At 50.1% G+C, this 257,458-nt stretch overlaps 5 protein-coding genes across 5 annotated transcripts in view; 4 read left to right on the plus strand and 1 right to left on the minus strand.

Annotated features, from left to right (window-relative positions):
- Positions 1–43,243: 43,243 nt before the first annotated feature.
- NODAL (nodal growth differentiation factor) lies at positions 43,244–50,637 on the plus strand (the record flags this gene model as incomplete). The annotated part of the gene is made up of 3 exons (XM_080823181.1): positions 43,244–43,439; positions 47,599–48,296; positions 49,714–50,637. 3 exons carry the CDS (start codon positions 43,244–43,246, stop codon positions 49,864–49,866), a joined length of 1,047 nt encoding a protein of 348 aa, XP_080679307.1. The 3' UTR covers positions 49,867–50,637.
- A 6,858-nt stretch (positions 50,638–57,495) lies between these two features.
- EIF4EBP2 (eukaryotic translation initiation factor 4E binding protein 2) lies at positions 57,496–75,990 on the minus strand. Its single transcript, XM_080822370.1, has 3 exons — positions 75,587–75,990; positions 60,674–60,859; positions 57,496–59,706 (listed from the first exon to the last, which is right to left on the minus strand). The coding sequence occupies exons 1-3, from the start codon at positions 75,729–75,731 to the stop codon at positions 59,675–59,677; spliced, it is 363 nt and encodes a 120-aa protein (XP_080678496.1). The 5' UTR covers positions 75,732–75,990; the 3' UTR covers positions 57,496–59,674.
- Positions 75,991–99,248: 23,258 nt separating this feature from the next.
- Positions 99,249–185,996, plus strand: LRRC20 (leucine rich repeat containing 20). The gene is made up of 5 exons (XM_080823658.1): positions 99,249–99,323; positions 105,087–105,231; positions 142,686–142,835; positions 160,529–160,696; positions 183,513–185,996. The coding sequence occupies exons 2-5, from the start codon at positions 105,150–105,152 to the stop codon at positions 183,665–183,667; spliced, it is 555 nt and encodes a 184-aa protein (XP_080679784.1). The 5' UTR covers positions 99,249–99,323; positions 105,087–105,149; the 3' UTR covers positions 183,668–185,996.
- An 18,701-nt stretch (positions 185,997–204,697) lies between these two features.
- Positions 204,698–214,933, plus strand: NPFFR1 (neuropeptide FF receptor 1; the record flags this gene model as incomplete). Its single annotated transcript, XM_080822935.1, has 4 exons — positions 204,698–204,731; positions 208,310–208,624; positions 212,817–212,916; positions 214,054–214,933. The coding sequence occupies 4 exons, from the start codon at positions 204,698–204,700 to the stop codon at positions 214,931–214,933; spliced, it is 1,329 nt and encodes a 442-aa protein (XP_080679061.1).
- Positions 214,934–233,704: 18,771 nt separating this feature from the next.
- PPA1 (inorganic pyrophosphatase 1) overlaps positions 233,705–257,458 on the plus strand; it is a 34,911-nt gene continuing 11,157 nt past the window's right edge. The window contains exons 1-6 of the mRNA XM_080823237.1: positions 233,705–233,856; positions 236,674–236,732; positions 250,132–250,185; positions 251,038–251,157; positions 253,468–253,554; positions 254,725–254,851. Coding sequence (XP_080679363.1) covers positions 233,793–233,856; positions 236,674–236,732; positions 250,132–250,185; positions 251,038–251,157; positions 253,468–253,554; positions 254,725–254,851 — 511 coding nt within the window. The 5' untranslated portion in view covers positions 233,705–233,792. The remainder of the gene's footprint in view (positions 233,857–236,673; positions 236,733–250,131; positions 250,186–251,037; positions 251,158–253,467; positions 253,555–254,724; positions 254,852–257,458) is intronic.

Here is a 257,458-nt window from a genome sequence, read left to right on the forward strand (position 1 = left end):
TCTTGGTAAAATGAGCCTTCTATCCCACCACCCGGCAGGTGGGCATCCTACAGTAGTAAGTGCGTGTGTCCACCAAAAGACAAGCAGGAGTGTTCAGCAGCTTTTCTCACCATCACCAAAAGCTGGAAACAAGCCCAAAGTCCATCCATAGGGAGAAACCGACGCCTGGCGGCACACTGCTATAATGGAATACTACAGAGCAATGAAAAAGAAGAGGACACTGAGGCCTGTGGCCTCGCAGATGAACCGAACTGTTGATGCTGAAAGAAGCCACAAGAATCCAGAGAAAAACAGCTCCTATGCTATAATTCCATTCACACTGAATTCACAAAAAGTTCAAGAGCAGGGACTAACCCCTGGGAAGGCACTCCAAGGCCTGGGTGCCTGAGAGTGGGGGCCAGGTAACGGCCCAGAAGAGGCCCCAGGGAAACTTCCAGGGCCCTGAAAATGTTCTCTGCTTGGTCTGGGTGAGACATGTGCAGCAATCCCTCAGACTGTCCCCTGCTTTACTGTCTGTAAATGAGACCTCAGTTCACAGAATAAAAGACAAAGAACCAAGAGCTCCTGCTCTGTCTTCCTCTGAGGACCGCCGCGAGGCTCTGCTGGGAGTCTGCATTGGAAAGGGCTGGGTGTGGTGAGAACATGGCCTGCGAGCCAGAAGGACCAGGGTTCAAATCCTGATGCTGCCTCTGACTGGGTCCATTTTTTTCCCTTTGTTGATTTCTTGTTGTTGGCCAGATTTTTTTATTACATAAGTATTTGTACCTACAGTCCAAATCAGATGAAGGTGTATAAAGAAAAGGTTTATGTCCTTCCCACCATACTCTGAGCCCACCTCTTAAGGACTTCCCTCTTGAGGCGCCTGGGTGGCTCAGTCGTTAAGCATCTGCCTTCAGCTCAGGTCATGATCCCTGGGTCCTGGCATCAAGCCCTGCATCGGACACCCTGCTCAGCGGGGAGTCTGCTTCTCACTCTCCCACTACCCCTGCTTGTGTTCCCTATCTCTCTGCATCTCTCACTGTCAAGTAAATAAAATCCTTAAAAAAAAAAAAAAAAAAAAACGGGGCGCCTGGGTGGCTCAGTGGGTTAAGCCGCTGCCTTCGGCTCGGGTCATGATCTCAGGGTCCTGGGATCGAGTCCCGCATCGGGCTCTCTGCTCGGCAGGGAGCCTGCTTCCCTCTCTCCCTCTCTCTCTGCCTCTCTGTCTACTGTGATCTCTCTCTGTCAAATAAATAAAATCTTTAAAAAAAAAAAAAAAAAAAAAAGAAAGAAAGAAATTCCTTCTCCAGCAAGAGTTTTTTTTTTTTCCCTTAACTAGACAACACGAACACCCCTCCTGTTCAGACACAGACTCCCCACCCCGTCTGTTTACTGATGGCAGGCCATTTCATTGAGGTACTACTCATCCAACTAACAGCTATTAAGGACTGACCATGTCAACCAGAGGGGAACAGTCTTGCCCCTCCGTGGAACAGACATTCCAACAAGAGAGAGAAAAGAGAGTGAGAGAGAGGGAGAGAGAGAGAGAGACGGAAGGACAAGGGAGTCAACAAAGAAATATAATAATGACACATTGTACACATTGGTATGTGGACTCCAAGGGACTGAGAAGCTCAGAGAGAAAATGAAGGAGGTAGGGAAAGGACCATGGTCACAGAAGGTCTATGCTGATATCTGAAGACAGAAGGTTTCAGCCATGTGAGAAAGCATGCAGGCAGGGGGCACGGCATGTGCAAATGCCCTGGGGTGGGGAAGAACACAGAACTGAAAGGAGACAGTGTGGTCTTCAGCACCCTGCCGCAAAACCCCTACGCACACAGACTTCCATCCTGATAGTTTCCATCTTCAGAGCAGGCTACCATAACTCACACTGCTGAGATACAAAATCATGTGCATTTAAAACTATGGTAGGTTCTGCCATCTTACTTTGCCAAAAGGCAGTAGCATTTTGCCCAGCAACCAGCATTGCTTAAGAGGGCCAGTGCCCTCACATCTTCACTGGTTCAAGAAATTACTGATCTTTGTCCTCTCTGGAATCTCTCCACTTCCTTGTCTGTAGAGTGGGGTCAATGACAGTTCCTCCCCCTCAGGATGCTGTGAGATTTAAGTGAGAAATAAATTCATCTAATCTGCTACCCCAGCACCTTGTACAGAGTGGGCACTCAACAAATGGGGACAGCCTATTACCATCATTTCTGCACAAATGCCAGGAGATACACCTGTCTTTTGTTATTACCGTACTGACCAGGTGAACTTCCTAAGGGGAGGTCTGAAGATTCAAACCCATACAGTAGAGCATGGCATTCCCTGGAAGCAGGGACAGAGGGAGAAGGAGACAGAAATCACGGCTCAGCACAAGAGCAGTGAACTGGGTGGGAGTCAAGAGACTAGGTTCAGGTAAACCTGTGACTCAGCTTCCTCATCTATAAAATGGGCCGATTCATTCCCTCTTCATGCAGGCATTCTATGAATGTTCCCGGGGCACCTACTAGGTGGGAGGACTTGTTCTAGGAGCTGACAACACAGGACAAAAATCCCACCTTATACATGCTAGCTGGAGCCACAGAAATACGCTCCATAAATAGTAAAAATGTATGGGGAGGTGATAGTGATACGGAGCTGAGGCACGAAATTTTAGACAGGGTATCTAAGAGAGGCTTCACAGTTGAGTAAAGATCTGAAGGAAATAACAGGGCAAGCTGTGTGGCTCTCTGGAGGAAAAGCATCCCAGATCTAGGTGACAGCCAGTGCAAAGGCCCTGAGGTGAGGTATTCCCAGTGTGCTGAAGGAGCCCTGAGGCAGTGTGGATAGCTCAGTGTGAGCAAGGGGGTGGGTATTAGATGGGGGTATCCTAGAGGTTACGGTAAGGATACTGGCCCTCACTGTGAGTCAGTGGGGCACCACTGGGGCCCTGGGGCACAGAAATGCCTTGATTTGTTCACATGTTCACATTATAACACGGTCACCCTGGCTGCTGCGTTGGGGAATGAGGAGGAAACGAAGCCCACAGACCTGTGTGGAGTCTCCCGTGGGAGTCCCAGTGCCACTGGGGGCCAGGCCAGTGGTGTGGGGAAGGTGAGGGGAAAAGGGTTCACCCCAGATCTGCTGTGAGGGTGAGGCCCACAGGGTCTGCTCTCTTGTGGTTCCAGAAGCGGGAGAGAACGAGAGGAACCATGGATGACTCTGGCCGAACCAACTGAGATGAGACAGACTGGGGAGGCAAGTGTGCAGTGAGGCCTGGACAGCCAGGAGAGCCCCGGTATGATCGTCCCTCACCCCACTGCAACCTCAGAAGCCAGCAGCGGGCCTTGGAGGCCTGCAAAGAAGAACGTGTCACAAGCCCCCTGCGGTGAGCCGTATGAAAGGTAGAGAGGGACAAAGCGGATCCAGAGAAGTCAGTGGGGCGCATCTACAGACGTCTCTGCCCACCGAGTCCGGGCCACAGCCAAGGCTGGCTGCTCACAGGTGGGGAAACAGAGGAAACTGGGTTCTACAACGAACGCCTGCCGTTTAGAAGCCAGAAAGCCACCGAATGAGCCAAGGAGGTGGGCGGGCAGGAAGCTGGTCCGTTTGGTTCCTATAGCTCCCACCTACCGCACCAAACAAGGACCACAGGGCGGAGGCCCAGCGTTCCCACCACTCAGGAAGTCCACAGGACCCCACGAGGCAATGCGGGACAGAGGCTTTTCCAGTGCTGACAATACGGCTCAATCTAGACTCCATGGATGTCTGCTCTGGGGTCCAAGAGCCCTCTCTTTTTTTTTTTTAAGATTATTTATTTATTTATTTATTTGACAGAGAGAGATCACAAGGCAGAGAGGCAGGCAGAGAGAGAGGGAAGCAAGCTCCCCACTGAGCAGAGATTCCGATGCGGGGCTCGATCCCAGGACCCTGAGACCATGACCTGAGCTGAAGGCAGAGGCTTAACCCACTGAGCCACCCAGGCACCCCTCTTTTTTTTTTTTAGTTGGGATTTAATCCATGTACCATAACATTCACCCTTTTAAGGTATAATTCAGCAGCATTTCGGAGATTCCCAATGCTGTACAACCATCACCACTATCTAACTGCAAAATATCAAACCCAAAAAGTTAAATGCTAGGTTACCATATGACCCAGAAATGCCATTCCTAGATAGATACCCAAGAGAAGTAGGTATTCGAACAAATGCTTGCACACCTGTGTTCACAGCAGCACCGTTCACAAGAGCCTAAGGGTGGAAACACTCCAAGTGTCCCTGAGCTGACATACAGATAAACAAAATGTGGTCTCTCTGTGCAATGGTTTTATTATTCAGCTATTAAAAAAAAATGTGTTAGCAAGGCTGTCGAGAAAAGGGAATCCTTGCACACCATCGGCAGGAACATAAAATGGTGCAAACGCTCTGGGAAATAGTACCAAACTTCCTAAAAAAGTTTAAAATAGTATTACCATAGGATCCCGCAATCACGCTTCTAGGGATATTTACCCCAAAGACTTAAATCAGGATCCCAAAGAGATGTCAATATTAGCACACTCGTGTTCACTGTGGCCAAGAGGAGAAAGCAGCCCGAATACCCACTGCCGGATGAATGGATAAAGAAGATGCGGTCTAGGGGCGCCTGGGCAGCTCAGTGGGTTAAGCCTCTGCCTTCGGCTCAGGTCATGGTCTCAGGGTCCTGGGATGGAGCCCCGCATCAGACTCTCTGCTTGGTGGGGAGCCTGCTCGCCCTCCCCTGCCTACTTGTGATCTCTCTCTCTGTCAAATAAACAAATAAAATCTTAAAAAAAAAAAAAAAAAGAAGAAGAAGAAGATGCGGTCTAGACGTACAACAGAATAGTGTTCAGTCATAAGAAAGAAGGGAATTCTGCAATACCGCCACAGCATAGATGAGCCTTGAGGACGTTATGCTAAGTAAAATAAGCCAGTTGCAGGAAGACAAATACTGTAGATTCCATTTACATGAGGTAACTAAAGTGGTCTAATTCATACACTCACAGGGTGGAATGGTGGCTGCCAGGGGCCAGAGGGAGGGGAAATGGGGGCTAGTCATCCAGCGGCATGAAGTTTCAGTGCGTCAATATGAAAGCATTCTGGGATCTGCTGAACAACACTGTCTCTATAGTCATCGTTGCATTGTACGCTTAAAATTGTATTAAGAAGGTAGATCGCACGTTAAGTATTCTCACCACAATAAAATAAAATTTTAAGAAATGTTTTGGAATGACATGGAGGTGATTGCACAAGGCTATGAAAGTACTTAATACTGCTAAATTAACTGGGCACTTTGAAACAGTTAATTTTGTGTCATGTGAATTTCACCTCAATTTGTTTAAAAAAAAAAAAAGTAATGAGCCCACCCCTTGGGTCATCTCAATGACCTCATTAGCAAGCACCGCTGTGCAATTTGGTGCTGAAGTCGGCCCATGTTTATAATCGATTTCCTTTTTTTTTTAAAGGCCAAATCACATCATTGCACATGGTACAAACAAAGGGGGTGTTTCAGGCAGGGGCATGGGGTAGAGAACCGAGCCACCCCATACATAGCCCACGGCAGCCTGTTCAAAGGCTGCTTCTTGGGAGCGGGGACCATGTTCATGTCGACAGCATCTCTGTGAACTGAGCAAAGTCCACCTCTGTTTATGCCAAATGCCCAATTCCCACAGGAAGTGGGGTTAAGAGCCAATATATGCAGATTTCAAAAACACCACTATTTCGCCTTTATCTTCAATCAAACAAGCCAGTTTCCCAGATCTCAAGTGGTGCACTACTGAGACAAACATTTGGGGATTACTCATTGGCAGTCTGGGCTTTCTAATGGGAGTGATCAGGATTGCCCTGAAACCAGACAACTAGCCAACATCATTAATGCCACTCTGTACAGCAAGTTCAGGTGACAGGGGCAGGGGAAACAGAGGAGACCCAGGCTTCTACTATGAACCCAACTCTGGCAATTTAGGCGCAGCTTACATCCTTCCAATACATTAACGTTCCTTTGCAATGGGTTGGCTTTCTAGTTTTATTGGTATTTCATGTTTATTTCATGGTTATGGAGAAACTATGTAAATGTGAGGCATTTACATCTAATTTTGTATTTGTACACATTTAAGTTATTATTCTAATAAGGAAACAAATCAACAAGTAAGGTTTTTATTCTCTTATGTTTTTAAAGATTTTATTTATTTGAGAGTGAGCGAGAGATCGAGACAGAGAGAGAGAGCAAACAGAGAGGGAGAGGGAGAAGCAGACTCCCCACTGAGCAGAAAGCCAATGAGGGACTCAATCCCAGGACCCTGGGATCATGACCTGAGATGAAGGCAGATGCTTAACCGACAGAGCCACCCAAGCACCCCCCATTTTTTCTTTTAAAAGAGAGTGCCCACTCATATTGCATGGAGCACTGGGTGTGGTGCATAAACAGTGAATTCTGTTACACTGAAAAGAAATTTAAAAAAAAAACAGTTAAATTTTAAAATAAATTTTAATTTAAAAAATTTAATTTAACAAAAAAAGAGAGAGAGTGCCCACATTGCGTGCCCAACATTGGGCTCTCTGGTCAGCAGTCTACTTCTCCCTCTCTCTGCCCCTTCCCCCCACTCATGCTTGCTATCACGCTCTCTCAGACAGATAGATAAGATCTACAAATAAATAAATAAAAACTTCGAAAGGGAGTCCACAAAAAAACCACACCCTGTATGATTCCATGCAAAATGTCCCGAATAAGAAACTCTAGAGATACAGAAAGTAGATCAGTGTGCTGGAGGTGGAGAGTGACAAGTAATAGATACAGAGTATCTTTTGGGGGTTGATGAAAATGTAATCAGACAGTGGAGACAGAGGCAGACTTTAAATATACTAAAAGCTATTGAATTGTGTGCTTTATTTTTTTTTAAGATTTTATTTATTGGACAGAAAGAGAGACAGACAGCAAGAGAGGAAACACGCCACAGGGGGAATGGGAGAGGGAGAAGCAGGCTTCCGGCAGAGCAGGGAGCCCCAGGCGGGGCTCGATCCCAGGACCCCGGGATCATGACCTGAGCCGAAGGCAGATGCTTAAAGACTGAGCCACCCAGGCGCCCCAAGAAGGATCTTTAAAAAGAAAGGGAAATAAGAACTAAAGACATAAAGATAGAGCACAGACCAAATCTTTTGTAATGTTTGGCTAAAGGAGGAGCAAAAGCTTAAAGGAGGTATGAGGTTTTAGGGCAATTTTATTTGGCTGGATTTTTATTTTTTATTTTTTTAAAGATTTTATTTGAAAGAGCGTGAGAGAAAGCACAAGCAGGCAGGAGGGCTAGAGGGAGGAGCAGACTCCTTGCTGAGCAGGGATCCCAATGTGGGACTCGATCCCAGGACCCTGGGATCATGATCTGAGCTGGAGGCAGATGCTTAATGACTGAGCCACCCAGGCACCCTGAATTGTGTGCTTTAAATTGGTGAACTGTATGGCATATGAATTCCACCTCAAAACACTATTTTTATTTTGTATTCTTTTTAAGATTTTATTTATTCATTTGAAAGAGAGAGCAAGACAGCACAAATTGGGGGGTAGAGGGAGAGGGAGAAACAAACTCCCCACTGAGCGGGGAGCCTGATGCAAGACTCAGTCCCAGGACCCTGAGATCATGACCTGAGCTGAAGGCAGACACTTACACTGTTTTTAAAAGGGGAAGGGTCCACATGTTACCCAGGTTTGAGCAGCACTAAGCTGGAGAAATCACAGGGAAATCAGCAAACCCACCTGTTGCTAGCTTCCTTCCTAGGCTCACTCCCCTCTCCCTTCCCTTAAACCGTCCCCAAGGGCTCAAAGAAAGAGGCTCACAGGAAACCCAAAGCCAAAGACAAGCTCATCCTGAAACACAACTCAGGATTCCCATCTCATTGAGCTCACATCATACAACAACAGTAAGACACTATTCTGATTACTAAACTAGGAAACACATGAAAACAACCGATATTAGTAAGCATGCACAGAATGTGAATCCTTTACACGTGCATGGCCATGGTCAGGGAAAGAAGCATGACAATACAGATGCAGAGCCTCCGTAACCCCATCGGCTGGGGTCAGGTAGAGCCAGGCATGTGCAAACCTGAGCCAGGAGGCCCCTCTTCCTCAGGAGGGCCACGGACATCCCCACCCCCTACCTGCACACCCAAGACAGGGATCCTGTCACCTCAACGAGGTGCAATTTCACTGCAACGAGAAGGGAGGCCTCCAGGGTCGGCCTTTGGTCATCCAACAAATCCCCGCTCCTGGGCCTATTCCTTCCAGCGACATGTTATGGAGCCCAGAAGAGGAAGCCCCTGCAGCCGGCTGCCAGTGGGAGGCAGTAGTGACCGAAGCAGGAATGCATGTCCACCCAGATGCCCAGCTACCCCCTCGCCCAAGGACGGTCTGATCTCTTGTATTCCAGTGCCTCCCTCCTCCAGAAACCTGACCCGAATGGCCCACCTCCAGGAAGCCTTCATTCTATCTCCCCAAAGCCTGGCAGAGCCCCAGCTCAGAGCCAGGGGGAGAGAGACATCTGCCCGTCTGACCCAGAACCCCATCTCTGGGCCGGCAGCTCCCAGGGATATGGTTCCAACGGCAGTGCTGGGACCCTCCCCAAGACCAATGGCTAATAAGGGGGAAAGCAGCCCCAGGGCCATGGCCCCGTTGTAACTGACAGCCCCGAATCAAAACTACACAAATTCACCAGAGGCACAGCAGAAACCCCGAGGATACTCAGCAAACTGTGGGCGGCATTCTCTCCGGTGAAGACAGGATGGGGGCGGGGTGGGGGGGGGATTCCCATCGTACTCTCTGTGCGAAGCTACTACTTGACTCTTTCACGAACATCAGGCCCCTTGCTCTGTGGGGAGCTTGGTTCTTCCTCTCCCTCTGCCCTACCCCCCTCCAAAAAAATAAATAAAATCTTTTTTAAAAAAATTTTTTTAAAGTAAGGCAGAGGTGAGAATGGGAATTAGCTGCTCCATGGGTCCAGGTTTTCCTTTGGGGTAAGGAATACATTTTGGAACTTGACAGAGCTGGTGATCGATCAAACGACACTGTGAATAGACAGTTCACTGAAATGTACACTTGAAAATAATTAACTTTATGTCAAGTGAAGATCACCTCAATTAAAAAACTTTTTTTTTTTTTTAGGTAGGGAGGGAAAAAATTATTATGCCCATTTTGCAGATGGGAAATTGGGCTCCAAGGCAGCCGTGAAATCTAGTCCAGGGCTTATCCATCCCAGGCCCAGCTTAGGGCCCGGTAGAGAGTTGCACCGCAGCTCCCTCAAGGGCTCTGCACCTCGGGGGCCCGATCTCCAGGGAAGGCCCTTCTCTCTGAGGCATCTGGAAACCAGAGCTTCCCAGCAGGCCTTAGAGTGAGCCAGTGGCACAGCCCCTGCCAGAGACCTCTAAAGCCCATGAGGCTCCATCCAAAGGCAAGGCAGCAGGCACACACCCACGGAGCAGGTGGTCAAAATGAGGCTGAAGAACTGCTGGGCCAGGATATGGGCAGGGAGGGGCGAGCATCAGACCCAGCCTGGATGAGGTCTTCTAGGCCCTGCCAACCAGGGCCCTGGGGCTCTAATGGAGGGCTGCCCTCGAGACTTGAACAGGTCAGCACCCACTTCAGGGACCCCAGGAGGAAGGACTCAGTAACTACAGGGTAGCAGTCAAAGGGGACACATCCAGCCGTCACTCTGTGACCAGCAGGAGAGGGTTAACGTTGTCGTGGGGTCTACAGTTCCCGGAAAAGGAAAAGGAAAGGAAAAGAGGAGGGAAACTCCCTTCTGTGCTTTCTAAACATCAACAATCTTCAAAACATCCAAGCGTCCCTGTCCTCCACTCTGAGGAAGGCCTGGACAGAGGCCACACAGCCTGCAGGCAGACAGGCCCTGGGGCTAAGCAGACAGCAGAGGCTGGCAAGGCCAAGGTCATCTGAGGGCACCTACCTCTCTCCTCCTGCACGGGGCCAACCCAGACTCTTGGAATGGGGCCGTTCCTCATGGGCGAGGGCAGGAGGCTGAGCGGTGGACCCACAGTGCTCCCAGCACCACACCCTCCCTTCTGGAATTTCCAAAAGCCCTACCTCCCTGGGAGCCCACAGGGTCAGCATGACACACCCAGTTCCCAGATGCTCCCTGCTGCCTGCCTTGGGCATGTAGGTAACCCCAGATGCCCTGTGTCTCACTCGTCAGAGGACCCCAGCCAAGAAGGGGCACCCCTCGGAGATAAAGCCAGTCCATACGCCAGTTAGAGGAAACATACAGAATACATCCCAAGGTCCCAGAATTTCACCATTAGACATTCACTCCTTAGGAAAAGCTAAGGAGTTTTCAACGGCTTCAGTTCATTCCCAAGATGGGGGACCTATTAACCCCTGGGTATCTTAACTGAGAGCAAAAATAGGCATGTTCCTGGGGCAGGAGCAGTCTGGAGCCCCAGCTCAAAAACAAGGGCCCCCAGGGAGGGCTGGCAGGCATTTCTAAGCGGCAGGAGGGTCTCTGGAGAATGAGGGGACAGCAAATGTGACTCCTAAAAGGGAAGTGAGAGGCACAGAATTCTGGTGGGCCTCCAGCTTGTGTCCTAACAGGGAAACCAGGGCTGCCTCTGAGCCCAGAGTGGGAGGGACAGAAGGTCCCAGCATACAAGGGCTTTCGTGACGGGGCAAGAGGCTAAGTGTGGGACCCCTCCCCAGGCGCATGGATCTGCTCACGTTCCTAAACACATCAAGCTGTCAACCCTCTGCACGGGCTGCTTTTTCTGCTTGGGAAGCCTTCCCTCACCTTTGCAAACCCTTATCCATCCTTCGAAGCCCACCTGATGCATCACCTCACCCCCAGGCAGGTCATTCCCTCCATCCAGCTCCCATCACAGCTGGATGACAGGCCCTGGGAAGGTGCCCGTCAGGTATGGTATAATGTATGCATGTGCCTCCATCACCCAGCAGGGACTCGATCTCTCTCACCTGTGGTCCCCTGCACCTCATACTGAACCCAGGGCCAGGAACCCCCATCGAGAAGCTTGCATACTGGTGCCTTCTGACCAGGAGGCACCGTGCAAGCCAGCATGGCCTCATCTATCTCTCCCTCTGCAGAGAAAGCAGTAATCACGGTAATCACAGTAGCCCCCGATATTCACGGAGCACTTACTAGGAGCTGCACGTGACCCCAAGGGCTCTCCAGGCACCAACTCCTTTCATCCTTGCGACATCCCTCTAAGCGAGTTACTAGCATTAACCCTGCTACACAAGGAAATCAGGCACAGAGAAGGTAAATGAGCTGCCCGGGGTGCACAGCTAATGTGTGTGGGACCCGAAATTCACACCCTAGTGGTATGGTTCCAGAACCTGTGTTCTTAGCCCCTGCAGATCCACTGGCAGGTAGGAAGACGATCAGGGAGCTGGTAACAATCTCTGAGCGGAAGAGGAACTCGGGGATTTGAATGGTCAGTGCTTCCCAGGCCTTCTCTTTCCCCAGGTCCCAGCCAAAGACCCAAGAAGAGGCTGCTGCTCCCAGGCCTGCTCCTGTGGGGAGAGCCAGCCACAAGAAACATAAAAGGGCCGGCAAGCACCTTGGCCCATACTGGGGAGGCACACGGCTCCCCGCTGGGAGGCAGACCCATGATCTGGGCCTATTCTTAGCAAACCACTGGCTGCCCTCCCAGAGGCCTGGCAGGCAGCAGGCTCAAGCCTCCAAACGCCCTGCCTGCCATTTCCTGACCCTGCATGTGGACCATCCGTAGGACTAAGGAGTGGCTGGTGGGCAAGGGTTGAGGACAAAGCCCCCCAGCTTTCCATTGAGGGGTGCCTTCCTGCCCAGCTTCCCAAGGCCAGCCACCTGGCTCCCGACGCAGCTCTGGGGGGTCCTAGCCACGGGGGAAGGCTCATAATCAAATCTCCACGGACAGTACTCCCTCTGTGCCATACCCCGGGCCATAGGCCTTCTACTGATTTTCTCCCATTCAACCCTCAAACACCCTCAAGGGCTAGGGGTCACTGGCCCCATTTTAAAGATGAGGAGTTTGAGGCTAAAGGTAAATTAATTCAGACGTTAAGTAACTTGCCCAGGGCTGTGCAGTGAGTTAGTTTCAAACTGGGTCTAGACGTCGTACTGGCTCCCAGTCTCCAGATTGGGCAGAACAGAAGTGATGACAGCCAGAAAGTGGGGGCCCCTTTCCCTGGCCAAGTCCAGGGTTTAGGGGAGGGAACACCTGAGGGCAACAGTCTCATCAAAGACACCCCCCCAACACACACCCCCACACACCGTCTGTCGCATGTCTGCCTTTTCTTTTCTATAAGAATGGTCCCTTCCTGGGGCACCTCGCTGGCTCAGTCAGTACAGCCCATAACTTTCAATCTCAGTGTCATGAGTTCGAGTCCCACTTTGGGTGTAGAAATTACTAAAAAATAAACTTAAAAAAAAAAAAAAGAATGGTCCCTTCCCTACCAGAGACCCTCACTCAGGCGTGGGCTCAAAAGAAGAGCCCCCAGGCAGGTTCCTTCCCTACCCAAACCACACAGCCTCACTTCAGGAAACTTCTGGAAACCCAAGGAAGATGAGATTTAAAGGTTCAAGGAGCCCTTACTGGTGCTTACCGCATGCACCTAGCCCTGCAACCTAGGGAGTGGGGAGGTCAAATGACTCTCAGAGTACAAGAGAGAACACCAAACCCTTTGACAACTTCAAACCCCAGTGGGGACCTAGAAACACAGCCACACCGCAGATCACCTGCACCACCACCACCTGAAACAGGACGACTTCCTGCTGCCACACAGAATCACAGGAATAACCGAGCAGTGCACGCCTCAGGCTACATCCCGGAAACCACCTCTGTCCTTGTCCAGGCCTTCCTGTCGGGTAACTCAGCAGGTATATGGGTCCATTTCCCCAGGAGCCCTCAGCCAACTCCCAGTCTGCCAGGTACTCAAGCCACATCCTTGGGACTCCATGTCCCGTGTCTGAATGTCAGCTCACGTCCGTGCCCGTCATCCATATGCCCACCCATCACACATCTGCCTCTCGTGTGGGAAGGTTCCAGGGCCCCCTGCCCTGGGAGACATAATCTGCTTACACGGTGTCTGTTTCCCATATGCGGTCCACGTTTATGTGTCCCCTGCCCACATCTGTACCCCTGGGTTGCTTGCCCACCTCTGTCACCTTCCTGTGTCCGTCTTCATTCACATCTGCATCCGCTTCCCCTCAGTCTCTGCCCACATCGCTGTAGACCCAAGCACACTCACATCTCTGGACACCTGGGCCTGGGTGAGCCATGTGTGCCGACGGCTTGGAGGTGGGTGGGTGTATTCACAGAAGTGCTCACGATCCCAGCCACCGGCCACGGGGTAAGCAACACCCTCTCCCGGAACAGCGCTCAAGGCCATGAGCACAATGCCACCTCCGCAAAGCATTCCAGAAAAGCAGAAACCTGCCAGGGATGATGGGGGAGGGGGCAGAGCCCCCAGACAGAGCAGAACCTCAGAGCGAGGTCAGCGTTGCCCCGGGACCACCCACATCAAGCCAGCCCTGTCCTACCCCCCCATGCCTCCATCACCCCAACTTCAATACCTGACGGCCAGCAAAGACAGACAGCCTGTCTGTGCTCACAGGAAACCCTGGCTCAGGGCCTCCAGCCTTCCAACCTCATCCGCAGCCCCCCGCAATAGAGGCTCTTCAGAAATGAAGTGCGGACTTCCTCCCTGCTGGCCTCTGAGCCTCCCTCCCTTATGGGAGGCTAGACCTAGACCTCAAACCTCAGAGGCCCCAGGGAAGCTGGGGGAGTCCCGTGCTTGGCCTGACTCCAAAAACCAAAAGGGTTTCTTCAGAAACCTACCAGCGGGGAAGAAACCTGAGAGTGGGGCTGGGGACACATGCAGGCAAGGAAATCTTTGGAACCGCTTTCTGCCCCCTGTGCACAGGTGTGGAGACGTCCTCACGAGGGGCAAGATAACAGGGAGGAGAGGGCTACGGTGCTAGAACATTTTAAACAGATTTAAACATATGCATATGATGGCCTGAGAACGGGATCCCAGCACCCACCCCACCCCCCGCCCCAGCAATGGCAGCCCACATCACTTATTTAGCAATTAATCATGCGGAGCCTCTTGGCATTTCCGCTATTATTAGTCTGGGACTGGTATGGAAAGCCTGTATCGGCAAACTTTCTGTCTGTTTGTCTTGCATTCCCCATAGGGCTGAGCCACCTGAGGACAGCACCCTGAGTCCTCCCACACTCCCATTCTCCCCAGCAGAGCCAGGGGCCTGGCATGTAAAAGGTGCTCGGTCACTGGGTCCAGCCGCTCCATGCAGAAGCCAAGGACTTGGTGCCTAGACCTTTGGTTGGGAGAGTAAAGAGTGCCAGAAGCTTCCTGAAGCCAGGACGCTTTCTTCCATCTCTGATTCCCCAAGAGGTAAGAACAGGTTCCAACCATCCTGGCCACTTTTGAGTCAGGTGCAACAGCTCTCCCACACCCCACTCTGCTTTCTAACAAGTCACTGACTCTTCAGGAAAAAACTCTGAAGATGAAAAGGGATTCTCCCGCGAGACCCAGGCCTGCAGAGGGACAGGGCGGGAGGGGCTCAGAATCAAAGCTTGAGCCCATTGGGACCTCATATTTCTAACCAGCTCCATGGGCCTCAAGCCCCTTAAAGATGTGCCCAGGGACCCCATGCATGGATCGAGAGTCAGCTTCCCTGCTTCCCTCCTCCCAACTGCGCAGTGAGGCTGGCTCAGGGACCGTGCCCCAGGCCTTGTCCCCAAGAGTGGTGGAAACCTTGGGAGGGGAGAGAGATAGCCCAACGCCCGGCAAACGACCTAATAACCGCCCACTCTTTATTAAGGTCCCACTTCTCTCCCAGGCACCAATACCGTGCAGGTTTGGATGGAAGCCCACAGCCTCTCCTCTCCGGGAGCCCAGGAGGCGTGCACAGCCCGGGGATGGCGAGTGGGTGGTCTGAGCCGCCCCAGGAAAGGGGGGGCCCGGGGGACTCCGGATCTGCCCTCCCATCGCCGGCCCCGGGTCCGGACGCGTGGATACCTGCCAGCCCGCGGCTCCGGGGGGCATCCGCGCTCCTGCGGCTGGTGCGCAGCGCCCGGACTGCGGGCGCAAAGTCAGGCAGCGGCTGGGCGCGCCCCGCGCGGGCTCCTGCTCGCTCCTCCCAACTTCCCCAGCCCATCCGTGGGCAGAGGCGGCTCCGGAGGCGGGCAGGCCGGGCGCAACGAGGCGAGGCCAGGAGAACCTCAGCCCGCGCTCGCTGGTGCTGGAAGATGTGCGCCCCAACCCCAGCGCGCAACTCGGCTTCCCGCGCCCCGCGCCCCCCGGCCGAGGGGCGGACCCGGCCCGGCCACCAATCACCGCTCCCGCCCCCGGCCAGCCCGAGCCCCCGCCCCAGCCGCCGCGGGGGCGGGGGGCTCGGATTTAAAGACACACTCACCCAAGCCGCGTCGGGATTGGCATCCCAGAGCTGCGGCTCGGGGGCGGAGAGGGAACGGCTGGCCCCACCTTCTCCGGCCCCGCTTCCTCTCTCTACCCGCCCACCCCGCGCTGGGAGGAAAAGTTTGGGGCGGGGGAGACTGCCTAAGAAGCCAGTTCCTCTTCCCTTGTCATTAGTTCGGCTCCTACTGGAAGATGCCCATACCCTCCATGCAGCCTCCCTGGCTGGAGAGAGAAGCGAATTCTCTCGGCGCCACACCCCCTCCCAGACTCCAGCTCTCCCCGGCGATCGGCGGCCCGGGGCTTCCCTCGCCCCTCTCTGCTGTTTAAAGCCCGGCCGGCCGTGCCTCGGCGGTACTCCGATGAGCATCGGGGAGCCTGAATAAATGCCTCACTGTGCTGAGAACCTGAGCGAGACGATCGCCGTGTCCGGGCCTCAGCCACTCCAGTGTCAGCGGCCGTAGAGCAGACTGTCCGCTCAGTCGTGGGCTTCTCCCAAGCCCTGGACGCCCCTTAGACCCGAGGCTTAAAGGGATGAGGGGGGCAGAAACTTCGGAAGGGGAGGGGACCCTCCGCCCCCATCCCCATGAGTGGGGGGCGGTGACTCTCACTATCCCCGCCCCTTAGGTGCGGGGCTCCCACTCCCGACGCCCCAGCCGCCCACTCAGGCCCGTGGATGGCACGCCTCCGCCGGCACCCACGTGCGTTCACTCTCTCGCCGCGGCTTCCCTCCCGGAGATCGGCTTTGTTGTGGTTAGTGAGTCACTTCCTCCCTCTCTCCACACTTGGGAAATCCTTCTTCCTCACCTGTCACTACCTGTCTGGCCCCCACTCAGGGCGGGAGCAGGAGGTGGGGGAGCCGGATCTCCCCAGGACAAACGCAGCGCTGCCCTCACCTCTTTCCAGAGTCGGGCCAGAGGGCGCTGGGCTGGAAGAGAGGCACGCAGCCCCCCAGGTCAACCCTGGGAATGAATGAGAACAAAAGGAATGGTTGTGGTTTGTGGTTCTCTTATCCGGCCTCCTGCACCCAGGTTTCAAATGCTACATTCACCTAGATGATTTTATGAAATAAGTACTGTAACTGAATATCACCCCTATTGTAGTGGATGGGGAAACTGAGGCCCAGGGAAGACTTGCCTTCCACTGCAGGCCTGCCTCTGCTGCACCCAAGATATGCCAAAAGAAAGGAAGAGGAAGTCTAGGAGGGGCCAGAGAAGCCTCTTAACCACCTTCAGAGTCCAGCCAAGCTAGGCTCAGATGGGCTCACAGTCTACTGGCTATGTGGTGTGGGAAACGTGACATAAGCTCTTCTTCCCCAAGTTCCCCACCCCTAAGCAGGCCTGTCTGCCTTCAAGGAGGTGTCTAGGGCTAGCAAGTTGCACATGGTACGCTCCGTTCTTGGGCACCATTCCTTTCCTTCCTCCTCTTGCCACAACCCCATAATACCCCACCCACTGCCCCATCCCCCACTCATGCCTGATGCCCCTGCCTGCCATCCCGAGGGTGCCGCGTTCCTGGGTACTTGTCCCTGGAGGCTGGGGCTAAAGTAAGGGTGCTTACCCCCGCATTAGCATGAGCGCACACAGAAATACACACACGCATGCGCATGTATGCACGTGCACATAAATACACAAGCCTGCGTACATGCTGCTCAGCCTCCCTCACTGTCCAGCAGAGGCCAGGGGCTGTGTCTGTGTTTATTTCTCTAGACTGAGCTCCCGGAAGACAAAATTCTGACTGGTCCCCAGCACAGTGCCAAACTCCTCCATTTGTATCCACCATGCACACAGTAGGTGTTCTTGTTGAATCAAGTAGAAAACCCCAGGGCAGAGGTGTCCCCAGGAGAGCCAGCCATTGCACCCTCCTAGCTCCAACAGACAGCCCTGAGGCTCAGCTGGTAGATCCCAGAAGGAAAGGGCTGGAGGCCTGAAGGTGTTTCAGGGTCACACCAGGGAGTCCACCAGGCCACAGTCTCACCAGCCCACACCCAACCCCTGAGGTTCCGCCAAGTCCCTGCTGGTCATGAGGCTGGGGATCCCCCCAACCACAACAAAGGATCAGGACCAGATAGGCCCCAGGCCTGGGAGGAAGAGAGGGCTGAATACTGAAGGAGAGAAGGAGGAAGGAACATAGAGCAGCCCTAAGTATGAACTAGAGAAGACACTCTATTCTCTCTCAGCCCAAAGCAGGAGGGAAGAATCCTTTGTGCCAACTCTTTCAGCCCAAATGGCCCCAGAAGCTTCCTGAGAGATCTGGATGCTCAGAGCAGAAGCCCAAAAGTCCCTGGGAAAGGATCAATGGTCCTAGAAGAGGACCTCAAACACTAGAGGGCTCAGGACCTACACCTACTCTGCCGGCACACCCCCACCCCCAGCGCTATGACTACCCCATATTCCCCACGCACCAGCACCCAAGATACCACCTCATGACTTAAAGAACGCCAGGGCCCCACGGACAGCCCTGTACAAGTGTGTGTACTTGTGTGTGCATACGTATGTGCTTGTGTTGTTCATGTATGAACTCACGTCTGCAGAGATGGGAATAAGGGTATATGTGTGCACAAGTATCCAATGGGCATGAGTGTGAACATGCAAGTGAGCATGTGTGTGTAGGTAAGTATGTGTAGCACACACACAAACCAACCTACCGCAGCCCAAAGCTACAAAGAATAGCCAGTAACCCCACCACTCACACTTCCAGAACTGTCTGTAGCCTCCAAAGTCCCTCTGCCCAAGCCAGCCAGTGCTGGTGCTGTCGGAGGAGAGCTCCCACATCCAGTCCCTGCACAGAAACATAGGCTGTGGGAACCCCAGTTCCCTCATGGGTACTCTCAAGCCAAGAGTTATTGCCTGACAGGCTCAAATGACTCGCCGGGAGGTAGAGGAGCTGAGTTCAAACCAGCAAAGATGAGACTAGACAAAAGATGAGAAACAGGCCTCTCTCTGCTCTGCTCCTCGCTCCCCGCCAAGCCCACCACAGGCCGCAGGAGGCAGGGGCCGAGGCAAGGACAGAGTCAGGGCGGGGAGCCAACCTAACCTTGCTCCCCAGGGCACTGCTTTGGTCTCAACCTGGGACCTACATGGGCCCGCGTGGCTGGGGGGTGTCATGGAGCCTGCAGTCTTCCCCCTGAACCAGGAGGCCTCTGAGGCTTAGGTAATCAGACATCTACTGTCTGAGTCCCAGCATAGACCTGTTTCCACCTGCCCTGGCTGCCTGGGGTCCTGCTGCACCTGTCTGGCCTTCCAGGCCCACTGCCCCATCTCCAGGACGTGGCAGCCCTCTTCTGTTCAATCCCGTTCCATATGCGGCCCAGGCCTTACAGACCTGGGCTTCAAGCAGGGCAGACGTGCCCTGGATCTAGCCTCCATAATGTTCTCTACCCTAGAAGTCCCCACATTTTTCAAGTCTCATTGTCTTCATTTGCAAAATGATGTGAGTGGTTCCTGCCTCCCAGGAGTGTCTGGAGGAATGAGGGGGTGCCTGGTACTCAGCCAGAGCTCACCGAAGGCACCTCTTGCTAGCGTTAGGATTATTGCCACCGAGGTTTACGCTCTGACCCAGCCCTGAACCTGCCAGGGTAGAGGGGTTCTTCAAGGCTGAGTTCACGTTCCACCTCCTCCAGGCAGTCTTCCCTGCTGACAGGATCGCTGTCTGCTCTGGACTCTTTCCCCCTCGCCTCTGTGCAGGGCCCTGGACCTGAGCACCCCCACCTGACACAGAACATGTGTTCAGTAATTGGCATCATAGTTACCAGCGGGATCATTAATTTCGTTGCTGGTACACTTTCAGGTTCAAAGATGACATCTCCCATGACTGAAATTCACACACCAGGCTCCAACTTTTGTGATCAACACTCGAAGTAAGAAATACATTTTACATATGTTAACTAACTTGAATTTAAATAAAATCTTGGAAGAAAAAAAAAAGAAATGCATTTTACGTGGGGACCACCACCTATACAAGAGCCATGAAAATGTGTGTAGGTCACAACAAAATGCTTAGCCTTCTGTGTGTGATGTCTAGTCTATCCTGTTTACTTGGTTTTTGGTTTTTCCCACTGCAGTACACAAAACTGATTTCACCTGTGACCTATGTGTGAAAATGCTATCCCCAAGGGCAGGGAGAACTCTCTTCCCTCCCTGACTTCAGTGCCTGACCGAAGACTGCCCAGGACATATGAGAGGAGGCTCATTCTGTCTCCAGAACATTCCTCAAGAATGACAGAAAGAGTGCTCCATCAGAAGAGAGAAAAGGAAGAAGAAATCCTGGCTCGTTCATTCAACAAATATTTCATTCATTTATTCATTCAGTTGGTCGGTCGGTCGGTCAGTCAACAAACATTTACTATACACCTTCTCTGTGACAACCCCTGTGGTCGGCCCTGAGCAGGGAATGAAGCAGACAAGGTCCTGCCTTCATGGGGCTGACATTTCTGTAAGGTGAGGGTGAAGGGATACCGTGAACAAGTAAACAAAAAAAGAAGCAAGATCATTTTGGAGGGACTCACACTATGAAGAAAATAGCACAAGAGACGGGTCTAGAGGAGGGTACTGTGGGGCTACATTAGAAATGACAGACGCCTCCGAGCCTCTGGTGGCCATCTATAAGAGGACAACAGTGACACTTACCTGAGCCGGTGGCTGTGGGCCTCAGGCGGGACGATGAATTCGCTGCCCTGCACAGAGCGGCCTGTGTGACCCCCATTATCAGAGGAAATTGCAAGGCCTGGTTTGAAGGCAGGTCGTGATCAGCTGCATGCAGCATTGCCGTGGGGTCCAGAGGAGGACGAGGGGACAATGCCAACTACAGCACAAGCCCAGGACCCACACTCATGTATGGACCTGCCTCTCCCCATTCTGCCCCCACCTCCCCGCTCCCACCCTGGCTACCAGAACTCGGCCTGGCTCAGTCTGAGCTGTCCTCTCTCTAAAAGCTAAACACTGAAGAGCTAACTGTCTTCAGGTGGGCCATCCCAGACCACACAGGGCCTGGTACCCCGTGCCCCCACACCTAGCGGCTTTCACCACCCGACCCTGTGCTCTGAAGTGCTCCCAGCTGATCGGACCTCGCCTGCCCACGAACCCGGGTGCTGGATCCCACAAGACAGCAAGAGGGTGCAGATGGGAAACCAGCCCCAGGGAATGCTGAAGGGCCCAGGTCTGTCCAGCTGGGGCAGAGACGGCTCTGGGGGAGGACACTGTCCTTCGGGATCTGCAGGTGACAGGGAGGATCCTGTCTCATGCATCTGATCTCCGTGTGACAATGTTCTCTAAGTACCTACAATACGCCTGACCCTGGGCTCAGGGCACAGAGATAAGCAGGATCCCACCCACCCTAGGTGCTCACCAACCTGTGGCAGAGACAGACAAGGAAATTGATCACCAGTGGTGTGTTTCCTGCGGGAGGCCGTGGGATCCGGGTGCTGGGGGAGCAGGGACGGGGGCACTCAGCATGACTTTCCAGGTCAGCTCAGGGTGCAGAGGGTGCCCTGCCAGGGCCCTGCCAACTCCAGCCATGTACAGCAATTCGTTCCTGTGTGCAATTTGGCATCAGACAGACCTGACTTTTAATTCAGTTTCTGCCCCTTGTTAGCTGTGTGACCTCAGGCAAGTCTCTAAACCCCTCTGAGCCTCTTTTTCCACATCTGTAAAATGGGAATAGTCACATCTACCTCGACAGGGTTTTTAAAGCTCTTAAAAATGAGTAGTCGGAGAAGAAGCTCAGTACCTACCAGCAGTTGTGGCTACTGTCACCATCAGAAGATTCCTCCGAGGCCTTGTTCCGAGGCCTTCCCCAGCCAGCGCTTGCTTGGTGCCTCCCTAGAACATTCAGGGAAACCCCTGCCCCCACTGCTATTAGGAGGGAGCTCCCAGTGGCCTTGTGCTGGGTCTTGCAGCAGAATCCCAGGCCCCGTACGCTGGGAATAATGAGGCAGGAGGTGGGGGGAGCGTGAGAGGGGGTCTGCCAAACCCCGCGGCAAGGAGATCATCTACTCCTGAATAAACAGGCTGTCACCCCTTCCCTCCCTCCCTCTCTCTCCTTTAAATAACCCAGATCTGTTGCCCAGTTGTCTCCAAGCAACATCACTCGGGCTCCCAAGGATGCCTCACTCTGACAGAGTCCTTTAAGAAGATGCGTAGGGGAGGTGGGGGCAGGGCGGGGGTGAAGGGAGCTACAGAGGCCTGACACAGCGTCTTCCCAGGACCTCCGAGCGGCAAGCTCCTGGGCTGCCCCTTCAGCAGCAGGGCTGCTGGGCAGGGCTGGCTTACCAGACCCTTTCCAGGAGAGACCGAGACCCCCAGACTTACAGGGAAGGTCCCAGGCTCCAAGCAGCTCGGGACACACCGGAGCCAGCCGAACGCCTTGGCAAGTTTGCTAGCCCAGGTTCAGCCTCCTGGGCTCTAGTGTCAGCATCAGTACTCACCAGCTGTGTCATCCCAGCCCGGTCACTCACCCTCTCAGAGCCTCAAAGAACCTTAGTGCTAGAAGACAGCTTCCGGTGGTGGGGGGTGGGGTAGGGAAGGGGCACTGTCACACCTTCCAATGACAACTATCCAAATGACAACTGTACAGACTGCTTCGGCAGCTGCACCTCCGGGAGTTCCGCCTGTATTTGCACACACGCACAAATGGACACAGGGACAGGGGTGCGCACGCTTCGCCATGGTGAGAGAATGGGAACAAACAAAACATCCACTGACAGAGAGCTGACGGCTAGCTAGACTGCAGCTTCCAGAAATAGGAACTACCACGCTGATGTCTTAAAACATGAGGCGGGTGTATGTAGGCTGATGGAAAAGGATGCCTAGAGCCAGGAGAAAGGTCCACACGTCGACGTGGACATGACGGTCAAAGCAGGGCTGTCCATGACGGTGTGGGGCTGGAGTCAGCCTCAGAGGAATGGGTAAGCCACATGGATTTCAACCACGGAATCCTGTGCAAGTTACACCCGACAATCCAGGGGTACACACGGAAGTGCAGAGCGAGTGTGAAAATGCAATATTCTAGGATGAACTAAGAAACAGAGCTGAGGGGTGCCGGGGTGGCTCAGTGCGTTAAAGCCTCTGCCTTTGGCTCAGGTCATGATCCCAGGGTCCTGGGATTGAGACCTGCATCGGGTTCTCTGCTCCGTGGGGAGCCTGCTTCCTCCTCTCTCTCTGCCTGCCTCTCTGCCTACTTGTGATATCTCTCTGTCAAAATAAATAAACAATTTTTTTAAAAATCTTTAAAGAAAAAAAGAAAGAAACAGAGCACAACGGGCCACATAATACCGTGGATGGAAAGTAACAAGACTTATACCCAGAAAAACACGAGAGTGAGGATATATACGTTATGTGAAAACATTTGTCATACACACTACCCTGGGTGCTTATGAGAAAAAGGAATGAGATGAAGGGAAAAGAGAACAAAGAGAACAACACAAGAGAAAAGCTTCACGTGTCTCAATGATGAGAAGGTGCTGTGGGTTCAGGGAAATCATCCATTCAACTCTGCAGCTGAGTGAAGACAGGAGCAAGGGGAGGCGATGGGAGGGAACCAGGGGAAGAAAGTACAGGACAGACTGTCCAATGTTTAATGCTTGAGGAGCTGCAAAAAGCGTATGAACATACATAAAGACATAATATATAGATAATATATATAATATATAATAATATATATTTTTCTATATATAGATAATAATAACATATAACATATATCTACATATACCTATATCTATATATCTATAGTTATCGATATAGATATCAATATATAGATAGATATTCTGTATATGTTCTCTCTATATATAGGATATATATGAACATACATATCTGAATATATATATGAATATATATAAATATATGTATTTCTCTCACACACACACACACACATTGAATGTCTCTGAAGGACACCTGAGAAACCAGTAACTTCAGTTGCCTCCAGGAAATTGGGTGGCTAGAGCCTCCGACGGAAGGGAAGTTTTTGCTGCATACCTTCTCGTGCATTTGAAGTTTGTTCCACATGGATATGCTCTATTTTTAAATATTTTTCTTTAAAAAGTGAGCTCATAGATTTGTGTACCCATGCACAGTGTCTGCTGGCTGCAGAAGATGCTGGAAAGGGGACTCGGCCCTCGCAGGGGAAATGGGGCCCAAGGAAGGTCAACCGACGTGCCTTCCAGTCACTGTCCTTTTTTACCCCGTGCATCTAGGACACATTCGGATAACTAAGTCATCTTTCTGTGTACTCACCAAAACAGACAAGTACGCTTGATTCTATGTCCCCATCATTCGATTAGAACAACCATCACGATTCGGCCGTCCCTGCTTCACCTCCTGTTGTCTTTTTTTCTCTTTCGGTTTTCTTGCTGGAGGATTTTAAGGCCACCCTCGACACCCACCCACATCAGGATTGCGTGGACGTCCTAAAGGTAGCTGAAAGGAACAAAGGCTGAGAAAGGAGTCAGTGCACCTTGCCGGACACGGAAGGATTCCCTGTATGAAATCTCCAAAGGTAGTGGTCCCTGCCTCCACTTGACTGTTCCCAGAGACCAGGAACTCACTACCTGGCCCAGTCTCCTTCTTTGTCCTTAATGGCCTAGAACTAGGCCTCTCAGAAAGGACAGATACCACCCCACTCACTCTTTGCTGTCTTGGAGGCGCCCAGCAGTGGACCCGGTCAGCTCAAAACCACAGGGAAACAGGCCCGCTCGTCAAGGGCTGTTCCTCTCCAAAGCAAACTTGGAAGCATAACGGCACACCACGCATGTTCACAGAAACCAGAGGCCCCTGCAGCGCGGCGAGGTCTGAGACGGGCACTCACTGTCCTGGCAGTCAGGGGGAGACCTCGGGCCAGGACTGGATAAGCTGTTCCCCGGCCTGCCTGTGTGCGCATTTGAATCTCCAGCAAGAAAATTTCAGCCTCAGACCCCTAGGCTCCACTCCAGGCCTCGTAAGCTCAGATCTCCAGGGCGGGAGACTGGGAAAGCCCCCTGGCTGGTTCGAAGGCTGTACTTGTGCTGGTATTTGGGGAACCACTGGGCCAATAACCCTGAGGCGCTCTTCCAGCTGCAATCAGCCATTCCAGCTCCTGGCCGCCTGCCCTTACGCTAAGACTCCGGCCTCCCCCATCCATCAGCATGGATGAAACACCCCCACCTGCAGCTTCTGGGGCGTAGGGGGGAGGGGGCTGCCAACTCCTCTGAGGAGTGCACTGGCCAGGGGCGCCTGGGGGGCTCAGTTGGTGAAGCGTCTGCCTTCGGCTCAGGTCATGATCTCAGGGTCCTGGGATCGAGCCCCGCATCGGGCTCCCTGCTCGGCTGGGAGTTTGCTTCTCCCTCTGCCTCTACTCATGCGCACGCTCTCTCTCTCTCTTGCTCTCTCTCAAATAAATAAATAAAATCTTAAAAGAAAAAAAAAAGCCTGCAGGCCAAGGCTCAGAGGAGCACCTGCAGCCCCCACCCCACACCAAATCCAGGCGCTTCCTGGAGCCAGACGAGGCAGATTCAGAGACGGCCTCTTGCTCCCTCCTCTCACCATCTTCCCTCCTACCGGGAAGGACAGACTGAGCGTTCCCTCTGTGTCACAGTTCATGTGCATTCACTCACTGAAGGCTTGCTTCTATCCCACAAGGCAGGAGTCATCTCCTTTAGCAAAAGAGGAAACTGAGGCTCGGGGAGGTAAACGAACCTTCCCAGGGGACACAGCTGGTAAGAGACAGAGCGGGGATCCTCATCCAGGCAGGCTGGTTTCAGAGCTCACCTTTCTCTACCCACAACACTTGGCAGCCCCCACGCTCCAGCAATCCAAGTAAGACATCTGAGGTCCCCTCGGGTCTGCCACCCAAAGTGAAGGTACCACTTTTTACCGGATATTAGTAATGACCCACTGGAAAGCAGATGGCAAGGCAAAGTTAGCCATGCCAGAGGCTTACTTGGGGAATGCACGTGAAAGACTGCGTGGAGAGGCAGGAGTAGGAGGGAGAGCATTCAGAGCGCCCTCCAAGTCTGACACTGTGAAAGGGGAGGGTGCAAGGAAGAGCCTGAGACCTGGCACAGGCCTGAATGCATCGTGGCCAGGCGGAGGGGGTGGCCAGAGCAAAGACCGCCCAGTAAATCTGCCCTGCTTCTGGCAAGAGTGGCCCAGCTAGTGTCTCACCTGGGCTCAGCCACTGTCTGGGACCAGCCCTGGCAGAGGGTGGCCTGCGTGTGAATGCAGCAGCGGACCCCAAAGGTGTGGCCACTGGGAGCAGCCAGTTCTCTGGAAGGGAGCTCAGAGCAGCAAGCTTGAGGCCAAGGTCTAGAAAATGTTTTTCGGGGGCACCTGGGTGGCTCAGTGGGTTAAGCCTCTTCCTTTGGCTCAGGTCATGATCTCAGGGTCCTGGGATCGAGCCCTGCATCAGGCTCTCTGCTCAGCAAGGAGCCTGCTTCCTCCTCTCTCTCTGCCTGCCTTTCTGCCTACTTGTGATGTGTGTGTGTGTGTGTGTGTGTGTGTGTGTGTGTGTGTCAAATAAATGAATAAAATCCTTTAAAAAAATAGAAAGAAAGAAAGGAAATGCTTTTCGGGTCACATACAAAGTGCTTTCTCAAATGTACCATGCTCAACCAAACTGGGACGTCTGCCACTCCCACATCCCAAAGCAAGGAGGCTCAGATGGTGAGGTCACTCATCTGAGGAGGGCTCTCTTGAGGCCAAACCCTGCCATGCTCTGTCCATGACGGCAGGTCCGCAAGAGGTCCTGAGCAGGGGCTCCTCCTGGGACAAAGACAGAGAACTTCCTGAAAGAAGCTTCCTTCAAAACCTTGCCTGGTACCCCTCAGCCTTGTTCCCAGCGAGACAGTCAGGCAACCCCTCTAGCTCAGCGGAAAATCAAGGGGCCCTGCCCAGACAGGTCCGGTGTTCAGGGCCCTGACCAGGCTTCCAGAGACCCAAGCCCCTAACCCAGTGCCTGCCTCACCGTGTCCACACTGGGCAAGTCAAGGGACCTCTGTGGCCTCATCTGTCAAATGGAGTCAACAATTCTTGTCTCACACAGAAGCATGAGGTACCCTCCACACACCCCATCCGTGGCGGGTAGTAGAGAGGCTGCCCATCTGGCAGGGGGCGACAAACTCAGACTTCTCTGAACTCTGTCAGAATGAGCCCTGCGGTTCCCCTTCCATGGAACATCAGAGTTGAGGGATCCCTGACGAGAACCTAATGGAACCCCCCACCTCACCCAAGAACGTTCCCACAAGCGACCTCTCCTTCGGGGGGTGCTTAGATCCACACCGTGTTAGGCTTCACATCCACAACCTCATTCCTCACTTTAGAACGTCTATCCCATTATTATCCGTATTTTATGAAGAAACAGAGGCACAGAAAGGTTGAGGAACTCACCCAGCGGCCCCCAGCCCTCTCTGACTCCAGTGCCCTGCGTCCAGCCAGTAAACGGCTGCCCAACTGTAATCCTCCCAGGGACAGCCAACTCACTCCCTAGGGAGCCTTCCCTGCTGAGCTATGACTGGCACGAGGAGGTCTTGCTTCTTTTTCCTAACACAAATCTGACACCCACTTCCCAGACACTCCCCTCAGTCCTCAGCAAGTCCCTTTCCCCCCACCCTGTGGCAGAACCAGATCACGTTGCACTGAGCACATCTTTCTTTCAATACTTGGGAAACACCATCTCATCTCCCAGCCCCAGATGTCTCCAGCTGTTACACCCCCAGGGCTTTCAAAGCTGGTGGGAACCTCCAGAACCGGAAGAAACCTTAACAATTATTGCACCTTCGGACTCCCCCAAGAGGCTCCTTCCCAAGGGGGTCGAGAGGAGAATGAAACCTCTCTTTCTCTCACCACTCAGTATGCCTCCTACCCCCCAGGAAGCTGGTCTCCCAGCTCTGACCTCACACCTAGCTGACATTTGACATTTAGAAACCTCTAGACAAATCTCCTGGTGGGGCCATCGGCCACCTCCCAGCCTGTGGGGTGTGCAGTGCTGAGCTGCCGCTGGCCCAAGGCAGTGAAGGGGTTAAAATGCCCTCCATGCCAGTGGGGAGAGAGTGGGAGCAGCCAGGATGGGGGCAGGAAGGAAATAAAGAGCCCAGTGCCGGGAGTCTGGAAAACCCCAGCAGGGTCTTGGAGGTGAGCATGGGGAATGTTCCACTCACGAGCCCTGGTTGCCCACAGCTCCCTTTGTTCCACCTTCCCCCACTTCCCCTCGGCTTCCCCCAGATTCCTCAGAGAAGGACACCTCCCGCCTCCTCCCCAAAAACCGCTATTCCAAAAGCCTCCGAGAGTCAGGGTGTAATGGGTAGAGAGTTCCACTGGGGGATAATGAGAAAGTTCTGGAGATGGATGGCGGTGACGGTTGCACAAATGGATGTCCTTGCTGCCGCTGTACCGCACGCTTAAAAGTGGTTAAAATGATCCATGTTATATTATGCGTATTTTACCACAACTTTTTAGGAAGGACAACCCACAGAATGGAGAAAATAGTCACCCACACCCATACCCACACCAAATGCCTCCCCAAGGTCTCAAGGTCCAGCTCTGAGGAAGGAAGACTAGGGTGTGGGAAGCGAAGACCCCGCACAGCCCCCGGGAAGGTGACCCTAAAGGGAGGGGGGACCCCCTCCCCTCCCTTCTCCCTGGTAGCAGCCCTGGAGCGCGGAACGCCTGTCAGGCCAGTGAAGGCCAGCAGCCCCCCAGTCCCAACCCCAACTGAGAAAGTTGGGGAAAAACTCAAATATCCACCAAGAGGAGAGTAGACAAATCATGGTGTCATCTCATAATGGAATACCCCCAGCAACTAAAATGAACAAACTCCCCATACAGTATCCCAGGTGAGTCCCAGACTCCATGAGCGAGAGAAGCCAGGAAGAGATGAAAAGGTGGCAGAAGATGTCCTCCACTGAACTGAGGTCCTAGGACAGGCCACACTTGCCTGTGACCGCTAAGGTCAGAGAGCGGTGACCCCTGGGGAAGGGGGCGACACTGACTGGTGAGGGGGGTCCTGAGGGAACCTTCTGGGGCACTGGGCATGTTCCACACGTTGCTCCAGGTAGGGGCTACAGGGAGGCACACATCCGTGAAAGCCCATCAGCTTGAAACAAATAACACATTATATGTTGAAAAGGAAAAAAAGAAAGGCCCATCAGCTTGGGACTGTGACCTCTTCCTCAGCCACTTCACCCACGGAGTTCCAGCCTAACTTGTTTGAGTTCCCCCAGTGGACCAACCATAGGACCTCCTCAGGGCCTTTGCATTTGCTGGTCCTTCTTCCTAGAATGCTCTTCCTCCAGGCCTTCTTCCTTCCTTCTGCTTAGACCTTTGCTCAAACGCGGCCTCCTTGGAGCAGGCTTCCCTGCCGCCCTACCTGAAGCCCCAGCTCATTCCCTCACTGTTGCCAAGCCCAGGATAACCCTCGGCACGGCCCCCATCACCATCAGATGTTTATGTCTCCCCCCACCCCCGTCCCCCAAGGATGTCAGCTCCATGAGAGCAGAGACACGTCCCTCTGGGCTCGCATCTGGACTCCACGCAGAGCAGAGCCTGGCTGTACAGTAGCAGCCACTTAATAAGTCTTCGTGGGATGAACAGCCCGTCTCTAGGGCAGGTCAGATTATGCCTCACAATGTCACTCTCTTCAAGGTGGGGAGAAGGAATTCATTTTTTTGTGTGTTCAGCCACCGCACACACATGCCAGACCAGCCACTGTGTGCTGGGTGCGACCCAGACTCCAGAGGGGTTCACCATGGGGCAGAGGAGAAAGGCCTACGCCAGACCTTTCTAGGAGAAGGTGAGGAATGGGCCAAAGGAGCGTGTGCCTGGGGCTGGCTCAGCCTCCCAGTCCCCAGAGCAGGGAACCTGGAGGGGGCTCTGAGTATGGCCATGGCTGCCCGAGCCAGCTGAACGTCTGGGAGCAGGAGGGCCTGTGCTTTGGCAGGAAGCCGGCTCCTTCTAAAAAGCCAGAGAGCTCGGCCAAGGCCAGCCACTGTCCCCCTGCAGGCCTCACCCCCCTGCTACCATGGCAACCTGTCAAGCCAGTGGTCCCAAGCTCAGGGGGCACAGTGCCAGGAGGCCGACAGGGCATCTGCTGGGCTCCCCCATCCTGGCACAGGGGGCACCTCAGCCCTCCGGAGCTGTGGCTGGGAGTGCTACATGCTGTTCCCTGGTGTTTGTGTGTGTGCCGTGCACACGCATGTGGGAGGCTGCCCAGTGGCACTGTGGGCAGTCTCCCTCACACCTGCGACTGGGGGTTCTGGCGGGGGGTCAAGAATGGTTCCATTGAGCTGTCCTTCACTGAGCCTCCCTTCCACACCAGGCCCCGTTCTGAATACTTTCCTCGGATTTCCTCAGTCTGGTGTCATAGTGACCCGAGGAGGCAAGTGCTAGTCTCGCTTTTACAGAAAAGCAGCCACAGATTGGTTACGTGACTGGCCCCAGTTCTCACAAGGAGTCAGCAACAGAGCCAGGATGAGAACCCAGGCATCTGGGCTCCAGCGCCTTCGCGCTGACCACCAGGAGGACGGCCTCGCCACAGGACCAAGTCACCTTGTTTCCCGCTAGTCATTAGTTCTGGAGCTCTGCACTGTCACCAAGGGGGGAAATGGGTTAGAGCCAATCTAGACTTCTGCAGGAGATGTGGGCCAAAATAACCACAATGCGGTACTTAAAAAGTGGGGGAGGGCGTGCCTGGATGGCTCAGTAGGTTGGGCGCCCCTGTCTTGATCTCGGCTCAGAGTCATGAGATGGGCTGATGTGGGGCTCCTGGCTTAGCGCGGAGTCTGCTTGACATTCTCTCTCTCTCCCTCTGCCCCTCTCCTCCCACCTTCTCTCTCTCTCTCTCTCTCAAATAAATAATCTTAAAAAAAAATATAGCTACGATGCGGAGATGCAAGTGTCAAAGAAGTGTAGGGGGGAAGACGGCCTCCCACACGTGCCTTTTAGATCTCCCACTGGGGGACGCCCTGGGACACGGTGAGCAGTCCAGGAATGGGAGGCCTGATGAAGTTCTGTCCTGGGAGGCCACCTGCTGGCCAGACGGCAACGGGACAGCCTGGGCAACCAGCCTCCTCTCCCCTCCCTCAGGCCAGGGAGCTCTTGGGGGCCCACGGTGTGCTTAGCACCGTACTAAGTGTGGAAATACAGAACAACACAGAGGGTAACATCAACAGCCCTGGGGGCCGCTTATAGTCAGGTAATAGAGGCCGGCATAAACCAAGAGCCCCACGAGCAAAGCCGAAACTAGAGCTGACAAGTGCTCTGAAGGAAAAATACAGGGTGTTTGGAGGAAGTGTGGGGGTGGGGGGGTCCTCTTTGGGCAGGATGCCAAGGGGAAGCCTCCCTAAGGAGGTCATATTTAAGCAAAGTCTTGAAGGTCGAAGAGGTGTCTGCCAGGCAGCATGGGGAAAAGGGCATTCTGGGCAGAGGGACAGCAGGGTCAAAGGCCCTGGGGTGGGAAGAGGCTCATCAAAGCCCAGGAACTGAGAGAAGGCTGGTGTAGCCAGAGAGCAGTGGCCCACAGGGGATGGGGGGGGCGGGGGCGGGGGGGGCTTCAGGAACTTGTATTTGATCCTAAAGGCAGTGGAAGGCTCTGAAGGGTCTTCCCGAGGGAAGGGCTGCCGTCCTATCTCTGATAGCAGCTCCCCAGAGAACTGGATTGTGGGGGGAGGGGGGGGAAGACCAGAAAGAAGCCACTGCAACTGTCCAGGCGAGAGATGATAGTGGCTGGGACCAGGGTGGTCATTCTAGAGAATGATTTTGAAAGCAAAATCAATGGGGCTGGTTTTGGATTGGATGTTGGGGTGTTGAGGGAACCAGGGCTGAGTAACTGGGTCGACGGAGAGGCTCGAGTGAAGTGGGAACAGCAGGCAAGGAACACAGAGAGAGCTCGATCTTGGATGGGGTGGGGGTCAAGATCCCCCCAAGGGAGCCCCGGGGAGCCACGCAGGTGGGCAGTGAATCAGAGTCCTGAGCTCCGAGGAGTGGTCTGGGCTAGAGAAAGGCAAGGCACCTCGGGCATCAGGTGGAGTTTAAAGTCTCCAGGAGAAGCGAGTAGTGGGAGGACAGGAGAGCCATCAGAGCTGAGTAGGGGTGTGGTGGGGGGAAGCGAAGGGGGAAGAGGCTGAGGACAGGGACCGAGCAGGAACAGCCAGGGAGGTGGAAGGGAAGCTGGGTGGGATTAAACCCAAGGGGTAGGGAAGGGTTGCAACTGTGTAAAAGGCTGGTGTGAGGTCAAGTAGGCCTAGAACCAACTTGGCAGCAGGGTCCCACAACCCAGGTGGTTGGGGACAGAGGCACTCTTAGGAGTGAAGAGTGACCCCGGGTGGCGGGGGGCAAGGATTGTGGGGAGCAGAACTCATCAACAACTTGGTTGGGAGGAGAAGATGCTGCAGCTGGAAGGGAACTGGGGTGGGCAGCTGTAAAGATGGGGTGTCAGGGCACCGTGGTGGTGTGCTGATGGTATTAGGGGCATGGAGGCAAATAGAGGACACTGGCCGGGCTACAGGACCCAGCAGCTTTCCAGAGCCCCTTCTGCTCCATCCCCTTCTCCCTGGTTTCTGCAATTTCTCCTGTAATGACCACCCCTTCCTCTGTTGAGGGAAATTGAGCCCATAGAGAGGCTCCAGGTCACTCAAGGGCTCTGCCCAAGCTGGCTCCTTCCACAGCAGACAAAGGGGGTGGGTGATGGGGGAAGGGGGAAAGGTTTGCCAGGCTGTTGGGAGTCCTGGGAAGACAAGAATGTGGTCATGGGAGCCCAATGACCAGGTCTGGGTGCCCTTCTCTCCCTGCCAGGCCTTCACACACACACATACACACACACACACCCCTGGGCAGTGTGGCAGAGGACAGCAGACAGAGAAAGTACCCCAGAGAAATGACTTGTTGTGGGACCTGAGCCTCATATTGTTGGGGGAAGGAGCCGTTAAAAAAAAATACAAACATACTGGGGTGCCTGGGTGGCTCAGTGGGTTAAAGCCTCTGCCTTCGGCTCAGGTCATGATCCCAGGGTCCTGGGATCGAGCCACGCATCGGGCTCTCTGCTCAGCAGGGAGCCTGCTTCCTCCTCTCTCTCTGCCTGCCTCTCTGCCTACTTGTAATCTCTGTCTGTCAGATAAATAAATAAATAATCTTAAAAAAAATACAAACATACTAATACACAATAGGATGGGGAGCCTTGGAAGGGTCTGAAACTTACACGTCATTAGCTTCAGGGTAACTCCACCTGTGGTTGCCATGACCTCAAGCAAGTGATGGGACCTCTCAGCGCCCACTCTGTGAGCTGTGAGCACCAAATAAGACAAGTCTGCACGGTGCTCCTGCCGGTCTGGCTCGGGTACGGGTGCACTGTGGCAGACTGCGGCGGCAGCTAGTGTAGCCCAGGATCCCCTGGGGCTGGCGGGTGTGGGGACCCCTGCTCTCAGTATGCCCAGGGACGGCAGCAACTCCTGGGGGGCAGGAAATACTGAGGAGGACAAAGAGGGGGTGACGGTGTGTGTGTGACCCACGTCTCCTGTCATACCCCATTCCCAGAGCTAGCCTGGTACCTCCTGGGGGCTCTGCAGATGGCCCTGAACAATGACTTTATCCTCGGGTCCCCTGGTTTACAGAGCAGGCACCTGCTACCCCTTGAGGCTGGTTGGCAACAGAAGAATTAGGCTATTGGACAGAGACCCAAAGTGGGGATGGGACTGGGGGAAGGGGGACACATCCAGCCGCCCCCAGGGAGCCCTGACCACCCTGCTGCCCCATCTGGGGCTCACCTCGGAGTGCCCCCCTTTGGCGGGGCTCAAGTCCAGGACCCCATGGTAATGGCTCAACCCACAGGGCTGGGGAGATGCCCGCTGGGCGGCGCCAGGACGCGGGAGCCACAGACTGGACTGGGGCGACTCCACAGTGCCCTCAGGCCAGGGCTCGGGGTGGGGGCAGCCCGGGGAGGGGGCGGCCCAGGGGCACTCACCGCTGCCTCGGGCCTCCTGTCCCCGCGCCGCAGCCGCTCTGCCTGCTTTCCCACGGAGACGGGCCATACGCGCTCAGCTCCGTCCCACGAGGTCTGCAGGCTCCAGACGCCTGGGCTGTGCCAAGGGCAGGGCCCGGCGCACTGGGCGGACTGGGCACCGCCCCCTCACATCCCTTTAAGACCCTTCTGCACAAACAGAAAGCAACCCAGAGGCAGGCACACACGCTGAAGGGCACGGGTTGGACTATTGGGCCAGCCAGTGCTCCCTTCCTTGGCCTTGGCCACCCCCTGTGACAGCAACCAACCTGCGGGGGGAAAGCAAGCTGTCTGATAAGAAAAGTACCCTTTGGGGCCTCATTTATTAGCAGCTACTGTACACAGGGCACTGAGTGCAGGGGTCAAAAGGCGACTTCTGTCCCCCTGGAAGCTCATAGTCCAAGAGGAGGTAGGTCATAGGGGGCATGGCGTAAGGGCCCTGGAACCACGCCAAATGCAGAAACAGGCTCCCCGAGGCCATGTGCCCAAGCCAAGGTCACATGCTGGTCTGGATTGAGCTGAAAGGAGATCCTAGGTGTCCCAACTCCCTTCACCTCCCCCCAACATACTGCAAGTCTAATTGGTACTAATTTAAACCAATACTGTCCCCCGATCCTGGCTCCCCTGACCTGAGCGGGATGGATGCCCCAGCAGGGCAGGGCCCCGTTAGTTTCTATTTCCAGTCCTCCCAGTTCCACTAGGGCAGCTCAGGTACAGGCAGAAAAAGGGAATCTTTTAAATCTTCAATCTTACCAGTGGGGAAAGACAGCGTTCTGAGGGTACAGCCCATGGGGAGGATGGAAAAGGGGAGCTAAGGGATGAGGTGGTAGAAGGGAGGGAGAGGGTGCTGCGAGCCAGGACGAGGAGCTGGGCCAGGGTCTCCCTGCAGGGAAGCCAGTATAGCCTTTCTCACACCTCCTAACCCTGGTCCCCTGACTCTGAGTTTCAGCTGTCAGGGGAGTGACTGGGGCATGGGGGATGGATATGGAAGCCGCAGGATAAAGTGGGAGCATGGGGTGGTTTTGTAGATCTATAACCTCTCAAATCCCGGGGACATGATCTCAGCACTGGATTACCCAGTCCCTGTCCCCAAAAGATGTGAACGTAGAAAGTGGGCAATGAGGCACAGGGCCTCCACCCCCTGTGCCTGCCACCCTCCCACTGGAGTGAAGAAAAGACCAAAAGAACACCCGGGGGTCTTAACTATTTGTCCCTTTCTAAATGATAGGATAGAGTATGAGGGTTAGAGTTGAAACAGACCTTGGCCCCAATTCTGGCTCAGCTGCTTAGTACCAGTGTGACCTTGGGCGAGTATTTAAGCAATCCAAGCCTCAGCTTTCTCATCAGTAAAATGGGAATGATTTTATCTATAGACTACAATGTGAAGGGAGTTGAGCGTGAGGCCTGTGTCCAAAGCACTCAGCACTATGCCTGGCACAAAACTGGTAACAACTGGTTTCAACATGTTTTTCCAACAGCTCCCACCTCCCCTCCTAATTCCCAGGGGTCTACAGTGTCTGTTCGTAGCCACAGAATGAAAGATGCTGGGGGTGGGGGGCGGGCGAGAATGTATTCAAGTTCCTTCCACTGAATTATCTGCTCCATGAAGACTCTTCCTGCCCCATTGGGTCTCTGGTTAATCATATTAGCTCTCCTGGGCCTTTCCTGCATACCCAGCCACCTATGTGCATCTCCCTTTAACCTGCCTTTGAAGCCTGCGGCCCTTTGATGTGGGTGGGGAATGCACCAGCTTGGGATCCTGCCAGCCTTGTGGTCAGGAGCTAACAGAGCACAGGGCTTGGTAGAGTTTGGAAATACAGGTCCCCTCACCCTGCCTGAGTTACCCCAAGTGCAGGCTTTGGAGTCAGACTGCCTGGGGCCCCATTCCAGCACTGCTTTTTTGCTTTTTTTTTTTTTTTAAGATTTTATTGATTTAGTTGACACAGAGAAAGAGACAGAGAGAGCAGGAACCCAAGCAGGTGGAGTGGAAGAGGGAAAACGGGCTTCCTGCGGAGCAGGGAGCCTGATGCCGAGCTCGATCCAGGACCCTGGGATCATGACCTGAGCCGAAGGCAGACGCTTAAGGACTGAGCCACCCAGGTGCCCCTCCAGCACTGCTTTTAACTGCCTGCGTGATCGGGGGCAACTCACCCAGCCCCTCTGAGCCTTGAATCCCTCAGCTGTAGAACGAAGCCGAGAAAAGCAGCTATGTCGTGGGTTTGTGGAAAGACTTAAGGGAGAGGAAAAGAAAGAGATAATGCCCTTTTCCATCATGCTTAATAAGACTCCTCCAGTGAGTCCAACAGACCTAGAAGCCTTTGGTATTCCAAGTTTTAGTGCACTTTGAAGCTTTGGCTGAAGTAGAGTCCATTAAGTGGGCTTCTATTTGCTAAATGGTTCTAAGTGCTTCTTCTAGAATGCTACAAATTTACAAAGAACACTGAAGCTTAATTATCTAAATGTCTTTTTTTTTTTAAAGAATGACTTATTTATTTTAGAAAGAGCAGGCAGGGGTAGAGAGAGACGGAGAGAATCTCAAGCAGACTCCCCACTGAGCTCGGAGCCCGATGCAGGGCTCGATTCCACAACCCGAAGATCATGACCTGAGCTGAAATCAAGACTCGGACGCTTAACCAGCTGAGCCTCCCAGGCGCCCCTGTAATTTTCTTTTATGCCTGTTTGGTTTTGTGGATTTTGAATGATGATTTTTGTATTTTGAAGGTTTATTATGATTACATTCACTGTGACAAATTTATTTTCTTTTTTTTTCTTTTAAGATCTTTTTTTTTTTAAGTAGTCGCTCTACCTAACGTGGCGCTTGAACTTACAACCCTGAGATCAAGGGTCCCACACTCTACCAACTGAGCCAGCCAGGTGCCCCGATTGTTACAGCTTTAGTTAGGTATAATAATTCAGAATACCTGAAGTGTGTGTTTCGGTAAGCTTTGACATACTATACAGCCATTGCTACAACCAAGACACTAAATGTATTCATCACCCCCAAAACTCTCCTTGTGCCCCACTGTAACACTTCCCTCTCCTCCGTGACAACCACTGAGCTACATCCTGCCCTGTTTATCTGCAGTCATTAGTTTGCGTTTTCTAAAATTTGATAGGAATAGAATCATACGGTATATCCTATCTTTTGTCTGGTTTCCTGAACTCAGCATCATTTTTTTGAGGTTCATCCTCGCTGTATGTTATCAACAGTTAATTGCCAAGCAGCGTTCCCACATACAGGTACACTACAGTCTGTGTGTCTAGTCACCCACTAATGGGTGCTCAGGTTCTTTTGGATTTCAAACAATGAAATTTTCATTTAATATTTTTTGGAAGACAGCAAAGGTCGACTGGAACAAAAAAAATTTAATTAAAAATGCCATTAAAAATTCACAAACTAAGTACAAAAGGAATTTCTATAATTGTACTGTCAGAGGGTGGTTTTTGTAAGGTTCTATCCTTGGTACTTGCCACATTGTTAACAATTCAAAGAGTTCTAAAAGTGCACCCAGACTTTGGGGGCTCCCTTTATCTTTAAGAAGCACCTCCTGGGAATTACTGTGGTCACGCAGTTTTGGGAGACACCAAGTCACGGTGCACGTAAATCTTTCGGCATAGCCAGGACCTGGCACAGGGGTGATGCTCCCTAAGCTCTCCTTATTCTCCTTTGAATGTTTGCCCGTAGTTCTCATTCTTTTCTCTGCCCCCGATGCACGCACACATGCACACACACGCACACACACGCACACGCATACACGGAGGCTCTCTGACCCCCGGCTCTCTTGTATCATCAACCTCCAGCCCACCTTCAGCACCAGAGAGTCTCAGTGGAAGGAGATGGGGAGGTGGGAAGCAGGAGGTGGCTGGCGGGGCTGTGAGAATCTCTGAGAAGCTTCCCAGTGGGAGGAGAGGGATTCTCCCGGTGGTCTCTTTGTTTGTTTCCCAGGGCAGGCTGAGCCTTCACCTCCTGACCCTGTGGGAAGCACAAGTAGAGCCTGGGCTCTAACCAGGAGTGGTTAGGAAGGAGAGCCCTGACCAGAGCATTGGACTCCAAGTCAGACAGGCCTGGCCCCTACTGGCTGTACCATCTGAAGCTAATCCCCCTTTCCAATGCTGACGGCAGCCCCGCTCAGGGCACAGAGCTCCTAGAATGTGGCAGAGATGGCTCCCTAACATGAATCATGGTCAGACGGAGCCAGGAACACTCAGGAAGCATTCTCTCGCTGGTGTTAAGACATCAGCATGCTAAGACAGGTGTACTAACCATTTATTGAGCATCTACTGTGTACCCACCAGCCATGTCCTTGTCTTCTAACCTCTGTGTCCCCCAGTCCAGGGACTGGGTTAAACGAATTCATTCCATAAATAGGTACTGAACACTTGCATGTGTCCAGATCTGTGCTAAACCCTGGGGGTTCCATTTAAGCCAGACAGGGAATCTGGCTTAAAGCCCGGGGCTGGGGGAGGGAAGAGATAAAAACTGAACAGGACTAAGCACAACAGGTGAATTTCTGACCAGGGAAGAAACGAACATGGTGATGTGATAGAGCCCAGAAGGCGCACTGAGATGGGGTAAGTGGAGAAGGGCTTCTCTGCAAGGGCGGTAATAAGTGACGGTGTTGGGACACGGTGGTAGTCAGTCTCACTTCCAAAGTCAGAATAACGGAGGGTCCATCACAGCTTGACCACTTGCTAGCGGTTCTGCCTTGAGCAAGCTCTGAGTCAGTTTCTTCATCTGTAAAATCGGAGTAAATATCCAGTCTGCTGCCTAGGGGTCGGAGAGGTCAATTAGATAATGCAAACACATTGTGGTAAGCACTTATTTAATAACAGATTATTTACAGCTCATCCAGCCTGGACCAGGTCCCCACAATCTGTGGGTTAGTCCCCGTGGAGTAGGACACTCTGAGTCTCTGTTTCCTCACTGATTCCAGAATGTCTCTCTCTCATCCAACACACAGCACGCGTCTCAAACTCACTTGTCTCAGGCGGCCAGGCGAATGGACACAGTCAGGTAAGGAGTGGTGAGAACCAAGGCACACTGTGGACAACAGAGCCTGCCAGAAAGAAAACAGCTGCCTTTCCGCTTTAGGGAACACTTGCCACGTTGAAACGAGGGCCAAGACCTTTCCATTTCTCAGACGATGAAATAAAACCATTTTATTCAGGGGCATCTGGCCAGCTCAGTGGATAGAGCACACAACTCTTGATCTCAGGGTCATGAGTTCAAGCCCCAAGTTGGGGGTAGAGATTACTTTTTTTAAAAAATGCAAAGGTATTTTATTCAAAATCTAAGGCATTTTTACTGTTGATGATTTAAATGAAAACCTTCCAAAACATTGTTGGGGGTAGATGAAACACTGACGCACTCCAAGGCTGGCTACGGGCCTGGTTTCCTCCCTCCCCTTACAGAGTGCCAAGCCCTCCGCCGAGCAGGCTGACGAAGGCACAGACAGGCAGCAGGCTCGCTGGTGGGAAACTCCCTTGGTTCAGAGCCTGCAGGGGGAGAGAGACCACGTAGGAAGGCTTTGCGGAAGAGGAGACCCTCGAGTTGGACACGGGAATAGAAAGGATGGTTTTGTGCGAATGCAGAGGGGACAGAATTACCCTGGACAGAGGAAGAGCGGCTTTGAACTCTGGAGGAAGAGCAGGTGTTTCTACGGGGCTGAGTACATTTGGAATACAAAGGCCCTGTAGCGGGAGGGCCGGGTCCCTCTCTCCAGGTCACAGGGAGCCACGTGTGCTCGTGTGCGTGGCAGAAGCATCTAGATGGTACCTCCCAGCTCCGGGGGTTGGCCTCCAAGATCAGCTGAGTGGGCAACCGAAAGGATGGACAATACTGAAGCCAGAAGCCAGAAGCCTGTGCTGAGAGCCACCTCTACACTTTCTTTCTTTCTTTCTTTCTTTCTTTCTTTTTAAGATTTTATGTATTCATTTGAGATAGAGTATGAGAGAGCACAAGCCGGGGGGAGCAGCAGTGGGAAAGGGAGAAGCAGACTCCCTGCTGAGCAGGGAGCCCGATGCGCAACTCGATCCCAGGACCCCGGGATCATGACCCGAGCCGAAGGCAGACACTTCACCAGCTGAGCCACCCAGGCGCCCCTCTACCATTTCTAGGACTGGACTCATTCCTCTAGGTTGAAGATCACAGCAAGCGACAGTCCGTTATGAGCCAGGAGCTGGGGCTTCAGGAGAAATGGATCAGGAGCCATCTCTGCTTCTTGGGAGCTCACAGTCCGACAGTGGCTGCTGAAGACAGTGTGGACGACGGCTCTGTCATGCTGTGCTTAGAAGAGGTCCTGCCCAGTTGTGGGGGAGCTGGTGATGGGTCCTTTAAGCTGTGTCTCGATAGCTGAGTAGGCGTTCACTCGGGATACAACGGAAACACGCCCACAGAAGGAGGAGCACAGAGGGGCACTAGGGAAGTGGGGACAGCCCAGGTCACACTGGCATATAGGAGATGCTCCCTAAATACGTACAGACCGGAGCTGCCTTCCTACCTTGCCCCCAAGGGAGTCTAGCTCTTGCCGTTAACCGGCTGTAGGCACACTAGAAAAGCAGGTCTGTTCCATGAGTGAATACACAGCCGGCCTGACGCTATGTGCACTGTGTGCTTTACACACATTTCCTACTTACAACATCCCTGTCGCAGGGGTCCTATCCTTTACCCCACTTTACCGCTGAGGCGCAGAAGCTTCGAGATGGTTAGTGGCTGGTCTGCTGTGCCCAGGTAGGGACAGAGAAGGATCCTGACCCTGCCTCCTGGCAGCCTGGGCTCACGGTTCCAGCATTTAACCATTTAACCACACTACACGCCACTGCCTGTGTCAAGGGAGGGTCTGCGACTGTCTGATGGAAAGCATTCAAGAACTTTGGGGACTTTGCTCCCCGACCCTCCAGCCAGCTGGGAGGGCCCTGAAAGGTTATCTCCCAGGTCAGGTAATCTGTTGGTCAGTCCGTCTGGGGCAGGGGAGGTGAGAAGGTGTCATTCCCCACCCGGGAAGAGGGAACTTGTAGTCCTTCTTGCAGGAAACAGATCCTGGGTGAACAAACACCCTTAAAAAACGAGCAGGAGGACAATGAGCCTTTGTCCCGCAGAGGCGACAGATTCGATTTCTTCTAGGTGTGGGAGCCGCAGAAAGGTCGGTGATGGATGGGATTTGACAGTCGCTCTTGCTGGCCGGAGAGCACTTCCAGGCCCCTGCGTGGTTCTGGGCCAATACACATCAGAAATGAGCTCTGTCTGCAGCTCCCAGACCCTGGGAGAGGCAAGGCTTGGAGAGTTTCTAAGTCTTAGTACAAGGCACACATTCACCTTCTCATCCATGGGGAAGCAACAGAGCTCAAAGCACAGCTTTGGGTCCCAAGCACACCTGCCCTTCACATGCTGGCCGCTCCCATCTGTAAACCTGTGGCCTTGAGAAAATCACCTTGTTTCTTCCGAGCCTCTGTTTTCCCATCTCTGAAGTGGGTGTGATGATAAAATCAACTGCAAGGATGAGCAGAGTGCCAGCTGCATGAAGGACTCAGGAAATGTTAGCTACCATCACAACCATTCAGCTTAGCTAAAACATCGATTACGCACCTTCCAGGCGTCACACAGTGCAAGGGACACAGGAGGAATAACACTTTATCCTCCGTTTCAAGAAGCTTCTGGTCCACTAGAAGTAGATTCATCTTCTTTGCTGTTCCTTTCCCCATCTTGGGGGGTCAGACTGCTCTGTGCTGAATGTCCGTGTTTCCACGGGGACCACCACGATTCTGGTGCACATGAGACTTGGGGAGATCCGAATTTGGGGGAGACTGACTCCTGTAATTCTGTCAAGCTCTACGCCCCTCCCCTGTGTTGCCATTCTCGGTGCCCACATCCTTGTCAGGGCTCCCACTGCACTCTCAGTGACCTGTCAGTTTTTTATTTATATAATCGTCTGAGGACTGGGGTTGACCATCCCCAACCAGCAAGCCCCCAGGCTGGGGAGGCTGCGTGACAACCATGGACCACCCATAATGTCTACGTGCAGAAAGCTTTACATATATACCTGGTTTTAGAACTTGTGAAACACTTTACCCTTCATTCCACTTATTCTGTACGGAAGGAGGGAATCTCCGATACCGTTTTACAGTTGAGGAAACTGAATGCCGGGGGTGGAGGTCCGAACTACAGCTAGAACCCCATCCGTGCCCAGGTTCTCGAAGTTGTCTAGTTGGGACCACGGGGTGCTTGTTAAACATGTAGATAACCAAGCCCTCTCTCCAAATTCTAAGTCTAGAAGTCTGGATTGGGACTCAGGACTCAATAGTCTGACAGACACTCAAGGTGATAGTTATCTCCAGGCCAGTCCAGACACAGTACCACTCACTGACTTATGGACTCAGCTAAGATTTTAGGGGTCCAAACTCAAATGCGTACTGTGGGGAAAGCACGATGAACAAGGCAGTCCCCTCTTTAAGGAACTAACAATCTGCCAGCTGAGCGGATTGTCCAGGTCCCAGGGCCGGCGTGGGGCTACAGCCCAGCGGTGTCCTAGGCAAGGGTCCTTCCTGCTGTCTGTGGGCCCAGGTGTGGGCCATCTCCCCTCCCCCACCTTCTCCCACTCCCCCAAGTCTGGAGCTCCTGCTTGAGCCTGGTGGGCCTCCTTCCCTTGTCCCCACCTGCTCTGGAATGAGCCTGTGGTTCTTTGGAGCTCAGTGTCCTGTTGAAGGAGCTGAGGTGGGCCTGGCACACGGCATTTCCGTAAACGCCAACTGGCTGCTCGTGTGCCGGGCAAAACTAAGAAAGGAAACGGGGAGGAGGAGCCCTTCTGGGTGGAGGGAGGACAGCTGTGGCCCGACAAGGGGCAAGGATTTCTACTTCTTTAAAGGTAATTCCAGCTCTAACCTGACTGCCCCGGGAAGGGCAGCCAGACCAGGGTCAGTCTCTTATAGATGAGAAAAACAGGGCTCAGAGAATGGGAAACCAGAGTGCTGAGCTGAAACCCAAGTTTCCTGCCGGGCATGGAGACCACAGACGACACCTTTCTCCTGAAATCCCCTGGGGATGGATGGGAGCCTGCGAAGGGATGAGCCTGATGCCCCCCACCACCACCACCCGCAGGTGCTACACTGACCAGCAACCAGGATCCCCCTGTTAGCCATGCCCCAGCTTCTGCTGAACACCTCCCTTCTCTGATGGAGAGGTCCGTCCTTCATCCTGGTCCTGTCTGCCCTTTGTTTTCTCCAGGAGAGCCCTTCTATGCCTGTCTGAAGCCCGTTCCATGGGCCTTCCTCTGGAGCTCACCTTCCTTGATCCAGCAACTCCCAGTACTCAGTGGTTTCCCGGAGGCTAGGCAGCCTTGAGGCCAAGAGTGCTCCCGGAGGCCGTGGGGCGGTTCCCTGGAAGGCTGCGCCTGGCGGGGCTGGATGGGAGCCTCGCAGGCCAGTGTGGGGAGAGGCTCCAGCACCCACCGCTGTTCCCTACGGGTTCCTGTTGAGCCAGACATCTATTGGGAGCCTGGGGACACAGGAAGCGGCAGGGATCCAAGGTCAGGCAGAGCAAGGAAGCCACAATTCTGATCCCAGGGTTGCCGGTGACACGTTTGCTGTGCCTCAGAAACCAGGCCGTTAGTATCTAGAGTAGCCGGCACTCCGGTGCCCAAACGGGGCCACCAGGAAGGTCCCCCACCTACCAGCGCCTCCAGCTTGGCGGGTCTCCTCCCTACCAGGCTCAGGTCTGGCCCGCCCCAGCAGGTGGTCCCGCTGGGGGCCACCAACAACAACCCCCCCAGGTTGGGGGCAGGTATAGGAGCTCAAGGCTTTTCCCAGGGAGGGAGGAAAGAGGCGGGGCGGCGGAGAAGGCCCAGGATATAAGGGGCGGAGGCGCGGCTCGCAAGCCCAGCCAGCCCACCATGCACGCCCCCCAGCTGCCCGTGTTCCTCCTGCACGCCTGGTGGGTCCTGCGCCAGGCGGGCGCCGCCACAGTGGCCCCGGTGCCGCTCCGAACGCGGGTGCAGCCCTCGTCGCCGTCCCCTCTCGCGTACATGCTGAGTCTCTACCGGGACCCGCTGCCCCGGGCGGACATCATCCGCAGCCTGCAGGCTCAAGGTAGGCTGCGCCGCCCCGCCGAGCAGCCGGGGGCCTCGGGACTGCGGAAGGGCGCCGGGGCGAGTTGCGGGCGGGGGGTCCTGGGCTGGGGACGCCGCCGCTGAGGGCGCACCAGGCTGGGAGCGCGCTGCCGGAGTCCGGGTCTGGGATGGCTCGGCGTCGGCGCTGGCTGGGTGCGCGGGGTGGGCGGGTGGAGGGGTTGCGGCATCGGAAGGGGCCCGGGCGGAAACCTTTGCGTTCCGACTCTTGCTTTAGAGTGGTAAGAGCGCGGTGCGGGAGGGTGGGAGGCCGACTGAGCCAGGGGACTACGTGGGCTTGTTAAATTACCTAAACTCCCGGCTCCTCGGCGTCGGATTCCCTGCGATGGGGACACCAGTACCTACCTCCCTTAGAAGACAGTGGTGAGCGCTTGGTGACAAAACACATAACAACAATTAGCACGAAACCAGACGTAGTAATAAATGGTCGTTATTATTGCTACATACATTTTGCGGATTTCTTTTCTTTTCGCGCGTGAGGGTGAATGTGTGCGGGAGTCTGGCGCGGTGAGAGTCACAGGCTGACTGCGAACTTCGAAAGCCAGTGGGGTGCATGTAACATCAGGGATTAGAGTTCCGAGATCCGGGAGGAGAGATGGGGTGCCCGAAGTCGGGAACTGTGACAGGCTTGGGAACTCGAGTCCAGGCTGGGAAGGGGTCAGCGTCCTGAGTGATTCCGGTTCGGAGCCTAGATGTGGATAATTCCACAGCGACCATGGTGATTCGGGAGGATCACTCGGAAAGGGCTGGGCGTTCCAGGGGTCGGGCGCGACCAGCCGGTGGGTGCTGAGCAGAGGGAGCACTCCCCCGGGGTCCTCTTGCCCCTTGCAATCCACATCCTGATGCCTTGGGTTGCGGGCTGCCCTGCTCCGGCCTGTGCCTCTCTCGGCCATCTGGGGCCAGACGGCCCTCCCCCACGCTGGGGCGCAATCCACATCCTATAATCTGATCTAATTGGTCACCCTCCAGCCGCTTGTGGTCTGGGGGCGGGGGCTCCTAGCTCCCTGGCCGGCCACGTCTGGGGTCAGACAGTTGATGACCCTCTCCTGAAGGGTCATCTGGGGACCAGACAGACTGTGGACACCCGAGGGGCAAGATGGCTGGAAAATGACTGTTATGGTCTCCTCAGTTTTTCTACCAGAAAGCTGGGTGTGGGAGGACGCTGGGCAAACGGGTGGGGAGGGGGTGCCCTTTTTCAGTTCACTTGTCCTTCTGGAGAGTTCCAGAAGGTTTGCGGGGGTTTGACAGCCTGGGAGACTGGGAAATGGAGTCCTGGTCTTCAAAGTCCGCTTCCCAATTTGGGCTGGGTCCTGTGCATATCCGTTGAGTTCTCTAGTTTCCCCTTCTGTAAAGCGGGGGGCTGGCTTTCTGCCTCATTGGTGTGTACATACAGTAAAATATACAGGACTAAATCTACCATTTTACCTCTTTTTAAGTGTGCGGTGACATTAAGTACATTCAGTGTTGTGAACTGGCTTCATTTTTTAAAAAGCAGCAAGAAGATTCTGCCTGGAAAGACAGTGATGGAGAAGGGACATTCTAAATGCCCCTTTCCCTTGGGTTTATCTATAGGCCGCCCCAGGAAAGAAGGAAGTGGGTGTTGGAGTCTAACCAAAGTGGCTTTGCATCTGCCTCTGTCCGTGTTGAAACACCCTCAGCTTGGGCCTTCAGTTTTCTTACCCCCCCAAAACGTAATAGTGGTGGTGATGATTGAAAGAGACCAGGCTTGGATCGGGAAGCAGTTAGTGGCAATTATCTTCAGAGCTGGACGCCTAGTGTCATCCCCACACTCTCCTTCAGAGCCCCATGTCCTAACTCAGCCTTAGCACCCTGTCTGAGGGAGAGAACTCTAGGGCATGGGCCCAACCACCTTCTTCTTTAGAACTGGACATGGGTCAAGATTTCAGTTGGGGCCTGTGTGGCCAACTCTGTCCAGTGCCTGGATTGGTTTCAGGGTGTCTATGAACCCCTCTCCTGATACCTATCCCCTAAATCCCATTTATTGTATAGGTGGGCGCATTCTTAGCTTGTATCAGGCATCAATGAACCCTAAAAGATTAGGCACCCCTATCCTAACAAGAACCAGAGCCAGATCTAAGAGAACCTATCAGCACTGTTTCCCAGGGAGCCCTTGGCTAGGGGTGGGCTCATGGAATCAAAGACTTTTCCTGGGTATGGAGCACTCCATGCACATTGTCCATTCTGGGAACAGATGACTTTGCTCCTCGTCCAGGTCCCCCACTACCTATCCCGACACCTTCATTTCTAATCTTGGCCATTGGCAATAATAAGGAGGTAGTTGACGCCAGCCAGCTCTTACTGTACTTTGGTTGTGTTGGGTAAACACCGATGCATGTTATCTCAGTAAATCCTAACACTCCGTCACTATCTTCCTTTTACCAAGAGGCCCACAGAAGGAAAGTAATCTGCCCAAGATTCAACAGTGAGTGGCAGATTTTGAAGCCTCACAGGACGCACCAGAGCCCCTGGTCTTGACCGCTGAGCTGGAATGTCTTCCTCTAAGAGGCCATTTGTGGGTACTTGAGATAAGACTTGACCAGGAGTTGCTGCAGGTCCCACTTAATCCCCAGGAGGCTAGGGGCTGCTGCGGTGCGCCAGGGGGAGCGCTGGCCTCCTCCCCACACCTCTGGGGAGAGTTGCTAGCCAGGGGCCGGTTATTGCCCCCTGCAGGTGCTAATGAGGAGGGAAGTGGAAATGAAGTGAAGGGCAGCTGGAGGTGGGCTGGGAGAGACTGTCAGGAGGCCAAAACTTGCCTGCAGGTTGGATTTCTCACAGAAATTCACTTACCATATGACCAAAGATGCTCTATGAGACCCTTCAAAAAAAAAAAAAGTGGAGGGCATCTGGGTGACTGAGTCGTTAAGCGTCTGCCTTCGGCTCAGGTCATGATCCCAGGGTCCTGGGATCAAACCCCGCATCAGGCTCCCTGCTCAGTGGGAAGCCTGCTTCTCCCTCTCCCACTCCCCCTGCTTGTGTTCCCTCTCTCGGGGTCTCTCTGTGTCAAATAAATAAATAAAATATTTTTTTTTAAAAAAAGGAAACTGTCATGTGGTCCGCCCAGAGTGGACTTAAATCAGAGACCATTACCACCCTTGAGATGGATTCACAAAAGAGTTAGTGTTTTTACTCTAAGGGATGATCCCTGACTTTGATTCAGCAACAAGCCTTCAAGCCTCTTTGTTTCCACGTGGGCTGCTGAGAATGCAGGGATGGGTGGGGCACGACCGTTCCCATTGCAAAGAAGAGGAAACCAGGCTTGAAAAAAAGTTAAAGGTCACTTTTAGGTGACCTGAAAATCCACAAAAACATGCTATTCTCAGACATCGGACCAAATTAGTCCAGGACTAAAATGAATGGAATGTGCTTCCCCATTCCTTTTCATCCAGTTTGGGTTGAGTTGTCTTGAGGAGGGGGTTGTGGAAGAGGGCCAGGGGCTGTGTGTGTGCTGCGCTGTCTGCCCCAGGTGTGGGAATGCCCCTTGGGGGGGGGGTGGTGTGATAAGCCCCATGCCGGTAGATGAGAAAGCCCCACTGGGTGGCAAACTGCCAGGTCTTGCTTAGAAAGTCTGTAGAAGCCCGTGTGTCAGGTTGTCAAGAGCTCCTGAAGTTTCTGCCTCCACCCTTAGGAATGGGTGGAGCAGAAAGTGGCCAGTCTTGGGCTTCTGTGCCCCCTGAGTGCCCCAAGCCTCCGTCCATGAGCTAGACCACCCTTCCTAGTGAGAAGACGGAATCTGGGAAGGTGACTTGCTCAGGGTCACAGGGTGGGTGGAGGCTCAGGGTTTGGCCAGAGAGCAGGGAGGACTCATCCAGTTTGTACCAGTTGTTCTCTAGCTCTCGATCCTCCTGGAGGGAGTAGCAGAACCGTGATTTGCTGTTTGGGCAGATCCAGGTTCATTCTTGGCTGTGCCACCTTGTGCGGGTGATTTAACCTCTCTGAGCCGCAGTTGGAATTGGACCAAAGTGGACTCCACATTCCCAGCGCCTAGGGCTGGGGCGAGCATGGAGAGGATTCCTATCAGGTCAAGGCTCCAGCTGTCAGAGCGATGAGGCTGCAGGGGGTCCCCACTCATTCTACTTCCTTCCCGTTTTTTTCCCACACAGATGTGGAGGTGGATGGGCAGAACTGGACCTTTGCTTTTGACTTCTCCTTCCTGAGCCAAGTGGAGGATCTGGTGTGGGCCGAGCTCCGGCTGCAGCTGTCCCGCCCTGTGGACCTGCCCCCCGGCGTCCCACTCTCCATCGAGATTCTCCACCAGCTAAAGCCCGATGCGGAGCAGAACCCGGCTGACTGCCACGAGCGTCTTCGGATGGACCCGTTCACCATCCCTCTGTCCCAGGTTACCTTTTCCTCAGGCAGTATGGTCTTGGAGGTGACCAGGCCACTCTCCAAGTGGCTGAAGCACCCCGGGGAGCTGGAGGAGCAGATGTCCGGTTTGGTCGGAGAGTGTCAGCGGCGGGCTCCCACCCCGCCTGTCACCAACGTGCTCCTGCTGCTCTACTCCAACCTCTCCCCAGAGCAGAGGCGGCTGGGGGGCTCCACCTTGCTGTGGGAGGCTGAGAGCTCCTGGCGCGCCCGGGAGGGACAGCTGTCCCAGGAGAGGGGCCGGCGGCACCGTCGACATCACTTGCCGGACAAAAGCCAGCTGTGTCGGAAGGTCAAGTTCCAGGTGGATTTCAACCTCATTGGGTGGGGCTCCTGGATCATCTACCCAAAGCAATACAATGCCTATCGCTGTGAGGGCGAGTGTCCTAACCCTGTGGGGGAGGAGTTCCATCCCACCAACCATGCGTACATCCAGGTGCGGAGCCCTGCTAAGGGGAGGGGAGGCAGGGGGCTGTGGGGGAGAGGAGGCCATACTGCCCAATCAGTGGGGGGACAGGACTCTGGCTTTGCTGGTAAATTGGTGTTCATTCATTCATCGTTACTCAGGCACCAGCAGTGTGCCCGCTCCTGTCCTGGGAGATAGTGATGGCCTGTGACACGATCCCCGGAGGGCCTACATGCAGTTGCGCCCCCTTGGGTAACCTTGAACACCTTGCTTCCTTAGGCCTCCTTCCTTGCCTTTCATAAAATTAGGGATGGAGGGTGTAGACCAGAAGGCCTCTGCTTCTCCTCAGCTCTGACTTCTAGGAAAGGAAGTTCAGAATCTGGACTCTGGGAATAAACCCGGCTTCGATTCCTACATATTAGCTGTGTGATATTGATCAGATTGCTTATTCTCTCTGAGCCCGACCTTTCCTACCTGTGAACGGGGGATGACAATGTTGTAGGGTTAAATGAGATGAGATGGATACTGCGTGTGTACCTGCTGGCAGGGGACCAGCATGTTGGATGTTGTATTACGATTTCTAGAAGTCTGTGATTCACTGATGGAAGGGAGGGGAGTTTATGGGGCCGTGGTTGGGGTAATCCTGTTCCAGCCACTGTCCTTTTGCTCCCTCAAACAGGAGTTGGACACCGTTTTATAGTAGAGAAAGCCCAAGATTACCACTGTGTGCCACTAATCAGCCTAAGGTCTAGAAAGTGGTGGAGGAGAGCAAAGGGAAAATGAGAGGGAGGGGGAACAGAATAGAGTCTCACATGGGGGCCCTGATATTGGGGTTCAGATGCTCTGGGGAGCGCGTGAGCTGAGCTCCTACAAAGGAAGCACTGGTGGGGCCAGAGCCCTCTAGGACCTTTCCTGGGCAAAGGCCTCAGCCTCTCCTGGGACTTCGCTCCCTGAACCTCCCTACTGCATGATCAAGGGGACCCCCAGAGACCCAGAGAGTCCCAACAGCAGCTCTGACACTGATCCAAAAAGACCTCGCTGGGCCGCAGGGACGGGGCCCGGTTCCAGAGTGCCAAGGAATCGTTACCTTTTCTCCCGTTGACTCTCTTTGCCCTTCTCTGGGCAACAAAGCAAATCCCACAAGAATTTCCGCATGACTCTCTTCTGCTTCATGTTTCTGGAACTAAACCAGGAGTTTCTTGGAATTGGTATGCACTCGAGGCTAGAACAATAGGAGGACGTGTCCATTTGCTCCTGCTCTACACAGATACAGCGTTTAGAATCTTCTGTTTAGCTCTTCTTCTTTTTTTTTTTTTTTTAACAGCCTGTAAAGTTACTTTACATGTAGAGAGTTGTGGATGCATTGGCAGGCTGACTCCCTTCATGAGAACCATCTTCTTCAGCTTTTGAACCAGAAACGGATTTTAACTGACTTTTTCTCCCCCAGAGTCTACTGAAACGATACCAGCCCCACCGAGTTCCTTCCACCTGCTGTGCCCCGGTGAAGACCAAGCCACTGAGCATGCTCTATGTGGACAACGGCAGAGTCCTCCTGGACCATCACAAAGACATGATTGTGGAAGAATGCGGGTGCCTTTGATGAGATCCTGGCAGGGCCGGATTTGCCTGTACCCTGGGACGTTGGGAAGGTCCTAGAAGACACGAGAACCATCTAATGCAGTGAGGAGACACAGAGGGGGAAAGGTTGTTCTGTGTGCTAGAGCGAGGAGGAAGGGCTGCCTGCTCAGTAAAGGAAGGCTCTGGGGAATCTGCCTCATACGGAGGCTGCTGTCAGGAGACGGCAGGCTGGTTGGCTGTTCTTCCTGAAGAGACGGTGGTGACCAGAAGCACAAGGGCAAGGGTTCTTTACTTGACTTCGTAACCTATGAACCCGCAGAAATGATGGGCAAAGGGTGGGGCATGTGTGCATTCATCTTTGAGGTGGGACAGGTTACTGATGACTTTTATGTATTCTCAGAAGGGGTCTTGGGCCAGCTCTGCCCCCTGTCAAGATGAAGTTCACTGTGTTAAATGAAAAACAGTTTCTCTCATTGTCTCCGGCTGGTTTAGGGTAGCCCCGCCCCCCCTTTCAGGCTGGCCGGTGGCTATGTGCTGGCCTTGTCCAGAGGCTCCCCGGAGTGGGTCTTTGCTAATGATGCGCACAGACACTACAGCCATTGTGAAGTCCTCCCAGGCCAGCTGGTGCCTTTGAAGGGAGAGGCAGGAACTCCCCCAGAGAGCTGGCCATGCTGTACTCCAGGAGTGGAGACCTCGGGCACCCCCCCACCCCCCCAACCTCCCCCAGCCCCTGTCAGCCTGCTTGGCAGACACAGTCCGAGTCTATTAAAGTTGGTGACAGTTCTCCTCGGTCTCTCATTGTGTGCTGTTAATGAGGCCCCGAGCTTCCCGTCCAGCAGGGGTGAGGGCGGCCTAGGACTTGGGTTATGGTCATAGCTGAGCCACTGAGAAGCTGTGTGGCCTCAGGTAATTCCTTGCTCAGTCTCCTTATGTAAGGCGCGAGTAGGAGGATCCTGTTGGCCTCCCGTCACCTTGTCTGTTAGCGGGCCTGACGTCATGGACTGTCCTCTGGGCCTTATCCCTGTCTCCCTCTACAGCTTATGAAGCCTGCGGAGCCCCAGGGCCTGCCATACCCCCTCTCTCAAAACTTTACCAGCCCTTCTGTTGCTCAGGGCTCGAAGTCTGGCTTCATTTCGGGTGCCGCCTAGCCACGCAGTAGAAGGAACCCCCGCTTTTTTGTGGGAAGCTCTGCATCACAGCACCCGAGCACGGCTTTGCCTTTTGGACAAAAAGATCCCAAAGGCAGCAATCCTGTTTTTCTTTTAGCTGACCTCAGGAAACACTGCCAGAACAGGGGCTGTTTCTGTTTGGCAGCGGGGAGGAGGGGGGCATTCTCGTGGGATTGCGGGGTCTACGGTCGTTCTACCCCTGCTCCCCACCAAGAATCTGGTCAGCTTGTGCTGCCTCTACGCAGAGGAGAGGACGCATGAAGTGCTAGCAGAAGGCTTAGAAAAATGATCCCCATCATGTGGGAACCCGTCCTGACATGACATGTGACTCGACTGTAGTGACAGTTGAATCAAGTTAGCAATCCCAGCCTAGGCCAAGGTTGGAGAGGCTAGAGCCAGGCCTGGGCTTGAGAAACCTCGGTGCCCTGATTCGGCAACCAAGCCACTCTGGCCTCTGGCCTCCAGCCGCTCCTTTCCTGGTGTGGAAACAGAACTGCCCTCACCACGATCCCAAATCACAGTGGGATTCTACCAGCTGACTCCATTCAGAAAAGAGCAGAGCTGGGGAGCCCCTGTGAGGCCAGCCTTTTATCCCACCCAGAGGCCCAGGGCCTGACCACACAGCTAGGAGGCGCTGGGTCAAGACCGCAGCTCTGGTCTCGGGAGCCCCAGGGCCCTATCCTTGACAGTAGCCAGAGGTTTTTGCTCCCCTACTTTGGGGTGAAGGCCTTTGCAACCGAACATCTGGACCCAATTCCACTACCACACTGAAGTTCTGGCAAGTGAAAATCCCACGCCAGGGCTTTCAAGCGTCTTGCATACTAAACAGGTGTCCAACATTCCTTCTCTGGCAACGGCCTGGAAAGCACAACTTTGAGCTGCTTGTGGCTGCGGCTCCTTGGGAAGGTTTACTGGCTCAGAGCAAACCTTGAAGACAAGGCCCTGCCCCTTGCAGGAGGCAGGCACCAAGGGGCGGAGCTTGCTTCTGCTGAGCCCTGCTGAGCGCCCTGCACTGGGCCTGTCAGCTTTGGGGCCAAGCCTAGGAGTACGGCTTCGAGCCCTGCACTCCGTGTGTGGAGGAAATACCGCCCCCCAAGAACAGAGGCCTGCCCTAACCTGGGGGCCACACAGGGCTCTCAGAATGGTTACTTCAACGTGCTCTCAAGGCAAAGCTCTCCTGTACTCAGAGCCGTACCAGGCCGGTAGCTGAGTGGGGACAAGTGGATGCCTTACTGTCCCGGGCTGGAGCAGGAGGTGGGCCTGGTGGCACGTATGCGTGGAGAAAAAGAGAGATTGGAAGGAGAGAAGTGGAAATGTGGGCTGCACGGGAGTCAGTTGGGACTCCCACTGGGACTGTTCGCCGCCGTCTTGTCTCCCCTTCTCCCCCCAACCTAAGTCGGCTCGGAAGGTGACATCCCACCTACCTTGACGTAGGGGAAAGGCCATATGAAGTGCTAGTGAGAGGGTTTGGCCCCGTCTTCCCCCAGATTCCGTCCAGAGGTCCCAGGCTGGGTGGTTGGCTGCGGCCCACAAGCCAGCTCCACGCCTGAAGTCACTCACTCCCGAGGGACAGGAGGCCCAGCTGGCCGACCTCTGGTCACCCCACCAACTGGGCTGTGCTCCAGCCCTTTCCCGAACTCTTCCTGTGCCCGGCCCGAGGCTAAACGCCTTCCAAGAGCCTCACAGCCACCTAGGAGCGGGTAGTTCTTAACCCTGGCCTACCTGAGCAAATCCTGGCAGGAGAGAGGCCTCCGAGCAGCTCGGCTGGGCTTCAAGTCTGGCTCACTCTGAAACCTCAGAATCAAACTTCGCCACCGTCCGATCAGGAAAACATTTCCTCGGGTCCACCTTGACTCGACGGACCTCTGTTCACCTCTCCAACAAGACAGAATCTCACTCGTGGTGTTAATACGTGAGACTCACTGGATTAATAATAGCAAGGAATTGGATGCCCCTGCAGTACAGCCTAGTTTAGGACCTCGGAGGGGATGCGTGTCTGGCAGGTGCCCCTGGAGACACAGGCTGCCCTTTTGGGGAAAAGGGGAAGCCGCTGTCTGGGCCTCTGTGACACTGGTCCACGCCAGGGGACTTCCTGGCATGTCCGGCCTCCTGCGTGCACCCATCCACCACCAGGCTTGAGGGAAGGGACAGAGCATGTCGCCGCATCTCTGGGCCGGCCGGAAAACGTCTGTGCTCCGCCAAGGTTGAGAACCGCCTCACGAGGTGGCTGACCACCCCTGCCCCTACCCATCTACCTCACCAGTAGATTTCCCCCCAGCCCCCCATATGAAATCAACAGGGTTTCACCCAAAACTTAAGACAATCAAAACAAGTTGATATTCAAGATCTTTATTGATTTAACTGTAACAGCAACCATTGGTGAGAATTTAATTTTTTCCCTAATTTCCAAACACCTGCTGGTTTAGGACAGTTACAAAAACAAAAATCAAAACCAAAACCAACAAGAGTGATCACAGGCTCACAGAGGACTGCCTTGAGACCGCATGGCGTCCTCTGCTCCCCATCCATGACGGTGAAATGGACGGGAGAGACGGGGGACAACCACGTCAAAGGGCATGAAGGGAAGACCAAGAAGTACTGGCAGTCTCCACTTTTTCGTTCAGTGGTTGAAACTGGGCCACTGGTGGCACTAAGACAGGGAAGGGCATTTGCTTTATACAGAAAGTATCTTATTAAAGATGCTTAAAATGGACCCCTGGATACGTGAGTGTCCAGGGCTCTCCAAGATGCCTCCTTTGAGGCTCGCCCCTGGGGTACCCAGGTGGGAAGAGGCGGGCTGTGTTCAGGGGAGGGAAAGGCACTGGCTCACAGTACTCAGTGATTTGGACCCGGCCACCAGGAGCAAGATGGCTTACTCAGAGCACCAGTCCTTAGCTCGTGTTCCTCCCCAACCCTCCTGCTTTCAAGTAAAAATTACCCTTGGCCTGGACTTGGTTTTTTGTTTGTTTTTAAAGATTAAGATGGAGAGGAAGGGGCTACACCAGGGGCCAGACTGGCTGTTCTGTGCTATATTCATGGAACTCTCTGAGTTAGAAGTGTCCAGGAATTTGGGGGGTAAGCACCGGCAAGAGCCCTCTCTGGAAATTTCGGCACGGCCACATGATGATCAAACACTGCAGCATCTGTCAGCGCCCCACTCTTACAAAGGTGGCAAAGAATTTAATACCCCAGGATATGCGTTTCATTTCCCCCTGGCCATTCATATGGCATGGCCTGCTGGCCAGGGCTGCAGGCAGAGGGTAAGCGAAGATAAATCACAGGTCCTCTGAACAGGAACTTGAGACCTCTTCAATCTAGTTTTGCCACAAGGTATTCATTTCTAGGACCAGCCCAGAGAAAGAGATTTAAATTCCGGGGGTGGGAAAGGTGACATGAATGACTGCTTGAAAAAATCAGTTTGCATCCCTCTCCTTCAAGCCTTTCCTAAGAAATTCCTCAGCTAGCCTCAAGGAAACCTCAGTGCTAAACTGGAAAATCCTTACTAGAACAGGAAATGCCCCTGGGGTGGAAGCATTCAAAAGAATTGTGACCCGGTTGCTTCAAGATCTGATTTCATCCTTTATTAAAAGCTGAGAGGTAAGAACTCAGGGATGGGGCCGTGTGGTTAACCACACCCCTTTTGAAGTCCGGACAGAAAACTGCCCTGCCAAAGAAACCACGCTTCTTTAAAATGATTACCCGTGCCCAGATGCCATGGGTGGGTAAGTGATTGGGTTTCGCAGATTAATACACAGCTGCTATTCTAAGTCCAGAAACATGCCAAGACAGGCAAGCTCTGGCCCAGATGGAGAGGCAGCAGACTGACCACCTCTCTGCAGGAGAACTCAAAGGGCCCAGGGCCCTGGCTTCAGGCAGCCAAGATGCTTGACACGCCATCAAATATCCAAGAAGCAGAGAATGAATAAAAAGTCCGTTTCTGGGATCCTGCTCCAGCACTATCAGCTGCCTTGACTGCATGCAGGTACGCAGCGTGTGCGGCTGAACAACAGGCTCTGGGGTGAAACCCACACAGGCAGCAGGCTGTGTGCTACTGCAGACGTCCGAACCCAGGAGGTCAGACGGTCCCAAAGAGCTGGGAGCATAAACAACAAAAAACAAAGGACCCATCTATTTTGACTCTGCCTCAAAATCAGAAGGAAAAAGGCAATTCATGGGAAGTGGTGTGAAGAGGAGTCCATCCTTGTGGAGGGAAGTGCCTTGTTCTCCAGGCTGCCTCAGCTGCAATGCTTCTTGGTCAAGTGCACGCTTAACCATGCAGTGCTACAGACAAGAAAACACCGGGAAGAGGCAGAGCATAAAGCCAGACAGGAGTGTGTGTCTGGAAGCTATCTCAAGTCTCTAAAACGTGGTTCAGCACGGGCGCCAGACACCCGGCAGACGTTCCCTAAGACTTAGTGTTCAACTGACTGGGGTCATCTAGGTTTCTTTCATGGGTGAAGCGTGGACCGGTTCTCTTTAAGAACACATACCCATCAGGCCGAGGTGGGCACCCAGTTAAGACACACACCAGATTTAGAGGCACGATGAATCACCAACAGACATTTCTAATTCCCAGATGTTCCCTACTGAATTGCAGAAGTGGCTTCCTGGGGGAGAGAGCCGACCCAAACGTGTTTCGGCTGGTACGGCTGCAGAGAGCAGGAGCCAACCTCGACTTGGCCAGGGGCGTGCCTCACAGCCAGGATCGACTTCCCTCTGAATCTCAACCGTGAAGCTTTTATTCGGCCACTAACCCAACACCTTGTTCACACACCCTCCTTTGGCTTAAAAACCCTGACTCCAATTTAGTCCGCTTTAGTGGCTCAGTTAGAAGGATCCAGTTCCCTTTGTCAGTTCCTGGCCCAGGAAGAGGCAAAGATGGGGTGCTGGCCCAAGGCATCCTTGCCCTGCTGGTAGCCAGGCAAACGTAGAGCTCTTTTCATTCTCTTGGGAATTGTCATTTCTTGCCACCGCTCTCCAAACCTGCAGGTGGCTTTGGGGAAACAGAGAGCGTCTGTCTTCTATTCCGTTTGGACATGGCAGTAGCAAGCTATCTCTTTGTGGTATCTAGTTTAACCTCCCCCCCTCCCCCCCGTTGGACTGACTGTATCCTCTGTTGGGAGTGAGGTGGTTTTAAGATAGAGCCCCCACATTCTCAGATACTGCGCCACTGTCGGCCAGGGGTAGGAGCGTGCTTCTAAGGGACACAGGACCGTCATGAAAGGAACTGCAGACTCCTCCCTGCCCTTCTCCCTGGGGTCCCCTGCTCAGGGGGAGCTAGCTGCTCTGGTGCGAGGACCCTCGCGCTGCTCTACACAGGGACTCGTACGGAGAGATCGAAGGCATCCTGCCAACAGCCACAAAGAACATGTGCAGAAGGGGATTCTCCAACCCCAGTGAGATGACTGCAGACCCTGCCAACATCTGGGTGGCCACTTCTGGCAACCCTGTGCCAGAGCTATCATTCTAAGCTGCTTCCCATTCCTAACCTCCAGAAGCTGACAGAAAACGTTTGCCTTTTGAGATTTAAAGTTTGGGGGTAATCTGTTACACAGCAATAGAAAACAAATACAAACTCTGGGCTTGACAGCCCAATACCAAGAAGCCAGCTGCAAGACAGTGTGCTCTGGAGAACTTTAGCTATTTAAACAGAATACGAAGACATGGTGATCTCAGCAAACTACATTGTAAAGACAGACCAAGACAATGCATGTCTCCTACTGGAATTTGGAGGGACGAGGTCATTTCTCACTGCAATGGGACTGTCCTCAGGGGTACAGAAACATGGTCTCGTCATAAAAAGAACAAATGATCACTAAGATTTTAAGAACCATCTCACTCAGATGGTCCCCAAAGGGTTCTCCTTCCCCAAGAGAAAGCCAGGAGAGATTACTCATTCTTCTGGATCTGGCTTGCCCTGAAAAAAAAAAATCATTCCATGAGGCATGGTACCAAGGTGTCGTCTGTTACAAGTTCATCTGCTGCCTTGTGAAACTATCTGTAAAATGCAGATTTGTGGAGGTCAAAGTATGTCCCACAGCAGTGGCCTCCAGGAAAGACACCAACCAGTAAGGAGGTCCTCGCAGAGAAGGCTGAAGGAGTGGGCCGCTGCTCTACCATACAGCTGACATTCCCTCAAAAACTAGAAAGATGGCCTCCAATTAGGGAGCCGTGTGCAGAGATTCCCCAAGATAGCAGAAAAGGAGGAAACGGTGCCTTGACATTACCGAAGCTGGCATGTTTCAAATCCACACCCTGCTGCTCAGCGAGGCCACCAGGTTTTCATGTGTAGCAAGAAAGATCGAGAAGGAGCGCTTTTTTGCTCACTAGCTGAGTTGGAGCTGGGTTCCGTGGAATGCCAAAGCCAGCTATGAAGGACGAGAAGCTTCATTCCCAAAGAATCGAGCTCCCAGGGGACTATGGGGTCCTGAGCAAGCTTCTCATGCAAATGACGGTGCAACTGAAGGTTTCCCGAGAGTATGGAAAGTGAAATTTGGGAGTTTAATTACAATCAGAACAGGGATACATGAAACCAACAAGAAAATACTTTTTTTGATCGTCAATTTTTGAGACTGAAAACATCCCCCAAATTTTGGAGATCCAGCTTATTCCTGAGAAACATCAACCATCACAAAAGGGTCACTCTGAACTACTCACATTTTGTAGTAGAAAACAGAACAAAGTTCCCTGGACAGCCTTCCTTTCTTCTGCCTAAAAAGTATTCGTAAACAGGGTCTTTTCATAGTTCAAAAGAAAAACAAACAGCTCGCTTTCTTAGTCGGTTGGCCTGTTACTCTCACCCTGGGATGTGGTCTCTCAACGAGAGGGTTCAGGGCACCGAATGCGACCAGAAATTCCCAGAACACCAGCGGCTACTTTACTTGTTGTTCCAGGAGGACAAAGGTGGTAGTCTTTCTGGGGGGTGGGGTGGGGGTGGGGGGTGTCACTCTCCCAGGATTACTGTGCCAGTCAACAGTCGGGAGGGTGGTGGCGGGGACATGAAAAAGCAAAGGGGAAGGGGAAAGAACGAGGTTCTGGTGAACAAGCCACGGCAAGGCAGAATGGTCCAGTTTGACACACCACCCACTACAAACTGCAAACATGCACACCCAAAACTAGAGGGAGAAGCAAAGAGCTCGTCAGGGACTCAGGGGGGACAAAGGATGGTGACATGGAACAGCAGACTCGCCCGTGGACATTTCTCACCTTCCTAACACCGAAGATGTAGAATTAAAAAGTTGCTGTTCAAAATCGTATTGAAAACATATCTAAAAATAGGTCTGTAGTCATCTTAAAAATAAAAGATCACTCCTCAGATAAGAGGAGTGAGATATTATCAGATACCAACACTTGAGGTATCTTTGATGTGTACTTGAAAAATGGCCTGGCAGAGAAAGAGGTGGGAGGGACAGACAGACGGAGGGAGGGAGAGGAGAGGGACAACTCTGAGTACGACGGGGTAGGCAAGAGAATGGGGAGAACCCACTTTCGAGCCGGTGCTTATCCATCCCAGCAGTCTCGGCAGGTCCACAAAGGAAAAAAGTTTGGCTCTCTTCCAAGAGCATTCTGAAAGTCATCTTTTAAACTCAAAATATAAGACCCTGCAGTCAGAGACAGCAAATATCTCGAAAGTCGGGGGACGAGGAAGCAAGGACTGCTGAGGCCGAGTACCCACCCGGTTCAGCACGCTCCCCAGCTCATTCTGCAGGATCACCCAGCAGAACGCTATGACCAGGCCTCCCCCAAAGCACCCGTCGCTTGGACAGGCCCATTGCGGAAGCAGCAGAATCACCTGGGGGGCTCAGATACAAGGGGACGGCGGGCAGTGGGACGCTAGTAGGGAGGGAGGAGAGGAGAGCCCTGCTGCTTCCCAAGGACTCCCCCCTCAGGTGGGGCCCACACCCTTCTGCACACATGTGCTAAGTGAAGGACCGGGAAGCGGCACTCGAACATTAACGACAGAAAACATTCGTGCCGGAGGAAGGAGGGGAAGCGGGCCAAAGCGGGTCTCAGAAAGTGTGGCAGGGTGAAGATGCCAGCACAGCTGTACAAACCACACTCTGGCCCAAGGACAAATGGCTCGAGGGACAAGGAGAGTGGCTCTCTCCATTCTCACCCCCTCTGATGGCTGTGAAGACCTGAGACCCAGACTCCTGCAGCTCTGAACCACAGGGGGGGAGACAGGGAGGGCAGACGGGGGTCAGGACGTGGACAGTGCTGAACCCACCACACCCGTGTCACTTCCCCAGACTTCCCAGCCAAGCAATTGTGGGCAGGTTGGTATTTGATTTGGGATTTTAAAAAATGGGGGGTGGGGTGGAGGGAGTGTGGGGAGGCTAGGTTTTCTCAACTGTCTCTCTCAAATGACTATGGAAGCCAGAGTTTAACTGTTTTCCTCTGTGGGCTGCTTATGTCTACGGAAATATGCCAAGGACCTTGGATGGAATCTGTGTAACTGGGAAGGAGGACAGGGAAGAGGGAGAGGAAATGGTCAGATGAAGCTCATCTGCACATCATTTGGCACCCAGAGCAAGGAAGAGGACGTGGGGGCTGCAATGGGACTGCTGGCTGCCCCTTCTGTCCGTTCATTGTTGATCCAATGGGCCCAATCCAGTGCGCCCAGCCTCGGCGCCACTGCTCTCCTGCTGCTCCTGCAGGCGGTCAGATGTCCATCTCGAACTGAGCATCATCCCCTAGGAAGAATCAAGACACAGTTCAGAACAAAAGGCAAAGCCAAGCAGCTCTGTCATTCTTCTGCTGGAGGGTCAAAAATGGATCCAAACTCTCCCATTCCCTGCTGCCTTAGAACAATTATGAGTTTGCTTTGGCTCGTCTTTTTAGTGTGGAAAAAAGAATGGCACTCAACCCGCAAGGAGTAGGATCTGGGAAAGAAGATCCAAGTGAAAGCCCGCCCAGCATCCCTCTGGCTGCAGGCAGCCCCAGAGGGAGCTCCTTGCATCTATCACGCCGGCAAACTCGTCTGGAGGCTCTGAACTTCAGCCCTGCTCTCAATCAACACTTTGTCCATGCAAAGCTCATTTGGAATTTGAGAAGGCAGAACGCTGGCTCCCGCACAGAGGTCGGGGGGTATGACCCAAGGCATACCTTGGGAGCCGGCCACTTCCACCTCCCTCTTCTGCTTCCACGGAAACAGAGTGGCTCATTACTCAGTGTGTGACAGAGAGAGAGTGAGTGAGTGAGTGTGTGTGTGTGTGTGTGTGTGTGTGTATCATAGGCAGTCCTGGAAAATGGGGAAACAAACCCTATTTCCCCCTGCACCACAAAAAGGACATTCTTCTTGTAAGAAAGAAGTCTATTTCTGAAGGGCAATGGAAATGAGGCCTGTTCAGTTCTGTTCTGTGTGTTACTCCCAGTTCAGTACAGCCCAAGCTGGAAAGGACTTGAGGGCTGGTTCGAGGAATAATCTAAGAATTTCCTATGCCCTGAGTTTGGATTTCTCCCTGTTCCCGGATTAGACTCACCTAAGATTTAGAACCTAGGGTTTCCAGAACATTTCAGTAAACCTTGGTGATGGGAGCTGCCGGGAACCTTAGAGACCTATACATGAATGTCAGTTATAACTGAGGAATCGATTTTCAACCTGTAGCCGACTGACACTGGAATTCCCAGGGCTACCCACTCAGCCCCCCAAACACTTACCAACTGCATGCTTCCTGTCATGATTGTTCAAGTTATTCAAATTGTTTACTTCTACTTTGGAGTCTTCGATTAAGGTGCCAGGGCTGGTGACCCCTGGGATATTGGGCAGATGGCAGGGCGGGGTCTGAGCCATGGGAGAATTGCGACGATCCAACAGAAACTTTCGATCATAAATGATTCGGGTTCCTGGAAAACAGGGTTCAAGAGTCTGAAACAAATTAAGGGGCTTTCAACCTACAATTATTACCCAGGAATTTATTCTAAATTCCATCAAAACCTAACCCTTGAGGGGTCACAGTCCAAACAAAAAGTGTAAGTTCTACCCTCCCTGCTTGGGACCAGGCCCCTCTGCTGGGAGGAGTGCCTTTTCCTCCTCTTCCACTCCAGCTTCAAGGCTCAGCTCCAACATCACTTCCTTTACAGAACACCTTTAAAAAAAAATTCTTTCCCCCATCCTACTCCATACACATCGCCTATTCTAGGTCACCTGTTTCATCGCTTTGCTTCTCTAAAGCCTGTGACTTCCTTATGCCACAGCTATGTCTTAGTTCTATGTGAACTTGGTTCTACCATTTAGAAAGTTTTATTTTTTATTTTTTTAAGATTTTATTTATTTATTTATTTGACAGTGAGACACGAGAACACAAGCAGTGGGAGAGGGAGAAGCAGGCTTTCCGCTGAGCAGGGAGCCGGGTGCCCAGGACCCTGAGATCATGATCTGAGCCAAAGGCAGAAGCTTAACGACTGAGCCACCCAGGCGCCCCCATTTAGAAAGTTCTTTAATCATTTATTTATTTATTTATTTATTTATTTTAAGATTTTATTTAGAGTTAGAGAGAGTACAAGCAGGGCAGAGGAGCAGAGGAGAGGGAGAAGCAGAGATTCCTTGCTGAGCAGAGCCAGATGTGGAGCTCCATCCTGGAACTCCAGATCCATGATCTGAGCCGAAAACAGATGCCCAACCGACTGACCCACCCAGGCGCTCCTAGAAAGTCTTAAATGAAGTAATAAACACGTGAAAAAAAGGCACCAATAGATTAGACTGCTGCCTTTAAGTTGAAGGCTTTCCAAAAGCACTGAGACAAACATCCTTCCCAGACAGAGCTATGGTAGAAGCTGGACCCTTCTCTATTTTACGAAACAATCTGCATGCCAGTAAGTGCTACCAGAGTGTTTGACAACAATCCTTCTGAAGAGGGCATCTGACCTGATGAACAGTTAAGAAGACCTACTACTGCTGCCCCTTCTGTCGTCCCAAAGTGACTTAGTGGAGCTCACCGAGCAAACCAGTGTCCACACCGGAACTGAGCTCCTGGTGTGCGGACTCCCAGCGCAGTCCTCTCCACACTCTGTCTCCGTGCCTGGGACATCCGGAGTGGGAGCACAGTGTTGGAAGTGAAAGAGTCGGAGGGTAACCCCACTTACACACAAACCCTGGGGTGAGCAGCACATGGGCTGCCCTGCTGGCCCCTGAGCGCTGTTTCTCAAGAGGGACACAGCAGGATGGCCACGACCTTACTGCCCCCTTGAGAGGGCGACAGACACCGGTAGAGGTGACTTCTGTGTTTCGATTTCTAAGTTTGCCAAGGCTTGAGTGCTTAGGTGTTTTAGAAACTAGGTAATCCGTTCATTTTTGCCCACAGAACAGAAATAATGCAGTTTAAAAAAATTACACGAGCAGGCAGGTCCTATAATCTAAGTTCATTTCAGAATAATAAAAGGGGCCTTGCTGGTAGTAAAAGGAGATGCTGGAGATGATCATCTCTGAAGGACAGCATGGCACAAACCAGGTCAACAGCTCTAATCCCTGTTGCTCGCCGGCTCTCTCATTCCAAAGCCTAACCGAGATAGGGAAAGGCTGAAAACTTCAGAGAGGGAGTCTCTGAGTCCTAGAGTAGGCTACAATTAGCTTCCTATGTTTACTACTAGAATAACCGAGAGGCAAAGGCCCACAGCCCACTTACGATAGGACTCACACCGTAAACCTAACCTTAGCAAAGCACCTGGCATGCCACCCTTTAACCCCTGGAGAACATCTAGAAAAGCTGGAAATCATTCCTTTCCAGTTGAAAGAAGACACAAGTCTTAGGTCCTGTCTCCAATATAATTTTAGGACAAGGAAAGTAAAAAAACCTACCTTCACCCTCTTTGCTTTGAAAAATAAGAACTACAGTAACAACTTAAAAAGGCATCTGGAAACGAGGAGGAGTGAGTCATTTTGGATAGCAGAAAACAGTTCAACTTTCCAAAAGTGAGTAACGTGAATTATTTTGGGTGGAAAATTTTCTTGTACAGATTTAAAACTTTTTACCACCTTCAAAAGAACACAACCAGACCCTCGCTTGATGAACTGGGGTCACCATTCTGAAGATCCCTTCACGAACTGTGCTGCGGCCTCCTGACTCTGGGAGCCTACCTTATTTTCCCTCCACTGTGCAGAATCGGAACAGCCTGCACATGCCCCTTTCCTCATTGTTTCCTCCCTCACTGTTAGGCTTGAGAACTCCCCTTTTCCCAAGTCTCAGTCAGCTCGGGCTGCCACTGCAAAATACCACGGCTTCAACAGAAATCTATTTTCTCAGTTCTCGAGAAGCCCAAGACCGAGATGCCAGCGTGGTCTGTTTCCGTGGAAAGTTCTCTTCTGTGTGTACAGCCACCACATTTTCAATGTGTCCTTAGATGGGGCAGGGTAGGGGGGCAAGCTCCCTAGTGCCTCTTCTTCGAGGGGCACGAATCCATCATGAGGGCCTCATGACCTCATCTAAACCTATTACATTCCAAGACCCCAGCTGCGAAGATCATCACATTGGGGGTCAGGGCTCCAACTTATGAACTTGGGGAAGGGTGGGTGGGGGCACACAATTCACCCATCCTAACCTGATGCTTCTATCCTTGTAGGGACTTTGCCATCAGCAGTACCCTTATTAGGACACTATGTAAAATGAAGAGCAAATGGGCTGAGAGGGGCCTGATGGGTTTCCAGTGTATAAAGGGAAGGAGCTTTTGTGGATGGACTTTGCATATTTGCTGTGTCACCTCCACTTGAGTTCATCGCTAGGTTTCAAAAGAGTAAGGTTTCACTGTCAGATGTTCTTAAACTAACAATCAGCTTCCAAGTCAGAACAAGATTATTCTTACTTCTGCAGTATGCCAAGCCTGGAACTCTGGGGAGGAGGCAGTGAAAAACAAAACACAGGGTAAAAGCAAGCTTTCTATTTCTAAATTATGTATTAGCAATAGCATATGCATTAAAGAACTGTAATTGGACCAACTAGGAAATAAGCAGTAGAGAGTCTACCTAAATGTGTGAGGTCTAAAGAAAATTTTGGAGAACTTCTCTGACTTTGCAGAGGTGATAAAATCCATTTTTTACAGCTTTATTGAGATGTAATTCACATATAGTTCAAAATGTGTAATTTAGTAGTTTTTAGTAGATTCACAGAATTGTGCAACCATCACCGCGATCAATTTTAGAACACGGCAACCATCCTCCAAAAGATAACCCATACACAGGGAGCAGTCCCTCTCCAACCCAGAAGCCCCAGAAAGCCACTGTTTTCTGTCTCTACAGATTTGCCTATTCTGGACATTTCATATAAATGGAATCATACAATATGTGATCTTTTGTGACTGCTTCTTACACTTGCATATGTTTTCAAGGTTAGTCTATTTTTAGCATCTTTCAGTGCTTTCTTTCATTCTATTGTCAAATATTCCATTACATGTATATGTCACATTTTATCAAGTAATCAGTTGATGGGCATCTGGGTTATTTCCACTCTGAGTAATGCTGCTATAAACATTCATGTACCTGTCTTTGTGTGGACATATGTTTTCATTTCTCTCGGGTAAGAGCAGAATTGCTAGATCATATGATTAACTCTGTGTTTAATCTTCTGAGCAACCACCAGACTGTTTTCTAAGGTGGCCACACCATTTTACATTCCCACCAGCAGTATGTGAGGGTTCCAATGTATACACATGGCAGCCGACACTTTCTATGTTTTTTTATTGTAGCTATCTTATGAGTGTGAAGTGGTATCTCACTGTGGTTTGATTTTTAAGTTTTTATTTAAATTCCAGCTAACACAAAGTGTAGTATTAGTTTCAGGTGTACAATATAGTGAGTCAACACTTCTATACGACACCTGGTGCTTATCGCAACAGGTGTACTTCTTAATCCCCATGACCTATTTCACCCCTCCCCCCACCCACCTCCCCTCTGGTAACCATCAGTTTGTTCTCTATAGTTAAGAGTCTGTTTCTCAGTTTGCCTCTCTCCTTTTTTCCCCTGTGCTCATTTGTTTTGTTTCTTAAATTTCACTGTGGTTTGATTTTAATCTGCATTTCCCTGACGGGTAATGGTGTTGGAACATCTTTTCATATGCCTATTGGCCATTGCAATGGACATCTTCTTTGGAAGATGTCTGTTCAGATCCTTTGCCCACTTTTCAGTGGGTTGTCTGTTTACTACTGAGTTTTAAGAGTTCTTTATATTTATGAATACATGTCCCTTATTCATATAAGATTTACAAATATTTCCCCCTATTCTGTGAGGTGTTTTTTTTTTTTATTCTTTGAAGCATAAAAGTTTTTAATTTTGACAAAGCCCAATTTATGTCTTTTTCTTTTGTTGCTTGTGCTTTTGGCACCATACTCAAGAAACTATTTGCTAACCAAGGTCATAAAGATTTGTGCCTATGTTGTTTTCTAAAGACTTTATAGTTTTACGCTCTTACATTTAGGTTTTCGAACCATGGGACCCAACTTCAGTTTTTGTGTGTGGATATCCGGTTGTACCAGTTTCATTTGTTGGAAAGACTGTTCTTCCCCCATTTACTTCTCTTGGCACCCTTGTCAAAGATCAAGTGTCCATAACTGTATGGTTTTTTTTCTGGACTCTCAATTCTATCTCACTAATCTATGTTTATCCTTACGGCAGTACCAAACTGGCTTGATTTGTAACAATTATTGAAATTGGGCTATTTTAGGTCTCTTAAAATTCCTTATTAACTTTAGGATCAGCTTGTCAACGTGTGCAAAGAAGCCAGCTGGGATTTTGATGGGATTGTGCTGACCATGTAGATCTGGGAAATACAGTCATCTCAAGAACACCATCTTCAAATCCACACATGAAGAATGCCCTCCATCTATTTAGGTCTTCTCCGATTGCTTTCAACAATGTTTTGTAGCTTCCACAGTGTAAGGGTTGTGCTCCTTTCATTAAATCTATTCTTATATATTTTATTATTTTTATGTGATTAGAAATGGAACTGTTTTCATTTTTGCATTGTCCACTGAAAGTGTATAGAAATACAATCGGTTTTTGTATACCATTCTTGTATCCTGCAACCTTGCTAAACTCAATTAGTTCTAATAGTTTTCTAGTGGATTCCGAAAGTACATTTGGTTGTGAGTGCAAATAAAGCAAATTAATTCCGAAGAGAAGACACTCTGAAGAACCGGAGTCTTAAGGGTCGTCACTAAGGTTCTCAAATATGGCCAGGGAAAATAGGAATACAAAGGGATAGCATTTTAGGTGTTTGGATTTTAGATACCTGAAAGCTAAAAGTTTCATTGTAGCAGATACAGAGCAAAAATGGGGAATCAGCCTGTCAGCAACTGAGGATATCCGGTGTGATTCAAAAGCACCTGACCATTCAAAAAATCAAAACTACTCAAAGAAAAACATTAAGATTCGACTATAAATAAAGTGGCAAGAAAAAACCCCTTTGTTTCCCCTGTTATATACTGTGTTTACCATGAGATAATGTTTATTCCAAGATAAAAACCAAAAAAAGCGCTACAATACTCAAGGTCTCTTACACACGTGTATACGGAGACATCTATTTTCTAAAGCAAGAACTTCCTGGTAATCCACATTTCATCCAAACAGCCCACCACACTTGTCAGGCCAATTTCATGTCAACCAATGCAGCCACAAGTAACTAGAAATCAGGTAATATAAATTCCCGAAGGAAAACAAAAAACCATACAAGAAACCCACACCTTGAATATAACATATTAAAATGGGCCGCGCGGCGCCTGGATGGCTGCCGGTTAAACATCTGACAGTTTGATTTTGTCTCAGGTCAAGGTCTCAGGGTTGTGAGATGGAGCCCTGAGTGGAACTCTGTGCTCAGCAGTCTGCTTGAGATTCTCTTTCTCCCTCTGCCCCTCCCCTGTGCATGTGCTCTCAAGAGAAATAAGTACAAAAAAAAAAAAAAGACCATGATTTTGATCAATTGATGGAGTGTTTAAAAAAAAAAAAAGAGAGGAGTTCTCTATTTCACCTTGACAATGGATGCTTTTCCTTCCAGTGAGTTTTATTTCCTTTTCTATGGAAATAATCATGTCCCTTGGTTTTATATTGAAAAGTTAAGAACCAAAATATCATATATGCTATATACCAGATTTCACTGTTTGTGATCAAACTATAAAAAGAGCGAGGAAGAATACCTACAGGAGAGTATGTAAATGTTATATGCCCTCCCTGATACTGTCAAAATAATGGGGAAGTTGACCTACCAGGGAATTAGAGCCAGAAGGGATGGTAAAATTTTATATAGCAGAGAGCTAAAGCTGACAGACTGTGACAGATTTTGACTCTATTATTTTACATTTTGAAGACAGCTATCAGAAGAACCAATAACACAATTTACAAAAACCGGTAAATGGAGAGGTGTGGAAATGAAAGGGAGAAAGTAATGAAAGTGTTCGAGATTACTCATTTCTCATGTCAGGGAATCAATGGTATTATCTAACGTTAACAAGCCAAGAAATTATGGTGCACAGGCACGTACAGCACCAGCAGTAACCAATAAAAGCACTAGAAACAGAAACTGTTAAAAGTAGTTGTCTACTGGCATTTTACTTTGCATTTTAGGTGCTTCTGTTTTACTTTTTCCATCTTACCTTTTTTTTTTTTTTTAAGATTTTATTTATTTGTTAGGAGAGAGTAGGAGCATGGGCAGGAGAGTGAGAAGCTGATTCCCCGCTGAGCAGGGAGCCCGATGTGGGGCTCGATTCCAGGACACTGGAATCATGATCTGAGCTGAAGGCAGCTACTTAACCGACTGAGCCACCCAGGCGTCCCTTACCATCTCATTTTTTAAATGTGTATATATTACATCAGTCTACATGTTTGGATTTCAGAACAAGTAAGAACTTTAAAATCTTTTAACATTAGATATTTATAAATTTTCTTCATGCCTTAATGACCAGTTAGATAGAGAAATCTAATACCTTGACCCTACTGCTTTCTAGATGCTGACACTACAGGAAATCATGAGAGTACAACAGAGTTCCTTTGGTGAACGGAAGAAGGGGAAAAAAAGCTTCTACCCTTTGATGAAAACACTAGTAATTTTCAAAACGGCAAGGAACAAGAAGACCAATGGAAGAAGCCCCAAATTATGCTTACCAAGATGGTTAGGTACACAAACAAGGTCATTCAAGACTAAGGGTCTCTTTCTAGACCAAGTAGCTTGGTTTAAATAATTAATCCAGGGATTATGCTATATACATTCAAGAAATTTTATTAACTTCAAATTAAACCACCTAGAGAAAGCCCACTGTCATGTGGTTAACTGAACAGGGTAGTTGAACTATACTTTCACAGGGTCCCCAGCATAAAGTTCTGTTTAACTATGGCTGCCTCCTATATTATAATTAAGCATCCGCTCATGCAAAATGACAGCTCAGAGCAAGAAACTTCAAGTAACTTGTCCAGATTGCGCAGCCTGAGTAAGCTGGTGACAAAAATCTTCCAAAGGCTAAGATGGACCTACACCCCCACACATGTGTGCAAGGAGAAAGGGGGAGTGTGGAATTAAACAGGGCTTCCCTCAGGGGACTCTCTCCATCCAAGAGAAAACCCTTCTCAACAAACCCTCGGCACACTTTCCTCTACATCTCATTTGGCCGGAACTGGGTCAGATGCACACCAGACCAGACACTGCGGGAAGCCATGACTGGTAGGCATGGTGCATATCCTGGGGCTTGCAACATTGCCACTTAAAAGAAATGTCTGCTTTTTGTTTTGTTTTGTTTTGAAATGTCTGCTTAAACATCTATGCTTTGTGGAGACTCTGGATGAAAAGACAGACTCCTAAAAAGCCCTATGCCAATAACCCAGAGGAAACTAAAAGCTGCCTAATCCAGCCCCCTCCATTCAGTGTGTGCCACAATCAAATCCCTGAAGTGCTAATAAGAGGGACAATTTTTTACATCAACAGGACGTATGACTAGAGGCTCAGGATCCTCTAACTTAGTATGAGTAAAGTACCAGGGCAAATGGGAGACGTCTAAGGTTTGTAAAAGCCAATCCTCCTCTCCTTTGTTTAACTCCAAGTTTCAGTAAGCAGAAGCAATGATCTCCAAGATACTGTCCAAGGATGGCTCCTGGCACAGTCACTGGGGACACGGCCGTCACAGAACACACGCCTGGGCTGAAAGGGAAGTTGGTAACGACTGTGTTCCTATTCTGAAGGTCTGGTGTTAGAAGAGGCTTAGAGAACATCCGGCAGAAGCCTGTCATTTTAGACATGAAGAAACTAATATCCAGAGAAGTTAAAAGTATTTATGGAAGAAAAAAAAAAGTATTTATGGAAGGACACATAATGCCCCAGGAGTCAGGAGACCAACACAAAGCAGCTAGGGACACTAGGCAAACCTTGTTCTCCGGGAGTCTCAGCTGCAACATGAGTTGAAAAGATGATCTTTTTAGCGAGTACCAGGTCCAAAATGGTGTATGAACCACAAACTAATCAATAAATGTCAAATGATTTTAAGTTTGTTTAGCCTTGACCATCAGAAAATCTGGGTCAAAATAAAGTACATCAAATATATCTACTTCTTTTTTTTTTTTTTTAAGATTTTATTTATTTGAGGGGGGGAGGGAGGGAGACAGAGGGAGAGGGACAAGCAGACTCCCCGCTGAGCAGGGAGCCAGACACGGGGCTCAATCCCAGGACCCTGAGATCATGACTGCCCCACCCCCCCAAGGCAGACGCTTGACCGACTGAGCCACCCAGGCGCCCCTCAAATATATCCACTTCTACTTGGGCTTGAACATTTATCCCGAAATAAATCATCTCTACAAAAATGCCTTGCTCTGATTCCAGGAAAAAACTGACTGGCTCTGCCAGGTTGCTGACTGTGTCCTGGATCAATTCTTTGGATTAGATTTCACAGACGTGGTTATGCTCTGTCTGTAATACTAATAATTAACGAAGGATCACTGCTGCTGGTATGGGGAAAACATTCAGATTCAAACCTGGCTTTCATTTCAACTGTGTTTCTTCCAAATTTCCCTGCTCTTGGGCACTTACTTAAAAAATAAAAATAATGCCTATCTACTAACATCTCCCACTTTTCACTTACTTTTCCCGTAAGGAGCTTGAAGTCTACCAACAAAGTCTTGATGAGAGGCAAGAGTCTACTGGAGAATCCCTGGTCTAGGTCACTGTTTTGACCTGCTGCCTATTCGCAATTCTAGGAATTTATCTGACCAGAGAACAGTTTCATTTCAACCTAAAACAGCCTGACTCTACCTTAAGTCTCTGGTGGTGACATGGGCTCCTCTGAGGCCCAAATGATTAATCATGCATCTTAAAATGAAGAATCACAAGCCTCTCACACCTTCTGAAAAGTGTCTCTTAACACCTAGAGAGCGATGGTCTACCTTCACCAGTAAATTGGTGGCAATTATGCTATAAACAGCAGGCCATTTCTAAAATAATTAGAAGTGGATGAGGCCAGTATTACCTTGATTCTAAAACCAAAGACATCATAAGAAAAAGACAGACTAATACCCCTTATGAATAGAGATGCAAAAATCCTCAACCAAATATGAGCACAACAAATTCAGCAACACTTAGAAATAATTACATACCATGCCCAAGTGGGATCTCTCCCAAGAATACAAGGCTGGTTCAACATCCAAAAATCAATTGACATAGTATGCCATGTCAACAGGATAAAAAACAAAAATCACACAACCAACTTAGTAAGTGGGGGGAAAAATAAAAGCATTTGACAAAATCCAACCCCCTTTCATGATAGAAACACTCAACAGACTAGGAATAAAAGGGAACTTCCTCAAAATGATAGAGGGTATCTATGAAAAACCCAAAGCTAATATCTTACCTAATGGTGAAAGACGAGATATTTTCTAACATTGAAAACAAGGCAAGGGCATCTGTTCACACTATCTTGCCACTTCTGTTCAACACCGTACTGAAAGTTCTAGCCAGAGCAATTAGGCAGGAAAAAATAAAAGGCACTCAGAAAGAACAAGGAGACATAAAACTATCACTATTTACCAGATGACGTGGTCTTGTCTACTAAAAATCCCATGGAACCTACACAAATGGAATTGCCTTCTCCAGTTGATTGGTCCTTGCATGTTAAAGTTTTTTATTAAAACACTCAATGACTTGAACAGCTTCTGTTTGTCAGGGCATTCATCCTGAAGATCTGTAAGATTATTTACTTAGAAGTAAACTCTCCGGGATTTCTGAGATTTTGCCTTCAAGGAATGGCCTGAGAACACGTGCAGGGGACCCTTAAAAACTAGCCACTCATGGGATGGACAGCTGCTGCCCATTAAAACACAGGTTCTAAGGGGCTTTCAAAAAATGGAGTTCCACAAGGAACAAATTTGAAAATGGAAGTCTAGGTAAGGTGAATGACTGCAATTCTCAACTGACTTTTGTTCTATTATACATGGAGTAACAAAAATCTTTTAAATATTACACTGTTCATCAGAAGACTTGGAAGCCAAAAAAACTTCTGCTACTCACAGGCTGTCTTCTTCAACCAGATGTACTAGCTTACCCCACATTAACTGCACATTTTTACACACACAATGAAGCCTACAATGCAGCCGAACCATGCCAAGACTCCTCTTCTTCTTTTACTTTTTTTTTTTTTAAAGTAGGCTCCACGCCCAACATGGGGCTTGAACTCACAACTCTGATATTAAGAGTCACATGCTCTACCTACTGAGCCACCCAGGCGCCCCTTTGCAAGACCCCCTCTTATAAAATTGTTAAGACTCCAGTCATAAGTCTTTCAAGATTAAGGGTCTCTTTCAAGACCAAGTAGCTCGGTTTAAATCATGAATCCAGGGACTATGCTATATACATTCAAGAAATTTTATTAACTTCAAATTAAACCATCCAAATAAGTACATTTGTTGGTTCGGAAGATTTTGGCCTAGAATAAACTCAACCCAAGGTCATGGAGTTAGAAATTTCACAACAGTCAGAAACTGACCTTCCTTCCCCATATCTACATAGAGCTCTATTCATCTCCCAGGGAAGGAACCAGGTCAAAACTTAGAGCACTCCTCACAAATACTCTTATTTCATTATAGCTCACTCCAAGTGATTTATTTTCCCTTCTTCCTACCTTCTCCTTTATTTCCAGACCTTTCCAATGGCCAACAGGTAATTCTGACCCAATGAACCAATCCTAGCAACTCTCCAGCTGGCAGAGAGGAGAAGGAGCTGCGCGAATAAGATTTTAGACCATCACAGTTAGTTCCCCTCTGGTGCTCTTGTTATGGCAACAGCACTTTTCCACAGCTGATGAGGATATTATGCAGCATAAAAAAGGCAGAAAGAAAGGCTAAAAGAGTTCTCTCTGTTTCTGCTCATTTCCCAGAACACAACACTCCCAGAAGGAGAAAGTTCAGAACTTACGAAAGCATTAGGTCCCTTCCAGCTAACCAGAGTGTTACAAAAGTGAGGACAACTACAGTAACTTTCCCTTCCACTGAGGCTAGATGTAGCTTCCCAAAGGAAGAACCAAATATCGTCCTCACTCCTCCACAAGCAGATAAAACATAAAATCCAAGGGCATTTTTTTGTTTTGTTTTGCCTTGAATTTACTCAACAAAAATCTTCCTCCTCCTCAACAATGAAAACAAGTAAGCACTCTTCTAGCAAACTGAGAAATCCAAAGGTCAGAGCAAGTGTGTTTCCACCCACCTCTCATTTCCTAAACCTGAGAAGGCAGTTTTGAGAAACCTTCCCAAGGGATAGGCTGTAACCTCTGATCCCCAGTAAACAAAGGACTCTCAAAGGAGAAGAAATCCTAAGTTCACTATGTTGTGAATGTCCCTGCCCAGTCTGATCACTTAAGGCACTGAGCACATCAACTGTTATCCTGGAATGCTGCAACATGTGCATGACACTCCAAAAGGTTTCCAGAAGTTAAAGACAGGACATACTAATCCCCTTCCTTCCAACTAAGTAGAGATTTCCAACGAAAGCTTACTGACTATCATTTTTCCAAATGTTTTCACACCTGAAATGTATGTTAGCATTGGATTCTTTACTTTTTTGTTGTTGTTGTTCTAGAACAAAAAAATCTCAGTCCCCAGCCCCCTTCAACATTTTAAGATCACTGAGCAAGGGCCACATTTCCTACTTTTGTCTGTGGTTCTCTTTTGTACAAACCACTGCACTAGGCCCACAAAACTCACTTAAAATACCTAATCACATTAATTCAGGTGCCTGAAGGAGAGACCAAATAACAAACTATCTTTCCCTGGCTTAATTACACAATGGCAGAGAGAGGGAATGTAACAACAGAGATGAACAAACCACCACAGGAGGGGAAAAATTTCCAAAGGGGGAAATATTAAATCAGTAACTACTGTGCATCTAAACAGCACTGAATTAATCGTGATTAAATCCAAGCCCAACAGTACTGTAGCCTACAAACACATTATGCAAGTCTCCGTGTTAAAAATCCAAAGATTACAATCTGCTCTACCCATAAATATAAGTTCAATATCATAGATGAGCTAAGATGACAACTATTTAAATCTGAAACAAAAAACTGTGTACAGAAACTATCTGGAGACAGGTTAAGTGATATCTGAGAAAGCAGTAGTGACTGTAAGTTGGAAGGAAGGGTAAATGAATCAGTATTACCGGCAGAATCTTTCCAAGCATTTCAGGAACTAATCCAGACTATAAGACAGGTTTCTATCTTTAAAGCAATGCTTAAAGACTATGCCCTTATTTTAAAAGCAAGGTAGCTTGTCTGTTTGAAAAACGCCCGAAAGGTACTCCCTCTGTGGCTCTTCTGGCAAGGGAATAATGATTAATGTATAGCTAAAAGTTTAGTTCCTTTCCCGCATAAATAATAGCTCACTGCAGTTGTAAACCATGACATGTTCTCAACAGCTGGCAGCGTGGGCATTTACTGACCAGTACCACCAAGAATTCTGCAGAATTCCTATCACCTTGGAAAACAATATCCACTTCTTAAAAGCTGTCAGTTCAAGTTCAGGACAACTGTATCTGGAGCAGATACTGGTCTGCCAAAATCTTTCACCATCATAAAGCACAATGGCAGCATACTTGGGGGCTGGCCTTGAACAGATCAGGTCCGGAGGGAGGGCTCTCCAGTGAGGCAAGCCACCTCACCAAGCCATCCCACCATCCCGCAAAGTTAAAGCCTCTTTAAGACCAGCTCTCCAAAAATATTGGTGAACTTCTGCTTGGGTCATTTTAAAGTCTTTCAAGGCAGCCACCCCTCCCCGTCCTGGACGGATTCCTCTGTAGAGTGGCCTGGACGGTTTCATCTGCAGAGCTCTCTCCTCAATTTTTATCCCTTGTTTTTGGCAAGTCTTCCTACTCTGTGGGCCTTGCTGTTGTGCAATCAATTCAAGGATGGCTGGGCCTAACTGCACCCGATTGGTTGTAGTACAAGCTGGTGAGCCCCGCCCACAGGAACGAAGCTAGCCATCTTCGTCGCCAGGGGCTGCCAGCAAAGTTCAACCCTCTAGGGAGAGGCCACCCCAACACCAAAAGAAGGCAAAGTTCCCAAGTTAAAATGAAGCGCCAACCCCTTCAATAAGGTCCCACAAGATCCCTCCCCAGTCTCCTCCCTCTGGAGAACAGCCCAGTCAGCGGACACACAACCTTTGAGTTCCCTTTCCCCAGACCAATTCAACATGGTTCACCTCCACTCCAGTGTTCTTCCTTGTAAACAGTTTCTGGTCACACTTAGAAAAGCAATGCTCGGGGGAAACTCTCCCTGCGCTGCCCCTTCCCCAGAATCGAGCAATCCCACCGATCCGGGTGCTCTTCTTCACAATGCCCTCCTCATCTATCCCCAAGAGCGTCACCGCCAAAAACCTATCGTTAAAGCTGCAGCGCTCTACTACCCCCACGTCTTTTCCCTTGGCTATTACTTGAATATTATTTTATCATTCTCTCGTTCTCTCTCCCATCCTGGGCCTGGGGACTCCCCCCGCCCCCGCCCCTCGTGGGGCCTCGTCCAGCAAGTAAACAATGCTGTCAAAGCAGGATAACGCTGGGCGAGGCGTCCAAACTCTGCATTCCAGCCTCCTCCTGCTGTTCTAAAAGCAGCAAAACAAGTCATCGCAGAGTCCCAGGAGCGAATTACTCTGCCCAGCTTCCTTTCTAAAAAGGCCCGGGAGAGAGCTCCAAAATCAAGCATTAATGTGCACAAATGCACGACATGCAAGAGGCAGAGGTAATGCAGAATGAGAGCAAGGCCAAGTGCAAGACGAATTTGCCCAGGAGGAGGCGGGGGTGGGGGGGAGAAAACTGGGTCGAGCGCAGAAAGCTGCCACGAAACGGGAACAAGGGCTTCCCCCGACCCAGCGACGGGAGAGCCACGTTCCCCGAGTGGGCGCGCGCTGAACAGAGTTGCAGCCAAGAGAGAATGCGAAGTTAAGGTTCCGAAAGCAGTCTCCCGGGGGCTTTGGCGGAGCTGGGGGAGGGGGACTCTGGCGGAGCTGCGCGGGCCGAGGCGGCCCCGCTTGGACACGCCCTGAGTTAAAGGCCCACGGTGGGAGGCCAACGGGGACGCGGCGGAGGAAACTGGCTACAGGCTCCGGGCCGCGGCGGGGCGGCCGGCGCTCACCTCCCGGCGTGGTGGAGAAGAGCGTCCCCCCGGGCGTGGTGCAATAGTCATGAGGTAGCTGCGCGGCGTCGCTGATGGGCACGGTGCGGGTGGGGATGGCGCGGCTCTGGCTGGGCTGGTGGCCGCTGCCGGCGGACGAGGACATGGCTCTGGGCGCGGGCTCTCGGGCTTTGTCCGGCGGGCTGGCGGGCGGGCGGCGGCGGCGGCGGCGGCGGCTGGGGGCCCGGGCTGCTGCGGCCGCTCGGGCGAGCGGAAGGGCGGGCGGGGCTGGGCGCGCTCCGCTCGCTCCTCGCTCGTTTCCTCTCGCTCCCTCGTCCCGCTCCGCTCCCGCCGCCGCCCTCTCAGCCGCCGCCGCCGCCGCCGCCCGATCCTCCGGCCTCCGCCAGCAGCCCCAGCAGCAGCAGCAGCAGCGGCAGCAGCGGCGACGACGACGACCGGAAGCGGGCGAAGGCGGGAGCCAGAGGGAGTTCGGGGAAGCGGGTCGGCGGAGGTGACGTCACAGGGGGCGGGGCGAGTCCGCTAGGGGGCGGGGCGAGGACTGGGGGGCGGGACCGCGGGCGGGGAGGGACTGAAGCCCAGAGGGCCGGACGCTAGTCTGGGAAGTCTACGCCAAGTGTCTTTGAGTCGCGAGAAGGTAGGCGCGGAAAACTTAGGTGGGCTTTTTCTTTTTTTTTCCCGGTTGCCGGTTAACGCCACTTTACTTTAGCCAACTTCTGTTTTCTAGCCATCCGAAAAAATGTAATTTTACTTTTAATTGCTCCGTATTAAGTGTAGGTGATAAATGCACCATGTATTAGAAAAAAAATCAGAGCTGAAATATTAAACCACTGTCTCCCAGTTTCCAAATTCTTCTCTCCTGAGGGGACCACTGGTACCAGCTGTATATTCGTATATCCCTCCAGAAACAGTTCCTACATATAACATATAACATACATTATATGCAGCATATAAACATTAAGGAAACGAAGAGATTAATAGCTACCCGTGTTGCAAGGATGAGAACTGTGTTAGAAAGGAACTGAAACACAGGGTAAGGGTAAGAACCCGAGGGACCTGAAAAATCTCGATTTGGAACGCTACTCTTCCCTCTGAGGGTTCTCAGACTTTTCAAAGTTTACATTCCTAAGAATTACTTAGGATCCCAGCTTTTCTTTGTGTGGATTACATCTATTGGTAATTACTGTGTTAGAAATTAAAACTGAGAATATTAAAAATGATCATTAATTTAAAAAGTAGTGTCATTACATGTTAACATATTTTTATTTTAAAAATTGTATTTTCCAAAACAAAAAGAAATTACTGAGAACAGTGACATTGTTTTACATTTTGGCAAGCATTTTATTGTCTGCTTCATAGAAGACAGTTGGAGCCTCACATCCGTTTCTGCACTCGATCTGTTGTGATGTGTAATTTTGATTCAAGTATGTGAAGGAAACCCAGATTCACGCAGGTGTATAGTTCAAAAGAGGAACCCTCACAGAATCTTGGAAAGAGCCTCAGGGAACCCCCCTCCCTCCCCCAGGGATTTCCAGACCACATTTTGAGAACTGCTGCTCTAGGTAGCATTGTCTCTGCCTACAACATATCCAAAATGGAATTGGAAGAAGAATCATGGGTACCACCAACATAAGTACCGTCATTCCCATTTTTTGAATAAGGAAATTGAAGCTAAGAGATATTGAGTAAAGTAAAACAGCCACTACCTCGCTACTGAGAGCACCAAACAATTACTCAGTAAAGACACAAACAAAAGAACTTAACTCAGGGAAGCAAATATTGTGATTGGTGGTCAGGTTGGGCCAGAGCATGACATGGAACTGATTTTGTGGTGAGTGTCCAAGAATTCAGGAAAAAGAACCTTTTGCCTACTCTGCAGTGTGGAGGTCCCCAGAGCTGATGGGGACTGAGCTCAACCTTGAAAGATTCTGGGGTTCTGTGGTTTTGCATATGTCAAGACAAGGACAGGGTGCCTGGCTGGCTCAGTAGGTGGTAGAGCTTGCAACTCTAAGTGCCAGCCCCACCTTGGGTGTAGAGATTACATAAGTAAATAAATCTTTTAAAAAGAGAGAGAGAGAGCGAGAGAGCGTGAGAGCAGGAGGCACTTTCTAGAGGAAAGAAAAGCTAAGATACTAGTTTACATCTGTGTAAAGCTTGCAAAGTGTGTGATTACAACACACCCCCTCCTTGATCTCTCTTTGATTATAGATATTGGTGTGTTCTGGGAAGAACAGGGAGATCTTTCTGGCTAGAGATTGGGTTGGAATATGAAATGAAATGAAGTAAATAAGGTTGCCACCAGGGTACAGTTTTGAAATTGTAGACGCAGAGGGTGCCTGGGTGACTCAGTGAGTTAAAGCCTCTGCCTTTGGCTTGGGTCATGATCCCAGGATCCTGGGATCGAGCCCCACATCGGGCTCTCTGCTCGATGGGAGCCTGCTTCCCCCGCCCCCTCTCTGCCTGTCTCTCTGCCTACTTGTGATCCCTGTCTGTCAAATAAATAAATAAAATCTTTAAAAAAAAAAAAAAAGAAATTGTAGAGGCAGAGATAGGGAAGTATCAACCGATTTTTTAATTCATTTTGACAGGCTGCCTGGAGAACAGAAAGAAGCTCTTCCATTAACAGCTGGCTGACCCCAGGCAAGATACGTACACTCTCTGAGCCTCATCCATATAATGGAGATAAATAACACATCACCTCACTGAGTACTCCTGTGAGTTAAGCATATAAAGGGTTTAACAATTGTCTCCTAGGAAGGATGTACTGAAATTAATGTAGGTCTAGAATTTTCTTCTGAGGAGCTCTGGTGTCTTCTTTCCCCAGATAGAAGGTATCATAGTCACCTATTCTGGTTTCTGGTTTGAAAATAAACGAGTGTGTGCACATGTGCATGTGGTTGTGTATGTACATGTATGCATGGATTTCATCACCTCTAGAGTACCTTAAAAAAAACCAAAATGCTCAACTAATTTTTTCACACCCTTTCTAAAAACTTGCTCTTTTCTTGTGTAACATCTTTATTGAAATATAATAATTTACCATCAACTTCAGCCTTTTAAAATATACAATTCAGGGGGGCCTGGGTAGCTCAGTCATTAAGCATCTGCCTTTGGCTCAGGTCATGATCCCAGGGTCCTAGGGTTGAGCCCCGCATCCAGCCCCTTGCTCCTCAGGAAGCCTGCTTCTCCCTCTCCCACTCCCCCTGCTTGTGTTCCTTCTCTTGCTGTGTCTCTCTCTGTCAAATAAATAAATAAAATCCTTTAAAAATAAAATAAAACATACAATTCAGTGGTTCTTAGTAAATTCACAAAGTCATTTCACTATCATCACTACTATCTACTTTCAGAACATTTTTTCACCCTGAAAAGATACTCGGTATCCGTTAGCAGTAGTTCACGTTTACCTCCAACCTCCTCAGCCCTAGGTAACCACTAATCTACTTTATGTTTATATAGGTTTCCCTATTTTGTGACTGGTTTCTTCCATTTAGCACATTTTCAAATTTCAACTATGGGTAGCACATATCAGTACTTTGTTCCTTTTAATGGCTATTACAAATTGCACTGCTATGAACATTTGTGTACAAGTGTTGTATGAGTATATGTGTCCAATTCTCTTGGTTATACACCTAGGGATGGAATTTTAACTGTAGCCTTAACCACTTGGAGAACTCTCAGGCTGTTTTTCAGAGTGGCTGCACCATTTCACGTTCTCACCAACAGTGTATATAGGTTCCAATTTCTCCACATCTCTGCCAATACTTGTTATTAGCTGTCTACCTGATTATAGCTATCCTAGTGGGGTGAAGAGGTATCTCTTTGTGGTTTTGATTTGCATTTCCCTAATGACTAATAGTATTGAGCATCTTTTCATGTACCTATTGGTGTTCCAGAATATATCTTCTTTGGAGAAATGTCTATTCACATAATTTGCCCATTTGAAAATTGGGTTATTTGTCTTCTATTGAGTTTTAAGTGTTCTTTATAAATATTCCAAAAACTAGAACCTCATCAGATATATGACTTGCAAATAATTTCATTCATGTTCTCTTCTTGCTTTTTTGATGGTAACCTTTGAAGCGCAGAAGCTTTTAATTCAATAATGTCCTATTTGTATTTTTTTTCCTTTGGTTGGTTGTGCATTTGGTGTCCTACCTAAGAAACCACTCCTTAGTCGAAGATCACAAAAAATTATGCCTGTGTTTCTTTCTAAGAGGTTTATAATTTTAGCTCTTACTTTTAGGTCTTGGCTCCATTTCAAGTTAATTTTTATATATGGAGTGAGGTAGGGGTTCAGCTTCATTCTTTTGCATGTGGATAACCAGTCCGTGTGGCACCATTTGTTGAAAAGGCTATTCTTTCCTCGTTGAATTGTCTTGGCAAACACTTGCTTCTTAACCTGACATTCTCTGGGGAAATGTACTCCCAGATGAGGAACTCAAGGAAGTGGGACCATTGTAGGTTGGCATGAGTACTTTTAGAAGCAACTAAGCAGTAACTGTAATAGCAACTAATGTGCAGTGTCTCACCATTTGTTTGTTTGTTTAGATTTTATTCATTTATTTGACAGACAGAGATCATAAGTAGGCAGAGAGAGGAGGAAGCAGGCTCCCCGCAGAGCAGAGAGCCTGATGCAGGGCTCGATCCCAGGACCCTGGGATCATAATCTGAGCCGAAGGGAGAGGCTTTAAACCACTGAGCCACCCAGGCGCCCCTGTCTCACCGTTTTAAGTAATTGATGTATACTACTGCTTCATATATTCCTGACAACAACCCTGTACAGTAGCCCCTATTATTATAACCTTTTTACAGACGGGGAACTGAGGCTCGAAGAAGTCGAATCCCTTACACAACAAATGACTCCAAAACCTGTGGCTTAAAAGAATACATATTTGGTATCTCTCAGTCTTTGAAGGTGAGGAACGTGAAAGCCACTTTCTCTTGAGGTTGCAATGAGACTGTTTGTCAGGTCTGTACTTATCTGAAAGCTTGACCGGGGTCAGAGGATTTGCTTCCAAGTTCATTCACATGGTGGGGGATAGGAGGCCTCAGCTCTTCACTGTGTGGACCTCTCCAGAACTGCTTAAGTGACATGTCCTTGTGACATGGCAGCTGGCTTCTTCTTGAGTGACTGCACTGCGAGAGGGAACAAGGAATGAGTTACAGTGAATCTCCCGACCTGGCCTTGACAGTCACCTATCATGTCATTACTTCTACCGCATTCTGTTCATTAGAATGAGTCACCAAGTAAGGCCAACATTCTCTGGGGAGGGAATTGGGTTCCTCCATTTGAAGGGAGACATATTTTAAAACCACCACACTTGCCCAAGGTCACAAAGATTATAAGTGTTTTCACAGGAGAAGCCCAGTGTGCAAGCACTGATAAATTCCCGCTTGTACCACACTTGTTAGTGTTGCTTTGGCTAAAGAAATCAGGTGGCCAAGCCCAGAAGCAATGGAGGAGAGGACAGGAGCCCACTTATCGGGAGATAGAATTCGCTGGGAACCGCCAATGTAATAGTCTAGCACAATGCACTGCCTTTTATCTCCCTGAAATATTGGAGTCTTTTGGAGTTGTCCTTTCCAACTTGCTTTGTCTCTGTTTCCTTGGGTTTACTTTCTCTGCCTGTTTTTAAGCTCCTTTTCAGGTTAGAAGCATCCCCCACATGCCCAGTGATCTTCGGCTGTCTGTTCACGAGGGGCTGACATACTTAAAGGATGCTCTGAGGTAGGAGGGAGGCTTGTCTCAGGGTGAGAGTCTCTGTGCAGTCATCAGATCCAGACCAGCTATTTCGGGGGGGGGGGGGGCAGGGGATCCCCCAAATGTCAAAATATCTATAGATATTTTATCTTCTGCTGGTCAGTGTTCCCCAAAAAGCAGCCTTTATTTTCCTGCCTGGGAAGTGGATGCTGGGGCCTGGGTTCTGAAATCCAAGCTGGGGCCAGGCAGGGAGTAGGGACTCTCTCCATTCAGAATACAGACTCACTTTCTTTTACTCCAGCATCTTCCCGAAGCCACACATGGAGTGTGTCTCTGAAGCCCCAGGTGTCCCCAAGTCCTGCTCTATCTCTTATTCCACTTCTCTCAAAGGTAAACCTCCCATCCCCTGTGGGTGTCCTGGAGGGAAAGGTGCTTGGCTGGGTAGGATAGTGGATGAGATGTGGAGGTTCCAGCTGTTCCTTTTTTTTTTTTTTTTTAAGATTTTATTTATCTATTAGAGATCACAAGTAGGCAGAGAGGCCCTCTGCTTAGCAGAGAGCCCAATGCAGGGCTCCATCCCAGGACCCTGAGATCATGACCTGAGCTGAAGGCAGAGGCTTAACCCACTGAGCCACCCAGGTGCCCCCACGCTGTTCCTTTTAAAGACTTTAAGCCAGTCTTTCTCTCTCCAGCCATACCTTGTACCCTTGACCCCAGAGGCACCTGGAGCCATGGATCCGTGAGCCTTCCTGGAATGCTGATAAAAACTGGTCTTTCTGTTGTTAGCTTCTCCCCCCGCCCCACTTTCCCACTCTGTTGGGTCAGTCGCCCTACATCTGTCTGCTTTCCAGCTTCCAGAATGTTGTTGCTCTCACTGGTCCTTGGCCATATCCTGTCCTGACTTCTTAGTCCTTATGGGTTTGTGCTTAAAAAAAAAAAAAAAAAAAATTCCTCCAGTGTCACTTTGGGGGGTGTCTAATGGGAAAACAATAATAGCTAAACATGTATGTTTCCCTGGTTTCATTTAAAGAACACAACACATGTTTTTAAATAGTCTCTCAGTTAGGAGTCTTTTGCAGTAACAGAAGAGGTTTATTCAGAGAAGTGGGTGCTTAAAACCAACTGGGTGTGCTCCAGGAGAGGGGTCCAGGCTGGACCTCCAGGAATGACCCTCAGAACCCTATAGAACTGACCCTCCAGGAGAGCCACTACCCGGACCAGAGTCAGGAGGCTGGGGAGTAAGCAGCTACTGGCCCCGCCGCCAGCCCCACTGTAGCCCCTATTAGGGATCATGGAGCTGTTGTTGGACTGGTGGCTTCAAAGCCACACCAGACCCGCTAGATCCGTCCAGATAACGGATGCCTGGGGCAACAATGCTGCACCCCACTCCCCACTTAACTCAGTTCTGAATTCAAGCTTTGTGTGAAGGCATCTGCTGGTATAACCCCAATCCCCGAAACACACATCTGGGGGTCTTGCTGTAAAGAAACATGAAAATGCCATATTTTAAGCTTTCAAGCCTCTGCATTGTGAGAAGGCACAGCAGAAGGAAGTTAGAACAGGCATTGAGTGCGCCAATCTGCCTATCCTCCATGAAGGGTAAGGAAATGTGTATGAACATTTTGTAACTGGACACTGGGATTCATTCCCACTGCTCTTCTCACCTCCCCTAATATCCTTCCTCCTAGCCCTTAATTAGGGGTTAAAATCCAGGGGCATCCCCTCTTGCCTTTGGTCAGAGGTTCGCAGCCTTTTTCTGTAAGAGGTCAGAGAGTAAATATTTTAGGATTCGCAGGCTAGATGGTCTCTGTCACAAATATTCAACTTTATTTTTGTAGCAAGAGGGAAGCCAGAGACCATGTGGGGAAAAATGAGTGTGGGTCCAGTAAGACTTACTTTCTTTCTTTTTTTTAAATTTATTTGATACAGAGGGAGACACAGCGAGAGAGGGAACACAAGCAGGGGGAGTGGGAGAGGGAGAAGCAGGATTCCTGCCGAGCTGGGAGCCCGATGTGGGGCTTGATCCTAGGACCCTGGGATCATGACCAGAACTGAAGGCAGACACTTAATGACTGAGCCGCCCAGGCGCCCCCCATTAAGATTTCCTTAACAAAAGCAGGCAGCCAGGGCACCTGGGTGGCTCAGATGGTTAACCGTCTGTCTTGGGCTCAGGTCATGATCTCAGGGTCCTGGGATCAAGCCCCACATCAGGCTCCCTGCTCAGTGGGGAGCCTGCTTCTCCCTCTCTCTCTGCCCCTCCCCCTGCTTGTGCTCTGTGGCTCTGTCAAATAAATAAATAAAATCTTTAAACAATGACAATAAAAAAGCAGGCAACCAGACAGCTGGATTTGGCCCACGGACCATAGTTTGTAGACTCCCATGTTTGCTCATACTGTCCTTTAACAAATCCTTTTTTTTTTAAAAGGTTATTCATTTATTTGTTTGACAAAGAGAGAGAGAGAGCGCGCGCGCGCGCAAGCACAAGCAGGGGAAGTGGCAGGCAGAGGGAGAGGGGGAAGCAGGCTCCCCGCCAAGCAGGGAGCCCGATGCAGGGCTTGATCCTATGATCCTGGGATCATGACCCGAGCCGAAAGCAGTTACTCAACCTACTGGGCCACCTAGGCACCCCTGTCCCTTAACAAATCTTTAACGAGCACCTACTATGTGTAGGGTACTTTCTGGGGGAGGGGATATAGCAGTAAACAAGATAGAGGCGCCCCAGGTCCCATGGAGTGTAAGAACGTCCTACCTGGAGTGATGGTCTCCTCTACCCACCGCCCCACCCCACCCCCCTTCTAGCCCACATTCTTATTCAATACTCCATTTAGGTTGACCTTCCTTGACTTTCCTCTCCCCAGCCAGGGTCGGTTCCCTCCCTCTGAGCGCCCGCAGTGCCCTGTGCACACTGAGATCACTTGTACCCACCTTGTGCAGGGGTGCTGTTTGCTTCTGCTTCTGGTCCCCTGCAGGACTGCTAACTCTGCAAGGATAAGGACTTCCTTGCCTCATATTCCCTGGGGACCTGGCTTGGAACAAGCCTGTGGTCTGTACGTGCTGAGCTGATTTTAAAAAGCTTCTGTGGAAGCTAAGGTATAAACAGGAGACAGTTGAGGGCCATTTGGTCTCGTGTGGCTCTCCCAATTCAGATCAGAATTTTTGTTTCTCAGTTGCTTGATGTGTAATTGACACGCGCTTCTCTCAAAGTGTGCTTGTCTCTGAGTTTTGAGGAATGTTTCCATTCATGCAAATACCAATACAGAACATTTCATCACACCCAGAAGTTCCCCTCAACCTTTTTGCAATCAACCCTCCCATCAAAGCCCAAACCCCAGGTAAGAATCATTGATTTGTTTCCTATCACAACTGATTCACTTTGTTTGTTCTAAAACTTTGTATAAATGGAATCATACCATATATATTGTTTCAGATGTCACTTCTTTATGCGGCATAACGTTTTGCTTCTATGAGTAGTCCATTCCGTTTTATGACCGAGTAATAGTCCTCGTGGATATACCACAGTCTGTTTGTCAGATAAGAATTTAAAGATACCTCTCTGCCTCCTCCCCTAGAGCTTACCATGGGGGACTAAGAGGGTCTCATGGCTCAAATATGCTAGTTGGGTATTATCACAGAATGAGGTTATCTAGATGGTTCAGGATTGGGAAGCTGCCAGGGCAATCGTGACCCCATTGCCACTGAACATGCAAATTATTGATCGAACATGCAAAATATACCACATTTGGGCAGCCCTTTCTTGGAATGGTTAACATGCACTGATACAATTGGAGTTGCAAAAAACGGAAGTTGCCTAGATATCCCCAACCCGGGGATGTCCTTCCTAGAGTCTACTATTTCAGTGATTAGCCACCCGGGCTTTCCAAAACTCATTCCTTCTCCCTGCATTTATCTGATGCCCGTGTTCCCTCTGGTTCTACCTTCCCCAAGGGCTGAGGGAGGCCGGCCCTCCATAATAAGGCCACCCACGCAAGATCTGTATTGTCATAAGTAAGGATAATCACCCCTTACCTTTGGGTAACATTTTGCCCCTTTCAAAGCACTTTCAGACCATCATCCCACGTAAGCGGAGCCACAGCCCTATGATGGAGGCAAGTGCTTATTATTCTCACCTACGTTTTACAGATAAAGAAACTGAGGTTCAAAGAGGTTATGACTTCACTGAAGCCGTGCAGCCAGGACCCACGGAGCTGGGACTAGTGTTCCTGCTCCTGGCTAGCCATCCTGTGCATCTCTTCTTTCAGCTTAAGTGAAGGTGCCCCTCAGTACCTGTTCTTTACCGTCACATTTCTGAGCGCACTGGGCAATGAGCAGCATCCATTTCCGGAGCTCCTGAAATATAAGAGACAGAATGTGTTAGAAAGTGATAACAATCACAGATAACTTTTATGGGCATCCAGGCTGAGTCAGGTGCTGTACCAGGCCTTCTAGAGATCTTATCTCTATATTCCCACTGCCATACAAGGTAGGTATTATTATGCATGTTTTACAGATGAGGGAGCAGCCTTAGAGAAGCTAGCTTGCCCAAGGTCACCGGCTGTATCTCTAGAAATTCTCTAGCCTCCTGCTGTGATCGGGAACGGTCTCCAGTGGACAGGCTTTGATGTGCCTTAATTCCAGTGCTGGGTTTCCCACCTGCTGTTGTATGACCGTGAGCTTTGAAGCCATTCTGTCCTCCAAAAAAGGAGAGGGTGACACCCACCCCCCATACCCAGACTGTTCTTCTAAGGATTACATGTCAGGCCCAGCCAAGGTTTGGCCAACAAGCCAGGTGATTAGGCACCAATCCAGATCCAAGAAGGTGCTGGGGGCCAGGAGGCTGGGAGAAGAGGGGCAGTTGGTGTAGCAGCATGTGTGACTGTTGGGCATGCCAGAGGGGCTGGGCCTCAGCATTTCCTTCTCGGGAGGTTTTGTTGGGTGATGCCAACAGAAGTCTGTAGCTGTAACTTCAGAAAGTGAGGTTGGGTTGTTCGAGGTTACTTCAACATAATGAAGTCCTCCATCGAAGCCAGTTTACTCTCTGCCTGTTTATACAGTTCAACACCTGCCTTGCCTGTCTTTCTCCCTCTCCATCCCAATATTAAATGGAAGATTCTTCATGGTACAGTCCTCCCCGTATGACCCCAGACCTGCAGGGAAAAAGCGGGCAGGACACTTAATGCCACACCACATCCAGTGGCATGTTCTGGTTCTGATAGCTCGAGATCCAACCAGAGAGAGCACTTTTGACATGGAAATGTACTGTCATCCAAAGAGTGAATGACGTGCCATGCCCTGTGCCAGCCACAGCCCAATGGCAAAGCACGCATAGTGTACAGAGCCTGAGAATCAGGAGCCAAGAATGGGTGCCTGCCATGTTGGAGCAAGAGGTACTCTGCCCCAGGGAGCTCTGCTCTCTTTTGGGTGGAGCCCAAGGTTTGGTTTCCTCTCCTCTCCTCTCTTTTCCCCTCCCCTCCTCTCCCTTTCCCTCTTCTCCTCTTCCCTTTTCTTTTGTTTAAAGATTTTACTTATTTACTTGAGAGAGTGAGTGACAGAGAGAATCCGAAGCAGACTCCCCACTGAGCACAGAGCCCTATGTGGGGCTCGATCCCACATCTGCGAGATCACAACCTGAGGGGAAACCAAGAGTTGGACACTCACCTGACTGAGCTATCCAGAACACAATGGGAGCTCTTTTTTTTTTTTTTTAAATCCTCAGTGGGAATCCTTTTTTTTTTTTTTTAAGATTTTATTTATTCATTGACAGAGAGATCACAAGTAGGCAGAGCAGCAGGCAGAGAGAGAAGGGGGGAAGCAGGCTCCCTGCTGAACAGAGAGGCAGACACGGGGTTTGATCCCAGGACCCTGAGATCATGACCTGAGCTAAAGGCAGAAGCTTAACCCACCAAGCCACTCAGGTACATCAGTGGGAATCCTTTTATGATGACTAAGTAGGCGCTGTCAGATTCGGGGTGAAAGCCTCTGACTCCAGGGATCTGATTGTCCATGCAGGCTCTGAACAAGAGTCCTGGCTTCTGTCTGTCCATCAGCTAATTCATTCAGAATGAATGAATTGCTTGGATGCTGGTGTGGCCCCAGCTCTCAGTTCATGGGTGGACAAGGACAGACCTCATGGAGCTTCTGTCTAGCTATGGGACATACCTGTCTTGGTGACACCTCCTTGTATCTAGGTCTTCTGGCTTGATTCGGATGGGGGTTATTCATCCTTCCACTCTGAATTCACCTAGAAGCCCTGGGGCAGCACTGACGTGAAATGCACACTGGGTTATGTCACCACTCTCTCTCCCACAGCTTGCCATTATTCTTAGAATCTTGAGGAAGGCCCTGCATGGTCTGGCCTCAGCCCCTTCGTTTCTCTGTATCGTTTTCTGTGCTCCTGTTCCTCACATGGACCACACTCCCTCTCATCACAGGGCCTTTGCATGGGCCATTCCCTTTGCCTGGTTGATCTCTATGGTGAACACATTTTAAGGGGACCACCATGATGCTCATCTCCTGGCCTTCACATCCTTGAGTGTGGGGGGACCTGTGACTTGTTTCTAACCAATAGAATATGGCAAAGGTGATGGAATGTCCCTGCTGGGATTATGTTAGGTACGACTCCATCTCACTAGTGGACTCACTTTAGGGTCCTTCTCTACCTCCATCTCTGTCACTCTGGCTCTCACTAGCTTTGGAGAAGCAAGCTTCCATGAGTCCTACTGCCACAAGAAAACGAGTTTCTGCCAAAGCCTGAACGAGCTTGGAAGTGGATCCTTCCCCAGTCAGCCCTCCATGTGAGAACGCAGCCCTGCATCACACCTGATGGCAGCTTTGCCGAAGACCCAGCAAAGCCATGCCTGGACTCCTGACCCACAGATACTATGAGACAATAAATGTGTTGTTTTAAGTCAGTAAATTTTTATTTAAAAAAAGAAAGCTGTATAAATGTGTTACTATTTTCTGTGTGCAGCATAGAAAACCAATATATTCTCCAATATTCACCTAGTTGACTTCTACTCATTCCTTATCATTCCCATCCCACTTGGATGTGTTTTCTCAGGGCAGCCTTCCCTTTCCTGTCTGCCAGGACCCAGTGTCCTGTTAGTGGCTCTCAGGTCATTGTGTGCCTCACCTGGATGACCTGTCCCATTACAGCTGTGTGATTAATTACTATCTGCCCCTTCACTGGACTGTAAGGTCCAAGAAAGCAGCCTATCATGGGCTCTGCTTTTCCCCAGGGACTAGCACAGTGCCTGGCCCGTGAACATATTCAGTAATGCTCTGGTGAATAAATAAATAACTTATCAGGAGGAGTCAGGACAAGTGTGTTTCTCTTGGAAGCTCCAGGCTCCCTTCTCCTTTCAGAAGAATGTCTTGTATTTTGATCACCAGGCAACTCTCTTAACAATGTCCTCCCTTTGAGTTCCTACTTGGAGGACAGAAAATGCAGGGGGAGAAAGGAGGGGTAGGTAAGGTGAACTTCAGCTTGGCAGTTCCGGGAAGGTCCACAAAATGCCAAATAGCTTGCCCCCACAAGAGATAGATAGGTAAGTACATGGTGCTAGGGACTGGGTTGTCTCCACTCTCCCCCCAACCCATGTGCTGAAGTTCTAACCTCAGATACAGTATTGTATTTGGAGATGGGACCTATAAGGAGGTAATAAGGGTTAAAGGAGGTCATAAAGGTAAGGCTTCAGTCCATAGGGCTGGTGCCTTTATAAGAAAAGAAAGAGATGCCAGAACTCTCTCTCTGCCATGTGAGAATGCAGTGAGAAGGCAGCTGTCGACTGCCAGGAAGAGAGTCCTCACCAGAAACCAAATCAACTGGCATCTTCCTCTTGAACTTCCCTCTTGAACTTACTGACTGTAAGACAATACATTTCTGTTGTCTAAGTCACCCAGTCCATGGTATTTTTGTTCTGGAAGCCTGAACAGATTAAGACATGGGGTTATCAGGAGGCAGTTTATGGTATAAATATAAGGTTGAGGAACCTGAGTTTAGGCTTGTGTTCTCTTGTATCTTCAACTGGACTTTTTCTGTCTCCTCTGATTTTTTTTTTCAGCATCAGAGTTTAAACATGCCCAAGTCTCTATAGCTTTAAACATCCCTCTCTGGGTCCCAGCGCCCTTCCTAGCGATAGCCATGTTTTCCTCCCTACCTTCCAGCCAAGCTTCTGGCGTTGTCTACACTTGCGGGTTTAGCACGCTCTCATTTCCATGTATTCACTCTTCAGTCCCTTCAGCTGGGCTTCCACCCCTCAATAGCTCGGAATCTGCTTTGCTGTTACATCCATCAGACTCCCTTCGGTCCTCATCCGACTGTTCTCTTTTTCTCAGCCCGTCCTCCTCCTCTGAGTTTCTGGACACTGTTCTCTTCTGCTTCCCTTTATCTCTTCCTGGCATCTCCTTTGCGGTCTTCATCCGCCCTCTGCTACCCTACTGCCCCTCATGGAAATGTTGACATTCTCCAGGTTTTGTCCTTGGTCTCATTCCTTTCTCACCGGGGAGCCATCCCACTCCTTTTGCTCCAGCATCCGCTGAGGCCTCCCCCACCTACGGCTTCAGCCCAGATTCCTTGAGGCTGCCTGGACGTCCCTCAAACACATTTAACTGTATGTCCTGTAAACCAAGCCTACTGCTCCCCCTCCTCCCACCCAGCTCCAAGTCCTCTCCCCTCCCGCACATCATTTCCTGGAACATGGCATCATCTTCCTCTGATCACTCCAGTCAGAGACTACAGGTCAACCTCCATTCCTTTTTCCCCTCATTCCTCAGCTCTAGTCAGGCACAGTGACCTGACTTCTCGGCCTTCTAAATATTTACGTGCACCCATCCAGTCCTATCTCCTCTGCCTCTTCGTCCCATATAGAGACCCTGAAAGACTCCAGTGTGTCTGTTGCTGCTATATGGCATGATTTAAACAGGCAAAGGGAAAAGTAGAATCGGTGCACTGAGGAAATGATCTTTCACTCTTTCTAAAGCTGTAGGGGAGAAGGGGATTGATGTCTGGAGGTGCAGGGTTTTTAGTGGATTTTTAATCAACTCTGTGTCATTGGAGGCACTCAAGGAGAGGATACTATAGTGTGGTCTACTGCTTTGGGTGCGACGTGGGGCTGGACCCAAGGTGGCACTTTGGTGACTACATCTAGCTCACAGATGTGTTCTATTTGGCTCATGGATGGTTCAAAATTGTTTAATGAGTTTCCAACATTCAAAACCCTGGGTGGCTCCATTGGTTAAGCATCTGTCTTAGGCTCAGGTCATAATCCCAGAGTCTCAAGATCAAGTCCCACGTCAGGCTCCCTGCTCCATAGGGTGTCTGCTTCTCCTTCTGCCCCTCTCCAACTCGTTCTCTCTCTCTCTCTAATAAATAAATAAAATCTTTAAGAAATCAATAAAACAGTTTGCTTTAAAATTAAAAAAAAAAATCCTGGAGATTTAAACATAAGAAAACGGATTTTTAGCTTTTCTGGAAAAATCAGAATTAGCAATTCCAGGCCAGAGCCCAGGATCAAGACTGGGAGGTGACTTAACAGTTGCTGCATCTGGTGGAATGTTCCCCACAGTGTCTACTTGCGGCTTCGGTCACTCATGCTACTGCCTGGACCCTGGAAGCATCTGAGTTTGCTAAACCCGAACTAGATATTCCCCTGTTTCCATCCAGCCTGGGATTTTACACTACCATATTTTGGCTATGGAGAAGGTTCCCCTGGGATTTCCTCGAGGCTCGGCCATGTCATTAGTCCCGGAAAATCCCCCTTCCCTTGTCTCTGCAGTAAGAAGTGTAACTGGACCTGTTCGCTTTTTGCCTCTACCCACCACATCCCTTTCCTGTCCACCCCACTCGTGTTCCTGTTCCAAATACTCTTCTGGTTGAGGTCTTCAGTTCTCTGTGGTCCACTCAGCTCTAATAGTGTGGCTCTTCGAAGCCCAGCCTCTTCAGGTATTTCGGTAGAGGATGTGTGCCCATGTCTCGCCGGAGGTTATGTGACTTGCAGAGTGAGACATTGCAAGATAGATGAGTGGGGACGTTCTTATACGAGGTTCAGAATGTCTGCTAATGGATGCAGGGGAGCGAATGACCATCCAAGGAGATGCTAGACTGGTTAGAAATGCTTTCAGCCACAGATAAGAGAAACAGCTCCTCAAAATCCTGAATCAAAGCCATGTGACAAAATGTCCAGAGTTCCAAGGTTGCTGGAGTGGGTTCAGGGCCACTGTCACAGTCAGAGATGGCAGCCGAGGTTGTAGCTATCATAGTCACACTCGAGGCAGGAAGAAAACGGTCTCATTTTATCAGGAAAGGAAACACTTGCCCAAATACCTCCAGTTGATTTCTGTTTTTATTTTGCTGCTGTGATGGGTGTCCTTCTGAAAAAGATTGGTTGGAGCCCTGAGCACCAGGACCTAAGAATATGACCTTATTTGGAGACTGCAACTTGAAAGAGGCAGTCAAGGTAAAAAGAGGTCATTAGGGGGTGAGTTCTAACCTCATATGACTGGTGTCCACGTAAAACAGAGAAATTTGGACAGAGAGAGGCACAGAGGGAAGGCGATATGAAGGAACAGTGGAAGAAGGTGGCCATCTACAGGCCAAGGAGAGAGACCTGGAGGAGAGCCTTCCCGCACAGCCCTCACAAGGAGCCAGTCCTGCGACATTGCAGTACTGTGTGACAGTAAATGCCCACTGTTCAAGCTACCAGTCTGTGGCACCTTGTCATGGCAGCCCTAGGAAACGGACACAATCAAGCAGACCATGACACATGGCTCCCTCTGGTTTCAAGAGAGGCAGGGAAGGCAAGGACTTCATTGACATCGAGCTGCCCCAAACAAAAGGGGATTCTGCTGATGAGAAAAAAGAAGACAGTGGATGTTGGAATGGGTGCCAGTAGCATCTGCCGATATCTTGTGGAGTCAGGGACAAGAAAAGCTGATCTACAAGAAAGGGTGAAGAGAATGGATGCATTAATAATTTTCTGGCCCCCTGATGAACAAACAGTTGGTTAATAAGCACTCCCTAAGCCTGTAGGGTCACCAGCCCCGTTCCAGGTAGAGGTTATTTCCCTTGTCAATCTCTGGCCTTCCCTCGAGCAGCTCGTAAGTAGACTGCGGACACAAGATCTATGCTTATGAGCCATGTTTCCCTGGGCCCCAGTAGTCTGAGCATGAAAAGCAAGGTTTATTTCTTTGGCTTGGTCCCCACCTACTGAACTGTAGGATGCCCCCATCCCAAATCCCTCCCTCTAGTAAAGACGCCAATTGTTCCCTAGTATCCATTGCCCCTTCCTCTTTTCTATAATGAAATCCACAAGTTTTAACTGAGCACTTGACCACCCAGCCGTAGACTATATTCCCAGCCTCCCTCCTAGTTAGGTGTGGTCACAAGACCCAGTCTGGGCCATGGGGAGTGAAGGAGAGTGATGCCGACAATATTACAAGGGTCATCCCCTTAAAGGCAAACTGGCTTGGTCAGGATGCCTTCTTTTCTCCCTCCTGCCAGCTCTGAAAGGATCTAAACGCTGCAGCACTCTGGGACCCAGAGGTGGGAGAAGCATACTGAAGATGACCCTGTCAGCTGGCCATCTTGGTTTTTAGATGACTTGTTTGGAACAGAGCTGTCAACCTTCCCTAGATCACCTGTTTCCAAGAGAGAGGGAAACAGATTCTTTTATTCAAGTTGAAGTATTTTGGGATCTTTTTTACAGCAGCCTAGCTGTCCGCTAGTTGAGATACTCCCTGAGAACAGAGTAGGGGTGCCCCATGAGTACTTGCAGACATACTGACCTCAAACGCTGTGGGGGGTGGGGAATACTCTCCGGGATGACATTGCTTCCTCTGGCTTTGTTTCCAAGTCCCAACGCAGGCCTGTCTCTGGCTTTCAGTTTCTCACTGGCACCCCCCCACCCCAGCCCCTGAGCTAGGGCTGGGGGCGGGGCCGTGGCAGGCATGCCTTAAAGAGGCACTTTCAGGCTGTGCCTCCATGGGATTAGCAGCTGAGAGGGAGTGGTTCCTTAAATGTTGTACCCTGGGAGCCTCTGGAACCACTCCCTAGTCTAGGATTGCCAGAAGCCATAGATTCATTGTGGCCACCCTCTTGTCTCTGAGGGGTCTTCTATCACCTGCTTTCCACCCGGGCCCAGGACCAGTGACACTGCCCCCTGAGCTCCAGCCCTGGTCTCTCTCTGGACCTCCTGATGCTACGTCCAAGACCTTGTTGGACAGCTCCCAGTGGATGTGCCCTTCATGGTCTTCGGAACATACCCTAAATCCTGCTGGAGTCAGCCACATGTCCTTTGTTCTGTACAGGGCACAGCCCAGGCCCCTGCTCCCGACCCCTCCCCCAAACATTTTTCCCCTTCATCCCCACATCATTTCCAAGAGCTGCCCTGTCTACCTTGGCAGTACCTCTTGCATCTGTCCCTTTTCTGTTCTCTCTACAGCTACATTAAGTCAGGTCCTGGACTTCCTCACGTGGACCACCCACAGGACCACCTTGCATGGGCCCTTCTAGACTTTGGCCACCATGCACGCAGGCTGTGGAGCTGGGCTAGCTGAGGTTGAATTCTAATTCTACCACTAGTAGTTGTGTGACCTTTGACAAACTCTTTACCTTCTGTGTGCCTTTGTTTCCTCATCTTTAAAATGGGGCTGCTAGCAGGTATGTGTGTGTGTGTGTGTGTGTGTGTGTGTGTGTGTAAAGATGGAATAGATAACACAAAGTATGTGGTGGAAAAAGTGAGATTTTAAGTGTGAACTATTATTGTTGCTGTTATTAGCATTATTGTTTCAAATCACCCTGTGCTCTGTTCCTTCCTTCCATCGTGTTTCTGGAAGGAAGTGACCTTCACTCCCTTGACCAATATGTTTACTCCTCCCCATATCTACCCCTCAGGGGCCCTTCCATATTGTCTCTGGGCTCGGCCACAGTTTGGCTAATAAGCTAACAGAGTTTGTGCCACTAGCTGAGGCTTGAAAAGTGTTTTCACGATGGGCTTGCCTTTTAGACCGGGCTGGTCCCCTGGTAAGTGACTATGTGGAGCAGAGGCCCCCGTCTGTCCCCGCTGAGGCCCCTCGGCCAACAGCCTGCTGACTGCCGGATGCGGGAGTGAGGCTGTTCTAGACCATCCAGCCCCAGCCGGCTGCCAGCTGACTGCAGAGTTCAGCCCAGCCAGTTCAGACCAGAACCACCCAGCTGACCTACAGAATTGTGAGAAATGACACATGTTTGTTCCTGTAAGCTGCTGAATTTCAGGGTGGTTTGTTGCAAAGCAAAAGCTAACTGAAACACCCAGGAAATCAAGTACCACTTTGTCATCTGGGAGCAAAGGCTCTCACGAGGGCTCAGTGTAGCTTGGTGGACCAGTCCTACCGCTCCTTAGGCACCCTTGCCCCCCATCCCCTCATCCACTCCTCCCACCCCCAGCCTCAGCCAGAGTGAGCTCTTGGGTGTTCCCAGGAATGCTTTATGCTTTCTGGCTTCTCACCCTGTGCTGGGGCCGAGCCCCACTCTGGGAGTGCTCTTCCCTCCTCTCCTCTTTTCCCTGTCTCATGTCCTACTTGGTCTTCTCTGTCTATTGTAATTCATCCCATCCTTGAGGCATCTTCAGACATCTTCGAGGGGTCGAGTTCCCAGTGGTTGGTGGGCCAAATGGAGCAGTGCACCCTTGAAACTCTTCACTTGGTACTGCGGAACTCCTAGTTCTCTGTAGTTGTGGGACAGTCTTTCCCAAGGCAGGACCTACGTTCTTGGAGGTCCAGGAGCACTGCTTTGAAAGAGTGATTCCCTTTTTAAATTTCTTCCAAGCATTTTGAATCAACCAAGGCACTGCCATGTCTTTAATAGCTCCCTAGCACTTGCTAGCTTCCTTTTAGAACAAAGAGAAAAGCCTTGGGAGCAGGCTGTTAGGAGGCAACCGTAATGTTTCCTTTTATTCACTTAATTACATTTAACAAGTTTTTCCAGTTCTATTGGGATAGAATTGACTTGCAGTATTTATTTTTCAGGTTACATTCTATCTATCTATCTATCTATCTATCTAGTAAGGATGTGTGGTTTTTTGTTATTTTTTTCTTTTTCTTTCTTTCTTTCTTTCTTTTTTTTTTTAAGAGAGGGAGGGTGGGGAGGGGCAGAGAATCCCAAGCAGGCTTTGCCTTCAGCATGGAGCCCGACCTGGGGCTTGATCTCACGACCCTGAGATCGTGACCTGAGCCGAAATGGAAAAGGAGAGATTTGAGGCCTGGTTTTCATTTTTTAGGGCTGCTGTAATAAAGAATCACAAACGTCCCACAGTTCTGGAGGCTGGAGGTCTGAAATCGTGGCGTTGGCAGGACTGGTGCCTTCTGAGGCCGAGGGATGACCTGCTCTAGACCTCCGTCCTTGGCCTGTAGATGCCCCTCTTCTCTGTGTGTCTCTTCACAGTGTCTTCCCTCTGTGCCTATTTGTCTGTGTCTAAATTTCCCCTTTTGACAAGGACCTAGTCATATTGGATTACAATCTACCCTAATGATGTCATTTTGATTTGATTACTAATGCAAAGACCCTGTCTTGAAATAAGGCCACAGTCTGGGATCCTGGGGGTTAGGACTCTTAACACATCTTTTGGTGGCAGGAGAGCGGTATCAGTAAACCCACAATAGGCCTTGAGATGGATTCTAGTAATTTTTGGTTGGGAAGTGGTTCCCATCAGGGCTCCTAGTCTTTGGAGTTGAGCTGTGGGCTTTGGCCACAGGAAAGTGCCCCTTCCACAAGTACCCTGAGAGTTTATCCTGCTTGATGAAGGGAAAACCCGCAGGAACTAGCCAAATAAGGGGCTTCCTACCAAGCAGGCAGCAGCAAGGCTTTGAGGAAATTAACAAGGGCTATATTTTATTTAAGCTCTGGCAAAAAAGAAAAAAAAAAAGCCGCTCTCTGTTTATAGGTGAAAGTGTATAGCTTCCAGCTCACGTGACCAGGCCTCCGAAGATGCTCTGCTTGGCGGCAGGAGCCTGTTTGGGGCCCACGGAGCTTCTTCACTGAGAAGCCTCAGTGGGGCTTTCTCTTGCACAGCCCTGTCTTCCTGATCGCCTCATTTGTTACTCTGGAACCGAAGGTGGCAATGGACAGCTTGTGAGTGAGAGATAACATTTGCCAATTGACTGTGTTGAACGAGATCAGTAAACATCACGATTGAAAATCTTAGCGCCGTGATAAATACTGAGCACCCACTGTGGGCTGGGTGTCATGGGAATATTTATCGAGCACTACAGTAGATTGCAAAACTAGCCTTGGTTGTCTACCCATCCCCGTATCCATGTTCCTTGCAATGTGACCTTGCTGCTCTTGCCATCGGAAGATGGAGTCTATTTCCCCACCCTTGAACCTGGGTTAGACTCGTGACTTGGTTTAGTCAATATGACTATGGAAGTAATGTAATGCCAGCTTTGAGCCTAGACCTTTAAAGATCTTGCACGAGTCCATTCTTGCTCTTGGAACCGCACAGCTCCGTGTGAACCTGGGCTAGCTTGCTGGCGGATGAGAGACGTGTGACTCAGTTACCTCAGGTGACAGCTAGCCATTTCCCCAGAAGCAGAAGCCTCTGGCTTCCCAGAAGCATTTGCCAACCCCAGATGCATGAGAGAGTCCAGCTGAGACTAGAACTGCCTAGGTGAGCCCAACCTAAAAGGCTGACCCATCAAAATCATAAACTAAATAAATATTTATTATTTTAAGACACTTCTGGGGTGCCTGGGTGTTTCATCTGGTTAAGGGTCTGTCTCTTGAATTTGGCTCAGGTCATGATCTCAGGGTCCTGAGATGGAGCCCGGTGTTGGGCTCTGTGCTAGGTGTGGAGCCTGCTCAGATTCTCTATCTCCCTCTGCCCCTTCCCTCCCTCAAAAAAAAAAAGACCCTTCTGCACTTAGGGGTGTTTTATGATGCAGGAACAGAAAGTACTGACTGATACCAGAACTTACTATGTGCCAAGCTCTGACTGATCTAAAATCAGGCAGAGTCTTGGGAGAAAAGACATTTGCAGAGATGGCATAGTAATGGGCATGGTGCAGTAAGTACTCTGGAGAAGCAAACTCACCAGCCACAGGAACCGTGGTCTTTGAGCTGGGCAGGAGTCTTCTCTGTGTGGAGTTGGAGGGTCCAGGATGAAATTCTTGGGAGAGAGGACTGAGTATAAGGAACGAATATGGGGTGCCCCAGGCTGGGCCATCAGTCAGTAGTATTCACTGAGCCCTTACTATACACACAGAAGCACTAGTCTGGCAATGTCAGGTCTGTATGGCCTGGAAGAGAAGAGAAGACTCCCATGTGTGGAAATTAGCCAGAGATGTAAGGCTGTTTTCTTCCCCCCCCCTTTTTTTTAAAATTAATTAAGCTCTATGCCCAGCATGGGGCTGGAACTCACAGCCCAGAGACTGAGTCACATGCTCTACTGATTGAGCCAGCCAGGCGCCCTGTAAGGGCGGTTTTAAGTGTAACAAGTGTCCGAGTCCTCTTTGTCCAGAGTAGTAAGGATCCTGGCTTGGGCAGAACAGGACTCAACCCTTTTGTTATTAATACCTGGAACCTGGTACATATGTGGCAGGGATAGAGTGATGATGAGGTTGGGGAAAGGTCTCCACAGATAGTCTTCCTGGGGTGGAGTCAGAACACATGGCCACTCAGGCATCCCCAAGTGGTAACCCCTTGAGGGCAGGGTCTGGGTCTCATTGATCTTGGCATACCCAGAGACGTGGGACCTTGCATATCCTAGGCAGCCAGGTGTAAAGACTTTCTTTAGAGAAGTTTCTCATCCCCTTCCCTGTATTGCCAGAAACAATGTGACTTAAAACTAAAGAAATATCTTTTCTCATAGTTCTGGTGGCTGGAAGTCCAAATCGAGGTGTGTTCAGAATTATTTCCTTTCTTGCCCCTTCCTAGCTTAGGGGCCTTGCCCACACAGTCCTTGGGATTCCTTGGCTTATAGGCACATCATTGCCAAATCTGCCTCTGTCTTCACATGTCCTTCTCCCCGTATGTGTCTCTTCTCATCAGAACATGATACACACCTTACTCCAGTATGACCTTACCTTAACTAATCTCTGCAGTGACCCTATTTCCGAATAAGGTCACATTCTGAGGTACCTCTTTTGGGGCAGATGACCCAACTAATAACATCCATCAAGACGGGGGGGGGGGGGAATGTGTGTTCCTTAACTGAGTGTCCCAAGCGCCGCCCCCTCCTGCCCCAAGGCGGAATTAAATGGTCTTTCTTCAGGACTTCTACATAGTACATGCTTCTGTTTACTAGAGCATGGGACATGTTGATCATTGTCACGGGCTGAGTGAAGGGCCTCGCCTCTTTTGTGGTCTCCTTAGTGCCTTATAAAGGGTATATGGTGAGTCCCCCAATGAAGCCACCACCTTTCCCTGAGCTGTCAGGCTCAGCACTGCAGGAAACTTGTCATATACTAGTCCTCGCAATGACCCCTGTATTTATGTACTTTAACTCCTACTTTATCATGGAGAATGTTGGGATTTAGAAAGGTGAGATAACTTAGGGTAGCCATTGTTATCGTCTCTAAAAACACAAATGGGCACCTGAAGGCGTCCCATGGAAAGTTTTCAATCCCCATTTCTCACAGTACCCCTGATCTGGCTGATTCAACTCCATGCCCTTGAGAAGAACCTGGAGCCTCAGTCCTACCTATCCCAGGGTCTGTGTAGCACGTTCGGGTCTACACGCCCGGCCTCCCCAGCACTTTCCCTCCAGAAGCCGCACACAAAGCGGACCCACCCTGCGCACGAGAGCGCGCGGGCCGCTTTTCCGCGCGCGCCCCTCCCTGGCGCGGCGTGAGGATTGGCGCGTTGATTGGCTGCTCGCGGCCAGGCCTGCGGCCCGCTCCCGCCCCGGCACCTATCCTGGCGCGGCGATTGGCGGAGCGGCCGTGCGCGCACAGACCGCTCCGCGCGCCCCGCCCCGCCCGCTCCAGCGCGCCACAGTTGCACGGGGCGCCGCCGGCGGCCGAGGGAGCGTGACTGCGCTGCGCAGGGCGCTAGGAGGCATTGTCGCTGTAAGTGGAGCAGAAAGCGGCCCAGAACGGGGCCCCACGCTTCGTGCCCCGCAAAGTAAATGCAGTCTGAGACTGAGCGCTGGAGGGCTGGGGGCGAGAGGGGGAGAAGTGCCCCCGGTTCTGCAGCGTCCCCTCCCCTCCCCCAGGTCACCGGGTGGAAAGGGCAGTGGTGCATCAGCTGCGGCTTCTGCAGTGCCCAGGGGCCCGGCGCCGTGCCGGCTTCTGCTTGCAAACTGCGGCGGGACCCCGGCTGGCCCGCGGGAGTGGGCGCAGCGGTGGCAGGGAGTAGGGAGCCCGGGGAAGCGGCGCCGGGCCTCCGTCCCCGCGGGAGGCGCCCCGGCCGGGAGAAGCTGTGGTGTATTTCGTTCCAGAAGCAGCGCTGTCGGGATTCGCTTCCGTTCCGGGAGCTGCAGACACCTGCCCCAGAGCATGCTTCCCGGCCTCCGGGGAGCGCGGGAGTCCCCGACCCTCTGCGATCGCCAGCTTTCACCCCTCTCCCTGCTTTATTCTCCCCAGTCTCCGCCTGCCGCGCGAGCGGAGGGCCGTTGCCGAGGAGCCATTGGCTGTGGGTTCCGGGGGGTGGGGTAGACCGGGTAAGGCGGGCCCCTTGCGCTAGGCGCCAGGACCCCGGCCTGGTCCTGCGCGCATTCCTGGGAGGCGCTGAGGGAGGATGCCTAGGTGCCCAGAGCGGAGTGCGCGCGCGGCGCTGCAAACCCCAAGGCTCAACACCAGGCGCCAGCCGGTCCCGCTCACGCCCCAGCGGGCTGCTTCCCTGGGGTGGGAAAGTGGGTCAACTCCGTCCAGGTCTCCAGGGCTTTCGGGGCTACTTGGATATCATCCAGCCCTCCGTCTCTCACCTTCCCACCTGCTTCCCCACCTGGCGTGGCCGGAGGGACCCGCGGGAGCCCGCGGTGGGGGAGCTTGCACACATGGCCCAGGAGGCTCGAGTTGCCCTTCGGAGCGGCTGCCAGGCTCTAAAGTTCCCAAGTGACCACACCGGTAACTAAATATAGGAGCAGCTGGTGCGGACGGGGTGTCCGCAGCAGCTCCTCCAAACAGATCTCTGGGCTCCAGATAGGGCAGTCCTCACTGGGGAGAGCAGGAGCGCCAGCAGGGGGCTGCAGGCAGGGTTTAAGCAAAAACCACCCCAACTCCAGCCTTGTATCCTGGTGACACTAGGTTATAGATCAGAAGGGCCTGTTGCCAGCTCCCACAAAGGAAGACCACTTTTCTGTTGTTAAATTTATTGTGTCCTGAATCACCTACATTTAATGCATTAATGTGGGAAGTGCTTAACATTTGCAAAGACCTTTCTCAAAAGTTACAGATCATTTGCTGCTCTCCAAACACTGAGAACTTTTCCAAACTCTGATCTTAGGCTGCTGCCCTCAGAAAACTTCCCCTAGCTCCCTGCAGAGAAACAGGACAGAGTTCCTGGAGGGCCTACAGCCTCCTCCTCCTCCCCCAGTAGTCTGGGGATGGATTGGCTAGCTGTCTCCCACTTTCTCTCATTTCTTTGGGTCCCTCTGCTCAGTCTGTGTCTCTCTTGCCTTCGTGAGGAGGGCACACATGCCCCTTGGACCTGGTGTCATAGCCCTACTAGCATCTAGCTCATTCTTCCTCTTGTCACCCAGTTTCTCCTAGTTGTGGGAAGCTCATTCTGGCCTGTGCCCCATCTCTATAACTTTATTCCCCTGTGTGGCCCTTTGAGAAGGTACCCAGGAGATGTTTGTTGGATTTAAACATTTCCTGAGGCTATGATTCCCACTCCGAGGAAAGGGGAGTTGGGGATGTAGGGAGAGGGATGTATGGCTGGGGACAGTAGCCCTGTGAGTATGGCTTTGGAGCCTGCGCTGAAGGGTCTCCAGGACTTGGAGCACTTGGCCTTGAAATTAGCTAAGGCTTCCCTGCAGTCCCTTGGGGACACTCTCTGACTTTCTTCTACTATCACTCTGCCTGTGGGTTTGGCCAGATGCCTCAAAGAGCCCAGAGGTTGAGCCTGTAGGGTTCTCCTGGGGCCCTGTAGTTGGGTTCCAGTTCCAGGAAGGCTCCCTCGCATACTGATCGCTCCTGCTGGCCGGCTTGATACTTCTCTTGTGGGATTGCAAGAAATGGGTGGCCACAGTGGTGCTGACATGCTGATTTTGGTTGACTCATGTTTATTTATTTATTTTTAAAGATTTTATTTATTTATTTGACAGACAGAGATCACAGGTGCGCAGAGAGGCAAGCGGGGGTGGGGGGGAAGCAGGCTCCCGCTGAGCAGAGAGCCTGATGTGGGGCTTGATCCCAGGACCCCGAGATCATGACCTGAGCCGAAGGCAGAGGTTTAACCCACTGAGCCACCCAGGCACCCCTTGTGTGGTTTTTTATAGAGACAAGGGTCCCCCCACCCTAGGGGCTGCCCTGCCTATGAACTTTTGTACTCCATCCACAGTAGGTCCATAGCTCTCTCTGTCACTCAAATGTGACCCAGACAGTTTTCTATTTTTCTCAAAAACACTGTAAAACAAATAGCTTTATTTTTATTTCTACCCCCCCAACCTCCTCTTTCTTGGGGTTTCTGTTACATGCTAAATAAATCTTACTTTTTTTTTCTTTTTTGTCAAAGAGGCCCAGTGTTGGGTTAGATCTGAAAGGAGCCGTTGTGAAGTTGGACAACCTCTTAGGTGCCCTTTTGGGGACCCACTCCAGACTCCTGTCATCCCGTTTATTCTTCCCTCAATCCAGGGCCCCCTGACCCCACCTCAGGTCTTATACCACACGTGACCCTGCCATTCTCCTCTCTCACAACCCTGGCTGTGCCAGAGTGACAAACTTTGTCATCTGACCCGAGAGAGGGACAGTCAGCTGGACTGTAAGAAGGAATGCTCCCTGAAGAGGGGAGGGGTCATGTTAGGTGAAGGGAAGGTGGTTTCCTGGTCAGTTACTGTGGTTGGCAGTTTGGGACAGATGGCACCTGTCAGGGGTCTAGGACATATCTGTGTGGTACCCAGAGCATCCTCTGGAATATAAGGGGCCCTTCCTACTAATGACTGGCTCTGACAGCCAGACCTTGTAGCTTGCTCCTGTTCCCGCTTTGATGTCCATTCTCTGATCTACACCGTAGAGTGTCTTCTCTTGCCACCGGGGGTGATGTTTTTAATTTGATTAATTGTCATCAGTGGACTGTATGGCCTGAGGCATCCCCTGCCCTTCTCCCTTCCTCCCCCAGCGCACCCCCCCCCACCTGGTGGCAGCTAGAATTGTAAGCATAGTGCCTGGCTGAAAGTAGTCAGCCCAGACAGCCCCTCTCAGGGTTAGCATAGACCCTGGGCAGCTTGGAGATCGAGCTTCCTTTTCCCTTGTGCTGGGAGGCCTGGAGTGACTCAGTGATGTTTCCCAGAAAGCTTTCCATCAGAACCATAAGTCCGAGCTTTTTCCTGTGTTTCTGTCCTCTTCATTCTTATGCCCTATACCTAGTAGCTGCTCCATAGGTGTTTGTGATTATGGATGATAAGTATTAGGGATAGGGCAAGGCAGGAGCATGGTACAGTAGGAAGAATCCTAGGCTGGGAGTTAGGAGACTGAGCTTTTTTGTCTCCCATCTAGCTCATTTACCTCCCCTCTTGAGCCCTCAGCATTCCCATTCGTAGCAGTTAGAGTAAGTCACCAAGATCCCAGCAACATTGCTGTGACTCAGGCTTAGGGGATGGTCCTAAGGGCAGCATGGTGGAGGTGTTGGGTTTAGTTTGCCATAGTCCTCACTATTCCCTACTATCCTACCCTGGCCCACCTTATGCAAGTTGTCTACCTAGCACCATTGGACATTTGACTCTATGACCCTTCTCATTTAGACGCTGTCTTGGATTTATTGTAAGAGTCCATTGACTTGTATGCAGATTTGAAACCCAAATGGTGGCTGTTGATCATCATCATCACCATTGGGGTATCCTACCTAGATATCTTTATTTAGTTTGTGGTGTAAATTGGCAGGGGGGAGCACGGTAAAGAGCTGCTCCCTGTGCCCAGCTTCCCACAGGCTGATTAGGGAGACAAATATGTATATTTTAAAAAGCTCCTAAGTAACCCAAGTGGTTTGTGCTAAGTCATTAAGTGGTGCTGAAACCCAGAGGGAGGAGAAAACACTGAGGGCTGAGGCAGTCAGGGAAGGCTTCCTGGAGGTGGAGAAGGAAATTCTTAGTCATTCCTTAAAGATGAGTTCCACTGAGTTATTTGTTCAAGTCACATGGGTATGAAGCTGGGATTAGAGGCCAGTGTCCTATCTGCATGTGTACTGTTTTATCCCCTTGACTAGAATTTGTTGAGACCTACATGTCCTGGGCCCTGGCCTGGAAAGATGTAAATATTTTTGTTCAATTCTCATATGAATCCAGTGAGGTATTACACGATCTCCTACTCAGATGAAGAAACTACAGCTCAGAGTACTTAAAAATCTTTCCCAAGGCCCCTGAAGTAATAAATGGCAGAGCTGGGCACGAGGCCACCGCTCTAATTCTACTGTACTGTGGTCTCAGACCTTCCGCGTCAGCCTCTGTGGTGAGATGCAGCCATGTACCAGAGTCACTCAGCAGATGGCCGGGCCTGGCCAGCCCCGGCTCAGCCTTGCCTGTCCTGCCTGTGTAGCTGAGCACATTTGGACTTTGACGTGGTGTCTGGTAACAGCGGCGAGCACTCCCCTTACCCCCTTCTCTCTGTCCTCACCTTCTTTGGCCTCTGACACTCAGAGCTGTCTTTGAAGCTGAGACTGGGATCCAGAGGCAAAAAAGGGCACTGGCCTTGGCCCCAAGTTCGTTCTGTCCCTGGGGTGCTGCTGCCCGTGTTGTGGGCGATTTTTATAAAGACGTGAGCACTGAATGTGGAGCTGAGCCGTTAACATTGTTGCTGTTAACTCACTTTGGCCTTGGTCCGGCTCTGTGCCTTAGTTTCCCTTTCTGTAATAAACAGGGAGTTGGAGACCTTTCTAGAGTCCCTTGTGTCTTTAACCCCAAATAGCTTTGATTGTGTTCCTCACCCTTCTTGAAGCCTTTTCCCCCCCAGTGATCCAATTTCCCTTCTCTCCTTTCCTCGCCCCGCCCCCCTCTCCCTTGGGTCTGGCAAATAAACTCTGTGCCGGGCTGATCATCACGTCTGTGGGCTAAAACAACCAGAATCAACCCTAGCCTTCCCTCCTTGTTGACAGGTGGGAAGGGAATGCTTAATGACCCCTCCCCTCTCCGACTGTGACCTCTGACCTGGGAGGCCGGCTACATTTGCCTCTGTACCCCCACTTCCCAGCACGCAGGAGGTACCCAGCAGAGGCGGGTGCAGTGAGCCGGGAGCTGTGGAACTTGTCCCTGTGGTTGTGGACAGGGCACCAGCCCAGACGCTGTTGGATGGAGGGACAAGTGTCTCTCCCCAACAGTTGGTTGCACCCCCCCCCCCCGTCCCCAGCTTCTCCTCCATTGCTCCGCCTGCTCAGTGAGTCACAGGCAGCACACACCTGAGTCCTCACACCTGCCTGGCCACTGTTTCAGGCCCTTGCCCTGAGTCTGGTGAGGTCACACATGTGGACCCACCCAGGAAACTGGTTGGGCTGGGCTGCCCCCACCCCTGGTGGGCAGATTGGCTGCACATGGCATGGTCTCTGGGCCTCCCAGGTGGAAGTGAGTGGCCTGGCAGCCTCCCTGCAGGCTTCCTGCAGCCTGGTCCCCGGGGAGGATGGCGTTGGGGGCATGTCCCCCGCTGGGCGACGGGCGCTTCATGGTCCTGTGTCTTCCCCAGGCACAGGCCCCCTTGTGAGCAGCAGACCGGCCTGGTGGCTGGCGGCAGGACCCCCTCACCTGCATGCTGAAGAAGATGGGTGAGGCCGTGGCCAGAGTTGCAAGGAAGGTCAACGAGACTGTGGAGAGCGGCTCTGATACCCTGGGTGAGTGAGGCCAGGGCCTTTCCAACTGCAGGGCGCCCCGTAGGCGGCGTGTGAAATCAGTTTAGATGGGGAATTGAAACAGAGGAACAAAGAGACTGTATCAGCACCTTGTCCCGAGGAGACGCGTCCCATGGAGTTTTACTGCACTCGTGCTTGATGTGGGAGCAACCGGGAGCCTGTGTACACGGCTGCCAACTCTGAGTGGATGTGTGCCCTTGGCCCAGGTGACCATAGCTGCCACTGCCGAGGAGCCTCAGGTCCCAGGCCCCATGCAGGGGCCTGATGAGTGTCGCCAAATTGAATCCTCACTGCGGCCGTGATGGTGGATACCTGCCAAGCAGGACGAGCCTTGGTCTTCAGAGGAGGAGGCGATGGAGGGTCAAAGGCAAAGGGGGCTTTCCCCAGGCCACCCAGCCTGGAGGCCGCTTTTCACGCCACTGTTCTACTTGAATTGTGTCTTATATTTTTTGCTTTGACTTGGTCATATCATTTAGCCCATACAATTATGCCAAGGCTTCAAGCACCTAACTGAATTCACCAGATATTTATTGACTGTTTGCATGTGCAAGGATGACATGCGTGTGTGTGTGTGTGTGTGTGTGTGTGTGTGGCTCATGCGCTGCTGTGTGTGTACCCCTTAGAGCCACTGGCATACTGTGGGAACCCAGAGGAAGGGGAGCACATTCCTGCCTTGGGGATGATGGTGTACATAGGGTGGGATTTGAGTGGGGCCTTTGGCACGTGGAGAGGAGTTCCACAGGCAGGTAGGAATGTGTGTGCCCATGTGGGTTTGTGTCTGTCTCTTCAAGGAGCAATTCTGTGGAGGTTACTGCCTGACCAAAGATCCAGACGCTGGGACGGTAGAGCATTTCCATAAACAGCCATTGGTCACACTTGACGTGTGTCTGAGGTTCCTGGGCAAGGCGTGGTGGGCTAGAAAGTGGAGGGTCACTCATCCTTCAAGAGGAGCTTGGGGGCGCCTGGGTGGCTCAGTCAGTTAAGCGTCTGCCTTCTGCTTGGGTCATGACCCCAGGGTCCTGGGATTGACCCCACGTCGGGCTCCCTGCTCAGTGGGGAGCCTGCCTCTCCCTCTGCTCCCCACTCGTGCTCTCTCTTGCTATCTGTCACTACGTCTGTCTCTCTCTGAAACAAATAAATAAAATCTTTAAAAAAAGAGAGAGAGAGAGATAAGCTTAGTCAGTGCCTCTTTCAGGAAGCCCTCAGCCCTACACCATCCACCCCTCCCCCTTTCTTCCTCTGTAACATTCATTCGGTGTCCCTAGAGGGCAGAGACTTTTGCCCCCATCCTCCAAGAGCCAGAGCTGTGTCAGGTACTTGGTAAACACATAGCGTTTGCTGAACTGAGCTAAAGCAGAAGCATCTGCCGTGGCAGACAAACTTAAGGCTTGTGCTTGGTTTTGGAGGGAACTTTCTGGTGAGCTGACGGGCATGGGCCTGCAGGAAAGGAATTCTGGAATCCCAGGCCAGTTCCTGACACAGTCGTACTTAGCCCAGTGTTCAAGGCTCTCTACCACTCACATGGCCTAGATTCGAGTCCCCACTCCGCCACCCATTCACCCACTACCTTAGCAAACCTGCTAGCCTCTAACGCACCTGGTTTCTTCATGTCTGTAAAGAGGATGGTGACCGTGCCTGCCTCATCAAGGGAGGACCCAGTGGCCTGGTTGGAAAGGAGTTGAACGTCTTATTTAGCCTTGGCTGTTTCGACCGGGGCTTGGAACTTTCACAGGGAGGTGCCTGGGTCTTGAAAGTTAGGGCAGACCGATGGAGGCCCATTTGTCTCTCAGTGCCCAGTGAAGACGCAGAATGCCAAGACCAGGCCCCTGGGGGTGCTTACACTTCAGCGGGTGGAGCTCTCTGGGGTCGTGCAGTCTGAGGGGGCTGGGGTCAAAGCTGTCTGCATGTATTGAGCACCTGCTGTGTGCGAGGTGCTGGGAAGCTCCCTCGGGCTGTGTGCAGTAGAGTTCTGGACTCGAGACCCGCCCACCACTGTAGGACAGAGAGCGATGAGGGACACGAGGTTTCCATGCTGAGCCAGGTCAGACACACCACAGGTGGTCAGAGTTCAGAGGTGGGAGATGTTGAAGGCGTCCGGGAAGGCTTTCTGGAGGAGGTGGGCATTGAAATGGGTCCTGAAAGAGGGGCCAGCTAACCCCGTATGGTTCTCATGTAAAACAGCAAGCAATCTGATGCAGCCTGAAACAACCAGCCCCAGAAAATGGCTTAAATCGATTTTGTTAGAGCTGTACAATGCCATTTGTGGAGCTATTAAAAGTGGTACATAAAATCTCATTACATGCTTGGACGAAGACTGGCGTATTCCTTAGAACATGGATTGGAAAAAGGCAAGGATCCCCATCTGTAGAGATAGTGAGATGCTGTTATGTTAAACACGCATATATACAGGAGAAGAAATGGAAAGGAGATCAAACAGGACACAAATGGATGTGAGAAAGTACCCTTGTGTGCTTCCTGAACGTTCTATGATAAACATATTAATCTTTTAAGGGGGGAAGTAGAGATTTTAGGGAGAGAGCTACCTGTCACTGTAGGAGGTAGAAGGAACACCTCCCATCGGCAGCCGAGAGTTACAGGGATCGCTCCTTCTCTCAGCCCTTGGATGTGGACGGGGCTTCTCTGGCTTCTCCCCTTCTCCTGGCTTCCCCAGCCTGCCTCCCTGTGCGCAGGCCTGGGGTGCGGCCCTGAGATGGCTGGCTCAGAAGCCGCAGGTGTCTGCAGGGCAGAAGATCCCTGCAGAGACAGGGAGACGGAGACTGGGCTGAGAGGGCTCAGTTTCAGGCTCTCACCTTACTCAGGTAAGCATCATGGGCATCCCCCAGGCGCCCGTGGGTGCCCTCTGGAGCCAGGCTTGCTCCTCCTGCAACCTGAGCCATGGCTCCTGGCCCTGGTCTCCCCACCCCAGGCCTCTCTGTCCCCCCCCGACCCCTCTGGTCTGCTTCTCAGCTTGAGCTGAAGCCACTTTTCCCCAGCCCCTTACCCCCACCTCAGCACTTTCAAATGAGTTTGTACAGAGTTGGGAGCTCTGCACTGTCCTCAAGCTTTCCTCTCCATCCTCTCCTTGTGTCCCCAAGTTAGTTCTTTGTCTTTGTCAAGGCTTCACGCCCGGTTGGGCTTCCTGGGTCCTCAGACCCCTGGGGGCATCTCTCTGATCTCACTGTTCCCTCTGGCCAGTGGCTGGATCGGCAGACCAGGCCACCCTGCACCCCACTCCTCTCCAGGGGAGAGGCTCCCGGACCTTTGGGGATGACTTGTAAGAACGGATCACTCTTGCTGAGGAGCGGGGCTTGGAAAGGTCTGGGAGAGTGTGGCTGGCTGGGACAGAGACGCTGGCAAAGTTGGTGGGAAGGAGTGCCCAGAGTGAGCTGCAAAGGAGGGAGCGGGCATTTCCCAGGCCTGCTGTGTGCTGGACACAGAGGTTTGAGCCCTTTTTTCATCCTTTCTCTTGTCTTTTGTACTTCCTGCTGGAGGATTCCTGTCTGTGTTCATTTCAAGAAAATTCCGAGTCATCAGCTCTGGGCATGTTGCTTCCCCCCCATCCCATGGGTCTCTTTTGCCTGGAATTCCTCTTGGGGACTCCATTCTGGGCCTCCGTGGCTCCAACATATTTCCTTTCTCTTCGTCTTTCTTCTGCATTCCAAGATCCGTCTGCCATTTCATGGTTTGCTTCTCCATTTGTGTTCAGTCTGCTCTTGAATCCATCATTGAGTTTTAAGGCTACGTATTGTATTTTCAAAAGTTCGGGGTGGAGGGGGCATGGGTGCCTCCGTCAGTTAAGTGAACGACTCCATCTCAGCTCAGGTCTTGATCTCAGGGTCATGAGTTCAAGCCCTGCGTTGGGCTCTGTGCTGGGTGTGGAGCCTACTTAAAAAAAAAAAAAAAAAAAAAAAGTTCTGTTTAGTTCTTTTAAAAATCTGATTTTATATACTCTCTTTTCTCTCCAGATCTGGTAAGTGTTTTACCTTTTACTAAAAAAAATCCTATTTAAGGGGATAATATCTCGTTCCCTTCTTATGTGTTAAAATCTATTTTTTATTTCTTTAATCATTTGACTATTCTTGTCTTTTTTATCTTTTGTACTCCCTCTGTCACAGGCAGTTCTCAGCAGCCCACGTCTGCTCTTCTTGCTGACTGTAGCTCACAGTGGGTTGTCCTGGGTGGATTTGGTGTAGTATTAGACCTTCTACCCTTGTCTGGTGGAGCCTTGTCTGGGCCGAGGGGTTGTCCTGCAGAAGGGTTGCAGTCTCTTCTCTCAGACACCTGCCTGAGACCAGGTTAGGAGTACCTCTTTTGTTAGAAACAATCTTTCTCAGCCCAAAGGGGTTTCTGGGCCATCAGGGAAAGGAATAGTGAAACCCCACATGCACTGTGAAGGCAGGCCTGTGACTTCGTTTTCTTTCTTAATTTAGTGCCCAGGCAAAGACAAAGCAGTGTTCTTATGAAAAAGTGCATTTTATCCCTAGTCCATTCTTTCTCTGAAGGCGGTCCTTCAGAATTCCAGCTTTTCATGGGCTCTCAGCTGCAACATTCCTCAGGCAGGCCCAGCGCAGCCTTCCTGCCCCCTTCTAGGCCTTTCAGTCCAAGCCCCCGGCAACCCAGCCTCACGGCCGCCAGCAAAACATTGGTAGCTGCCTGTTGCCGTCTCATGGACGGTCCTCTCTCTCCACGCCCGCAACTGGCTCTGATTAAACGTCGGGCAGTGTTGTCAGCACTTGGCTGGTGTTGAACCTGGTTGAACCCCCACCGTGACTTTGTGACGGGGGTGGTCTTAATATCCCCATTTTACAGATGAAGAAACCAAGACAGAGCTTTTTAAATCGCGGGTTTCTTAAGTGGTTGGTGGCATGAGGGTGTGCAGCTTGTCTCCTTGGCCATGTGGCTTCTGACGTACGCCTTTCCCAGTCTTCTAGAAGCTGGAGCTAAGGCTAAGGATGTAGGTGTTGAGAGGTGGAGCAAGTTCTGTCCCAGCCCTGGGTGGCCTTTCCCGCTGAGGGCCACAGGAGATGAGAACGGGGGCCCCTGCTCCCCCACATGCTGGCCTCTCTACTCACACCGGGTTGGAACCACAGTCAGGTCTACTCTGTTCCTTGAAAAGGAAGGAAGTTATTGGAAGCTTAGTGTCTGCTGGATCATTTACAATGTCTCAGGTCATGATGGGGACAGCAGCCATGGGCTGCTTCTGTTTACAGACAGATCCGTGGACCCCACTCGAGAGCTTTGAAGGTGACATCTTGGGGGGTCATGGTATCTGCATTTGAACATGAACCTTGTATGATTCTTCCCTGCCTTGAATAAACCACTGGCTTATGATTTCCAATCTGGAACTTCCTTCTGGTGGTGGGTTCTGCGGGGCTGGCCAGGGAGGGGTGTTGTCTGGGCAGGCCTGGGTGGGTGTGTGCATGTGTGAGAGAGAGAGAATGAATGTGAATGGGGTGTGATCCATTCTCAGGGAACTGAGCAGCTAGGCCAGGAGCTGTGAGATAGTCATGTGGGCAGACCAAAGCTAGTGAGGGAAGGGACACATCCCCCGCTTCCCAACTTCCCTCAGAACCCAGGCTCATCCTCACTTTGCTGCTCCTGCTCTCACCAGCAGATGGCGCCCTGTCACCGGCCAAGCAGGTGACCAGTGGCTGAGACTGGGCCTTGACCAGACTGTTGCTGGGCCAGCGTCAGTGACCCAGTCCTGACTTCCCAGGAGGGCTTCCACTCCCAGCCCAGCTCACATCCTGTATTTACATTCCTAGCTGATTCCCACGAGGGATCTGATTTTGCAGCCCCTTTCTTGAGAAAGGGTATTCAGGAAGCACTTAATATATACACTCACTAAATGAGAATAATATCTTCCCTTGCATCAGACACTGCCCCTTTTCAAGAAACACCACATTGAGCACCTACTGTGTGTACCCCACTTAGAGGAACCACATGGCCACGAGTGCCCAGTCTGGAGGGGGAGGCAGACACACACACACATACACTTATGCTCTCTCAGGCACGCTGTCAGGGAGGGGAGCCGCCAGGGACTGTGGGGGAAGCAGTTTTTCTTGACCCTAGGCAGGGGTCTGCGCACCATGGCTGGGCCCTGAGCCCAGGAGGCTGGTGCAGGGATGACAGGTGTGCCTGTGGCTCGGATGTGTCCTGGCCTGGGGCATCCTGAGGGTCATCTGGACACAGGTCAGCTCTGAATGTGCGGAAGAGGTAGCGGACTCTCAGAGGGCAGCCCTCCGCCGGGCCCGGGCTACCTGTCTGTTCGCCACAAGGGCTGGAAGCTTCTGATCTGTGTCCCCAGCTTCCTGCCTCTCAGCTGGGCATACTGCTCTCACTATAATCATTTGATTACAGACAAATCTGTAGGTATTCCGTGTGCCTGGTGTACAGAGCACGAGATCCAAAGGATAAACAGTGGGAAGCCAGGCTTCTCCCCACCCTGTCCTCTGTGCCCCAGCCCCTTCCTCCTTGGTATCATGTCTCGTGGAAGCAGAGGACTAGTTATAAGGCCCTGTTGGGGTTAGACTGGCAAGCTCTGGAACTGCTAGGGGTGAGGATGGTTAGCTGGGGTCCTGAGGCTTTTTCTGGACTGTTTTCCAGCAGTGGCCGGGAGGGACCCCAAAACCTGACAGGTGTGGCCCAGGTCTCTCTGCTGGGCTTCCCTGAATCCCCTGTTAGAGCTTTGGGAACTCCAATGGCCATGAGTCCCCACCTGCCCCCCACCTCCATCCCCTCTGTGGACTTTAGACTTCTGGGGGATGGGGGCTAAGAGTGGGGGTCAGTGTAGGTAACCTCCGGCATGGCCAGCCTGTGTCTTGCATTCTTGGTCACTGCAATGCTCCCCACACAGGGGGCTCAGCAGGCATCTTCTGGGTGCATGGACAGGTGCCCTCAGCCCCTCCAGTGTGTGCCGACCACTCAAGGCTCCCCACTTAACCGGCCCCCCTCACCCTTCCATCTGTGGAAAGGAAACTGTCCAGCCATGAGAACTGGTCCAACCCTGAGTGGGCTCCGGGGCGGCCTTGTGGGAGGTGGAGAGTCCTGTATCGCAAGGAGGCCATTAACCAGGTGTGAAACACCTGCAGGGAGGAAAATGAACTGGGTGGATGAGTCCCACCTCTACTGTCTGTAGTTGGATACACGCCGGCTCTGGCTGAGCGCCCGTACGGAGGGTGGCACGGAAGAGGGGGCGTTGTGGCTGAGCCCCCGAGGATGGAGCAGGTGTGGGGGAGGGTAAGGCATGCAGGGAAGGCCATTCTAGGGGAGGGCGTCTCTGTGGACAAAAGATGTGGCCTTAGGCAGGTGCTAGCAAGGGGGTTGGTAAGGCTGTGACCCGGGAGAGTAAGGGGAGCCCTCGAGTGTCACCTTCAGTAGTTTCTGCAGTGAGGTCCTATTTTTCGATGCAAATGAACAGACCTTTTGGAATCTCTAGAAACAAGAAAGAGAGTTTTACTAGAGTCCAGCTTAGGATAGCTGTCCAGGAAGCACGCCCTTTGCAGGGAAGAAAGTGCTCCGCAAAATAAAAGGTTTTTACAGGGCTGTATATTAGAGGTTCCGTACTTTTTACATCTTGGAGAAGCTCAAAAGATTATAGATGAACATAGAAGCAGGAATCACGAGTGCTATGATAAAGGACTGAAGGGAGTAGGAGCATTGATGGATAGATCACTCATTCACAAAGGAGATGTACAGTGCATGCATGGCGGGCTGTACATCAGACTTTTGGTTTGAGTCACATTGACTGAGAAAGGAATCTAAAACGGCTTTCTTTGTATAGCAGGCCTTTAGAGAGTTTTCCTGTCATCATTTCCCCCTTTTGACCTATAATCTTTTGACAGAAAGCATTGAGGGTCATTGTCCTGACCCTCAGTGCCAGGGTGATTGCTTATCTGCCCTGGGCCCGTCATGTCCCTCAATGCTAGGACCAATTTAGGTCACCTAGGAGTCTGTGCGGGGGGAGGGGGGGTGTCAGTAGTGGGGCATCTAATAGGGAATACTACAATGGATATATATTTTTTCGGTGAGACCAAATTGTCATGCAAATGTGTATGTGTGCTTTGTGGTGAGTTTTGCCTTTACATTTTTGGGGTATTGATTATAGCATAAATACAGAAATAGTAAAAAAAAGCCCAATTAATAAAATTTGAAGTCGGGGCACCGGGGTGGCTCAGTGGGTTAAGCCTCTGCCTTCGGCTCAGGCCATGATCTCAGAGTCCTGGGATCGAGCCCCGCATCGGGCTCTCTGCTCGGCAGGGAGCCTGCTTCCCACCTCTCTTTGCCTGCCTCTCTGCCTCCTAGTGATCTCTGTATGTCAAATTAAAAAAATACCAAAAAAACATTTGAAGTCATCACCAGTGAATAGGTACAGAATTAGAAAGATGAGAGAAGGAAAAAAAAAATCCATCGTAAGTTATTTGGTCGTTTTAAATTAGAGCATCTGTTTACCTTCTTTATGTACAGTTATGTGTGCTTTGTGATATAGTTAAGTTGATGGGCTTAAATGGTAATTAAATTTTGTTATTATCTGTAACAATGTCCCTCGCCAGTTATTTTCTGTAAATATTACCTCTTGTGGTAGTTGTAATTCTGTCTCCCAAAACATTTGGTATAATATGCATCAATATTAATATTAACATAATTTTTAAAAGATTTTACTTATTTATTTGTTTGAGAGAGACAGAGAGCGCGTGCTCACTAGCGGGGGGAGGGACAGAGGGAGAGAGACAAGCAGACTCCCTGCCGGGCAGGGAGCCCAACATGGGGCTTGATCTCAGAACCCCAAGATCATGACCTGAGCTGAAGACATACACTTAACTGACTGAGCCACCTTGGTACCCCAATATTAGCATAATTTTTAAAAAGATTTTGTTTATTTGAGAGACAGGGCCTGAGCAGGAGGAGGAGCAAAGGGAGAGGGAGAGAGAATCTCAAGCAGACTCCCCGGTGAGTGTGGAGCCTGACATGGGGTCAATCTCCTGACTTTGAGATGGTGAACTGAGCTGACATCAACAAGAGTTGGACGTTTGACTAACTGAGCCACCCAGGCACTCCAGCGTAATTTTTGTTAGCATCAGGCAATTCTATTTGAGTTGCAAAGCTAGTATTACACCCTGTAACAGTAGCATTATGATGAAAAGTACTCTGGCTACAAAATAAGTTAAGGAGTATTACAGAGGTGTTTTATAAACCTTTCCAACAAAATCTTCCTTTTCCTATATACCCTATGTTATGGGCATAGGCATTTGTTTGGGCATAGCTATTATAGGTCAATCTGGAGTGAATTCTTGGTTCCATTGTTGTTCAGGGCATAACGATGTATCTTGCCTGAATTTGCAGATGTCAGTAGATATTAGAATCCAGAAAGAATCATTGGCTGACGAGGTCCATCTTCCCCCAACGGGAAGAACTCTGGAGGTATTTACAATAGTTCCTATTCCTATTAAGACATTGAAGAATGTCATAAGCCTGGTTGGCCATATATTTGGGTACCGAGGACAATAATTGAACATTTATATAAGATACAGGAGTCTTTAGTGGTTTTCTACAGATTAGGATAGCTGTACATTTGGGGTTTCTGAAGTTAGTAAAGAAGACCACTGACCAGTTGTTACCTTAGAATCTTCTGGGTTGTATGGCAAAGTTAGATTTGGGAGGTGGCTGAATCCAGGTCACTCCCAGAGCAGCGTCTCTGAAAGAGACCCATGTTTTTTTCTTACTTCGTCTTTGGCCTTTCCATCCACAAAAACATGGTTCGTGATTACGTTGGAAATTCTGGCATGTTGGACAAGTTTCTCCCCTTGTGTCTGGGAGCCTTTCTTAATAAATTATTGTCTAAGTTTATAGAGACACAAGGGTCAGTCCATTGAATGTTACATATAATGCAGCTTAAATTTGAATTAGATGGTGCTTCTTGAAAGGTTTTTCCAAATGGAGGCCCTTCATAATGTATAAGCACCAGAAGCTAACAGAACGTTGGAGTGTGTCTACGAGGTCATAAACATTCTACCTAAGTTCTCATTATAGTAAGGTACTAGGTGAGTGTTTGAAGTTATATTAGTTAAATTCATGAGTAACTGTGATATTTTACCAGGATGTAATAAAGGGGGAGATGAAAGCAAATAAGTAGGTTTTTATTGTCTCCTAATATTACAATTTAAAAAGAAAGAAGAGTAGAATCGCAGGCCTGGTGCCGAATCTTGGGAAAGTAGTCTACTCTGATGTCATCTCCTTCTCATCCTGGTTTGTAATTCAGATGGCTCTGATGATCTTTAGTGACCCGCCGAGCGAACGTGTGAGCTATTGTGGCTGATTTCCTTACATCAAATTTAGTTTGTAGGGCTTCAGGAAAAAGGACAGTTGTAGCTCTCAAATGATTTCAGGTGAAAAGGGCAGGAGAAAAATCAGCACGTTAGTCTGGAGAATTGTAGCCAGGGATTGGAGGACACTAGAAAAAATTAGGGTCCGATCTATTAAATGAATGGTAGTAAAATCTGATATCCACAAAGATGTGTTATTGAAACATTTTCTTTCTGTGATCACCCTCATTTTTACCAAAAATAGCCAAAAGAAGACAAATTTCTTTGTAAAGTAAGTCCAATGTTAACAAACTTGGCCTAATTTACTTATATAAGAGAAGAAAGAATAGTGATTGACCATCTAAGTTCTTTTAAATCTATTTCTTGCTAGAACTTTTTATAAGGAATTTTAGATTGAACTTTTAATAGCTTCTCAAAGCCAGAAGCCAAGACAAATATTTGCCATCAGTTTGTCCACAAGACTTGTAAATATGAGTGAATTCCTCTTCTCAGATTCCCCCAAATAAATATCATGAGGTTCCTGCATCTGTCAGGAAGTGACCTTCTTTACTCACCGGGTAAGATTGCTGGGAACTCTGTTAGCAAGATGTCAGGCCAGCATTTCCCAGGGGCTCCACTGGCTCCATAAAGTCAACCTTAGGTCCTTAAAGCTGAATATCTGCATCTATGCATCTTTCTCTAAATATGACCTTCCAGTTAAAGCCTTGGTAATATAGCCAAGGTGTCCTGTTAAGAGAACAGATTTTTTTTTTTAAGATTTATTTATTTATTTTAGAGAGAGAGAGAGAGAGAGAGAGCTGGGGGAGGAGTAGAGGAAGAGAGAGAATCTTAAGCAAGCTCCGCACTCAGCGTGGAGGCCGATGTTGGGCTCGATCTCACCATCCTGGGATCATGACCTGAGCCAAAATCAAGAGTCAGACACTTAACCAACTGAGCTACCCAGGCGCCCCTGTAAGTTGTATCTTAAGAGAAAAAGTTCTCTTGAATCTGGAAGAGCACACATTAGAACGAGCAATGTTTCAAAGAAACGTTCATAGAAACTATCATCATCTTTCTCCATTCATTTAGTCCCCGTTACTACTTCTTGTTCTGATTGAATGCAGCTTTTCCGTTAGTTCCGGGAATTCTCACCCACTTCAGTTTTGTGATCTTAGACATATTAGAAACCCGTATTTGTCCAAAAGTCTTTTTCATGAATCTCCTCAAAGATAAAATAGGCTTTCAAGAGCGTCAGAACAATAACAAAAGACTAAGCGAAGGACATGGTGAAATACTGGACGGCAGTTCATTATAGTGCGGTTCACAAGGAAATGCAGTTACTTCTGCGACACAACATTTCAGTAACTAGAATGTCAAGAGATGACCTTATTCTAGGACATGTTAAAACTTTAGGGATTTCATATAACTTCTGGAACAGTTATAGCATTTACTCATGCAATGTAACCTAAGAAAGTTATCACCATCTGTTTGACAGCGCTTCCCCTGTAACCCAACATGCCGAATAAACAAGCCTAATTAGTCAAAAAGTGTTCTTTTTCTTTTTTTTTTTTTTAAGTAAACTCTGTGTCCCAAGTGGGGCATGAACTTAACGACCCCAAGATCAAGAGGCACATGCTTACCTACTGAGCCAGCCAGGTGCCCCAATTAGTCAAAAAGACTTCGTTTAGAATTTGAATATTTGGGAACGTTTGTTAAAAACCTCTGAAGGTTTTCAAGCACATACCTAAATAGGACTACAGATCATTACAAAACTTAATTTTTTAAAAATTTTAAAAAAATTTTAAATTTTTTAATGAACATATAATGTATTATTAGCCCCAGGGGTACAGGTCTGTGAATCGCCAAGTTTACACACTTCACAGCACTCACCATAGCACATACCTTTCCCAATGTCCATAACCCAACCACCATCTCCCTACCCCCCCTCCCCCCGGCAGACCTCAGTTTGTTTTGTGAGATTAAGAGTCTCTTATGGTTTAATGATCTGTTTAACCAGGTGGCAATTATAGATTCCAAAAGCAAACACAGAACTTTACCTAGTTGTTAGCAAAACGTAGCTCCTCTAATATCGAGAACTTTTAGTTCTCTTAAGTAATCAAATACCAGATAGACAAAGCATAGGAACTGTGGTTTTCTGAGTGGATAAGGAAAAAAAGCAACAACTTTGTTTATAATTTTTTATCAAGAGCAGACCAACAACCTAAGAAAACTTGGTCTTTTTAACACAGAGAAAGGCCAAATCTCAATCTTTTTTTTTTCCTCTCTTTTTTATTTTATTCTAATTTTTTTTTTTGAAGATTTTATTTACAGGGGTGCCTGGGTGGCTCAGTAGGTTAAAGCCTCTGCCTTCGGCTCAGGTCATGATCCCAGAGTCCTGGGATCAAGCCCCAAATCGGGCTCTCTGCTCAGTGGGGCGCCTGCTTCCTCCTCTCTCTCTGCTTGCCTTTCTGCCTACTTGTGATCTCTGTCTGTCAAATAAATTAAAAAAAAAAATCTAAAAAAAAAAAAGATTTTATTTACGTATTTGAGATAGCACAAGCAGGGGGAGCAGCAGGCAGGCATTTCTAGAAATGTCTATTGTTGATTTTCTTATAGTACAACTTTCAATAAAGCACAAAACACATTTACCAACAGATCCAGGTATCCTCAGTTTCTCTGCAGTAAGAAGCCAAAAGCAGGCAAACCTATGTTCATTATTCAGTGCTTTTGTATTCTGTCTTATTTGGAAAAGACTTCGCTAACCAGTGAATTCAACCCTGTTTAACATTTAACTTAGCAAAACTTCAGTTTCAGGTTACCAAAGGTTTTGAAAGCTATATACCTTTTAATTTATTCAACTTATTTTTTTGGTTATATATTTTTAAGTAATCTCTACCCCCAACATGGGGTTTGAACTCACAACCCTGAGCTCAAGAATTGCATGCTCTTCTGACTGAACCAGCCAGGAGCCCTTCAATCTATTTGTTTTCAACAGTTACCCATGAAAACTTTATGAGACAGACAAAATTAACCATCATTTTAGTCATTTTTACTGACAGATTACAGCAGGTAAAAGATGAATTTAATAACCTCAGAAGTTGATTATCTGTATTCTGTTTGATATTGAGAATGCCAAAAGACATGGCTATTCTATTTATTTATTTTTTTAAGATTTTGGGAGACAGAGAGAGAGAGATCACAAGTAGGCAGAGAAGCAGGCGGTGGGGTGGGAAGCAGGCCCCCCGCTGAGCAGAGAGCCCGATGTGGGGCTCGATCCCAGGACCCTGAGATCATGACCTGAGCTGAAGGCAGAGGCTTAACCCAGTGAGCCACCCAGGTGCCCCAAGACATGGCTATTTTAGTTAACCAACACACTTAAGCTAGTTTTTTTTTTTTTTTTTTAAGATTTTATTTATTTATTTGACAGAGATCACAAGTAGGCAGAGAGGCAGGCGGGGCTAGGGGAGAGACAGGCTCCCCACTGAGCAGAGAGCCCAATGCGAGGCTCAATCCCAGGACCCTGGGACCATGACCTGAGCCGAAGGCAGAGGCTTTAACCCACTGAGCCACCCAGGCGCCGCCTTAAGCTAGTTTTTTTTTTTTTTTTTTTTTTTAAAGATTTTATTTATTTATTTGACAGACAGATCACAAGTAGGCATAGAGGCAGGCAGAGAGAGAAGGGAGGAAGCAGGCTCCTTGCTGAGCAGAGAGCCCGATGCGGGGCTCGATCCCAGGACCCTGAGATCATGATCTGAGCTGAAGGCAGTGGCTTAACCCACTGAGCCACCCAGGCGCCCCCGCCTTAAGCTAGTTTTAATACTGAATCATTTTCCACATCCTGTGAACTTGAAAAACATTTGCATTAATGTCCATCTGAGTTTTAGAATGCCTGATTCTTTTTTTTTTTTTTTTTTTTTTTTTAGTATATGTGCTGCCGAAGCGAGCACTAGAATGCCTGATTCTTATAAGCCCTTGCCTTTTAACCAATTAAATAGAGTTCTTTTAGAAATTAATTTTAGCAGTGCCACCGGAAAGTAGAAAAAAGATCTCACGTTTATAACACATGTGGACAAACATGGTGCAAACAAAATCTAGCCTTTGTTTCGTTCCTGTTTGTGCAGACAACATTAAAGGCCCAATTTCCAAATACCTCTCTTTTATAGAAACAGATCTAATTGCAAGATACCATTATAATTTATGGATCCATTAATTAGTTACTTCCCATTTTCCAGTTAGAACATGGCCAGTTTTGTCCAGATGCCAAAAGCTGCACCCACAGACAAACCAGAAGAATCCCAAAATACCTCCATGAGTGTTGGTTCCTCCCCAAAAGCTGGGAGCTTCACTGAGCGGCCCAGACGACTCCCTAGTTTCTGGCTGCTCAGCTTTCTTTAATTGCACGGGCAGGAAAACTAATTTAGACATGTCAAAGGAACCCCACTGGGGCCACCTGCGACTTATCCGTGGCTCCATTTACTTATTTCAGTAAGCACTTGCTCAGGGAGGCGCCATATGTGTCGTATGTACAACCTGCTGGGGTTCCCATGAGTGGTTGTTGGTTTTCAGGGAACTCTTCCACGTTTGAAGAGAGATTCCCCATTCATGTGAGTTTCGGTGGTGGACAGGGCTTGAGCAAAATCCAAGGATATTAAGTGTGGCAGATCGAGAGAGTGGTGCCGGTGAACGTCACTTCCAAATAGAGCGCCTTGGTGCGCTCTATTTTGTGTCTCGACCTCTCCCAGCAAGGTCTGAGACCACCGAGAGGGCTCAGAGCGCTGGGTGATGGGTCCTTATGTTTGTGTCCCTAGACAAGCCAGTTGTTAATGACCTTATGCGATGGGAAATTCCTATGGGACTGCTACATATCTCGAGGAATATCCTCAGACACTTGCACTAGGCTTTTAGTCACTGGAAAGCACCATTTGGCCCGAAGGACCGTGTCCCTTCTCTTCGGAGCTGACTCAGTCTCTCGTATCTCCAGCCAGAAAATTGATTCAAGGCTTATGTTAATAACACAAGTCCAAACAATGCCAAGTTAAAACAACTACCTCATCCACTCCAGCCCCTCGAAGTCATTCCCACCTCAAAAACGTTACCAGGAACCCTCAACAGCTCCAATAAAAGTCAAGAGCATTAACTCAAATCGAGGAGCTCCAGATATGAGGATAAGTCAGAGGGGCACAGGGAGCCCATGCTGGTACAGAGCTCAGAGTTCCAGATGGCCTCCAGGTGTCCCCGGGAGCCTTGCTCTGATATCCTGGGGGCTACACCCAGAAATGGAGATGAGAAAATGAACAAACCCTTAGTATTCTGAAAGCAAGAAAGAGTTTCATTCGAGCCAGGTTAGGACAGCTGCCTCAGGAAACACGCTCTTCAAAGGGAAGAAAGTGCCCCAGAGAATGAATGGTTTTTACAGGGGTGTATACTTGTTATATCTTGGAAAAGCTCGGAAGAGTGTAGATATGCATGTAGGCAGAGTCACCAGTTTTAAAGGAATGCAGGGAGCCTGAGCACTGATCGCTCTCTCAAGGACAGGATGGTTTTTCTTTAGGCTACTTGCTCACAAAGCAGATGGACAGTGAACGCGTGGCAGGCCATAAATCAGGCTTTTGAACAAAGTTTATATACAGTCGTGTTGATCTGGAAAGAAATCTAAAGGGGCACCTGGGTGGCTCAGTCAGTTAAGCGTCTGCCTTCAGCTCAGGTCGTAATCTCAGGGTCCTGGGATGGAGCCCCGTGTCAGACTCCCCCTTCAGCAGGAAGTCTGCTTCTCCCTCTCTCTCTCTGCCACTCCCCTTGCTTCTGCTCTCTCTCTCTCTCAGATAAAATCTTTTTTTTTAATGATTTTATTTATTTATTTGAGGGAGAGTACAAGTAGGGGGAGCCGCAGAGAGAGGGGGAGAAGCTGACTCCCCACTGAGCAGGGAGCCCGACATGGGGCTCGATCCCAGGACCTGGGGATTATGACCTGAGCCGAAGCCAGACACTTAGCCAAGCGAGCCACCCAAGTGTCCCTCAAATAAAATCTTAAAAAAAAAAAAAAAGAGGGACACCTGGGTGGCTCAGTGGGTTAAAGCCTCTGCCTTCGGCTCGGGTCATGATCCCAGACTGCTGGGATCGAGTCCCACGTCGGGCTCTCTGCTTGGCGGGGAGCCTGCTTCCCCTCTCTTTCTGCCTGCCTCCCTGCCTACTTGTGATTTCTGTCTGTCAAATAAATAAATAAAATCTTTTAAAAAAAGAAAAGAAAAGAAAGAAGGAAATCTAAAGTGGCTTCTTTTATATATCAGGCCTTTTGAGAATATTTCTCTCATCACTCTCTACACAGGGGTTATGTTCTAAAGACAGCCTAAGAATGAACATCACCTAGAGTCAGAATGACCCATGAATACTAATGAGCTCACACTTATTTAATGCCCTCGAATGCTAAACTGTCCCAGTTGTTCTGTGTATGTCTTGTTCAGTCCTCACCAGAACCCTGTGATCTGTTCACTCAGCCTGTGAGGGAGCTGCTGTTCTCCCGGCTTCCAGAGGGAGGAGACGCCACACAGAAGGGCTAGCTGCTTCTCCAAGGGAGGAGGGGGGATCCGAACCCAGGCACCCTGGCTGCAGAGGCCACGTTCTCACCCCTGGCTTAACCAACAGCATGGGATAGAGCGCACTGATGGCTGGGAATCAGAGGAAGTCCCTGGCTGTGGACAGCAGACCCGTGTTGTAGGGAAAAACCAGCTTTCAGACACTCAAGGCACGCTCAGCCTCTGAGGTCAGAAAGTTCCGTGGGGCCTGAGTGCGTCTGCTGTATTAGATCTGGCTGTTTCTGAGCAGAGTATCATGAGTGACATGATACGGGTGAGGTTAAGGAAGATCACCGCTGGGCCAAGGATGGTGTGAGAACAGCAGGAAGGAACCCAGGGAAGAGGCATTGTCCGTGGGCCAGGCCTGAGCTGGTGTAGCGTTGTCCTGAGTGGGGCCTGGAGTGGGGCAGGCCAGGGGCGGGGGAAGACGGGCAGGGAAGGCTGTGGATGGGGGTGGGCAGCTGATGGGTGGTGGGGATATGCAATTTGAAGCCTGGTCATGCCATAGCAGAAATAGGGAAGTCTGGGCTGTTTGGGGCGGGTAAAGGGAGTCTGATGAGTTGGGGTCCCCAAGGGACACATCCCTGAAGAAATGCACGGCAGAGAGACTGGAAATATTAGCACAGCCAGCAGGAAGTGGAGAATTCTGTGGAAGAGTTGCTGCCCAGGGACCAGCACTTTCTGTCTCAGCCCCCACCCTACTAATTGTGGGGGCCCTGACAGCCCCCAGAACATCCTTCACGTCTCCCTCCAGCGCAGACCCCCAGACACCCGGCTACCCTCGTGTCACTGGCAGCTGAAGCAGCGTTGTTTGAAGGTGAAGAGAAATAATGACCTCACTTGGATAATTACGCAGCCTCACAAGATACGTGTTGGCAGAAGACTGAAAACGTTCTGCCTCAGAGAGAGAACCACATAGAAGGTGTTTTAGCACCAAATGCTGGGGTTGCTCTGGAGGCGAGTGTTAGCCTTGGGAAGGTGATTTAGGGAGACGGAGGAGTTGATTAAAATAAAGTATTTCCAGAAACGCCTCCGTGGCTGAGGCTGCCAAGGTGGCCGGGGGCAGAGTGCCCCATGGGGGGGGCTCTGACACCCCTCGCCGGAAGTGTGGGGAGTGATTGAAAGGAGTGATCCCCGCTCTCCTCTGCGGGCTGGGAAATGTGGTTCCTTCCCAGAGGCAAGTGCGCCAGAAGGTCATTATCTCTGAAGAGGAGGTTGGATTCAATAGACTTGTCATTGGCATTTGCCTCATCTTGGTTGACTGTTTTGCTAAGGCGCCTGTTTTTGTCATGCACCAGTTTATCCCCAGGCTTCCTTATTCTGTCAAGTTCATTTCAGCAGGCCTTTATTCACGGGTGGGCTGTGTCAGGCTCTGGAACACTCTGGCTCTGCGGAGGATGGAAAGGTGAGGGAAGGAGGAGGGAGCTAATTACTCAGCTCTGGCAGGCGTCCCATTCCACTGCGCGGCGCGCGTGTGTGTGTGCGCGCGCGCACGCTCATACTTGTGTTTCTTCCTGGGCTGTCCTTTGCCTAGATTTTTGCATGCCCTGCTCCTTCCTACTCTTGTCTCAGCTAAGTGCCGCTTCCTCCGAGAAGCCCTCCCTGACCACCCTAGTAAGGGTGGCCCCTGCCTCCACTGCAGTCATGGTCTGCCATCACACTGTTTGAGTTTCTTGAGAGCAGTATTGCTGCTTGACATTCCCTCAGGTATTTGTCTGTATTACTACTCTTCTCCCCACACTAGAGTGTAAGCTCCTCGAGGTCAGGGACTCTGTCCTGCTCACCACCGTCAGCCTGGACAGTGCAAGCATGGAGTATGTACTCAGGAGACCTCTGTCAGGTGAATGACTGCATCTGATTTTCTCAACAGCTGTGAAGAGGTGGTGTTTTCACATCACTCATAGAAGGGGAAGCTGAGGCTCTGGGAGCACCCCTGCTTTGCCTGGATTTTCACAGCCAGCAAATCTTTTTTTTTTTTTTTAAGATTTTATTTATTTATTTTTTTTTGATGGACAGAGATCACAAGTAGGCAGAGAGGCAGGCAGGGAGACAGAGGGAAGCAGGCTCCCTGCTGAGCAGAGAGCCTGATGTGGGGCTTGATCCCAAGACCCTGGGATCTCCGAAGACAGAGGCTTTCACCCACTGAGCCACCCAGGCACCCCTTGCAGCCAGCAGATCTTGTGTGGGACTTTGCACTTGAGTCTTTGGGCCTCCCACGTCCCCTGTAACATGCCCCCCACCTCAGTGGGACCTGATCCCTGCCCTTGGGGAGCTTTCTGCCCTGCCAAGAAGCGTGGACACGCTGACAGAGGCAGCAGACTCACAAAGGGGGCTTGAGGGCAGAAGTAATGACATCACTAGATGACAAGAGCAAAGGCTTCATGGAAAGGCAGCCATTACAAGGTGTTGTAGTATGGTGAAAGACAAGGTTTCTGAGGCTAAGGGAGTAGCACCAGCAAAAATACAGAGGTGGGAAGTAAAGGGATTTTGCTGGCTTGGCCTGGGGGTGGGAACTCCTGTGAGCTGTGGGAGGGACTTCTGGAAAGGTAGGTTGGACCCAGACCCCTTGGCAAGAATGCAGGGCTGCAGAGGGTGGGTTCCACTCATGTGCCGTGGGGCGTCCTGAAGGTTCTCAATTGCTTAGGGGTACTCAGGTGATGGGGATGGAAGGGTGGGAGCAGAGTGCAAAACAAGGGAAAGGGATTCTTTAATAAAGGAACAGCCTCGGTCATTGTCAAGGTGGATTCCAGGGTTAAAAAGCTGGTTTCAGGTAACAGGAAGAACATTTTAGTTGGAATCTTCACGTCTTGGCTGCAGAGGGCTTGGTACTTGCTGTGAACTCAAACCTTAGACAGGTATTACCTTGTTGTTTTCCTCATTCCCCAAAAGGGCCTCTGTGCCCCCATTTTACAAAGGAGAATCCCAGGGCAAAGCTTCTCTCGGTGGTGACAGGGATAGTTGAGCCTGGAAGTGTTTGCCCAGCTCAATGCCAGGCCTGAAGGGTTGTCAGCAGAAGGGATGCACACTTCTCCTGTCAAGTTCACTGCTCATGGGTCCCAGAGGCAAGACCGCAGATAGTTACCAGCTGGGTGAAGATGATCCGGGACGAGCACTAAGGCAGGTATCCTGGAGGCGAGATGGTTAAGGCACCCTTCCTGGGGGAGGTGGGGCAGGCTGGCCAGCCGGAGGATTTGTGGGGGCAGAGGGGAGAGGGAAGGGTGTTCCAGACTGGGAGAGTGGCATGGACCAGGTCCACACGGCTAGTGAGCTCACAGACTGGCAGGCGGGCGAGACAGAGCAAGCTGGTGGCCAGGCGTTGGTGTCTGACGGAGTCAGATGCTGAGCACAGATGCTGTTTGCTGTTGTTCCCTGGTCCCTTCAACCAGCTGTGACCTCAGGAAGCCCAGTTACTGCTCAGAGAACTCAGACCCTGACAATTGAGGAGAAAAAATGAAAATTTAGCGAGCCATTAAGCGAGCAGTTCCCTTGTGCCCGCGACCCTGCCTTTGTTGCTAAGTGCAGTCTTCCTGCTGTCAGCTGCAGCCCCCTCACCGTCCGCCCTGCTCAGAAGTGGTCTCCAGGCGAGCAGAGCTGTCTAGAATCTCATCACCCCCACAGGAGTCCACATGTACCTACATGGGGGCGCCTGCCCCGTGGCCGGTGCCTCTGTCAGGACAGGGGTATGACTCGGTAAGACCCCAGGCTTCTCTGGTGCCCAGCACATCGGGCCAGAGAAATTTATCGTGGGACACACCTTGGCCCCCACTGTGGATGAGGCCTTGTGCTGAGCGTTGCAGGTGTCAGGGAAGCTGAGGGGCGTCTGAACACCATTCCAAACAAGCGTTTGCCTCGCTGTGACTGCGCCCAGGGGACAGTCACAGTTTTCGCCTTGTCAGAGAGCCAGCTGTGCTCATTCATAGGTGGAATAACGTGATCGACCCTGAAATCAGGCTGCCCTGACTTGAAGCCTGGCTCTGCCACCTGTTGGCTGGGTGACCTTGGGGAAGTGACTTGAACTCTCTGATCAGGATGAAGTCTGATCGCAGTTAGGTTTCCATTCGCTCCCTCTAAAAGGTCCTCACTTTCTAGTGTGTAAGGATGAAAATTATTTTATGTTTAGAAGGGCGACTGGCCCCTACTCAGTGCCATAAAAGTGTTCGTTGTGATTATGGTCACTTAACGTTTTTCTTTAAATGAAGTTAGCTAAAGTAAAATTTGAAAAGACTTTATATTATGACTATAAATGTAAAATCAGTAGCTGGTAACTGTGAAAATAAATAGGAAAACAACGCATAGTTGGGAAATCTTCGGTATGTAGGTCGGGCTTACATCTGCTCCCTCATCGGGAAGGGACTAAGGCAAAGGTGGAGGGTCAAGGCCAGCTCCGGACTGAGGGTTTGAAGTAGCCATTTTTCACCCCGTGGCTGGCTGCCATTTGCATGGTGATTACCCTCCAAGTCCTGCTTCTCAAAGTGGGGCCAACATCAGCATCACCAGGCAGCTCATTAGAAATGCAGATTCCTAGGTCCCGTCCTGGGCTTGCTGAATCAGAACCTGCGTCCTCGCAAGGTCTCCAGGTGGCTCATGGGTCTGTTCTGTTTTGAGAAGTCTGGTCTGTAGTCACCGGTGCATGTGTGCCACACTTGGAGGGAGACGGGCCCAGAGGCCAAATTCATTCTTTGTATTTGAGGCACAGGGAGCTTACGGTTCAAGAGTGACTCGAGGAGTTACGAACAGCAGCGTATCAGAATCCAGGTCTCCAAACACCCCTCTGCAGGGCAGCATCCTTAGAGGAAGACAAGCTCCAACAGGTCTTCACTTACTGCGTGACATTTGAACAGATTCTTTTTTTTTTTTTTTTAAGATTTTATTTATTTATTTGACAGAGATCACAAGTAGGCAGAGCCGCAGGCAGAGAGAGAGGAGGAGGCAGGCTCCCCGCCGAGCAGAGAGCCCGATTCGGGGCTCGATCCCAGGATCCCGAGACCATGACCTGAGACAAAGGCAGAGGCCAAACCCACTGAGCCACCCAGGCGCCCCTGAACAGATTCTTAACCTCTCTGAGGCTTCCTTTCCTCATCTGCAAGAAGAGACTGATAATGACGCCCTCCCTCCGAGGTGGTTTTTAGGATTATCTGGAGCAGCTGTTCCGTCTGTGTTGGCTGCCCTTGTCTTTGTAGGAGACTTCAGGGCCTGTCCTGGCCTTCTCCAGGGTCTGGCTCCACGTGCCGTCCGTGCCAGGCCCAGCGCTGCTAGCGGCAGAGGTGTTGGCGGCCGTGCTGTTAGCATCATCACGGCTGCAGTATCTGTTCCCCTGTGTCCCAATGTGTTAGCCATGAATCATCTCATAAATCAAAATAATTTAATCTCTCAAATGTTGGCTGTGTGTCACTTGGTTGTTTTCTGTGTGGGATTTAGTTTCTTCTGATCTTAATTAGATAGGTGTTTGTGGATTGGCTGGCTCACCAGGAAGACGCCGGGACTGTTGCCGCAAGTCCCAGCTCCTACACGGTAGCACACGAGGCGGTCTCCCTGCTGTGAGGCAGTGAAGAGGGCGGCTGCCAGGGGTCCTGTCCCTCCCTTGGCCAGCCGTAGAGCTAGAGCTCAGCCTGGCCCTGAAGTCTTACCTGGAAACCATGTCTTTGCCTTCTCATGGTGGCACCTCCTGTCCCCTGAGTGACACCATCTGCTGCCCTCTGCACCCAGCTTGAGGACGTTTTATTTCATGCTCAGAACAACCCTATTAGTTAGTTGGATCACCTTGTTCTTATTTTTTTATAATTGAGGAATAATCCCTTTCCGTAAAATTCTCCATTGTAAAGTGCGGCGTTCCATGGTTTTTATTGGATCCATAGGGCTGTGTAGCCATCACCACAGTCCATTTAAGAACATTTTCATTACCCCCAAAAGAAACCCTGTCCCGTTAAACGGTCATTCCCCATTTTTCCCATCTCCCCCAACCCCCGGCAGTCTCCTTTCTGTCTCTACAGATCTGCGTATTCTAGACATAACTCTATTAGTGGGATCTTACAGTATGCAGCCTTTCGTGACCGGCTTTTCTCACTCCGCACACCATTTCTGAGGTTCCTCCATGTTGTCTCAGTACTTCATGCCTTTCTGTGGCGCCGTGGTGTGCCATTCTACAGAGACGAGTTCCCACTGACAGACATTTGAGCTGTTTCTACTTTCTGGCTATTGTGAAGAGTGCTGTATGAATGTGTACCTACAGGTGTTTGCACGAATTCTTGTTCCCATTTTATTGAAGGGGAAACTGAAGCTGGGGTTAAGTAACTTGCCTCAGATTGTATCGCGGAAAAGCCCTGGCACTAGGAAAGCCTAGGTTTGGATCCTGCGGAAGAGTGAGCTCTGAGGCCCCACCCCAGCCACCTCTTCCTTTTTAGATCTCTGGCCCTCCTGCGGCTAGAACGTGTCCTGGCTGCTGGGTGTGATGGCCACTGGCCCGGGGACCAGAGAAGTTCAGCTTTGTTCTATGAGGCAGACATCCTGCAGTCATGTCATTTCCCAGAGCGGCTGGGACTCCTGCAGTAGTCAGTGAGCAAGCACCTCTAGATCGGGATTCCCATGTGTGCGGCATCTGTCATGGGCTGTTGCCTGGGCTTTGCTGTAGCCCTCTGAGCTTGGCCCTGACGGGATTTTTTTTTTTTAATTTAGATAATAGACGAAGATCACAAGTAGGCAGAGAAACAGGCAGAGAGAGAAGAGGAAGCAGGCTCCCCACTGAGCAGAGAGCCCGATGCAGGGCTCGATCCCAAGACCCAGGGATCATGATCTGAGCTGAAGGCAGAGGCTTTAACCCACTGAGCCACGCAGGTGCCCCCCTGACAGGATTTTAACCCCAGTCCCCTTGTCCCTATCAAGACGATCTCCACTGACCCAGCATTCTTTTTTTTTTTTTAAGATTTATTTATTTATTTATTTATTTGACAGAGATTACAAGTAGGCAGAGAGGCAGGCAGAGAGAGAGAGGAGGAAGCAGGCTTCCCGCTGAGCAGAGAGCCCAATGCGGGGCTTGATCCCAGGACCCTGGGATCATGACCTGAGCCGAAGGCAGAGGCTTTAACCCACTGAGCCACCCAGGTGCCCCTGACCCAGCATTCTTAACACTTGAGGGAAAATGTTCCCATGGATAGCTAGATGCTAAGGGTGTCAGTCTCTCTAAATCGAAGATATTAATAAGAAGTAATGAATGCTTATTATAAAAATATTGCATGATACAGAGATCTATAAAGCAGGAAGTGAAAGAAACAACTCTCCCAAACCCACAGCACATTCAAGTTAAATGGTCTCCCACATTCCCATGCCCGTTTCCCCCTTCTGAAGTGCCTTTCTCCTCTTCTCTACCTATTGGCCAGGGCCCAGTATAAATGCTACTGTGGTGGAACTTTCTGGACTTCTGTGATCTGTAGTGAGCTCCTCCTCCTGGGACCTTTTCTCTCCAGGTGGCATGACACAGAAAAAGACTAGGAAACGTTGCTGTAGAAAGCGGGAATTAAACACCAGCAAAATCCTAAGACCTGGAAGTCGTTGTCTGTGGGGAGGGGGATTTGTGAAGAGAGAGTAGTGCCAGGCTCCATTTTGTCTGGAACCTTCTAGAGCTGGGTAGCTCAGTGAACACTGTGCACAAGTAATTCTGATAAAATCCTGGCGAATTGTGCACGGTGATGCATCGGGCCCGTCCTCGGTGACTGCTTTTGGCGTCCCACACCTCCCAGCTTTGGAAATGAGGCGGCTTCGCAGAGATTGGCGGCCACGTCCCAGAGGCCCAGCCATCTGCGGGCTTGCGTCTCGCTCCAGGGTGCCACCCCCACCCCTGGCTCCTGAGCATACCTGGAGGTGCTGGGAGTTGGATCTTCTGGAAGGGATGCAGGCACCGGTGTAAGTTTTCATTTTCATGTTCCAGAAAAATCTATCTTCTCTCCGTCAGCCTCCTAAATGGGATCCCCATGCTGCACAAGACCCCTGCTCTGAAGCCCTCACACAATCCCACGTCTTATTCTGTTCAGCTGAGCTCTGTCAGGGGAAGAGGGCTGGGTTTGAGCACAGCTCTTCTATTTGTGTGCCGTGCCTCAGTTTCCATGATTAAATGGAGACAAACATTTTTTTTTGTTTGTTTTCCTGGGTTGTTAAATTAGGCAAAATGTGTTAGGTACTTAGAAAAGTCTCCGGCACAGCTCCATAGCTACGTACGGTGCCTAGGAATACCACATAAGGGTAAGCTGTTATTATATAACTTCTTGTTTCAAGGACTGTCTTCTGACCACGGTAAGAATGAGCGTAGTGTAGTGTAGGCCAATGCCATGGGAAGACCATGGGCTTCGGAGTTGGGTTACTCTGGGTTCTAATCGCAGCTCTATACTCATGGGCATGGGTCGCCAACTTCAGCAAGCCTCCCATCTCTCCATGACAGTGCACATTCTAGCATGTTCCAAGGCAGACAGCTCAGAAATATTTGACTGCAGCTTGCAGCCTCTTCTCTCTGACGGGAACGTTGGCCAGAGAGCCTTTGTTTAGTAAAATCATGGAGTCATGGCCTCTCCAGTGCTGGTTGAAAAACCCCATGGTTCCAATGCGCATTTTACAGAAGAGGAGACAAGGCTTTGGGGGAAGGTGTTTCCCTGAGACTCCCTGGCTGATAGCAGGGGGGCCTGGAGGACAATGGGGGCCTCCTGAGCCTAGCCCATCGCAGCTTCCCTGCCTGTGCCTCTTTCAGATCCAGAACTGCAAGCCAGACCAGAGAGAAGATTGGAAGACAGTGGCTCTGTTTTGAAATAGCCTGGGCTGAGGGGAAACAGGAGGCGTGCAGGGTAGACTTAACTCCCCTCCATAGGCCTGGACCAGCCAGCCCTCTGCAAATGTGAGTTACTGTCTTTACGGCCCCATTATTGTCCTTAGGGCCAAGTTGCCACAGCTGGTGGGAGGCCCGGTCCCTCTGTGCCAGTGACTCCTGAACACGAGGGTGCCTCAGAGATGGAGGGCTTGTTAAAACACAGGTGGCTGGAACCCACTCCCAGAGCTTTGGATTCTGCAGGTCTGGGCTGGGGCCCGAGAATGTGCATTTCTAACAATTCTGGGGTGAAGCTGATGCAGTAGATCCGGGGTTCCCACTTTGGGGAACCACTGCGTTGGCCTGGCCCTTGCCACCGAGCATGGTCCTGGGACCTGCCTGGTAGAGATGCAGAATCTCAGGTCCCACCCCCAGACCTGCGGCATCAGAAGCCTCACCTTAGCGGGGTCCCCAGGCATCTGTGCGCATATCGTGGTTCGAGAAGCAATAGCACGGTGCAGAGTTCCCTACCGTGGCCACGGAGTAGAAGTGCCGGGAGACCTTCGGAGCCCCCAGACTCCCAGGCCCCAGCTCCCACTAGTAAGTCAGAGTCTCTGGGAGTGAGACTCGGACATCAGAAGTCTGTGATTCCAGCGTGGCCGAGTGTGAGAACCAGCAGCTAGAGTCCACAGTGGCAGCCAGGGGGGGCCTCCGGGACCGTAAGTTCTAACCCTGGCATTTGACTGAGATGTAAACCAAAGGCAGGAGAGCCACAGCGGCCTGCCCGAGGTCCCACGGCCGGGAAGTGACACGTCCAGGCTCCTGAGTCTGGATCGTTCTTTCACGAGCTCTTTCAATTCCAAGTCCCCTTAGTATATAGCTCCCTCTTAGCTGCTCTTAATATACCCGTGTCCGCGGGCGTCTGTCACACCTTGGAAGACAGGTCTGCTCCTTGGAAACGGCCTCCTGTTGCATCCCACAGCAGCCTTCCGTGCCGCGTGCACGTTGTCCATTCGAGTGGTTAGGGCCACGTGCCTAAGGCCAGCCCTGCCACTTACTGACCGAGGCCTGTGGCTCTGTGCCTCCAGTTCTTCCTCTGACAACGGGGACGGTGATAATAGTACCCATCCGTGGAGCTGTGGTGAGGATTAAGGGTTAATGTGACAATCAGGGACTTGCTCAGGGGAGCACTTCATAAATGTTAATTAGTATGTCAGTAACAGGGTGACCTTGGATAAGTCCTGTGACCTTGAGCAGTCCAGGTCCTTTCATTTCTCTGTGACTCTGTTTCCTCCTTTGCTAAATGGAGGTAAACAGAGAACTGACCTCACAGGGTGGTTGTGAGGAGGAGGTGAAATCGTGAGTCTGAAGCCCCAGGCCAGTTTCCTACACCCAGTTAGCCTCCACAAACAGTGGCTGCGGCCTTGTGTCACAGACTGAAAGCCTGAACAAGAGGAAGTTCTGGCTGGGGCAGGCTCTGAGTTGGGCCAGTCCTGAATCTCCAGAGGGAGCATCTAAAATAATGGGGATTGAAGTTTTCTGGGATGTTTTTGTCTGGAGAAAAGCTTATAATGTCCCTCATCCTCGTTGATGTAAAAGATTGCCATGCCAGGGCAGATATACTATGTGTGATCCAAGAGGACAGAGTAGCAGTTAGCATGTAGTTCATGAAAGAACTCTCTAACAGTTAAAACCATTCTGTAGAAAGGAAGGGTGAGCTCCCCATCACCAGAGGTATTCAGGAACTTTATGCCCTCTGGTGGAGACATTAAGAGAATTTCAGGTCTGAGATCAGAGGCTACATAGTGTTCCCCAAGTTTGCTTATTGCTAAGAATCACCTGGGAATATTTATTAAAAATGCAAATTGCCCAGTGATCATTACAGATACACTAAAGCAGAATTTCAGGGGTAGGAGCCTAGGATTCGCCTTTCCACAAGATTCTTACTGGGAAGTTTGGAAAACATGGGCTAAATGACCTCCAGTCTCCTTCTAACTCTGAGAGTCTGTGAAAAAAAGCACAGCCTTGGCAGTGCTGCTTCTTGGCCAGGCCTCAGAGCCCATGTGCACGCCAACGTGAGTCCCCAGCACTTTCTCCTTTGGGGCTACAACTGGTGGGCAGGGGCTCTGTGACCCTCTCTGCCTCCCCTACGGGACCCTGTCACCAGGCGCAGCTCTGAGCAGGGACTGAGCCAGGGCACACTTCCATGTTTCTGAGAAACCAGGAGTCTGACCCAGCCCTTCTGGCTCCCTGCACTCTGTTTTGTTTACTTCTTGGATTTTGCTTGTTTTGCCCTGGTTCTGCCCACCAGTGACTTTTCATTAGGCATTCATTAGGATTAACAAGATAACCCTTAATGAAAGACCTGGGCATTGTGAATAAAAGCTGCTTTATTAACACCAGCACTATCGTAATTAGAGGTTTAGGGAGATGCATTTTGGCTTTCTTGCAATAATAATTATAATTATGAGAATAGTCTTGCTTTGTGTTTATTACAGTGCCTTCCCTCAAGCTTCTCTCTTCTCTGCTGCACCTCAGATATCAGCGGGTTGTTGGGGGGCGGGGTGGATAGTGGGGAAAGTCATGCGTGAAACCAGCTGCTGTCCAAATGCTGGTGTTGTCCCCTGTTGTTGGTACCCCTGAGTCCCACTTGGGGTCTGTGGGCGTGCATATACCACCCGGTCACATGAAGTGTTTCTGAGCCAGAGCCTTCCTCTCTGAGGACTCACTGAGCAAGGGCGGGGCCCTAGGAAATTGTAGGACAGGGTGGGCTCAAACGGGTTGTCCCGGGGCGATTGAAGTCCTCTAGGAGGACTTGAGGACTTTGCTTGTGGCTTGGCCCACATCTGTGTTGCCTTCCCTCTCCCGTGCCTCTAGTAATCTCTCATCTATCAGCATCTAGCATGCATTGAGGGGGACCAACTCTCCAGAATTGCCTGGGACTGAACAGCGGTCCCCGAGGACACGGGACTTTCAGTGCCAAAACTGGGAACGTTCTGAGCAAGCCAAGATAAGCTGGTCACCGTACTGGACTCTTTGCATTCAGATTTTTTGTCCTTCATCGTCTTGCCAAAATGCCCTTGAACAATTTACCTATCAACACGGGCTTTCCACCCGTGAGGGTAACTCATGGTTATTATGGGAATTTATTGAGTTAATTTTAAAAAGTACCTATTACCATGCCCAGCACATAGTGAATACTCAGTGGTGTTAGCTGTGTTTGTTTTGTTGAATCGAGGGAGACCTTTAAGATCCCCTGGCCTCCATGTGGTTCATGAACCCTGTGGGTGATGACTGCTTGGTCAAACCCCCTGACGTCGCCCTCACTTCCTCACGTGGGATGCCTTTCCTTTATGACTGGTGAGCTATTCCCTATACTGTCAGCTGTTCCATAAAGAATGGGACCCCCTTCTTGGTAGCATCCCATGGCTTCTTGAGGATGACTCACCTGCCTCCAGTCTGGGTCTTCTCTTCCCTGGGCAGGGTACCCCCTCCATTAGTGAGACATGGCCCCTAACTGTATGCTAGCTGTGTCTTTTGGGAGGAGTGCTGCCTGCTCTGGTAAGCCCCAGGGCCCAACGTTGAACTTGGCTCAGGCTTAGCAAGCCTTTCTCTACTGCAGACAGGTATGGTGGGTAGATATGGTGCCCCTCTGCTGCATTAGATCTGAGAATTTCCTGAGAACAGAAGGTGACTGGCCTCGGTCCCCAGAATCACACTAGAAAGGCTTACTAGAAAGGATTTTTTAGCCAAGGCCCTGGTTTCCCTTTGCGATGCTCTGCATGGACTCCCATTTCTCTGGCTCGGCCCCAAGACAAGCACCTAGGTCCTTCTTAACTCAAGGGGGCAGGATAGTAGAATGGTTAGGATCTGTGACTTCCTGCACATCTTCACCATCTCAATCTTACTCTTCTGCTTTTAGCTGTATGACTTTGGGCAAGTCACTCCCTTGCACTTTCATCATGTGTACAGCGAGGAAAATTCTTACAACCTAGGACATGTGAGATAATAAGTGGTACTATTTATGGTTATTATTATCCCCGTCCCTGAAGGAATAAACATAAGCTATATTGCTCCTTGTGCACAGGTGGGAAGAAGACTGGGCAGGGCCGAGACCTGTTCCTGCATGTCTAGGTGCCTGGGTCTCCATATTCTTGTCCCGGGAATCGTGGAGAACTGTTCCTGAGATCATGGACCTGTCGTCTCAGCAGGGATTGGAGTCCCTATGCAGTGTTAGTGGCTGGTGACGTGGCCTGGATGGGGTGCATTTGCGTCACGTCCCAGCAGAGCTGTTTGCCATCGTTGGGGTCCTATACCCCTCCCACATGCACGCCAGCCTCTGGGAGGCTGTTCTGGGGTCAAAACATGGATGGAACAGATGGCATCCCTAAGAACAACAACAAAAAAGTCCTAGGGAAATCTCTAGGCAAAGTGGGGAGCAGTGCCTGGCACACAGTAGGGCTGTTACGGAGAAGAAAGGAGAGCAGCAGGCGTGAACACGTTCTAGGCCCTCAACACCTTCAGATGGCGGCAGGGGTGGGCAGTGGCACATGCGTCTGTGACATAGGTCAGTCGACCAGATGAGGGTGCCGAAGCCCGGGCTGCTTGAATTAGAGACTGGAGAAGGGGAGAGTGTGTGGTCAGGATGCTGCGTGGGTGGCCCAGGTGGCAGGAAGGAGGTTGTGGGCTGGGCATTCCTGGGCTGCTGTCTCAGGGAAGACACTGCTTTGATGACCCTTGGAAATAACTCAGATGGCCTTATGGCTTTGCGTCTCTTCTGCCTCCATCGCGAGCACTTTCTCTCCCGACTGTAGGGAATGGGGTACGTCATGCAATTGATTCTTGGTGCCTGAGTCCTGAAAGTTCCATCTCCTAGCTTTTGCTCTGCTCCAATAACAAGAGAGTTTCTTTCTTTTCTGGGTCTTTCTTATTTCTCTTATTGAAGAGGAGCTGGCTGCCCTCAGTTTATACTTGAATTTGCCAGGTTATTTTTTCCAATAAAAGCAGTTTTTATGATAAATTAACTTTTCTATTTTAAAAGTAAAATATCGGTATACATGCTTGAGAAATATTGAAATATTGAGCTATTGAAATAGAGGGTGGTACTTTGCCTGTTTTATGTAACAGAAACATCGGGACTGTAAGTAATCACCAATTGCTCCAATCCTTTGTAATAACTGGTTAACATCGTGGTTATTTGCCTCTTTCCCAGGCATATGTACTTTTTTACTTAGTTTTACATGTGTTATAGAGTGCATATAATTTTTTTATTCTGCTTTTAAAAATGCTGTAACTTGAATTATTAAACAAGAAAAACAATGGACAAACGTAGGTCGACAATACTACTTAAGAAAGTCTACTGACATTGGAGAGGGTGGGGAGAAATGCCCGAACTCCAGATAGAAAAAAGGCAAGAGATGTGAACAGGATCTGCCACAGGGGAAATAAAAATGGGTAATTACCCATGAATGATAATCCTTCTCATTATTGAAAGACTTGCTGATTAAAAGCAAGGGATGCCATTTCCCCTGATCATATTAGCAAAGATTTTTTTTTAATGATCCTCTTACTTATTGGACAGGATGTATGTTAATTGGCATAAATACTCTGGAAAGCAGTTTGACAATACATCAGGAGCCATATGTTTATTTGTTTACTAATTATATTTTTCTGTTTGCAAACACCGTATGTTCTTTTCTTATCTCTCCCTGGTAGTCTTAATTTTTTAAAATTTAATTATGTTGAGAACTTTAAATAATAAAGATAACTTTTTAAAAATTTATTTATTTATTTATTTATGAGAGAGCGCGTGAGCTGGAGAGGCAGAGAGAGAGGGAGAGAAACTCACAAGCGCGGAGCCCAACGTAGGGCTCGAGCTCATGCTCCTGAGATCACGACCTGAGCCAAAACCAGGAGTCAGACACTTATTCAACTGAGCAACCCAGGTGCCCCAAAGATAACTTTTTTTTTTTTAAGTTTATTTATTTAAGTAATCTCTACACCCAACAGGGACTTAAACTCACAATCCCACGATCAAGAGTTGTATGCTCGACCAACTGAGCCAGCCAGGCACCCCTGAACATAGCTCTTTATCCTATCTGTAAATCCTTTTCGCAATCTGTTGCCTTGTTTTTTTTAAACATCCAGGTGTGCTGTGTGGTTTATGCAGTAGGTCTGTTGATCTGTTTGTTGTGGTTCTGTTATTGCTCCTAGGTGACTTTCTAGTCATCTTCACTTAAGAGATTGTATAAATATTAAATTCTGTTCACTTGTGATTTTTTGTTTGACTTCAAAAATATTTCAAGTGTGATTCTCTCTAGAATTTACTTTCTTTTTTTTTTTTTTTTTTAAATAGGGAAGAGGGGGAGGTCAGAGGGAGAAGGAGAGAGAGAATCTTAAGCAGGCTCCATGATGTGGGACTTGATTTCACAACTCTGAGATCATGACCTGAACTGAAATCAAGAGTCCGACCCCTAACTGACTGAGCCACCCAGGCGTCCTAAGTTTGCTTCGATTCTTAGGTTAATTGAGAGTCTCTTTTGTTTTCCGAGAATTGTTAATTGGCTGTTGTGATATCAGTTATTAATCCTTCCCTTCCCCAATTTATTTATGAGGTCTCCTTTAGTGTTTACTAAATTATGACATGTTTTTTATAGGCTACATTTTCCAAACTATTTTCTTTCTATAATCTATTTTTCCTGTTGCCCTCTGTTGTAGTTATTGTAGTCTTAAAATATTGGTCATCCCCCCACCTTCTCCTCTCTTAAGGAGCCTTGCTTGCTTAATTCCCTAGCTGAAATTTAAAAGCATTTCAGAAAATGGTTTTGGGTTTTAAAGTTAAAAAAATAAAAAAGTTTCTGGATTTTTAGTAGGAATTACATTAAACGATCTATAAAGTGATTTCTGAAACAAATCACTATCATTTCAATCTTTTGTCACTAGCGAGCATGTTCTGTATGTTCACATACAAGTCTATTCTTTTCAGCATTTCTTAATTTTTTAAAAATTTATTTAAATTCAATTTAGTTGACATAGAGTGTATTATTAGTTTCAGGAGTAAAAGTTAGTGATTCATCAGTTGCATGTAACACCCAGTGCTCATTCCATCACATGCCTTCATTAATGCCCATCACCCGTTTAGCCCATCCCCCGCAGGCACCTTCCCTCCGGCCACCCTCAGTTTGGTCCCTGTAGGTAAGTCTCTTATGGTTTGTCTCCCTCTCTGATTTCATCTTATTTTACTTTTCCGTCCCTTCCCCTATGTTCATCTGTTTTGTTTCTTAAATTCCACATATGAGTGAGATCCTATGGTATTTGTCTTTCTGTGATTGACTTACTTCGCTTAGCATAATACCCTCTAGTTCCAAAGACTTCTTTGTGAACTTTTCTCCTTAATATTGGTTAGATACATTTTCCATGCTGGTTATCTCTATATATTTCATATTATTATGCTGTTTGAAGTAGGCTCTTTAAAAATTATATTTTATTGCTGACATGTGGGACTACTACTGAATTTTGCGTATGTATTTTGATTAGCCACTTTGCTGAGACCTTTTTAATTTGTGTAGTTTATCAGATGACTGCTTTGGTTTTTTGAGGTTACGCAGCAATTTCATATGTGCATGATAATCATTCTGTCTGTTTCCAGTGTTTGTGTCTTTTGTTTCTTTGGCCAAAACTTCCAAGATCATATTCAGAGATACTGGTGATGGAAGGCATCCTTTATTTTGCTCTTTGCTTTCAAGGGAAAGCTTCTGACATTTTCCTTGATGTTGGCTCTAGCTTGAATGAGATCTGTCGCTTTTACCCAAAGGGGCTGTTATGATTTACAACCACAACAAAGATTCTTTTCTAGCCCTAGCCCATTGCACATCTGGCACAAAGTACTAGGAGACTAATTGTTTGGATGTGTTTGTTCTTTCTAGAATCCCTAGCCTGCTCTAAACTTTGAGCCTACAGAGCTAGTCTGTTTCCAGCCCTTGATCTCCCTCTACCGAAAGCCTGACTTCCGGGGGATTCGTTCCTCCCTAGCAGGACCTCGAACCCTCTTCTGCCAGCCCAACTGGCTGATGTAAGAGCCAGTGCCTGACATTGGACAGTGGCAGGGCTAGAGTCACTCACACAGACTCCCCACTGAGCTCAGAGCCCTACTCGGGGCTCTACCCCATGACCCCAAGACCATGACCTGGGCCGAAATCAAGAGCCAGATGCTTAACCAACCGAGCCACCCAGGTGCCCCAGGACACTTCTTAATAGCATGCCCTATAGAAGACACCTATGGATTCTCAGTTGTCTGGACTTCTGCCCTTGCCCCATCTGTCCCATTTCTTTTCCCAGTCCAGCTCTGTGAGGTTGCCAGTCCCCCTACTTTACCCTCCGAGCATGCTGGGACACTGCCGGTCCTGTCCTCTGGAGGTCTTCTCAGTCCAGTGGGAAAGCAGACACAAAACAAGGTTACCATGGCACAAGATGAAGAGGTCTCATTCCTGCTCTGAGACTCCAAGCCTGGAGCCACTAACTGCCTAGAGCAGCCAGAGAAGGTTTTTAGAGGAGGTGACATTTGAGCTGCTCCTAGAGCAAGAGTAGAAATTCTATGATGTGGTTGAGGGAGAAGGGGTTCAATTATGATTTTTTTTTTTTAAATTCTATCCATTTATCTGACAGAGAGAGAGATCACAAGTAGGCAGAGAGGCAGGCAGAGGGGAAGGGGGAAGCAGGCCCCCCGCTGAGCAGAGAGCCCAATGTGGGGCTCAATCCCAGGACCCTGAGATCATGACCTGAGCCGAAGGCAGCGGTTTAATCCACTGAGCCACCCAGGCGCCCCCCAATTATGATTATTTTGACAGACTTTCCATTTACTGTTGCTGTTCAGAATGGGATCTATAAAAACTACGTATCATTACTGGCATGTAGGAATATTAACTAAATTTTGCATATTTATTTTGGAGCAATCTTTAAAGGCTTAGGGGCCCAGGGGAGTCCAGCCTCTTTGGGGCCAAGACAAGAGTTTGCAGAGAGACTGGACAGTGCTGTCTGAGTTGGTTAGTGCTCCTGGGGTTCATGGGTTAGAGGAGGGTGATCCAGTAATGGGGATGGTTCAGGAGGATTTCCAAAGAGGTGGGATGGGAGCTGGCCTTGAAACATAGAGAGGATTTGGGTAGAGTGGGAAGGAGAGGGTAAAGTGGAGGAGGTGGAGAGAAACGGCATCCCCACTCCCACTACGCACCTGCCAGGCATTTTGTTAGCACGTTGAGTCTTTCTCATATTTAACTTTCCTGACAACTCTGCTTGGTCAATGGTATTAGCACGCCTGTTCTACAGATGAGGAAACTGAGGCTTGGGGACTTTAAGTGATGTAGTGTGCAGTTGGAGAGCCTAATTTCTGAGCTTCTGTGCCTTTAGTGCGTCCCTGCTGTCATATGTACTCAAACAGTTCAGCAGTTCAGGCACATTCCCGGATCTGTGCAGCTGTCATCAGCATCCAGTGTTAGAGCCCCCACCCCTGAGCTGCTGACCCCCAGGCCCTCCGGCCCTAGGCAGCCACTACCCTACCTTCCGTGTCTAGACATTTGCCCGCTCTGGACATTTCGTGTCAATGGCCTCATAAAATCTGTGATCGTTTTCTGACTTGCTCTTGTAGCTGATCCTCCAGTTTTCAAGGGTTATCCACACTCTGGCTCGTATTTGCTTCTTTTTCGGGCCAAACGATATTCTTTTTGATGGATGATACCACATTTTGCTCAGCCAGTCAGTCTGCAGATGGACAGGCGGCGGTTTGCACGTTGGGGCTGTTGGGATTAACGCCTCCATGTGCGGTGTTTTCACTTCTCTCCGGTGGACCCCTCGAGTGGGCTTGCTGGGTCACGGGGTAACACTGGGCTTATACCCATCTGGGAATGGCCGGACTGTGTTCCACAGGGCCTCTGGCACAGGCTGGCCTTCAGAGGCTCAGGGCTGGGAGGAAGGGCAGACCACACAGTCTGTGTGAGCCGCCTGTTTTCCAAGGTGACTGTTACAAAGTAGTGTGGAGACGGCAGCCTTACCACGAGGTCTCTGGCGACGGCAGACTCACAGGGGCTCAAGGATGCCACCGTGAGTGTCCGTGGCCGTGAGTGGGCATGGCCACTCCCACTGTACTTCAGCTCCCAGGCCTTGCTCCCACATGAGTTGATTAGTGCTCCTGGGGTTCATGGGTTGGAGGAGGGTGATCCAGTAATGGGGATGGTTCAGGGAGATTTCCAAAGAGGTGGGATGGGAGCTGGCCTTGAAGCATAGAGAGGATTTGGGTAGCGTGGGAAGAGGAGGGTAAAGTGGAGGAGGCGGAGAGAAACGGCATCCCCACCCCCACTGCGCACCTGCCAGGCATTTTGTTAGCACGTTGAGTCTTTCTCATATTTAACTTTCCTGACAACTCTGCTTGGTCAATGGTATTAGCACGCCTGTTCTACAGATGAGGAAACTGAGGCTTGGGGACTTTAAGTGATGTAGTGTGCAGTTGGAGAGCCTAATTTCTGAGCTTCTGTGCCTTTAGTGCGTCCCTGCTGTCATATGTACTCAAACAGTTCAGCAGTTCAGGCACATTCCCGGATCTGTGCAGCTGTCATCAGCATCCAGTGTTAGAGCCCCCACCCCTGAGCTGCTGACCCCCAGGCCCTCCGGCCCTAGGCAGCCACTACCCTACCTTCCGTGTCTAGACATTTGCCCGCTCTGGACATTTCGTGTCAATGGCCTCATAAAATCTGTGATCGTTTTCTGACTTGCTCTTGTAGCTGATCCTCCAGTTTTCAAGGGTTATCCACACTCTGGCTCGTATTTGCTTCTTTTTCGGGCCAAACGATATTCTTTTTGATGGATGATACCACATTTTGCTCAGCCAGTCAGTCTGCAGATGGACAGGCGGCGGTTTGCACGTTGGGGCTGTTGGGATTAACGCCTCCATGTGCGGTGTTTTCACTTCTCTCCGGTGGACCCCTCGAGTGGGCTTGCTGGGTCACGGGGTAACACTGGGCTTATACCCATCTGGGAATGGCCGGACTGTGTTCCACAGGGCCTCTGGCACAGGCTGGCCTTCAGAGGCTCAGGGCTGGGAGGAAGGGCAGACCACACAGTCTGTGTGAGCCGCCTGTTTTCCAAGGTGACTGTTACAAAGTAGTGTGGAGACGGCAGCCTTACCACGAGGTCTCTGGCGACGGCAGACTCACAGGGGCTCAAGGATGCCACCGTGAGTGTCCGTGGCCGTGAGTGGGCATGGCCACTCCCACTGTACTTCAGCTCCCAGGCCTTGCTCCCACATGAGTTGATTAGTGCTCCTGGGGTTCATGGGTTGGAGGAGGGTGATCCAGTAATGGGGATGGTTCAGGGAGATTTCCAAAGAGGTGGGATGGGAGCTGGCCTTGAAGCATAGAGAGGATTTGGGTAGCGTGGGAAGAGGAGGGTAAAGTGGAGGAGGCGGAGAGAAACGGCATCCCCACCCCCACTGCGCACCTGCCAGGCATTTTGTTAGCACGTTGAGTCTTTCTCATATTTAACTTTCCTGACAACTCTGCTTGGTCGATGGTTCCAAACCCACAGTTCCGGGTGCCAGAGAGAGAGGGCTGTGACCCATGGTGATGAGGGCTCTTGGGAGAGGGAGGGCAGAATTTCGAGCCTGGCACAGGGGAGATGGGCGAGAGAGAAAGGAGGTGGGGAGCAGAGGCGGGGTCAGGGGGCCTCGCGGTGTGGGGCGAGTCCCCGAGCAGCCAGGGCTGACTCTGCTCTGTCTCTGCTCTCTGGCTGCAGATCTGGCCGAGTGCAAGCTGGTTTCCTTCCCCATTGGCATCTACAAGGTCCTGCGGAATGTCACCGACCAGATCCACCTCATCACGCTAGCCAACAACGAGCTCAAGTCCCTCACCAGCAAGTTCATGACCACGTTCTGTCAGCTCCGAGGTAGGCCCCGCTCGGCCCCGCTGGGAGGGTGTGGCCAGCCCTCGGCCTTCAGGTGCCAGCTCGGTGTGGACAGTGTCCACTGGGGCCAGGGTCCGGTCAGCTAGACTCTGGAAATCATTCCCGGGAGAGGCTTCGAGGCTGGAACCATGTCATCTCTATGGCCTGGAGGACTGTAAGCATCACTCCTCCGTCTAGCTGGCTGTGAATCAGATCGACCTATGGTCAAGGGTGTGGGTCCCGGAGAGACTGTCTTGTTCAGAGCAGACCAGTGGACGGTGTGGGGCCCTGATGCCCATAAGTAGTTATTTCTCAGTAGGCTTGAACCAGTCCCCTTTGTACCCTGCCATCCTAGCCCTGGTTTCCTGCACGCCTTGCGGCTGGCAGGTGGCATCATGGATTCTCTTGAAACGGCTCCTCTGGCTGGGCGAGCCAGGTGTGGTGGCCGCTGCAGTGCCTGCTCCGTTCTTCCCCGCAGAGCAGCCCCTCTACCCTTCCACGAGACTCCCCTGCCACTCGGTGAGCCATGGGTGAGAGAACTGGGGAGGGCCCAGGGAGCAGAGGAGAGGCGACTCCTGCCTTCTGGAATTCTGTCTGGTAGCGGCATGAGACAGGTCTCAGGGCCTGTTTCGAGAAACCAGTAAGTCACATGCTGATGCAGCAGCAGGAGGATGTGCACAGGCATACCTCACACGGCTGATTTCAGGCGTCGTAGGGGAGGTGAGGGCATCGGGCAGAGCCCCAAGGGGAGAGGGAAGCATGACTTGGCAAACGCAGCCCTGGGACGAGAAGCAGGTTGTATAAGGCTGAGGAACAGTCTACAGGCAGGGCCTGGAAAGGCCACCGGCTAGCCGCACGCACGCGGGCCAGTGGGGAGGGATTGGTCTGTGTTGGCATTTCTGAGTGACGCTCACAGGGCTCGCTGCTTTGGGGCCTAAACCCCTGGGGGTGGCGGATCCTAGGGCAGCACTTGGCTCCCTGGAGGCACCCTGGGCACTTTGAACCAGGCTAACTTTCCCCGTCTTCTGTCCTTTTCTCGTGGCTACTTGTCTGCATGGGCAAGAGGGGCCCTCACAGCCTGCAGGCCCCGTGGACCGCTGCGCTCCACCCTGGCGGAAATTAGAATCATCTGGGGCACTTTTCTACAAACATAATTGCCTTAGCTCTACCCCACGGCCAGTTAAGCCAGAATGTCTGAGTACGGGCCTGGGCCTTGTGAGCGCGTTTTAAAACCTGTTCCAGTCGTTCTGAAATGCCGAAGCTGAGGCCGTGGCTCGGGTTATACATGCGAGTACCTGAGAGACTCGCGTGTGAGTGATGAGCATCAGGCCTTGAGCTTGGGCGGTGGCGGGGGGGGGGGGGGGGGACTGCGACAAACTGAAACACGCCCCACTCAGCTTCAGCCAGATACGCCACGAGAATGTTCTGTTTTATTCAGTAGAAGCTAGAGAGAGGGGCTTAATGGGGGCTGTACCAATTTTTATATAGTCTGGAAGCCGATAAAACTCCTGCATGGTGGATCCAGCCCGTGGGCTGTAAGTTGGAAAACGCTCCCATGATTCAAGCCGTCTCTGCCACGTCCTTTGGTGGCTGGGAAAGGAAAGTCAGGGAGGGGAGGCTTGTTAGGAATCTCAGAGCCACACACCCACATGCTCCACCGTGCAGGCTAGGGCTGTCTTTCCAGGCCCTCCTGCGGTAGCCCACGGGTTCCCTAGAGATGTTTGCTTCCCAGAGGAGAGTAGAAGGATCGAAACTGCACGGCGGGGCTTGGCAGGGACCTCCAGGAAGGCCAGCCAGCTAACGCCCGAGTTCGCTTGTGTTTCCCTTCATTCCGCTTTCCCTTGAGTCCCTGCCGTGTTCCAGGTGTGAGGCTGGGGAAGAGACTGGTAGGCCAGGGTGTCCCTTAAGGAGCCCAGGTCGTCCTGTGTACTGGTATGGACGGCGTGCTGAGGCCGCTGGGAAGGAAACGGCGTCATGCTCCCTGTGAGTAGTGTGGGCGGCAGGTGGACCTGGAAAGCAAGGGCTTTCAAAGGACTTGACATTTGGCAGCGCCTTGGGGGATGAATAAGTAGGCCCTCTCTAGGGGGCACGGTGACACATGCCAGAGAAACGTGCCTGGAGCCCCACACCTTTATGCCTTCGCTACCGAAGTGTTTCTCATAATACCCTTCCGGTCAGACATCCGTTCAGGGATGCAGTTTGCACTCCCTCCATGTGGCTGGCAGCCCTCCCCCACGCCGCCCCGATCACAAGGGGAAAGCTGTGCTGTGCACAGTCATCGGACCTCACAGAGGTGGCGGTGGCGGTGGCAGCAGCCGATGGTGGGCTGGTGACCAGGGGCAGGGAGGGGCTGGAGCTGAGAGCCGTACCTGGCTCCCCGAGCGATGGCCCTGGGCCCCAGCCAGGATTTGTGGTTTCTCTTTCAAATCAAAAAATGCTCCCCTTTTGTATGAAGGGGAAGCTTGAATAAGGCTTTGCTGGCTTGCCAGCTTCCTCTTCTTGGTTCTTGATGGAGGAGGCAGACTGCCTTGGTGCTGAGGAGAAAGCCGTCTGTCTCCTCTCCACCTGCCACATTGTCTCCGGTGGGCACCCTGGGGATTTGCTTCTGCCAGGCTCATAGCCCCCTCAGAGTTGGGTCATCTTTAAATGACTCCATCGCCTTGATGCTCTTCACCCATGTTCTAGAAGAAGAAAGCAAAACCCAAGAAAGCCCACGGCACCAATGGAATCTGTGCAAAGGGCAGGCGCATCCTATGGAGCGTGTCTCATTGTCTGACTCTGGCTCTTCTGTTCCCTGTTCTCCCAGGTGCCCGTCTCCCCACTTCCTCCCAATCTGAGCCATTCAGCTCTTCTTATGACTGTGTCCAGGGCCTGCACACCTGTGGAAATCCACAAAAGCCACCCAGATGAGAAGCAGAGGCTGTTTATTCAGAACCGGCTCTGGGGAGGTGGTGGGGGGTGGGGAGCCAGCAGCTGTCACCGGCATCTGGCAGAGACTCAAAGGCAGGCAGAGGAGTGGGATAAAAGGGAAGAGGATAAAAGGGAAGGCTGTGCCCCGCTTGCAGGGGAGAGGGGAGCTGGAGGCAGGCCAGCTCGCAGCGAGCATCCCGTGGGATTGGTTTGGGTACATTTTTGCTTTTCTCCGGTTGACCCGAAGTTGGGTGTTGGAACAAAAATTAGGGAGACTGTTGGTAATCAAGTCCTGGCCATTTTGGGGGCTTATTGTTCTGGGAGTCATATCTGGCTTCCTGTAGAGACTGCCGTCTGAGTCCCTGCGAGTGTGAGCGAGAGCAGACTGGCAGCCGGAGCCGGTTCCCACAGAGGCTGGGTTGGTTCCCTGGGTGGGGGGCTGCAGGGTGGGGGTCGGCGTGCTGTCTTCATAAGCGACCCGGCCACTGTCTGTGTGTCTGTTCAGTTGCTCACAGCCGGCCTCTCAGCTCGGTGCAGCAGGTCCTCGGGAGCACCTGTCATGGCCTGGCTGTGGGCACGGACACATGAGTAGTAACCCGAGGGTCCAGATTTGCGGGGCATTTAACCCTCAAAGCTTCTCGAGGAGGGATTGACACATGTCATCTCAGTTAACCCTCCTAGCACCAGCCATCTGGGGTGGACAGGATGACAAAGACCTAGACGTGGTCCTTGAGGAGTCCCCAGTCTCTCAGGGGAGGCAGGTGTGGAAGCAGACCTTCACCTAAACCCCAAGGGGTGGCACGGCAGGCATTTACTGCAAGTGCGGTGGGCGGGCCGAGGAGGCGGAAGTCAGGGCCTCTTCGTGTGCGAGCATCGGATCGCTGGGACCGCCAGATCAGAACACCGCCACCCGGGGCTCCACCAACAGACATTCATTGCCTGCAGTCCTGGCAGCTGGGAGTCAGACATCGAGGAGTCAGAAGGTTGGGTTTCTTCAGAAAAGACCTCGCCTCCCAACACAGTCACACTGTGAGGTACAGGGGGCTAGGGCTTCAACATAGGAACTGGGTGGGGGGGACACCAAGACGAGAGGCTGGGCTGTTCGGTGTTCAAAGCATGGACACCCAGTTCTGGGGTTTGCTGTCTTCTGTTTCCCTCTGATCCTACTCTCTCTTCCCCTGTGGCTCTGGTTGGAGGGGGCCACTGGGGAGCCCCGCAGATCAGGGGGTGAGAGAGAAGCAGCTCAGCGAATACCTCCCACGAGGCCCACCTCATCCCGAGGTCACTTCCCTCGAGGCAGCCGCCACACGACTGTCTCATCCCAGGGTTGCTGTGGGTGGCGACAGCTCCCTGCTCCGCACCCGGGGTTCCTGCGCGATCCCTTAACATTCCCCTACAGCTCCCTATGCCTTTGTAAACAGCTCCTTGCAAATAAAGCCTTCATGATTGTCCTAATTGGAGGGTGCCATCTGTTCCTGGTTGGGGCCCTGACTGAGGCTCTTTGCCACTTATTAGCTCTCTAAGCCTGGGCAGGTTGTTGAATGGCTCTGTGCCTCAGTTTCCCCCTTAGTATCATGGAATGGTGACGGTAAAGGCTTTACCTCATAGGGCTCCTGTGTAGATTGGCTGAGTTCATCTGTGCACACCCCTGGGGGGGGTGCTGCAGCTCCAGTACCTTCCACCACAGGACCTGGCCCATAGCAGCCGGTGTTCAAAATGACGCACTGAGCGGGTGAATGAGCGACTTCCCACCACCTGGTCGGCGGAGTAATGACCCTCCCCATGGATGTCCATGTCCTAGTTCTCACCACCTGTGACTCTGTTATCTTATGTAGCAAAAGAGGCTTTGCGGATGGGAATAAGCTGAGGACTTGGACTTGGAGAGAGATCCCGGGTTAAGTGGGAGGGGTGCGGATGTCCTCCCAGGGGTCTTCATGAGGAGGCAGGAGGGCCCGACAAGGAGACATGATGGTAGAAGCAGAGACCAGAGCAGTATGGCCACAAGGGCCTAGAAGCCAGGAAGGTCAAGGCGCGGACTCTCCTCTAGAAACTCCAGACCGTGCATAGCTCTGTAACGTGCTTTTAGTTGTCTGAGACGGACCGTGGTCTTCTGAGCTCCAGAGCTTCGAGAAGCGTGTCTTGTTTTACGCCGCCTAGTTTGTAGTCATTCTTTACAACAGAGTGGCAGGGAGCTCCTGCCTCAGTGTCCCCACTTTGCTTGCTTTTCCTGATCTCCCACTCGACCTCACTGTGGAGCCAGGACTGTGCCCCGAAGGGGAAACCTTCTCCAAAGACCCCCCATGGCCCCTTCTCTGCGGTGTGTTTCCCTTGGTGCCTCCCAGCGTTTGATCCCTCCTGGGGCACACGGGCTAAAGGCAGCTGGCGCTCAGAACTCTTCTGTGTGTCTTGCTCAGACCCCCAGTAGCAGGTTGAACTGTCACGGTGGGGCAGAGCAGGAGACCTGCTTTCCTCTCCAGTGTAGCCCCAAGCTAGGATGCGGCAGGATGCGACCAGCTGTCCTTAGAAGGTCTAGGCAAGCATGCATTGCTCCAGGAGGATCCTTGGCAACAGAAGACCTGTTTTTTTGCTCTATTACTGCGTGTCAAAGCACCCTAAGGTTAATTGGTCTCAAACAACAGTGTGCTCTTCCCTCCAGCTCTGTGGGCCGACTCGTCTCTGCTGGCGGTTCTGCTTGATAGTGTAGATTGAGGTCACCTGTCTGGGCAGGGAGGTCCCTCAGCCTCCAGGGCCTCAATCCCTGCGGGCTCGGATCTGCTTGGACTTCCTCACAGCACAGTGGCTGGACTCCTCGAGGAAGGAAGTGGGTAGTGCCCAGCTTGATGTCCCTGCATGTCACATCTGCTGCATTTCATGGGTCAGAGCGGTCATGGAGCCAACCCAGGTTCAAGAGGGGGGAACTAGGCTCTACCTCTTGATGGGAGTTACTGCAAAGTCTCAGTCCAAAAGGCCTGAAGGACTAGAGATACCCCGAGCCATCCGTGGGTGGCTTTCGGCATTTCTCAGCCGGTCCTCTGATGGATGGCACTTCTGCCATTCCTTATTTGTTCAGCTGTCTGTGGCCGCACTTTGCCAGCCACTGTGCTAGGACCCTGGAGGAACTGGTTTACCACTGGGGTCCAGAAACCTCGCCCTGGCATTTCCCAGCTGTGTGACCTTGGGCAAATGATTGAACTGCTCTGAGCACTCCAGTCCCCGTCCGTTTCTCTAGTCGCTATAAGACTGTAAGGCTTCCTTTGCGGTTCCTGTTCTGTTTTGAATGGGCAGTGGACACACACAGTACAGTATTCCAAGGGTCAGAGAGGGAAATAGGGGAGAGTAAGTCTTCTTCTTATTCCCATCCCCAGATACCCATTTCCTCCACCCATAGGCAACTTACTTTACCAGTTCTAGAGATAATCCGTGCCAGTGTGAACATAAATGTATTTAAATGTTGGTCACATTTATGGTGTATTGCCATGGGCAGGCACTGGGAAAAGCACTTTGCAAGTATGAAGTCATTTAAATCTCCACCTTGATCATCGCTTTGTTTCTGATGAGGAACCTGAGGCAGGGACGGGATCAGGAACTTGCCCCAGGCCTTACAGTGAGGAAGGAGGGTTGGGACTGTGGGCCCATGGCCAGAATCCCTTTGTGGAGCTTCTTGTTTTGCGACTTGTCTTTTTCACTTAGCAGTATATTTTAGCAGGTGGCCCCTGTTGATACAACGAGACTCCCCTTCTTCTTTTTATTTTTTTTTAAGATTTTATTTATTTATTTGGCAGAGAGAGATCACAAGTAGGCAGAGAGACCCCCCCTTATTCTTTTCCTGAGGCAGATGATTAGCAACGTGGCTTTCATGGGTTCCAGACCCGGTTTCCCACCCCTTCCTTTTGTCCGTCCATGCAGATGTGGCTTTTAGAAGCCTGACTTGTCTCCTGGCCCCTCTGTTCGCTGTGGCCAGCAGCTGTCTGTGTGCAAAGCGTGGGCCGATGGAAGGACACTGACTGCCTCACCCCACCAGCCCGTCGCCCCGCAGGGGGGCCCTTGCAGGCCGGAACATGATTGCTCATTGATGCAGGGTCACAGCCAAGGTGCTGATGGATCCTCAGCAGGCAGGTATTTCTGGGGCCGGCACAGTCCCTCGCTGCCCAGCTGCCTAATTACTGCAGGCCGGCTTCGTCTGCCCTTTCATGGAATCAGCAGGCTTCCTCCGTCCCCTGGGGTCAGTCCAAGGCCTCGGAGTCAGACCTGGCGGGTGTCCAAGATGAGGAGGATGCGGAAGTAATAAGAAGAACTTGGGGAAGGAGAGGTCCATTAAGCAGGCACCAGAAAGCACACTTCAGCAGGGATGATAAATAAGGGAATGTCATGAGGGGCTGCTCCTAGGCCTCGGACAGTGTTGGGAGCCAGACGGAATAGGTTTCCTCCCAGAGCCCCCATCCGTGCTGGGAGCCCAGGTTGTTGGACTCTGAGCCCTGGCATAAGAGAGAGCAGAAAGAATCACACGGCACCCCCACTCACACAGCCCCCTAGGGCCAGAGGACCTCAGCCCTCTGCGTCTACAAGAGAAACAGGCCAGGCCGGTGCACTGTTGTGCCTCAACAATGTAGAAGTGTGTCATGGCCCCCCGGGGTGAGCAGCAGGGCCAGCCGTGGCTGCTGCGGTGGGTTTCTGGAAGCTTAGCGCCCCAGCGCACCGGGTAGCTGGGGTCTCACCACACCTCTGTTCTTCCTCTGACATGGACACATCAGAGAAAACCTCAGGCATCCAGGGTAGGGCGACATAACGTCCGGGGGTTAGACAGGGCTAGAACTTCAATGGGTGTGGTGGATTCCCTCCCAAGAAACCTGTGTGCTTTGCCTCCCTTCCCTCTTAATGGAGGCCTGGGAGCTGCTGCTCCTTGGTTTGGTTCCTGCTCAAAACTCACCAAGTCCACTGCGAACAATGTGGCATTTGTAAACTCTGCGTAAATTCCCTAGCCCAACTGGGGGTGATACGCAACTGATGAATTACTGAACACTGCATCTGAAATTAAGGTGTTGGCTAATTGAATGTAAATTAAAAAAAAAAAATCACTCTCTAGGCCCAGTTGATTTCACTGGAGAATTCTAGGAAATGTTTAAACAAGAACTAGCATCAATTTTGCATAGCCTCTTCCAGAAAAGAGAAAGGAAGGGCATTCTTTCCAGCCCATGCTATGAAGCCCATTGAGCTTTGATTTCAAATTTAGATAAAGATGGTCTTCAAAGAAAACTATCAGCTGGTGTCTTTCATGAACTAAGACACAGTAATTTTCAGCAACATATTAGTGATCAAATACAGCAAAGTATAAAAAGAATTACATGCCACAGCCAAGTGGGATTTATTCATTTTTCCAGATGTGCAAGTGAGATTTATTCATTTTCCAGATGTGTCATTTGAAAAGCTTTTGAAAAATCAGTGTTTTCTATCGCATCAAAGGCTAAAGAAAAAGAATCATGTGATCCTATTTGTTGACAAAGATAAAGCATTTGACCGACTAGGAGTACAGGGGAAGTGCCTTAAATTGGTGAAACACATCTATAAAAATCCTATAGCTAACATCAGACTTAATGTTGAAATGTTTTCCCTGTAAATTTGAGAACAAGGCCAGGATATCTGCCCCCATCCTGAAAGTTTTAACTACTACACCAAGACAAGATAAAGAAAGGCATAGATTGGAAATTACGAAATAAAACTGCCCCTTTTTGGGGCACCTGGGTGGCTCAGTCGGTTAAGTGTCAGCTCAGGTCATAATCTTAGGGTCCTGGGGTCGAGCCCTGCATCAGGCTCCCTGCTCCTTGAGAAGCCTGCTTCTCCTTCTGCCTCTGCCCCTTTCCCCTGCTTGTGGGTGTGCGCTCGCGCTCTCTCTCTCAAGTAAATAAAATATTTTTTTTAAAAATTGCCACTATTTGCACATGACATGATTGTCTGCATAGAAAACTCCAGTGAATCTACAAAACAAAACAAAACAAAATCAAAACAAAAAAACCTTCCTAGAACCCATCAACGAGTTCAGCAAGTTCCCAGGGATACAAAATCAACACAAAACATGCAGACTTACTCTCGAAATGCTTCCCTTGGCTTCCTATCCGACGGAGAGTAAACCCACTGTCTTCCAGACGTCTCTGAGGTCCTGTCTAACCTGGTTCCACCCCCTCAACACTGTTCTTCTTTTGCTCCCCTCTCCCGACACACTGCCCCCTTTTCTTTTCCTTGGATGTGTCAGGTCTTCCCTACTTTGGGGCCTTGTACGTGTAATTTCCTGATAGCTTTCCCCTGGGCTCTTTCCTTCTCATTCCTCACTCTGATCTTAAGTGCCTTCCTAGCCATCTGAAATAATCTGACTTATTTGTGTTCCCCCCCACATACACGTGTATAAGCTTGTTCCCCGCACCCTCCCCATGGTCATGCAGCAGTTAACCCCATGGCAGGTGCCCAGTGAGTGGGGGTCAAGCGAGGGAGTGTGGGCTGTTCCGGTGGCACCGTGTCTCAGTGACTTTCCTGTAAGTCACGTGTCCCAGCCGCACCCACCTTATCTTTTATTTTCCCTTTCAATTCCTACTTTAATGTTTGCTTTCAATTTTGTTTCCAGCAAAGGCTCCAGAATCCAAGAATTAAGTCTCATGGGTCTTATACGTCCTTAACAGAAAGAATTCCATTGATTGAGGGCTTTTACTTTTCAAAGGGTATCCATTTCATGTTCAAGTGCCAGGCTGAGTGTCTAGGGGCTGCTTAACTAATCCTGTCTATCAGGCAGCCTGTCTGCCATTCACAGCCCTCTCTCAGGGCATCCTCTCAGCCCTGCTGTCCACGGCACGGGAGACCTTCTCGGGGGGCCACAGACACAGGAGGAGAGGGACTCCATCCAGGTCAGAAGTAGGGATTTGCTGAGTCTCTTCTCTGAGAATGGCAGGGTTAGGGAAGCAGCGCTGGAAAAAACAAGGTGCCCGAGGGGCCTACTTCTCTCGGGGAGTCTGGCTGGGATTCAAACCCTGGTTTTGGGAATTGGAGGAGGAAAGTCAGATACCTGGGGGAGAGGTTGGGGTTTGACCTGGGACACATTACTTTATCTCTCTGCAAACTGGGGCTCATAAGTTATGAGAAAATGAACACGTTGATTTCAGGGAAGCCCCGAGAATAAGCACGTGAAACACAGCAGTGCTCAAGAGCTTTTAGTGTCCTTATTACCTTTTTAAAAAATATTTTATTTATCCATGTGAGAGAGAGAGGTCATGAGAGAGAGAGAGAGAGAGAGAGAGCACAAGCAGGGGGCAGAGGCAGAGGGAGAAGCAGACTCCCCACCAAGCAGGGAGCCCGAAGTGAGACTCGATCCCAGGACCCTGGGATCATGACCTCAGTCGAAGGCAGACGCCCAACTGAACCGAAGGCAGACGCAGCCACCCAGGTGTCCCATGTCCCATGTCCCATGTCCTTGTTATCAGCCCCAGAACCCATGAGCCGAACTGTTGGTGTCCAGCAGGAGAGCTCTTTCCTGGAATCCCTCCCCAACTCCAGCCTAGCACCGCAACACTTAGCAAAGGCAACAGGAGCCCGATTCACCGATTCACCCGAGGGGCCTGACACGGCCTCACAGGAGCACCTCCAGGCCTCCCTTTGAAGCTCAGCAGTGGAAAGCCCCCCTTCGGCCCCAGCTTCAGTGCAGCCCCTTTAATGAGCTTAAGGCCTTTAAGGACCCCTCTGCCAAGGGTGCAAGATCTGCCTTTCCTGGGGCCTCACGAGCTGTGAGAGAGGCCACCTTCCCGGCAGATCCAGCCCCGCCTCGTTGCTGGAGCCTCTCCTCTTCAAGAGCCTGCCGCTAAAGAAGGCCGGCCTTCAGAGAGCAGCCTTTCCTGGGGGGGCGGGAAGCTGGGGCCGGGCTGACTGTATCCACAATTTTCTTAATCTTTAGAGCCGTGATCCCCAGAGGATGAGTGAGCGGTGACTTGGAAGGCTGCTAAGCTCTGTCGAGTGAAAAGGGCTGGTCTCAAAAGAGTGTATAGTCTGTGATGGCATTTTTAAAAAACATTGATTGATTGATTTGGGAGTGAGGGAAGGGCAGAGGGAGAGGGGAAACAGACCCCCTGCTGACCTGGGGCTCAAGACCTGAGTCAAAACCAATGCAGGTGCCCCTACATTTTTGCGTTGTTGTTGTTTTTTTTTTAATCTATCCATCCATCCGTGAGTATATACTTAAAAAAATATGGAAGAATGAAGAGCAAACAACTCTGATACTCTCTAGGGGTGAAAATACATGGGAGTTTCATCTTCCTCTGCCCCATGTTTTTTGATGTCTATATTTCTACTACGGGCGTGCGCTGTTTTTGTAAGCAAGGATATGCATCTGAAGTTCAACAAACCATATCAGTTGGGATGGGCCAGCTGCACCTCAGGAACAAATAATCCCAAATCTCAGGAGCTAAAACAACAAAATGCTGTAGTTCCACTGGGTGTGGCGTTTGGTTTCTGCAACAGGGGCTTCCTGCTGCCCTCAGTGATGACCGAGGGCTGGGCCCTGACTTGCCTTGAGCATCATGATGGCACAGACAGGGTCTATGTACAGATGCTCCCCGTGTTCCTGGAGATTCACAGACAAGGGAAGGGGAAATGGAATGAGCACCCCCCTATTGTCCGGGAAGGGGGAAGCGTCCAGACACCAAGATGGGGCCAGGGCTGGGTGGAGCGGAAGGAGGGGCAGAGTCCGAGAAAGGCTGGAGACCCGTCTATGGGAAGCCCGTTTGGCACATGCTCAGGACAGAAGAACGATGCGAGCCGCTCTGCTGGGAGCCCTGCCAGGATCAGCTTGGAGGTGTCCCCCAGAGCCAGGGAGCTGGCAAGCTTTTCATCTGACTGATGGCACTCATAAACGCTCTGCATGTCCTGCCCCGTCTCTTTCCAGCTGTTCAGTAGCTTTTCTCTATGTCTCTGTCTCGCCCCAGCTATGACTCAAGGGCTCTGCATATCTTCTTCCCTCTCATGCTCTTAGAATGCACATCATTGGGAGGCTTTTATAGAATCACCAGCCCTCCTCTTCGGGCTGGGGGAGGAGCAGGTGGACAGGAGCTCTCTCTGCCTGGAAAGCTCAGTACACATTTCTGGAGCTGGGCCTGGAACTACGGAACAGTGCTATGGGTTCAGTAGATGGAAAGACCTGACCCTTATCAAACCCCTGCTCTCTCCGGTTCCTGGTCACCCTGGGGCAGTGGGCCACCACACTCCTATGATCTGGGTTTTCTGGACTGTAAAATGATTTATGTCCTTTCTCTTTCCTACACCTTAGGCAAGGACAGAGTTAAGTGTGTATTGAGCACCTACTATGTGCCAGGCACTGTACATGTATCATCACCTTCAATTTTCCTAGCACCTTGGCAGAGGTGACTTTTATCATCTCTTTTAGAGATGAACGAAATGACTCAGAGAGGTTTGGTGATTTGCTCAACATCACACAGCTAGGGAGTGGGGCAGCTGAAATCTGACACCGGATCTGTCTCATTCCAAAAACACTGTGGGCTGCTTCCAAAAGGGTAGGTGAAGGACTTTATAAGCAGAGTTGAATGCAGAGAATGATGACAGACCTATGAAAGACTTAACTCTTCCAAGCTTTACAAAATGTCAAGTCCCTACCTATGGAGGGCCTAGGTTATCAGAAGGCCAAGACTGCACCGTCACCCAGCATGATTAATTAAAAAGTACAAGCCCAACAAGACATTCCTGCCTCCAGAAAGGTTTGCCTGAGAACCACTCTGAACAGCAGGCTCTTCTTCCTAAGCTCCTTTGGCCCTCGTGACTTTCTGTTTTGACTCCATTTGGTTGGACCCCATTCTGGGAAAAGGCAATACTCATTCCTATCAAATTTCAGACGGGTTGTTCACATTCACACACACCATGATTCAGGGTTAGCCCTGTGCCAGGCTGGGAGCAGCAGGAAGAATTTGGGGCATTTGTGGTCAAGTCAGCCTATGGCAATCTTTTTGTTCCTTATCTGTCAAGTCTTTCCAGAGCACCCTCTCCATGTCAGGCCTGGTGCTGGGCACCCAGTAGCTGCCTGTAGTGGTGGCTGCTTCTCCCAGTTATGAGCCAGTTTGGGGCTGTCATCAGACTCAGGGCCAAAATGCTTTCATGAAAGGCTTTTTTTTTTTTTTTTTTTTAAATAGCAATTTGGAACATGTCAAAAATTGAGGATTGGCGCCTGGGTGGCTTAGTCGTTAAGCATCTGCCTTTGGCTCAGGTCATGATCCCAGGGTTCTGGGATCGAGCCCCACATTGGGCTCCTTCATCAGTGGGGAGCCTGCTTCTCCCTCTCCCACTCCCCCTGCTTGTGTTCTCTCTCTTGCTGTGTCTCCCTCTGTCAAATAAATAAATAAAATCTTTTTTAAAAAATTGAGGATTACAAAACCAAGAAAGGGGAGATTCCTTTCCCTACCCCTATAGCTTCTCAGCTCCCCACTGCTCCCCAAAGTCCTCCGTGTTCACTGTCGCTTCAGGCAAAGAGCATTCTCTTCCAAGTTTGGGCAGTTAGAAATACACGCCTAGCAGGTAACTCCTTCCTAACTGGACTCCTGCGTTCACTGGCAGTACCTGACATCATCTGCCACATCTGTCTATCTATCCATCTGTCTGTCTCACATACTTACACAGGGCTGACTGTGTGCCTGGCGCTGTTCAGAGACTTTTTCGTGTATTAATTCACTTAAATTCACAGCAGTCCTATAGAAGAGTCCAGTACTGTCCTCCTCTTACAGATGAAGAAATTGAGGCCAAGATACACAATTTGCCCAAGGTCACGTAGTCAGGAAGTGGCAGAGCCTGACTGAGCCTACAGTTTCCAGACCCCGGAGCCTGGCATGGTCACACGCGTACCTTATGGCCTCCCCTGTCTATGTGGGGCTGTATCCCAGCCACATCTGTGTCACCTAGCGGGTGAGAGCTGCTGGGGGAATGCGGCACATTCCAGGAGGGGAGGGTCCTGCACCTAGGTGTGGGAAGGCCTTCCCAGAGTTGGCATTCCTGACCATGGGAATGAAAACAAACCTGGGGACGGTTGACATCTGCCACCTCCCTGCTAGAACACTGACTGGCACGTGCTACCGAGCTCAGCACATGGCGCCGTGCCCTCGAGACTGCCCTCTTTGTCACCAGCAGCTACCTCGTGGGGGCCGGACAGGCTCCCTGAGGGACCTGTGACAGCCTGCACTGGCAGATGGCCTGTGAATTGGGGGCTTGGGGGTGTGGCGGCCGCCAGACCACACAGAGCGTGGCAGGCAGATTCTCAGAAAATGACGGCTCAGGGAAACACACCCAACAGGAACCGAACAGTCAGGAAAATTGGGCCAATTCTCATCTGAGAACAAATGTTCCTTCTAGGCATGCGGCTTTGGAGAGCCTCTGGGAGGCAGCCGACCCCCTGCCCTCCACTCTCCCACCCTCCGCTGGTGTAAATGCACTGAGGGCCCAGAGTCCTCATCCGGCCTCAGCGGCCAGTGAACATTGAGTAACATTACTCTTATGGAAAGTAATAACAACTTTTCCCATTTTTACGTAATAAAAAAGACCGACTCAATTTTAAGAGAAAGTGTATACATGGAACAAAAGTTTGGCAAAATTGTAAGGGTGATACTCTGATTCATTCATTTATTCATTTGCACACCCTTCCAACACGGAGTCCTCCACGCAGACCGGGCGCTGTGCTGTGGGCACCTTTCCACAGCAGAGCGAAGCCCCAGCGTTGTGCGGATCCGGCCGTAACAGGGGAGACAGTGTGCCAACAGGTCAGCGTTAGGTGACCATGGATGCTCTGGAGGGAAAGACTACAGGGGAGGGGGCAGAAACCCGTGGGAGGGGACCCTAGTATAGATACAGTGACATTGGACAAGGACGAGCGCTGCAAATACACCAGTCAGGAGCATTCTAGAAAGAGAGGACTACAGGTTCAAAGACCCCGAGGCAGCAGCATGCTCAGAATGTCTGGCAAAGGCAGGCCTGGGAAGCACTGGCCCGGACGCTCTCCGGCATCCCTTCCAACACGGCGACCTTGTAAATGTGATCTGGATAGGGGTGCTTTCTGGTTTAAGGCGTGGCCATCTAAGAAGTTCGCTGCTGGGGGGGCTCTGGGTTTGTGGGGGGCGAGCTGTGGTTCTGCTGATGGAGCTTTGGGTTCAGGATGTCCCCAAAGGTGGGAAAATGAGAGGCAGACCAGTTAGGCCCCCAGCTTTATCTCTTTGCCCCCGGGGTTGGGGGTGGGAAGAGCCGTTAGTCATCTGGTATTTGCTGAGTGACCACAACGTGCCCCTCAGAGGGCTGGGTGAAGGGGACAAAGATGAATCAGGTACAGTTCCTGTCTGCCTGAGCCCCAGCATGGCAGAGCGGGGGTCCGGGTGTGGCCAGTACTCAGGTGTGGGGGTACAGACAGTGCACAGGGACCAGGGCGGGGGGCTTTGCCCTCACTGCCAAGCCCTGGGAGGGGCCGTTGGCACCTGAGAGCAGCTCATCTCCCACAGCTCAGGGCTGCATCCTGGAGGACCCGAGGGAGGAGGGAGGAGCACAGCCAGATACATAATCACTGGGGCCCGGTGCAAAATGAAAATGCAGGATCCTCATTCAAAAAGCAGGAGAGAATTGCCATTAAAGGTACGTAAGCATTTCCCTTCTTCCCGAGGTCGCTCTCAGGGCGTCACGGTGCTTTTCATTTGCCACTGAAGGTCCTTCTGTGTAAGGATAAATTAACACTTTAAATGATTCGTGTGAATTTTACCTTTCATCTTTAGACTATACACTGCCGGTTTGAGATGCGGGTATCAGAGCATCTAACTTGTATGTATTAAGAAATTACACAACTCGTATTTTGTGACCCATCTCTAGAGGGTGCCTTGAGTGGGCCAGGACAGATTCAAGCCAGGCTCACAAAGTTTGGGTGGAGGGAGGCAGGGAGGGCAGCCTCTTGTAGGTGCGTAAGCCCTTCCTGTCCCTGTGATGCAGGGCACACATGCATGAACCTTCAGGCTGATGGCTCCCACGGTGTGCGGGACCCCTGAACTCTCCCCCAGCCAGGGATGGGATCTAGGAAGGCTCAGCCCGCATCTCAAGGATCTTTTTTTTTTTTTTTAAAGATTTGTTTATTTGAGAGAGAGAGAGCATGTGTGAATGGGCAGAGGGAGAGGGAGAGACCCTCAGACTCCCCACTGAGCACAGAGCCCGACACAGGGCTTGATCCCATAACCCCAAGATCATGACCTGAGCTGAGATCAAGAGTTGGATGCTTAACCGACTGAACCACCCAGGCGCCCCTTAAGGATCTTTAAGCCTCTACCTCAGGACGTGCTCAAACCTGGGTCGGGGAGGATGAGAGGCTCCCTCCTGCCTGGACCCGGTCCCCAGCTGCCCCCTACCAGACATACTTTGGTGAGGCCAGCCCAGAGGTAAGGAGAGCCGGCTGCTGAGAACGTGTCCTGGGGAGGCAGGGGGCGTCCTGACTCTCCATGACCCCAGCTCTATTTATCAAACACAGATTCCAGGATAAAATAAAGACTCTCAGAATGGCAGCATAGAACGTTCAATCTCAGGTGTGCGACCCTTCTGAGCCTAGGACCCCACGTGACCCCACCAGTCCCAGGCCCGCGAAACCAGTCCCGGGGAGAAGAGTGAGGTCGTTGTTCAGGTCCCTTGCCATTTCTGGGCCTCGGTTTCCTTTAGGTCAGACAAGGTGACAGGATGTGCCTGAGTCAGGTAGCAAAGGAGGGGGGGACGACAAGGTCCCATGTGGATGGGGCTGGGAGAGCATCGGGAACCAAGGCCTCCACTGGCCCAGCCTCTTTATCTCGGGCTCGTGATGGTTCTGCTTCTCTGTCTCCCCCGTTCTCCTGCTGCCAGCTGGCTTCCTCTGCTTCCTTAGGCTGTTCCCCAGTGTTTATTGAGCATCTACTGTGTGCCAGCCGCGTGCTAAGCCCTTGGCACTCTCCCATCTTCGTAGAGCCCCGTGCTGCGGTGGGAACGGCAGCGTGTATGAACACTCACCGTGTGCCGGGTACCACACCACATGCTTTACCCACGCCAACGGAGGGCCCTCCCTGATGACAAACAGTACGAGGCTGGTGGTAGTGGTATTAATCCCCGTCTGCAGATGAGGAAACTAAGATGGAACGTGGTTCCATAACGGAGGGAACAGCTTTCAGGCAGCACAGCTGGGATGTGAGCCAGGCAGTGGGGAGCGCACGGCCCTGCCTTACGCTCTCTCCCCATTGACTCTTGGTTTCTGCCCCTCATCCCTCTCCCTGCCCAGGCTCCCCCACCCCCCGCACCCCGGCTTCTCTCTGCAGAACACAGCATTCTGGCTTCCCCTATCCCCAGCAGAGGGACTCCTGTGGAGGACCACCCTCGTCTGTGGCCGAGCAGGGGAGCCGGGTCACATGACACAAAAGGACCTTGACCAGCCCTGGTGGCTCCTCGAGCAGGGAAGGTGCTAGAAAGTGATGTCCCTCGGCTGGGCTATGGATGTGGGGAGTCCAGGGACTGCCCACCCTGACCTTTCCTGTGAGGCCCAGAATTGAGGCCTTGTCTGAGGGAGGAGCCAGCCCATCCTGACCCTTTGTCTAGGCCGAGCTTCCTGTCGGGGAAGTCTTCCATTCCAGAGAGCCAAGCCCCGCAGGAGCCCAGCTGACATGGTGGGGCAGGCCCTCCTGCACACACACGGACTGAGCTGAGCCCCCTTGGGGAGACTGCCTGTGGCTGGTTGCCCCCTTTCACTGCTCTCTCTCTTCCCCCCACAACGGCAGAGCTCCGCCTGGAAGGGAACTTCCTGCACCGCCTCCCCAATGAGGTCAGCACCCTGCAGCACCTCAAGGCCATCGACCTCTCCCGGAACCAGTTCCGTGACTTCCCCGAGCAGCTCACCACCTTGCCAGCACTAGAGACCATCAACCTGGAGGAGAACGACATCGTGGGTGAGCGGCCCTGGCCATGTGGCTTCTGCAGCTCCCACTGCCTGCACTTCTTCCCTCTGATGGGGACGTAGGGCTTTTGGGTCAGACAAGAGGGTAAGGGTGAGCTTTCTGGTCTGAGACACCTGAGCACAGGCACTGAGCCTCGGAAGGGAAGCATTAGGAGACCCTGCCGCCTGCTGGGGCTGGGATGGACCGCTGCTTTCACCTGGCAGGTGCAAGGCCTTGGCTTCCTCCCGGCCTGCCCTGAGCCAGCACGCTGCCTTGGCCTACGAGCTCTGTCTCACTTCTCTGTGTGCCAGCCCAGGCTGCCTCCCAGACTCTCCAGCTGGGACGCTGTATCCATGTACTCCCCTCTGAGGGCCCCCGTCTCCCCCCGCCCTGGCCTCCACAGTGAGCTCTAAATTGTTAGTACCCAGGAGCCACTAGGCAGCCGTGCTCAGAAGAGCCTCTCGGAGCTTTCCAGTGCACACACACACTCGCCCCAGAGAACCCGAGGGTCTCCTTCCTGGGCTCAGAGCGCCTTCTGCCTTCTGCAGAGGGCAGGCCCAGCGAGTGGTCCTTTCCTCCTCCTGAGGCATTTCCATCTGAGCATCCTTTCCCACTGCTGCCTGATCTCCCCTGACAGAGGAGCCCCACCTCCTCGGCTCCCTCCTCCAGCTGCCTTGGCTCTCTCAGAAGCCTGTCTTCAGCCCCGTTTGGTGCCCGCTCATGTCGCCTCTAATGTTGGCAGTGTCCATAATAGCGCCCTTCAGAGCTGCTTTTATTTTTGTAATTGCTTTCACAGCCATTATGCCATTTGACTAAAAGCAAGAGCTCTCCAGTGGCTTGGAGCTGGATGGAGAGTGCCTGTCACCGACATGGGGTGCTGAGCATCCCATCTGTCAGCAATGCTGCCAGCAGGACGCTGGCCCTGGCTGAGGGGGCGTGGGACTACTTAACCTCTGAGGTTTGGGATCCAGTCTTTTACAGATGAGTAGACCAAGGTTGGGAGGAGTCATGAGAGGGCATCAGGTCGGACAGGGAGACGGTAGAGGTGCCGCCGGATGCCTGGGATGAGGTTCCTTTTCTGGACTCTCTGAAAGCCCCGCGGATGGGCTCTGGTTTGGTCTCTTCCCTCCCAAGACCAGGATCCCTGAGTACCTTGCGCCAGAGTTGGTCACCCATCCCTTGAGCCCTTGTGCTGTCATTAGCTGGAAGGAGCATTCGCAGAAGGGCCTTTCCACCATGAAGCTTTCCCTCCCTCCCATGCTGCCATCACTGGCCCCGAGCCCTTCATCCTCGACCAGGCCCTCCTTGCTGAGCCTTTCCTCCTCTGCTTCCTGGTCTTTGACCCCATTGCTGATGGCTCTGCTTCCTTCTGCTGCTTCTCCGAAGGGGGTAGTTCCCAAGCAGGGGCATCAGCCAGCTGATGCTGAGCCCAGAGCTGTAGCTTCGGGCAGCGGGTGAGGGTGAGCGCTGGCCACCCTCTTCCCAACGGCAGCCTCAGAAGTCCCATGTCACCTCTCTGAGCCCCGGCTTCTTCTCTGCTTTTAAACCGAGATTCTCCCCCACCCCACCCCAGAAGGGAGCTGGGCCCCAAGCCAGGGAGCAGGGCACATGGTCTCCTGTGCTGGCTGCTGTAGGAAGCGGGGCGCACAGCATGGTCCAGATCCCCCCGTCCTTCCCCTCCCACAAGGCCCACGACATCCCTCAGCAGCAGCAGCTCCCACAACAAAGGTGGGCTGTTTTGATTCATTCTCTTGTGTAGATATCTCTTCCTTTTGCACAGTGACAGTAACAACTACATGTGGGAGCCTCTTACAGTTTAACCAAGAATGCTCAGGCACAGGGCCAAGGCCCATCTGATAGATGCAGAAGCCTTGGCTCGAAGAGATTTTCCCTTGCCGTTGTGGCCAGGTGCCTATCATATGGCGGGCCGGGTGAAAGAGGCATCAGGCCCTGGGCTGTTTCCGGCCAGGTCCACCTGCAGCAGAGGTGCAGGCCAGCCTGGCCAGGTGCAGGGGATATAGGGGTGCTGGGGACTGCCCTGGGCAGCAGAGGCTCCCCGAGGTGCTATACTGATCCTAGGACCTGCTCTGCTGCAGGAGGCCTTGGCTGTTCTGCCACATGCCCGCCACGGAGAGAAGGGGCCCATGGAGGCGGCTCCTGTAACCTTGCTGGAGTTTCCTCGCTTCCATTCTCTGCCTCTCCCTGATCCATCCCGATTTCTCGGATTGCTTCTAACTTGCAAAGCCGTGGCAGGCCCGCCTTCCTAGTTCGGCCGCACAGAGGGGGCCGTGATCCCAGTGCGGAAGGTGGCGGCTGCGCCAGCCTTCATTACTGAAATAGCTTTGCCCTTGCTGCACTTTTAGCTCGTCTCCTGCAGGATCGCTTGGGAAAATTGTAGTAGGAGCTTAGGACGCCTGAATCGTGGCTTCTTTTCCCCCCGGAAGAGCCCACAGAAGATGTTGGAAACATTTTGGTTTTTTTTTCTGAGAAATACATCTGAGGTGCATGGGTTGCTTTAAAGCTTTAGTTCGGTGAGAAGAGAACGGGCAGCTTGGAAGCGAGTCCCCATGTGCATCAGTAGACTGTCTGAAGGGACCGCCCCGAGGATGCCTCCAGCCTGGCCCCCGGGAGCCCAGGAGACTCGCAGCACTCTGAGAGAGGCCGAGGCAACTCCATCCTCTTCTGCTTTCTCAGTAGGGCTGTTACCTGATCCTCCTCCTCTCTGGCCCAGAATGGGGGCTCCAGTTCATGGAGGGGAGCAGGGAGGGGCCTCACTAAGTCCGTAGGCTGGGAGAGACAGGGATGCTCCCGTCTGCTTTCTGATGCCAACCGCCAGCCAGTGCTGGTGCCAGTCCTTGGTGCTCCCCGGGAGCTGGCTATCCTCACTCAGGCCGTGCGTCTGGGTGGGCCTGGTGGCCCCGGGGCTGCACCTGGTACAGACCGTCTTCCAGTCTGTGTGCGCGACATCTCCCTATCCCCATCTCGGAAGCCGCCCTGCTCCCTACCTCCACCTAGCCACCCCGAGTCTGCAGGTCTGGGCCAGGTGTAGGGGAACGTAAAACGGTGCAGATCAAGGGGACTTGCCCCCCCCGCACCAGCTGGCCCCCTGGCACATGCAGCAGCCAGTACCCCTATCTGGGTGGGAGAGCCACCAGGACAGTCGTAGTGGGTCACGTGTCCTTGTGAGGTGGGGCTCCCAGGCGAGCCAGGGGAGGTGACATTCAGTCATGTCAGGACATGCTAGATCACCTGTCTTGTGAAAACACCCAGAAGCGGGCTCTCTGGCCCTGGCAGCGGCCGCACGTGACTGGAACGTGGAAGCAGGAGCCACATGAAGTTCACATTAGAATTTGATCCTGCGTGGCTTCCCACCAGGCTCCTGGAACGTGTGGGGGAGAGGAGAAAATCAAGTACTTAAGAGACTTCCTGTCGCTAAGCAGGGGACTCTTTCAGTTAATGTAGAATTAATTCTCCATGACCCTCAACTCACGGGGCTTCTTCCCAGTGTTCCAGAGAGAGCCAGAGATCACAGGAAAACAAGCGCTTGCTAAGAATTTCATAGAGCAATAGAACTCAGAAAGCGCACAGTGTCTGTCCTGTACGGATGCTTTGGGCCGTGCGGTTTCACTTCTTATTCATGTTTCTTCAAGTGGGGTCTCGGCAGCAGCGCCTGAGAGCTCGTTAGAAAGGCACGTTCTCACAGGGCGCTGGGTGGCTCAGTCACTTAAGCATCTGCGTTTGGCTCAGGTTGTAATCCCAGGGTCCTGGGATCGAGTCCAGCACCTGGCTCCCTGCTCGGCAGCGGGGAGCCTGCTGCTCCCTCTCCCTCTGCCTGCTGCTCCCCCTGCTTGTGTGCTCTCTCTGCCAAATAAGTAAATAAAATCTTTCAAAAACAAAACAAAAGAAATACAGAGCCCCAGGCTCTATACCTGTGCCTCAGGGTCAGAACCTGTATCTGAGCATGATCCCCAGGTGATTTCTGTGCATCCTGCAGGCTGGGAAGTGCTGGGGGAAGACTCCCCCCACACAAACCACCTGGTGCCACCAGCTGTGCTTTTGTCCCCGTACCTCACCCCTAAGCACAACTGCTCTGTAAGCCTCACAGATTCCACATCCCGGTCCCCCCAGAGTGCTGGCTAGAGAGGACGGCTCCCAGGTCCTCTGTCAGAATCTCTGCAAATGGGCCAAGGAAACCACATTTCTAACAAAGGCCGGGGGCAGGGGCATCCGTGTGCTGACTGAGAATCTGGGCCCCACCCACACATCGCAGGCTTTAGTCCTTTGTTGTAGTTTATCTGGCCCATGGTACCAGCCCTCACACAGCAGGTTTCCCCCAAGGACAGGACTCCTGTTGTCCCTGCAATACAAGGATGGGAGTGGGGACACCGTGGGGACTTGGAGAGAGCATGGCTGGCTGAGGAGTCACCAGGCCCACGCCTGGGCCCTGGGTCCCAGCATCCTCTCCTTTCTCCGGCCGGCAGGGGAGGGCAGATCCTTCCAGGCAGCCGCAGCTCTGCCCTGGCCTCCAGCAGGAGGAGAGATCCTCAGGAAGGCAGCCTCCTCCGCTGTCCTCCTAGCCTGGGGGCACGGATGCCAGCCAGGACCTCACGGTCGCCCTCCCCGAAGTTTGCACGGCTGTTCCAGCCTTGTCTGTGCCACAGAGAAAAGCGATCAGTGTCACGGGCAGAGGGAAGGAGGCTTTGTTTCACTGTGGTTGCTCTTGGAACTCACCTGTGTGGCAACGGGGCAGACGTGTTGAGTTCCACGCGCTGAGGGAGTGGTGCCCTTACAGGCGGGGCGGGGAGGACTTCCTGGAGGAGGTGAAGTGAGCAGGACAGGTCCCTCTGGTGGGATGGCAGGGGAGTCTCCCTAGTTCTTTCACTAGAGCCTAGAAAATGTTTTTTTAAACAGAGAAAACCCTGTATGAGCAGAAGCAGAAATAATATTCTATTTGAGCTAAAAAGACAGAAGTGCACAGACTTTGCAAAACCGAATCGCTCTGGGTGCCTAGCTTAGGTCTCCTGCAATGATCTCATTCAACCCGCTCCAGCCTCTCTTCTGGCTAGGACTCTGGACCACCCCTTGACTGCTGAGAAGAGAGGCTTGCAGAGGTCAGGCAGCCCGCACAAGGACTCGGTGGCGGCGGGATTCTCACCCAGGTCTTTGGCCATCGAAGCCCATGTGGCTTCATTCGATGGGAGAGGAGGGTGTGGGTAGCTGTGTGAAGGGACAAGTGAGGGATGCCACGTGTCTGGTAGGCACCCACAAACAAGTTGGCAGGTTATAAAGGGACAGCTTTGGCCCACTGGCCTCCCTCAGCCCTGGAACGAGCCCGCGGCTACAGAGAAAGCTCTCCCAGGAGAGGATACACTGCAAGGCCTCATTATCAGGTGGTGTCCAAGAGGACCGACTTCTGTAGCTCGCTGCCTGCTGTGAGAGGGCTGTCAGCCCCTAAGCCGAGAAGCTGGCCTCTGGCCCTCCTTTCCCTTCCCTGCCGGGTTGCCGGGCTCTGCTAGGGGCGGGGGCTGGTCTGGTGTGCCCACAGATGCGTCAGTGGTGTGTTCTGTGCCCTCCAGTGCCAACACGCTGCTCCGCCAGCAGCCTGTGCCCAGAGCTGCAGAAGTAACTTGTGGAATCAGCTGGTTATCTCTTCTGAGCTCCTGCAGTTTCCACCTCATCCCACTCCAGGTTTAGCCAGGCCCTGGTCCCGGTCCGTCCGAACTGCCAGGCCAGAGAGGAGCTGTGTCCAGGCCGCAAAGGCTTTGAGAGATTGGGCTTGCCGCCCACCCTGCACCAGCCCTTCCTGCCCACCAACACTCCATGGGAAAAGGGAGCAGCGAGTAGGGAAACAAATGCTTCTGGACCCAAGACCCTGCCTCCTGGCCAACCAGGCAGTGAGGTAATGGGGGCGCTTCCATCTCCCCAGCTTTCCAGGGCACGTGCCTTGATCTGTTAGCACCTGCCGCCCTCCAAACCCACCCTGGGCCCAGGAGGAAGCTTGAACAACAGGCAGGGAATTCCAGCTTCTTAGAGTTTACCTCCCTCCCCGTCCTCCCCACTCCCCGCTGCCCTGGCCTGCCTACCTGCCTGTTGTAACTCCAGACAGAAGGGAAGCCCCTCCACCATGGTGATCACAAAAGCAGAGTTTTGTAGCTCAAAAGGCATAGGGCCGGAGCCCCACTTACATCATTAGCATGAACACTTCACCTCCCCTCTGCACACCTCTGTTTCATCCCCACTGCAGAGTGGGGAGGGCAGTTCCCCCCTTTGGAGCTGGTGTCCGGGTTCACTGCAGTCACTTCCCACCAGCTGCTGGTCCTTGTGCCATTCCAGCGTGGAGTCCCGACCTCATGTGGCCTGCTCAGCCTCTTCCCTCGCTCCTTGCCCTCCAGCCTGCTGGACCTCTTGCAATTACCCAGGGGCCAGGACAGGCTGCAGGGGCCACACCTAAGGGTTGGATAGAGGCTGATGAGTGGCCACAGCATCCAGGGCAGGGCTCAGCTGGCCAAGAAACATTTGCCAGAGTTGTCCTTCCAGAGGATTCTGAGTGGCCAGCCCCTGCCAGGATCATGGCACCCACCCAGGTCCCCTGAAACCCACCTTACCTACCCCCACCAGATACACACACACCTTGTAGCAGGCTGCTGTGTCATTCCTGGTACCATTCTTGCTTCCGGTGGGAAGGGATTTGAGAAGGACACGTAGTAGCTGAGAAGAGGGGGTGATCACTGGGTGCAGCCTTCAAGCCAGGCAGGGATTCGATGGGGCTGGCAGGTCTGGGAGGATGAAGACACACCCCTGGCACTTCTCTCCTAAGTCTGGGCCTGGGGCTCCAACCCGGACTAGGGGAACATGGAGCCAGTCCCCACCCTGGGCACTGAGCTTGGCTGTCCCTTGAGCACAGCCAGCTGATAGCTGTCTGAGCCTTGCCCTGCCCCCTCCCTCAAGCACTGTCACAGGGCCCAGGGGACAATGACTGAGTGCCATGGCAGACGCCTGCCGTGTCCTGGCATGCCCTTGTCCAGCACCACAGAGTACCACGCTGTGCCCACAGGCAGTGAGCAGTGGGTGCAGGCATCCCTCGAGCTGGCAGGCAGCTTGGGGAGGTAATCATCAGACACACAATGCAGGGAGCACTGGCCGCCCACAGAGCCAGGATGAGGGAGAGTAAACAAACAGGCTGTAACAGCAATTAGTGCAAGTTAGGCATGCCCCCCGCCCCCGGACGTGGCGGGAGGCGAGCTCCTGTTCTCGGTCTCTGCTCATGTGTGTCTGCCCACAGGGACCGAGGAAGTGGGTCTCTGGGCAAAACACCTCACACCCTGGGTCTCTGCCCAAACGGAATGGCTTTCTCTGTGCCAACCACTGTGTGGTAAAGCCTCGATTACTGGGAACCTCCAGTTATCCAGGATGCTCTTGGCATTCTGTCGGCAGCACACAGGGAAACAGCAAGAAAGAAAGGGGTTGTTCGACGTTTGTTTAAAACAACAAAACGCTTGCATGCTCCATGAGCCAGCCAGCCAGTCCCCAGCCAGCCTCCTGGCCCTGTCCAGAGTGTGCTGGAGAGCAGCCCCTTCTCTCCGAGCCGCAGAGCTCAGCCCCGCATGAGCCCGACTCAGGGAACACGGTGTGCGGGGGCACAGGCACAAACTGAGGCATTGGAAATGTCCGTTGGTTCGCCAATGGTCGTTTTCCAATCGAACAGCTTGCCGTGTGCCAGGCGCCGCGCCAGAGTCAGAGATGCGCGGAGCACGTGCCGTGGTCTCCCAGGGCTTGTGGAATGGTTGGTGACGCCCGCTGGTACTCAGGGACTGTTTACTTCGTGTCCAACCTTCTCTAAGCATTTTTCAAGTGTGCTCTTGTTGAATTGTCATGACAACCTTGTAAGGCAGGTACGGTCTTTCTCCCCAGGCGAGGAAACTGGGGCACAGGGAAGTTGAATAACTTGGCCGTGATGCCTAGGCAGAGCCAGGGTTCCAGCCCAAACAGCCTTGCCGCAGAACTCTGGTTATTCAGGACCTCGCTTTGTGCAGGGAGAGCAGATTTTGCACATCACTGTAGGGAGATAAAAAGCTGCAGCGATGTCACAGCTGAGACACACAACTTTGGTCAGAAGGTAGCTCCCTTGGGGTAGAGAGAAGGATGTAAGGACAGAAGTGCTATTTTGGATTTTTACCAGATTCTCCCATTAAGCCTCACAGGTAAGACCAGTGGTGCTCAAGCTAAGTTATACATTCAGATCATCTGGGGAGCTTGTAGAAACCCTCAAGTCCGGAGCACACTCTGTGCCAATTAAGTCAGGTTCTCTGCTGGTGGGTTTTGGGCTTGAAGATTTTTTTCAAACTCTCCAGCTGGTTCCAAAATGCAGCCATGATAGAACCGTGGAGCTGGACCAGACCTTCCATCATCACCCGCATTCCCTCCTGAAGAAGCTGTAACCTTCCTCCTCCTCCCAGTGTCTGTTCGCTGTGTGTGTCTGTAGCTGCATCAGAATGAGGAAAGCCACAGCCTGGCCTTGACAGCTGACACTTGGCTGGAAGGGGGGTAGGAGTGAGCTCTGTGGATTTGCATCTTTCCCTTGGGGTTCCCCTTTTACACCAACCCTACTGTCCCCTACATGTCCCCCACCCTGAGCATGGTGCTCTGCTGCCCCAGCGCCCACAAATTCCTCTCTCCTGCCCGTGGCACAGCATGCTTACCTAGCATTTTCTGAAGGAACTTGATCTAGAAGCCAAAGGCAACCACCAACATACGGGTGATAAAACAGTGGGCCAGTTCCCAGAGTACAAGCTTATGTCAGAGATTTCTAGTTTAAGTGTGGAGTTGGCCTGAGCGCCAGCATCTTTCATGCAGCAGTCCTGGGGTGGACTTCTCAACGTGGCTCCCCTGTGTTCTGGGGGTGCTCAATCAGGTGAAGTAGCTTGAAATTGGCCACAGTGGGAGTATGTTGCAGCAGGACACATCGGCAGATGCTATACATCAGCTATACATTTGCATATACATATACATCCTCCTCGGGGAGTGGATTGTAAACTATTAGCCAGCACACCACTGGCTCTGATCTCCCCATCTCCTACCTTCCACCTAAGTTTTGTTTCCCAGAAGCTGATTTCCCTGGGGGTGGGTTACGTAGCTCATTCCTACCTGGTGGTTATCTTAGGAGCTTTTTTTCTTATTTTTTCCAATAGTCAGGGAGGTCTTAGTTCTCTGACAATGGCCTTAAACCTGAGCAGTTTTGTAAAGTTAGTGTTAGCAACCTTATTTTGCAAGCATGGAGAAGGATTTTTCAAAGGAGCCATTTTCACTTCGCCCCCCACCCCCACCAAGGAAGAAGAACTTTTAGGAGAGGTGATTAATCTCCCATCTGCATATCCTGCCCCGCCCCTAGACACTTGCCATACACACCGCGGGTTAGACAGTTCAGGTCCTCCATATGCACCCTGCCTGTGGAGGGAGCAAATGGTAGACATTTAGAGCTGACAACGAACCCGTCATTCTCTGGGCATTTGGAAGCCCTAAAAGAGGCCTGGAACAGCCTGGGGTTGGGGGCGGGGTGGGGGTGGCTCAAGAAGAGGGGATATAGGCAGGGAGCAGGGACGTCAGCAGGGGGGAAGGAGAGGACAGCGGAGCAAAGACTGGAAATCCAACTGGGAAGATAAGGGGCAGCCAATGTGACTCCCTTCTCCAGCTGTCTCCAGAGCAGCCAGTAAGACTCTGTCACTTATGAAGAAAATCATCATGATGTGTCTTTGACCGCTTCTCAGCCTGGCGGTGGGGAGTGTGCAGGGGCTGACGCCCCTTCAGCCCACCTTTGCCGGCCCAGCTGGGGATGGATGCGGGGTGGGGATGCAGCTCACATCATGGACTTTTCTCCTCCTACTTTCTTTCCCCGAAGCTTGTAGTGAAGGGGAAAAAAGTGTCTCTAGGTTCATCAGTGGATTTTCTTTTTTCCTAAGGACGGTTGACACACGATGCTACAGGGGTTTCGGCTGTACGACAGAGTGACCCCACGAGTCTACCCCTTACACTGTGCTCACACCAGGGGAGCCACTGTCTAGCTCGCACACTGTGCTGCTTCGGTCACGGGTTCTTCCACACTCTGTGCACCCTGTCTGCTCACCGGGGTGTCCGCCACACCCTCCATGGCTTGGTAACCACGTCCTCCTTGGGGTGTATATGATGGTCCCCTCCATGTTGGTCCCTGTGACCCCAGCAGGCAGAGGACCATTTGAAAGACAAGAGGTGGGGCTCCAGGGAGGTTGAGGGGCGTGCCTGAGCTCCTGCGACTCTAAATGGAAGATCCAAGGTTAAGGATGGGATCTCTGCCCTGTCCACGCCCCTCAGCTGGTCTCTCTGTCAGCGGGGGCTTCCAACTCCCGGTCCACACCGTCTTCCCTGAGGGCCGTGGGTCTCAGCTTGCAGGAGGAGCAGGGCCGTGCGCTCCTCATTCTTCCTGCACCACCCGACCCCTCCCACCCCCACTAGGATGCTCAGGCCAGGGCTCTGGGGAAGGTTCAGTCCCTGCCCCCGCCTTTGAGAGGGACAGACCCAAGCATGACATGAGTGAGGGATGTGAATGAGAGTGTGCCTCAGGAGCTTTCTGGTTACAGGCCTGACTGTTCTGCTACGTTACCATAGTTTGCCTGCTTGTCTCTTGCGGCATTTCGAGTGGGGACACAAAGCTCGGCTCAGCTCAATACTGCATCCTTAACCTTGTTTAGGTTTCCAGCTGCCGAGTGTCGCATCCAGGCTGAGGAATGGGGACAGACCCCAGCTGCGAGACAGTCTGGATTCTTGGGCATGAATGTGCCCACAGTCACCTGGCGAGGCTGAGATGGCTTCCCAGGCACTGGCCTCAGGCACTAGGCTGGGGTGCTGCCCCCTGCATCTTTACCCAGCGCCTCGGGTGCCATTGTGAGGGTGTATCCCAAAGGTGCTGACTCCACACTCCCCAGAGTCCTGCAAAAGCAGGAATTCTGGTCAGAGGCCTTTGTCCAGGTCAGAGGTGAGCCAGCTGCCTCCTGTGAACTCTCTAGGGCACTCCAGCCTGTGGCAGAGCGTGGGGCACCATGGTTGATTTCTTTTTTTTTTTTAAACGATTTTCTTTCTTTTTTTTTTTTTTTAAGATTTTATTTATTTATTTGACGCACAGAGAGAGATCAGAAGTAGGCAGAGAGGCAGGCAGAAAGAGAGGGAAGCAGGCTCCCTGCTGAGCAGAGAGCCTGATGCAGGGCTCGATCCCAGGACCCTGAGACTATGACCTGAGCTGAAGGCAGAGGCTTAAGCCTCTAAGCCACCCAGGGGCCCCCAGGGTTGGTTTCTAAGCTGCCTGGGAATCCAGAGAGCTTGTGCCCTGAGCCACCAGGCTGGGGAGCCTCGGACCCTAATTCCAGAAGGGACCTCAGAGGTCACGGGGCTCAGCCACACCCAAAGCAGGAATCCGAGGGCTGGTCTCTGCTGGGCAGCTCCCTTAGTGCCCTTTGCTGCCTCCCTGCGCCCAGAACCCTCCTCCTCTCAGGGTCTTGTTACACCCTGAGCACCACAGGTATGAAGACCGGCGCTCTGGAGTGATCGTTTTTTATCATCCTGTCTCCAGCAGGTCTCATTGGCACAAAACAAGTTTGCCAGGCAGTAATGCTAATAATGATTGGGGAGGTAAGGTCAAGCCGACCTCAGGGAGGTAATTTCCTCTAAACATTTCCTGCTCGGATTCTGCTATTATTGATTACCTTATGCTTCCATAGACACAGGCAAGCGTCTAGAGGCCTGTCTGCCATGGGAGGAGAGTCCAGCAGGGCTTGGGGTCGTCGGCTGCAGCCTTGTGAAGTGACAGGAAGAGGCAGTGCCCTGTGCCTCACCCAGACGGCAGTCATGGTGTTCAGTCCAGGCTGGGGGCCTTCTTCTCCACCAGGGGTCTCTTTGTGGCTTTAGGCCTCATGGCGGCAGTTTCTTACCATCACCACAAGGTACTAGGGGCCCTGGGAAAGTCAGAGGAGCAGGACTCTGGCTTCATCAAAGGATTCTAGAACCCACCATCCTACATTCTGCAGTCATGGGCTGAGAGATGAAGGAAGCCCAGAATGCCCGTGGACTCTGCCTCTCGTTATCTATAATACTGAACCCTGGGAACCACCCGAGTGTCCCTCTGTATGCCATGGGCTCCCGCGCGGTCCTAGAAACGTTGCTGACTTGCAATCTGACAAGGTATTTACATCATCAAGAAAATCATGTTATGGCATAGTATCTAGGAGGCCTTTTTTGAAATCTAGATGCACCTACACACACATGCATATTAGTAAGTCGGGAAGGCCATCTTCCAACACCTTACCAGTGATTGGTTCTAGATGGTCAGTGTTTTCTCATTTTCTGAACTGGATAACTGCTGCTAACAGGCCTGCGAGCTGTCATAGCCTTGGTCCACAGATGCCCGGTCTTGACCAGCAGATATGCACAGGGTGGGTGAGACCGGGCAAAGGGCTCCAGCTCTCCAGTGTGCTGTGGTCAGAATCGCTTAAGCAAATGGTGGTGATGGCGGGAGCCCAGCATGGTCCCAAGCCTGAAGGAGCTTATGCTCTAGTTTAGGAGACAAAACATTCATGCATTCATCCATCCTTCCATTCATTCATCCACCCATTCATTCATCCTTTCATTCATGCATTCATCCATCCATCCATCCATTTATTCATCCATCCGTCCATCCATCCACCCATTCATCCGTTCATCCATCCATCCATTCATCCATCCGTCCATCCATCCTTCCATCCATCCGTTCATCCATCCATTCATTCATTCATCCATTCATTCATTCATCCATCCATCCATCTATCCATCCACCCATCCATCCATTCATCCATCCATCTGTCCATCCATCCATTCATTCATCCATCCTTTCATCCATCCATCCATCCACTCATTCATCCATTCATTCATCCGACATAGTTACTGAGCACCCCTTGGGCACTGTGCCTGGCGTTGCATTTACAGGGCGAGGAAGCATGTTCACTGATCACAGAACACGATGTGCAGTGCCTATCTGGGGTAAAGTGTTAGAGGAGTTTGGTTGGGGACCACAGGGAACGACAGAGGAGGTGGCCTTGGAGCTGGAATAGGAGGGTGAGCAGGATACTGCCCAATGGTCACTGGGGTGGGGCCCACAGGAGACGGGAGAATTGAGGCCCTCTTTCTCTCCACGTGCACGAAGTCCCAAGACTGGTTACCTCCATGATGCTGACTTATCTTGTGGCCTTGGGAAGCTTATTTAACCTCTCCAGCCTCAGTTTCCCATCCCACAAAATGCAGATCACTTCATATCCTCCTCCACCCTCCCACTATCTCTGTCTCTCTTGTCAGGATGCTGTGAACATAAGTTTTCTTCTTTAAGCCTTATCCAGAAACTTCTAGTTGGCCTCTTGGGCTTGTCGCTTGCTAGCTTGGCTGCTCTAGTCTGTTGACTCTGCTGATTTTGACAGTTTGGTGGCCCCATTGCTCCTGCCTTGGAGCTGCTTCTGCAACTTGAGTGGTTCCATCAGGGCGAGGAGCTCCCCCTACACCCAGCTCTGCACTCGAGAAGCCATCGCTGTCTGAGACTGAGTGGTTCGGAGAGCTCTGCAGGACCTGGAGAGGCTGGCCGGGTGGTCGATTTGGAAACGACAGCGAGGAACTCAGGCAGCACTGCTGTCTCTAGGCCTGGAGTCGTGGGGACCTGCTCCAAGGTGGGGCCACACTTGGGCTTCATGTCACATCCAGCAGACCTAGGGCAGGGCATCACAGGAAGACCACCGCCCCCCCATGAGCATCAGCCACGCTGTAGGCTGCTGGTCCCCCGGGCTCAGGATGCAGGGAAGTCAGGAGTCCAGACACAGAAATGTCCCAATCCAACGCCCTCTGGAGAAACTGAGGCAGGACCAGTGGTCCGCAGTGGCAGCTGAGGAGATGGGGTGACTTAGCGGCTCCGAGCCTTAGCCCACACCCTGAATTGAAGCCGTAGTGACAGTTGAGGCTAAATTGCCCTCAGCCCGGGGTCTAGCCCTTAGTGAGTCGCTGGTGAAATGTGTCTGTTGTGATTTCCTGTCAGGGGCTGAGAGACAGGCGGATGGAGACCAGCTCTGGCCTTGGCCTTGCCCTCAGTGTTGGGGGACGAAGCCCATGGACTTTGGGATCGGGAACTATTTGGCTTTCACCACTTGCTGTCTTGGTAACCCTGGGCCCTGTCGGAGAAAAACCAGAGCTGGGCAGTAGTGGAAGCGGTAAAAGCAGATTTTATCTGGGACCCTTGCAGTCGGGGAGAAGGGGACTCACTGTAGAGCCAGGCTCAATCCCAAATGCAGCATGGGCACGTGGGAACTTAGAGCCCATGGAGCTCTAAGTTCCCAGGAGCAGGGTGGGGGCAGTGGGTGGAAATGACAAAGAGGAGGTATCGGGTGAGTGAGGCTGAACCGATCCCACAGGCTTCTTGTGGCTGGAGGTCAGGGTGAGCAGACATCACCTGGTTGGGGGGGGTGGTGGAGGAGGATGAAGAATCTGATCAGATACCAAGAGGGGAGGGTTCTGGCTAAGGCAATGTAGCAGGATTCTAAACTAGACTGGGAGCATCAAACACAGAAGCACAAAAGTCAGGCTTTTCATTTTAATTGGAAAAATTCAGGGGAGCCAGAGTAGAGTTAGAGAATCTGTCAGCACCAAGAATTGGAGGCTCAGTTTCCTCATCTGCAAAATGGGTTATTGTGAGACCCCAGCAGCCTCCTTTGCTGGGCCCATTTACACAAGGTGCTCAGCCTTCCCCCGCCTTGATGTCCTTCTGTGTCACATGCAGGTTACAATACCTCGTGAAATGACTTCAACTCTTAAAAGCCTGTGCAAAGGGGTTTTCTTACCTGGGTGATCAGGGGCAGGGAGCATGGTGTCAGGCCCCCCTCCCCCGGCCCCATTGCTATGACCGATAAAAAGCTGCCATTGATCAGTGAAGAAGCTAAGGCTTGCAAGTAGGTAGCCCTTTTCGTCCCAGCCATGGGGTAGGGGAAATGGGAGCACAGCTCTCAGGGAAGGCCTGAAGGGCTGTGGGGAGCCCCCACTCCTGCCCCGCCCCGCCCGCTGAGCCATAGGGAGTTGAGCAGGCTGCTGGCCGGGTGGGACAGGACGTCAGCAGACAAATGAGTGCAGGTGACTGCTGGGTTGGTTCAACTTGCTTTTCCTCTGCTCCCAGGAGGGAAGTGTGCTTCAAACCCTGCTTATGGGAAAGGCTTTGCTTTGCTTTCTTCTATCCCTGAACTTGTAGGTACGCCTTGGGCTCTGGGTCCTTCACATGTAGGCACCTGCCTCAGACAGGTAATGACCAGCCTCACCCCCCCCCGCCCCCGCCCTGGGGATTCAAGGACAAAGAGGAGCCCCTGTCTTCAGGAGCTCCTGAGTTTCCTGTGCCGCAGGGGCGGGGGGTGTGGCACACCAGGCCAGGGACTAGGCCCCATGCTCACAAAGAGAGCTGGGCGCTCAGGGAGCTCTTAGCCTGGTCCCTCAAAGTGCCAAGGGAGGGTGAGCTCCTGGGAGGGGATTGGGCCCGGTCCAGCCCGGGGAGTCCTGTGCATGCCTTCTCTGTGTTCTGAGCAGGCCTCCTGCGTCAGCTTGGCCACCCCGGGGCTGGCGATCTGGGTAGAGGAAGTTCCTTCCCCCACTGTGCCTCAGTTTCCAACTTCCTCCCAGCTCTCATGGTCCCTCTGCCATAATCTGCACAACCCCTGCCCAGCAACCTATGAACAGGAACTCAAGGGACATTCAGGTTGGTCCTCTCAGTGGAGGCTCTATCCCAGGCTCCTGACCTCTTCTGAATGGTGGTGAGTGAGGTCGTTTTGGAATGTTGGTGAGGTTGGTAAGGTCCAGAGCCAACGTCCAGGAAAGAATTCTTGAGATGTCTTCGATGCTAAAAGATGGTTTTATTAAAGCCCAGGGACAGGACCTGTGGGCAAAAGGAGCTGCTGCCCTGGCATTATGAGGAGGGAGCGACTCATGAGATACTTTGGGATGGGGACGGGGGTCAGTAAAGATAAGGGAAGTTTCAAGAGCATTTTCATATACTAAAGAAGACTGACTAGAAACCTGAGGCCTTGCTTTTGTCAAACCAAGGTTGTTTATCCCTCCAGCAAGGCATTAACGTTAAGCCAGGAGCTTCCTGGAGGAGGGTTATACTCTGTATTTGTCAGTGGGCTGCGGGTTATCTGGACATGTATAATGGATAGCCTTCTGCTTTGTTCTCCAATCAGTGGGGGGCTGGGGAACTGTGGGGAAGTCTGGGGCTCAGCACCTCTGCCCTGCACAGATCTTTCCTCCAGGTCATCTCCTGGGGAGCTCGAACCCACTGCTGGCCTCTGAGCTGGCCAAGCATGGGGGCAGGGGGGCGGGGGAAGGCATGTTCTGGGGGGGTGGAGGGGGCGCTCGGCTGCAGAGGGAGCCGTCCCCTGGCCAGCAGCCCATGCTGCGGGTACGCTGCTGTTCACTGTAAAGTCATCCCCTCGCTTTCACTGTCCCCCTGCATTTCCCAGGCAAGAAAGCAGAGGTTCAGAGGTCCTGCCTGGCGCAGCTGTCAGGCACTGGCAAAGTTAGTCTTATCTTTCTGATCCCAAAGCTCTTCTCAGCATCTTAACCACCACCTACTCCCTCCCCCCAACATACCACATGAAGTAAACAATCTGGGAGGGAGGCGTGCACCCAAAGTATGTTTGGGGCTACCAGTTTCAGAAATTTTTATCATAGAAAAAGGGACAGGTTTCTTCTGCATTGTGATGCAGAGCAGAACAAGGAGGCATGGAAGATTCTAGAATGAATCTGAGAAATCTCCAGGAAACCCTTTCTCTCAGGGCAGGTCAGCAAAGATGCCATGCCTGCTGTGGCAGCATTAGAGAGCTCTGAGTTTATGTGCCCCTGGCTTCCCCTCAGAGGGGGAGTCCCTGGACTATGGCAGGGAGCCATTCCTGGCTGGGTGGTCCAGAGACCTGTGAGTGCTGGGGTCCAAAAGCCACACACTCTTGCTGGGTCCCAGGAAGACTGGTTTCTGTCTCCTGTTGACTAAGGGAACCTGTGGAGGGTTCTCCGGTGGTGGGACAGGGGCATGGGATGCCCGGCTGGAGGGCCCAGTGGGAGGTGGTGTGAAGAGCACAGACTCAAGCCAGCTGCCCTGGCTTCATATCCTGGCTCCAGCACTTGCCACTGGTGTGACGTGGCCAAGTTACCTAACCTCTCCACAAGCTTCCTCATCTATGAAATGGAGAGAAGCTGGTACTGGGCTGTAGGGCTGTTATGAGGATGGAGAAACTTAGCCCAAGGTGCTTAAGTCACCAAGCACTCAACACTCATGAGTTAAACAAAAAACCACCAACCCACCAGCAGAGATCCCGAATGGCCTCAAACTCCCACTTTGCTGGGAGCATCTTGGGCTTGACGGCCTGTGGAGGGGTGGGGAGGCTCCCATGGTCACCGAGCCGCCTACTGAGGCAGATTTAAGGTCTTTGGATTGCTTTTTCCCCACCCGCGGCCACCAAGGCTGGGCTTGGGCTCTGGGCGGTGCTGTGAATGAGCCGCCCCTGAGGGTCAATTTCCTCATCTGTAAAGTGGGTCGAGGAGCACCTGTGATGCTCTACTCCTTGGCTCTGGGAAGAATCAAGTGTGGAAGCATTGTATACACTTGAGGGACAGGCACCTGTGAGGAACTTTCCTGAGCCTGTGGCCTCCCCTTCCCTTCTCCTGGAAGAGCTAGGGGGTAGCTGGGTCCCAATCACCAAGTTCAGAAGGGAGGAGAATAGATGTCTTCAGAGGATTCTGTTGTGGGGCACTTTCCGAAGGGTGGACAGCAGAGCCCAGGTGGGCCCCGCTCACCCTCTTCCTGGACCATGGAGCCCCAGGCACCGCCCACCCCTCACCGTGCAGGGGAAGGGAAGAACACGCAGAACCCTTGCCGGAGGTCAGGGGCCCCTCGGCCTGGAGGTTGGGGCCGGTAGGCCCAGACAGCCTCGTTTGAAAGCCTTGGGACTCCAGGGTGGCTGGAACCCATTGGAGACTCCGCACAGTTTCTAGAGAGCAATGAGATGAAGTACACACACATATCCTTGGACAGAGCAATTGGCCCTGCTGCCGGCATCCATCCAAAGACGTTAGCACACCGACCCTGAAGGCCAGAGGCACCTGGCTGTCCGTCACTGACAGAGTGGAAAGCTAGAGTGTGGTGAGGACGCAGGATTGGTGTTCTAGGCCACAGTCCAAAGCAGAGAGATCAGATGTGCACAGGGCCTCATGGGTGGCTGGTAAAACATGGTTTGATCACCAGCACCGTGAGTATTGAGCACGGATGCTCTCCCCACCGAGAGGAAAAGGACTTCCTGATGGCTGATGCCAGGGCTGGGGCAGCAAGGCCTCGAGACAAACCTTACTGCAAAGTCAGGAAGGGCATCCAGAGAGGGGGTGGGAGCGGCTGGTCACAGGACTCGGGAGCCAGATCACAGGGCCTCCCACTGGCCAAATCTGGGGCAGTTTGAGCACTGAAATGATGAAATTCAGCAGGGAACCCTAAACTGCTAGGAACATAGGCATCCACATTGATGATAAATAGATCCTGGGAGAGAAGGGAAGGCTCTTGCCAACAGCAAAATGCTGAGGGGCTGCTGGAGCTGGAAAGTCAGTTTGCAGCCTGCGTAAAGATTAGATCAGGCAAGAGTCAGCAGGTGTTATGTCTGAGGATGATGGATGTTAATTCTGACGAGGAGCGGGATATTCGCATGCTCCTTTTTTTTTTTTTTTTTAAGATTATTTATTTATTTATTTATTTGACAGACAGAGATCACAAGTAGGCAGAGGCAGGCAGAAAGTGGAGGAAGCAGGCCCTCTGCTATGCAGAGAGCCCGATGCGGGGCTCGATCCCAGGACCCAGGGATCATGACCTGAGCCGAAGGCAGAGGCTTTAACCCACTGAGCCACACAGGCGCCCCTATTCACATGCTCCTAAAGTGTGTCCCCGCAGACTTCTTACAAGTTGCAAGGGAGGAAAAAACAAAATAAAACCAGTAATTACACGGTGGAGAAATCAGGTAACGCCCGGACTGGGTGATGATGGTTAACATCATGTCTGAGGGACAGATGGATGGACACTGTGTGCCTCCGGCGTGACAGCCCAAAACCCTACCACCTCTTTCAGCTGAGGACCCATAGTCCCAGTCTCGCCGCGAGCAGTGCCAGACAACCACAAAACATGGGATTCTTTTTCTTTTTTTTTTACAATTTTTAAAATTTTTTTAAATTTATTTTTATTTTATTTTTAGATCTTATTTATTAATTTGACAGACAGAGATCACAAGCAGGCAGAGAGAGGGAGGAGTACAATTTTTTTTTTTAAAGTAGGCTCCAGCACCCGGCTTGGGGCTTGAACTCAAAACCCTGAGATCATGGGTCGCCTGCTGTACCAACTGAGCCAGCCAGGTACCCCAAAACATGGGGCCCTTTATTAAAGACAGAGATGATGGTCCTCATATTTTTCCAAAATGTCAGTGTCACAAAAGACAAATGAAAGGAGCACAGAGAGGCGACACCTGTCCCTACACTGGATCCTGTGGGGCGGGGGGGTGATGCTCAAAGGGACATGATTAAGCCATGCAAGAAAACTGAAATATGGGCCATGTGTTAGGGAAGCGTTCTATCAGTGTAAACTTACAAAATCAATAGCTGTGGTTATGGCAGAAAATGTCTTTTTAAGATTTTATTAATTTGAGAGAAAGCACGAGCTGGGGAGAGGGAGAAGCAGACTCCCCACTGAACAGGGAGCCCAAGGCGGGACTCAATCCCAGGACCCTGGGATCATGACCCGAGCCAAAGGCAGACGCTTAACAGCTGAGCCACCCAGACACCTCAGAGACTGTTTTCATTCATAGGAAATACACAGTGAAGTAGGGATGAAGGGCCATGGTATATGTATGTTACCCTCAGATAATTCAGAACGTGTGTGTGTGTGTGTGTGTGTGCACGCGCGTGTGCAGAGAAGTCCCAGGCACGAACAATAAAGCAAATAGGATAAAATGTTAACCACCGGTGAATCTTGGTGGAAGGTTATGTGGTGTTCTCTGTACTGTTTCTCTCTTTGCAGCTTTTTATAAGTAAGGAATTATTTCCAAGTAAAAAGGTGAAAAAAGTAACTTGAGAGAATCATATTTAAAATGTCCCCAAATTAAAAATTGTTTCACTGAAGGTCTAAAGGGAGACATACCGGTAGGTTCCACTTGGATCAAGTTCAGGATCAAGCAAGTGAATCAGTGGTGAGAAAAAGCAGTTGGAGATAAGCTGGAAAGAGGCACAAGAGCCCTGTGGAAATACTTGAAATGTGTTCTAGCGTGTTCTGGACGGAGATCACAAGAGTGTGTGCCTATTTGTACATCTACCTGCACTTGAGGCATTTTGCTGTGTGTATATCTCCAAAAAAAGGTGCTTAATAAAAAAAACACAGAAACAGATGAGATCTGTAACAGTACCATTTACCTAAGATAAAAATATGCATATAACATGCCAAAGTCGTCTAAAATGAAAAACAAAAACCATAAAACCCTCCCTCTGCCCAATGCAGGTGCCCAAAAGAGGTAGAAGTTGGTTCTTGCCATTACTGATGGCCTGAAGTTGTACAAGACTGAGGGGTGAGGCCCTGGCCCTATCTTGGGCTGGGGTGGGAGGCTTGCAGAGTTGGAACAAGGTCGGGGCGGGGGGCAGTGTCTGCCTCCAGGGCACTGGGGCCCCAGGCTTGTGTGTGTGAGAGCCTTGACTCCTGGTTGTTGGCTGCCAACCCCGTCCAGCCACTGTTCTGAGTGCCTTGTATTATCTCTCCAAGACTCACAAGAACCCGGTTGGAAAGGTGGTGTTATTTCCCCCACTTCACAGATGACAAAACTGAGTCACAGAAAGTTGGATCAATTTGCCCAAAGATACACAGCTAGAAAATGGGAGAACCAGAGCCTGAACCCAGTGGCCTGGAACACTCTATACCACATCCACCCACCTGAGTAGAGATTCCCTCACGGGTGGTCCAAGGCGGGGAACGGAAGCACAGGTTGCTTGTCCCACAGATGTCCCTGGGCCCAGATGGGAGGGCCTGGCTCCCTGGGCTGAGAGGTCCTACAGGCTTTGGTGTTCGTAGCTGCCTGCAGGGCTGTGCCCTCAGGATCCAGGCTGGGCCGATGCCACTCTAGATGCCATTGACAGAACCTTCCAGTCCCCCCGCTGGCTCCAACTCTCGCCCTGGCATCCTAGCCCCACTCTTCTGCCCTATTTCCCTCCGGCCACAAATGCCCCTTCCCCTCATTCAGATCCCCTCTACCCTTCAGGTCCTACCTGAGCCTTCACCTCTGTGTCCAGCCTGGCCCCTTTCTCTGTGGACTCCTGCAGTCTTTTTTGAGAACTTGGATTCCAATCTGGGCTCAGCTAATGATATGTTTGGGGCCTTAAGCAAGTTACTTCACTTTTCTGGGCCTCTGTTCCCTCTCATAGTCATATCTGATGTTCAGAGAGTCCACATGCAGAATGCATGTGCTCTCCCGTTCATCCCCAAGCAGCCCTACGAGGTATGTCCTGTGATAATGATGAAGGTTAGTGATGTCCTTTAGGCTCACAGCTGTTCATGGGGCCTCCAGGGACTTGAACCGAAGACGGGGTGATCCTAAAGGTTAGGGGCGAGGCGCTGTCGAGTGTTAGCAAGTTAATACAGCTGCTGCCTTGCTCTGCTATTTTCTTTTCAAAATTTTATTAGAGAGGCAGGCAGAGGGCAGGAGGAAGCAGGCTCACTGCTGAGCAGAGAGCTCGATGTGGGGCTCGATCCCAGGACCCTGGGATCATGACCTGAGCCGAAGGCAGAGGCTTTAACCCACTCAGCCACCAAGGCGCCCCTCTGCTATTTTTTTGTTTAAGATTTTTTTTTTTTTAATTTCTTTATTTGACAGAGTCACAGCAAGAGAGGGAACACAAGCAGGGAGAGTGGGAGAGGAAGAAGCAGGCTTTCCGCTGAGCAGGGAGCAGGGAGCCCAATGCGGGGCTCGATCCCAGGACTCTGGGACCATGACCCTAGCCGAAGGCAGATGCCCAATGACTGAGCCACCCAGGTGCTCCTCCTTTTTTTTTTTTTAATGGAGGTACAACTCATGTAATGAAGTTAACCATCTTAAAGCTCACCTACAGTTCAGTGGTATCTAGTACGTTCACAGTGTTCGCAACCATCACTTTACTTAGTTCCAAAGTACTTTCCTCCCCCCAAAGGAGACCCTGTGCCCATTCCCCCAGCCCCTGGCAATCAACTGCTCGTCCACTCTCGGTCTTCGTGCAGGTGCCTTTCCTGGACTTTTCTTATAAATGGAATCATACGCTGTGTTAACTTTGGTGTCTGACTTTTTTCATTTAGTATCTTGTGTTTGAGATTTGGGGCACGGACTCATGCCTCATTCCTTCCCCTAGCTGAAGCGTTCTGCTGTTGGGACAGAACTATACCGAGTCTGTCGCTTGCCTGTGGCGGGACACTTGGCTGCTGGGGACGTCTGTGCCCATGTCCTTGCTTGAGCACCTGTTTTCACTTGTTCCAGTTCTACCCAGGAGCTACTGTGCTGAGAGACGAGGCAATGCTAGCGTTTGACTGTGTTTGTGTTGGGGGTGGGGGTGCTTCCCTCCATGTGGGTGTAACAGTGCAGTGGGCTCTGAGGGCCCCCCACCCAGGGCTGGGTGCCAGCCGCTGAGCCCCACCTGCGGTGGGTGATGGAGAGCTGTATCCACGTCGTCCTGCTGCCTGCTTACCCCGGCCCCCCAACCTGTCCTCTCTCCTCGACAGATGTGCCTGTGGAGAAGCTGGCCACCATGCCCGCCTTGCGCAGCGTCAACCTCCGCTTCAACCCCCTGAGCGCTGAGGTGCGCGTCATCGCTCCGCCACTCATCAAGTTCGACATGCTCGTGTCCCCCGAGGGTGCCCGGCCCCCTCCACCTTAGGCCTCCCTCCTCATGGCCACCCGGCGAGGGACAGAGGCCACCTGGGCTGGCACCCTGAGGGGAGGGTGTCCCACAGGCCCCTGGGAGGCCAAGCCTGGGGTGGGGGGAGCTGGGGGCGGGTGGGCCAGAGAGCATGTGCTGGGAGGGGACGCAGCCGGCCCAGGATAGATAGCTTAGAGCAGTAGTGGGCCCTGGGGTCCCCAGGGGCTGGAGCCTGGATGCTGGGCACCTGGAGCTTCTGTGTGCATCTGGACAGGCACCCACCCTCTATGAGCCTTGTTTGGGCAAAGGGGCAGCAGTGGGGGTGGGGGGTTTTGCCAGTCCTTTGAGCTCCTTGAAGGCTTTTTGGGCAACACGTGCCTTCAGGTTGCCTTCAGATCGTAAGGTTCCTTCGGAGCCCGCAGATCACTTTCTGGGCCACTGTGGGTTTGAGGCCTTGCTTCTGGTGCTGAGAGCCAGCCGCTGCCCTGAGAGGAATAGAAGACAACCTCCCTCTGTTTATTGCTTCCTGAGGACTGACCTGCATGGTGCCCTCTACGGGGCGCCATCCACAGCCCCATGGGTCTCTGGATTGGCAGGAGCCGGCGCCAGGAGTCGTGGGAACGCTGTGGGGAGAGTGTGGCTCTGTGCTCAAGCCGGGCTGCGGACGTTTACAGAGGAGCCCAAGGCCCATCAGGCCAGGAAGAGGAGCAGATCAGGTCCTTCGTGATGAAGACGTGAGCGGGGCAGGCAGTTCTGAGGGCTCCCCAGGACAGACCAGGTGTGCCTGGCATCAGCCCTTGAGCCACACAAGAGGTGGCCCAGGAGAAGCCAAGCCAGTCGTGCCTGTGGCTTGGGTACAAGGTAGTTGGCTACCACCATGGTCTCCTTCTGGCAGCAGCCTGGCCACTGCCTCATTGGTCCCCCTGGGGGCAGAAGGCACTATAGAATATTGGATTTGTGGCTAGCCAGCTCCCAAGCCTCCACCCAGAACCCTGCACCTAGTCATTTCTGGGCCCTCCACCTGGGGTCTAGGATGTGGCCAGGCCATAGGACTGGGACTGAGGGGTTTCCCGGGACATGGGACTGCAGTGCTCCCACTGAGACAGTACCTGGCAAACAGGGACAGCTGGTTTCCTATGAGCAAGGGGCTTGGGGCTCTTGCTGATCATATCTGTGGTGTGGAGAACCCCGACCTCTTGATCCCCCAGGCATCCGCCTCCCACCTTCTCATCTGTGGAGCCAACAGACTCAGAGCCCACCTGGCCTGGACCTTTGTCTTGGTCTGTGGGAGATACCTGAGACCCCGGGACATGGGGCAGGCCAGGCCACCCAACCCTACATCCACACATTGGAAGCCACACTTCCATGCCCAGGGTCAAGCTTCTCCCAGCCCCAGGCTCTCCTCAGAATGCCGTGTTCCTTGTCCCCTCCCCAGCCCTGGGGCCCGCCTCTGCCCAGGCCCCCTGCCTCCTAGCAAGGACTGACAGGTTGGACCATTGTTGGCCCAGAGTGCTCAGCGTCCCAAGAGATGCTGTGTTGACTGTGCTCTGGGAGAGGGGTTTGCAGGGCAGGGAGGTCCGGATGGATCTTTAGGCCTGCAGGGCTCAGCTGTGGACAAGTGGGAACTGTGGCCCCGTCTGGGCTGGCCTGGCCCCCCGACCCTGTGTCACGGCATCAAAGAAGAAGTGCACTTTTCTGAGAGGCACAAAGGCACTGTGTGGCCAGAGCCTCGCAACTCAGAGTGCGGTCTGGGGACCAGCAGCACTGGCATCCGTGGGGACTTGTTAGAAATGCAGAATCCCAGGCCCCACGCCAGATCTCCGGCAGCAGCACCTGCATTTCAACAAGATTCCTAGGTGATTCCTAGAAGCACTTTATCGTTTGAGAAGCCAAGGCCTAGGGGTGACCCTGGGCTCGTCCTTGGAGTGGAGGACAGAGGTTCTCAGCCCTCCCCCTGCTACTCCAGGTCTCTGAGGCTGTGCCCACTCCCATCCCTGAACCAGCCCCAGGACACTCCAGGCCTCTCAGATCTTTTCGGAGTCTGCGTGACTCTTGCAGCGAAGGGAGTGACCTGAAGTCCCCAGGAGATGAGGGTTGGGTTTGCCTGGCCCTCTGGCCACTGCCTTTCTGGCTACCCTCCGCATCGCCAGCTCCTGCTTCCCCACGTCCTCACATCAGGCCCTTTGAAGGGGTTGCTTCTGGAAGTTGTTTTCTACTCTGCTGGGAGAGTCTGCCCTTGCCTGTGTGGGAAAGCTTGAGGTGCAGAAGAAGCCCCCAGATCAGAGCCCACAGTGTAAATGAGCCCTTAGCGTCAGTCTGCAATAAAGAACGCTTTGGTTTCATCTGCTTGCTTGGTACTGGGTTCATTCTTTCCGCACAGAAAACCGGCCCCCCCGTCCCGCCCTGTAGCCTGCGTGTCAAACCTTAGGGACTCCTCTTGTTGAAAGCTTGAGCTTCAAAAGGAGTTACCCTAGGGTGATACTCAGAATGATTACAGGCGGCTGCAGAGGCGACCAGGTAGATGTGATACATGGCTTGGAACTGCTGTTACAAGACCGCCAGACCCCAGCCCCGGCTGGGACCACAGACCTGAGAAAGGATGAAGGCACCTGCTGTCCCCCAGTTTCTCCCTTACCGATGCAAGAAATGACACCCTTAGCAGTTCGTTCCTCAGTGTCTGTGGCTCTCAGAGAGAGGCCTCTGGACCAGCACACCTAGGGAGCCGGCCAGCCGCGCACATTCTCGGCCCCTGCCCAGATCTCCAGAATCAGACACGGGGTGGGCCGGCCCCCTGTTTCATCAAGCCTTCTGGGGGGTCCGCTGCCTGCTCAAGTTAGAGTTCGGAGTTCAAGTCGGGTTTTGTTTCCTAAATCTGAAAGGCCTCCTGGGTTTATTCTGAGTTGTGGGCCACGAAATCCATTATTTTTATGTAACAACACTGAGGTTAGTGGGTACCAGGCAGCGTCTAAGCACATGGCAGAGCTGAACTCATTTGACCCTGTTAACAACCCTAGCAAGCTGGGAGTTGGACAGATCCCGTTCCCTCTCCAGGCCTGTTTCCTGTCGATAAGGAGACTGCACCCGAAGATCCCTGAAGGCCTTTCTGGAACATTGATCCCTATTTCTCGATTCTGGGGCCTTGCTGTGTCTGTCCCCTGTGGATGAGCCTGGACGCAAACTGCCCACCCCTCGCCCCAAAGCTCAGAGGACTCCATTTCTTCTGGTCGAACTCTGGGTCGCCGAAAATCAACGGGCTCGGCCCCTTGGTGAGACAAAGCTCCGCCTCGAGAGCATCTGACTAGTTAGTGTGTCCCGTGGGATGACAGAAATCACGGCAATTAGATTTCGGAGTGTGATTTCAGGTGGGTTTTCAATGCAGTGGAGGGCGGACACCTTGACTGAGACTAGGTGAGGATTATGGTCTGGTTTGGGATGGGCAGACACAGCAGAGGGGCATTTTGAGGCAAGGAAATCAGAGTCTGTAAGATGTAAACTCTTGCGATGCTATTTACTGAAGAATTGAGTGGTTTGTTCCTTTAAATGATTCAGGAAGCCCCGGAATGAACAATAAAGTTATTTACAACTTCCCCTTCTCGAGCAGGAGTTTCCTGAAACGATACCATTACGTTGAAGAAGGCAGGGGTATGACCAAGTCTTACGAATGTAGACAGGTGTGTGGGACTCGAGGGTTTTTTTTAAGTATTACTGAGATGTAATTAACATACGACATTATGTTAGCTTCAAGTCTTCAAATGTCCACGATACTGAGTCTCTGTAGCTATTGTGAAAAGAACAGCACCAGAATTCTGGTAACATCCATCACGGCACATAGAGGATACTGATTCTCAGTCTCACCAAAATACCGTGTGGGACCCTAGAGCCCTGCTTTGGAGCTGCCTTTTACACCAAACGTGCCTTTTGCTTCTCAGAAAGCCAGCCCTGGCGTGGAAAGTGGCTCCTGGGAGGGTCTGCCCCAGAATCCCTGAGCCGTAGCCCTGGGAGAGATGCCAAGGCCAGGATGGGCGGGGGCCCGGAGCAGCCGGACCATGCTAGGGACCTGTGTCTCAGCGCCAGGTGGGCTGGACCTGTCCCTCAGGAAAGGGCCACGAGCTGGCTGCCTGAGGTCTGGGCGAGAGCACCCATGGAGCTCCTGGTCCTTATGAGCACCGGGCAGGCATGTGGATGTTTCTCCATTACTCTTAGCAGTCCCGCTCCTGGTGCCTGCTGTGCTGATGAGGAAGCCGGCTCAGTTCGGGGCTTAACAGGGGCCTGGGAAGGAGCAGAGCTGGGGTTTGAACACGGAGACCAGCTCGGACAGAACAAGCGATGCCGTTCTCCAGCTTGCATGCTTCCTTTCCCATCACAGTCCCGTGAAGAGGCCTCTCTGCGCCTTATTCTCCTCATCTGGGAAATGGGTGCTACCCCTGCCTTCCTTCCCTAACGTCAGAGGGCTTCACAACAGATGGTGCAGGTAAGCAGCGCTGGGGGGGGCCACCACACACTCATCTTGCACACTCGAACATTCCTCTCCCAGCGGAGCACCGCTGCCTCGTGCGAGCCCAGCCCTCGCTGCTGAGAACCTCATGGGGGTCCGGGCAGGGCCACGCTGCTTGTCACACAGCCCGGGGGCACACCGGGTGCTGGTGGGAGGCTGACTCCCACAGGGCATGAGAGGACAGACATCCCCCCCGCCAACTCACCCCACCTTCACAGTTCAGGCACCCCTGAAGCTCTGTCGCAGGCCTTGGCTTGGGGCCAGTACACTGTGCATACATCCGAATTCTTACAGCCAAGGGCCTGGGCACCCTCACTCCTGTAAACCGGAAGGCCGGCAAGGTGGGTGTCTTCAAGGGTGGATGTGGCAGGCAGCTGCACGGCCCTGCCCCGCAGATGTCGCCTGCCACGGACTCCAGCTAATTGGTGCCAGGGGCACCTAGAGAACAATGTGAAGGGGCCACTGGAGTTGTGCAGGGTGTGGCACCCGGTCTCTGGCTCCCACAGAGATGAAGGTTCTTGGTATACCAGCCTCAAAGCAAAGCCCACACCTCTGCTCCTCGAAGAGTCCCTGTTTCTCTCCTGCACTGCACTGCACCCCCCCAACGGGGGCCTTTTATTTTTTTAATTTTTAATTTTAATTTTTTAAAAGATTTATTTATTTATCTTAGAGAGAGAGGATGAGAGGGAGGGGCAGAGGAAGAGGGAGAGAGACTCTCAAGCCGACTCCGTGCTGAGCGTGGAGCCTCATGCGGGCCTCGATCTCAAAACCCTGAGATCACAACCTGAGTAGAAACCAAGAGTCAGACGCTTAACTGATGGTGCCACCCGGGCGCCCCCGGAAGGTCCTTAGAATCCTAAATCACTCATCTGCCCAAGTTCTACAGCGGTTCTCCATGGTACTTCAACATAACAGCCACATCCTTATAATGGTCTTTGAACCTGATGTTTTCTTCCCTCCATCACTGCTTGTTTCGTGCCTCCGGCTCCTTCACCGCGCTCCGGGCACACTGGCTTCTGCGGTTCCTCTAATATTCCACACCATCCGTGCCTCAGGGCCTTTGCATCTCACCAAGGAAGTCTGCTTCCCAAGGACTGACAAGCAGTGGGACGTCTTCCCTACTTTGGTCTTCTTCCCATCCCTCACAAGTCTTGGTACTGTGGCTGAGGCTTTTCCTAAATGGAGTGGTCCATAGCTAGTCGGCACAAGCCAAGAGAGTGGGGGCACTCCCCCAGTACTCCCACCAGCCTGTCACTGTGCCTGAAGTCCCACCAGGATGAGAGCACTGCTCTTGGTTAGGCTCTCCCTGTGATCATATGCCAAATCCTGCCAGGATGCTGAAGGGGGTTCCTTCAAGAAAAAGTTGAGTGTTTGCCCGGGCCCTTGTCCCTCCCAAGTGTGGTCTTCGGGCAGGCAGCATCAACAGCACCTGGGGATGTGTTGGAACTGCTGAGGCTCGGTCCCTCCCCAGAATCGCTGGGTCAGAATCGCGTTTTAACTAGACCCTCACATCATCTGTGGGCACATTGAAGTTTGAGAGCCGGACTTTGACGACTGAGACCCCATCTCAGAACCTACTCCAAGTCCCAGTGGTAGACGTGCCAAAGCATAATTTTCAGAAGCTAAAAACACGAGTCTTCCTATAGGATGAGCATGTATCAAAATTTTATTCGATTTTATTGATCAATGAAGGAATCAGTGGGACGGTAAAGCTGGTTCCCAGAGCTTTTGAGGAACTGGAGTTTATGTAGCACAAATCCGCAAGTTCACTTGTACCTTCTCAGAGCCTATGCCCTCGATGAACGGTAACTAACAAAACCACAGTGGAACATTCTCAGGGGCCGGCCTGTTAACCAGCACCTCATCTCTAGGCTTGGGTAGGATTTCCTAGTAACAGATTCCCCTGAAAGGGTGTGAATCTTCCCAGGACCAAGCAGATGACCAGCTCTGTCTTCCTGTTAAAGGATCCAAAACTTGAGGGGAAGGAAAGAACCAGGGCTGCCAAAAGGAACAGAGGAGGAACATAAAAAAAGGAACAAAGGAGGTGAAAGTAAAATTAAAATATAGGCTAGCAGCTTACCACACATCTGTGACAATGCCAAGTACTTCCCATTTCTTCTCCCACTTAATCCCCACAGCAACGTCTGAGCCCGCTACCACTTGTGTTTACATTTTCTAGAAGAGGACACTGAGGACTGGAGTAGACCAGGAACCTGGCCAAGGTCAGACAGTGCAACTGGCATCCAAACCCAGGCCTTTTGAGCTGAGTCCCTGTTTCTTAGAATTGTCATCCAGGGCCCCAAGAAATGGTTTACAACCCCCCCCCCCGGAGGAGGCCCCTGGGCTGCCTCCAGAAATCTTCCCACCTTTCCCAAGAGGCTTCAACACCTTTCCCAAGCACGTGTTCTTCCTGACACTGGGGAGCCTGAACCAAACCCCACTTTGATCTGGAAGCCTAAGCAGCACTGCCCAGGGGGCAGGACCCCAGCCAGAGAGCTGGGGTTCCCTGGGGGTGGGCTGCCCACCCCCTCCTCAAGAAAAGACTTCTTACCCCGGGCTCTCCAGAGGACGAGGTCAACTGTCCAAGTGAGAAAGTTCTTCTGACCCAAACCTCTCCTGTCTTACACGTGGAAACACTGAGTTCCAGACAGAGTGTTCCAAAGGGCATGTGGAGTGACCCACCCAAGAATGGGCAGCAAGCAGGTGGCAGAGCCCAGCCAGACAAAGGGGCAGATTTCCTGGCTCCTGCTCTGGGTTCTTTCTGGGGCCCCTGCGGGGCCCTCGCGTTTGGGAGCTCTTCGGGGGAGCTCTCGTTTTGGCCTCTCCTCCAGGGCTGTGTTGCTCTAGCTGTGCCCGCCCTGGAAGTGAGTCAGTCCTTTGAGTCCTCGCATGTCATTTATAAATGCAGATAACGACTCTGGCCTCCTTCCTTGGGGAGAGCTCACTAATAAGCATTTGAAAGCATTCTAAAGGAAGGGCTCCTCAGAGGCCGGCAGGAGAGAGGGAGGGGCCCCACTTCAGTCCAACCTAGCCTCTCTGCACCTCCCTGCCTCACCCTCCAGGAAACAGGCCTCCCCTCCCTGAACTCCCCCCCATTACCACCAAGTAGATGCTGAAAACGCCAGCTGTGTGCTGGGGTCTGCTTCCCAGGGACCCCCATATTGCCAGCAGGCGGAGTCCCCTTCCCCTTCCCCGTGGATCTGAGCCTTTTCAAAATGAGGGCTATGCCAGTGGCCCCTTCCTCGCTGCACAGGCCCAAGTGCATTTCCATTTCCAGCCCGGAAGAGAGAGACTGGGTCTCCTGTGGGAGAGGCTTGGCTTTCCCACCACCGGGGACCTTCCCCACAGGGCGCTCCATGGCTTCATGCCAACCCTCCCTCAGGCTCCTGCCAACTCTCAGGCATCTCAAAATGCACCTCTGACCCAGCTGAGAAGAGACAGAGTCCATGTGCCTTCCAGCCTTACCCACCGAAGGCCCATGACCAGGGTCTTAAACCTCCAAGGAGAAAGGCGCTCCTTCAGTCATGCTAGGGTCCCCTTTGACCTCCCTCACTGCCCTCCAGAAAGTTTGATTCTGAGAAGATCCCCCCCTCCAAGTCCTCCCCTGCTCCCTCTAGACCCTTCTCCAAGCAAGGGTTCACATCAATGCTTCAGCACCAAGGCTGGAAGCCACCTCCTGGTTCCCAGGTTTTCAGATGGAAATCAGTTTCCAGGACAGTGGGGATTTCTGTGAAACAACTCCCTAGGTCACAGCTGACGGAGGCGAGGCGGGTCAGCATGGGGCACAGCTCCCTGGAGGAGGAAGGGCCAGGCCAAGAGCTTGGCCAGAATGGGCCAAGTCAGAACCCCTGAAGGTCAAGGCGGGGATGGGCCTCCTCAAGATGGACAGGGATTGCTTCCTCGCCCTGGACGACTATACCCATAGTTTCTCAGTTGCTCCCAGAGGGCCAAGAACCTTGAAGGCAGGCTGGGGTAGGAGCAGCAGGGCTAATGCCCAAGAAGTCTAGAAGAGTGTTCTTCCTCTTTTTGCCACTGCCCGGCTGTGCAGGGTTGGGTCAGGCACCGGGTTCACCTGTAAAACAGGAACAAGGGTGCCTTGCTTGTCTGAGGGGCTCTGGATCCGCAGTTCAGGACTGGGAAGGACCCCAGCCCTGCCATCATGTGAGCCCGGGAGGAAGGCATGATCTAAAACAGAACATTGAGGTGCCTCTGGTTTCCTGGGAGCCCCTTTGGGGCAAGGAGGGGAGTGAAAGGAGGCACTTTTTTTTTTTTTTAATCTGCATGGAAAGATATTACCGAGTCTATCCGGCCTCTTCCCGTAGCTTTGGGGATAAGGAAGGGCACTGTATGACAGGCACTTGACTCAGTCTTCACAGCAGCCTTGAGAGGAGGATTGTGAATCCCGTTATATACGTGGGGAAAATGAAGTCAGAAGGCTTGTTACCTGGGTCACACAGTGATAAACGGTGGAGGAAGAATTCACACGCAGGTCTTTCTATCCACGGCACTGCCCTCTCTGCCCCGCAGAGGCTGACCCCACGGAGTGTGCTCTGTGTGGTGCTTAGGCGTGTTCATATATTTGGGCACCGTATAAAGGTGGAGGAAAGAAGTCTGTGGAAAAGGAGGCAGAAGGAAGAAAAAAAGGCTTCGTGATCCAGAACCATTCAGATAAAAAAGATGGGGAGTGGGGAACTTGGCCACAAGCCTGAGTTAATGCCCTAGAATGATGTGGCTGCTAAGGAAAGGTGAAAGGCAGAGGAAAGGCTAAGAAGGTTGGGGGGGAGTGAAAAAACGAGATTGAATTATTCAAAGCCTAGTACCCAACATACAGCTCGTATTTATTGAGTACCTACTATGTGCCAGGCACTGCTGTCGGTGCGTGACTTTGCGGTGGGTACTATTATCCCTATTTTGTAGATCGGGGAAACTGAGGCACTAAGAGATTATGTAACTTTTTCAAAGTCACACTGACAATAAATGGCAATGCTGGGCTATACGGATTTTACAGCAGTGCCCTGAACTCCGAGTCGGTCAAGGGGGCTTGATATCACCTGTCACAGGTCTGGGTCCTGACAGTCAGAGGGACTCTAAGAACTGTGAGCACTTCCATGGGGAGGTGGGCTCAAGATAGTAATGATAAGAATAACCAAGGTTTATGGAGCACTTACTATGGGCGAGGCGCTGTTCCAAATGCAATACATAGAGTAACTCCTTTCGTCTTCACTGCAACTCCAGGAGATAAGTACTGTTATTAGTCCTATTTTACAGATAATTCTCAGGCAAGCCACAGGAAGAAAAAAAAGCCCAAAGAAAATCAGATGTTTGGCTTGCGGAAGGGGGTCTCGACAGGGAGCTCTCCCTCCCTGCTGCTGCCTCTGGGCTGTTCTGGGCAAAGAGAGGGTTATGCGAGGCAGAAGTACCCACTACTGGGCATTAGGAACTGGGGAGCCCTGGCCCAGGGCAGGGTTAGACTCCCTGGCTTCTAACGTCTTCCAGCTCTGAAACTCTGCCGACCACTCAGGGCAGAGGAAGAGCCGGACAGAGACTGGGAAGAAGCTGGATTCCAACCTTTTCCTCAGAATTCTGGATAGAGGCCCCACCCCCAGTAAAGGAAAGAATGGGCCAGTCACTCTCTTCCATCTGCTTGGAACCTAGGATCTTCATTCATGTGACACAAGTCTATGGTGGAAGTTGTCGGGGGCTTGACAGGGGATAGAGTTATGAGAGGGAGGTGGCCTCCCATCCAGCTGGAGGGACCGTTTGTTGGGCTTCTACTATGTGCTGGGCGGAGGCTTTGGCATCTCATTTCCTCTCCTGGAGACCGTTTTTACAGACGCGAAACTGAGACTTGCCCGAGGGGAAAAGTGCTGAATGCCTGGGCCGCTGCTGCTGAAGCCAGTGGTCATGGAGGAGACAGTGTCCCCACTCTCCTCCCAGAGCTCAGAGCTGATGCAGCAGCCACCCCTTCTCTCCTTCGGCACTCCCGTGTATTTACAGCTGCCTCTTACTTCTTTCTCAGGAGGACCCCAGGGTCCGGGACACCGGGGTGGGTGTCTGGGGGTCAAGCTGGGATGGGGCAAGGAGGAGGAGGAAAGGGAACAGGGACTGGGACGTGGGGCGCGGGGAGAGGTGTGTAGAGTTAGTGGGCATTGCTGCCAGGGCTCCAGTGGGGTGTGTCCCCTACTTTGGAGGGGCGCTCGGCCCCTGCGGAGAGAGGTGCATCGGGGAGGCAGGCCAGGGCGCAGCGGGCAGGGGACGCTGCGGCGGGCACAGGCGTGCCGGTTGCCATGGCGACGGCGCAGCGCTCGAGTCCCCTCTCTCGCTCCCGCCAGGGGAAGCGCGGGGCAGCCGGCGGCCGGCCGCACAGTGGGGCAGGCGGCTGGGCTGCGCGGGAGCCCGGCCACCGCGGGCCTAACTCTGGGCCCCGACGGGGAGTGAGACCCCCCGAAGAGCTTCTTCCTGAGGGCGCGCGCACCGCCCCCCACCCCGTCTCCGCCCGTTTCCGCCGGGCCCCAGACTCGATCCCTGCAGCGCAGAGGTAGAGGCGCGGGCAGGACAACCAGCGCCTGGAGACCCCCTCCCCCTGCAGAGCGGAGGGGCCCGCTGTGCCCTCCCCAGAGCCGGCGGGAGTGGGCAGCATGGAGGGTGAGTGAGCCCGGAGCTGGGGCTGAGGGTGGGCTGCAAGTGGGAGTGGGTCGGGTACTGACTCAGGAGTAGTGAGCCAAGGGAGAGCGAAGGGGCTGGGGTACCTGATCACTGAGGGCTGTCCAGAGCCAGACACTGTGACAATGTGTGTGTGTGTGTGCATGCGTGTGATGTGTTTGTGTGTATGTGTGTGTGTGTATGGCAGAGACAGAGAGACACTTAGAGAGGCAGAAGGACTTAGAGTGCTCTGTACTGTGTGTGGTGTATGTGTGTGTGCCAGACACAGAGACGGAGAGACAGAGAGAGGGAGACAGGTGCCTCCATGTGCCTGAGTTTGGCGGTTGGCTTCAGTGGAACTGTGACCCATTGACTTTACCTGCTAGGAGTGGGAGTACTGGGGGAGATGGAATTCCAGACAAGATTTCTTCCATGCAGTGAGAATTTTTCTCCCTGGGGAAAAGGTGGATTTATGGACCTGACTACCAGGACTCTAAGGTTTAAGTCCCAGGCACAAGGCTGCTTGCTCCAACCTTACCAAGTGGAGGTCCAGACTCCCATCTCAGCCAAGGTGAGCAAGGGAAACCATATTTAGGCTAAGAAACTGGAAGACTGAGGGCTGGTCTACTGGCTTGCTGGGTGTCTTTGGGGATGGTGTCAAAACCTCTCTGTGCCACTGGTTCACCCCTGTTGAATGGAGAAATTTACATTTAGCTGGCTTCATAGGTGGCTGTGAGAGTAAAATAAGATAAGATGTGTTGAACAAATCCATACCGGTAAGAGAGGCTCCTTCCAGAGATAATAAAACCCTGAAATTCCAAGAAGTAATTGCAAACACTGCTGGTGAGAAGGAAAAGTGTTTCACAGTTGCGTGCTGCGCTTATTGGATTTGAAAAGTGCACGCACACAAAGATGCAACAAGGAATGCATAACCCAAGATGAATCTGGAAGACTGGCAGAATCTGTAAGAACAGTGGTAGCAAAACAGCAACGCCCGAGTGAACAGAAGCCGGGGGAAATTAACAAAGACAGAGCAAAGCTCTTTCAAAGTCCAAGTAAGGATATCACGAAGGAATCTGCTTAGGGCTGGGGATATGTGGTATAATCTTAACACTCAAGTGCTGGCAAGCAGAGCAGGACACAAGCAATTTTACACCAAATGATGGACTAAAGAGCATAAGGAGGAAATTGAGAGCCAAGATAGGTGATGGCAAGAAGGCATCGAAGCCCAGACAAATGACATCCCGGGGGTGGGGAGGCCTTGCAGATGTAATCACTGCCTTAAAGGAAATGACAATGAATAAAGGGAAACCAGAAAACTAAAGATGGGCAGATGTCCTGATTTTCAAAAAGGAAGCAAAGATAGATTTAGAGAAGGAAAAAAAAAAATCTCAAAGCTGCTAAGGTTAATATCGCCTCTATTAAAATTCCAGAATAAATGATCAAACACGTAGTGAACATTTAGGAGACAATAAAGCCATGGAACATCTCGAAATTTTTTCAAAGGATGCCATCCTGTACGCTTGCAAAGAGATGAGACTGAGCATTTTCAGCTCAGTGCAAAACTGGAAACCATCGAGTTGTCCATAATTAAGTAAATTAAAGGATGAAACATCTACAATGGGATAGTATGTAGACAGTAGGAACTGCGTTTCAGATTTTATTTATGGGCATGAAAAGATGTTCTGTGCCTACTGTGAGTAATTTTTCAAAAGCAGGTTTTAGAACACATGTGTAGTATGATCCCTTTTTGCAAAATTACGTAGGCTTAGTTTTGGATATATAGGTAAAACATATGCAGAGAGACATCTTCGTGTGGATTGCCCTGCTTCTGAAAGTGTACCCTAAGACTAGGGCTCGGGTCCGGGGAGTTTGATGCCTGAAAGCCAAGGGCAAGAGAGTGAGGTGGAAGAGGAAGGAAAATGGGTGCAGGAATGAACTGGGGCTTCGCTGTGGGCATCTGAGGGCTCTATCCCTCTCGGGACCCTCTGGGCAGCATGCCCAAAACACCCAAGATTTGCCTCACACCAGAAGGGGAGGGCCTGCTGTTTGCTCCTCTGTGCTGGTTGAGGGTTACCCCTTCTGCACGCCTAGAAGGTTCCTGTTCTTGGGTTCAAAGAAAGCAGAGCAGAGAGATGCCTCGGTGCAGGCTAGGCCGGGCACAGGAAGTACAAGGAACAGTCCACCACGGCTGGGATCTTCAGGCCGAGGAGATGTGGCAAGAAGCGCCACATACACACTGGCCGTGGAAGTTGCCCCGCATGTGAAATTTCAGTGGCGTTCATTCTCTTCTTTCATAGCGCTCAGAACTGTTTCATAAGAAGCACATCATTTTTTACAAAAACAAATTTTTTTTTTTTTTTTTGCAAAAAGAAAGAATATAACAAGAAGACCCAGTAGCAGTGTTCACTAAAGCAAATCAGACCAAACTCACCAAATTTCCTCTTTCAGACTGGGTTTCTGAGAGGAACAGAGACGGATTGCAGGATTTCAGCAGGGCACAGCAGAGATCTTTGGTGAGAGCCCTGGAAAGTGATAGAAAGATGTGGGAAGGGGCTGGAGGACTGCCAACAGGGCTTTCCTTAAAGGCTTCAGTGCAACTTCGAGGTCCATCGGGCTCTGGCCTTCACCTGACATTAAGTAATGTAGAGGGAAAATAAAAGGCATGCTTATCAGATCTCTGGATAAGAGCCACAACACCCACATGACAACAGATTCAAGATTTGAGGCTATCTCAACATTCAGAGCAAAACCAAGAAAATGAAATGTAAACGTAAGTGGAAGGCAAAGTCCTTAATTCCGGTCCAAACAGTCAATTGTATATATTTACGATGAGGGAGCTCTGGTTTGTATTCCTGGGCAATATAAGGAGGTAAATTCCTGGGCAGATGAAAGCAGACTGACGGTGTGGTGAGCCTAGAACCCCTTTCCCTGAAGAGCTCCTGGTAGTTCCAGTGGGACAAAGGTGGGGAGAAGGAGATGATCCTGGGGGCCAGGGGCTCACTTTGTTCTCTGAAGCTTCAGGGAGCAGAACTAGGACAGGGAGGGGCAAGTTATACTAGACGATGCAACTCAGCTGTCAGCTGTCAGGAAGACCTTTCTAGCACTCAGAATTGGCCTAGAAGCTATTTCCTCACTAGATCTCATGATCCAGCTTGGACGAGGGGGTCTGGCGGGGGCCTGAAGGGGGAATTCTTGGGTGGCTGGACCAAAAATAGGGCCTGGAGGGATCTTTGGGGGCCAGAAACCTTCTCCCAGGACTTGCAGGTAGACGCTGGGGTCCGCGGAGCTTCCTGCAGAGTTGTTGGGGACCACCAGGCAACAACCCCCATCGGACTTCCCACTGGCCTTGGCAGGGGTACGCAGGGCTATAAGTCAGCAGAGCAGAGCAAATCACCCCCACTCCCAGTCCCATCCCAATCTAGTGGCCCCCTTGGAGACCCTGGCAGCCTCCTTAGCTGCTGCTTGGACCCAGGGGAGCTCTGTGGCTGAGGGAGGCCTAGAGGCTGGGAGGATGTAGGCTCATACTGGCTGAAGGTAGGTGTGCTGTGGGGCAACGGCCCAGGCAGGGGGAGAAGGTCACAGGAGAAAGGAGAAGGAGAGGAACAAGCCAGCTGGTTTCCCTCCAGTGCCAGACACAGAAGTATCTTGGAGGTTCAAGTGGGTCCTGCTTTTCCATGCCCCTGGAGATGCTGCCAGAAGCATTGTGCCCTGTTATTTTTTGCAAAGCACTTCATGTCTTGGAGCAGCTCGTCCAGATAGGGAAGTGGGCATGGAGAGAGCATCACCTCCATTTAACAGGTGATAAAATTGGGCTTAGGAGGTGCAGCTTGCCCGGGCTTGAACGAAAGCAGGTCTGCTGGCTTCTGCACTAAAGACCCAGATGCTACCCAGATTCTAGGGACACTTAGGGCTGCCACCCACGTGGAGTCCAGCTCTCTGGCTATGTCCCGAGGACCATCTGCCCCTTCCTGTCTTATGAGGACTCGGAATGGGCGGTGTCTCAGCTCTGCTGGGGAAGCAGAGGCCAGGTAGGTAGGTGGATGTCTGGTTCTCACTGGAGCCATCTCTCTGTCCGAAGGCAGTCTGTCCTGCTTCTGGCAGTGAGTTTGAGACAATAATTGCAGTAAGTATTTCTGCTCCGGTCACTGGGTGGCCATTCCATTGCAAATACCCCAGGTTATTAGAGCCAAGAGAGGACTGGGTAAGCAGGTGGTCAACCCTGGTTTTAGAAATGAAACTGAGGCACAGAGAGTGGAACTGACAATGCACCTAATTTCTCCCAGATCTATTGTAGATACAAATAGAAAAGAATTCAATTCAGTCTCTCCTTCTCAAAAACCTTTTGCTACTCTCTCTTTAATAACTGAAATTACACCACCAGAGCTTTGTTTTTCTTTCTGATTTAAGGTTTGACTCCCTTTGAAATGCAAACACCAAAAAGAGACACTGCACTTTAAGCCGTTATGAGTCATTTCCTCATCTGTGTGAACAAATTCATCAGACTCTTTCCTGAAAGAAGATCATGCTGGGAATGGGGAGAGAGAGTGCATAAGTAGCTTGGGACAGGGATGCTGAGGCTCCAGGCAGTGATGACTGGTTGGGAAGTATTGGGTGGGGGAAGAATGGATCCCAAAGGAGTTGGGTGCTCACTTCCATTACTTCTCCCTTGAGCCCAAGGTAGCCTGGCTCTGCCTCTGGCTACTGTGTGCCTGCTTCTTCATGAAAGGTTTCAGATGACCCGTGTAGTATTCATGGTGTCAGCTTTGCAGCTGGAGCCTCAGGGAGGCTGGGACCCCTCAAATCAAAGATCCCCAGTTGTTGCAAAGGGACACTGGAGGTCATAATAGATGGTCTGATAACACCAAGAGAGGATGAGAAAATGATCAGAGGTGGCAGAAAAAGAGCAGGGGCTGAAATTCAGACTAGGTCACCCAGCCTACTTGATGGACCCTGAATCCTGGAGCCAAGGGCCTCCTGTGTTCTAAGAGCATGTCTCTGCTCTGAGCTTTGATTCCCTATCTGTGAAATGAAAAATTCTCCTTTCCTTGTCAGAGATAACTTGATGCTGTATAAAAAGTATTTCTTTTCATTTTTTCAGTTTTTATTTATTTTGGAGAAAGAATGAGAGAGAGAGAGCATGAGCAGGGGGAGAGGGACAACCAGACTTCCCGCTGAACAGGGAGCCTGATGCAGGACTCAATCCCAGGACCTTGAGATCATGACCTGAGCCAAAGGCAGACGCTTAACCAACTGAGTCACCCAGGTGTCCCTGTATAGAAATTATTTCAACAAAAATGAAAACAGTATATATCAGAGCCTAGGAAATACAGCTAAAGCTGTCCTTAGAGGAAAATTCATAGCCCCAGGATCTGTATTAATTGCAACCATTTATTAATTGTCTGCATGGTCTATGCCCTGTGACAGTTAGTGGGGATTGCTCTGAAATGAAAGAGTCAAAGTCTCTGCCACTAAGACATTTCCACCTTAGTGGAAGAAAAAACATTTCTGTACATAGCTGGAATAGGAAATTGAACATGAGCAGTGCTACAGGCAGACAGAGAGGAAGCAATCATAGAACCTGGAAAGGATGCTTCTGGGCATATGCTTGGCCTTTTCTAGAGCAGGACAGAGGAAAGTCCTTCCCTTTCTGCTCTTCCCTTAAATCTTTTCTACCTTCTTTTTCTTTTCTTTCTTTCTTTCTTTTTTTTTTTTAAGATTTAATTTATTTATTTGACAGAGGGAGACACAGTGAGAGATGGAACACAAGCATAGGGAGTGGGAGAGAGAGAAGCAGGCTTCCTGCTGAGCAGGGAGCCCAATGCGGGGTCTGATCCCAGGACCCTGGGATCATGACTTGAGCCTAAGGCAGGCGCTGAATGACTGAGCCACCCAGGCGCCCCCTACCCTTCTTTTTCTTTTATTTTTTATTATTTTTAAAATATTTTATTTATTTATTTATTTATTTATTTATTTGACAGAGAGAGAGAGAGCAAGAGAGTTCAAGCAAGGGAAGGGGCAGAGGGAGAAGCAGCAGCAGGCTCCCCACTCAGCTCCATCCCAGGACCCTAGGATCAGGACCTGAGCCCAAGGCAGATGTTCAACCAACTGAGCCATCCAGGTGCTCTCTTCTACCCTTATTTTTCTAAGGTCTGGAATTCCTCTAAGTGTGCTGAGAGTGTAAGCTTAAGATGTGAGTAAAGAGCAGCTCAGTAACTTTACTTACTTTTTTACTTACTTTACATTTACTCAGTAATGTTTACTGAGAGGTAAATAATTTGCATCAGAACCTTCTTTCCCAAATCCAGATTTTGATGAGTAAAACAGAGAGAACTGGAGAGCTCCAGAAGGATTCAAGGAGAAATGAAAGGGGTTCAGAGTAGAAGGGAAAGGGCAGAAAGAGGCTAGTTTGGCTCCCTTGGCAGCTGCAACAGCTCTTGCCAACCCAAAGGATTCTAGGAGGCCCAACCATTCCTCCTCACCAACAAGGGGCTGGCTTGCGAGATCCCTGTTGCTATGGTGGGTGCCTGGGATGTGGTGGGATTTAGCTCAGCTGCCAGGAGGGAGGGAGGGAGGGAAGTGAGGTCGCAGGTCTCAGAAAGCCTCCCTCCTCAGCAGGGATCTCCCTACACCCCCACCTTTCCCTCACCTGCCTTGCCCAGGCTGGTTTCCTTGGGGACAAACCCAAGTGAGCTGGGACCTCACTGTCACCCCTGGGTCCCCTGCAGCTGCCTGCTGGAGAGCTAACATAGTCAAGACACAGCCCTTATTTAGGTCTGTGAGGCCCTTTAGAATTTTACTCTGGTATCTTACTGAGCCTTATCTAACAACGCCATGAGGCGGGGGGATGCGAGAAGTCCGGGCCGTCCACTTTTGAAAGCCAAGAACAACACAGGGAGGTGACGGGGAGCTCCCAAGGAGTACGAAGGGGTGGCATGCAGGTTGGAGCTCCCCCATCAGCAGTCCCCAAACACCCCAAACTAAATACACCTCCTTATCAAAACCATGCAGAAGCAACTTTAGGATGAGTTCCTAAGCTAAGCTTTTCCTTCAAACCAAGTTACCCTCCACCAGCCCTTCTTATACGGAGTGAGCACCACTGGGCCAACTCTCAAGGCCATGTTTTCTGACCGCAAGGTCAGTGTCCTTTCTTGTCTGCGCCAGCAAAGGCTCCGTGGAAGATCGCGTGGCCTGTGAGATGAAGCATAGGGAGGGCTGGAATCTGATCCAGGGAGCAGGAATCCTGGGGCTTTCTACCCTACCCAGCCACACCCCTTCCAGCTGTCCCTGGGGTTTTGAACCTGGACTCCCCAGATTCTGAGGAGGCCCAGGGATGACCAGCTTTGGTCTCCTTGTATTAGTCAAGACGATAGGCTACAAGCAACAGAAACTGTTTCTGGCTAAATTTAACCAATAATGCAAATTTATTGGAAGAGTAGGGGCAGATCATCCAACAGAAGGAAAAGCTGTGTTATCGAGACTCAGAGTCAAATCTGAAGCAGAAGAGGTCTGATCAGCTATCCTTTGGCTAGGGGCCAGTGCAGACTCCTGACTGAATCTCTCTAAAGGGCCCACAGAGAGGGCTTGCTCCCTAAGGCCAGAAGGGGTAATGGGGGTGAGGTGAACCACAACCGCAAATGCCTGCCTTTCCCTTGAAACTGTGAATAACCAGTGCGCTTTTTTTTTTTTTAAAGATTTTATTTACTTATTTGACAGACAGAGATCACAAGTAGGCAGGAAGAGAGAGAGGGGGAAGCAGGCTCCCTGCTGAGCAGAGAGCCGGATGTGGGGCTGGATCCCAGGACCTTGAGATCATGACATGAGCCAAAGGCAGAGGCTTTAACTCACTGAGCCACCCAGGCGCCCACCAGTGCACTTTTTGAGAGATGATCCAAAGCTGCCAAAGACTGTGGATTCTATCTGGACAGAGGGCATTCCTTGGCCTATCAGGGCAAAGCTCTAGGAAAGCATCTGTGAAGTGAATTCAGATGCATCAGAGACTCCGGAGAGTTTGGCGACTCCCACAATGCAAGGCACTGACTGTAAGCACCTCAAAGCAGGGACTTGGAAATTCAGTGGTTCTGTCCTTGGAAATCACCAGGGGAGCTTTTCAGAAAAATACCAGTGCTGGGACCCCTAGAGATTCTGATTCATTTGGGGGCGGAAGTTCTGTATTGTTAAAAGTCAGGTGATTCTGACTTGAGTCAGAGTTCAGAACCACTAATGTAGTCAGTTTAAAATCACACTTATCAGAGCTTCCTTCTGATTAGAAAGGTCAGAATGCAAGTTAGCGAACAGGAAAATAAAAATCACTTGAAACCTCCATGTGGATAAATACTATTCTTCTTCTTCTTCTTCTTCTTTTTTTTTTTTGTCACTTGTTTACACACACGTACACACCCTTTTATATAGAATCCAGATTTATAATATATACTATTTTGTAGCTATTACAACCCAGGGTCAGTATTTCCTCCCACACCATCGGATCTTGTCCCCTGGGAGAAGTCCCTAGAAGTGGAATGGCTGGATCCTGGAGCAGGTCCCCTCTCAGGGCGCTGGATGGATGTGCCCCAGCTGCCAAGGGTTGAGGGGCTTTGTGCCTCCCCCCTGTCCCCCACCCCAGGGCACAGCCACCACCACCACCACCATCACCCCCCGCCATCGCTGAGCACTTTTGTTCTCTGCCAATCTAATCAATGAAAAGGTTGTTCTTTAAAATTGCCTTTCTTTGATCACAAACGAATTCAAACTTTTTGTCTTATGCGTTTATCAGCCATTCGTGCTGTTCTGTGTTGTAGCCTTCAGCAGGTCCCTGGTGCCTCTCCGTCCAGGTGGAGGTCCCCCAGGAGGCTCTCAGGAAGTGGCTGTTGATGGTGAGCCCCAGGTCTCTGACAGGGGGTGAAGCTCCCTGTGGTACCAGGAGAGATCAGCAGGTGGCGATAACGATGACTTTATTAGTGGGAATTGCTGAGAATTCCAGGAGGCGAATACCCAGCCTCATTCTGTGCTCAGGACTGTGGTTTTGGTGGTGTTTTCTCTCCCGCACATCTTTCAGGCTTGGCAGGGAGGCCCAGACCAAGAGCATCATAAAGATCTCGTCCTCACAGTTGTGTTGTTGACACTGTTGATACTGTTGGTTAGGAGCTAAAGTGCACGGGGCACTGAGGTCTTCTCGCTCATCGATCTCTTTGGCTCTCTCCGCACCTCCTTTCATTCGTGTGAGCTTATCCCCATCTTACCAGTGAGAACTCTAATTTCCAGAGAGGGGAAGTGCCCTGTGCTAGGTCCTAGCCAGGAACTGTGTATTTCCATTTTCAAGATGGGAACCCTGAGTTCCCCCAGAGGGGAGGCGGTGTTTCAGTCCGTTGGGCAGGCTGTGACAAAACACTGGTGTGAGGGGCTTCAAAACAACAGAAACCTGTTTCTCACAGTTCTGGAGGCTGGAAGGTCTAAGGTCAAGGTGCAAATTTGGTGTCTGGTGAGGCCCCAATTCCTGGTTCACACACAGCCCTCTTTCTGCTGTATACCCAGGGAGCTCCCCAGGGTCTCCTTCATAAAGGTGCTAATTCCATTCATGACAGCTCACCAGTGGAATTTAACCTCGCCTCAAAGGCCCCGTCTCCAAATACCATCCCACAGGGGAGTAGGTTTCAATTTGTGAATTTTGAGGGGACACAGAGTGGACACAGTCGGTTACCTGGAGGCACCAGGAAGGAGACAGGAAAGAGGACTGGGACTTCCCAGTTGGGGTGTGTCCACTATTTCCAGAGCCTTTGGTCCAAGCCCTTTGAATCTGTGGTTCTCAAACCGGAGTGTGTATCAGAATCACCTGGGCGAAGCGTTAAAGCAGTTGGGTTCAGATTCCCTAGATCAGAGGTGAGGCCCGAGATCCTTTCATTTCTAAGTTCGCAATGCAGATGCTGCTGGCCGGGACCACCCACGGAGGTATCAGTGTACCCCCATCTTCTCTCTGGCCCTGGGCTTTCCATGGCCCAGGGCTTGCTTGCTCTGTGAGATCATCAGAATGCCTTGGAGGCAACCACGATTATATCCTGAGACCTCCAGGAAGCTCCTGGGGTGGGGGAATGACTTAATTGGGTTCAGTGAATAAGATTTTCACCAGCTTTAATGTATCCACAAGGGCCCTTGTCCAGAAAGGGCAAGTCCAGGGTGTTAATGAGGTCTCTGGCTGCTGGTATAGCTCCGCTGGGGTGGGAGGGCTGCCTGCTCCCAGCTCAGCTCACCCCAACCCAGGAGAGTTGCTAGGAATCCTCCCAGAGAAAGGAACATTCTGCAGTGCTGCAACGGGCACTGAGGGTGGGGACAGACGCCCAGCCCAGAGGAGTGTCTAGAGATGGGCAGGGTCGCTCCTGGGCACTTCTCAGGACAGAGTGCAGAATATGAGCTCCCTAAGCAGTTTTCTGAGGCCAAGTGAAGGGCAGGGACAGACAGACTGGAGTCTGGCCGGGCAGATTGTGTCAATTTCCTCTACACTTGAACACGCGCAAATTTGTTTGAATCAAGGGGACCGATCCTGAGCTGATCTGGGGCTCAGGAGGGGTGAGTTGCCCAGGGAAGCTCCCAACAGACTCTGGGATGGGTTTCCTTCCAGAGGAGCCCCTGAAGGCCTTCCAACACCAGCCATGTCACCTGTCACCTGGTTTCAAAGTCCATCTTCCCTTCCTTTCTCCCTTCACGCAACTACGTATCCATCCACCAACCATGTACTGAACCACTGATGATGGGCAGACACTGATGAGACCCTGGGGATTCGGCTGCTAACTGCTCTTCAGGACCTGACTTTCAAGGGTGGGGAAGAAAGCCCAGTCAACCTGAAAACAAAGAAAATATTGATAGCTGGAGGAAAAGAAAGAAGACGTTGCGAGAGATAACAAATAGGAGGGCACCTACTTGAAATAGAGCAACGGGGTCAGGCTTCTCTCTGAGAAGACAGCCTAGTCTAAGCCGAGAGCTAAAGGGGAGGAGGAGACAGGAACAATAGAGACCGGTAAAATCCTTGGAGCTGGAGAAAGTAAGAGCGTGTAGGAGCCTGCGCAAGGTGTCCAGAGTGGAGTGGGCAAACGGGCATGTGGCAGGGGGTGAGGTCAGAGGCGGCAGCAGGAATCAGAGCACAGAACGTCTGGGCAGTTGAAGTCAGAGCTTGGACAGTGAGCGGTCTAGGCCATGATCCTTAGTGGCTCCTGCCAAAACCATTGGTGAACAGCTAATGGGATCACCTCCATCGGAAGAGCATGGGACTCTTGATTTCAGGTTTGTGAGTAGTTCAAGCCCCACGTTGGGTATAGAGATTACTACAAATAAATAAACAACCTTGTAAAAAAAATTATCCAGCGATCAGGGAATTTGTAAGCTGGATGCTGGGCAATTGATAGTATGAGACATCATTGTCAATTTTGTTGGGTGGAACACTGATACTCCGGTTATGTGAAGGTTTTTTTAGTCCTATCTTTTAGCGATACGAACTGAAATGTTGACGGATGAAAGGAGGTGATGTGCTATTCCAAAGAGAGGTGGGGGTTAAGGTGAAATCAGATTAGCCTTGGACTGATCGTTGTTGAGGGTAGAGGATGTATGTGTGGGAGATCTTTATACTCTTCTCTCTTGTAATAGTTCATTAAGCTGCATACCCTTGTGTATGTCCACGATACCATTCTCTCTTGTCCACGCTTGACATCTTCCGTAGTAACATAAAGGTGTTTGGGGGCAACAGGACACCCACGAGCGGCTAAGCAGGGGGCGTGCTTAGCTTTTTTTTTTTTTTAAATAGTTTTATTTTAAATAGTTTAAATATTTTTTTAAATAGTTAAAAAAATTTTTAAATAGTTATTTTTAAATATTATTTCAATTCTGTCTTTAAAACAATGCATCAAGAAATCAATATTATAATAGAACATTTATAAGCTTAAAATGTTCTTAGCAGTAGTAATTCCTCCATAAAATATAACTGCATATATAAAGCAGTATCAAATTCACTCATATATATTAGACTGTAAAGTATAATGGAAGATAGCACACCTTTTGATGTCTGGGCTATATAAACCTCTTCTTCTCACTGTGCCCCAGAAGCCCGCAGCATCTCCACCTCCACCAGCAGGCCCTCCGCCTGCTCCCCCACTCCCCTCTGCTGCTCCTGCTGGGCCCTCCAGCCCTGGTCATGCCAGCTCCTTGGCCCCAGAGCGTCTCTAGCCTCCAGATCCCAAGCCGCCGGTGGGTCTCCAGGCTAGTGGCTGAGCTCTGGATGTGACAGAAGACTCTTCATCCCCTGGAACAGGCTTCATCCAGTCCCAGAGGAAGGCGGGAGGAGAGTTTATGAGACGATATCATGAGTCACCACATCTAATGGCTTCCCAGAGGAGCTGTGGTCAGACCTGGAACTGCTCCTTCCCACAGGTGGCTGGGTAGGCACCTGCTAAAGCCTGGATGGGATCCAGAGACACAGGGAGCGGGACCACCTCCGAGACATACTCCTGAGCTCCCAGCAGAATGTAGAAGACCCCCTCTGATCTCAGTTCTCCCATTTGAAATGGGGCCCATACCTCACAGGTTTCCCTCAGGGGGTAATTGGGAGGGTTAGATAAAATAATGCATCTGTAAGTGTTTTGTTAAAGGCTGTGCGAATGAAGCTATAGATACCATGGTGGGAGAGAGTGAAGAATGCATGGTAGTCTTGGCTTTGGTAAATTTCGTGTGTGCCTTTGCTCCTTACCCAGGTTCAGAGTCCTCTTCCATCAGCCTTTCCTTTACTGCCTTCTAGCCTTTCCCAGCTAAAGTTCTGCGGAGGAGATGAGGAGGGATGACAAAGATTTTGAGGGTATAATAGTCAGGAGACTATTTCAGGAGAAAACAGGTGGTGTGCTCAGAAGAGTCTAAGAGAGGGACTTTACAGGGGAGAGGGGAGCAAGCGGTGGGCAAGGACTGGGACCGGTGATCACAGGAAGCTATGGTGCAAGGAGAGAACACGGTGTCACTCGGGCCCCAGAAGAGCTGGAGTCATGGGATAGGGTCACCTAACAGGAGCTGTGTCCGTAAAAACAGCCCCGCAGGCAGAACTGGGCCAGGCAGGGAGGGAGTCGGGAGACAAATGCCCTGATGTCTGTCTTCTTCCATCCTTCAATCTCCTTCAGTGCTTTCCATTGGCTGAACCGGGTCAGAAACCAGAGGGCAAGGGAACCTGGCCGATGTAGTTCTTAGAGGTCAGCCTCTGGGGCAGACAGCAGGGCTAACAAGGACGGAGCCCAGATGGGGCAGCAGGGTGGGTCTTATGGGAATGGAGAAGAGCCAGCATTGGGAAACGAGTTCTGGACGGGATGAGGCGAAGGTATGAGATCAGGGTTTGGGTGCTGTGGGTTGAAAGTGCATTCAGTGGCTGTTGCAGTTGAGCTCCTAATTGGGGTACTGGGGCGTCGTCGGGACTTGGAGCACAGGACAGTGTCACCAGGGGCAAGAAGTCAGTCATCTCTTCTTTGCCTACGATCCCGACCAGTATGCTCCTTTGCTTCTAGGGGAGCCCTCCCAGCCTCCTAACAGCAGCTGGCCCCCAAGCCAGAACACGAGTCAGGCCAAGGCCACCCCAGCTGCAAATCTCACCTTCTCCTCCTACTACCAACACTCCTCCCCAGTGGCAGCCATGTTCATTGTGGCCTACGTGCTCATCTTCCTCCTCTGCATGGTGGGCAACGCCCTGGTCTGCTTCATCGTGCTCAAGAACAGGCACATGCGCACCGTCACCAACATGTTCATCCTCAACCTGGCCATCAGCGACCTGCTGGTGGGCATCTTCTGCATGCCCACTACCCTCGTGGACAACCTCATCACTGGTGAGTGGAGGCAAAGGAGGGAGGCAGCGGGAGTCCCTGCCACCCCCAAAATCATTGCTTGGCCTTGTCTCTTGGCCAAGATGTCATTGTCTCAAACTTCCCAGACAGTCTTGTGGCTGAGGGATTAGGTTAGAAATAACAGATACGGGGTGCCTGAGTGGCTCAGTGGGTTAAAGGCTCTGCCTTCAGCTCAGGTCATGATCCCAGGGTCCTGGGATCAAGCCCCACATCGGGCTCTCTGCTCCACGGGGAGCCTGCTTCCTTCTCTCTCTCTGCCTTCCTCTCTGCCTACTTGTGATCTCTGTCTGTCAAATAAATAAATAAAATCTTAAAAAAAAAAAGAAATAACAGACACAATGAATTAATTAGTCTCTTCACGGCAGTTGTACGACTTACTCTTCTATCGTTAACGAATCCTCATACCAATCCAATGAATCATGCGTTGTTATCATTATCCTGATTTTAAGGGATGGGGAAACGAATGCTCAGAGTGATGAGGGACAGGTCTGTAGTTACATAGCTAAGTGTCCAGTCCCATGTCCTCACATCCATATTTCTAACCACTACACCATTCAGTCTTACTCTCCTGGGTAGCTCCTCTGGGCAGAGCTAGAACCCACAGGTTTCCTCTGAACATGGACCTAATAATCCACTTATGTGAGTTCTCTAACCAAAGAGAGTTCAGTCCTACAGGTAGTGAGCTCCCTATCACTGGGAGTGTCCAAGTAGAGACTGGCTGGCCATTCAGCAGTGACTTGGTGGAAGGAATTCAAGCAGAACTAGACCACTTAACCTCTAAATTCCTGCCTGTTCATCCCACAAATGTCAGAAGGCTCACACTGTCGTCTACTGTCTCTCATGTGATTTAGTCTTTCTTGTTTCAGAATAAGGTTACTCAGACCCTGAGACTCTAGTTGGGGAAGGACTGGTTTCCAGAGCCATGGAGATGCCTAGAGATCTGAGCTTGTGGGCTCTGAGCTCTGAGCGCCCGGGAGCTTGGCTCCAGAGCCTGGATTGCTCCAGTGGGAGTGACTTACCTGACTTTGGGGCAGGGGAATCACAGCCTGGGTTTTTGTAGATTTCAGGATCCAGGAAGTAGAGCCAGAGCCATCAGCTTTCCCTCGAGTGCGCTGGCTCTATCTGGAGTGACCGTCACTCACAGCTGGATCTCAGGTTTTGCCAGCGCTGCTGAACATAAACTGTTCATCTTTCTCCTTCCCAGCACACCTAGACCTACACATAGGCGTGCACGCACACACACGCAGAGGTGTACAACCTAGAGGCATGCACATACACACGCACCTGTTAACAATGACACAGTGAGGCCATTAGTTGGTTACAGAGGTGTCTGCAAGCCCTTTTCACCCATCTACGTTTAAAAAAATTGTTGGAATAACATATTCACATGGTTCAATTGTCAAAAACTATCAAAAGGTTTCCAGAGAAAAATGTGGCTTCCGTCCCTGTCCTCTGGCCTCCCCGCTTCTCTCCTGGGAGGAAATCAATATGGCCAATTTCTTGTGTCGCTTTCCAAAAGTATCTTTTCTTAAGACTTTATTTGTTTGATGGAGAGAGAGAGAGCTCAAACAAGCAGTGAGAGCGGCAGGCAGAGGGAGAAGCAGGCTGCCCGCTGAGCAGGGAGCCCAATGTAGGACTTGATCACAGGACCCCGGGATCATGACCGGAGCCGAAGGCAGATGCTTAACTGACTGAGCCACCCAGGTGCCCCTCTTTCTAAAAGTACTTTTATGCAAGAACAAGCAAATTAAGGACACACTGGCTTCCAAAACAGTCAGTTCTGCATCTTTACTTTTTTTTTTCCAGCTTAAAAATATAGCGTGTAGATTGTAAATAGGATTCATTAAAATCAGTTTACATGGAGTTATTCCATATTGATAAATAAGAGTTTTTCATTCTTTTTGCCACTGCCTGGCATTCCATTGTATGAACGTACTGTAACTTATTTAGCCAGTCTCTTTCTGATGGGTGTCTAGGTTATTTTTAACAGAATCTTCTGCAATAGAACAAACCTTTGTACAGCTAGCTTTTCTTCCCTTTTCTTTTTTCTTTTTTGGAATGAAGGTGCAAAAGGTTGAATTATTTACATCTGCTGCTCCCGGTGCTATGTAATTTCATTCTGTTGTAAAGACCCTCATTTATTTTTTACCCCTTCCTTTCTTTTTTTTTTTTTTTTTTTTTTAATTTTATTTATTTATTTGACAGAGAGAGAGAGAGCACAAGCAGGCAGAGAGGCAGACAGAGGCAGAGAGAGAAGCAGGCTCCCCACTAAGCAAGGAGCCCGATGCGGGGCTCGATCCCAGGACCCTGAGATCATGACCTCAGCCGAAGGCAGCGGCTTAACCCACTGAGCCACCCAGGCGCCCCTACCCCTTCCTTTCTGTGGCCCTACCCGACTACATATTCCCTTCCCTGCCCTCTAGGCAAACATTCTACTCAACATAACCTATGTCTTTTTACTTGTATGCCTTCTTACAAATTGTGCATTGCAAATGTGTGCACATTTTACATTGAAATATTTTTGTCCAGGTACAATTTAATATGCACACAAATCCTCCTTCTTTTGTGGACAGTTCCACAGGTGTCGAGGGCCATACACAGTCATGGTGCTACGACCACGGTCAAGATAAAGAACAAGGTCATCTCCCGCCTCCACCCCCCAACTACTCCCTTGTCATTTTTCTGGGTCAGGGTTTTCCTAGTTATTCTTGTGGGTCTATTGTTAATTTGATGGTGTGGTTTGGTGTTACAGAACTCATTGTTTTTCCGACCTTTGCCACTAAGGCTTCTATTTATTTTGCCCTGCGGACATCTCACCTGCTGTTGCTAAGAGCTCCCTGCTGCACTCCTGGGTGGGGGGTGCTTCCGCCCCATTTTACCCTCTGGTCTCCCAGGGATAGACACCCAGTGGCCTCTACTCAGTGGTGGGCTAGAGCCAGCTGCCTGGGTCAGTGACGTCATGGTGGTAGTAGGAACTTGGCCATGTGGGGAGGTATTGGACTTGGCAAATGCTATAAATCAGAGTGTTTTTTAAATTTAAATTTAATTTTTTTAAGAGCTGATTTACCAGCACACCACTGCCTCCCACTCTCCAGCACCATGAACAGTTGGACTACGGGGGAATGCATCTGGGATATGAACTTGGGAGAGGACTTGCCGAATCAGGGCATTTGCACGTTCCTGCTTTTCCAAAACAGAATCAGATGCTCTTCATGGTGATGTGGGCTTTCGCGATGTTCCCCAGCACCCACACCAAACTCTCACACTCACCCATAGTGATTCAGGGCAAAGAGACGGGAAACCAACTAACTCATCACCCCTCAGCTCTCTCATCTGTGAATAGGAGGTCACATTAGGGTTGTTGGGCGGATGGAGCGAGACAGTGCCTGGCACTCAGTAAGCATGCAGGCAGAAAGGTAACTGGGGGTGGCTGCTGGGGAAGGGGGGACCAGCCTTGGGAGAGGGCTCCTGTGGCCAGGCACAACAGACAGAATAGGTGGGACCCCCAGACCTACAGGAGCAGATACACCAGGCAGCGACCAACACTTGGCCTCAAGGAACCAAGATGTGGATCCGGCTATCAGTCCTGAGGCCAAGTTCTGGACTCTGGACAGAGTGAAAGCCTGGGAATCAGAGCAAGACACCGGCGGGGCTAGATCTGCTTAGTGTCTCCCCCACCTGGGAGTCAGGCTCGCTCAGTCCCAGTGATTCTCAACTCCGGCCACCACTCAGATCCCTTGCATAGATCTGAAAAGTACTGAGGTCCGGTCCCACCCCTCGAGATGCTGATTGTAATTGGTCTGGCATGGTCAGGGCACTGGCTATTTTCAAAGCCCTCAGGTGATTCTAGTGAGTGGCCAGGGTTGAGAATTGCTGGCCTAGAACTTGAGGCAGGGTTATGGGAGCAGAAAGCCAGACTAGGCCTGGCTGGGTTCAGAGCTCCTGGGGAGAAATCACTAGTCAATATAAAGACTGTCTCTCTAACAGTGAGAACAGACCACAGTGGTATAGACTGGTCAGTGTGTCGCTTCTGGAAATGTGTAAGCAGAGGATGACCACCTAGCAGGACATGGAGGAAAGATCGGAGCCACAGAGGGGACTGGCCTAAATGGCCCAAGGTCTCCAGCTCTTCGTGGATGAAACACTCATTCCATCGTGGACTCTGTCATTGCAGGGTGGCCCTTTGACAACGCCACATGCAAGATGAGTGGCTTGGTGCAGGGCATGTCTGTGTCGGCGTCCGTGTTCACACTGGTGGCCATTGCTGTGGAAAGGTGAGAGGGCTCCTAGCCGGGTCATCCTCGGTCAACAGGGGCCCAGCACTAGGAAGAGTCACCGTCTCCACCATTATGCCGACCAGGAGGCTGGGGCTGAACCGTGAACCGTAAAGGGAAGGGCTGTGGGGCTGGCTGCCCTCTACACTTGGGGGACCTGCAAAGAATACTACCACCTAGAAGGCTGGGAGGCAGCTCCTGTGAAGGTTTACTAGGGATCCTGGGTCCTATGAGAGCTTGAGGGCAGTCCTTGTTTCCTGAGCATAGAATCTTGCCACGCATGAGTCTGAGCAAGGAAAATCAGTTTCAGGGTGGGGGTGCGGGGGTGTGGGGCGTGGCCAGAGTGTGGCCTTCCTCCTTCACTGCCCTTCCCCACTCGTCCCAAGCCCACCTGCAGCCTCCTTGCTGGTCCCTGGCAGCCCAGGCCTTCCTGCTCCCCATCTACACCTTACCTCAAGCTACTGCTGGTCTCTTCCAGTCCCTGATTGCATCAGATTCTCTGATTAGCATGAGTGAGCTAATGGAATGGAGCCGGGGGCCAAGGAAGCTTTGCAAACGATAAAGCTGACTCAAATGCATGCCATAGGTCCTCCTGCCCTCATCCACCTCGGTGAGCTCTTGCACTAAGATTTCCTCCAGGCATTTTTTCCCCCCCAAGCATGGGAGGCTGGCAAGGATGCTAGCCCAGACGACCTAGGGACAGCCAGTCATGTAGAGTCGGCCCCTGAACACCAGGGGTTTTCTGGAGAATCCCTGAACAGCTAAAAATGTTCTTTGATGCACCTACGTAATCAGCCTACTCGAGGACAGAATGTGCAGGCTGATCCCTTCGCTAGCTGCCAGCTAATCAGTTTACGCCCCGAAGCGCACAGACAGGATTGTTTCCCACGCCTCCTGCAGTTCCTTCCCCCTTCTCGGTTTTGTCTTTGTTCCTCAATACCGACTCCTTGCAGATCAGAACCAACTTGCTTCCCAAAGACCCTAAACTTCCCGAGCTGCCCTTGGAAGCTGCCCACGGTGCCCACACACCGCCAGCCCCCACCAGGGGTAGCTTTCCCCCGCACCCCTCTTGGGGGTGGGGAGACAGGGACCCTGGGGCCGGTGGCGAGCTGGCTTCTCTTTCCTCCCCGGCCGCAGGTTCCGCTGCATCGTGCACCCTTTCCGTGAGAAGCTGACCGTGCGCAAGGCGCTGGTCGCCATCGCGGTCATTTGGGCCCTGGCCCTGCTCATCATGTGTCCCTCGGCCGTCACGCTGACCGTCACGCGCGAGGAGCACCACTTCATGGTGGACGCCCGCAACCGCTCCTACCCGCTCTACTCGTGCTGGGAGGCTTGGCCCGAGAAGGGCATGCGCCGGGTCTACACCACCGTGCTCTTCTCGCACATCTACCTGGCGCCGCTCGCGCTCATCGTGCTCATGTACGCGCGCATCGCCCGCAAGCTCTGCAAGGCCGCGGGGCCCGCGCGGGCCGGCGGGGAGGCAGCGCCCCAAGGCCGCCCGGGGGCCCGGCGCAGGGCCAGGGTGGTGCACATGCTGGTCATGGTGGCGCTGGTCTTCACGCTGTCCTGGCTGCCGCTCTGGGCGCTGCTGCTGCTCATCGACTACGGCCAGCTCAGCGAGCCGCAGCTGCACCTGGTCACCGTCTACGCCTTCCCCTTCGCACACTGGTTGGCCTTCTTCAACAGCAGCGCCAACCCCATCATCTACGGCTACTTCAACGAGAACTTCCGCCGCGGCTTCCAGGCCGCCTTCCGCGCGCAGCTCTGCCTGCAGCCGTGGGCCGGCCCCAGGGAGGCCTATTCCGAGCCGCCGCCCGGGGAGCTCCTGGGCGCCCGGCTCTCCGCGGAGGGGCAGCCCAGCGACTCGGGCCTGCCCTCCGAGTCCGGCCAGAGCAGCGGGGCAGCCCGCTCTGGCCGCCTCCCCCTGCGCGGGGGCCGGGTGGCCCATCATGGCTTGGCCGGGGAGGGTCCTGGCTGCGGCCACCTGCCCCTCACCATACCGGCGTGGGATATCTGAGTGGTACTGGGAGGGCGGGCCCTTGATCCCGGGGCGGGGGTGGGGGGTGCCGAGGGGACGGGGTGGGGGTGCCTGGACAGGATAGCGACGGGGGTAGTGGGGGGAGGCGGTGCCGCATGCCTCCTTCTCCCCTGCAGGACGGTGGCAGCGGCTAGAGCTATCTGGTCTACTGCTTTCCACCTCGGAGAGACGGAAGGAGCCGACTTCCCAGCAAACCCTTCCTCGCGTGGCAGACTCCACACACACCCTCTCGCTTAATCCTCACAACGCTTTGGAAGTAGGTCTTCTTTCCCCTTCTACGGATGCGGATGTGAAACTGAGGACCCGAGAGGAGGTGTGGCTAGCCTGGGCTCTCAGCGGGGGAATCTCCCGGGAGCCTGATGCCAGGGCCTGGAGGGACATCTCCAGTGGTCTCCAGGAGGGCCCGTTAAGGTGGGGCGCACTGAAATGGTTGAATCCTAGTGACGGCTGGGAAAGAGCAACAAGAAAGTTGTCCTGCCCATTTGTCACGTTATGTTCGCGTCCTGGAGTACCTTATGTGTTACCTAAGCACCTCTGCTTCACCCTCTCCTAGGAGAACACGGTGTGCCCCTCCTGCCCACTCCCTGTAGATTTGTTCCAAGACGTGTTCTGGGCCATTCTCTTTTTGCCAGAGCCCTATAACAGGACATCACATCTGAGCGGCTGCACAGGGAGTGTCCTTTGCAGACAATCTGGGTCTTGCCCTTTGGGTCCGTGCCGGAGGGAGAGAAGAGGGGGTGCTGTCCTCCCTCCTCTCCTCATAGGGCCCCCTGCCATCACCCAGCCTCCCCCCACCCTTGAACTTTCAAGGTGACAGACAGATGTCAGGCCACGTGGAGGCCTCTGTTTACTTATTCACGGAGAGGAGGAAGGGAAAGTACAGTACCTACTTTCTGTTTCTGGAAATACATCAGCCCACTGGAGCTGGGAGCACAAAGCCTTCCCACGCTGCCCTGTTCCCACAGGGGGTTGGCCAATCAGAGCTCAGGTGGCCTCAGGGCCTCCTGGAGGTCAAACTCTACACCTCTCCCTGGTACAGATAGCTCCTGTCCTCTGAAAACAGGTGGAGACCAGGAGGCCCTTTGTTTTTTCTATCACTCAGGACACTTGCATCACCTTGAAGAAACGAGGCTTCTCTCGGGGAGGTGGGAGGAAATGGGATGCCTCAGTGATCCCTGCATGGCCCCGATAACCTGAACTTCATTGGACATTTTCCCCCCTCCTCTCTGTAGAAAACACGATGTTGCTAGAATGTCCGTGCTCGGCAAATGACTATTTCCAGGGCTCAGTCCAGACAATGCCGCTCGGAGGCTTGTTGGTTTTTGTAAGGGACACACAATGACTTAACCCTGTTTTACTCCCTCGAAGTTCTGGACAAAGGGAGCAGATGAAACTTTGGAGGGCTTGTACAATACATTCTCCGAGCATGTTCCCAGACACTGTCTTGTTGGATCCATGCGAACAAGGTTGTTGTCGCCGTTCCACAGACAGAATAACCGAGGCCACAAGGGCCCAAGGTCACAGGCCACAGAGTGGCAGGGTTTGGATTAGAATCTGTCTTCTGATGGTTTCTTCCCCCACTGCTGCTCAGGGAAGTGGATTGGGTGTAATGGGGAGGAGAACCGGACTTCCTACAAAGGTTTTCTGCCTGACGGTGAACCAGAACATTCATGAAGCTAGGAGTCCTTCAAGCTGTCAGTCTGGGAAATGGGCATCTCTTGCGTCTACTCTTGTAATATCCAGACTAAATTGTTCTGTGCACAGTATCCATAACCCATGTATTGGACAGGCCCCCGACAGCCTGGTCCTGGTATCCGGGGGTGATGAAGGAGGGGCTCTGAAGAGGGTAGGCCATCCTGTCCCTCATTAGCTAGTGCACCGATGGTCCCCATTTCTGGTGTTCTTTGTTAAGTGTCACATAGGCCAGAGAGTTCCTGGCTGCTAATTGTGAAAAACTCTGTCTCCAGGCTCTAAAATTTGGCTGGAGAAAGGGCCATCTCAAACCCCAACGCTGGTCCCTGTGGCTGGGGGGGATCTGTCCGGAGACACCGTCTGGTTTCTCCTCTGGCGTGTGTTTCTCCTTTAGCATGCCCTCCCCAACCACAAAATCACAGCCTTTATAGCGGGGGGAGAACAGAGTGCTTACCCCAGCCAACCTTTCCACCAAGGCCCCTTTTGTTTTATTTCCCCCAGAAAGATGCTGTGCTTTGCAAGATTGGGCCTGCCAAAAAAGCTGTACTAGGTCATAATTCATATATTTGGCTGTTATTTTTCTTTTTAAAAATCAATCAATGGCTGTGCCTGCCCATTCAGAGATTGGATCTGAATGGTAACAAGCATGACTTTATGCTTTCATGAAAGGGTGAGGCCTTGCGGGTATGTGCAGAATGTTTGTTTTTTTGTGCATGTTTTAAAATATACACAACATAAAACTTACCATTGTTAACACTTCTAAGTGTGCGGTTCAGTGGCTATAAGTGCATCCTCACTGATGTGGAACTATCACCACTGTAGATTTCCAGAATTTTTTTTAACATCCCACACTCCAACTGTGGACCCAGTGAACACGAACTCTCCATTCCTCCAGGCTTCTGGTAACCACCATTCTACTTTCTGTGTCAATGAACTTGACTACTCTAGGTCCCTCACCCAAGTGGAATCAAACAGTGTTTGTCTTTTTGTGTCTGGCTTATTTCACTGAGCAGAATGTCTGCAGTTCAGCTGTATTGCAGCATATGCCAGAATTTTCTTTTATTTTGGGCTGGATAACATTACGTTGATGTATATGCCGCATTTGGTTTAGCCATTCTTCCATTGGTGGACATGTGGGTTATATTCTCATGCTGATTATTGTGAATAATATGCAGATTTTTAAGATATTAGAAGTTCCTGAAAATAATGCTTGTGTGACCCTAAGGACAGAGACCCCAGGTTAGAAACTTAGGATTGCTCCCAACTCAGCATTGATGGGTGACAAAGCAGAGGTCAAAGAAGCTGTGATTTGTCTCACTTCCCTGTGCCCACCCCCCTGTTCTGAGCTTCTGCTGGGCTTTCCTTCTTCACCAGAGTGGCTGGAAAATTATATGTTCCCTCTGTGGGATGAGAGCTTATAAAGTTATTTTTGTAACTATAGCTTTATTATCTTCACCGGAATCCTCTGTCCCAATACCTGGACCCTGTCAGGGGTCTTGTCCAGTTATCCCAAGGACACAGTAAACAACGCAGACTTCTCCTGATGTGCCATCCTTTGCCTATGGGCTCGTTGGGTCTCCTAAGGTGACTGCCCTTTCATAGGCGGAAAGTCTGAAGATGAATTGGATGTGTGATGGGTGAAAAGGGCCAGAGTCCTGTTGACACTGAGCACCCCCAGTTCTGAGGCCTCTTGGAGGGACTCCGTGTCCTGTCCTGCCATGTGCAGCACGAGGGGCCATTCTAAGCGGGGGTCTCCATGGATGAATGGCCTCTTGACTTCCCCAGGGCCATGCAGCCCTCAACAGACCAACGTGAGCTGGAGGCAGGCGTCCGGTCGGGACCCCACAAACCACAGCCTGCCCGACCCTATGCTGAGGACTTTCTCTTGGGGCCTGGAAGATGCATGAGTTGATTTGGGTTGGAATGGAGGGCGGAGCTGGCAAAGGAGGACGAGAGCCCCCTATCATTAGTCCACTGTGTATTCATCCAGAAACCCAGGTGAGAGCCAAACCAAGAGCTGGGTGGACAAAGCATTGCTATTAAGCTCTGTACCTTTTTGCATCCGTTTCCTCAGCTCACCCCTGGGAAGTGCCACTGATGAAAGATAGATGAGAAGGAGGTAACCCAAATGGGCTTCATTACAAGCAAACAATGTTGAATCGACAATAGGTTCCTTGTGGAATAACCCAATTATTTATGTTTATGGCATTTTATTGTTGGTTTTTTCTCTCTCGACACAAACGCTCCATAATCATTGTGGAAATTTTACAACATTTAGATAAGCAAAGAGAAGAAAATAAAAACCACCCAAATGCCATCACCAGAGATAAGCACAGAGTCATTTGTTCTACATAGATAGCCGTATGTTTTAAAATTTTGTACAGCTTTATTAAGGTGCAATTCGCATACAACAAAGTTCCCCCATCTGAACTGTATACTTTGGTGAGTTTTGGCTGTTGTGTACAATTGTGTAAGCACCACCACACCCAAGATATTCCAAGATATTCCCTTGTGCCTAACTGCAGTCAACCCTCTCCCCCACTCCCGGCCCCAATACCCACCCATCTGATTTCAAAATGTCATGTACATGGACCCACACATTGTGTAGCTTTTTGAGTCTGTTTTTTTCCATTTAGCATCATGTTCTTGAGACCGATCCGTGTTGTGTGTATTGGTCCTTTGTTCTTTTTATTGCTGAGTGGTATTCCCATGTACGGCTAGGTGACATTTTATTTCTCTGATCATCAGTTGATGGACATTTGGGTTGTTATTCAGGTATGACTTTATGAATTATGAATAATGCTGCTATAAATGAATTCATGTAAACGTCCTTAGAGTAAATGTGTTTCAGTTCTCTTGGTGTGGGTTTGCTGGGATGTGTGGTGAATGTATAGTTTAACCACGTAAACAACCATCAAGGTATTGTCCGAAGTTGCTGCACCATTTTGCACTCCCATCAGCAGTGGACGAATGTTCCAGTTTTTCTTGCCAACGCTTAGTTGTACTAGTCTTGAAAAAAGGTCCCCGAGGACTAGTGATGCTGGGCATCTTTTCATAGGCTCATTGGTCATTTGAAAATCTCTCATTATAAATGTTTCCAAGTGTGATTATATTGTAGAGACTATAGTACAATTTGCCCTGAATCTAAGAGGAACTGATCACTAATAGATTATTATTTTCTTAGAAGGGGGAGCGGCAGGGGGAGAGGCGGAGAGAGACAGAAACTTCAGCAGGCTCCACGCCCAGTGTGGAACCCAACGTGAAGCCCAATGTGGGGTTTGATCTCACAACCCTGAGATCATGACCTGAGCTAAAATCAAGAGTCCGGCACTTAACCAACTGAGCAGCCCAGGTGCCCCCTACTAATAGATGATTTTTAAGCCCATCAAGAATGGGTTTAAAGCAAGATAAGTAGACAGAAAGAGAGAAAGAGAGAGAGAGAGAGAGAGTCATGTGAATTGCTGAGGAAAGAACAAAGCAGATAGAGAGAACATCATTTGCAAAGCCCCTGAGACAGGAAAGGGATCAATGAAAAAGGAATTAATGCATATCAGAGGGTACTAAATTTCAAGAACTACATTTCTGGTCAACTGAAAACTGTTAAAAGCCAGGCACACCAAAGTGCTTTTGCCCGTGATGTATTTCTCCCAAGAGACTGTAAGCTCCATGAGGACACGTCTGTTTCACTCACCTTTGCAGACTCAAGTCTAGGACATTGCCTGGTACATAGGAGGCACTCAGTAAATGTCTGCTGAATGGGTGACATAATGAAATATACAAGTATTTATGACTATTCCCATATTACAGATGGGAAACCCAAGTCCTGGAGAAGGTAAGTTAACTCACTGAAGGGCCCAAAACTAGATGGTGGTGAAGATGTGGACTCACATCTTCATCCAGCCGGCCAGAAAGTACAAGTTTTGCAACTCCCCCACGCTGCCGTGGATTCTCCTTCCTATATTTGGGAAATTGAAGTTTGAAATAAAACAAAGAGGCTTGATGGAGGTACCCTTTGATCCAGAAATAAAACCAGCCAGCCACAGGCTCCAGGCTGCCGTTTTGGCTGGAAGACCGCATTTCCATCACATTTAGTGGATTCCAAAACTTGGGGATGGAAGACGTACCAGGAATTTAACTAAAAAGGTGAAAACTTAGTTTGATCCTGTCCCACATCAAGTCTCCACGGGCTGAAAGCAATCATCCTTTTGCTTCCTGTGCCTTGCAGCCCGTGATGGGGCCAGAGCTGCCTGGCTGGTTAGAGTTTGCCTTGCCTTGAGTTGTTTGTGTTCTCTTGCTAGCTGCAGTGCCCAGGCCTCTGAATCCTTGTCACCGACAAATGCAGCTGTTGTCATATGCAAGCATCCAAATTAATGTGGGTGGAAAAACCCAAGTTTAGTGATTTGGGCAAATTAGTTTATCTGTCCCATGGCCAGGGGCGGTGTTAAATCCCTCTCTGTTTGAGGAGTAATCACTCCCCAGCCCGCTCTGTCTTCCTCTCCGTGGGGAGGTTAGAACAGCCCAAGCCAAGCTGTTTTTGTGACGGGGCAAGCTACATTTCCGTGTTTTGACCAGCCCCAAGGAAGAGTATTTTATACAACGTATTTTGTTCATTCACAGTGCTGTCTGGAGGTCCTCTGAAGCCACCTCTAATGGTCAAAATCACCCCTTTATTCTCCTCTAGTCCACGTCTTTGGAAAATGACTCCGTTCCCTCTGCGATAAATTATAGACAATAAACTCATTATGAAAGCCCTGAGTGTTTATTTTCTGCTTTCCATCATGTTAGTAGATTTCCCTCTTTTGCATCTTTATTGAATGAAAAGTCTCCAGGCAAATAGCCATCCCCCCAGAAAAGAGAGACAGTTGGTTATGTTACCACCGACATGACCGCAGTATTCCCATTTTACAGATGGGAAAACAGAGTGGTGTAGAGGCCCAAGAATGTCCTTGAGGCCCCCACATCTTGCAAGTGGGGGGAATCAACACCAAGTTTCAGGCTCTGTGGGCTGCAGTCCAGTGTTCTTGACAGGTCACCAAGCTTCTTACTTGGTGAGCTCCCTACTTTTAGGCATATGTGACAAGTTTAGATAAAACTTAAATCTGGTATGTGTATGCTCAACAAACCTAGTGTCTGCTGACTCTGGAAACATGGGCCTCTCACAGTGCAGCAGGCAGAGATAGAAAAGACAAAAGCTGACATGCGGTGTACTACTTTCTAAAGGAAATATCATGATTGGCCAAAGAAGCAATGGAACAGCCCAAGGAGTGTCAGAAAAGAATTCCCTAAGAAGCTTGAAATAAGTATTAAAAAAAAAAAAGATTGTATTTATTTATTTGACAGAGAGAGAGAGAGATCACAAGTAGGCAGAGAGAGAGATGGGGGGAAGCAGGCTCCCCGCGGAGCAGAGAGCCCGATGCGGGGCTCGATCCCAGGACCCTGAGATCATGACCTGAGCTGAAGGCAGAGAATTAACCCACTGAGCCACCCAGGTGCCCCTTGAAATAAGTCTTGAAGACTGAACTAGAGACAGCCAGATGGAGAGCGGGGTTTGAAGCGGGGAAGTGATGCACTCAGATCTTCTTCTGTTAAAGCTTATACGGGCAGCGGGTAGAGAGCGACTCGGAGGGGAATGGAGCTGGAGACCAGTGAGAGAGGAGGTATGTGGGGGGCAACCTGGCGAAATAGGCTGGGACTGGCAAAGGCAGTAGGACTGGAGAAAGGACAGCACGTTCACGGGATGTTTGAGAGATCAATTCAGCATTTTCTGGTAACTGCTAGGATGTGAGATGGGCCATCATTCTAGGATACTTCTAGTTGCCACGACTGGCTGAAACAGAAGGCTTGAAAAATAGTCAGGTGCAAACTATTGGTTGATCCAGAAGCTCAACAATGTCACCAAGGACCACACTGGCTCCTTTCCTCAGCTCTGCCATCTACAGTGTGAACTCAGTCCTCAGGCGGGCTTCCCTCATGGTGCAGAATGCAGAGATCAGCAATCAGACATACCTGCTTTCTTACTTACATTGAGAGAGAAAGAGAGAGAAAGAATATCTGAAGAGTTCTTCCTGTGACTTTCTCCTAAGAGAACACAGTAACTTCGCAGAAGGAAGTAGGAAACTTCTACTGGTTCATATTAAGTCAGGTGTCCTTTCCTGAACCAATCCCCATAGCTAGGATAATGCCACATTCTGAATTCCATGTTCTTTGATGGGATTCCGGAAAAGGAAAAGGGGATAAGATTACAATGATTGATTTAGACAAACCAAGGTCCACCCCTGGAACTAGAGTCAATCCCCAATCTAATTAATCTGGGGGCGGGAGTGACAGATTGATGGGAAGTTAGATCCATTAGAATGTCTTTCAGCTGCAAGAAACATAATACTGTGAATCAAATTGGTTTTTATACAACAACAAAGTCAAATTATTATCTTGTGTAATGCATTGACTATTAGTAAGGTCAGTTTATTATCTTTTCATAAAAAGACCTGAGGCAGGAAGGACCCAGTTTTAATTAAGTTAGCAGCTGAATGATGTCAAGACACAAGATTTGTCCCCTTGGCATCTTCATTTTGGATATATTGGTATTACATGCAGCCTCTGTCCCCTCCAGACTACAAGACAGCTGTGCTTGGTAAATCCCATGACAATGTGTAAAAGAAGAAGGGTAGCTCTCGCAGAAGCAAGAGAATCTTTGCCAGAAGACTCTATCACACCTCCCCTTAGACAGCATTGGCAGCATTGTGTCACGTATTTACAACCAAACTAGTCATGGGCAAGGGGAACAGAACCACTGTGATGAACTTAATCGGACCCTCCCCTGGGGCTTGGATGGCACCACATTTCCCAAAACACATGGCTACACAGGGGTCGGTGGGTGCATGTCTGAACAACACGGTCCTGTTGGGAAGGAGAAAGGGGAGTGAACAGGTGTTGGGTAGGCAACCACCAGTGACGGCTACAAGGAGTAACCAGGAGAGGCCCGTGAGGAATTCTGGGTAGGATGACCGGGCAGTTGAAACATTATCACCTGAGTCTATCTCAGGAGAAAAAATTTTTGGACCTGGTGAATAAGAAGAGATGCTCATGTATGAGCCACATTGAGAAGTCTAGAAGGCAGCTAGCTATATGTAAGGCTTAGACATCCCCCCTTTTAAAATAATTAATTAATTAATTAATTAATTAATTTTATTTATTTATTTTAAATTAACATATAATGTATTATTTGCCCCAGGGGTACAGGTCTGTGAATCATCAGACTTACATAATTCACAGCACTCACCGTAGCACATACCCTCCCCAATGTCCATCACCCAGCCACCCTCTCCATACCCCCCTCCCCCCGGCAACCCTCAGTTTGTTTTGTGAGATTAAGAGTCTCTTATGGCTTGTCTCCCTCCTGATCCCATCTTGTTTCATTTTTTCCTTCCCTACCCCCCACAACCTCCCACCCTCCCTCTCAAATTGCTCATATCAGTGAAATCATATGATAATTGTCTTTCTCTGATTGAATTATTTCGCTCAGTATAATATCCTCTAGTTCCATCCATGTCATTGCAAATGGCAAGATTTCGTTTCTTTTGATGGCTGCATAGTATTCCATTGTGTGTATACACCACATCTTCTTTATCCATTCATCTGTTGATGGACATCTAGGTTCTTTCCAGAGTTTGGCTATCGTGGACATTGCTGCTATAAACATTTGGGTGCACGTGCCCCTTCGGATCACTACATTTGTATCTTTAGGGTAAATACCCAGTAGCGCAATTGCTGGGTCATAGGGTAGCTCTATTTTCAAACTTTGGAGGAACAGCTGTTTTCCAGAGTGGCTGCACCAGCTTGCATTCCCACCAACAGTGTAGGAGGGTTCCGCTTTCTCTGCATCCTTGCCAATGTCTGTCATTTCCTGACTTGTTGATTTTAGCCATTCTGACTGGTATGAGGTGGTATCTCATTGCGGTTTTGATTTGCATTTCCCTGATGCCAAGTGATGTTGCGCACTTTTTCGTGTGTGTGTTGGCCATTTGTGAACATCCCCTTTTTATTTTATTTTATTTTATTTAAAGATTTTATTTATTTATTTGAGAGAGAGAGAGCATGAGAGGGGAGAAGGTCAGAGGGAGAAGCAGACTCCCCGTGGAGCTGGGAGCCAACGTGGGACTCGATCCCAAGACTCCAGGATCATGACCCAAGTTAAAGGCAGTGGCTTAACCAATTGAGCCACCCAGGTGCCCCAACATCCCCTTTGAAACAGCCCCCTTTCTCTCTGGCTTCCAAGACACCATACTTCCTTGTTTCACCTCCTATCCTTCTGTCAGGGCTTCTTTGACTTGCTCTTGGCACTTTGTCTGCCATCCATCCCTGGAATATTGAGATCCCTCAGGGTTCTGTTCTAGGCCCTCTGCTTTAAAAAAAAAAAAAAATTGTGGGGCACGTGGGTGATTCAGCTGGTTAAGGGTCTGCCTTTGGCTCAGGTCATGATCCCATGGTCCTGGGATCGAGCCCTGCATTGGGCTTCCTGCTCAGTGAGGAGCCTGCTTCTCCTTCTCCCTCCCCCTCTGTGACTCCCCCTGCTTATGCTCTCTCATTTTCTCTGTCAAATAAATAAATAAAATCTTTTTAAAAATTGTATTTCATTCCTATATATATTTCCTCTAGGTGGTCTCATCTTCTCCCGTGGCTTCAATTGCCCAAATTAATGACTTCAGCAAACCTGTCTTTCTCTTCTCAGTTCCAGGCCTCATATCTAATTTTTTTTAGGATTTTATTTATTCATCTGACAGAGAGATAGAGAAAGCCAGAGAGCACAAGTGGAGTGAACGGCAGAGGGAGAAGCAGGCTCCCCACTGAGCAGGGAGCCCAATGTGGAGCTCAGTCCCAGGATCCTGGGATCATGACCTGAGCCAAAGGCAGACACCTAACCGACTGAGCCACCCACGTGGCCCCCAGGCCTCATATCTAACCACTCACTGGATTTCTCATCCTGGACTTTTGTCTCTCCTCACCCCCCAGAATCTCTATAATATTTTCTTCATTATGTGTTCCTGACAATTCTGGACATTTTTTTTCTCTTATACAATAGACTATGCCACTGTAACCTCAAGCCGCGTCTTCATCCAGCTCTATTGCTGTCCTAAGTCCCTGTTGTCATATCCCTCCATTCTTTACTCTCTTCTCCTGCTCTGCTGAATTTATTGTGGGCAAGGGGCAGGAGGATGGCAAATCCCTATAGACCAGGTTTCCCAAACTCCTGTGTCAGAGGGATACAAGATTATATTATTGTTCCCAATTATTTACTCTCTTCCCTGAAATAGGAGTATAGAACCCTGTATTATCAAGTGCATTATAATGTCTCCCTGCAGATTAATATACTTCTCCATCCCCTTAACATTGGGTCTGGCTACTTACTTTGGCCAATGGGAAGTGAAGTTCAATATCAACACTGACCAGAATCTTTAGGAGCCTCAGGGCAGTTCAGCTATTCCTCTTCTCCCTCTACCCTGAGACCAAGATAAGAATTGTTCCCTCCATCAAGATCCTAGAATAACAGATAACATGCAGCAGAGTCAAAGCCAATCTGTAGCCCGAACCTGTAATCTGAGAAAAAAATGAACGTAGTGAGATTTCGGGGGATGGAGGGGAGGGCTGTCCGTTAATGCAACATTAGCTAGAAAAAGCTGACTAACAGAATGATTGGTGCAAGTTCCAGAATGCTGTCCTTAAGTATGTGCCATTGCGGGGCACCTGGGTGGCTCAGTGGGTTAAGCGTCTGCCTTTAGCTCCTGTCCTGATATCAGAGTCCTGGGATCAAGTCCTGTGTCTCGCTCCTTGCTCAGCAGGAAGTCTGCTTTTCCCTCTCCTTCTGCCTGCCTCCGCCTCCTCACCCGCCCCCACCCCAGCCACTTGTGCTCTCCTTCTCAAACAAATAAATGAAATCTTAAAAGAAAAAAAAAAAGTGCCATTGCTTCTGAATGGTGGGGAGCAAGTGGTGAGGCCTTTGGTCATTTAGAAGGCAGATCATGGGGGGTGCCTGAGTGGCTCAGTGGGTTAAAGCCTCTGCCTTCTGCTCAGGTCATGACCTCAGGGTCCTGGGATTGAGCCCCACATCAGGCTCTCTGCTCTGCAGGGAGACTGCTTCCTCCTCTCTCTGCCTGCTTCTCTGCCTACTTGGGATCTTTGTCTGTCAAATACATAAATAAAATCTTTTTTAGAAGGCAGATCATGGACCAAGTACCTTGTGAGTTTAGGCAAAAAGGTTGGGAAACAGATTGTTATGAGTGTGCCTTAGTTGTTTTTAGCTGCATTTGACAGGCTGCTACGAGAAAGAGGTGAGCTCAGAAACGAATTGACTGTTTTGTAAGCAGAGATTAAAACTCAGCCTTGGGGCAGAGACCAGATCAAGGTCATGAGCAGTGGCTGCTAGTGAGTCTCTTGGTGGATAAATGACCCAAGGAAAAGAGACTTAAGAGTGTGGCTCTCCAACAGAGGGTTGGTAAGTTCCAAGTTCCCTTAACAGTGATTCCTAGAGAGAGAGGTATGTCTTCAAAAGAGTTACATGTGCGGTAATTAGCACATAGAACCCACTAGAAGCAGGTCAAATGTTATTCTAGATATAAAGAGAGGTGTGCAGCCAAGACACATCAGCTTGGGTTAAAAGATGTGATTGCTGGAGACCAACATTTGGGTTCCTAAATTTCTGTGCACAGGAAGGAAGCTGGGAAAGCGGCTCTGCCCCTCAGTCAGCCACTAGTTATGAAAAACACAGGCTACTTCCAGGGACCTGAACGAGAACTCAATCAAGGAATGTTTCTACACCCAGTAGGACTTGGGAATTCTAAGAACCAATGATGATTGTGAGTCTCTCATTCTTTCTTTTGATGAATAGATTTATTCAGTGTTTATTCTTTGTTCAACCGTCTCATATTAGGTATAGATGTGGGGGGCAGTAGATAATGTTTGTTTGTCTTTTAAGTTCATTAGTCTCTGGATCAAGAGAAGCCCTATCAGGATATAATGCAGAGACTATCATGAGACATTAAACTTTGGCCCTCATGTCTTGATTGGTTGAACCTTTTGGGTGTCATTCTTTGTAGGAAGAGTGAGTAATATTTTTCATGCAAAAAGGAGAGAGATGAAAATTTATGATCGAGAAGGTAGACTGTGATAAGAGAATATTATTTTTACTATTTATTTGCTTCTTTCCCTGCAGGAGAATTACATAGCCCTCAACATGGTTACCCATTTGCTTTATCGGCTACAGGAGGAGTACATTTCCATAACCTGTTGGCATCAGGCAAGGTCCTATGACTTGCTTTAGTGAATTGAATGTGAGTGGAGGGGACATACACCATTTCTAAGCAAAAGCTTATGAGTCCACTCTGTGATTTGGCCATTTCTTTTTCCCATCTTCTTGGTCTTGTTAGGGGCAGGCTGGGGGATGCCACTTCAGCCTCAGTCTGCAAATGAGAAGGCATATGGGGCAGAGCCACAGGTGACTCATAGCATCACCATGGAACTTGAATGAGAAATATATGTTCATTCTTGTAAGCAACTGAGATTTTTTATATTGTTTATTACAGCAGCACAACTAGTCAAAATTGACTAATACACATGGCTTCCGTCTGGGCCCAGCCAATGAGAAACACCATCAGGAGACTGAAGGATGTGAGGAAGGGAAAGAATACAGGTCTCTTTCCTTCTCCAGGCAGCATCTCCAGCAGCAACTCTATCTCCAGATAGGCCAGCCCACTGGGATCCCTGTTCCTGACCATGGGCCCTGAGCTCCTCCCTTGGGTGACGCTGCCTTGTCCTCCAGTCTGGTCCCTCTAGAATTCCTGTTGTTGCTAATCTGTATTTGTCTTCTTAACTCTTCTTTTACTTACTGACTGACTCTCTGTGTTAAAGTCCCTCTGGTTTAAACATTTTGAGTAGTTTTGGTTCAGTTGGACCCTATCTGATACACCATCCCATGGATAAATTTTGGAGTAACTATTGATCACCGAGGTCTCAAACTTTGTGTGATTTTTTGGGTAAAGATTTTATTTATTTATTTGACAGACAGAGATCACAAGTAGGCAGAGAAGCAGGAGGGGGGCAGGTGGGGGGGAAGCAGGCTCCCCGCTGAGCAGAGAGCCCGACGTGGGGCCTGATCCCAGGACCCTGAGATCATGACCCGAGCCGAAGGCAGAGGCTCAACCTACTGAGCCACCCAGGCGCCCCGGTGTGACTTTTTTTTAAAAGAAAGATACATTTGAATGTATATTTTTTAAACCATTGTCGCCATTTAAAAATTTTTTTATTTAAATTCAATTAGTCAACAAATAGTACATCATTAATTTCAGATGTAGTGTTCAATAATTTATCAGTGGTGTATAACACCCAGTGCTCATCACATCATGTGTCTTCCTTAATATCCGTCACCCAATTACCCCAACCCCTATCCACACTGTTGCCATTTTTAAGTGGAGTCCAGTGGTATTAGGTACATTCCCATTGTTGTGCGGCCATCACTAGCATTCACCTCAAGTACTTTTTCTCTTCTCAGACTGAAACTCCATAACCATTAACAGTATCTCCCCATTCCTTCTTTCTCCCAGCCCCTGGAAACTTCTACCGCCTGTGTCTGTGAATTTGACTACTCTAGGTACTTTATGCAAGTGGAATCACACAGTATTTGTCCTTTTGTGACTGACTCATTTCACTGAGTATAGTGTCTTCAAGGTTCATCCATGTTGTAGCATGTGTCAGAGTTTCTTTCCTTTTTCAAGCAATTAGTCCCTCATCTTCTACTCCATCCAACCAACGACCAGTTCCATTGATTCTATCTTAAACATGGCTCCGTCATTGCTCTTCTCTTTTGCCGCCCACATCTAGGGACTGGTCAGCATCTTCAACATCAGCCACTGGGGCAGCCTCCTCTGGGGTCTCTTGCCTCTAGTCTTAATAAAACTTCAACCAGGCTCCAAGCTGCTAACGGAACCACTTTCTAAAGCAGTTCTGATGGTGCCCCTTTCCTGCTAAAAACTCTTAGGTTGCCCATTGCTTTTAGGGAAAAGTTCAGACCCTAAATTATGCCTTCCAAGGCCCTCCACCAATTAACCCTGACCTATTTCTCTGGTCTCACCTCTTAATATTCCCCTTCTGGCTTCTGCCTTGTCATCTTCATCTTATTAACCTCTTCTCTGCCTTCCAGGCATAGGTTAAGACTCACTTCCTTGTAGGGGCTCTCTGTTCCCATAATGCAATGCCCTGTACTTTGTCACTCTACTTATCCGAGTTTATTGTAATTATTTGCTGGTCTGCCTTCCCTTTGGACTATAACTTCTTTGAGGGCCAAGACCATGTCTTTATTTCCTTTTTTTTAAAAAAGATTTTTTTAAAGATTTTTTAAAAGATTTTAAAGATTTAAAGATTTTAAAGATTTATTTGAGAGAGAAAGAGAGAGAGTGAGAGAGAACATAAGCAGGGTGAAGGGCAGAGAGAGAGAGAAGCAGACTTCCCGCTGAGCAAGGAGTCGGATATGGGGCTTGATCTGGCTTGATCCGGCTTCGTCTTGGGACTCTGGGATCATGACCTGAGCCAAAGGCAGACGCTTAACTGATTGAGCCACCCAGGTGCCCCAAGACCATGTCTTTCTAAATGCTACATCCCTACCACCTAGCAGAGACAATGACCACAATAAGTATTAAATAAAACATAGCTGTAAATTTGAAAGTTTTCTTGTTACAGGACCCCGTAGGTGGTAGTTGACACCAAATATCTACATGAGATAATCTAGGGGGAGGGTCCCTCTAGAGACAGAGAACAGGAGAAGTAAGAAAGATATGCTGATTATGATGAAGAGGTGAAGACAATGCTAAGGGGGAGAATGAGAAATGAGCAGCCAGAAAAGGAGCAGAAATGTCAGAAGAGAATGCGGTCATAAGCCAAAGAAGAGAGACCACAGGAAAATTAGAAGCACCCACCAGAGTCAGCCACAGCAAAGAGGACAAGATACAGACTGAAAAGAAGTGCCACTGGAGTTGTTACAGAGCAAGAAAGATAATATTTGGCAGGAGCTGGGTTTATCCTTTGTCAAACTACTATACGTAAGAAGGTATTGTCTGCTTCCTTTTCATTAATTCCTCTATCCATTAGCCCAGCAAAGACTTATTAAACATCTCCTCTTGGCCAGGTACTGTGCTAGCCCCCAGGGACACGTGAGAAACAGAACAACTTCCACTTGAGCCCATGGATCTTACCCTCACTGCCCGCAAGGGAAAGTTCCAAAGCACTAACATGGATATCAACTCCAATAAAACACCAAGCCAGGGCGTGGTGTTTTATTGGAGTTGATATCCATGGGCTTTCCTAACACACAGGATGAAATAAAAAATGGTGTGCAAGTCCAGAGGTCGGCAAGAGTTTGTTATCTTGCTCTGAGCTGGCAGGAGGCAACGGGGAAAGTGTCCGTAGAACACCATTGCATCATTTCCATCTGTTTGTTAAGTCAGCCACATACATGATTCTGGGTTTTTCTCAAAGTCTAGTTCCTGTGCTCAAAGGCAGAAGACTGATAGAGCAACTTAACCCAAAGATCATCCCCTTAAGAAACTCCCTGAACTTAATCCTACTTAGTGTTCACTCTGCAGAGATTCCTTTAACTTCCAGTAATACATTGTATTACTGACTAAATTCCTGCTCGACTCTTTTTGCCTGTCCTGTATTCCAACTGGAGTACAACAGGGTGGTGTACTGTTCAAAAGGTCAATGAGTCATGGCTTTCTGAAAATTAATGGGAGTCTGGATGGAGACAAGGGAGGAACACTCTTTGTAACTCTTTAGGAAATTATCTTACTAGGTTTTCATTTCTACAGGGGCCATCTCATTTTCCATAGTAGACATGGCTTTGAAACAGAAAAGTTTAAGTCAAAATGAAAAAAATTTTTTTTAAGATTTTATTTATTTATGACAGAGACACAGAGAGAGAGGGAACACAAGCCGGGGAATAGGAGGAGAAGCAGGCTCCCCACTGAGCAGGGAGCCCAGTGTGGGCCTGGATCCTAGGACGCTGGGATCATGACCTGAGCTGAATGCAGACGCTTAACGACTGAGCCACCCAGGTGTCCCCGAAATGTCTTTAAAGCATATTATCTTTGGGGCACCTAGGTGGCTCAGTTGGTTTCGTGTCCAACTCTTGATTTCAGCTCAGGTCATGATCTCAGGATCCTAGGACCCAGCCCTGCCGTGGGTTTTGCAGAACTCAGGGGGGAATCTGCTTGAGGATTTTCTTTCTTCCTCTGCGCCCCACCCCACTCATGCACACGCTCTCTCTCAAAAATAAATCAATATATCTTTTAAAAAAAGGCATATAACTTTAATGCCCCAGAAAAACAAGATCTTTTAAAGGAACCCAGCCCATCGAACTAGGCATTCTTTGAAATATTCATTATTATATAATCGAATTAGTGAATAATCAGTTCCAAATTTATAATTTGGATTTCAAAATACGCTTTTTTAAAAGATTTTATTTATTTATTTGACAGACAGAGACCACAAGTAGGCAGAGAGGCAGTCAGAGAGAGAGGGGGAAGCAGGCTCCCCGCTGAGCAGAGAGCCCGATGTGGGGCTCGATCCCAGGAGCTGGGATCATGACCTGAGCCGAAGGCAGAGGCTTTAACCCACTGAGCCACACAGGTTCCCTGCACTTTATTTTTTTTTTTTTTAAGATTTTATTTATTCATGAGAGAGAGCAAGCCAGAGAGAGCAGGAGCAGGGGGGAGGGTAGAGGGAGAAGCAGACTCCCTGCTGAGCAGGGAACAGGGTGTAGGGCTCCACTCCAGGACCCCAGGATCATGACCTGAGCTCCAGACAGACACCTAATCTACGGAGCCACCCAGTCGCCCCTGAAATACACTTTAAAAGTATGTATATAGGATTGGGGAAGTAAGTGATGCAATTAACCGACCACAGCCTCAATCAGTCGTTAATTGTTGGGGTCTGGCCTGACTCAATAGAACACACGCTGAAAAACAAGCCCCAAGAAACTTATGCCTGAGAGAAATGTGCTCAAGGGCCTCTGAGCGCATGCTCGGACCTTCCCAACGCTTAGAACTGAAAAGCCCCTGGGGATCTGGGGTGAGTTGAGCAAGGAGGGGCCACAGTGACTCTTCCTTCACTGGCGAGGGTAGAAATAACAAGTCATACTTCCATAGTGTTTACAACGAGCCAGACTCTTCCTCAAACTTTAATTTTTTTAAAAAAAGATTCTATTTATTTATTTGGCAGAGAGAGAGGGAACACGAGCAGGGGGAGCAGGAGAGAGAGAAGCAGGCTCCCCATTGAGCAGGGAGCAGGATGCCGGACTCCATCTGAGTACCCAGCGATCATGACCTGAGCTGAAGGCAGCTGCTTAACGGACTGAGCCACCCAGGTGCCCCTTCCTCAAACTCTTGACACGTATCAACTCAGTTAATCATCCCCCCAAACCCGTAATAGTTACCATTTCTATCCCCATTTACCAAGATGAGAAAGTGAGTTAGAAAGGTTGGCAGCAATTTGCCCACGGTCCTACACTAGGAAGTGGTAGAGCCCGTTACTCACCAGGAAGCCATTGTGGGGTGGGGGTGGGGTCAGTAATATACCTCAAGTTCGAAAAACTGCACACCTTTAAGTTCAAAGTCAGGGCCTGATGACACATGTGATTTCGGAACTCCTTTTGACACAAGGAATTACACGGGGCGGGGGTGGTGGGGTGTAGGTGGGGGTGAGAGTTCCCTGTGTGCACGGTGGGGGAGAGGTCGCCGGTCAGTTCCTAGTGGGCGCAAGCTCTCGTCCTCTGTCAGAGTCCCCGAGCACTCGGGGCGGTGGCAGTACACAGGCAGAGCCAGAGCTCGCCGCCAGCCACGTGGCCCAGCCTGAGAGCCAGGGGGCTGTCCCGCAAGGGCGGGCCCGGGAGGAGGGGCTGGAGCGAGAGGACGCGCGGGCCGGGCGGAGTGCGCCTGCGCGCGGCGTGGGCCGGGCTGGGGGTGGGGTGGGGTGGCCGCTTAAAGCAGTTCCCCGCCCCGCTTTCGGGCCAGTCTCCGCGGTGCGCAGGCGCGGACCTCTCTCCTTGTCAGTCGGCGCCGCGTGCGGGCTACTGGCTCTGTGGCGGCGGCTAGTCATCGGCACCATGAGTGGCTTCAGCAGCGAGGAGCGCGCCGCGCCCTTCACCCTCGAGTACCGAGTCTTTCTCAGTGAGTGTCGGTGGCCCACGGCCCCTCCCCTCCCTCCAGCCCATTCATTCCCGGGCCTCGCCTCGCCTCCTACCCCGGCGCCTGCGGCCCGCGCTCCGCCCCTCGTCCCGGGCTCGGGTGGGGTTCCTCGGGCTGCCCGGGGCCTGGGCGGGCCCCCCGGTTTCACACGTCGCGCTCGCAGACGGGACGGCGGGGCTCGGCATTCCCCTTTCCCACGCGCGGTGGGACCCGACCCCGGGCCGGGCTAGTTCTGCAGGTGTCCTGCTCGGGCGGGCACCGTCTGATGGGAAAGGAAACCACCGAGTCACCTTAGAAGGCTGCCTGGGGGTAAACTAATCCTCGTAAGAGGATTGTTTGATTTGGAGGAACTGGGGCGGGGTGGATGACTCTCTGAGGACCTTAATTCCTGAACTGTAGCTCAGCTTGTGGGCATCCAGCAGGGTCCAATGCAACCCTGCGTTCTGCAGACGGGGAAACTGAGGCCGGGATCAGGAGCGGTCAGTGGAGGACCGAACCGATCCCCCAGGTTAGCGCTCCTGCCCCTCGCGCCGGGCTGTCCCGGGTAGCACAGATGCTGGGAAGGCGCCTTGTGAAACAGAAAGCTGTTCCCTTCAAGTCAAACAGGTGACGTCAGTCTGGGAAGCACGAGTGAGAAAGTGCCAAGTTTTTGCCCCTGGGCAGGGAATCGGCATCTGAGGGGGACCCACCCCAAGTCCGCACCTGGAGCTGCGCTTAGAGCCCCAGCGCGCTGCGGACTGGCTGAGCTCCGCTTTCCCTGGCGCACGACCTTTTTTGTCTTGCAGGTGGAGGAAAGCTACCTCGGGGTTATCTTTATCTCTTACCCGCCCCCCGCCAATCTTCTAGGAACAGATTATTGGAGACAACGGAGGTGTTCGAAAATGTGTCACCAAAGGCGTTTCTGTTTTAACTGTAAACACTTTTACTTGGGAGGAAACGGGCAGGTGCAGAGAAGTCTGCGTGTGGTGTGTGAAGGGTAGGAAAGAGCCGGATAGAGGGGGATGAAAGGGAATACGGAGAGAATGAACAAAGCTCCTAGCAAAAAGTAACCAGCTGTGGGAGGAAAAAGAAAGTAAACTCAAGTTTACGCATGTAGCTGAAGGTTACCATGTAAAATCCAGGAAGGGTGGGACTCTCCATTTTATTTAATTTAAATGAGTTGATTAAGGGCAGTGTGGGAACTTTTGACGAATAATTCACTAAACTGTTTTTCCTGGGTTTAGTGTTGGCTCCGGAATTGCTCCGTAAGAGGGATTTAGAGAGGTGACCCAAGAGTTGGAAGGTGGAGGGATGATTGGGGAATTGTCTTCAAGCGGTATTAAAACAGTTTTTAGGGACGCCTGGGTGGCTTAGTGGGTTAAAGCCTCCGCCTTCGGCTCAGGTCATGATCCCAGCAAATCGCATCGCGCTCTCTGCTCAGTGGGGAGGCTGCTTCCCGCCCTCTGTCTCTGCCTGCCTGTCTGCCTAATTGTGATCGCGCTCTCTCTGTCAAATAAATAAATAAAACTAAAAAAAAAAACACCCCAAAACAGTAGTTTTTACTTAGGTTATGTAATGGTCATATTTGATGGCCATTACGGAAGACCATAGCCACTCCTTGACTTTGGTACTGGCTAAAGTAACTTTTTATCAGAATTCTCTGGGACTTAAGAAATAACAATAATTAGAAACAACTCTGTAATTACATAATTTCAAGGGTTTTTTAAAATCACAGATTTCTTAGCACCCTTCCTTAGAGGATTTTTTTTTTTTTTTTACCTCTGTAATGTTACATTTGACAGGCTCTTTAAAACTGATAGTGGAGGAAAAAAAAAAAACTGATAGTGGAGGGCACCTGGGTGGCTCAGTTGGTTAAGCATCTACCTTCTGATGGGATCCTGATCCCCCGCCCCCCCCCAATCAAGCCACATGGGGCTCCGCAGGGAGCCTGCTTCTTCTCTCTCTACCTGCTGCTCCCCCTGCTAGTGCTAGGGTGCGCTCTCTGTCAAATAGATAAAATCTTAAAAAAAAAAACAAACAAAAAAACCAAAGAAACAAAACCTGATAGTGGATAGGATTGCAGAGTCACAGGTGACTCTGAAGGGACTGGGGTGGGGGGGGTAGTCACTGCTCAGTCTTTGCTGTTCCACCTTGGTTTTTAAATGTGAAGGGATATTGTATGGACTGACCCTTAGGTTTCTTAAAGAATAGTAAGGAAGTTTTGAAATTACTTTTTCGACATGGTAGTTAGATCTTTAGAATATAGAAATTACCTGTGAAAGTGTTTTTGGAACTTGATTATCCTTAAGAAATACAGTAATCTAACATGGCTCCTGGAACATTACTTAAGACAGTGGGGTTTTATAATTCAGCAAGTTCTCCCCGAGCCCAATTATTTCATTAGTTCTGTAAAATGTTAACTGATGTAAGATCAGTCCAGTACAATTTGATCCCCTTTTATATACCAGTCACTGCTAGACTCTGGGAATATAAAATAATATAAGGCAGCCCCTGCCCTCATTGTAGAGGCTGGTATCTGTTAGACACCTAAGGAAAGCGTAGGATGAAAACTTAACCCAGTCTTGGAAGGGTTTTTCTGGTGTGGGGAATAAAAAATGTCTATGTCACTCTTCTGGTGAATGGTGTTGATAATGGAGGGAAGCTCTACAAGTGTGTGTAGGGGGATATCTTTTTTTTTAAATTTTATTGTAAACCTAAAATTACTCTAAAAATTAAATATTTTTTAAAATGTGTACTTAATGCATCTGGAAATACAGTTAACAAAAAATTAGTAATAACTTTTTCTAATTCATTTTGCAGAAAATGAAAAAGGACAATATATATCTCCATTTCATGATGTTCCGATTTATGCAGATAAGGTAAGATGTCCTCATTTAAACATAGTCTCTTTACTCAGATCAGTTAGTTCTATATGAATTTTTATATAGGTCTTAATAAAAGCTTAAAATGCCTCATTGTGCTGTGAGTTAAAGGTACATTGACTGAATAAGAAGTCAGTCTTAATTCCAGATTATTTGGCTAAAGAAGCAACTATAAATTGGGGAAGGAATAGAGGAACAGACACAAGCTGCCTTGGTTTAGGAGCGCCTGGGTGGCTCAGTTGGTCAGGTGGCCGGCTTTTGGTTTCTGTTCAGGTCATGATGTCAGGGTCCTGGGATCGACCCTGCATTGGGGGTGGGGTGGGGGGGGGTCTCTGCTCAGCAGGGAGCCTGCTTCCCTCTCTCTCTGCCTGCCTCTCTGCTTACTGGTAATCTCTCTGTCAAATAAATAAATAAAATCTTAAAAAAAAAAAGAGCAAAATAAGCTAGAGTATTCAGTGACTACAGGAAGATTCAGTAATTTTAATGGATTGGTAGAGTTAAGATGCATAGTGTTAATAAAGGTTAAGTCTATGGGCTTTTTTCCTTTTTTTTTTTTTTTTTTTTAAAGAGAGAGAGCTGGTATGCAAATGGGAGAGGGTGGGAAGAGGCAGAGGGAGTAGGAGAGAGAATCTTAAGGAGGTTTCATGCGTAGTGTGGAGCCTATTGCGGGGCTCTGTCTCACGACCCTGAGATCATAACCTGAGCCAAAATCAAGAGTTGGATGCTTAACCAACTGAGCCACCCAGGGCGCCAGGTCTGTAGACTTCAAAAAGAGAGGTCTGTTCCTATGCTCACCAGTGAGCTGAAGAAACTGCACAAATTTACCACAAATTGGTAAGAATCTTACTTTGCTAGGAAAAAATGTCTACAACTATATATTCCAAAGTTTTTGTGATCCTTTGGAGGTAGAATTGCTAGTGACTCTTTCTGTTTTTATTTTCATTTTGCCTTTTTATATTTTCTAGTCTTTTTGCAAAGAGTGTGCATTATTTGTACAAATTTAACTATTTTTTTTTCATTCATAGCTTGTTTTAGATGCCTTCCCAATAATAGAAGATTGTAGTATATTTAGGAACCAACACAAGGACAAATGTCCGCTTCCTTTTTATACCTTTAAAAATTCTTTTTGGGGCACCCAGATGGCTCAGTCTGTGGTGCATGCGACTCTTGATCTCAGATTGTAAGTTTGAGCCCCACATTGGGTGTGGAGATTTTTTTATTAATGACCTCATGATGATGGAGTTTAAATGGTGCAGGGGCACCTGGGTGGCTCAGTTGTTAAGCGTCTGCCTTCTGCTTGGGTCCTGATCCTTTGGGTCCTGGGATCGAGACCCGCATCAGGCTCCTGGCTCTGCAGGAAGACTGTTTCTCCCTCTTCCACACCCTGTGCTTGTGTTCCTTCTCTCATGGTGTGTGTGTGTGTCTCTCTCTCTGTCAAATAAATAAATAAAATCTTAAAAAGAAAGAAAGAAAGAAAGAAAGTAAACGGTGCAGACCCAGGGGTTCCTGCTGAGCACGGCTCCCACACCCCTGAGGGTGCGCCCCTACTGACTGCCCAGCCCTCAGTCTAGCTGAAGGCTTCTGCTGCGGCTCATCCTGGAGACCCCGGACCTCCCACACTTAGCAGAAGAACAAATTGCAACCCAGACCCCAGCCAGAGAGCCTGGGATCCTAGAAGCCGCACGCCACCAGTAGAGGAGGGAGAGAGAATTGGCAGCAACATCCAGAACCTGAGTGGGAAGTGGAGGGGTGGGCTATTGTGTTTTTTTGTTGTGGTGGTATTTTATTAAATTTTTCCTTTTCTTTTCCTACTTATTTTGATGGACACCGTTCCTAGCTGCCCTGGCCTGTGCTCCTGTCAGTTGTGTCTGGTGGGGAGGTGCCCCAGCACCCCCAAGACTTCAGGGTTTCTGTTTGGGTCTAGTTTAGACCAAACTCACGTGGTGCTTCTGAGGAGCCTGCCTGAGCTGAGCTCCTCCTGGAGACAGTGGAGTGCATAGCTGGAGGCCAATTATGTGCCACAGTTATGGAGGGACCTCTAATTGGCATGGTTTTCCTGTGGGATTCTTAAAGTTGTATTTATTCAGAAACTAATTTGTTACATCTGATTTTCTGGGAGTTGATAGGAACTGCAGGATCCTTCCTCTTGAATTGACATTATTTGGTTGGCTTGATCATCTGTCTGGTGTATGATTTTTATATATATATATATATGTATATATGTATATCAAAGTACTTTACAGTAACCTCTCGTGCCATTTTGAGTAGCTAAGCGGTATAAAATGATGACTGAAAGTTTATTGATGGTAATTTGACATATAGATGTGCTAAGGAAGGAAAATATTTTCTTGACACAGAGTTGGTTTTTTTTGTGTTTGTGTCTTAGTCCGTTTGGGCTGCTGTGGCAAAATACTGAAGACTGGATAGCTTATCCACAGCAGAAATTATTGCTCACAGTTGTGGACCCTGTAGGTCTGCAAACAGGGTGCAAACATGGTTGGGTGAGGGCACTCTTCTGATCATGGACTTCTAGCTATGTACTTATGTGGAAGAAGGGGCCAGAGATCTCTCTAGAACCTCTTCTATAAGGCACTAACCCCATTCATGAGGGCTCCAGCCTCATGTCTTAAACATTTCCCAAAAGTCCCACCTACTGTACAGTCACCATTGAGGGTTAGGATTTCAGCAAATGACTTTTGCAGGGGATACAAACATTCAAACCATAGCTATAAGAAACTGGACAATATTCTAGCCAGCGGTCATGTGCTTCTAGCAGTTGCGGTGCCTAGTTTTTCCAAAATAGGACACAGAGACTACATTTTGGTGCCGTGTAAAACATCTTCACTCAGATTGTTCTGCGACGCCTAGAAGTCTTTGTGGGACTGACTGTGGCGATAACGTGGAATTACTCAATAAAGACTCAGCCTTTGTACCACCCTGGGCTGGCTCAAAAGCACAAGCTCTTGCAACAGCTCTGGATTTCACCAGTGGTCCAGACCTCAGTGACCCTAGGCACTTGAGATTCTTGTCTGAGAAGCAGGAAAGAGTTCTTTTGTTTTGTTTTTAAGGAAGTTTATACAAAACACAAAGAAGGGTGTGGTACACAGAAATCATTTTGGATTATAGCCTAAATAAAAGATGTGATTAATTCCATGGGTTAGAGAAGTGTGACTTTTTTTTGTTTTTTTAAATTCCAGTGTGATTAAGTTTATGTAAATACATTTTTATGTGTGTGGCTGTAGACTTTATCTCTAATATGGGCAGTCATTTGAGGAATAATGATGAGGGAATGTACCTTTCAGACAACTCTGTCAGCTCTACTAAGGAAAAATGCCCGAAGGCTTATATTGGGAACATATGTAAATATGGAACTATGTTTCTTTTTTCCTCTTCTAAAAGAACGTCAAGCTTATAATAGGTTGATGCTTCAGAAACTTAACAGATTTAATTTTTTTGTAGTTGTGTATCATTCTCTTTTTAAAAAAAAGATTTTATTTATTTATATGAAAGAGTGTGAGAGAGCGTAAGCAGGGAGTGTGACAGAGGGAGAGGGAAAAGCAGGCTCCCCACTGAGCAGGGAGCCTGACAAGGGGCTCCATCCCAGGACCCCAGGATCATGACCTGAGCTGAAGGCAGATGCTTAACTGATTGAGCCACCGAGGCACCATCTTTTTTATCCTTTTAAAAGATTTTATTTGAGGGGCACCAGGGTGGCTCAGTCGTTAAGCATCTCCCTTTGGCTCGGGTCATGATCCCAGGATCTTGGGATCGAGCCCTACATCAGGCTCTCTGCTCAGCGGGGAAGCCTGCTTCCCTCTCCCTCTCCCCCTGGTTGTGTCCCCTCTCTCACTGTCTCTCTGTCAAATAAATAAATAAAAATCTTAAAAAAAAAAAAAAGATTTTATTTTTAAGCAATCTCTACACCCAACGTGGGGCTTGAACTCATAACCCTGAGACCCCGAGGTCAAGAGTCATATGCTCTACCACCTGAGCCAGGCAGGCGCCCCTGCAGTTATGTATCATTCTTAACTTTCTAGAGAAATCTTTAGAGGGGATATACTCAAGTGGATGCTTTGTGAATAACTCACTTCCTTACAGGGTTTGTATTGTTTTGAATTTTCTATTCCTTTTTATAGAGAGCTCCTTAAATGGAAATTTTTTAAGTGTCACTGAATTAATAATTAAAATAATGTTTTCTTCCTGAACTTTCTATGTATATGGAATGGGTTTTCTGGATTTTTGTTTTGTTTTGTTTATCTTTTGGTTTCATGTTTTCTAAACCAAAGTTAGAACTGGGAACAGATGAAAACTGATGGTAATTAAATTTAATCGGCATGTCATAGGGCGCCTGGGTGGCTCAGTTGGTTAAGCAACTGCCTTTGGCTCAGGTCATGATCCCAGGGTCCTGGGATGGAGCCCCATGTCGGGCTCCTTGCTCAGCAGGGAGCCTGCTTCTCTCTTTCCCTCTGCCTCCTACTCTGCCAGCTTGTGCTCTCTCTCTCGTCAAAGAACTAAATAAAAATTTTTTTTAAAGATTTTATTTATTTATTTATCAGAGAGAGTGAGCACAGGCAGACAGAGTGGCAGGCAGAGGCAGAGGGAGAAGCAGGCTCCCTGCTGAGCAAGGAGCCCGATGCAGGACTCGATCCCAGGATGCTGGGATCATAACCTGAGCCAAAGGCAGCCACTTAACCAACTGAGCCACCCAGGCGTCCCCTAAATAAAATTTTTAAAAAATTAAAAAAAAAAACTTAATCGGCATGTCATAACTGAGAATAAACTGCTATCTCCCTGCCCCATCCCTGCCCCAGTGAGCTTGCAGGTGACTAAATTTTGAAAACAGATATTCTGTAATCTCTGTGGTCTGTCAACTTTGTCAAAAAGATAAAGTTGGGATGGATGATTAGATATGTGTATAACATACAGCCACAATGCCTGGCTTTAGAGGAAAGTCTCAGTAAACAATAAACCAAACAAAATGGTTATTTCTTTAGTCTTTCAGAGCTCTATTTTATAGAGTAAAAATCACGGAATCAAGAATAAGGAATGTAGATTTTAGTCCAGGTTTTGCTACTAACCGACTTTACGATATTGAGCAGGTTACTTCTACCCTGAGTAGTGTTAATCTTGGTGGTGTTTTTAGATTACATTCTGCACTGATGTCCCGTGATTCTGTGTGTATGGCTTATTGATGAAACCTTATTTAAGATCGTTGTAGAGGCTCCTGGGTGCCTCAGATGGTTAAGTGATGGCCTTCGGCTCAGGTCAGGATCCTGGAGTCCCAGGATTAAGCCCCGAATTGGGTTCCCTGCTCAGCAGAGAGCCTGCTTCTTCCTCTGCCCCTCAGTTCGCTTGTGCTCTCTCTCAAATAAATAAAATCTTAAAAAAAAAAAAAATCACTGTGGGGAAAAAAAGGTCAAAAAATATTGTTTCTGGGGCACCTGGATGGCTCAGTCGATGGAGCATCCCACTCTTCCTTTCCGGCTCCAGTCGTAATCTCAGCGTCCTGGGATTGAGCCCTGCCATGGGCTTTCTGCTCAGGGGGTGTCTGCTTGTCTTCCTTTCCCTCTTCCCTCTTAGGAGCACACCAGCATGCTCTTTCTCAAATAAATATATAAATCTTTAAAAATATATATTGTTACTATTTGTTGAATGCTTCCTGTGGCTTAGGTACTATGCTAAAGCCTTTATGTGGATTATATCAGTTAGCCATCATGTCATGTCATTCTCTGAGCTGGATTCTTTCATTAGCCCCATTGTCAAGGATCAGTAACTAGAATTTCAAGTGTGACAGTGGCAGGCTTGAAACCCAGGCATTCTGACTCAGAACCTGTGTTTTTTTTAATTAATTAATTAGTTAATTAATCAGTTTGAGAGAGAACAAGCGAACAAGTGGTTGGGGTAGAAGGCAGAGGGTGATAGAAAAGCAGGTTCCCTGCTGAGCTGGGAGCCCTGGATCTTGACCTGAGCCCAAGGCAGAGAGTTTAACCGACTGAGCCACCCAGGCATCCCTCAGAAACCTGTGGTCTTAACCACTGTGCTATATATATATACTTCCTTGAATGATTATGTGTGTGTGGTGGATTTTACTTTGTGCCTTTTATATTTTCCAAATTTCCTACAGTAAATATCTGTTTGATAATGTGGAAGAAAAGGTTTACTTTATTTATTTAAGCTTAGAATTCAAGGGAAATGCCTAAGAACTTTCTTCCTTTGGATAGGCTCTGAAGTCTTCTAGTCCAGGGATTCTTGGTGACCTCCAGGCCCTGAAATGGCCAGCATGGATTTCTGAGGTTCTGTGAACTCTATGACACTATAATTTGGTGTATATGTGCATTTTTCTTGGGAAGGGTTCTGTGGTCAAAATTGTTAGTCATTGGGGCGCCTGGGTGGCTCAGTGGGTTAAGCCTCTGACTTCGGCTCAGGTCATGATCCCAGGGTCCTGGGATCAAGCCCCGCATCTGGCTCTCTGCTCGGTGGGGAGCCTGCTTCCCGCCCCCCTTCTCTCTCTGCCTGCCTCTCTGCCTCCTTGTGATCTCTGTCAAATAAATAAATAAAATCTTTAAAAAAAAATTGTTAGTCATTGAAAATCATAGAAAAGTTTGACAGCTGGAAATGCAGTCTTTTGCTTGATTTTATGAAGAGAAGAAAGTAAATAGATTATGGTTATAATATCTGTTTTTAAATTTTAGTTCTATTAATCAATTAATCAGTCAATCTCTTTAAAGTTCTCTTAAAGCTCATCTGAATGGGGATGGATAGGAACTTGTTCTTAGTTATGACACATCAGTTAAGTGTTTTGTTTTTTTTAAGATTTTATTTATTTGACAGAGTGCAAGCAGAGGGAGCAGCAGGCAGAGAGAGAGGGAGAAACAGGCTCCCCACTAAGCAAGGAGCCTGAGTCCGATGCAGGCCTCCATCCCAGGGCTCTGGAATCATGATCTGAGCCAAAGGCAGACACTTAACCAACTGAGCCACCCAGATGCCCCTCAAATAGACTTTTATCATTTGTCAATGAAATAATTAGAATCCATTTACTTTTTCTTTTTAAAAAATTAAAAAAAATTTTTCAGCTTTACTGAGGTAGGATTGACAAATAATCATGTGTTTATGGTATACAGTGTGATGTTCTGATGTATGTGTACACAGTGAAATGATTCCCCCCAGTCAAGCATACTGACCTCTTCATCACTTCACATACTTACTTTCTGCATGTGTGTTGAGAATACTTAAGATCTACTGTTTTAGCAGATTTTGTTAAACCATGCTGTACATTAAGATCTCTAGAACTAATCAGTCTTATAATGGAAAGTTTGCATTTCCTCTTTTCCTCTAGCTCCGGGAACCATCATTCTACTCTGTTTTTATGAGTTTGACTTTTTTAGATTCCACTTAAAAGTGAGATCAGACAGTATTTGTCTTTCTCTGATTTAATTCACTTAGCATAATGTCTTGTATGTTCATCCATGTAGTCACAGTGGCAGGATTTGGATTTCCTTCTCTTTTAAGGCTGAATAATATTTGTGTATGTGCGTACACATATATTTATGTACATATGCCACATCCGTTGACGGACACTTAATTTGTTTCTGTGTCTTGACTATTGTGTATAATGCTGCAGTAAACATGGGAGTGCTCTTCAACACTATGATTTAATTTCTTTTGGATATATACCTAGAAATGGGATTCCTGGATCATGTGGTAGTTCTATTTTTTGGGTTTTGAGGAACCGCCATGCAGTTTTCCATAATGGCTGCACTAATTTATATTCCCACCAACGGTGCACAAGGAGGAATCCATTAATGTTTAATAGCTTAGAGTATATCCTATAATCAAAAAACCAACTTTGAAAAAACCTAGAACTAAGGGTTAAGAGCCATTGTCACTTGGGGAGCACTTAATAAGGTATAGTATCCTTAGAAATGATGAAATCTGGTACACCTTTTAAAAAAAAATTTATTTATTTGACAGAGACAGTGAGAGAGGGAGCACAAACAGGGGCAGCTGGAGAGGGAGAAGGAGACTCCTCGCTTAGCAGGGACCTCCCACCCCCCAATGAGGGCTCGATCCCAGGACTTTGGGATCATGACCTGACCCAAGCCACCCAGGCACCCCTGGTACCCCTTTTCAAAAGCCCTTTCTGGGGCTGGAACATTTCCTTATTCATTATGTGAGCTCTTCTGATAGGGATTTTATATCCCCAAATTATTCTAGAGGTTAAAAAAAAAAGGGCAAGCTGCCCTTGTTTTTTATTAGCCTCTTGCTTGATGTCTAATCTCTAGTTATATTTAGAAAAAAAAATCCTCTCTACCACCGTTTTCTGCCAATTTTATTGCAAAACAGAAAAATGAAAGGAAGGATGTTGGAATCAGAGAGTGATTTTGTATTTCTTCCTATGTCTGACATTTACTTGATTCCTGAAAGTATCCAGAGAAAAACATGATGGGTCAACTTGAAAATGCTAATTTAAGCCACTTACGTAATTTTGCAATATAGCATGTCATGTTCAGTAGGCTTCAGATCCCGTGTTGGAAATAGATCATAAGTCATGAGGTGTTCAAAGGTCTCCCAGTAAAGACACATTTAACTTTACTACTAAGATTCAGGGATGGCATATAATTAAGAGCATGTTCCCTATATGCACATACTTACTTTAGTAGTAATAGCCTACCAAAAAGCTATAGCCTGTTCATTAGTAAACAACTCATTAGACTACTAATTTGACCCACAAGGAAAATAACCAGTTTGGAGATGAAACGTATGGTCACCATACTACTGTAATATTCCTGTTTAATCAGTGAAATTAAAAGACTAATCAAGATATAGGTTACATTTCTTCTATTCCTAAAATACTTCTGTTTAAAATCTTTTTGATTTAGGGGCACCTGGGTGGCTCAGTCGGTTAAGCATCTGTCTTTAGCTCAGGTCATGATCTCAGGGTCCTGGGATCAAAGTCCACATCAGGCTCCTTGCTCAGCAGGGGGCCTGCTTCTCCTTCTCCCTCTGTCCCTCTGGCTTGTGTGTGCGCACATGCTCTCTCTCTCTCTCTCAAATAAAATCTTTGAAAAAAATAAAATCATTTTTATTTAATGGAGTGATGTAATTAATTTTAGCCTTAAGTTTCTAATTTCCTTAGAGTCTGGACACCTTTAACATTGACATTCTTATTGGTGAAATGATCATAAACCTGGGAAATAAGACTTATGTGTTGACTTTGGGAAGTCAGAGCTAAAACTATGGTTTGCCTTTCCTCTGCCTCCTATAGGCTTGTCAAAACCATCAAACTAGGGGTAGAGGTTAGTACCTCTTCCTTCCTTCCTCTGAAACTGTAAGGAGCTGAGAGCTTGATGCCAGAGCAGGGATTTAGAATCAGAGCATAATAAAGTGGAGAACAGAGTTCCAAGCAGCTCTGACAATGGGGATAATTAGCCCAAAGACCCAGGATTGAGCTTAGTCATAGTTGAAACCAGTTGGGATTAGAGAAAAAGGCATGAATTTGTAACTGGGTGGTACAAAATATCCTAAAATCTTGTCTCAGTATCTTAAATGCATAAATGTTGGAAATGGAAGAATGCATGATTTTTTCCATTTGTTAATTGTAGAATCCCCCAAAACATAAGATTGACCATCTTCAGCATTGTTAAGTGTACAGATCGGTGATGTTGAGTACGTTCACATTGTTAATGCAGCCATCACCACTCTTCATCTCCAGAATTCTCTTAGGTTGGCAAAGCTGAAACTCCCCCCACCCCCACCCAGATTCCCTGGCAGCTATCCTGCTTTCTGCCTCTATGAATTTGACTTCTTTAGATACCTCATGTGAGTGGAATCATACGGTATTTGTCCTTTCGTGACTGGCTTATTTCATTTATCGTGTCCTCAAGACTAGTGGTGAATAGAATAAAAGCTCTTTTATCTCCCTAAAAGTTGGATCTCCAAATCAGGTTGTTCCTGTGTGGAGGCCTTAGGCTGGGGACACCTGGGGGGCGTCCATAAACCTGGGTGAGGGATCTTATCTGTGAAATGAATGTTTAGCACATTTTCAAGGGTTCATCTACGTTATAGCATGTGTCAGAATTTTCTTCCATTTTTTGGGTTGCTTCTACATTTTAGATTTTGTGAATAATGCTGCTAGGACATGGGTGTACAAAGACCTCTTGATGACCCTGCTTTCAGTTCTTCTCGGTATATATGCAGAGGTAGAATTGCCGGATCTATGGTAATTCTGTTTTTAATTTTTGGGGGAACTGCTGTTTTCCACAGTGGCCGTACCATTTTACATTTCTACCAATAGCGCACAGGAGTTCCAGTTAGAATGCATAGTTTAACAGAAAAAGTGTTTCCAGCAATGGAGTAATTGGTTGGATTTCTTATATTGCCCTGAAAGGCCTGAGGATCACTGGTCCCCTGAACAACTCCTTGAATTGTAGCCATGGTATCTAGGAGAAATAAACTATTCTTTAGTAGTAGTTCCTGCTAAAGAATGAAGCTCCTGTTGTACATCAAAATACTTAAATAACACCTCTGTTGTGATAATAATTGGAGAGAATAATTACTAAAAGCTATAAGCTCATTGCTTTTAAAAAAGATACAGTAATTACTATGGCATCTCTGTAAACATTCATTTTATAGACAAGATCCCTCACCCAGGTTTTTAGACGCTGTGGACATCCCCCCACCCCGAAGCTGTCCCCAGCCTGAGGTCTTCACACAGAAACAACCCGATTTGGAGATCCAACTTTTAGGGAGTTGAAAAGAGCTTTTATTCTGTTCACCGCTAGTCTCCAGTGCTTGGAAAAGTAGCAGAACAGTGGCACTCAATGATTCATTATTTGTTGAAAGAAAATGAATGAATCGACTCTGAGGTTCTTTATAGGATACTCCTTGCTATTTTTTGGCCTAGCTAATTTCTTTTTTTTTTTTTTTAAGATTTTATGTATTTATTTGACAGACAGAGATCACAAGCAGGCAGAGACAGGAGGGAGCAGGCTCCCTGCTGAGCAGAGAGCCCGATGCAAATGGGGGGGGGGGGAGGCTTGGTCCCAGGACCCTGAGATCATGACCTGAGCTGAAGGCAGAGGCTTTAACCCACTGAGCCACCCAGGTTCCCCTGGCCTAGGTAATTTCTAAAAAGCACCAAACCTTCAGACATTTGTAATTCTTCTGTTTGCAGTAGAGTTATCTTACCATTTTCAGAAAGATATTTTCTTCCCTGTAATGTTGGTTCATCCTTTCTTTGTTGGTTCATTCTTTCTTTTCTTTGCTTGCTTGCTTCCCATTGTAGTTATGTAGGTTTGGAATATTAGGTAATGTGGTTTTTGAGGATCTATACATACTTTTCATTTAATTCAATTAAAGTGCTTAATATAGTTACCAAATTTCAAATTCTTATATTTTATCTCTATTTGCTACTTTTTCACTTGAGATAATTTATTCACTTGGTAATGTTTAAAAAAATTAACCAATCTCCTTGGTTTTGCCTTCTTAGTTACTCTTTTACGTGGTAACAGCTCCATCTTGTGAACCTTTAGGATATTGCTGCTGAAAAGTCCTGACTCATTCATAAACGCAAAGATCTTCCATTTTAATACCTGAGGAGGGGTATGAGATGGACATAGTTCTTGAAAACATATAGTGCAAAGAATGAAATTTAATCAAGGATTAGGTCTATCCATGAACAATGTATTACTTTTTCTAAACCACACAGTTATTACTTTACAGGGATAGAGCACTTAGTGCTCTATATTTAAATCTCTATATTTAAATATATTTAAATATATTTAATTATAATTATATATTGATTATATATAATTATAATTAAATATATTTAAATATAAATGCTCTATATTTAAATCCTGGATTTAAATATCTCTAATTTTTTGTGAGTTTTATGTTATATCAGGTAGGTGTTAAGAGGCTTGGAGCAGAAACGTGTGAAAAGCTTTAGTCTTCCCCGGTTTGACCATGAGCTTACATAACTGACAAGTTTTAGACAATGAACTCTAGCTTTTCTGTTTGCTTAAAAGGAACAGCAGGATAATTATTGGCTTAAAACTGTAAACTTACTTCCTTGCAACTTACCAGTTCGTTTTTCTTTCTTTTTTTTTTTTTTTAAGATTTTATTTATGTATTTATTTGATAGAGAGCAGGAGTGAACACAAGCAGGGGGAAAGGGAGAAGCAGGCTCCCTGCTGAGCAGGGAGCCCAACCTGGGGCTGATCATGGCTTGAGGTGAAGGCAGTCGCTTAATGTACTGAGCCACCCAGGCGCCCCTCAGTCCCTGTTTTTGATGTGAGGTAGCAGAGAAGTAGTCCTAAGAAGTGTGTAGCTAAGTGATTTTCATTTGAAGTCCACTTGTAAAAATACACATTTTATAAAAGAACAATTGCAGATTTGGCTTCATGTGTGCCTTTTGCAGAAGCTGTAAACAGAAAAACTGTATTTAAAGTTTTATTCCGTGGTGAAAATAATTTTCTGACCATTTAGAGCTTGGTTTAAGGCTGTAAACTAATTACAGTAGAACTACCATGGGTTAAAATATTTTTGGAACTTTATGTGCTCTTCAATGTCAAATTTCTTGTCTTTTTGAGGAATACTTGATTTTTTAAAAAACATTTAAGTTGGAAGAAGAATGTGGGTTATCAAGTTGATTGATTTTGTGTGAGGCTAAAACTAAAGTATGACAAAGTAATTAAATGGACTTGGGGTTTATCTTACAAACAGCCTCTGAAGTCAGAGTTCCAGAAGCATCTTGAACAATTACAGTCCCACTGGGGGAAGTGAAGAGCCTTTGGAGATGATCGCTTTGAAGATGGCCTTCCTCACATATACAAGTTTTGTTATGTTTAAAAACTCTTTTTTTTAAAACTTTTTTTTTTAATATTTTATTTATTCATTTGACAGAGAGAGACCGCAAGTAGGCAGAGCAACAGACAGAGAGAGGGGGGGGAAGCAGGCTCCCCGCTGAGCAGAGAGCCCGATGTGGGGCTCAATCCCAGGACCCTGGGATCATGACCTGAGCTGAAGGCAGAGGCTTAACCCACTGAGCCACCCAGGCGCCCCAAAAACTCTTTCTTTCCTATAGGACATTCTTACCTACCCCCCAACATTTTATTTTGAAAAATTGATTATGTTTACTGAAACATACAAAACAGTTGAAAGAATTATACTACAGACAAGCACACACCCACCACTGTGATTCTACAGTTATTTTGCATATTTGCTTTATCTCTTCATTCATTAGTCAGTCTGATTTTTTTGATGAATTTTGTTGAAAGCCCATTGACTTCAAAGGTCCAATCCAATGAACACTTTAACTTTGGAAGAACTAGGGTGTGCTCACTTAAGTAAGAGAACCAGTTAGCTCCTGTGACCTTCTCCATTCTGTTTTTTTCAGGATGTGTTCCACATGGTTGTTGAAGTACCACGCTGGTCTAATGCAAAAATGGAGGTACGTTTCCTCTTACGTTGATAATCAGACTTAGGATATTAATTTTGACCTAGCCAAACTGATTTGTTCAAGGGTTCCATGGCTGAGGTCGAAGATTTTCTTGTTGCTAGTCCCAGTCTGTTTTCCAGTTGGATCTCCTGTTGCCTGCCAATCTCTCACTTGAGCTCTAACTCATTTACTGTTTGCAAATATGCCACGAACTTTCCTTCCCCACGCCTTTGCTTCTGGCATTCTGGAAGCCTGGAATTACCTTTTTCTCCTGTCTTGTTCCCCTAAAGTTCATCACTGACTCCTCCACAGAGTCAAACAGGCTTTCTTTAGTTGCCCCAGCCACCTGTGATTTTATTGAAATTTCTGTTGCATTTTGTTCTTTCTGATGATACCTAATAGGTCTGGCTTTTTGTTGTAGATGTTACATATTTTATATCACTTAAACTTTTTGACTGTAACCACATTTTGTATATATTATATACTCAAATATTTGAATAAATTTAAATGTTTTAAAGGAAAGTTTAAGTTGGATAATATTTATTTTGCCCTTTTACTAAAAACCTTAAAACACTTATCAAATGTTAGGATTTATTCCAGCTAATTTAGTTTTTGCTTTCTGGAATAAGTAAATTTTTTTTTTTGTTTGTTTCTTTGTTTTCCCTTCTATATACCTCAAATAAGTTTTCCACTTAAAGGCTGTTCATGGATTAACTTTTATATCAAATCATAAAAATGTGAGAGGTAAAGTAAGTCATTAAAGTGGAATTAGGGGATGTGCATTCCTTAATTCATTTCCTTAAATTCTTATCTGAATAGTATTTTATATCCAAATATACAATGATTTGAAATTTTTTATTTCAGATAGCTACAAAGGACCCTTTAAACCCAATTAAACAAGATGTGAAGAAAGGAAAACTCCGTTATGTTGCAAATTTGTTCCCTTATAAAGGATATATCTGGAACTATGGTGCCATCCCCCAGGTATGTCTCTGATTGCTCAAAATGTACTTTTTAGCTTATCAAAAATTAACCTATTGCTGCTAGTGAGAAAGATTTAAACACAAGCAGAAAGTTTTTGCTATAGATGTTAACAACATAAGAGTAATTATAATACTTTCTTGAGCAACTTATTTCCAAGATAAACTGAAAGATAAAGGTTTACAATGTTTAAATTCACATTTGAAAGTTTATTCTTTTCTGAAATCTTTATTTTTCTATATGGACTGGTTGTAAAGCACGCACATGGTTTCTTTACAGAATGAGTAGCAAACCCATTATAAGAACCTATATGTATATACAGCCTAGTGGCTGAAAACACTGATTTTTGGTACCACATCCCACGTCTGCTGTTTGGCTCACCTAACTTGCCTTTCTTGCTTCCTGAAACCTGTCTTCCCAAGATATTATTAGCACTTAGCTCTTATGGCTATTGAACCTTGCACATGGAAGCTTTTATGTTGAGAGGCCTGATTTCTTCTTACCGCCAGTCTTTTTGTGGTAAAGTAGTAAATGGTTCTATTGCCCTAAGCAGCCAGCACTTTGAGGAGGGAGGCTATCTGCACTGTTTACCAAGTTGTCCCCAGCACCATGCCAGTGGGTATAGTAGGTTCTTATTTAAGTGAAGAGCCACTAGAATCATGTCTATTGTGAGTAAGTGATGGCTATTTAATTCTGATTCAATAGGCTAATGCCTGTGGTACTGAATGATTTTTGCACGAAATACTCAATTTTACTCTTTTCCTGTTGATAAATGGTTTGTTTTTATTAGCCAGTAAGTCTCTTAAGTGCAGTCTACTGTGAAACAGTGTGAAAGTTACCAGAACATAGACCACACTCCCCGAGCTTGTTAGGTGATCACAAAGTCGTTTGTCTGCCTTTATGGCACCTCACTCTGTATTTCACTTGATTTAGTAGTTAGCCTCAAAACATCGTCCCTTTGGGAAGACACTACCAAAAGACTTACTCTTCTGGAGGCTGGATTTGGCTTTGTTGCATCCAGTCTTCCTTTAGCCCCCTTCACTTTTCTGTTTCTGCCTTTCCTCCCGCTGAGTAGGTGAACAAATCTTGAGGAGTAGGTTCTAGACTGGGGGAGCAAAGAACTAGAACAATAGCTACATTTTAATCTTGTAGACCAGCCGCTCCTCTGTGAGATGCTCTACAAGGAGTCGGGAAATAAAGCCAGTGACTGAAAGCTCCAGAAAATCCTGATTAATAAACCTTTCAGTCTTGGATCCTGGTCAGTGATGACCCTTGCCACCAGAACATCTCGTTTCCATTGTAGTAGTATTCTCTCCCCATCTCTGTTGTGGAAATTTATTCCAAGGAAAATCTAGTTAGAAGATAGTGAGCACGAAGAATTCATCAAACGCACTTTACTTTTAATGTACTTTTTAGGTAAATATTTGGTTTTGTATTTGTGTTTGCATGTTCTTTTGGCTGTTAGGTGGTTGGTGTTTGTTTTATACAGCATGGTTATTGGGAGCCTCACTGGCTCCCAGTCCTGTGACTCTTGATCTCGGGGTCGGGAGTTCAAGCCTCCACACTGGGTGTGGAGATTGCTGAAAATAAATAAATAAATAAATAAACAAACTTTTAAAAGGGGAAAAAAGATCATTCTCTGTTTTATTTATTTATTTAAAATTTGTTTATTTGACAAAGAGAGACACAGCGAGAGAGGGAACACAAACAGGGAGAGTGAGTGGGGGAGGAGCAGGCTTCCGGGGCAGGGAGCCCGATGTGGGGCTCAATCCCAGGACCCTGGGATCATGACGTGAGCCGAAGGCAGATACTTAACCACTGAGCCATCCAGGTGTCCCCATTCTCTGTCTTAAAGCTTAAAGTCAGTTTAGCATATACAGCATAGCATATTTAGCATAATAGAGCCCCAGCAGTTAATTATAATTATTGTACCCAGTGAAGAGTCTTAGATGTGAATAAAGAATTTCTTAAAAATGAGAAGAAAAGTGGCACCTGGGTGGTTCAGTGGGTTAAGCCTCTGCCTTCAGCTCAGGTCATGATCTCAGGGTCCTGGGATCGAGCCCCGCATTGGGCTCTCTACTTGTCGGGAAGTCTGCTTCCCCGCCCCCCTCTGCCTGCCTCTCTGCCTACTTGTGATCTCTGTCACGTAAAAAAAAAAAAAAAAAAAAAAAAAAGAAGAAAATAGCTGAAGATTCATGTTTTTGCAGAAAGACTCTTGGGATATGACCTTTTAAAGTCCAGCACAGTCCACTTTGTCAGTAGCATGTGTAGGAGTGATACACTCTTGGCCTTATTATTGTTATTACTTTTTAGACTTGGGAAGACCCAGGACACAATGACAAGCACACTGGCTGTTGTGGTGACAATGATCCCATTGATGTGTGTGAAATTGGAAGTAAGGTAATGGCTCTGAAGTATTTTTCTGTAGTGTTAAGATGATAGTCACGAGGTATACAGAGTTCATACTTTAAAAAATATTGCGAATAAAATACGAGTATTAGCAAAATAATGATGTCTCTTTGGTAAATTAACAGCTTCTGGTTCATCTAAGCATTTGTATACTATAATCTGTGCATTGAAACCTAGTCTAGAAAAGTGTGTACATACGCATGCGTGACTGTACGCACATGTGGGAGAAGTAGAGGTGTTCTGTATGCTTCAGAAGGCACATGACTGGTCAGTATGTGAAGAGTACCCGGAGGCAAATTTCATCTCAGTGCAGGGCAAACCTTGCCTAATGAACCGCCCCATGCCAGATAAGCTCATGAGAGGGAATTTCTTTATCATGGAGAGAATTTCTTTATCAAGTAGGGCTGCTCTAGGATTATGACTACAGTTATATTTCTTAATGATCTGTCTCAGGCTCAGGGAAATAGTTAACTGAAAAGAAAGCTGTCATTAATGTTTTTAACTCATAAAGTTAAGTCGTATTGTATAACTTGCCTAATTCAGCCAGGGGGTGGGGGACATAGAAGTCAGTGATCCATCACTCACATACAACCCAGGTGCTCTCCTTAATACCCATCACCCACCCACCTCCCCCGAGCAACCCTCGGTATGTTCTCTATCGATAAAAGTCTCTTATGGTTTGTTTCCTTCTCTCCTTTTTACTTTTCCCCCTTCCCATATGTTCATCTGTTTTCTTTCTTGAATTCCACATATGAGTGAGATCATATGGTATTTGTCTTTCTCTGACTGACTTATTTCAAGAAAACACATTTAAATAGGAGTTTGAAACATTATGGAGGATTTATTTTTTGGCACAATCAGTGACAGTTCAAAAAATATGAATTATCCTGAACCATGCAATTGCTTAAGTAATAAGGGTAATAGGTAATAATAGTAATAATAGGGAATAATAATAATATAATAAGGGTACCTATTTTCAATTTTGATAGGACTGACAGGGATTTGCTTGTTTAGCTTTTTAAAAATTGCTCAAAGAAACAATTTTAAGGTAAGTTTGCAGAAACTTGGCATCTTCCATATTTCTTGTTATCTGCCAAGTAGAACTTTTCTTCCAAAGGTTCATTCTGTAGTATTGTCCTAACTGTGGTTATTGACTCTCAGGTATGTGCGAGAGGTGAAATAATTGGGGTGAAGGTTCTGGGCATACTGGCTATGATTGATGAAGGGGAAACTGACTGGAAGGTCATTGCCATTAACGTGGATGATCCTGATGCAGCCAATTACAATGGTAAGGAAATCTGAAGATCTGATCTATGTCTAAATCTTATGCACCACCAAACTTAACCTATGATGATAGAATTGCCTTCAAGAAGCGATAAGCAATAAGCCCATGCCTTCAAACTGTTAAAGAATGGAGAAGCAAGGGGTGCCTGGGTGGTTCAGTTGGTTGAACAGCTGCCTTCAGCTCGGGTCATGATCCCAGAGTCCTTGAATCAGCAGAGAGCCTGCTTCTCCTTCTCCCTCTCCCTCTGCCTGCTGCTCTGCCTACTTGTGCTCTCTCTTTATCTCTCTGTCAAATAAATAAATAAAATCTTTAAAAAAGAGTGGAGAAGCATAACATTGGACAAAGCATTGTTACTGCACATAGGGAACTTCCTAATAATTAACTTAAAATTAACTAAACTTTCTCCTTCATTCCAGAAAAGAAAAAAACTGGTAGTTTGTGTTGACTATTTTCCATCTTCCTTCCATACATACTAGCATTTACTTGCTCTATTTATTTATTTAAAAAAAAATTTTTTTAAAGATTTTATTTCTTTATTTGACAGAGGGAGAGATCACAAGTAGGCAGAGAGGCAGGCAGAGAGAGAGGGGGAAGCAGGCTCCCTCTGGAGCAGAGAGCCTGATGCGGGACTCGATCCCAGAACCCTGGGATCATGACCTGAGCTCAAGGCAGAGGCTTTAACCCCCTGAGCCACCCAGGTGCCCCTTAAAAATATTTTTTATTGAGCTATGATCTGCATACCATAAAATTTGTTTTAAAAAATATATATAATTCTATGATTTCTCATATATTCACTCAGTTGTGCAAATATCACCACTATCTAATTCCAGAACATGTTCCCCACCCTAAGAGGAAGCCCCATAACCATTAGCAGTCACTCCCTGTTCCCACTTCCTGCTGTCCCTGGCAACCACGAATCTATCGTGTGTCTTTATGGACTTGCCTGTTCTGAACATTTCGCACAAGTGGGATCGTATGATAACGTGTCTGTCTGGCTTCTTTTATGTAGCATCATGTTTTCAAGTCTCATTTACATCATAATACATATCAGTACTTCATTCCCTCCCCCTTCTTTTGGTGGTATAATTCACTTAACACAAAATTCACTGCTGTAACAGTTTTAAAGTGTATAGTTCGGTGGCATTTAGTACATTCACAAGGTTGCGTGACCATCAGCACTGTCTAGTTTCAGGACATTTCATCACTCCAAAGGAAGATGCTACCTCTAAATGGTCACTCCCTAGGCCCTTCTCTTCCCAGGCCTTGGCAGCCACTAATCTGCTGTCTGTCTCCATGGATTTTCCTATCCTGGATATTTCATACACATGGAATTTCACACACATGCAGCTTTTCGTGTCTGGTTTCTTTTACTTAGCATAATGCTTACTAGGTGCATCCATGCTGTAGCTCGTATCAGCACTCCTTTTTATGGCTGAATTCTATCCGTTGCATGGATCTATGCCACATTTTGTTTATCCATTCATCTGTTGATAGACATTTGGGTTGTTTTTGGCTGTTAGGAATAATGCTACTGCTGTGAACATTCCTGAACAAGTTTTTATGTGGACATACGTTTTTAATCCTCTGTACAGATACCTAGGTGTGGAGCTGCTGAGTCATATGGGGACTCTCATATTTAACCTTTTCAGGAATGGCCAAACTCTTTTCCAAAGCAGCTGCACCATTTTACAGTCCTGCCGCTGGCCATCAGTGTTCTAATTTCTCTACTTGCTCACTTGTTACCTTTTTTTTTTTATTATAGCCTTTCTAGTTCTTTATGTATTCTGGATACTAGACCTTTATGAGATACATGATTTACCTGTATTTTCTTCCATTTTGTAGATTGTCCTTTAATTTTCTTAATGAAAGCACTCAAGTTTTCCATTTTTATGTAATTTATCAATTTTTCTTCTGTTTCTTGTACTTTTGGTATCGTATCTAAGAAACCATTACCTCTAGTCCAAGGTCCTAAAGATTTACACTTATGTTTCTTTCTAAGAGTTTTATAAATTTAGTTCTCACATTTAGGCCCTTGATCTGTTTTATGTTAATTTTTGTATATGGTATGAAGTGGGAGGCCAGCATCATTCTTTTGGATATGGAGATCTATTTGTCCCAGCACCATTGCTGAAGACTATTCTTTCCTCCATTGAATTGTGTTGGGATTATTACTGAGAATCAGTTGGCCATAAATGTGTGGGTTAGTGCTATAATCTGATTGTCTGAGTCCTTTTTGAAAAAGAAATGTTTATACCTTGTAACTCTATCTTGTTTTCATGACTATTTTTATATTAATCTTGTCTCTAGTTAATGATCGAACCCATTTTCATTATTGAATTGGTCTTCTCTTGCCTGTCTGAAATAGTCTCAATGGACTAAAATCAAGGTGTCAGCAGGATTGTGTTCCTTCTGGAGGCTCCAAGGAAAAATATTTTTCCTTGCATTTTCTAGCTTCTGAAGACTGCCCATATTTCTTGATTCATGTCCCCTCTTCAAAGCCAGCAACTGTAAGGCAAGTCTTTATCACCCTCTTCCCTGACTGACTCTTCTGCCTTCCTCTGCCACATAAAGACCTTTAAGATTAAGCCCAGCCAGATATCCCAGGATTAT

The sequence above is a fragment of the Martes martes genome (assembly GCF_963455335.1).
Source record: "Martes martes genome assembly, chromosome: 14".
In the NCBI taxonomy this organism is placed as follows: Eukaryota; Metazoa; Chordata; class Mammalia; order Carnivora; family Mustelidae; genus Martes; species Martes martes.

Excerpts from the sequence above, each read along its gene's own strand:
- LRRC20 (XM_080823658.1), top strand. The coding sequence starts at position 105,150 with ATGCTGAAGAAGATGGGTGAGGCCGTGGCCAGAGTTGCAAGGAAGGTC. Across the intron at positions 142,836-160,528 it reads CACGTTCTGTCAGCTCCGAG|AGCTCCGCCTGGAAGGGAAC; the intron begins GTAGGCCCCGCT and ends CCACAACGGCAG. Across the intron at positions 160,697-183,512 it reads GGAGGAGAACGACATCGTGG|ATGTGCCTGTGGAGAAGCTG; the intron begins GTGAGCGGCCCT and ends TCTCCTCGACAG.
- EIF4EBP2 (XM_080822370.1), bottom strand. The coding sequence starts at position 75,731 with ATGTCCTCGTCCGCCGGCAGCGGCCACCAGCCCAGCCAGAGCCGCGCC. Across the intron at positions 60,860-75,586 it reads CTTCTCCACCACGCCGGGAG|GAACCCGAATCATTTATGAT; the intron begins GTGAGCGCCGGC and ends CCTGTTTTCCAG. Across the intron at positions 59,707-60,673 it reads TGACAGGAAGCATGCAGTTG|GGGATGATGCTCAGTTCGAG; the intron begins GTAAGTGTTTGG and ends GATTCTTCCTAG.